The sequence below is a fragment of the Centropristis striata genome, chromosome 3, assembly GCF_030273125.1.
Source record: "Centropristis striata isolate RG_2023a ecotype Rhode Island chromosome 3, C.striata_1.0, whole genome shotgun sequence".
In the NCBI taxonomy this organism is placed as follows: Eukaryota; Metazoa; Chordata; class Actinopteri; order Perciformes; family Serranidae; genus Centropristis; species Centropristis striata.
In genome coordinates, this window is record NC_081519.1 from 10,184,975 (window position 1) to 10,473,332 (window position 288,358).

Here is a 288,358-nt window from a genome sequence, read left to right on the forward strand (position 1 = left end):
TTAAAAATGTTGGAAGTGCGAAAAGCTGAAGGCAAAGTTAGAGTCAAATAAAGTTAGCATTAGCGCGTCGTAACCGAAAGTAAAGTCGAGCGAGAGCATTCCTTCATAATGTCGATATGTGACAGCTTTTACATAAACACGCCGAATAAAGGATTGTTGTTTGTTTGAACTGAAAGCATGACAACGACAAACACTGCTGTCATATGTGTAATATCTCTGTGGTTGTGTTAAAGGAAGGAGACTGTCAAAATGTCTTCCAATGACCCAGAGGAGGCCATGGAAGTGAGTATAAGTCTGCAAACTCATGCTGATCAATACAACAGTAGCAAAGACAACTGTGGGCAGCTGCTGTATATGTAAATGTTTACAGTGGTTTGGTTGTCTTCAGATTATAGTAGTTGTCTTGTGTTTATTAGTATTAGTAGTCATTGGCACAAATGTCTGTGGAGTAAAAAGTATTAATTGCTTTTTATTGTATTTTAATATCCTGTAGTACACTGAGCAAGGCGCTGATTGTCGGCAGCCTCCAACATCTAAGGATCAGCTCCATGAGGTAAGTGTTTGTTTCAGTGTGTGCTCACTAACATAAAGGTGGGGGTTGTATCAACTAGTCTGGTGCAAGTCTAGGGTAAAAGAGTATTAGCAGCAATATGTACTTAAAGTACTATAGGTTTCAATGACAGATATTTCTTTTATAACAAACAAAAAAAGATAAAAAATTTTCTTGTTTTTTGCATCGTCGTCAGTCTCCTGCTACTACCACTGTAATTTGTCTATAATAATACATCAGAATTATTTGTTGATTATGATTCATATAAATAATCTGTATCTGTAAAGTAATCACTAACGAAAGCTGTTGAGGGGTAAATAACTACAATATTTTTGGTAAAATGTGGTAAATTATTAATTACAGCAATTCTCTTTTTTTGTTTCAATATCCTGTAGACTACTGTCCCCTATACCCAGCAGCCTCCAGCATCCCATGATAAGTCTGCTGAGGTAATTATTTGTATGAGCGAACGCGTGTGTCCGTGTGTGTGTGTGTGTGTGTGTGTGTGTGTGTGTGTGTGTGTGTGTGTGTGAGCGCTTGTGTGCGCTGACATGTTCAATAACAGATATCAATCAGTCTGGTGCAAGTCCACTGTTTAATTCAAAAAGTCCGGCATTCAAAATGTAACATGAACAGACAGATCAGAGAATTATTAGCTACAAAATGTGCTTAATGTAAGGACAGTGAATTGAGTTAATATTGTACAATACAGGATAATGTATATATTATATTATCAGATTAAAATAATAGATGCATTACTTTAAATTTTAAATCTGGTATAGTTGCACTGATCTATAATAATACATCAGAACATCTTTGTTGATTATACTTCAGATAAATAGTCTGTATCTGTAAGGTAATGACTAACTAAAGCTGTAGTGGAGTAACAAAAAAAGATAAAAAATGTTCCTGTTTTTTTGCATCGTGGTCAGTGATGGAAGTAAAACAACCACAGTGTAGAAAAATGATCTTATAAGTAAAACTATATCCAGCAGCTTCCAACATCTCATGATAAGTCAGCCCAGGTAGGTATTTGGGCGTGTGTGCTTACAGATATAAACCAGTCTGGTGCAAGTCCAGTTTTTTATTTTGAAAAGCCTGCATTCAAAATGTTACTTGAGTAGAAATACAGAAATATTTGCAGCAAAATGCAATTAAAGTTCCATCAGCAGAAGAACTTATTAAACAGAATCACCCATACACAATATATATGTATACAGTATATTGAATTATCTAATTACATTTTTTGTATAGGGCTTAGTAGCTTTGCCTGCATCATAATTGATTTGTTGATTATACATTGTATCAATAATCTGTATCTGTAAAGTAATCATTACTTAAAGCTGTAGTGTGTGAAAACAATTATTTCTGCATTTGTCTTTATTATTAAAATATCCTGTAGTTTGCTAACAACAACGGTGTCAGGGATCCTCCAAAATCCTCTCATGATCTGTCTGCTGAGGTAAGTATTTATCTGAGTGTGTGTGTGTGCAGGAGTATTATTAGCAACAAAATGTATTTAAAGTACAGACATCTAAAGTATTTATTAGAATCACCCATTCTCTCCATGTATGAAGTATTTATTATTAGGTGTAAATTATTGATGAATTAACGTGTAAGCATCACTTTAAATGTTGCAGCTGATAAAGTTTAACTACTTTATATAGTCCTGGGTTTAATTATCTACATCTAATAAGTAATACATCAGAATGTATCTGTTGATTATAATGTATTCATAATCTGTATCTGTGAAGTAATTACTAACTAAAACTGTAGTAGAGTAAAAAACTATGACATTTCCCCCTGAAGTGTAGTAAAGATTTAATCATTGCAGTTCCCTTTTTTATTTAAAGTAGCAAAGACAACTGTGGGGAGCTGCTTTGTACGTGAATGTTTGCAGTGGCTGTCTTCAGATTAAAGTAGTTGTCTTGTTTTTTGAAGTAGTAATTGGTACAATTGTCTGTGGAGTGAAAAAGTACAAAATATTATTTGCTTTTTGTTTTATTTTAATATCCTGTAGTCTACTGAGGCCAGTGGTGAGGGTCGGCAGCCTCCAACATCTCTGTATCAGCTCCATGAGGTAAGTGTTTGTTTCAGTGTGTGAGAGAGACATGCTCACTAACATAAAGGTGGGGGTTGTATCAGTCTGGTGCAAGTCTAGAGTAAAAGAGTATTAGCAGCAACATATACTTTAAGTACTATCGGTATCAATGACAGATATTTCTTTCATAACAAACAAAAAAAGATACCATTTTTTTCTTGTTTTTTGCATCGTCGTCAGTCTCCTGCTACTATCACTGTAATTTGTCTATAACAATACATCAGAATTATTTATTGATTATGATTCATATAAATAATCTGTATCTGTAAAGTAATCACTTACGAAAGCTGTTGAGGGGTAAATAACCACAATATTTTTGGTAAAATGTAGTAAATTATTAATTACAGCAATTCTCTTTTTTTATTTCAATATCCTGTAGACTACTGTCCCCTATACCCAGCAGCCTCCAGCATACCATGATAAGTCTGCTGAGGTAGTTATTTGTATGAGTGCTGTATGAGTGCTGTGTGTGTGTGTGTGTGTGTGTGTGTGTGTGTGTGTGTGTGTGTGTGTGTGTGTGTGTGTGCGCTGACATGTTCAATAACAGATATCAATCAGTCTGGTGCAAGTCCACTATTTAATTCAAAAAGCCCTGCATTCAAAATGTAACATGAACAGACAGATCAGAGAATTATTAGCTACAAAATGTGCTTAATGTAAGGACAGTGAATTGAGTTAATCTTATACAATACAGGATAATGTATATATTATATTATCAGATTAAAATAATAGATGCATTACTTAAAATTTTGCATCTGGTATAGTTGTACTGATCTATAATAATACATCAGAACATATTTGTTGATTATACTTCAGATAAATAGTCTGTATTTGTAAGGTAATGACTAACTAAAGCTGTAGTGGAGTAACAAAAAAAGATAAAAAATGTTTATATCTATACAGTATATTGAATTATCTGATTAAAATTTTTGTGCTGACTACTTTTTATAGGGCTTAGTAGCTTTGCCTGCATCAGAATTGATTTGTTGATTATACATTGTATCAATAATCTGTATCCGTAAAGTAATCATTACCTAAAGCTGTAGTGTATGAAAACAATTATTTCTGCATTTGTCTTTATTATTAAAATATCCTGTAGTTTGCTGATAACAACGGTGTCAAGGATCCTCAAAGATCCTCTCATGATCTGTCTGCTGGGGTAAGTATTTATCTGAGTGTGTGTGTGTGTGTTCAATAACAGATAGAAAACAGTCTGGGGCAAGTCCAATTTTTTATTTTGAAAGTCTTGCATTAAAAATGTAACTTCAGTAGAATTACAGAAGTGTTATTAGCAACTAAATGTACAGAAAGTAACCACAGCTAAAGTATTTTTGCAGAATAACACATACATTACAAACAAAATGTATATATTATATTATCAGATTTAAACAATTGTAAGCATCACTTTAAATATTGCAGCTGATAAAGTTGAACTACTTTATATAGTCCTGGGTTTAATTATCTACATCTAATAAATAATACATCAGAATGTATCTGTTGATTATAATGTATTCATAATCTGTATCTGTGAAGTAATTACTAACTAAAACTGTAGTAGAGTAAAAAACTATGACATTTCCCCCTGAAGTGTAGTAAAGATTTAATCATTGCAGTTCCCTTTTTTATTTAAAGTAGCAAAGACAACTGTGGGGAGCTGCTTTGTACGTGAATGTTTGCAGTGGCTGTCTTCAGATTAAAGTAGTTGTCTTGTTTTTTGAAGTAGTAATTGGCACAATTGTCTGTGGAGTGAAAAAGTACAAAATATTATTTGCTTTTTGTTTTATTTTAATATCCTGTAGTCTACTGAGGCCAGTGGTGAGGGTCGGCAGCCTCCAACATCTCTGGATCAGCTCCATGAGGTAAGTGTTTGTTTCAGTGTGTGAGAGAGACATGCTCACTAACATAAAGGTGGGGGTTGTATCAACCAGTCTGGTGCAAGTCTAGAGTAAAAGAGTATTAGCAGAAACATATACTTAAAGTACTATCGGTATCAATGACAGATATTTCTTTCATAACAAACAAGAAAATATACAAATTTTTTCTTGTTTTTTGCATCGTCGTCAGTCTCCTGCTACTGTCATTGTAATTTGTCTATAACAATACATCAGAATTATTTATTGATTATGATTCATATAAATAATCTGTATCTGTAAAGTAATCACTAACAAAAGCTGTTGTGGGGTAAATAACTACAATATTTTTGGTAAAATGTAGTAAATTATTAATTACAGCAATTCTCTTTTTTTTATTTCAATATCCTGTAGACTACTGTCGCCTATACCCAGCAGCCTCCAGCATCCCATGATAAGTCTGCTGAGGTAATTATTTGTAGTGCTGTGTGTGTGTGTGTGTGTGTGTGTGTGTGTGTGTGTGTGTGTGTGTGTGTGTGTGTGTGCGCTGACATGTTCAATAACAGATATCAACCAGTCTGGTGCAAGTCCACTATTTAATTCAAAAAGTCCTGCATTCAAAATGTAACATGAACAGACAGATCAGAGAATTATTAGCTACAAAATGTGCTTAATGTAAGGACAGTGAATTGAGTTAATCTTGTACAATACAGGACAATGTATATATTATATTATCAGATTAAAATAATAGATGCATGACTTTAAATTTTGCATCTGGTATAGTTGCACTGATCTATAATAATACATCAGAACATATTTTTTGATTATACTTCAGATAAATAGTCTGTATCTGTAAGGTAATGACTAACTAAAGCTGTAGTGGAGTAACAAAAAAAGATTTAAAAAACGTTGTATGTATACAGAATATTGAATTATCTGATTAAAATTTTTGTGCTGACTACTTTTTATAGTGCTTAGTAGCTTTGCCTGCATCAGAATTGATTTGTTGATTATACTTTGTATCAATAATCTGTATCTGTAAAGTAATCATTACTTAAAGCTGTAGTGTATGAAAACAATTATTCCTGCATCTGTCTTTATTATTGAAATATCCTGTAGTTTGCTAACAACAACGGTGTCAAGGATCCTCCAAAATCCTCTCATGATCTGTCTGCTGAGGTAAGTATTTATCTGAGTGTGTGTGTGTGTGCAGGAGTATTATTAGCAACAAAATGTATTTAAAGTACAGACATCTAAAGTATTTATTAGAATCACCCATTCTCTCTATGTATGAAGTATTTATTATTAGGTGTAAATTATTGATGAATTAACGTGTAAGCATCACTTTAAATGTTGCAGCTGATAAAGTTTAACTACTTTATATAGTCCTGGGTTTAATTATCTACATCTAATAAGTAATACATCAGAATGTATCTGTTGATTATAATGTATTAGTAATCTGTATCTGTAAAGTAATTACAACATTTCCCCCTGAAGTGTAGTATAGATTTAATCATTGAAATTCTCTTTTTTAATTTAAATATCACGCAGTCTATGGAGGGCTGCAGTGTCCGGCCACCTCTAAGATCTCATGATCATTCTGCTGAGGTAAGTATTTATCTGTGTGTGTGTGTGTGTGTGTGTGTGTGTGTTCAATAACAGATAGAAAACCATCGGGGGCAAGTTTTTCATTTTAAAAGTCCTACATTTCAAAATGTTACTTTAGTAGAATTACAGGAGTATTATTAGCAACTAAATTTACTGAAAGAAACCACAGCTATAGTTGCAAGTATTTCTGCAGAATCAGAATAACACATACATCACAATCAAAATGTATTATCAGATTCAAACTATTGATGGATTAATGTGTAAGCATCACTTGTTGCAGCTGGTAAAGTTACACTGATTATAAATACTATTAATTATTAATACTATACACAGTATACTTTGTCTATAACAATAAATCTCAATGTATTTGTTGATTGTGCTTCTATCTGAATTTGTAAAGTAATAAAAACCAAAAACTGTAATGAAGTAAAAAAACAAACAAAAAAAAACTACAATATTTTCTTCTAAAATGCATTAAATAAATAATTGCTACAATTGTTTTTTTATTTAAAAATCCTGTAGTCTACTGACAAAAGCGCTTTCCAAGAATTTTCCAGATCTCCTGCTACTACCACTATAATTTGTCTATAATAACACATCAGAATGTATTTGTTGATTATGATTCATATAAATGATCCGTATCTGTAAAGTAATCACTAACAAAAGTTATTGAGGGGTAAATAACTACAATATTTTTGGTAAAATGTAGTAAATTATTATTTACAGCAATTCTCTTTTTTTATTTCAATATCCTGTAGACTACTGTCCCCTATACCCAGCAGCCTCCAGCATCCCATGATAAGTCTGCTGAGGTAATTATTTGTGTGAGCGTGCGTGTATGCAGGTTTGTGTGTTAACATGTTCAATAACACATATCAATCAGTCTGGTGCAAGTCCAGTATTTGATTTTAAAAGTCCTGCCTTACCTCATTACTTAAAATTTTGCATCTGGTATAGTTGTACTGATCTATAATAATACATCAGAACATATTTGTACTGACTAACTAAAGATTAGTGGTCGACTGATATGGGTTTTTTAATGCTGATACCAATTATTTTGACTCCAGTCTTAACCGATCCCCGATATGTGCTGCCGATTTTTTTGGGCCAATTCTTAAAGCCGATATTGCCTTTTCTCCCTCCATTTACATGATAAAAATACACAATGATAACAAAAGTTACACAAGTCTCAATTTAAACAAAAAAAGAAACATTTATTAACAAAACACATTAACAGTTGGATAGCAAACAATGTGTATGTTGTTATAGGCCTCGAGGTGGTGGCGCCTCAGATGAGTCCACATATTTTCTTTTTTCCGGTATCAGCAGCAGCTCACCAACGAATGGCAGATGTTGCACCGAGCCTTGCCTGCTGTTGGCTCAGTGAAATGGGTTAATTGACCGGCGAACGCACGCACGTATTGGCCGATGCCGATACAAGTAAAAAACGCAAATATCGGCCGATATATATCGGTCTATCTCTACGAAAGATATAGTGGAGTAAAAAATCTACCCCTGAAATGTCGTGAAATATTAATTGCTGTTGTCTTTTTTATTAAATATCCCGTAGTCTGCTGACAGCAGCAATGCTGACAAGCAGCCTCCAACATCTGAGGATAAGTTGGCTGAGGTAAGTGTGTGTGTGTGTGTGTGTGTGTGTGTGTGTGTGTGTGAGAGAGAGAGAGAGAGAGAGTGTGTGTGTGTGTGTGTGTGTGTGTGTGTGTAACTGTTAAATAACAGATATTAATCGGTCTAAAACTGGTGTGAAAATAGAGGCAGAATGTTTTTTTTTATGTATTTCCAAGTAGTAACTAAAAAACACCACAGAGGTGATCCAGTTTGTGTTCCAGCATGCCTGTATGTTCTTCTGTAAACTGTATGTGAAAGTGAAAGCCTAAAAAGCACAAGTCCCAAGTAATCTGAGCCTAATGCTCTCTGCTGTATCAAGCCTGTCTGCTTAGGGCATGTTTTGTCATCATATTGCATTGCACTTTCTCCCAAAAGGTTATCTTTAAACCAGATAATTTAATGTGAATATCATAGAGCATTTGGTGCTTTTTAGCTTAGTACACCAGTAACATTAACTGTAACATGTTTTCTGGCTCTAAAGACTTCGTCAGAGAACAACGATGGAGTTCACGTGCTTCTCTCAGTCAAGTGGTCGGAGAGTGTTAAACCACATAAATACAAAGTAGAGCTGCAGAAAGTTCTTCAGAGTTGGGCCAACAACATTGACAAATATCAAGGAGAGTGCAAAGTTATAGATGCCTCAAACGGGAGTGCTGTAATAAGTCTTCAGCCTGCTCCAGGTATAGTATGAATTTTCAAGGTACAATTAAATTGCACACATACAGTACTACTGCAATTTTATTGTGACTTTAATACAATGTTCTTCTCTTTATTTTTTTATTTACAAATTGTTTTTGTGTTTGTCTTCTCTTTAAGCCCAACATGATCTTCAGAAACTGAATGGAGAGCCGCCAAAGGAGAAAGATAGGAAAAAAGTCACAACAATATCTGTTGTGTCTGTGAAACCAATACCAGAAGGTGCTTCAATGACGGTTCCTCCTTCATCCATGCCACAGCCACAAGATGTATGTACTGTGTCGTAAATGGAGGAAAAAAATATATAAGAAATGTATGCTTCTTGCTTCATTAATCATTGTATTTTATTTAGGATCAAATGCAACAGGGGGAGCACAGTAGTGCAGTTTCCTCAGCAGCAGATGTGACCTGTAGTGTCGCAGTGAGCCACTTCTGGTACGTGAGCCGCATCTACAAGGAGGAAATTGATCGTATAGCAAAAGAAAATGGAGTTACAATCACATCGGACGTAGTGGTAACATTTAGGGCAGACCAGGAAAATGGAGGGCAACAAAAAGCTTTCTCAGAGTTCACAAGCCTTGTCCAGCATTGTTTAGGTGAATCAGATGGTGTAATTTTCAAGTACTTAGATCAAGAAAAGTTGAAAGATGCATTCAAAATCGCAGACAGCAAGGAGAGCAAGCTTTTGCTTACTGTATCCTCTGAAGAAATGACAGCTTGTGGGCCAAGTCAAAGTTTAGAAGCCATCAAAAAGTCCTTAATTACAACAACTACCAGCACTACTGTTGGAAAGTCTGCATGGGGATCTCAAGACACACCGCTGAGCATTGGCATGTGGATCCAAGACCCTCTTGTCAAGTCTGGACTTACCATGGAGGAGAGCTCCTGGAAGCTGATCACTACTTCCTTCAATAAGGAAGTAACTAAGATTAAAACTAAGTTTGGTGTGGACTTTAAGGAATCAGACAAAGGTCAGGGTGAAGTGGAAGTCAGAGCTTCCTACAATAAACCTGGAGGAAACGAGGCAATGGAGAGCCACGCTGTCAGAGCTCTTCTTCATCTGTACCAGAAGGTTGCAACATCCCCCTGGGACCCGATCAAACACCACGGGGAATCTTGGTTCAGTGAATCTTCATCAGAGGGAGCCTCTGGTGGAACTGTGTTGAAAGAACAATCAGGAAACAACACTGAAGCATCCACAGAAGAAGGAGCGACAGCAGGGGATAGTAAAGATGACAAGTGTCCCATATGCATGGATACATTTACTAATAAGAAACAGCTCAAGTGTAAACATGAGTTTTGTGAAGAATGCCTGACACAGGCAACAAAAAACATGGGACCTATCTGTCCAGTATGCAGAGATGTCTTTGGTGTGATGGAGGGAGACCAGCCTGATGGACACATGACATGGGATAGAAGCTCCTATTCCCTCCCTGGATTCTCAGGCTGCGGCACTATAAACATCACCTATAACATGTCTAGTGGAGTACAGACGGTAAATCCCCTAATTTACATATTTGAGAATAACTAAGTTAAATTCTAATATGTTCATTACCAGTAAGTTCTATACTTCTTTTTTAATTTGCAGTCAAGGCATCCAAATCCTGGAAAGCGCTATCATAGTATTTCTAGAACAGCATATCTGCCAGACAACAAAGAGGGCAACGAGGTGCTGAAGCTGCTGAAGAAAGCGTTTGACCAGAGGCTCATTTTCACTGTTGGGACGTCCAGAACGACTGGGATGGAAAACCAGGTGACCTGGAACGACATTCACCACAAGACTTCCACTACAGGAGGAGCACAGGGGTACAGTACCCAATTCTCTCAGTACTTTTAATGAATATTCATTATTACTGTCAATCTACTGAAATGTTCCACATTAACATGTACATACTGTGTTTCTACAGGTTTGGGTACCCTGACCCTGACTACCTGAGCAGAGTCAAAGAGGAGCTGAAGGCTAAAGGCATCGTGTGAAGGCTTTGATACAAAGTGGATGAGGACACATGTTCCACACAAAAAAATTAAGATGATTATTTAACACAAGCAATTACTAGAATGCACATGCTGCTCTATTATATGTTTTCTCTCTTCTTCTTTTGTAATTATTCATATTATTAGTAAGGGTTGCTTTGAGCTGGACAAGACAGCATTTATAGTTTAAGAGTTAATGGTTTTGCAACATTTATTATTTTCACCTATTAAGCATAAGTTTCTTTGATGAAGGATTTCCTCAATATTTTGATAATGCTTCACAACTTATAACAGAATAAGAATGCCATTTGCGTACATAAACTGAACTATATGTAAACGGGACACACAATGTGATTTACTGTTTGCCTAATAAATGATTACACCAATTAACACTGACTCATCACAGTGTGCACAAACCAAACCAAAGCAAGCTACAGTACACTACAATGTGGCACAAAGTGTTTTGCAACAGGCCTACATTTAATTTATTTTATATTGCACAAAGTTTTTAATTTTTTTTGTACTTTGTATCTCATGTGATTTTGTGTTCATTTCTAAAGAGTAAAGGTTGGGGGACAGGTGGGTTAGATTTTAACAGTTTCATGTATTTTATTCTACATATTTTGATTATGTTAAAGTTTGTTGTTTTTTTGCAGAAGAGAGGAGAGTGATATCCTTTAACTATTTATTAAACCAGTAATTTGTTAGAGATTAATCAAATAAGCAATAATCTGCATTATGACCTTGAGTAAAATGCTGCTTAGAAATATATTTAGCAAAGGATAAAACACAGATTTTATATGCCAGGCACAGCACACAGAAATCAGGAGTATCAACAGAAAGGATATATTGATAACACTTTGCGCATAACAACATATTTGATCAATTAGATGAAACACTGAAGCAGTCTTTATGCTACAATTCAAGGTCATGGGCCCAGGTGGATAAAGGCACTGACGATCACTAGACAAGATACAGAAGTGTGCTGTTAGCTTTTTCCTTCCACAGGGCGGTGACCGGAAGCTGAAGCACCAAGAGGCTAGGACTAGCCTGCGTGCCAACAAAATGGGCGGACCGAGTCTAAAAGTTTTGACCAATCAGATAGTCGCACATTCACATTATAAAACTCTGTAAAAGTAAGAATAGGCATCCTTTTCTGGGAGGTGGTTACAGCTAACTGCTTAGCAGCCTGTGATTTCTGAACAGAGAAGGTCCATGTACATCATTCACTCTTTCATTATTGTCTTAATAATAGTCAAAAAGATATTACTCTCCTCTCATCTGTTGTGCAAAAAAACAAACTAACAAATGAAAGAGTGAGCATGTACTTGGGCCTTTATCTGATCAGAAATCACAGTTTGTACTACAGCTGCAACCACCGTCAGAGAAACGGTGTCTATCTGACTTTTACACAGAGTTTTATAATGTGAATGCACAACTATCTAATTGTTCATAACTTTTGGGGCAACACCATGGTTTAGACTTGGGCCCACCTATTGATGGCACACAAGCTAAGTCCTTCGCCTCTTGATGCTACAGCTTCCAGACACCGCCCTGTGGAAGGAAAAAAGCTAATAGCACACTTCTATTTCTTGTATCTAGTGTTTGTCAGTGCCTGCCTCCACCGGGGTTTACGACCTTGAATGTAACTCTATGAGTGTGTCTGTGTTAAATCTGCTTGCCCTCAAAATTGTGGTTGCATGCAAAGTGTTATCTGTGTGTCCTTCTATTTTAATACTCCTTTTTCTGTGTGCTGTGCCTGGCATATACAATCTGTTTTATGTTTTCTAAATACATTTTTAAGCAGTATTTACTAAAGGTTATAATGCAGATAATTGCTAAATTTGATTAATCTCTAACAATTACCAATCTACTTGTATTAATATTAATTGTTAATTCATATCAATTTTATCACTTCCTTTTATTGTTTTACAGAGCCAATTATTTTCTTGTTTTATACTGTAGATATTAAATATAACAAAGACTTTATGTGAAAATATTAAGACGCATGCCCAAGAATGATCAAAGATGATACTTTTTTCTTATATAGAACATTCAAACTAAAAGATAAAAAAGTTTTATTGATTTTTGCATTATGAACAATAGTGGAAGAAGTAAAGGTACTAATTGAACAGTGTAAAAATAGTCTGTTACAACTAAGTCTATACATTAAAAAATAGTACTTTTTGTTACTGGACAAACATTAACATTGTTAACCCTGAAATGAGAGAAACTCCGAGTTTCATGCTCCAGAAAGGGATATGTTATAATGCAATACACTGTGGAACAATGTCATGATAAATAATACACTGGTTTGGCACTCTGGGCTTCCATCCATATGTGTGATCTGTTTCACAACAGGCCTACATAGGAGTTATTTTATATTGCACAACACTGCTACAGTTATGTTTTAAAAAGCATTTTAAGATAAAGTTTGGATTTATTTTGTACTTTTTTGGTAATTTCGTGTGATTTTGTGCACTTTTGTAAAGAGTATAGATTGGGGGGCAAGTGGGTTACACTTTAACAGTTTCATGTATTATTTTATTCTACATATTTTTATTACCAGTCTACTCTGCTTAATATTATTATTAGTTGATATGAATTGTATCACTTCCTTCCTTTTATTGTTTGACTGAGCCAATTATTTTCCTGTTTTATATTGAAGATTTTAAAAATCACAAATCCTGCATGCTTTATGTGAAAATCTCTTGAAGAGATAATTATTAAGACGCATGCCCAAGAATGATCAAAGATTATACTTTTTTCTTAAAAAGAACATACAAACAAAAATTTTTTGCATTGTGAACAATGGCTGAAGAAGTAAACATACTAATTTAACACTGTAGAAATAGTCTGTAACACCTAAAAGTCCTACATTAAAAAATAGTACTTTTTGTTATTGGTTTCCTCACAGAGAAACATCCAAATGAGTGAATGACATTACATAGGGTGAGTACAACTGAGTGACACTAGACTATAGAATGTACATACAACGCTCAGGAGCAGTTGGTAACATCACTTGAAAACTTGTTACAAAGACCTAGGACTTTACAATATCTGCCTAGATAAGTAAAGGTAAAAGCAGAACTGTTAGGGAAACCCCCACACCAAGGTAAACACGTGTCTATACAAAATAAAGTATTTGCAGGAAAATGTTTTTAAAGTTCCAAAATTAAGATTAGGCAACTTTGCAGAATCATCCACAATGTAATATGTAGCTAGAAAAGGTGGCATATATTTTAACTACTTTATATACTGATGGGTATCTTCATCTAATTATGTAGTTCCTCCAAATCGTCACCCTGTTAAAATAATCGCCAAACTCATTTTTTAAAGTTTTGCAGGAAACACAAAAAACTTCACCAAAAGTGTAACATATGACATTTATTGATCATTTCACTCAAATAGGATGTAACAAAGGATGGCTATTGGCATAGTAATAACACTGTGTAAATCATGTAACTTAGAAATAGAGAAATAAATGGCTTAGGCAGTTTTTTGAACATGCCTTTGTGATTTAAGCAAGATATGGTAACATTAATGTTCATGACACTTGTCATGTCATGTTTGTGACAGACTCGTGTCTCTCTTATGTAGACACCTTCAAAATAAAGTGTTACCATATCTTGCTTAAATAACAAAGGCAGGTTCAAAAAATTGCCTCAGTCACATTTTATTTGAACGTAGGCATAATAAGTCACACACTTGACAAAGGCCACCGTGATTTCAAGATAATCTTAAAGGGGTGAAATCACATGATCTAATGTGGAGGATGTAGGCGATTTTACCATAGGTGGCCGGCTTCATGAGGAGATGATTTAGGCAACAAAAAACAATTTTGACAAAAAATGACTGAGGCGATTATTTTTACAGTGTGACGGAATGATACCTCAGCCCACTGAATTTGACTACAGTGGGTGACAGTGAGAGTTTGTTTGTTTTGGTGTCTCAACACTTTCAGTTTCATTTATCAGGAAGACGCAGAGTTTCAAGTGTAGAGCAGACGAAGGTACTGTTTGTCATTTTCATAATGTTTTACCTGCTGCATGTATGTTCAAAAAGTTGACATAAAGTTTGTGACGTGACGTTGCGTTAAAAATGTAGAAGCTAAGAAGAGTGGAAGGCAAAGTTAGAGCCAAACAAAGTTATCATCAGCGTGTCGTAACCGAGAGAAAGTGGAGTCGAGCGAGAGCATTCCTTCATAATGTCGATATGTGATGAATTATAATAAAAACACGTCGAAGAAAAGAGTTATTTATTTTTTTAGAAATGGAAGCATGACGACAATACCCCCTCTGTCACAGATATTTGCTCTGTTAAAGGAAGAAGACTGTCAACATGTCAGGCTGTGACGCAGTGGAGTCCATGCAGGTGAGTCGTTCAGCAAACTAATGTAGAACAATGGAGCATATCAAAGATTAAAGGAGCTGAGGTATTCATAAACCTTTATCACATCAGCCATTTTGACATGTAACATGATGAAAGTAATATTAGCTTAGTGAAAAAACATTACCTCTAATATCTTATGCTTACAGTACATGACCTCCAGTGCTATGCTGAGCATGCTAAAACAAAGCATGAAATATGTAATGAATTTGAGTTTTTCTGTTTTGAATCTGTGCCAGTGGTGTCATTCACTTTCTGTTTTCCACCCTTACACATTCCTAGAAAAAGTTGTTTTCAAACCAGACCTTCAAGCTTAATGGCTTAGAGGATTTTTGTGCTTTTTTTGGTTTAGTAAAACTGACATGGACTGTAACATGTTTTCTGGCTCTGATGACTTTATGACAGAACAAAGATGGAGTTCACGTGCTTCTCTCAGTCAAGTGGTCGGAGAGTGTTAAACGACATAAATACAAAGTAGAGCTGCAGAAAGTTCTTCAGAGTTGGGCCAACAGCATTGACGAATATCAAGGAGAGTGCAGAGTTATAAACGCCTCAAATAGGAGAGCTGTAATAAGTCTTCAGCCTGCTCCAGGTATAGTATGAAATTTTAAGGTACAATTAAATCACACACATACAGTGCTACTGCAATTTAATTGCGACTCTAAGACAATGTTCTTTTCTTTCTTTATGAGGCAAATTGTTTATGTGTTTGTCTTCTCTGTAAGCCCAACATGATCTTCAGAAACTGAATGGAAAGCAGCCAAAGGAGAAAGATAAGAAAAAAGTAGCAACAATATCTGTTGTGTCTGTGGAACCAATACCAGAAGATGCTTCAATGACGCTCCCTCCTTCATCCATGCCACAGCCACAAGATGTATGTACTTTGTCGTAAAGAAATGCTAATTTTAGGGATACTTGGCTGATTTTCAACAGGTTTTGTGTCACTGCAGAGTCTTCCAGCCCACACTGTGGTCAGTGGTGGAAAGTAACTAAGTACATTTACTCAAGTACTGTATTTAAGTTTACTTTACTTTTTTTGAGTATTAAAATTTCATGCTACTTTATACTTCTACTCCACTATATCTCAGAGGGAAACATACTTTTTAATCCACTACATTTATCTTACAGCTGGAGTTTCATTACAGATTCTGATTTTACAAACAAGACGTATGAAAAATGTATATATATGTACATTTATAATATAATGTGTATTATATACTGTGCAATATTATTGGGGTAAAAAAGTAAAAAAAATCTTCCCATACACATCAGGCTACAAAATCAAGATCTCCCTCATCTTTATTTTTAATACCTTTCATGCTGCCAAAATCTAATGTGATTTGTGCTGTGCGATAAGTATTATTCCATTAATATTAATGTATTAGGTTTAAAGAATATAAGCGCACTATCTTGAATTATTTGTGAAAATGTACTTATTAATGTCATGTCAATACTGTAGTAATTGTCCTTTGCCTCTTTAAATAATTCAAAATAGAAAACACACCTCTGCTGGATAATAACCCAAATTGTTTATGCAATAATATAACAAAATTACTGTTTTTTGCCATGTTTTCAGGCTGCGATGATGTCATCCCAGGATAAAGATGAATCTACTGTTGGTCTCTATGTGGAGTGGTCAAATGGTGATCGACCACTCAACTTTAAAATGCTTCTACAGCAAATTCTCCAGCTTTGGTTCATCAGAAACAGCATTGAAGCATCCTGCTCAGTTTTAAGTGCTTCAACAGACGGGATAGTTGTGCTGAAGCTTACACCTGCTCGAGGTGCAGTATGACTGTTTAGTTCTCACTTACCTCATATAACCTGGTTAACTTTAAATAGAGTTTCTTGAGCTTTTATTTTTATGGTTTGTGTTTTGGAAGCAAATTAATTTTGTCTGTTTCTGTTCTAGCCCAGAGTGAGCTTCACAGACTGAGAGGACAAACATTCTCCACCAGTGATGGGAGTGCAGTCACAATAATGTCTGACGGTCTGATAAAGTCGGATCTGGAGACAGATTATTCCTCAATGGACGTTCCTCCTTTATTCGCGTCAGAGACACAAGACGTGTGTAGGCCTACTGTCTAATAGAAAATTGCAAATTCATTACATTCAATTTGTTTTTTTCATTAATTCATTGCATTTCTGTTTAGGTGGAAGAAAAACTGGGGGAACAAAGTCGGGACACATTTACTTGTGACATCCCAATGCTCCATTTCTGGTATGTGAACCAGGCCTACAAGGAGGAAATTAAGCGTATAGAGAAGGAGAGTGGAGGTAAAATCCTGGCAGAAGCAAAGCTGACATTTGAAGCAAACACAAAAGATGGAAATCCAAATTACGCTTTCTCTGAGTTCATTAACCTTGTTCATAAGTGCTCAGGGGAATCCAAGGGCTTCACTGTTCCTCTCACCAAAGTGAATCCAGAGGAGTGGAGGGACACACTGAGTATCATCCAGAGACCTGAGAACAACCTTTTTCTAACTGTATCCTCTAAAGAAATGACTGTATGTGGGCCAAGAAGAGGTCAAGATGCCATCAGACAGTCGTTGAATGCACCAAGAAATACCAGCACTACTGTTGGAGAGAGCACACAGGCATCTCAAGACACACCGCTGACCATCAGCAACCCGAACACATCACCCCTGAGCTTGACCCAACAACATGGTGCCGTGGGGTTCAGTCGCTCACCGAAGAACTTGACGAATGTTCATCAGTTGGAGGGGGCCTCCGGTGGACCTGTGTTGAAAGAACAATCAGGGTACTACACTGAAGCACACCACGGGGCCTCTTGGTTCAGTGAATCATCGTCAGAGGGAGCGTCTGGTGGACTTGTGTTGAAAGAACAATCAGGATACAACACTGAAGCATCCACAGAAGAGGGAGCGACAGCAGGGGATAGTAAAGATGACAAGTGTCCCATATGCATGGATACATTTACTAATAAGAAACAGCTCAAGTGTAAACATGAGTTTTGTGAAGAATGCCTGACACAGGCAACAAAAAACATGGGACCTATCTGTCCAGTATGCAGAGATGTCTTTGGTGTGATGGAGGGAGACCAGCCTGATGGACACATGACATGGGATACAAGTTCCTATTCCCTCCCTGGATTCTCAGGCTGCGGCACTATAAACATCACCTATAATATGTCTAGTGGAGTACAGACGGTAAATCCCCTAATTTACATATTTGAGAATAACTAAGTTAATTTGTAATATGTTCATTACCAGTAAGTTCTATACTTCTTTTTTCATTTGCAGTCAAGGCATCCAAATCCTGGAAAGCGCTATTATGGTATTTCTAGAACAGCATATCTGCCAGACAACAAAGAGGGCAACGAGGTGCTGAAGCTGCTGAAGAAAGCGTTTGACCAGAGGCTCATTTTCACTGTTGGGACGTCCAGAACGACTGGGATGGACAACCAGGTGACCTGGAACAACATTCACCACAAGACTTCCAAGACAGGAGGAGCACAGGGGTACAGTACCCAAATCTCTTAGCTCTTTTAAAGACATTTTTTTTTTATTGTCAATCTACAGAAATGTCACAAATGTTACACATTAACATGTACATACTGTGCTCCTACAGGTTTGGGTACCCTGACCCTGACTACCTGAGCACAGTCAAAGAGGAGCTGAAGGCTAAAGGCATCACGAACACATCACCCCTGAGCTTGACCCAACAACATGGTGCCATGGGGTTCAGTCACTCGCTGAAGAACTTGACTAATGTTCATCAGTTGGAGGGGGCCTCCAGAGGACTTTCTGTGTTGAAAGAACAATCAGGGTACTACACTGAAGCATCCACAGAAGAAGGAGCGACAGCAGGGGATAGTAAAGATGACAAGTGTCCCATATGCATGGATACATTTACTATTAAGAAACAGCTCAAGTGTAAACATGAGTTTTGTGAAGAATGCCTGACACAGGCAACAAAAAACATGGGACCTATCTGTCCAGTATGCAGAGATGTCTTTGGTGTGATGGAGGGAGACCAGCCTGATGGAAAAATGAAATGGGATACAAGTTCCTATTCCCTCCCTGGATTCTCAGGCTGCGGCACTATAAACATCACCTATAACATGTCTAGTGGAGTACAGACGGTAAATCTCCTAATTTACATATTTGAGAATAACTAAGTTAAATTCTAATATGTTCATTACCAGTAAGTTCTATACTTCTTTTTTCATTTGCAGTCAAGGCATCCAAATCCTGGACAGCGCTATTATGGTATTTCTAGAACAGCATATCTGCCAGACAACAAAGAGGGCAACGAGGTGCTGAAGCTGCTGAAGAAAGCGTTTGACCAGAGGCTCATTTTCACTGTTGGGACGTCCAGAACGACTGGGATGGACAACCAGGTGATCTGGAACGACATTCAACACAAGACCTCCACTACAGGAGGAGCACAGGGGTACAGTACAAATCTGTTAGTTCTTTTTAATGAATATTCATTATATCTACTGAAATGTCACAAATGTTCCACATTAACATGTACATGCTGTGCTTCTACAGTTTTGGGTACCCTGACCCTGACTACCTGAGCACAGTCAAAGAGGAGCTGAAGGCTAAAGGCATCACGAACACATCACCCCTGAGCTTGACCCAACAACATGGTGCCGTGGGGTTCAGTCGCTCGCTGCAGAACTTGACTAATGTTCATCAGTTGGAGGGGGCCTCCAGAGGACTTTCTGTGTTGAAAGAACAATCAGGGTACTACACTGAAGCATCCACAGAAGAAGGAGTGACAGCAGGGGATAGTAAAGATGATAAGTGTCCCATATGCATGGATACATTTACTATTAAGAAACAGCTCAAGTGTAAACATGAGTTTTGTGAAGAATGCCTGACACAGGCAACAAAAAACATGGGACCTATCTGTCCAGTATGCAGAGATGTCTTTGGTGTGATGGAGGGAGACCAGCCTGATGGACACATGACATGGGATAGAAGTTCCTATTCCCTCCCTGGATTCTCAGGCTGCGGCACTATAAACATCACCTATAATATGTCTAGTGGAGTACAGACGGTAAATCCCCTAATTTACATATTTGAGAATAACTAAGTTAAATTCTAATATGTTCATTACCAGTAAGTTCTATACTTCTTTTTTCATTTGCAGTCAAGGCATCCAAATCCTGGAAAGCGCTATCATAGTATTTCTAGAACAGCATATCTGCCAGACAACAAAGAGGGCAACGAGGTGCTGAAGCTGCTGAAGAAAGCGTTTGACCAGAGGCTCATTTTCACTGTTGGGACGTCCAGAACGACTGGGATGGACAACCAGGTGACCTGGAACAACATTCACCACAAGACTTCCAAGACAGGAGGAGCACAGGGGTACAGTACCCAAATCTCTTAGCTCTTTTAAAGACATTTTTTTTTTATTGTCAATCTACAGAAATGTCACAAATGTTACACATTAACATGTACATACTGTGCTCCTACAGGTTTGGGTACCCTGACCCTGACTACCTGAGCACAGTCAAAGAGGAGCTGAAGGCTAAAGGCATCACGAACACATCACCCCTGAGCTTGACCCAACAACATGGTGCCATGGGGTTCAGTCACTCGCTGAAGAACTTGACTAATGTTCATCAGTTGGAGGGGGCCTCCAGAGGACTTTCTGTGTTGAAAGAACAATCAGGGTACTACACTGAAGCATCCACAGAAGAAGGAGCGACAGCAGGGGATAGTAAAGATGACAAGTGTCCCATATGCATGGATACATTTACTATTAAGAAACAGCTCAAGTGTAAACATGAGTTTTGTGAAGAATGCCTGACACAGGCAACAAAAAACATGGGACCTATCTGTCCAGTATGCAGAGATGTCTTTGGTGTGATGGAGGGAGACCAGCCTGATGGACACATGACATGGGATAGAAGTTCCTATTCCCTCCCTGGATTCTCAGGCTGCGGCACTATAAACATCACCTATAATATGTCTAGTGGAGTACAGACGGTAAATCCCCTAATTTACATATTTGAGAATAACTAAGTTAAATTCTAATATGTTCATTACCAGTAAGTTCTATACTTCTTTTTTCATTTGCAGTCAAGGCATCCAAATCCTGGACAGCGCTATCACAGTATTTCTAGAACAGCATATCTGCCAGACAACAAAGAGGGCAACGAGGTGCTGAAGCTGCTGAAGAAAGCGTTTGACCAGAGGCTCATTTTCACTGTTGGGACGTCCAGAACGACTGGGATGGACAACCAGGTGATCTGGAACGACATTCAACATAAGACTTCCAAGACAGGAGGAGCACAGGGGTACAGTACCCAAATCTCTTAGCTCTCTGAATATTCATTATTACTGTCAATCTACTGAAATGTTCCACATTAACATGTACATACTGTGTTTCTACAGGTTTGGGTACCCTGACCCTGACTACCTGAGCAGAGTCAAAGAGGAGCTGAAGGCTAAAGGCATCGTCTGAAGGCTTTGATACAAAGTGGATGAGGACACATGTTCCACACAAAAAAAATTAAGATGATTATTTAACACAAGCAATTACTAGAATGCACATGCTGCTCTATTATATGTTTTCTCTCTTCTTCTTTTGTAATTATTCATATTATTAGTAAGGGTTGCTTTGAGCTGGACAAGACAGCATTTATAGTTTAAGAGTTAATGGTTTTGCAACATTTATTATTTTCACCTATTAAGCATAAGTTTCTTTGATGAAGGATTTCCTCAATATTTTGATAATGCTTCACAACTTATAACAGAATAAGAATGCCATTTGCGTACATAAACTGAACTATATGTAAACGGGACACACAATGTGATTTACTGTTTGCCTAATAAATGATTACACCAATTAACACTGACTCATCACAGTGTGCACAAACCAAACCAAAGCAAGCTACAGTACACTACAATGTGGCACAGAGTGTTTTACAACAGGCCTACATTTAATTTATTTTATATTGCACAAAGTTTTTAATTTTTTTTGTACTTTGTATCTCATGTGATTTTGTGTTCATTTCTAAAGCGTATAGGTTGGGGGACAGGTGGGTTAGATTTGAACAGTTTCATGTATTTTATTCTACATATTTTGATTATGTTAAAGTTTGTTGTTTTTTTGCAGAAGAGAGGAGAGTGATATCCTTTAACTATTTATTAAACCAGTAATTTGTTAGAGATAAAAAATAAAAAAAAAAGCAATAATCTGCATTATGACCTTTAGTAAAATGCTGCTTAGAAATATATTTAGCAAAGGATAAAACACAGATTTTATATGCCAGGCACAGCACACAGAAATCAGGAGTATCAACAGAAAGGATATATTGATAACACTTTGCGCATAACAACATATTTGATCAATTAGATGAAACACTGAAGCAGTCTTTATGCTACAATTCAAGGTCATGGGCCCAGGTGGATAAAGGCACTGACGATCACTAGACAAGATACAGAAGTGTGCTGTTAGCTTTTTCCTTGCACAGGGCGGTGACCGGAAGCTGAAGCACCAAGAGGCTAGGACTAGCCTGCGTGCCAACAAAATGGGCGGACCGAGTCTAAAAGTTTTGACCAATCAGATAGTCGCACATTCACATTATAAAACTCTGTAAAAGTAAGAATAGGCATCCTTTTCTGGGAGGTGGTTACAGCTAACTGCTTAGCAGCCTGTGATTTCTGAACAGAGAAGGTCCATGTGCATCATTCACTCTTTCATTATTGTCTTAATAATAGTCAAAAAGATATTACTCTCCTCTCATCTGTTGTGCAAAAAAACAAACTAACAAATGAAAGAGTGAGCATGTACTTGGGCCTTTATCTGATCAGAAATCACAGTTTGTACGACAGCTGCAACCACCGTCAGAGAAACGGTGTCTATCTTACTTTTACACAGAGTTTTATAATGTGAATGCACAACTATCTAATTGTTCATAACTTTTGGGGCAACACCATGGTTTAGACTTGGGCCCACCTATTGATGGCACACAAGCTAAGTCCTTTGCCTCTTGATGCTACAGCTTCCAGACACCGCCCTGTGGAAGGAAAAAAGCTAATAGCACACTTCTATTTCTTGTATCTAATGTTTGTCAGTGCCTGCCTCCACCGGGGTTTACGACCTTGAATGTAACTCTATGAGTGTGTCTGTGTTACATCTGCTTCCCCTCAAAATTGTGGTTGCGAGCAAAGTGTTATCTGTATGTCCTTCTATTTGAATACTCCTTTTTCTGTGTGCTGTGCCTGGCATATACAATCTGTTTTATGTTTTCTAAATACATTTTTAAGCAGTATTTACTAAAGGTTATAATGCAGATAATTGCAAAATTGTATTAATCTCTAACAATTACCAATCTACTTGTATTAATATTAATTGTTAATTCATATCAATTTTATCACTTCCTTTTATTGTTTTACAGAGCCAATTATTTTCTTGTTTTGTAGATATTAAATATAACAAAGACTTTATGTGAAAATATTAAGACGCATGCCCAAGAATGATCAAAGATGATACTTTTTTCTTATATAGAACATTCAAACTAAAAGATAAAAAAGTTTTATTGATTTTTGCATTATGAACAATAGTGGAAGAAGTAAAGGTACTAATTGAACAGTGTAAAAATAGTCTGTTACAACTAAGTCTATACATTAAAAAAATAGTACTTTTAGTTACTGGACAAACATTAACATTGTTAACCCTGAAATGAGAGAAACTCTGAGTTTCCCGCTCCAGAAAGGGATATATTATAATGCAATACACTGTGGAACAATGTCATGATAAATAATACACTGGTTTGGCACTCTGGGCTTCCATCCATATGTGTGATCTGTTTCACAACAGGCCTACATAGGAGTTGTTTTATATTGCACAACACTGCTACAGTTATGTTTTAAAAAGCTTTTCAAGATAAAGTTTGGATTTATTTTGTACTTTTTTGGTAATTTCTTGTGATTTTGTGCACTTTTGTAAAGAGTATAGATTGGGGGGCAAGTGGGTTACACTTTAACAGTTTCATGTATTATTTTATTCTACATATTTTTATTACCAGTCTACTCTGCTTAATATTATTATTAGTTGATATGAATTGTTTGACTGAGCCAATTATTTTCCTGTTTTATATTGAAGATTTTAAAAATCACAAATCCTGCATGCTTTATGTGAAAATCTCTTGAAGAGATAATTATTAAGACGCATGCCCAAGAATGATCAAAGATTATACTTTTTTCTTAAAAAGAACATACAAACAAAAAGAGAAAAAATATATATTATTTTTTGCATTGTGAACAATGGCTGAAGAAGTAAACATACTAATTTAACAGTGTAGAAATAGTCTGTTACACCTAAAAGTCCTACATTAAAAAATAGTACTTTTTGTTATTGGTTTCCTCACAGAGAAACACCCAAATGACTGAATGACATTACATAGGGTGAGTACAACTGAGTGACACTAGGCTATAGAATGTACATACAACGCTCAGGAGCAGTTGGTAACATCACTTGAAAACTTGTTACAAAGACCTAGGACTTTACAATATCTGCCTAGATAAGTAAAGGTAAAAGCAGAACTGTTAGGGAAACCCCCACACCAAGGTAAACACGTGTCTATACAAAATAAAGTATTTGCAGGAAAATGTTTTTAAAGTTCCAAAATTAAGATTAGGCAACTTTGCAGAATCATCCACACTGCAATATATAGCTAGAAAAGGTGGCACATATTTTAACTACTTTATATACTGATGGGTATCTTCATCTAGTTATGTAGTTCCTCCAAATCGTCACCCTGTAAAAATAATCGCCAAACTAATTTTTTCAAGTTTAGCAGGAAACACAAAAAACTTCACCAAAAGTGTAACAAATGACATTTACTGAGCATTTCACTAAAAAAGGATGTAATAAAGGATGGCTATTGGCATAGTAGTAACAATGTGTGTAAATAATGTAACTTAGAAATAGAGAAATAAATGGCTTAGGCAATTTTTTGAACATGCCTTTGTGACTTAAGCAAGATATGGTAACACTTTATTTTGAAGGTGTCTACATAAGAGCGACATTAGCCTGTCACAAATATGACTTGACAAGTTTCATGAACATTAATGACACTTTGAAGTAACATTAATGCTCATGATACTTGTCATGTCATGTTTCTGACAGGCTTGTGTGACTCTTATGTAGACACCTTCACAATAAAGTGTTACCATATCTTGCTTAAATCACAAAGGCATGTTCAAAAATGCCTAAGTCACATTTTATTTTAACGTAGGCATAATAAGTCACACACTTGACATAGGCCATTATCTTAAAGGGATGAAATCACATGGTCTGATCAACTGAGGATGTAGGCGATTTTACCACAGGTGGCCGGCATCATGAGGAGATGATTTAGGCAACAAAAAACAATTTTGACCAAAAATGACTTAGGCGATTATTTTGACAGTGTGACGGAATGACACCTCAGCCCACTGAATTTGACTACAGTGGGTGACAGTGAGAGTTTGTTTCAGTTTCATTTATCAGGAAGACGCAGCGTTTCAGGTGTAGAGCATACGAAGGTACTGTTTGTCATTTTCATAATGTTTTACCTGCTGCATGTTCAAAAGGTTGACATAAAGTTTGTGACGTGACGTTGCGTTAAAAATGTAGAAGCTAAGAAGAGTGGAAGGCAAAGTTAGAGCCAAACAAAGTTATCATTAGCGTGTCGTAACCGAGATGATGAATGTGATAATGTGATGAATTATATGATAAAAACACGTCGAAGAAAAGAGTTATTTATTTTTTTAGAAATGGAAGCATGACGACAATACCCCCTCTGTCACAGATATTTGCTCTGTTAAAGGAAGAAGACTGTCAAAATGTCAGGCTGTGACGCAGTGGAGTCCATGCAGGTGAGTCGTTCAGCAAACTAATGTAGAACAATGGAGCATATCAAAGATTAAAGGAGCTGAGGTATTCATAAACCTTTATCACATCAGCCATTTTGACATGTAACATGATTAAAATAATATTAGCTTAGTGGGAAAACATGACCTCTTGTTCTTACCTTATGCTTATGACCTCCAGTCCTGTATACAGATCATGCTAAAATAAAGTTGAAAAATAAGTCATCAATTTGAGTTTTTCTGTTTTGAATCTGTGCCGGTGGTGTCATTCACTTTCTGTTTTCTATCCTTACACATTCCTAGAAACAGTTGTTTTCAAACCAGACCTTTCAAGCTTAATGGCTTAGAGGATTTTTGTACTTTTTTGTTTAGTAAAACAGTGACATGGACTGTAACATGTTTTCTGGCTCTGATGACTCTATCACAGAACAAAGATGGAGTTTACGTGCTTCTCTCAGTCAAGTGGTCGAAGAGTGTTCAACCACATAAATACAAAGTAGAGCTGCAGAAAGTTCTTCAGAGTTGGGCCTGCAGAATTGAAGAATATCAAGCAGAGTGCAAAGTTATAGATGTCTCAAACGGGAGAGCTGTAATAAGTCTTCAGCCTGCTCCAGGTATAGTATGAATTTTTAAGGTACAATTAAATCACACACATACAGTACTACTGCAATTTAATTGCGACTCTAAGACAATGTTCTTTTCTTTCTTTTTGAGGCAAATTGTTTTTGTGTTTGTCTTCTCTTTAAGCCCCACATGATCTTCAGAAACTGAATGGAGAGCCACCAAAGGAGAAAGATAAGAAAAAAGTCACAACAATAACTGTTGTGTCTGTGAAACCAATACCAGAAGATGCTTCAATGACGCTTCCTCCTTCATCCATGCCACAGCCACAAGATGTATGTACTGTGTCGTAAATGGAGGAAAAAATTATATAGGAAATGTATGCTTCTTGCTTCATTAATGATTGTATTTTATTTAGGATCAAATGCAACAGGGGGAGCACAGTAGTGCAGTTTCCCCAGCAGCAGATGTGACCTGTAGTGTCGCAGTGAGCCACTTCTGGTACGTGAGCCGCATCTACAGGGAGGAAATTGATCGTATAGCGAAAGAAAATGGAGTTAAAATCACATCGGACGTAGTGGTGACATTTAAGGCAGACCAGGAAAATGGAGGGCAACAAAAAGCTTTCTCAGAGTTCACAAGCCTTGTCCAGGATTGTTTAGGTGAATCAGATGGCGTAACTTTCAAGTACGTAGATGAAGAAAAGTTGAAAGATGTATTCAAAATCGCAGACAGCAAGGAGAGCAAGCTTTTGCTTACTGTATCCTCTAAAGAAATGACAGCTTGTGGGCCAACTCCAAGTTTAGAAGCCATCAAAAAGTCCTTAATTACAAAGACTACCAGCACTACTGTTGGAAAGTCTACATGGGGATCTCAAGACACACCACTGAGCATTGGCATGTCGATCCGAGACCCTCTTGTCAAGTCTGGACTTACCATGGAGGAGAGCTCCTGGAAGCTGATCACTACTTCCTTCAATAAGGAAGTAACTAAGATTAAAACTAAGTTCGGTGTGGACTTTAAGGAATCAGGCAAAAGTCAGGGTGAAGTGGAAGTCAGAGCTTGCTACAATAAACCTGGAGGAAACGAGGCAATGGAGAGCCACGCTGTCAGAGCTCTTCTTCATCTGTACCAGAAGGTTGCAACATCCCCCTGGGACATCAAACACCACGGGGAATCTTCATCACAGGGAGCCTCTGGTGGAACTGTGTTGAAAGAACAATCAGGATACAACACTGAAGCATCCACAGAAGAGGGAGCGACAATTGTGTCTTTGGAACCAATACCAGAAGATGCTTCAGTGACGCTTCCTCCTTCATCCATGCCACAGCCACAAGATGTATGTACTGTGTTGTAAAGATATGCTAATTATAGGGATACTTGGCTGATTTTCAACAGGCTTTGTGTCACTGCAGTGCCATCCTCCCCACACTGTGGTCAGTGGTGGAAAGTAACTAAGTACATTTACTCAAGTACTGTACTTAAGTACAAATTTTAGGTACTTTCACTTTATTTTAAAAATGTTATTCTACTTTATACTTCTACTATACTTTAACTATATCTCAGAGTGAAATGTACTTTTTAATTCACTACATTTATCTTACAGCTAGAGTTACAATACTTATTCTGATTTTACAAACAAGAGATATGACGAATTTATACAATATAATGTGTATGATATTCTGTGCTATAGATTAAAGTATCCAATGTTGTGAAAAGTAGTTAAAGTGTGTTCCAACTCCACTTGCTATAACACAAAAATGCTGCTTGGGGTAAAAGCATCAGTATTATTAGAGAGAGAGAGAGCGTGTGTGTTTATCTGTTAAATAACAGATATTAATCGGTCTGGAGCCAGTCTAGTTTTTGGTTTTAAAACTGGTGTGGAAATAGTGGCAGAATGTTTTTTTTAATGCATTTCCAAGTAGTAACTAAAAAACACCACAGAGGTGATCCAGTTCGTGTTCCAGCATGCCTGTATGTTTTTCTGTAAACTGTATGTGAAAGTGAAAGCCTAAAAAGCACAAGTCCCAAGTAATCTGAGCCTAATGCTCTCTGCTGTATCAAGCCTGTCTGCTTAGGGCATGTTCTGTCATCATATTGCATTGCACTTTCTCCCAAAAGGTTATCTTTAAACCAGATAATTTAATGTGAATATCATAGAGCATTTGGTGCTTTTTAGCTTAGTACACCAGTAACATTAACTGTAACATGTTTTTTGGCTCTAAAGACTTCATCAGAGAACAACGATGGAGTTCACGTGCTTCTCTCAGTCGAGTGGTCGAAGAGTGTTCAACCACATAAATACAAAGTAGAGCTGCAGAAAGTTCTTCAGAGTTGGGCCATCAACATTGACAAATATCGAGGAGAGTGCGAAGTTATAGATGCCTCAAACGGGAGTGCTGTAATAAGTCTTAAGCCTGCTCCAGGTATAGTATGAATTTTTAAGGTACAATTAAATTGCACACATACAGTACTACTGCAATTTTATTGTGACTTTAATACAATGTTCTTTTCTTTATTTTTTTATTTACAAATTGTTTTTGTGTTTGTCTTCTCTGTAAGCCCAACATGATCTTCAGAAACTGAATGGAGAGCCGCCAAGGGAGAAAGATAGGAAAAAAGTCACAACAATATCTGTTGAGTCTGTGAAACCAATACCAGAATGTGCTTCAATGACGGTTCCTCCTTCATCCATGCCACAGCCACAAGATGTATGTACTGTGTTGTAAAGAAATGCTAATTATAGGGATACTTGGCTGATTTTTAACAGGCTTTGTGTCACTGCAGTGCCATCCTCCCCACACTGTGGTCAGTGGTGGAAAGTAACTAAGTACATTTACTTTACAAGTACTGTACTAAAGTACAAATTTGAGGTAGTTTTACTTTATTTCAAAATGTTATTCTACTTTATACTTCTACTATACTTTCACTATATCTCAGAGGGAAATTTACTTTTTAATTCACTACATTAATCTTACAGCTAGAGTTACAATACTTATTCTGATTTTACAAACAAGAGATATGACGAATTTATACAATATAATGTGTATGATATTCTGTGCTATAGATTAAAGTATCCAATGTTGTGAAAAGTAGTTAAAATGTGTTCCAACTCCAATTACTATAACACAAAAATGCTGCTTGGGGTAAAAGCATCAGTATTATTATCCCAATAATATGATATACATATAACTCTTGGAAAGGGAAGATTCTGGCCAACACTGTAATATTTTTTTTACATTGCTGTTAATACTTTTGTACTTTTACTTACGTGAAATATTGAATGTAAGATTCTACTAATTTAAGTGTATTTTTAGAGTAGTATTGCTGCTTTTACTTGCTCACTCACTGACTGGTGACACAAGGCGGGTTGCACTTTGATCACATTCAATTTGGAGAGTTGTTACGGGGGCAAGTACATGTACTTGGTAGTGTTCATGTACTTGTGAACACCACAGTTACTGTCTTTAGCTAAAATATGATCCATACACATCAGGCTGCAACATCATCTGATCTTACTGATCTTTCATTTTTAATATTTGGTGGGTAATTATACCACACAGCAGCCTCAGAACTGGTGTTTCAGTCAACAGGATTTTCCACCTTTCAAGCTGTCAAAATTTTCCAAAATCTAATATATGAAATGTGCTGTGCGATAAGTATTGTTCCATTAATATTAATGTATAGGTTTTAAGGAATTTAAGCACACTATCTTGAGTTATTTGTGAAAATGTCATAATGAAATGCTTTTTACCATGTTAATACTACATACATCAACATTAATGGTTTTTGCCATGTTTTCAGGCTGCGATGATGTCATCCCAGGATAAAGATGAATGTACTGTTGGTCTCTATGTGGAGTGGTCAAATGGTGATCGACCACTTAACTTTAAAATGCATCTACAGCAAATTCTCCAGCTTTGGTTCTACAGAAACAGAATTGAAGCATCCTGCTCAGTTTTAAGTGCTTCAACAGACGGGATAGTTGTGCTGAAGCTTACACCTGCTCGAGGTTCAGTATGATTGTTTAGTTGTCACTTACCTCATATAACCTGGTTAACTTTATATAGAGTTTCTTGAGCTTTAATTTATATGTTTTGGAGGCAAATTAATTTTGTCTGTTTCTGTTCTAGCCCAGAGTGAGCTTCACAGACTGAGAGGACAAACATTCTCCACCAGTGGTAGGAGAGCAGTCACAATAATGTCTGTCGGTCTGATAAAGTCAGATCTGGAGACAGATAATTTATCAAGGGACGTTCCTCCATCATTCGCGTCGGATCTGGAGACAGATAATTCCTCAAGGGACGTTCCTCCATCATTCGCGTCAGGGACACAAAACGTGTGTAGGCCTACTGTCTAATAGAAAATTGCAAATTCATCACATTCAATTTGGTTTTATTCATTCATTCATTGTATTTCTGTTTAGGTGGAAGATAAACTGGGGGAACAAAGTCAGAGCACATCTATATGTGACATCCCAATGCTCCATTTCTGGTATGTGAACCAGGCCTACAAGGAGGAAATGAAGCGTATAGAGAAAGAGAGTGGAGGTAAAATCCTGGCAGAAGCAAAGCTGACATTTGAAGCAGACACTAAAGATGGAAATCCAGACTACGCTTTCTCTGAGTTCATTAACCTTGTTCATAAGCGCTCAGGGGAATCCAAGGGCTTCACTGTTCCTCTCACCAAAGTGAATCCAGAGGAGTGGAGGGACACACTGAGTATCATCCAGAGATCTGAGAACAACCTTTTTCTAACTGTATCCTCTAAAGAAATGACTGTATGTGGGCCAAGACGAGGTCAAGATGCCATCAGACAGTCGTTGAATGCACCAAGAAATACCAGCACTACTGTTGGAGAGAGCTCACAGGCATCTCAAGAGGGAGACCAGCCTGATGGACACATGACATGGGATAACAGTTCCTATTCCCTCCCTGGATTCTCAGGCTGCGGCACTATAAACATCACCTATAAGATTTCATGTGGAGTTCAGACGGTAAATCCCGATTTACATATTTGACATTATTTCTATATGTAACTTCTAAGTTAATTTCTAATATGTCTAATCTAACATATATCATTATCAATAAGTTCTATATTTCATTTTCACATAACAGTCGAGGCATCCAAATCCTGGAGAGCGCTATTATGGTATTACTAGAACAGCATATCTGCCAGACAACAAAGAGGGCAACGAGGTGCTGAAGCTGCTGAAGAAAGCGTTTGACCAGAGGCTCATTTTCACTGTTGGGACGTCCAGAACGACTGGGATGGACAACCAGGTGACCTGGAACGACATTCACCACAAGACCTCCATGACAGGAGGAGCACAGGGGTACAGTACAAATCTCTTCGTTCTTTTTAATGAATATTCTTTATTAGTCAATCTACTGAAATGTTACCAATGTTACACATGAACACGTGTACATACTGTGTTTCTACAGTTGTGGGTACCCTGACCCTGACTACCTGAGCACAGTCAAAGAGGAGCTGAAGGCTAAAGGCATCGTGTGAAGACTTTGATACAAAGTGGATGAGGACACATGTTCCATATAAAAAATTAAGATGATTATTTAACACAAGCAATTGTTGGGATGCACATGCTGCTGTAGCTCTTATATGCCATCTCTCTTCTTCTCTTGTATTTGTTGACGTTATTAGTAAGGGTTGCTTTGAGCTGGACAGGACAGCATTTATAGCTTAAGAGTTTAAAGTTCAGCAACATGTATAACTGTAACTTCGCCTGTTAAGAATACGTTTTTTGATGATTTTCTTTATTTTTTTGCTGATTGATAAAAGTTGACAACCTGTAACAAGATTAAGATTGACATTTGCACACATAAGTTGAACTCTATGTCTACAGAACACAATGAAATTAACAATAATGAAGTTTGCTTAATAAATGATTAAACCAACTAAAACTGTCTTATCATCACGGTTTTCTTCACTTCAGCACATGTTGTGGAAATAAAAACACAAAACACACTGGCTTATTTTCTGTACAATTTTTAAAATTTTATTTATAACAATATCTGTTATTTAGTTTGTAAAGTACTCCAGCAAAAATTAAACATTATTCTCTTTCCAGAAGAAAGTCTGAGCCTCCATGCATCGTGTACTATAAAAGCTATGTGTCATTTTTCATTAAAAAGAACAAGGACTAATCAAAAAACAATTCTGAAAATGCATGTATGATTTTGCAAAAATGTTCTTTAGGTAAAATGATTGTACTTCTCTCTCAATTAAAGACAAAACATATACAACAGCATAAAATAACACTTGCTGACAGGTAAGCAAAATAAAAAAAACTTGCTATTGTAGTTACATTAAAGATTGGTGTTACTTTTCACATGCATTAAGATATGGCTGACACATTTTTGACAGAAAGCAGCATTTTGGGACAGAGGCTGAGCGTAAGGACGTGTCAGAGCGACCAGAATGGTAGCATTAGCAGCAGCAGGGCACAGAGGAGTGAGAGATTAGAAAGAGCTCAAGAAGAGCAGAGAAATGCTAAAGACCAAATGAACATAATGCACTTAAGACTGAGTCATTACAAAACTGTGAATGTACAGACTTTGATCCTCTAAAGGTAGAAAGATTAATCTACTAACAAAGCCAGATGGATGTCATCTGGTCTTTACAAAAAAAAAAAAAAATGGACTGGAGAAATAAAAGACAAACAAAAGACCCATCATGATCATTTTTTTTTCTTCGATTTTACCATAATTGCAGCCTCCCCATCTTCGAAATGAAGACCCTTGTAACAGACAACTAACTGAAGCAGACATGACACTATCCATCTGTCTTGTTTCTGGCCCTCCCGTTATTAGCCGGCTGTGGTTTGGGCATATACGCACAGCCAGCTGCCCACCCATCAAGGCATTCAACCTTCCCGTCTCTTAACGTCTGTAATCTCCACCCACCACTCTGCCTGGAATGTTTAATCCATGACCAACTTCCTTACTCTCCATAATCAGACACCAAAAAACATCTCTCATCCTCTCACTTCAGCAACACGTGAGCTCCAACTGTCATACAATGTGATAAAAACAAACATACCTGTTTTACATCTTACGGTATAAAGCCTACAGTATACACTATACCGTAAAATATGAATTCTGTGCAAGGAAGACAACACAATCATTTCATGAACATTGTTCTCTGAGAAGAAATTATGTGGAAATACTGTAGTTGCCATCTGGTATTGACATTTTACATGTGCTATACACAAACGGTGCTATCACGAATCTGTCTCACACAACCTTGCTGAGAAACTCCAGCAAGACAACATATGTACCGATTTAGAAAACTTTGAGTTTTGCCTTTCCCGCTCAAAGTCAACACAAACAACAAACAGTTGGCACTGGTGAAATGGAACAATGTTTTTTTCTTTTCTATACAATTCATACAAAAATAAAAAATTAAAATTGCTCCAATGATAGCATCTTTTCTTCTGATTTTCTTGTTTCCATTTCATTTTGCACAGAGGTAGTGGCTATTTAGGTAAAGGGTAAGGGACAAAGTGTAAATTAAAAATCTCTCATAGAAAACGTTATTCATTTTTGACCAGAGGAATCTCAAAAGAACAAAATATAATACTGCAATCACATACAAAAGTAGTCCTTCATTTTTGTACATTTTATACAGTGTTCACACTTTTTATCAATTTTCTCTCACACTTTTTTGTCGATTTTTTTTCGTTTCGTTTTTCTTTAAAAGGCAAGAAGAGGGGTGTGTTTGGAATAGCGTGATCCAGGCTGAGGGACAGTCTATGTCAGGGGGTCCACAAGGGGCTCCTCATCTCCACGTGATAGCAACTCCTTCTTCTCATCTGTGCTGGCCAGAGAGTTGCGGCTGTTGTGTGCTCCCATGTACAGAGTGGCATATACTGGGTTTGTGAAGTTGGTGGGCTGGAAAGATCCAAAAATGATTCATTAGAAATGATATCTAAGTCTGGAGGCTACAACATCTGTGTATATACATATGTATAAACAGTACTGTGCAAAAGTCTTAGGCAGGTGTGAAAAAATGCCTAGAAGAATTAAAGCTGGTTTGAAGGAAAAGGGTGGTCACACCATATATTGATTTGATTTAGATGTTTCTTCTGTTCACTCACTTTGAATTTGTTAATTGATAAAAAATAAACATTTCTATTTTTGAAAGCTTTTTTTATTTTACAGAATTTTTCCACACCTGCCTTAGAATTTTGCACAGTGCTGTAGATAGTACCAGTCAAACGTTTGGACACCCCTTCTCATTCAATGGTTTCTCTATTTTTATTGTATTTTCTACATTGTAGATATCAATATTAAAGACATCAAAACTATGATGGAACACATATGGCATTATGTAGTGGACAAAGAAGTGTTAAACAAACCAGATTATGTTTTTTAGATTCTTCGAAGTAGCCTTTAACCTTTTGCTTTGTTGGTCTCAAACACATTAGGAAGGCAAAAAACTCCACAAATTAACTCTTGACGAGTCAAACCTGTTAAGTGAAAACCATTAGTTGAACACCATGAATCCGACTGAGAGAATAACAGAAGGGAGCAAAGCTGTCATCAAAATAAAAGGTGGCTATTTCGAAGAATCTAAAATATAAAACATATTCAGATTTTTTTTACTACATAATTCCATATGTGTTCCTTTAGTTTTGATGTCTTTAATATTAATCTAAAATGTTGAAAAAAATAAAGAAAAAAACCCTTGAATGAGAAGGTGCGTCCAAACTTTTGATTGGCACTATATATGAACAGTTTATTTCCAAAAACAGATAAAAGCCATACTTAAAATGTTGATTAAAAAAAAGCACAATAAAATTACATGATTTGGGAAAATAAATAAAAACTCAGATATCTGTTTTTGCAAATGAACTCATCATAAGCATGCCTCATATTTTTCTCTACCTTGTCTGGGTCCAGTGTGAAGTCTGCGTCTAGCAGCTCCCCGGCGTCGTCGTCCGGCTCGCCCTCGTAGATCTTGTAGGCAGGGTTTCCGATCTCAACATTCATGGCCCCGTTGGTCATCCTTTGGTGCTGGAAGCCCTTGGCCCTATGCAAAGTAAAGAGCACAGTCATACCTCTGTGTCATATTCAAGATTATTATAGCCTAAACGGTGCAAGCGGGGACACAGCCACATCATGAAGGGAGGGAAGAGGCATCACATGACTCTCACCACCATCCAGGCTGAGGGAACTAAGCCACAGCACAGGCACCAACACAAACCCAGCATTCATGTAGCTCACAACAGATCCAGATCCAGAGGAGCTGGATACAGGACTGTTAATGTACAGACTTTATTTTAAGACCATAATAAACCCACAATAGGTCCTCCAAAATCTGCCATGAATGTCTGTATCATCTATGGTTTCTTGCTCTAAGTAAATGCTGGATTTTTCACATTGCATTTTCCAATCTGAGCTTGGAAGAATGCTGTCACACTGTCCATCTCTCACTATGAGAGACACTACCACAATACAAACCACAGCACAGTACAGTAAGTACAATATGGCACAATATGATGGACAACATATGACGGAGCTACAGCACTGGCTTGTGCATAGACAGATCTATTGAATAGATCTGGGGCCACTCTGAAGAGGGCAGTTTAACAGGAGAGATACTGCAGGATGAACCGCAGCTCCCATGAACATCTGAGAGAATGGCGCGACATTCACCACAGGACCAAACACTGCACGGCGATCAAGACTTATGGGTAAGGGAGAGACAGAGAAAGAGAGAGCATCAGGATGCAGAACTAAATGAGGGCGTGGTAGAAAAAGAGTAACCCTGGCAACCGTTACCGCAAGCGTCTGGAGCCGGTTTTACCGGGCCGGCTAGACCTGAGGAGCACAAGAGACGCCATTACAGGGAGGAGAGGAAGAGCAAACAGAAGTGAAAGAGGGAGGGAAAGAGGGAATACAAAGGCAGTAAGAGGTCACAGCTGTCTCTTGTTTTTAATGTTTTAAATACTCACCCTCTCATCCTTTTTCTGTACCAGAACAGCGCTCCTACAGCCAGCAGAATCAGCAACAACAGCAGCAGCACAGGGATCACTATGGAGGCTGTGCCTACAACACAAACACACACACGTAAGAAAGAGATGGAGATTTTTTTTCCATTCAATTAACTTTTAGTATTAATGCAGTGGTGGAAAAAGTATTCAGATCCCTTACTTTAGTAAAAGTACTAATATATATACTACACTGTGAAATTACTCCACTACAAGTAAAAGTCCTGCATTCAAAACTTACTAAAGTAAAAGTATCAGCATCAAAATGTACTTATGTTTCAGATTGTTTTATACATTCTAAATATATTATTAGATTATTTATTAATATATTATTGTTTTAATTTTGTAAAGATAGGGATCATTTTAAATACTAAAGATTTCATTTTAAATTCATTATTGATCATGTTTTTTTAAATTAAATCTCAACCTGAAAAGTAACTAAAGCTGGCAGCTAAATGTAGTGGAGTAAAAGGTACAATATTTGTCTTTAAAATGTAGTGAAGTAGAAGTATAAAGTAACATAAAATGGAAATACTCAAATAAAGTTAACGTAACTCAAAATTGTACTGAAGTACAGTACTTTAGTAAATGTACTTAGTGACATTCCAATATTGCATTGATGACCAATCATGTTTATGATATCTCTTCATAGATATCATGGTAGAAGTGCCAACTTACGTCCGCTTGAACTTGATTCACCTCCACTGTTGGCTACAGACTCACAGCGATGCCCCGCCCAGCCAGGTGAACATCTACACACACACACACACACACACACACACACACACACACACACACACACACACACACACACACACACACAGAAGAAAGGATATGCATGTATGCAATGATACATTACAGATATTCAGACTCAAATGATAACAAATATGGATAAAAGCACTGCTCCTCACCTGCACTCTGGAAGTCGGGTGACAGAGTTTATAGAGCACTGGCCATTTGCACAGTACTCATTTGAATCACATGTGTAACAGCTGGGCTGAATTCTTCCATTTGTGCAGCTGTAGAAAACAGAAAAAGGTGCAAGTTGCAATGATGGATAAAGATAAGCCAACTTTGCACGTGGAAGTTTAATTAGAAGTAGAAGATGTGTCTTACCGGCAGGTGAAGTCCCCTGTAGTGCCGATACACTCGCCATCACGACAGTAGTGACACTTGTCTACCTCACATGTGCTGCCGCTGTACTGAGGCAGACACTGGCACAGTTTGGAGCCATTTTCACTTTGTAGACATGTGCCTTTGTTCAGGCAGTGGCCTTCACAGCTTCCTGTTCACACACACATAAACATGTCAGTGCACTGCTTCCAGCCACATTATAATCTATGACAAAAAAAGAAGAAATCTGCACGTTGATGAGACACTCACTGTACTGGCACTTGTCTCCCAGGAAGTCAGAGGGGCAGCGGCATGTCGGCTGGTTTCCGATGCTGACTGTACAGTTGCCTCCGTTTTTGCAGTAATCCTTACAGGTGTGCAGGTTACAGTTTGGCCCCGTGAAGCCTGTCAGGCATCGACAGGTAGGAGAACCTGTGGAAGGAAAGACGCGAAGGGATAAATAGATGGAAGGCTGAACGGGGATGATGAGAGAGAAAGGACATGTCATATTACTGGGCCAACAGAAACATAAATGGGGCCTCAAAGCCACATTTTAGCATATATTGCATTTTTTCAAATTTGTATTTAATAACTTTTATACTGTACAGGCAAAATAAACAAAGCAGGTAAAAAATATTTTTTTCTATTTGAGATAATTAAATATTAAAATGACTCATAAATTTATGAGGGAAAAAATCTGCAATAGTCTCTGAGATAATAAAGAAAAAAACTTGGAGAAATCATGATTTATTTATTTATTTATTTTTGTGAAAGAACCACATCGTTCTCTTTGCATGACCTAATCAATCTAGTATATTTTTCTAAAAGAAAATACAAGTTAGTCTATAATCATATTATAAAAGGCATTCCAACATTGAAGATAAATTGCTGTGAATTTTTGCATCTTCAGAAAAAAACCCCACTGATGTGGATGAGGGGGCAGCTCTTGTGCATCAGGAACTACAGCACAATGGACAGATGCAAGGATTTGTGAGGTTTCTCTTGTACATTTTCCGCTTCAGTCTCTGGAGATATCCAAGTTTTTATCTTTTGAATGTTAGAAAATCTATTTTTCTCCCCTGAATATTTCCTCCCTTCCCCAGCTCCCTCATTTAAAGTTTCTTTTTTACAATGGCCCTAATACACCGACATAAAAACCAGCTTGCAATGTCCTTATGTTACCTGTAGGGGAAGGTGTGCATATGCCTCCGTTCTTGCAGTAGTCTCTGCACTGGTCGATCTCACAGCGATCTCCTCCATAATTTGGCTGGCAGCGGCACTTGGGCTGCTTGTGGGCGTTCAGGAAACAGCTGCCACCGTTCAGACACTGGACCAAGCAGGGACCACTGGGAGGAGCTGCGGATGATGACATTTTTTCAGTCACACAGAATGAATTCAGATGCCATTGTGTGTTCAAGGATTAAAGGATTCAAGAATTCAAGGACTCTTTATTGTCATAAAGAAAAGAAACGAAAATACCCTACCCGGGGATAAAATAATTAAAAAATAATTTAATTTAAGAACCTAAGGGCATAAAGTACAAGATAAAAAAGTACAAGCACTAAAATAAACAATGAGCATTAAAAAAATGAAATGTTCAAATAAAGTGATTGTGCGTGCAAAAAAGTGCAAATGAATATATTTATTGCAAAGGTCTGTTGATGTTAATGTCCAGGAGATGCCTGATAATGTTGTACAGAGGAGAGGCAGTGTTGCAGGGCTCCCCCAGAGTTCAACGGTCTCACAGCCTCTGGGAAGAAGCCGTTTGTGTGCATTCTGTATGTGGGAGTGTGTGTTTACTCACAGATAGGAGACAGTGTGGGAGTGGGCAGCTCCACACATGTGCCGTTGTCCAGCGTGCGTCCATTGGGACAGATGCAGACTGGTCCACTGGGGCTCAGCAGACACAGCCATTCACACTTCTTCCTGTCGCAGGGATTAGTCACTGACAAAGACAGAGGGAGAGCCTGTATTATAAAACTGCTTTGGTCCCAGTGGTGGTTCTACACAGGGGCCTCCAGGGGCCACTGCCCCTGTGAAGAAGCCCTTGGCCCCTGCTGTGGCTCCTGTGTCAAATTAATAATAAAATGATCAATTTATAACGATGAACAACGGAACAATTCTTACCTATTTTTTGTTCAAACAACATCTCAATGTACACATAAGGAACCCAGAATGTGTACATTGTATAATAGTTTAATTGTGCAATAAAAGCTAAAAATAAAGATCATTCTCACTGTACTGCACTTTAAAAATAAAAAATAATAATAATTGTGCACAAAAATGAGAAATGTCATTGTCGTACAAAAATAACTGTTAATGTTGGTAAGTCTCATTGCTTCAATCAATGTAGTTCTTCCAAATATGAGACTTTTAGCTAAAATAAAGGTTTTGAATGCTTAAATATAATTTTTGACGATTTTTAATGTGCTCCTCTGATTAAATACTTGCCCCTCCTAGGCCCCCACAGTAAAACTGGTCTATAACCGCCACTGTTTGGTCCTCTCTTCTTCTCGTCTTTATTTCAGTCAGCCTTACTGCTGCTGAGAGTTTGGACTGCTTTCTACTCACTCTCAGGCTGCTTGTAGCGGTGGTGCAGAGCTATATCTGTGGCGTGGTTCATTCCAGTCGTCAGGTTCTCAATGGGGCCTTTGCCAAACTTATTCACTCGGAAGACGTAGTTGTTGATGTAGGTGACGCCGTAGATGTAGTCCTCGAAGACGTCGATGCCGAAGGGTTGGTGGAGTTCTGTGTACAAACAGAGGAGACACGTTATGGGAGCTTTAAAGACAGTATACCTGCTAAAATACACATTCTTCCATCGTCCACCTCCTGACTCGTTGGTATGGATTACAACTTATTACATGATGTGCCACTCAACTGTTCTTGATGCTGTTTACAGCCACAACTACATCGCTGCCATTCAGCCTCACACTGCAGATCAGGGAGAGTTTAGCATCGGCCCAGTACAGACGCTCGTTGAAGTAGTCCACTGCTAGACCTTTATAGAGAGAGAGAGAGAGAGAGAGAGAGAGAGAGAGAGAGAGAGAGAGAGAGAGAGGGAGAGAGAGAGGGAGAGAGAGAGAGAGAGAGACGTATTAGAAAACACTATTAGAAAAGATAGAAAGAAGATAATTATTCTTGTTCCTGTCTGAGTTAAAAGGGAACACTGTAACTGCCTTAGTGCTATTTATAACTGATTCACTTCTTGTTTTGTAATTTACTATTGATATTCTTTAGTTTCATTATTAGAATTGATTATGATGTCTTATTTACTTTTACTGCTATATTTGTTATTTATACTACAGCTGTACAATGCTATCTTTTTATCTTTTTATTTTTTAAGCAGATGAGTTAAGGGTGTTCTGAGTTGGGGAAAAAAACATTTTAAGAATTGAAAATGATTTGTATACTATATTTTTGTGTCCAACATAGTGCTGCATTTTTATCTTTTAGGTATTGTTAAAAAATAATAATGAAAAAAAGATTAAAAAGAAGATTTAACTGATTGTGATTGTGATTCTGATTGTGACTTAATCTGACTTTGTGCACAACAGATCATTAAGGAGACGTTTTTATGTGTGTGTGTGTGTGTGTGTGTGTGTGTGTGTGTGTGTTTGTTTTACCAGTTGGCCACTGGATGTTTTCTTCCACCAGCGTCTCTCTCATGGTACCGTCCATAGCAGCTGTTTCAATCTTGGGATGGTTCCCCCAGTCTGCCCAGTACATTTTCCTAATGAAGGCAATGGAAAACGCCCATGTATCACTTCTGTTGTAACAACCAAATCCCCATTCATATTCTTGTGATTTTTTTCAGTGATCAGCTCACCCTCTCTGGGGGTCAACTACGATGGCATAAGGCTCGTCGATCATGCCGGAGATGAGGGTTTTGCGGTGGCGTCCTCCACTTAATTGGGCCACTTCGATGACATCTCTACCAGAGTCGGTCCAGTACAAGTTCCCTGCCACCCAGTCCACAGCAATGCCACGGGGCATCTTCAGGTCAGGGATCTGAACACAGAGACAGAGAAACAGCACTAAGACCTCCATCGTTTTGACCCACACCTGTATTGTACATAGTGCATGGACACACTTACCTCCACAGTTGTGACCCTCGAGTCAATTTGGCGTCGGTTGCGGTTGCTATTAGGTGAGGAAGAGGAGGAAGGTAAATCGTAGGAAGAAATCCGTCCTGTGTGCCAGTTTGTCCAGTAAATGCGGTTCGCCTTGACATGCAGGTCCATGGCATCAATTCGCACGTTGGCATCGCCTTGGAAGACCTGCTCATAGCGCCAGTTTGGCATGGAAGGGTCGAGGCTGCGGATCTCGCTGTCGTCTGCGATGTAGAGCACTTGTCTCGGAGCTGGGGATGTACAGGCAATTATGTCAGGCCAGGAAAAAGAGACGTGAGAACTTGAAGGCATGTACACAGAGTTCATACATCAGTCATGGTAGAAGTGCTCACCATCAGCTTTGCAGGTGTCATTGATTTTGGTGAAGTACTTGTGGCAGCTGCACTTGTGGGAACCCTTAGTGTTGTTGCAGATGTGGGAACACACTCCGAACAGCTGACACTCGTTCTTATCTGTGAAACACCCCAAGGCCACATTTCACACAGTTTTTAGTCTCCAAGAGCAGATCGTAACCACAACACAAAGTGACAAGTGCAAGCCGGAGCATAGAGATCTGTACCTTCACATCTGTTCCGTCCGTTGGTCAGGAAGCCGGGTTTGCAGGAGCAGAAAGAGTCGGTGCCATTCACTACACAGTGAGCTTCATCTCCATCTCCACACACTGTCCTGTTACTGCGGCAGTCATTCAGCACAGTGTCTGCGAGCCCAGAAACAGTTTGCATGCATTAACACCCCCATCCATGCAGAATGTACACGGTCTTTAAGAAATCTATACTGTGACACAACACACCTTTCTTATTGCAGTTGATTTCATCAGAACCATAGTCCTCACAGTCATTGAAGTAGTTGCAGCGCAGGATAGAGCTGATGCAACGGCCATTAGAGCACTGGAACTCATCTTTTTGACATACTGGTGTGGGCGGATGTGATGCTGCAGGAGTACAGGGATCACAAAGGGGTCATCACCCTAATTATTACATGCATAAGTCCCACCAATCCATGATTTAGGGCCCCATCCATTTGTAAAAAAAGAAGTCTCTTTTTTTAATTATTAAACAGATGAACAGACAAGCGTAAACAAACTCACGGCAGTTGATTTCATCGCTGTTGTCCCCACAGTTGTCGACACCATTGCAGCGTTTTGATACAGGCAGACACACACGATCGTTATGGCAGCGAAACTGCCTTGTGGGTGGGCATTGGAATGTAACTAAGGGACAGAAAGAGACAAACATTAAGAAAGAGAGAAGAACGTTTTCAAGCAAGGAATCAAGTGGTCTTCGGGAAAAGGCCTGTCACAACAACACATTTTTTAGGATGATATATTTTCCCAGAAACCATCACGATAAACCATAGTATTGTTGTATCGATGTTGCTTTAGTTTTATAACGATATTAGAGCATAATAAGTTCATCCTTTTCCACCACAATGAATTTTTAAACCTAAGGAATATTAAACATTGGAATTGAAATGTGGAAAAAATATATTAAAATATCCTAGATAAATAAAACAAATAAATAAACTACAACCAAAACAAATAAAATAGACTTCCAGGCTCTGTTCACAAAACAAACAAAAAAATGACATAATCATTATGTATTATAATATTTTATTATTAATATAACATATAAACAGCTTGAATAGCTGCTTGGGAAATATAGGTTCTTTGGCAATTCTTACTGCCTGTCAAACATTTGCACCATTACTTTAAACACAACACAAAAAGACACAAAACGTCACACATGTAAAAGACAATATATTGAGTCCAGAAAAAAAACTATCGTGTCCATTTTTAGTGTCTCACCGCACTCTTCTGGATTCTCATCTGAGTTGTCTCCGCAGTCGTCCTCGCCGTCACACTTCCAGCCCAGGGGTTTACAGAGAGTGTTGTTGCACTGGAACTCATCCAGGGGGCAGTGTCTACCCACTGAAACACGGCAAGTGAGGGAGAAGAGGCAAGAGGAGTGAATGGCACATTACAGCCACTGATGATACATAAGCATCCAGGAGGAATTAAGTGTGTGTTCCTTACCACCACTGTCACATTTCTCCTCATCACTGCCATCCAAACAGTCGACATCAGCATCGCAGCGCCAGCGGATGGCAATGCAGTGGCCGTTTTTGCACTGGAACTGATCGCTGTCACACTTCACATCACAGCCATTCTGAACCAAAACAAAGAATAATTGTTGTAAGTGCCTCTTGCAGGGCTGCACAGAAGAGTTAAAAGCTTTGACTCATAACGCTGGCATTCACATTCTAAATAAACATTTGGAGCTTTTTTTCTATAAAATGATAGCTTTTGATGGTAGCCTAAATTTTGAAGTATCCTTGGGCCACCAGTTCAGCCACCACTGTATGAATGTGTGTGTGAATCATGATCTGTAGTGTATAAGCACTTTGAGTGGTTGCTCTAAAAGTGCAGTCTATTTTGCAGTCCATCAAAAAATGATGACAGACATTCAAAGCTTCATTCAAAAACCTCAATAGGAGCTTTGAATGTAAAAGATATGACATTCAGTACAGCCGTAGTCCCCAGTGTGTCAGATTTCAAAGCAGAATGTCAATCACGAAGGAAATGGTTGAGCTGTACCTCATCTGAGCCGTCAGCACAGTCGTGGTCCCCATCGCACTTCCAGCGCCCGGCAATGCAGCGGCCGTTTGTGCAGGAAAACTCGCTCTCCGAACACTGACGAGGCACTGAGGACAGAGAGAAGACAGCTCAGACGGACGAGAGAGGATGATTGAGCAGGGAAAGAGAGAAGAGGCCAGGGGCAAGGAGAGGCGCACAGGAAGGGAGAAGAGAAGAGAAAAGGTGGGAATAGAGCAGACTGCAAAAAGAGCAGCGGGTGCTCTGTTGGCATGAACATGAATAAAATAAGGCTGATAATACATATCACAGGACTGAGTCATGGGGCACAGAGGTGGGGATGGTGCAACATTCTGTACTGGATGTAGCGGAGGAGGAGAGGAGCTAGTGGGAGTGGAAAAAGGAAGGAGGCTCACAGAACAAAAGAGAAGCTGGGGGACACACAAAGGACCCGGGGTGTGGATGGTCGAGCTGAAACTGTGAAAACACCTACCTCTGGCTCACATCAACAGGCCGGTGTGAAATGCAAAATAGACATGAGGTGATGTGAGATGTGCAAATGGCCACAAAACTAATTAATGCAAAAGAAACCAAAGTCTCAACCATGCGTGTAGTTGAGTAAATATAACAGGCAAACACACAGTGAAAGGTGATACATTGCTTACCACTATAACCAGCTGCGTCTGAACTGTCTGCTTAAAGTCGAGCTCATATCATGTTATAAACCATTGCTTTCATACAGACAAAAGGTTGTGGTTGTGCAGTGCAGTAAGAAAAACAGAAGAGAACCTACCACACTTGTCTTCATCAGAGTTGTCCCCACAGTCATTGTCGTAGTCACATTGCCAGCGGCCCGGCACGCAGCGGTTGTTCTTACAGCGGAACTGGTATGGCTCGCACGTCCGCTCATCTGATCACCGAACAGACACGGTAAGTACAAGCGTGGCCTTTTAAACCACTTCCTTTCCCTTTTTCTTCCCATCTGCCAGTCTGTCCTTACCACACTCTTCCTTGGGTTCATCTGAAGCGTCCCCACAGTCATCCTCTCCGTCACACTTCCAGCGCGCCGGGATGCAGCGCCCCGAGTCCTTACAGCGGAACTCATCCACACCACATGTCATTTGAGCTGCAATAGAGAGGATTTAATGGATTAGATGCATTGACATGAGACATGGGAATACAGGCTTATTCACTTTGTTTCTCTAACAGAATTAACAAATGACAAATAGATAACAGTGTTATTATTAAGCTTCAATAATGACCAACTGAATAATGAGCATCTGAATCATCTAAAGGGATAGTGGATAGTTCTGATTCATTGAAGTGAGCTGTTTGAGGTAGTTATCCATAGTCAGTGACTCTGTATATTCAATTTGTATCTATTAGTGACATCCAGAGACCCCTGTCAATATTATCAGTCAGTTCTTGTTAGAGAACCAGTTCATGCAGTAGAGGAGACTTATTTCCTAAGCAGAGGTGTTGTTTTATACAGTTATAATAAGCTTACTGCAGTTGGCAGGCTCATCAGATCCATCCACACAGTCATTGTCTCTGTCACACACCCACACCCGTGGGATACAGCGCTTAGTGATGGCACACTGGAACTGGTTGGGGGCACATGTCACCTCCGCTGCAAGAGAAACAGACAGAATTGCTTCCTAATCACAAGTTTCACGAGTTAAAATGACGACAAGTTCTGCTTATGGCTCCTAGAGACTGCAATATCCATTTCATAATAACATGGTGATTTTGCCATTCTTATTACAGTTAAAGGTGCTAAAATGTAAATTTTGACCTCAGGATGGCACGACAGAACAGTTCATGTGATCTCCCTCTGTGGAGGATGAATGTGCTCAGCAAATGTCATGGCAATTACATTTTGCAACATCATCTAGCCTAAGGGAATCGCCAAAAGAAAGGTCAGAATGGACACAGATCCTCTGGGGGAGACATGACAATGTTCAGCGATTTTCCTATCTGCTCATTAGATTTTGAGATACAGTGTGTATAAATGGAAACTGGCATAGTGAGGCTATAGTGTAAAGGCTAGAGGGGTCACTATAAACAGTAGGGTTCATCCAGTGGGGGAAAAATTTAGTAATGATTCAAGTTGTGAGACTCTGGACAAATATGAACAGACAGATACACTGTGCCAAGTTCACAATCCTTACACCTCATTTCCACTGAGTTTTGTTTTGTGTCCGTTGAATAAATCCTAAAACCATCATACCACATAGTACAAACAATGCATACGGAATTTGTCACAAAAGTAACATATTTTCAGTGAACTCAAAGCAAACTGAGGAAAAAAACAAACAAAAACCAGTAGGAGGAGATTCACAATCACATCAGAGATCACAGGACTTTCAGTTAATTTGTGTGTACACAGAGCTATGTGGTAATAAGGCGTGTTTAATTTAAATGTAATAGAGGGACTAAGAGAAGTAGAAGGACACTGAGACTTACGACAGTCTTTCTCGTCCTCTCCCTCTCCACAGTTGTCCTGTCCATTGCAACGGAAGATGCCAGGGATGCAGCGACTGGGGTGGGTGCATTTAAACTGGCTTGGCAGGCACACATGGATGTCTAGAAACAGAAATACAAGAAATGAAAAAGGATATGGATTATTATGGGCACACCAAAGAAAAATGATTTTAATCCTTAACCCTCCGACCATGTTCGTTTCTCAGGAACAGCAGTCATGTTAATTTGATTAATTATCCAAAAGTGTCAGAAACTAAAAAATCCAAATAAACATTGTTTATATTTCATTAATAACATCATTACTAACCATTTAAATCAATATTTAGTGCAATGGTGTTCTTTACCTCTCACAGATCATGGTTCAATGAGAATAATTCACAAATTTTTCATTAAAAAAATGCATGCTACATTTTTTTCTACATTGAAAAGACCTACATATAAAATAAAATGGTTTTACATGACATTCACTTTTTAAAATTTGTATTTTTTTCATTTTAATGAAAAAATATTTTTTACTATTAATTTTTTTTAGATTTTTAAACTATGAAATGGGTCAACTTGACCCGCAACTTAATAGGAGGGTTAAAGCATTAGTAAATGCACGTACCGCAATTGGCCTCGTCAGAGTTGTCTTGGCAGTCATTGTCCCCGTCACAGATGTAGGCTGGGTTGGTGCAGATACCTGTTCCGCACTGGAACTGGCCTGGTCTGCACTTAAACTCAGCTACGGGGACAAAATACAGGACGTTATTTACTAGTACAAACAAAACAACATACTGCAGCAGTGCTATATTATCATGATTATTGTAATCAGGCTACAATCATCACTCACGGCAGTCTGCAGGCTCGTCTGATCGGTCCCCGCAGTCATCCTCAGTGTCGCACTTCCACCAAAATGGAATGCACTTGTCATTTTTGCAAACAAACTGAAGGGACAGAAGAGAAAAGTATTTATTTTTTCAAATGAATAATGTGTTAATACAGGCTAAAATAATAGTCTCAAAAAGCAAAAATCAAATCAAATAGTCTAATTGTCATTATATAGTCAACTATACAACAAAATGAATAGTGCCACTGCATAGGGTGCATAGTTAAAACAATCATCACACAAAACAAACATGAGTAAAACATTTAAAAATATGTTGGAGCACTGAGCTAAAACAAGGATAAAAACAAGGACAAGGATGTGTGATGTTATAAATAAATATATAAATAAATAAAATGACCACTGAAATGCTACAAAGTTATTGTAGCATTATCTCAAGCTACGGTAGCTTACCTGACTTGCAGTACAGTTGGATAAGCACTGTCTGCCATCAGCCGCAAGGTAAAAGTTAGTGGGGCAGGCACACTTGTAGCCCCCTCCAGGTGAGAGCAGACACAGGTTACTGCAGCCTCCATTGTTGTCCTGGCATGGGTGGCCAGCCACTAAACAACAAGGAAACGTAGAATTATGAGACAGGGACTCAGACAATGATGAAGATTTACATGTGTTTGTGAATGTTTTTTGGTTTCACCTTCAGGCTGGCGGTACGGGTGGTAAATATGGACGTCCATCGGTCTGTGTAAGGTGCTGATCAGCACGGTCTTGTTGATTCCCAGTGTTTTATGAGCTCTGTTGATGGACTTTGTCTCCCAGTCGGTCCAGTAGATGTACTCTTCAAACAGAGTCATAGCAAAGATATGGGGGATGTCCTGAACAAGAACTACAGGGGAACAAAGACAAATAAGTTAGAAACAACAGCTGGAAAAGTGCACAAACACACTGCAGTTTACGTGTGTGTTACTCACCTGTGTGTCTGCTGGTTCCATCCAGGCTGGCAAAAGCGATGTAGTCCTCTCGGGCATCTGCCCAGTAGATGCGGTCGTTGATAAAGTCCAGCGTGAGGCCATTGGGCCAGGTGATCTTATCCTCCACAATGGTACTCCTGTTGGTGCCATCCATCCCGATCCTTCCGATGTGGGGAGTGTCACCCCAGTCTGACCAGTATAAGTACCTGTCAGGGAGGTGCTGATTTAGTTTATTAGTCACAACAAATGAGAGTTTAACATTCACTGGGAAGTCCTGAGAGGCAAGTGTGAACAAAGAATTCTTGTCATCCATTTTTTAAGACTGTTCTAAATAGTTTTTTTCGCCTGTTTTTATGATTTTGGCCAGAATAATTTTTCCCTAATGTTTTACATTTTTAAAACAGGCAGAAAAAAAAACGATTCACAGGGATAATTTTTCTAAGTTACTCTTTTTCCCATTTCATCTGTGAAAACAGGTAAAAAAAAGTTTTGGATGGTGATTTTATTTTGTTTCATTTTTGGATAATTGTTCAAGTGATTATTGTTGTATTACTCATTTTGGCCACAACAGGCAAAATTGCACCACTACATGTTCTAAATAAGGCTAAAAATTTCGCTATGCAATACATGTGTTAACAAGTTATGTAATTTAACCGATGTTGTAGATGTTGAGTAGCTATAAACAATATGTTTTTCACTCACTAGCTAGCAGGCTAACTGCTAAAGTCAGTATAGCTTATGCTAACGGCAGATTAGTGCCAATTAAATTACATTTCTAGCCAAAAGAAATACATTGTAGGCATGTTATATAACTTGATATTACACAATGTACCTTGTGTTTAGAGTGTATGAAAAATTAAAACATGAACGCTTTTAGTCTTATGTCAAACATACGATAGTGGAGCATTTCTACCTCTGGTGTTTTTTCACCTGTATCAGATAAAAAAGGCTGTTCCTCAAGGAACATAAAAAAAGATTGTAATTACTACGAAATTTACTACAATGATAATAAACGGTCCTGTTTTTTTTACCTTTACTTAACCTTTACTTAAGTCAAACAATTTAGAAATGACCAAAAAGAGACTCACAATGACTATTGAGGAGGGTGCGAAACAACCAAGACAAGTGCAAAATGATTACAGAGACAAAAAGTAAATAAAAAATTACTCACATTACTACAATGACACAAAACTGTCCTGTTTTTTTTTCACCTTTACGTAAGTCAAACAATTTAGATCAGGCTTAGAAAATTGATCACCAGTGCCTCCGTACAGATGTCTTGTGTTTGTTAACTAAAACAACAACTTTTAAATCAAACCCCCCCTGCAGTGCATAAATAGTTGCAACAATCTGGCATCCAAACAAAATAAAAAAACAAACTTTTCCTGCTTACAAAAAATCCTTGCTTCTACTTTTTTACCCAGGACTTCAAAGTTGTGTGTTGTCACTCTTACCCATAGCGAACGTCCACAGCCACAGCACGTGGCTCCCTCAGGCCGCTGTTGACCAGAACTGTGCGGTACGCTCCATTCAGCTTTGACACCTCGATAGTGTCCCGTCCCTTATCACACCAGTACAGGTTTCCTCCTACCCAGTCGACTGCCAGACCGTCTGGGTTGCTGAGTGATGTGCGATGAAGGACCTAACAAATGAGTAAGCATTACACTCTGAATCTGTGCCTCACGATGAGGAATTTAATTATTTTTCCTGGGTTTTTACTCCACATGCATGCATACAAATGAAGATTAATTCATCATAAATGCAAGTTTTATGATAAAAATTATCAGCACATTTCACTGTCCACTATCCACACTGACCCGAACATCACTGCCGTTGATGTGCATGCGTCGGATCATGCTGCCTTGTGTGGTCACGTCTGTCCAATAAATCATCTGCTGGCGATAGTCGAAGTCCAGAGCCACAGCATTGTTCAAACCCTGTCAAAGCACCAGAGCTGCATCAGTCTGGGCCAGAGATAAACCCCCTTTTTGCAGGATTTCCAAGCACATCAAAAGGGTGTACTGTATCTGCAGGTCTCACCTGTTTGAGCAGTGTGTAGTTGGAGCCATCTAAATTGAGCTTCCTCAGATAGTAGCGGTTGGCAAAGATCAGGAAGGGTTCTTCGTCTGCAGGGAGGGAGACATGTGTGAGTGGATCTACCTTAAACACTTCCTGAATGTTATTAATCTTGTCATGTTTCTCACCAGAGGTGGATTTGCATATGGTGGGGTTCTCAGGGCTCAGCTGGAATCCCTCCACACACAGACAGTGGAAGCTGCCGTGTGTGTTGATGCAGCGCTGCGTGCAGGGATAGGTAGTTGTGCACTCATCTATGTCGACACACGTCTTCCCATCATCTTTCAGACGGAAGCCAGGGTGGCATCTGCACTGTGAGGGAGCAAAGTACAGAGCAGGTAAAGCAACGGTGCATGCCGTTACTGGAGAGATCAGGTCACAATGTTGTGGTGTTCACTTACCTTGAAGCCTATTTTAAGGTCCTCGCAGAGCTGGGAGCAGCCGCTCAGTTTGCTGTTCAGGCACTCGTTAATGAAACAGTTCAGCTCATCTGAGCCATCGCCACAGTCGTCCTTATGGTCACAGAGCAATGTCTCATTGACACAGTTCCCGTTGTTGCAGGCGTACGCCGTGTCGTTGCATTTCTTCTCTGTGAAAAGAAAGAAAGAAATGTCAAAAGAAAATGTCAACCTTCCTTCACTACAGAGCCTCAGGAGTTAATCTCTGTCACAGCTGTTCAGAGGGCTTGTTTCCAATTGCCAAAAAGATAACAAGTATTGGTGAGAAATTCATTTTTGTTATACTGGCTGTGCCTTATCCATGTTCACTGTCTGTGGTGTTGATCGGCTGCATGTGGCATAATGTTGTTTGTCCATTATTCTTTTCTTTACATGAAACTGCTCAAAGGCTTCAGATAAGTGTGGCACATTTACAACACACTGATGTCAATGAACGCACTGATTCAATCGGATAGATGGATAAATTAATGGCAACAAAGAAACATCAAACACCAACATAGACACAAAATTACCAAAAAGAGACTCACAATGACCATAACGAGGCGCAAAACAACCAAGAAAGGTACAAAATGATTACAAAAAGCAAATAAAAAATGTAGTAATCAAAATTACTACAATGATACAAAACTGACCAAAATAGATAAAACAACTACAAAAAGAGGCAAAACAACCACAGATTAAAAATAAATTAACTACAATAAAACACAAAACAATTGCAAAGTGACAAGAAACAACAATGAAGATGCTACTAACTAATCAACTAACTAACTGACTATAAGGTTTGTGTGTCTTCCTCCTGTGTAGGACAGGTGTTATTAGTATAATTATTATTATTGTGTCTTTATCAGCCCATGTGTGGAGCTAACCTGGGCCATTGCAGCGTGGGTTCTTGGGGGCTTCGTCTGATTGGTCATGGCAGTCAAAGTCTCCGTCACACTCCCATGAACTCTGTATGAGGCAGCGTCCATTAGCACAGCGGAACTCGTTGGGTCCACATGTCGGATATTCTGCAGCGAAAAAAAACGCACAAGAGTTAAGGAGCTCATTGTTAAGAGCGAGGAGGAGGAGGAGAGAGCTTTTTAAATGGCCCCATCCGGAATAAGAGGTCATAGTTCTCCTCACCACACTCCTGGGACTCATCCGAGCCATCGCTGCAGTCGTTGTCATGGTCACACACAAAGTGCTTGGGGATACACTGTCGGTTCTGGCACATGAATTCATTGCTCGGGCACGTGTTGTTGAACACTGAGAAGTAAAAATATTTAGTGAGTGAATGAGGTGCAGCATAGATTTATGTCTTCCTTTGTCTCTCTGGGTTATTAAAATGTCCTTTTGTTGACAAAGTCCAGCCGCAGCCTGTACTCACCACAGCCAGCTTTGACGCTCTCGTCAGCCCCGTCTGGACAGTCGGAGTCTCCGTCGCACTTCCAGCGCTGAGGGATGCACATATGTGATCCAGGACACTGGAATGCCTCGGGACTGCAAGTTTTGGTTTCTGCAGTGGAAAGAAGTTATTGAAAATTATTTGTTTGCCCTGAGTATTTGCGAAAAAACTGCAAACTCTGAGAACAATATAATAATTATATTTTTTTGGGATGCTTCTGAGGCAGAACAGGAACTGTTAAGTTAATTTTTATATTGTTATTTATTAATATAAGAATGGTTGGGGAAGGGGAGTTAATTGTTTATAAGATAATTAAAAGTAACATTCCATCCATCCGCTCCTATATCTTTAATAAAGTTATTTGTTTAAGAAAGCAGCCTGATAAGGCCCTTTGCATAGGCAGTGTACAATGACAATCAAAAAGAAAAAAATCACTTTATTGGCCGCCATATCTGATAATTTTTCATATTGGTCTCAAGAACTGGGCTGGGTTCTATTTGGATCTCATTTATGTCCTTTTGGAAAATTAAATGTGTATTACCAAAAGGAAAATGCATTTATACTTAGTTTTTATTGTCTTATTCACTATATTTATTATTATTATTATTATTATTATTATTATCCTATTTATTTATTTTATTCTATTTGTTTTATCTGTAATATTTCTGTGACTTGCCTGAATGTAATGGTTTATGTTTGTATACTGTTCTTCTTTTCAATAATAAAATATAATAAGAATGATGTTTAAAACTATCATAAATACCTATATTCTTTGTATACCTCAGTTTTGTCCATATTGCACAAGAGTATCATGCTGAATTTAAGCTCTAGTTAAAAAAATATCACAATATCCGCAAACAAAAGGATTCCTCTAACTCTGAGAATACAATGCATGCTCATATTTCATAGTTTCCAGCTGTCAAAATAGGTTGGTGCTAACTATGATACCGCAAAAGCTTCTTTTGTTTTCACTAAAAGTTTGGACACCTACTACACTTGCTGTCCTCATCGCTGCTGTCCCCACAGTCATCGTCTCCGTCACACACCCAGCGGTTGGTAATGCAGCGGTGGTTCCCACACTCAAACTGAGAGGCTGAGCAGAATTTATCTAGAGGTCCAGAAAGAATGTATAAAACACAAGCGCCAAAACAAAGTAACGCTCTGTTGCACTTCTTGGCTTGTTTATGCTCCAGCATCTAAACTTACCACAGTGAGCCTCGTCTGCGCCATTCTCACAGTCATTCTCCTTATCACAAGTCCAGCTCATAGGGATACAACGTCCACTAGGACAGGCAAAGAAGGGCGTCGGACACTTTGTTTTCCCGCTCCCTGGCAGAGTGACAGAAAAGTCCAAGAAGAAAACATTAAAGCGCTGGAGAGAGAAATAGAAAATGGAATTTAAACTGCAATATGTTTCGGAGAGTATTTTCTCCCAAACCATGACTTAATGGAAGAAAACATTTGCTGTTTTTGTTCCATTTGGAATAATCCAAATTGGATTTCTTGTTCTAATCCATCTGTGGAAAAACCATTGCACTCTTTCCTTGAATAACATTCACACTAGCTGTGAGAAAATCGGTGTCGAAAATACCTGGGCAATTCTTTTCATCTGAGAAGTCTCCACAGTCATTAGCTCCGTCACACAGCCACGAAGGGGCATAACACAGTGTGGTGAACTCGCACTTCTGAAATGTCACTCCTTTCACTCCCAGATGGAAGTAGCTGGAACAATCTGTGGCTGCTTAAAAAAAGACATCAGCACTTTATCCCGCAGCCTGTGAGAAAGCTTTGGCATTTCTCACAACATTTAGCTTTTCTGAATGAATCAAACAACTTACTGCAGTTCATCTCATCACTGGCATCATCACAGTCCACTTTCTGGTTACACTTGCTGGAGTTTGAGATGCAGCTTCCGTCTCTGCACTGGAACTGATCAGCTGAACACAGTGTGGCTGACAAACGCAGGAACAAGAGATGGTGTTTAGGTAAAATATCATCTGAAAATGTCATATGACTGCAGGCGAGAACAGGAAGAACTTGACTCACCGTTACAGAAGACTTCATCTGAATTGTCTCCACAGTCGTCCTGCCCGTTGCACCAGGAGCTGTGCCCCACACAGCGGCCGTTCACGCACCGTCTGTAACCCTTCTTGCACACACGGTTGGCTGAGGGCCAGACAGAAAATGATGCAGACTCAAATTACAAATGTCAAAAATGTGTTTTAAAGTGTTTTGACTGAGAGAAAGGTTCCACTCACCACAGTAGGACTGCTTCTCATCGGACTTGTCCTTGCAGTGGGCCATGCCATCACAAGTTAGGGTGTAGTTAACACAATCTCCATTTCCACACTCAAACTCATCAATGTTGTTACATGTAGTGTTGAGGGCTGAGAGGCAAAGACAGGAAAATGCACTTAGAGTTGCTAACCCTGGAGGCACGCAGCACTGAAAATCTTCCATTCAAAACCTGATCTCAGTCTTTTGATAAAAAAACATTTTATTAACATCAACAACTGTAACTTTATTAACTCAACAACAACTGCACAGCTCTCCTTTAAGGTTAGATTTTGGAACTCAATCCATGTTTTTTAATGGTCTATTTGGATAGTCTATGCCTTGATTGAAATCTGAACATTTGGCCATATTGTCTTTCACAAGGTTATATACAAATCTAAATAGTTTCCAGCAATAAGTCAGATCAGACTTTGACTCAACTTTATTGTCCCCTTCGGGAAATTTGTCTTGGGCCACTAGGTACCACTAATGACTAGGGCTGGGTGATATATCGATATAAAAAAATATATCGATATATTTTTAAATGTGATATGGAATGAGACCATATCGCATATATCAATATAGTTAAACTTTTTTTTCCTTTTTCTTTCTAAATAAATTCTGCCCTTTCTAGGGTTTGTCATATTCAGTTCTTTTATAATGTTCATTATTCTTTTCTCATATAAATATATTTATTTCAGAAAAAGATTGGTCTATTTTATTTCATAGGCTATTTTTATTTAAGATATTTTACTTTATTTAAATGCACACATTATGGAGCTTTGATTTTTTTTTTTTTAAAGTTACTCCTGTTGTTATACAGTATTTATGTTCACTTTAATAAATGGTTTCAATAAAACTACTTCTGACGTCATATTTGGCTTTGACTTTGACTGAACATTTGCTCTCACTTTGCAATAAAAATATTGAGATATATAGCGTATATCGTTATTCAGCCTAAATATATATTGGGATATGACTTTTGGTCCATATCGCACACAGCCCCACTACAGTCACATTCAATTCAACACATATAGATACAATTTCACATGTCCAGAAATATTTGAAAGCTTTCAGATATTTTGGAGGTACAGAACCTTAGAACCTTCTGCTACGTCTGCAGTATTTGGAGTAGCTTCACAAAATATAAATCTTCTCAAAAGGCAACTTTGGCATTTCTTTTGGTCAGATAACTTATTATGCTTAAATGAAAGGAAAACAATCCTCCAACCTCGAGGCTATGGATTAAAAACCTTTTTACATAATTTGACATTGGAGAAAATGTAATATCCAACATTGTGTCTAGTCCAGCTGTATCTGTTATTTACTGCATTTTAATGACTTTAAATACTGACCAACCTTGAAACAAACAAAAAATTCTTTTTTTAATATCACTTCTCCGCCATCTCAAGTTTTTAAGCCTTTTAAAAGTTTTGTTTTTATTTGTCTTGTTTTACCTATGCAGGTGTTGTCTTCCAAAAGCTTCCTGTCACCACGGCAACTGCAGTTGACCCTTCCCTCAGAGGTCAGCAAACACAGGTCCTGACACCCTCCGTTGTTAACACGGCACAGAGAGAACTCACCTGTTCAGAAATACAGAAAGTTAGGGAAGGTTAGCCACACAAACCTGCACATATAAACACACACACACACACACACACACACACACACACACACACACACACACACACACCTGAGTGAGTTAGCTAATTTCCACATTCCCTCTCCTGACATACAAGACAAACACACCCTCCCACATGTGCATCCACATCAGCAGAGAGATACGCCTGCATGAATGTGGCAATGGCTCTGCCTCTGAATGCATAATTCAATGTGACTCAATCTAAATGGGATTTGCAGCTATTACCACAGGCCCTGGGCTCGTATGGTCGCTGTGGGTATTGGAGCGTGCAGGAGTTTACTGAATGAGGCAACTTGAAGGAGAAGATGGCGGAGGATACAGCAGAGAAAAAAAAACGCAGAATTGATTTAGAAATATGCAGACAATGGGAGATGTAGAACAAGATGAGTTGCAGGGAGTGTTGGAGAAGTATGGATTAAAGAGCAACAATTCAGCAGGCACTCTGTAATGGCCTTACTACTGTAATGCGTCTGGTTGCTACACTTATACATATAAAAAGTGGTGTTGATACATTTTATTAGTGAGAGCTATGTGCTGTATATATGGTTTTGGTGCATATTAATGTAATATGAGATGACATAAATGTGCCAACTGCCAGATATTTTGCTATACATTTCAAACCACTTAAACCTTTTACTCTTTTATTATTAATGATGCTACTCCACCATTGAGGCTATGTTTTCAGTGTGGTTTGTCTGTCTGTCAGAAGGTTTATGGAAAAACTCCTGGCCTGAAAGATGTGGCATGGGCCGAGGAAGAACCCGTTACATTTTGGAGCAGATCTGCATCACGGCGCAGATACACAAATTCATTTTTAGTTTCATTAACATTGTGAAATAGAGTATTTGTGCTGCATTCATTCAAGGACTGCTTCCTAACTTGGGAAATGAGACTAACCGAGGAGCATGTGAATGCATCATTGGCTTTGGCAGAGGTCTGCATGCACTGTCTGAGTGCCATTTTAGTTCATTTTATTGTTATTATGATGGAATTTTATTTTTGCACCAATGTGATAGGACCTTGGCAGGTGTTTAAATTGTTGGATTAGCTCTTGCAATGTCACTCAGACAAGTAATGACACATGCCACACACACACACACACACACACAGTTGGAGATCCCACACTGTGTTAAAACTCACAGCTATTGGTGTCGTTGGCCACAGCGACGATACCCATTGGCTGCTGAGGTATGTCGGCACGCAGCACCTTCATGTCTCCTCCTGTGTATTTGTCGGCCCGGAGCACGGCCCTCCTCACCCAGTCGGTCCAGAAGATGTAGTCACCATACACGGCCAGGCCAAACGGATGGACCGGCTCATTCTTCAACACCACCTGCAGGGGGAAGCACAACCACAGCCATGACCTCATACATTCAAGAAATTCCAGCAAACTTGAAGGGTTTCTATTATTAACTATCATAAAGCAACCCCGTAATTAAATCATGCTGTCGTAGAAATGTTTTTCATTATGTTACACTGTGTGTCTGCATGTGAGTGTGTGTTGAACTCACGTAGCGGCGAGTGCCATCATACTCGCAGCGTTCTATCTTGTCTAGTGTGGCGTCAGAGAAATAGAGTTTTTCAGCACGGTGGTCTATGGCCAGGCCATTAGGGGTTCGGATGTCATTGCCAATGATCACAAGGACGTTGGAGCCAGACAGCGTGGCACGCATGATACTGGGAGACTGCTCATTCCAGTTGGTCCAAAACATGAGGCTGCAGGAGAGAATAAAAGTCAGTTATGTGCATTCTTTCACCTAATTTGGTAGTTTCTTTTCATGCAAGGAGGTGTGATATGAATGATTCTAACCCCTGACACTCGTCAAGGACAAAGGCTCTGGGGTGGTCATCTCCGGACATGCTGACCACGGTGTGCCTGTCAACGGCTCCCCAGCGGCTCTGATCCACAGTGTGGCGAGTGATGGTTGAGGTAGTATAGCTGGTCCAGTACAGCATATCCCAGCCCCTGTGGTACGCCAAGCCCTCCACCGACCCGACATCTGAAAAAGAATGAAGGAAAAGAGAGAGAAACGGGGGGGGGGGATAAATACAGTTGAAAGGGAAAAAAATAAAGGAACACAAAGAGGGAGAGGACGGGAGAGAAAAGAGGGTACGGAAAAGCAGCACGTCAATCCCAGTTCTATGTTAAAAGGCCAAATGTGGACTGTCTGGCAGCAGCTCAGTGTTGGCAAACTGCTGTGGGGCAGCACAGAGTCAGAGCTGTGGACATGACAGCTTGGTATTAATGACCAAGAACACAGTGTGATTCGAGGCTTTTATCCAGCAAATAGCTCACTAAAAAGGTCACAATAACAGTTGCCGCCTAGCGTATTACTTTCCGTCGCACTACCTCATCAGTACCTCAGTAAAAACTAATTTTTTCTGCTCCACAGCCTTGAAATGAGTAAGAGGTTATGAGCTCCTTGCCTCCGCAGAGGCCAGAGGACAGGCAAGAGTCAGCCAAGATGGAAGAACACAAAGTTCTGCAGTGGCAGATAGAGAACAGCTGCTGGTGGTAAGAAGCAAAACACACACACACACACACACACACTGTGTGCACTTAAGGAAAGTAAATTTGAAAACGCGCATCGGATCAGTGCAATGCCAAATATCTGGTAATAGGTGCCTTCTTGTTGCAGTTACTGTAATGGAACAGTGAAGGTCTAATGATTACAGTGGCCTTTTCCTTCCCTGGGTATGATCTCACTCTCTATCAGCTCGGCCTGGAGGATCAGCGAGGTTCGCTACCAGGTGGGACACTTAACACTACACCTCAACATCTCCAGTGCAACGCCGCGGACATGAATCAACATTTGTCTGGCTCATGCTAAGAGACTGTGAATGAAGCAAAGCAACTGGCGACCCGAGTGAAGGCATTCAACACAAAAACAACTCCCCTCTGCTTCCCGTGCTCATAAATCAATGGCCTACAAATCGATGAGAAGCAACATAAAATCCATTCACCCCTATTTCCTCTTTCTTTGGTGCTGTTAATGAATTGTAAATCTGTAGCCTGCAGCAATCTCTGCTCAAATTCTTGCTTTTCAGTTCTGTTTAGCTTCACATTGTTGACCTAAGCCTATCTGGGTTCCTGTACATTTTCGCTCGGTGTTTACAATAATACAGAGGAGCTGAATTTACAGCTCTTGAGCTCAGCTGGTTATACTGACACTGATAGTTCTTTATTGCAGTTATCTGCAGTCGGCGTGATAGCAGTTCAGTGTTTGCTATCAGACCGGCAGTCAATAATTACCCTGATTTCTGAAGGCAAACACTATTTCGCTGTGTCTCTCTCTCTGCATGTATCATATCTGTGTGTGTTCAGTGTATGTGTGTGCCAGGACAACACTTGTAGAAAATGTGCATACTCTTTCAGAAAGGGAATAGAAACAATGGACCCTGGGAAAACTGTGTCTGGTCCCAATAGGTCCTCCCACAGAGAGCCGGCCAGCCCATCTCTGCCTGCTCTATGATAATCAGTCCAGAGTTCACCTGCCATATCGTGTGTCATAGTCTCTGACTGTTGCAGATATTCTCCTTTCGGTTCCTCCTCTGCTACAGTTGTGTTTCTCAGGAGATCTGTTCCTTGGAAGCAGGAGCGAGGCTGATTTTGGATTGCTGGGTCTGATTGAGATGTCATGTGGAGTAGCCGCACGCTGTGAGGCGACAGGAAATCACACAACCTAGATCTGAAAACTTGGTGGCTCTCAAAGGTGGATGGAAACTCCGGCAGCTGAGAAGTCAGGAGGGGTCTGAACTGATTTCATTCACTTTACCGCCCCAGCCAATCAGAGGTGAGGCTGATTGCGAGGACTGCCGTGGCTTGATTCACATACACTGGAAGCAGCTTGAACTCTACTAGGGAAATTAGCTGATTGTGTTTTAAAGGCAGTGTCATTTTCACAATATTAGAAGTGATATAAATATATGTAATATGTGTGTTTATATGTAGCATCCATCTTCATTTATTGCTTAATTTTATCATCAACATTTCAGGAAGTTATTGCAAATCAGTGTGCTGTTATTTCAGAGTAAACTGCAGTTATCATTCTCACATGTATTATCAGTAGTTTTATGACCTGCTTGAGAATATTTGGCTCACCAAAGAGCAAACAGTGGCAGTATCAGTACACATCTGAGTAACTGGAGACAGGATGCTGCTGCTCAACTCTACAGGATCAGAGGGTCTGCTCGGGAACAGCAGTGACGCTGAGCAGTACAATGTGGAGCGGGTCCTGGTCCCGATATTAGATGTGCTGATTCTGGTGCTGGGGGTTGGCGGGCACACCATGGTGATAGTGATCCTGTGTGGGAGGCGGAGGAGTGGGGTGGCACAGTGCCCTCAGAGCTCCATGACAGGTACAGGAACCGACTCCCTCCTGCTGGCTCTGAGCGCTGCCGACCTGCTGCTTCTCTCCGTGCTGCCCTTCCACACTACTGCCATAGCCATGCAACGATGGCCGTTTGGAAACTTTATGTGTTGTCTGGTGGGCTTCTTGGGATCGGCCTGGTCTTCAGCCAGCGCCTTCACGCTCGCCATACTGGCTGTGTCTCGCTATCTGACTGTGGTGAAGCCCACCAGAGCCTTCAGCCTCCTCTCCCCTCGCCGGGTGTGCATAGCTACAATGATCCTCTGGGTCGTGGCATTCGGCCTGGCTGCTCCCCAGCTGGTGTTTCGCATTGTAGGATCCATACACCGAACCCACGAAAGCCTCATTTGCTTTGCTTTCCTGTCCCACCAAGACCAGGTGATCTATGGATTGCTTCATTTCATCGTGGGCTTCTTGCTTCCACTGGTCACCATTGCGGTGGCGTACGGCAGCATCTACATGTTCCTGTTGAAGAGGCAGCATGCCGGCGGAGCCCCCCAAGTCGAGCGCCACCAGAGCAAAGTGACCATGACGTCGGCCATGCTGGTGCTGGCTTTTGCTGTTTGCTGGCTGCCGTCATACGGCCTGACGCTGGCCTTATTGTCGGATGAAAGCTCAGGGGCCACTGGTGCTTCACCACGTTACAGCAGCTTCAGTGTTTTTTCACGCCTTATGGCGACCTCCTCTACAGTGGTGAACCCCATCCTTTACGTACTCATGTCCCAAAAGTTCAGACAAGATCTGCTAAGGCTGTTCAAGAGGGGAGGACAAACAGCCCGTGTTGCTGTGGCTATGGCTACTGCCTGACAGGTTTACGATCAGCAACTAGCTTGATATAACTGAACACCTGGGACACAAACACTGGGCAAACCCTGACTGCTGGGAGTTACAGTAAAACAATTACACGCTGAATTGCTTTACTGAACGACACACATAAAAAAATGGACACAGTCATTATCCTCACGAGGAAAGTCTGCTTAACAAGGCAAAACAACAGCATTTACAACAGCAGGCAACATTCAACATCTCAGCATTTACTGGTAGTCTGGATATTGTACACGAAAATCAAACCAGTAGCCCTGGGAGGTGCCGCCCCACAGGAACAGTGGGACAAACATTCGCGAATCATGCATTCCTTATAAACAGTTTAAACTAAAGGCACTTTGGTAAAACATTAACAGTGCACCTGTGTTTTGTTGTGTTGAGATAAGAATGAAGGTCTCTCTGTAGGCCTGTTTGTACACTCTGTTCCCAAAGATTTATTTTTGTTTCTAATTTGTCCTTAACTTCTGAATAAAAGCTTCCTGGTTGTGTTTAGATCATTGGGAGTGTGTTTGGGCAGCGATATTCTCCTCCAGAAGATTTCTCGCTGGGGGGTCTGATGTCTTTGTTATTCACCAAAAAAGTAAAGTAACCAAAACAGACTCTTGACTTACGACAGGTCCAATATCAACTTCGGGAGGGGAAATACACTGTAGATAAGCTGGGACACGAACTGGGTGGAAGTTGATTGTTAAAAGACATACGTAAGATGTGGGAATACTCACTCTCTACCACAGTCTTGCGGTCAGATCCGTCATCGCTGATCTGCTGGATGTTGCCGAAGTGGATGTCACTGAAGAAAATACGGTTAGCTCCCTTTCCTCCCCCTCCTCTGTAATCAAAAGTGAGCGCAATGACATTCTTCATGTGCTCAGGGTCCTCGAACGGTTTAATGGGTGCATTCAGGTTGTTTTCATCTGACAGGTGGACGCTCTTTAGTATTGTGCGCTCTGAGTAAAGCAGGTAGCCGTCATAGTCTCGGCAGCTGCAGCCGTCTTCAGCCAGCATGCCGTGGGCACAGGCACACGTCCGCTGTCCGTTGCCACGGAAAAGACAAAGCTGCTGACATCCACCATTTTTGTCCTTGCACACATTTGTTCCTGTACACAAACATGAAATCCATGAAAAAGAATAGTCAACTCCAATTGAATTTCTCAGATTTAAAAAATGAAATTGCACATGCTATATAACATTTATGAAGAATTTTACAACAGCATATTAGGGTCAGTGTGGGATCTGATCAAACCCTGCAAAGTGAAGCAACATTGTTCCTTAACAAAAAACCCTATCATTTTCAGATTTTTATTTTTTCATCAATGTGTGAGTCTTTTTAAAAAATATATTAACCAATTTCTCAGGGAATATCCAGATTTTCCAGATAAGTTTTTTTCACATATATTTATATTTACTTGCATCATTTACTTCCTCTCTCCACCAGCTCCATATATACAGTCATGGAAAAAAATATTAGACCACCATTGTTTTCTCCTTGCTTTCTTGTTCATTTCAATGCCTGCTACAACTAAAGGTATATTTGTTTGGACAAATATAATGACAACAATATCTCATAAGAGTCTAATTTAAGAGCTGATATCTAGTAATTTCCCATGGTTTTCTTGATAATGATTTTGGTTATTATCAAGAAAACCATGGAAAATGTCTAGATATCATTATTTTTGTCCAAACAAATGAACCTTTAGTTGTATCAGGCATTAAAATAAACAAGAAATTGAAGAAAACAATGGTAATAATATTAATAATCTTTTTTTTCATGACTGTATATTTTTTTAACCTACAGTGTCCCTTATATGCCATCATAGTACAACCTTGATTTCAAAAAAGTTGGGAAACTGTGTAAAACATAAATAAAAACAGAAGGCATTAAATTTTAAAGTTTAACTTTAAACATTAAAAGTTTATCAGTTTTGAACAGAATAAAACCTCCCTTTCAACTTAATGTGTCATAAGGGATTATCAAAGTATTGCATTCTGTTTCATTTACGTTTTAGACAATGTCCCAGCTCATCTTTTGCATCTAAAGCAGACATTTTACAGTTTTGAAATAAACACCCCTGAGCTCACCTTGCTGTCGGGCCCTGTTGAAAACCTTGATGTCTTTGAGCTGCACACCAATACCGGTCCTCAGAGACACAGAGTCTGTGGCGTTGTCCTTGCTGCCTCTCTTTATGGAGCCGTTAGCATGGGTCCTGGTTCAAAAATTAAAGATATTTTTTTTTTTTTTAAATGGAGATGAGTAAAATATGAATACTGATGACGAATATCACTCCCAAATGAGTGACAAAATATCTGACCTGTCACTCCAGTAGATGTAGCTCTCGAACACAGAAACAGAGAACATGTCCATGTTGTTGTTGGCCAGCACCACTTCCCTGTTCTCTCCGGTCTCCAGGTTGATGCGTTCAATCTTGTCCGTCCTGGCATCACACCAGTACAGCATACTCTCCTACACGCACACAGACGGTAATGATTGAGAGAATGTTGTGATGCACTGTCCACTGTCTGAACAGTCAAAGAGTGATATTAATGTAAAACTGCACCTCGTAGTCGATGGAGATACCGTTGGGCCAGCTGATACTGGCATTGACCAGGATAGCCCTCTGAGACCCATCCAGACGAGACCGCTCGATACGGGGGTACTGGCCCCACTCTGTCCAGAACAGGTAGCTGCACACACACAATCACACCAACACAAGCAAAAGAGATAACTTCCTCAGTAATCAATAACAAGAGAAATTACAGAAGCAGAAGCTGAAGACAGCTGCAGCGATAATTAGAGCGTTGTTTCCTCTCACCCTTTCGCAGGGTGGACAGTGATGGCACGGGGCTTGTCCAGGCCCTGGGAGATCACCACGTAACGGAAAGAGCCATTCAGTCTGGCCACCTCGATCACATCAAAGCCTTGGTCTGTCCAGTAGATGTTTCCTGTAGAAGACAGAATGGAAACAATGGCCTTGTTTACCTACTGTTTGTTACTTAGTGACTTTCATTGAAATAAATTATTTTTCACAGTGCAAGTGTCTCTTTGTTTTGTCTCTTCTGTGTCTTTGTGTATATCTTTCTTGTTTTTTTCAATTAGCACAATAGGTTCTCTTCCTTGTTATAAGTTAACCTCCCTTCCTACTGCCTGGTAACAGACAAGCAAGGACGAAAGACATACTGACAGCAAAAGTGTTTATCAGTATGTTTGATTACACATTTTTTGGTCATGTACACAAAGTTTTCCACATGTCTGAAGAGTCTGTCACCTGCTATCCAGTCCACAGCGATGCCCTCCACCCTGCCGATGCCATTAGTGACCACGTCCTCTCTCCAGGTCTGGTCTCTCTTTGCCCTGCTAATGGTGCTCAGGCCCATGTCCACCCAGTAGATAGTGTCATTGTCTGAGAAAACAAGTGAAACCTGTTAGAATGGGCAGAAAATGAAACAACTGGCCCCTGATTTTACAATTTTAGTTTTAATTTTTCTTGTGTCTTTGTAGTCATTTTGAGTATTTTTGTTGTTATTTTGCCCCCTATTCATAGCCTTTGTAAGTCAATGTGTGGTCCCTTTGTAGCCTGTTTGCATCTCTTTGTAGTTGTTTTGGTTTCTCTGCAGTCTTTTTGTGGTCATTTTATGATTCTTTGTTGTAATTTTGACTCTTTCAGTGAACTGAAGCTCAGGGGGGAGGGGCACTTATACACCAACACATGCAGTGGCAAGTTACACTGTTATTTAACCTAAGAGACAAAATACCCTCATGCTGGGGTGATTTATCCTTATCTAGCATGTGAGAAAAACCACTGTTTTAAAAAACGTCTTACCAGCATGGAAATCTATGCCCACAGCCAGGGATGTGCCTGACACTGGTACCAGGGCATCAGACTTGTCTGATGGGTCCAAAGGAATACCACGTATGCCTTCGTGCACAGAGTACAGCAGGAAAGAGCCAACACCTACAGCAAACAAACACAAGTCCCTGTTTTGAGCCTTGGAAAAGTCTGTATTGCATCACAGATTTATCTTTTTTATAGATTCTTCAATCAAAATTTGGCAAAATCAAGAAAATGCTGTGTGTATGAATGTGTCGTACCCTCACAAGACTGCTGCCCTGTGCGCAGGCTGTATCCTGCAGTGCACATGCAGGCTCTGGTGGTCAGGGATGTGGGGAGACACAGCTGGGAACAGTCTCCATTGTTATTACTGCAGAGATTGGTGCCTGGGAACGCAAAAGCAGGAGAATAAATACACAAAACAAATCAAAGACGAGTTACAGAGACATAAACAGATGTGCTTTGGCATAGATAAACAGGCTGCATGCAGCAAGCAAAACAGACCTTCAATGGAGACAAGGACATATTTCCTCCCTTTATTTTTTACTTTTTGCTCTAAGCAATTTAACCGAGTAAATGTTGCACAGGCTCAGAAAAAGTTGCCGCGTGGCAAGCAGCACCTTTCTGCACGGTTTCATTGTAGATTTTCATGTGCATCATGGGGGACGTGCTGTTCCTCAGAACTTTCCAGTTGCCACCGTCACTTTTGTCACATGTTCCTATTTGGTCAGTTCCTTGATCTGCCCACCACAACTTCTCTCCTAAAGTACACAACACAAGACAGGATGCTCAACACTCTCAGACAGGAATACTCAATCTTAACTCAGAGAAACATCTGAACATTTTCTGGAGACGTACCCATGATGGCCAGTGCAGTGGCCTTCGTCAGCTTGCCCTTTACCCCCTCAAGCACCTCCAGTCCAGAGCCGTCCAGTTTACAGCGGTTGATGGTGCTGTTTCCTGAGCTGATCCAGTACAGCTGATCATTGTCAAAGTCAATGGAGAGACCTAGAAAGCAAAGCAAGATGTGTAATTACCTGCCCTGTCACTAGGGTGCGCTGTCTCTCATGCATTCATGCACACGTTTGACACATACTATGGACACAAAGAGGTAAAGTACGTCACTCACCAACAGGGCCCTTCTGGCCGGTGAAGAGGACGCTGCGGTTGCTGCCATCTGTGTTGGCGATGCTGATGTTGTCCCCATCTGTCCAGTAGAGTTTCCTGAAAGAGGCAGGCAGAGAAGGAACTTGATTTATTTTCAGCACATCATAATTTACCTTGCAGACTAAACATAGTCAATAGGCCACTTAATAACAAGCACAAGCCTCACAATGCAAACCTCATTGCTCAGTGTACGGCAGGGGGTTTCTTATTGACAAAAAGGTTTAATAAATGATTTCAGGGGAATCAATTTGCCATGCTTAACTTCCTGTCGCACTGAAACCAACGCACCTCACATCTCTTCTCTCATTTCAATCAGACCTTACAAACAGACCTTGCAACTAAAACACACATTCCAAAAACATCGTAACCTTAGATATCCCATATGTACACACTGACCTTGGCAGCACTGGATTGAACTGAAAATGAATTTCAAACAGCTCTCCAGTTACATTCTTTCATTCCCCTTGGAGATTGTAGAGCTTTATCACCTGATTTGTTCACCTGTGGCCATGGTTTGTGTGCTGTGATTTGTGGCTATGTGTTCAGATCATACTAAATACTTCTCTCTTGAAAGGGGATCTGACACTCGTTATAGAAATAGTCACAAAATATTGTAGAATCTGTGCAGCAGCTGGTCTGTAAATCTCTCCAAGCCATATGTGACTTCAATAGGAATGTTTTTAAAAAATGCAATATGTCAGTTTAAATTTAAAGCCCACTCAAGTTCAACAGAGGCTGATGAAGTTGGGTAAAGCAGAAATATCTCTATAGAACAAACTTCAGTTCAGCAGCTGAAACATGTCAGCAACTTGCTTGCTTCTTAAACTGGTCAAAGTCCTCACTGTACACAGGTCGATGTGACTGTGTGTCACAGTGTTTAGACTGTGTGTAATCTATGTTTAAAGGGTATCTATCCTCTTCCCTCATCACCCGCTTCCTGTTAAAACCCACCACGCCCTTCATTTGTTTGTCAACATGCCTTTAAATAAAGTTTCTGCAGCACTTAAACGCCCCCATTCTCATATTTTTGCTCGCGCACACACACATGTAAGTTTGAGATTGTCCCTCCCCGTCGACTCTCTCTGCCCCCACCCACTCCTGGACGTATTCTGGGCAGTGTGTTTGTGTGCCAGAAAGAGGAGACAGCCCCAGCATATGGATCCAGCATCTGCTTCTCATTTTCCCCCGTGCCAACAATGCTCAGATCGGAAACATTCCTCTGCTTAAGTAGGCTAGGTCTTTGAAAGAGAGGAAGGAGTACACAAAAAAACACACAGAGGCAGAGACATTTCTTAAGAAAATATCCTTTCTTCATCCACCTCAAATTCTCAAAGGCACACATATTGCTGCAGGACAAAACTAAATATATAAATACAGATGGTCTGTCTCTGCTCTGCTGGTAAGAGTAGAGGTTGAGGCCAGGTTCTGTTTGGGGAGCAGAGCGGGATGAGGTTTCAAGGGGGAGGACGGGAGGGGAAAATGGACATTTGCTAAAGAAGGCAGGAAGGGACAGGATGTAAGATAAACACTGGAACAGAAATAGCGACAGAATACGACAGAGACACTAGCAGTAAATAATTCATAGATAGTGTAGCAGAAGCTATCTTTCCAAAATAGAAATGGAGCAAAATGGAGAAAGAGAGCGACAGAGGAGAAAGATGACATGAGGGGAGAAAAATTGAAACCACTTCCTGAGTGAAGAAACAGTCAGAGGTCAGCGACCATCTATGGCAAACTACTCTGCCTGTCATCGCTGACTGCAAACAGAGGGGAGCCTGACAGCCAGACATTGCCTGAGTGTGTATGATTACGTGTGCACACTTCTGTGTGTATGTGTTGTAGGTTAAAGGTGAAATCAGGAGGGTGTCTGAGAACATTTTCTGAAAGCTTCATTTTGACTAAGTGTGACAGTTTTAGTGTGAGTGTGTGTGTGTGTGTGTGTGTGTGTATGTGTTTGTGTGTGTGTGTGTGTGTGTGTGTGTGTGTGTGTGTGTGTGTGTGTGTGGATGACCAACCCCAGAATTGGATGCAGCACGAGACAGTGTGGTTTGTCCAGGCCCTGGATGACAGCATTTTTGAAGGAGCCGTCCAGTCTGGCAACATTAATCTGTTTCTTGTTGGCATCATAACTGGTCCAGAACAGGTTCCTGGACACCCAGTCCACTGCCAGGCCGTGAGCGTTGGGCAGATCTGAAGAAAAAACAAACAACATAAACAGAGAGCCATTAATCAACCGTCTATTTCAAGGCAGGCTTCTAATTTCTAACCTATAGCCGCTGATTTTGTTGGCTGAATTTATCACTGCCACTAACACATTTTGTCAGATGGAGCTAGATAATTAACACTTACAATTATGTGACATGGTTGAAAACTACAAACACACACACAGCATGATGATATCATGCTGAAAGGCTGAGGCTAAAGCTACATGTGGAGAAGAATGACATTACACTCCAGAGTATTGTTCTCACTACGGCTTCATGCAGGTAGCTACGGTTACTAAGCAATGATTGAATAATTGGTGTCCAGAAGGTGGGTTTAGTGAACAGTCAATTATAGTGTTTGTGTTTTTCATGGTTGTATGAAAAGAACTGGATACAGTGTTGGAGGAGGGACCCCGCTCACTGGCCACTATGTCAAATATGGCTTCAAAGCCTGGAGCTGTTCCTGGGGGCTTGGTGTCTTTGCCAAATAAGCAGTGGTGGAAGAAGTAAAAAGTACAATATTCTCTAAATGTAATGGAGTAAAAGTATAAAGTTACATAAAATGGAAATACTCAATTAAAGTATAAGTACCTCAAAATTGTACTTAAATACAGAACTTGAATAAATGTACTTAGTTACATTCCACCACTGCAAATAGGTTATAAGAGAAAAAAACAATAAAGTGCAAAACTTGGATAAATGGTAAATTATCCCTTTAATGAGTTATAAACAGCTGTGAGGGGTAACTATTCGCAATCAATTGCATTTATTCTTCTTTTTTCCTTCACATTCTATTCTCAAGACATTATTTACTGAAAACTACAATAACACGTGTTCTCGGAGCATTAAACCTGACCTTTAAAAGCATATGTGCATAATAACCAAGTGTTAGATGTGTAAACCAATCTGTTTGGGAAAAAAAAGCTGTAAAACTGAAAACAATGAGTCTTCAGTATGGTGTGAACTCTATTGTGTAGCCTCCTCCGTACCAGCAGAGACCACGGTCTCAACTCCAGTGCCATTGATGAAAGCTCTCTTGATGGTCTGTGTGCGGACGTCTGACCAGTAGATGCGGTGCTCCAGAGCGTCGTAGTCCACCACAGTCACGTTGTCGATGTCGGGCACGGTGAAGGAGATGATGTAGTTGTAGTAGGGGTTGTCAATGTCCACTCCTCTGATCTCAATCTGGCGAGCGTAGAGCAGGAACTGACGAGACTCTGTAGGGAGGGGAACATGTTGACATGCATCCTTCAGTAATTCCCAAAACCTTCAGCAGTCACTGGGGGTAATCAGGAGATAAATGCAGCTTCAAGTCAAAAGTCAAATGCACCAGTGCACACTAATACTAGAGTTAGAGGGGATAGGTAGTTTCAGCGTGGATGGGTGCATCTGCACATTATTCCTGCCACTTGAACAAACAGTTAATCCAATTGTATCTTTGACTCTAATGATCGTGTCTGGCTGGCTAACTCAATAGCACAGCCATGACAGCAAGAGTGAATTCAATCAGCGCAGAGACGCTACAATTGCATTGGTCTCAACAGTCCGATCATCATTTAACTGTGTGCAGCTTAAATGATGGACAGGAAGAGAGGGAGGGAGAAAGAGAGAGGGGAGAGTAATGACGGTGTCAGGCTGTATCGGCCAGGCCAGACTGGCTGGTGGATGCGGAGGGCTGTGGCTGATGCCTGCATGAGACAGAAAGGGGCTCTCCATTCCATTACCCCTGAAGATAATAGAAAGTGCTGCCCTGAATACTAAACTCACACACTGAATAAACAGGCCTGCTCTCACTTTTCACGGACAGACACTTCAGTGCGCTCCAAAGCTGTCACAGCAACAGCACCTCAAAGTGAAAAAAAGTCTAGATTGTTTAATCCTTTCTCTCTCTCTCTCTCTCTCTCTCTCTCTCTCTCTCTCTCACACACACACACACACATGCACACAAACATGCAGATGGAAATAAACAATTCTGCAAGGACAGGGATTACACTCCGGCATTCAACGACAATTTTGCCAAGACAAGCAGAGGAGAAAATTGTGTGCTCGATCAAAGGGGAATCAAAGAGTGTGTTTTCCACAGCCACTGCATTTATGTGCGTGTGTTCACGCTTACCGTAGCAAGTGCGTTTGTCAGGGCCCAGCTTCATGAGGTGAGGGCAGGCACACGAGAATGTCTGATGGTAGTTGATGAGACATAGGTGGGAGCAGGGTTCCTTGCCGTCTTTAGCCGCACATGGGTTAGGAGCTAGGGAGAAGTGAGTACAGGGAGATAACTCAGAATGTATGCTTTCACATCTCATAAATCAGCATGTTTAATATTGACTTGTCGCTCTCATAATGGACACATTTGTTATAAAAGGTACAAACTAGTTGCTTTTGGAGCTATTTTGACACATTTTTCTGAGCATTTTCATTTCTTTTTTTGATTATTTTCTGAAAGTATCAGAACGCTAAATCAACATAGAAATGCATATAATCTAAACCTGTGTCTTTAAACGACCTGTCGGGACTTCTGTGAGGTTGTGATGTCACAACGTTATAATATATACAGTCATGGAAAAAAATGTTAGACCACCCTTGTTTTCTTCAATTTCCTCTTCATGTAATGCCTGGTACAACTGAAGGTACATTTGTTTGGACAAATATAATGATAACAACAAAAATAGCTCATGAGCGTTTAATTTAAGAACTGATAGCTAGCCAATTTCCATATTTTTCTTGATAATAACAAAAATCATTTTCAAGAAAACCATGGAAAATGGCTAGATATCAGTTCTTAAATTCAACTCCTATGACCTATTTTTGTTGTTATCTTTATATTTGTTCAAACAAATGTGCCTTGAGTTATACCAGGCATTAAAATGAACAAGAAAGCAAGGAGAAAAAAAGGGTGTCTAATAATTTTTTTGTAGGTAGAAAGTGCTGCAACAGTGCCGCTTTAGTAATTCCCTAGCTGCAATGAAGGTGCAGAGACGCTGAGAGCGCAGACTGGGTTTTTTCGGGTGGGGGTCTTAAAGAGACAGGTGTGTAAAACTAGTTATATTCAGACAGACAGTATGAAAAAAACATGTTCTAGTAGAAACCCCAAAATACAAGTATAACCCTGAAAATGAGTTTAATAAGTCCCCTTTAATTTCAAAGCTTCAGTTGTTTCTGTTCACGTGTGTTTCTCACCCTGTGGCTGTCTGGATGGATGGTAGACCTGAAGGTCAAATGGTTGTGTGTTGGTTCTCTGGACCACAGTGACATTGCTGCCCGTCCACTTGTTTGCCTTTGCCAGCGTGTTGGTCCTCCAGTCCGTCCAGTAAACCTCTCCGCCATACATAGTGACGGCGAAGGGGTGTGACAGATACTCGTGTCCCCTCAGAACCTCGATAAGCCCAGAGCCGTCGTACTTGGCCGAATAAATGGCATCAGATCTGTGTGCAGCACAACTTTTCAATTAATATCTCTGATCAAGAAATCATTGTGCAGGGAAAGAAGGTGTTAGTGTGAGTGTGTTCATGTCTGTGCCCTTTTTATAACCTGGCATCAATCCAGAGGATGCGGCGCTCGAGATAGTCCACTGTGAGTCCATTTGGCCAGCCTCCATTGCCAGTTTCCTTATGGATGGTCTTCCTGCCTTCTCCACTCATGGATGCAGCTTCAATCCTGGGCAAGCTGGCGTCCCAGTCTGTCCAGAAGAGGATCCTGCAACATGGAAACAAAGTTATTAAAAGATAAATGTGCAATAGGGTCAGGATCAGCCCCACAATTACCAAAACATTACCATTTAAATATAACCACCAATTCTCACCTCTTAAGGAGGATGTTCATGGTTCAGTTTATTTATCTGTTTGTAAGCAGGATTAAAAGAAATGTTGGCCTGATTTTCAATAAACTTGCTGGAAAGGTGTAGCATGGGCCGAGTAAGAACCAATTAAATTTGGGAGCGGATCCGAATCACAGACAGATACACAAATTATTTTTCACTTCCTAAGCATTGCAGGATGGGGCATTTAGCCTTGGTAGATGGAGATCTGCACTCTCTGAATGCTCTTCAAGTTGTAATTGTGTTTTGTTGGATGTCAGCTAGAGGTACAGTAAACATACCCATCCCGGGGATCCAGGGCAATAGCTCGAGGGTGCTCCACCTCCCCAGCCAGCAGTGTGGTCCTCATGGTGCCGTCCAACTTGGCGACCTCTATCTGATCCAGGTTGCTTTCCACCCAGTAAATGTTTCCTGCTATCCAGTCCACTGCCAAGCCCTCGGGGGTGGCCAGCCCATACTGGATTACCACATCGAAGCTGGTTAAAGCTACATAGACAGATAGAAAGAATAAATGGTCATCATGTTTTGTTTCGTATGTCTTTGAAACTTTTTTTTAACAGGATTTGAAGATATCATCTTATCATCTCCCTTTTTTCTAATGAGGACTACAATGGGAATTTTATTGTTATTGAGTTTTTATCCTGAACAATTTTCAATTAAATGTCATGCTGAATGACATGTTTGTACAATCTGTTTATATAACATAGCAGTGGTAGTCGGTAAAATGTTTTTGTATTATCCATCTTTGTTTAAAACCACCAGAGGAATCTAAACTAATCATATTTCATCTCGCTACTCAATAAAATAAACATGCCTCTGGGGCGCTTAAGTTTCTTAATTAATTCACACAGTGTTTGAATATGTATGGATAAAGTCTTCGAAGGCTGGGATTCGCTGATGGCAACATTTCAGATTGCACTGTAACCCGAAGCACTGATCTGCTCTGCTTCAAGTATTTACAAATTATGTAAATGTAATCAAGCTATTTGGATTCAAAGCCAACATTGCATCACAAACTGTAATTCCTTTAATCAAATGCTAGATGCTATGTTGAGGAGAAAATGCCTCAGTATGATAAATGAAACATAATACAGTAGTGGCTCAGCATGGGGTGTGATACTAGAATTACAGAAAAAAAAATGTGGTACAGGGCTAAAGAGACACATTTTCCAGCCTCTTTCTATCCCTTTCATTTTCCACTGGGTCCCTAATCAGAGGGACACAACAATTATTTGAGATGAGTCATTATCCTGTCTGGAGCAATGAAAACACACTCACTATATGTAGCCTATTGGCTGTGCTAAGTAAATGTGGTGCACAACAACTGCACAACATGAAAAGACAAACACATAAATGCGACACAACTGAGTGTAGACTTGTACACATGAATTATCATTAAGGCTGCTGCAGCGATGATATGCTGTTCGCCATTCGTCATGATTGACGGGTCTGGCCGTTATGAAACCACATCGAGTTTCCTGCACGCAAGAAGCCATAGTATCTGAAATTCTACATGTTTAACTAGATATTCTTGCCTCTTAGGCAGCGCCACAAACATTAAAGTCACAACAAAACAATTATTACTTAAGTTAAAAGTACAAATGGTTTACCACAAGAGAACTAGAATATACACAGTTTCCCATAAAGTTGGAATCATTTTTGTTTTCAGACACAATCATCTGTTAATTCTGGTTTCAATTTCATTGCGATATGTTTGGAAGAGATTTATTAATAATAAAGTTTTGAGAAGATATACACTTTGTCACTTATGTCAATAATAAATCACATTGTCACAATCATTTTGTGGAAATAGCTAAAAAATATTTTATTCCAACTGAATGGGTGACCGTGTATTTTCCCAGTGTGCAATACCATATTTAGATATTAAAATGTCATCTTATAAAAGTCTCTGTAATCCAGTAAAGCCAAATACTGTATAAAAGAAGTGAAAGAAGCCCCTATAAACCCCTGAGACACAAGGGTTTAGCATTTTGGCCAGGTGGCTGTGGAGGGGAGGAAGATGGATCTGACTGAGAACCTGAGGACACCGGTAGCCAAAGCTAAAGCATACCCTTTACTGTAAATGGGACAATAACTTACAGAATAAACATCATGTTGTATCAAAAAGACTTGAAACTAATGATTGAGACCATAAACTCATCTGGAAAATGTTTACTGAGGTAATAAATCAAATAATAAGTTGAGTTATTTTCTCATAGACATCTATAATATCCAACTTCTTTTTGCAACCAGTGGAGTCGCCCCCTGCTGGCCATTAGAAAGAATGCAGGTTTAACGCACTTCGGCATTGACTTCACTGTTCAGACCCGGATGTTGCTGCCTGAGTAAAACCAAATACAGCAACTTGCTCTTAACATTTTTTCCACCTTAAAACATTAAAAACTCCAAATATCTATCTTCCCTATATGTGATATTGCTTTAAAATCGTTGCACAAATGTGGGTGAAAGCTCTGGAAGAAATCTATACAGTGGACATTGTGTCCAAACATAATTCTTCTGTGAGTACTGCCTATTTAAACCTTGATTGTACAAATAAGTTTCCTAAACATACTAACTGTGTTAAAAATGCTCACCTCCATTCTCGGACAGCTTCCCACGATAGATCTTGTCCTCCACGACATCCGTCCAGTAGAGGGCGCTCTGGCTGAGATGGAAGTCCAGGGCGATGGTGTTCCTCAGGCCCGGTACCAACACACTGAACTCTCCTTTATTCAGATCAATGCGGCGGATCTCGTGGCGGTTTGAGAAAATGATAAAGGGCTTAAAAGGATCTGTGGAGATAAAGAAAAAAAAAGTGAATGGCCTTCTCTAACCTCTTAAAATCCACCTGCCTGGTTAGGTGGATACAGTTAGGGTTAAACTGTACATTTTTTTGAGTCAAAGAACTGTGAAGCAAAAAAAGCATGTATGAGGCTTCATTTCGAAGGTAACATCTTATAGTTTCTGAAAATATGCATATTTAGCATATGGCTAAAACACAACCTAAACTATATAAGTTCAAACAAATGTAGTTTTTTGTTGTCCACCCTTAATTAGGCCTGTCACGATAATTATCATATCGACTTATCGTTCAATATATAAAAATGGACACGATAGTATTTTTCTGGACTCAATAAATTGTCATTTACGTGCCTGACTTTTTGTGTTGTGTTTAAGTGTTTGACAGGCAGTAAGAATTGCCAAAAAAACTGTATTTCTCAAGCAGCCATTCCAGCTGTTTATTTGTTTTTTTAAAATAATAACATAATACATACTCATTATCTCGTTGCAATGTTTTGTTAACAGAGCCTGAAAGTCTATTTTATTTGTTTTGGTTGTAGTTTATTTATTTTTTTTTTTTATCTAGGATATTTTAATATTTTTTTCCCACATTTCAATTCCAATATTTAATATTCTCGAGATTTAAAAATTCATTGTTGTGGAAAAGGATGTACTAATTATGCTCTAATATCGTTATAAAACTAAACTAAAACAACATCAATACAACAATACTATCATTTATCGTGACAGTTTCTGGGACAATATATCATCTAAAAAAATGTGTTATCGTGACAGGCCTACCCTTAATCTGAAAGAAACCCTTCTTGCCTACTGGGTTTAAAAGGTTAAATGAAGAGCTAAGCCGTTACTAAAGAGTTAAAACCCTTTGTCTGGTCACGGTTGATTGTGATTTAAAATACTGTAGAGCAGCTCTGCTCCAGTGTGGAAACATCACAGCCGTGTTCCACTGCGGTGTGTGACTTGTCCAATGACAGAGGGGCTGTGTTGAAAGTGGCTCTAATCCTGGTTAATTAAAACGCAGTGTAAATAAGACAGGAGTTATCTGTACCTAGCAGGCAGCCAGATGAATGACAGGGTGCTGGTGGCTAGTCTCTAAGACCTGGCAGTGAAGAGCACAGTCATAAATTCTCTCATTGGCTAGTTGCTGCAGGGAAAAACTATATATTTTATGTGGATGATAAAATTGACTGAGCAGTTTCTGTTTTCTCACGTCTTGTCCTCTTGCTGATTACACCAAAATGTTCATCTGTTCACTTTATCCTTTAATATTTCAGTATCTGGTTGCATAAAACCACTAAGGCTCAGGTTGCCCTCAAATTTTTGTTGCATAAAATCACCATAAGTCTCTTTAGGATGTTGTACAGCAAAACCTTTTGACAGTGGCTGGATTTGTTGTTTTTGAAAAGGAGGAGAAGTTGCTGAAATGCGTTTTGTTTTTTTCTGACAGGGAAAATATATCTTCATTACCTCATCTACAGTTTGTTTCACAGCAAGATTTCTTGCATTGATTTTGTCAGTTACTGCTCGCCAAATCTCCTGCCTGTGTGTATTTGTTATGGCGAGGTTAAATTTAGCTTGGATTGCATGGCTGTGCTTTCCATATTCTTCAAGGAAAATAACATTCTCCTCTTCTGTGCAGTTTGGCCTTCTTTTTCTTTCTTCTTTCTCTTTGTTGTCCATTTTGAAAAAAGCTAACCAACAGTGATAATAATGCTGACAAGTAACGTTGCTGTGGCGGTCGATGAGGTGAGTGACATGTTGCCATGGTAACTGACCTGCACATGTGCTGTATTATGGCAATAACTATCATGAAAGCCTAAGTTTAAACGCTTGGGCACATGGACAATCTAAGAGGCTTTATGTAATGCCGCTAAATGAAACCCTTTGCTGAGGGAAATAAGAGATAAACTTTAGTGTGGAAGGTATTTTATGGAACCAGGCACAGATTATTCTCATATAATAATAATGGCAACTTCAATGCCCAGGTTTTTTCTGAATGTTTTCTTAGTCATATACTCGTGTGAACAGTATTTAAGAGCTTCCTCTTTTCTGTCTCCAGTGCTCTGTCTATTGTCCAAAGAAGTATCACATTTTGGCACAGTGCGTCTTCTCTAACCACACAGTTTCCTGTTTGGGCGGCCTCTCCTTTGCTTGATCCCAAACCCACACCACACTTTCTTGATTCTGCAGTCTTGAACTCTGACGAAGGCCAGAACTCAGTCCCTTCTCAAGCTTCCTCCCTTACTGTACGGCTACCATCAATCAAATGTTTAAATTCTTCACTGATGTGTCCTGCCTTCCCCTGACGCTCCACACAAACCGTCTCGCCCTCTTGTTCTATTTCATCGCTCCCTTACCTGTGCTCTTGCAGTTCTCCATGTCAGGCTCCAGTTCCCAGCCCTCATAACAGGAACATTTCACACTGAACTTGTCCTGTTCGCAGCGTTGACTGCATTTAAGGTGTTTGGCACAGAAGCTCTGGATTTGACAGGTCTTATTGTCGAGCCCTAACTCCATGCCCAGTGGGCAGGAACAGATGACTCCCTCGCCAGGGGCCACTGTGCAGTTATGACTGCAGTCGCCATTGTCCAGTGAACACAGGTCTGTAAAAAAACAGAGAAAACAACACAAGGGATTGCTACACAGGACTGTTATTAAACCCCTGAAGACATGATTTAAGATGCAGAGTTTTACTCGCTGTTATGGCGTTCCCTGTACTGAAACAGCCTGGGCACTGTTGTCTCTTACCGCAGAGTTTCTCATCAGAGCCATCTGGGCAGTCATCAGTGCCATCACAAAGTTTCTCTGCAGGCAGGCAGATGGTGGAGTCGTTGGCACACACGTGGTGAGAGAGTTTACACACCAATGCCTCACAGTTGTCCTCGTCTGAGTTGTCCTCACAGTCACTGTCTCCGTCGCACACCCAGGCTTTGCTGATACATCGTGCTGTGGATAGAAGGCAGGGTCACTTTAAGAATAATTACTTAAACTGTCTTTTTATGTGCTTTACATTATTTACAGTATGGTCTCCTCACCAGAGTCCCTGCAGCCAAACTTGACAGCGGGGTCGCACATGTGCGTGACACCTTCACAGTTCTTCTCGTCGCTCAGGTCCATGCAGTCAGTGTCCCCGTCGCAGCGCCAACGCAGGGGGATGCACAGGCCGTCCATCCGGCACTGAAACTCATCTGTGTGACAACCTCCAGGGGGACGCGTGGCTGTGGAAGAGAAAGATGTCAAAAGACTCCGAAAATGACATAGTCTTCAATCTGTGCCGACATTAATTAAATCAGGACACACAGCCTGAGCAGAGACACTGCGCAGCATCAAAAGACTGGGAAAACAAAAACTAATGAGCTGTCTGTCGGAAATCTGGATGGCAACAGGTCTTAGCAATGAGAAAGACCGAACAGATTCAAGTATGCATTCAGAGGGTCATTGTTTTAGTCATAAACACCAGCTGCCTGCCAATGAATCATTTTTGTTATTGTTCAAATGTTGCATTAACAGCACAGGCATAATAACGAAAAGATAATTATAAGTAGGTATATCTTAACAGCTATTATATCACTCACTAAACGACGAGTGAGAGTTATTAGGTGCCAGTGGTGGTGCCTATTAGGCTGCTGCCTGTGTGACTAATAGGAAGCAGGGACCTATTACAGCTACTGACTAAAATGTAAATACTAGCTATGATTTTAGTGTCTAGTGCACCTCAAGGAATAAATTACAAAACAGTACAGCGATGAAACCATCCATCCGTGATAATAATGACCAACTGTCACAGCTGTGCTCCATAAATCCTGTTAAAAAAGGGACAGTGGCTATTTGTTTGTGAAAAGTGACTTTTAACTTTCAATATTGACCAGCTATTAAAAGTTTTTCTTCATGAATAGGAAGGCCCTGTTTGCTTATATTAAGTTGAAGAGTACTCATAGCAGCATGTGCTATTCATAGAGCCTGACAGATATATTGGTTGACAGATATTATCGGCCAATATTGGCCTAGCGCTATGCTGTAAGATATGTGTCGTTATTAATTTTTTTTTTACACAATATATCGAGCAGAAAATTATGCTTGATGTGATTTAGAAATGGTGTTAGCTATTCATTTGTTTCCTACTGAACAGGAATGATGTTTATATGGCAATTTATTTTATTTCTATTTATTCTTTATTATTATTATCTATTTGCTCTATAGGAACCTTTGCAGAGTGGTGAAAAATCAGTTAATTCAGTTTATCATTAGTTAAATGCACAGTTTAAAAAAAGTGAGAAGTAGGGTCATTTACAATAAGACTTCTTTTTGCAACCAGCACAGTCGCCCCCTGCTGGCCGTTAGAAAGAATGCAAGTTTAAGGCAGTTCTGCATTGACTTCACTTTTTAGACCTGAAAGTTTCAGACTGATATAAGACAAAGACACGAAATTGAGTTTTCACTTGAGACCAATGAGTTTCTTGGCAACTTGAAAGCAAAGCTGCATACAATTTGACTTATTTAAACACATTTCTTTTAAATATTTTCCCCCATTTCTTACATACAACAATCTCCTGCAGTGAAAACTTTCTAAGCTGTCCCACCTGATCGGCAGTTTAAGACACTGACCCTGATTGGTGCAGTTAGCATGCGTCTCGTCGCTGTAGTCTCCACAGTCATTGTCTCCGTCACAGGTCCAGTAATCTGGTATGCAGCGGCCGCTGTTACACTTGAACTGAGCGCTGGAGCAGGAGTGACTACAGCCTGCCTCGTCGCTGTTGTCTCCGCAGTCGTTATCTGAAAAACAAACACAGTCAAACAACACCCACTCTCTCACATTATGAGGCGCCCGCTGCCTCAAAGGGAAAAAAACAACATAAATACAAATATGCAGAAAGTAATTGCTTTTCTTTTTTACACAATTAACACAGTGACACTGAAAACAATGGAATACAAACAGAATATGAGAGATGAGAGAGTAAATAATGACAGAAACTGCATAGATCAGACCATGCACCATGAGGGAATGTACCAAGCGCTGATACATTGAGCTTGGCAGCACAGCACCTTAAGCACTAGTTATAAATTATTACTAATGTAAAAGGGCAGCCTAATGTATAACCTTTAGTTTTGACAGCAGTTAATTTCATAATTATCAGGGAAATATATTTTGTGGTTCAACTACTTTTTATCATTTAATCTGGTATTTTACTAAATCTAAACCTAATTAGAGTTGTATTTATTTGATTGCTAACACAACTACACTTTCCTGTGTATTCAGTTGACTTAAATAAAATATAACTAAAATCTATCAAATCTAATTCAGCTTGAAACCTGTGTGCAGAATACTATAGTTAATAATTAGCAGCCGTACTGGTCTTAGCTTGTGACCATGTTCAATTAGCAGAAAAGCAGCCCTAACTGGTCCTGGGCCGGCTTGGCTAGTCCTAGAACTAGGCTAGCATCATGGCTGTTGTGGTGCATGTTGATCTATGCACTAACCGGTCAGGTTTGGACAATTCAACTCATCAGAGCCGTCCCCACAATCCTTTTCTGAAAGACAGAACCAACGGAAGACAGCAGAGTGGGCAATCGGCACAAAACAGAACAACAAAAACCAACAACACAGAACAACAAAAGACAGAAGAATGGTAAAAACGCACAAACGTACACAGTGACAAAAAGAAGAGTATGTGCCGATATGAGGATGGTGGCAAAACATGCACAGCAAACTTGTGACAAAGGAAAGCGAGGAGTTGCGAACTGTAAACGGGCACACAGGAGAAGAGGAGGAGAAAAAAAAGAACAGACACTAACCGTTATCACAGCGCCAGTTTATGTTGATGCAGCGTCCGTTGTTGCAGGTAAACTGTGTGAGGGGGAAACATGTGGGGTAGGCTGTGGACAAAACTAAAGTTTAGACACTCAATAATCAAACATCTAAAAATACCCCAACAGCAACAAATACCCCCAAACCGCCAAAGTTGACCGACCACATGAAGCAGGTTCGTCTGAGCGATCGCCACAGTCATCGTCCAGGTCACATGTCCAGGAAATAGGGATGCAGCGCCCGCTGGCACATGAGTACTGATTAGGTGGGCAGGTCCGAGCTAAAACACAACACAGAGGAGGTCATGTCACGTGGGAATGTTAAAAAAACACCTGTCGGAAATATAGTCTAGGACGTATTCACACCTTATCATTGTGTATACGCCATGGTTTAATACAATTTAAAGTGCTCCATCGCCTGCAATATTCAAGGTATAAATTATCCAAACTCTTTCCCACTGTAGATCCCGGCTGTCTGAGGTGCAGCCATATACCACGATAGGACACGTTCTGGTCATGCACCTCCCTCAACGACTACTGGAGACAGATATTTGATGTATTTTCCAAAATCTATGGTCAGACTATAGCACCTGACTTTCACACAGCCATCTTTGGCGTACCACTGCAAAGTCTAAAATTTGCTTCCCTGCTTGCACGCAGACTCATACTTTTTAATTGGAAATCAAATACAACCTTGGGGCCAAGAGGGGGAGGAGGGTGGGAGGACATATCTCTTTTCTGTGTCTATGCTTGTAAGTTGTATGTTTGTTAATGAAAAACTGCAATATAAAAGTTTTAAAAAAAACACGTCGGATTTTAATATGCTCGTTTTCGTACCTGAGCAGGTGGTGTTGGACTCATCCTCATCGTTCCCGCAGTCATTGTCCCCGTCACACAGCCAGCGCAGAGGGATGCAGCGGTTGTTCTTGCACTTAAACCTGTCTGTCGGGCAGGTGTGCTGGTCTGGAGAAAAGAAAGGACACATTGAAGGGCAAGAAGGAGAAAAAAAGAGTAAAATGAGAAAGCATGTGGGCAGAGGCGTTTGGGGGAATGGAAAGGTGAAAGAGTGGAGAGATGCGAGGTGCAAATGAGTGCAAGAGAGAGAGCAAATATTCAGGCTGTTTTGGACCGGGTTTTGTTTTGACTGGGATGGGAACACGTCTGCACTCCAACCACAGACAGACAGACGGACAAGCAGACAGAGAGCTTTTCCAGATCCACAGACATTGCTACATTCCTTCTTGCACAAACACACACACATACCGTGTACTCACATATACACAAAATTAGCACATATAAACACACACTCACGGAAGTCTCTCTCTTTTTATTCTGGCATCACCAGACTGCCAAATTCAGACTGCCGGAGGTCATCTTACTCTGTTAGATGAGGTGTGTGTGTGTGCATGTGTGTGTGTGCGTACGTGTGTATGTGTGCGTGTGTGTGTGTGTGTGTGTGTTTGTGTTCTTGTAACTCCTACATAGTGAGGACCGGAACACGTTTTTAACCAACAGAGTGAGGACATTTTGGCTGATCCTCACTTCTTGAAAGGCTTGTTTGAGAGTTCAGTCTTTGTTTTAGGGTTAAGGTTATAATTAGGTTTATGTTAGGGTTGGGCATTAACTTCAGATGGTGAAGGTTAGGTTAAGGGTTAGGGTAAGGGGCTAGGGAATGCATTATTCCAATGAGGGTCCACAGAAAGATAGAGGCATAAGGGTGTGTGTGTGTGTGTGTGTGTGTGTCCGCGCAGTAACTCACGGCATAGTTCAGGAGCCTCGTCGCTGTTATCCAGACAGTCGTTGTCTCCGTCACACTTCCATCGCTCCTGGATGCAGCGGTTGTTCTTACAGGCGAACTCCCCATGCTGGCACTGAGGAGGGGGTTCGTAAGACGGGTTGGCTGTGGAAGGAGAAGTAGAGGGGATAAAAGGAATGTGAGAAATGAGGACATGGAAATAATCTAACTGCAGTTTTGAGTTAAGGAAAAAATGGAGGGGATTTGTAGAAAAGAGCAATTATAAGAGAAATAGAAATCCATCAGTCAAAATCGACTTCACCCATAGTAGACTGAAGCTTAGCTGAGTAGTAACTGCATAGAAATCAAGGCATTCAGTACATGGGGTAGAGAAAATAACAGCAACACTACAAACAGTGCTGCAATAAATACGTATGCTGTTGGGGGTCACCTTGAATATTCTAGGCTTCAGAATGACAGTATTTATTGCAGTTTATATTGGACTCCATTACATGGTTAAGGTGCTTCAGTTATTGTGTCTACATTATTTTTTTCAAGCAATTACAACCAAACACAGTCAGAGTCACACAGCTTGACTCATCCTGCCCAGCATACTGGAAATAAAACCTTGCGTGTGTAATGGAGCAACATTAGTGCCATGAGAAATACCCTTCACTCCCACATACACATACACACCACTGATGTTTGAGCTTACCTTTGCAGCTGGTGTTGTCAGCCGGGTCTAGTATCTGGTCTTCTGCACAGGCACACTGTCTGCCTCCTGGTATAGCCAGACACAGACTGCTGCAGCCGCCATTGTACACACGACATGCATTAGAGCCTGAATGGATGCAGATATATAGGAGTTAACACAAACACAAATTAGCACCAATTATGCCTCATATAGTGCCTTTCTAGATTAACAGGAATGGACTGGAAATGGATCCACTTGTAATATGTTTCAGAGTACCTTGCTGCTGCTGAGCATCGTACATGCGGATTTCAAAGATGGGCGGTCTCTCGTTGCGCAACAGAGTGGCGGAGCCGGTGGTGGTGTCCAACTTGTAAATACTGCCACTACGATACTCGTTCCAGAACAAGAAGTGTTTATAGTGGCACAGACCAAAGGCGTGGTTCAGTTCCTGACCTTCATACACCGTCTGGTGATGTGAGAAAAGCAACAAGATGGTAAAGTATGCTTTAAAAAACACACTAATGTCTTGTCTGGCCATGGAGGAACTACAGCACTTTTGATAAAATTTGAGGCTCATTCACTACATTTCTGAAAGGGGAAGACTATTTACTATTAAGTTTTGGATCTTTCTTTGTTTTTTATCCACTAAGATTGCAGTTGTTATAATTTAATTATTCAATGCCTTGCGGTTCATTTTGATATTATATTGACTTCTGTTTCGAGCATCTTTTTATTTGTTATGTTGAAAATAACAAAAAGAAACTGTTTTTGGCACTCTGTGTCCAGCATTACAGAACAAAATATGTTTTAAATTAATTCATGTTGACGATAAAATGGGATGTGATGGAGTTTATTTGTTTCCTCCCAGTTAACCTTTGAGTTAATTATACTGGATCTAAAAATAATGTGTGTCAAAGTCCAAAAAGCAGATCATAAATCTAGAGGAGTAAATGTTTAAATTTCATTCATTTCGTGTCAACCATAACATTATAAATTGTAAATGCTTAAAAAAACACCATAAAAACAAAATATGACCAACACACAGGCCAGTGAAAACAAATTATCCTCAATTTAGCCAAAAGTAGAGAGCAGCATTAAAAGGGCTGAAGCCCACAGAGTATGAATGCATTGTGATGGACCACCCACAGTCTTCCATTTCTTTAAGACTCATTCCTCATTCCTTATTAGCTCGCTCACAGCTCGTCAGACCCTGCCGGAATAATCCCCTGCCTTGATTCCACTCTGCCCCTGACTGCAGTAAAATAATCCTGATGATGGTGAGCGAGTGCTGACCTTGCGCTCTGAGCTGTTGAGGTACACCATCTCAATGCGGTCGTAGTAGGCGTCCACCCAGTAGAGGATACCCTGTGGGATGTCCAGGCTCAAACCGTTGGGCCACAGCACTGTTTTACTGGTCAGGAACACGTTTCTGTTGGAGCCGTCCATCCAAGCCCGCTCAATTTTCCCCCGCTTGCTCTCCTTGGGGTCCTCCTCCCAGTCTGTCCAGTACATCCACCTGTGGAAGAGACAAGGGAACTTTTATTGGGAACAAGTACTGAATGAAATGTGATGCCAAGAGAGAAACAGGGTATTATTTATTGGGGCATCTTGAAGGATCTCTAGGCATTAACGGAGGCAATGACATTTTATCAGGCTGCCCTAAAGCGCACCGCACTCCTCAGCGCATCCAGTGAGGCGGCTCCAAGGTGTTTCTCAGTGGATTTGCCCGCTGGCAAACAAATGTTTGTCATCAGGTACTTTAGCACCTGTCAATTTTCTTCACTGCTCTCAGCTCATCTTGTGAGCCATGGCTGTCTGCAACATCATGCAAAACACGACACAACCCCCCTTTTATGGATTACGACTGACATTAGCATTAACATTTCATATTTGCCTCTCCATCTGTCTCCTTTCTTTTCTTTCTGTGAATTCCTCCTTCTCCTGCCTCTTCTCTCTGAGCCTGATTGATTACAGGCATTAGTGGAGGCGAGTGCCTTTCCCCTGGGAAGTGTGTGGACACACATCACCCTGTCGCTGGCAATCCAAAAAGTGTGTGCGTGTTTATGAGTGTGTGCGTGTTTATGAGCGTGTGCTTCTCAGGAGAGAGCCCAGGAGGTCATATCAATAAGACACATCCACACACGGCAAGATTAAGAGCTCTTTGACAGAGTGTGAGCGAGATGCGGCTGTGTGTTAATGAGCTTGTGGAGGAAATCCACCATGTGATGCTCAGAATGCTCCATCTGTTTTAATAAATTACGTGTGATAAGTGAAATCAAAAGGGACATTATATTTCAGGGTGGTAATGGTCAACAACACAGAGAAAATTAGTATACACTCTCTGCTAAAAAATGTGAAGAGACACAGATGGGGGGAAAGTGGTGTAAGTAGTGAGTAATAAAACCAAAGAAACTTAAAAAGGGGATCAGTGAAAGTGAGACGGAAAGAGAATGGACAGAGATACAAGTCTGCAGAGAGGTGAGTGACAGAGCAGCTGAAATTATTTTACTTGAGTCATCAAACAGCTGACCAGAAGAAATGACTGCCCATCATTATCTCTTACCGTATGTTTGCTGACCACAAAAATGTGCACATCATACTCCAGTAAAAGGATTGTTGTTGATTGATTTTTTAAGCAGGGTTGAAGAGGTACTTATCCATCGTCAGTGTATTACCTACAGTAGATGGCGGTCGACACACCCTCAATTTGGAGAAGCAGGCAGGAGTATTGACATGGAAGCTAAGCAATGTATTGCTGTGGATGGGGGCGGCTACAAAACATATTTTAGCCACCTAAAAAAACAATTTACCCACCAATTTTAAAAGGAGAAAGACAAAATGTGGGTCAAATTAAGTGTAAACTTTATAAAGATTATTTTGGCCGATTTGCCTTGCCATCAGATAGCCCTGTTTAAGTTTACATGTGGGAAACTGAAACTGTTATCTACACTTCAATGCCACTTGACTCAAAAACAAAAACACTGTTTAACCTCACAGATCACTGGAGTTGTTGGCATACCACTGTCTCGATTGGTCCGTATGTTTGTTATTGTGTAACACTGGTGTTACAAAATGTGAGTTCTGATTCACCAAAGTCACACAATAACACAAACAAAATAACCAATTGAGTCTGTGGTAGACTCCTGTACTGTAAGAGGTTAAATGACTGTTTTTGTCGATGGAATCAAGTGGCTTTTAAGAGAGCATAAAAAACTTTTTCAGTTTCCCTTGTAAATCGGGCTGTCTGACCAAGTTCAGCAGTGAAAAATTCAAATCAAATCAATCAATCAGAATTACTTTATTTATCATTGAGGAGAAATTCAGTTAGTCTGGTAACTCTGTTAGAATTAGACAGTCTGATGGCTGTAGGAGCGAAGGATCTTTTGTATCTCTCCGTCCTGCAACGGAGAGAGAGGAGCCGTCCACTGCTGTTTTTTTGGTCCATAAAGGTTTTGTGTAGCGGATGATCTGGGTATTTCAGGATGACCTGGAACATGTTGACAGGTCATCTCTCCACCACCTCCTCCAGTGTGTCCAACCTGGCTCCAACCACAGAACCAGCTCTTTAGACCAGTCTGTCCAACCGCCTTGCATCTCTGTGTGTGATGCTGCCTCCCCAGCAGACTGCAGCATAAAACAACACACTACCACCACAGACTGATAAAACATCTGCAGCATCTTACTACAGATGTCAAGAGATCTGAGCTTCCTTAAGAAAAAGAGGCTGCTCTGCCCCTTTTTGTAGAGAGCGTCTGTGTTTAGGGACCAGTCCAACTTATTATTGAGGTATACACCTAGATAATTATAACTTGGCACCACCTCCATGTCCACCCCACAGGTATTCACTGGCTGAAGGGGGGACCTGAACCTGCGGAAATCTATGATCATTTCCTTAGTCTTTGAGGTGTTCAGTAGGAGATAGTTCTTGTGACTCCAGTCACTGAAGGCTTTTATCAGATGCCTATATTCAGATTCCTGTCCATTGCTGATACAGACCACAATATATATATATAGCTATATGTATCCTACAATCCTATATCCTCTTTGGGGGGTGGGCCATTTTCAGGTGGGTAAAAAACTTTTTGCTGCCGCTGTACATTGCTTAACATCTGTGCCTGCCCTCCTGCCTGCTTCTCGCCCAAACTGGGGCTGCCATCTAGGTAAGACATCCTCAATTCCAAAGAAGTTGGGACAGAATGTATCAAAATCAGAATTGTGTAATTGTGTAATTTACAAAAACAAAATCAGTTTGAACATCAACCTCTTAAAACCTACATGTCTGGGTAGGTTTAGGGGTAGAGAAAGGGTTAAAAAAAAATTGAGCCAAAGCTTATAACAGAAAAGCATGTTGCTAAAACACGACCAAAACTACATCAGTTCTGAAAAACAAAAAGCAAAAAGCAAGCTTGTCTCACGATCTGTATCCCTTTTCTCTAGAGAAAACAATGAACTCCATCACCGCCTCCATCTCTTTGTCTCTCTTACCCATGAAGAGGATCCACTACAATGGCACGAGGGTGAGTCATTTTTCCCTCGATGAGGGTTTTGCGTGTCTGTGAAGCCTTTTCCAGCCGAGCCACGCTGATGGTTTTCTTAGGCCCGTCATCTGTCCAGTACAAGTTGTCAGCCATCCAGTCCACAGCTATGCCCTCTACTGTGTGGATTCCTGAGACAAACACATTCTGTGAGTGAGAAACCCAGTGCCACTACACTGACTGAAAAATGTGTGGAAAGCAGTCCAATGGGACTGTTTTCAATAGGATAGCGTGGATGAATAACGGTTAAACAAATAAATATGGTTGTGTTAACAAGATTATGAGCTTGTGAAAAGAATTAAAAGCCTATGGTTATTTATGACCATGTATGCATTCATGTTCCAATTGCACATTTTGGCCCTGCTTTTACAGCCAAAAACCTGTGCCAAAACACATACTTAACTAGAATATGTGTGCGGTTGCATGTGTAACTTAAGTGACACCTGGAAATGAATTTACACAATGTAAAGATTTTTTCTCAATCTTCTGCACATACACGCAATTTCTCATGCAGTTTAATCACAGATTTACATAATTTCTAAAAAAAAACAACATTGCAAAAGCCCAAACTCACACAGACCCTTATTTTAGCCCTTATATTTTTCATCTACACACTGTGGCATCATTTTGTTTCTCAAATTAGCGGTCATTACCCTACCTTCCTTCACAATAGTATCCCTTTCTGTTCCATCAATCTTCTGTCGTCCGATGATGTAGCTGGTGGCATCAGCAAAGTAAATGAACTCGCTCTCAGAGTGGAAGTCCAGAGCTCTGGGGTTCATCAGATTCTCTATGGGGATCATGTACTCGTCTGGCACCTTGGCATTCATGTCCATGCCCCTGATGACTCCTGGGCGCCCTTTACCATAGACCAGGAACAGCTCATGCTCAGGTTCTGCAGCAAAACAGGAAAAAAGACCCCAAAAAATGAAGCTTAGATGTGAATTTATACATGCATGACTCAACAGAGGCAGTTAACACTAAACTTCTTTCACCCTCTCAGCCACATCCTTTTCTTTAATGAATTCTGTTGACGAAGAACCAAAAAATTAGATGCCTACTCATTACTTTTTAAAAATAATGGGTATCGATTAGCAAGTAAATAACTTGCAGGGACAGCAAAAGCCCTAAATGAAAATGAAGTGCCTTTTAATTGAGAGGCAGAGAAAGGAGAGGAGGAGGGGTTGTCTTCACTTAAATAAATTGTGTCAATTTCAAGGACAGTCTATTCTCCAGAGGCAGATCAATATAATGCTATTATTGGTTGATAGAATATTAAAACACTTCTCTGAACAAGCTGAATCAGGCCAACAGCTTTATCGGGAGGTCAGCACAGCGCTAGAGAGTCAGACTAAGTTATGTGTTGCTCAGCTACTTTGTTCATAGCTCTCTCCCCGTCTGTAGCCCAGGGGAGAACCGCATCCCTGATCCAACCTTGGCTGCCCTTGGCTTTGGGTCTATAGAGCTGAATCACTGTGGCTCCTGAGTTTATACTTACAGTTATGCTGGGAGCATGCACACAGCAGTTGTGCTGAATCTACAGTATGCTACAGTGCAGTGGTTCCCAACTTGTTTCTGTCAGACATTCCTCCACAGCCCATCAGATAACATCGACTATCTCCCCACTGACACCAGGATTCAAATGTGTTTATGAATTGACTTTAAACTGGATGGTATTTAATATTTTAAATTATACAAAAAATATATTTTTACAATATTGTTTTCATACAACTGAACTGTCACCATTGAGGTCGGTTTGGTCAAGTTTTTATTTTACTTGTCTTACTTGAAGTAGCCAAAGTTAACTAAATATTCCATCCATTTATTTTTTGACTATTTAATCATTGCTATAATCTAACTATTTTAACTGTTCAACCATTACTTTAAGCCTAATATTCCAACTAATTGTCTATTGCTATTAGCCAACTATGTTTAACCATTGCTTTTAGCTATTGTTAACTATTTAAACCATTAATCTATTACTATAAGCTAACTATTTTAACTGTTCAACCAATACTTTAAGCTATTTCAACTTACTTACTATATTCAATTACCAATAGTTATTTGTTTAACACTTACCATTTCTTGTAGTTCACTATTTCTATCATGAGTCTAAGCTAACTGCTTTTTTTTAAAAAATTTTAGCAATTTATCTATTAGGCTAACTGTCTAGTTAATACTTTTATCTATTTTAATATTATATCCATTAGGCTACATGTTTAAGCTAACCATTTTTGCTTGATCATTACTTTAAGCTAATTTTGTGAATCATATATTATTATTTATAGTTATCTATCAGTTTTAACCTTTTATATCTTAGCTAAGTTAGCTAAGCTAACTGTTTTTTTTCCTCCAAATATGAAATCGCTAACTACTTTTAGTCGTGTTGCTGCCTACTCTATATTGTTTTTAATCAAATTGTGTTTTTTTGTTTGTTTTTTATCAAATAACTTGATCTAGTTACTCCACAATCTATCGACATACCTTTTGACAACTGCAACTGTTTCCTTTGACAGTTAACTAAAATCTCGCAGTGCCTTCTGTTCTGGAGTTTCTTTGTTTGCAGCCTGTGAAATGTAATCATTGTTACATGACACTCATGGTCCCACTCACTTTTGCAGGACTTGCCATCGCTGCCCAGGCTGAATCCGGAGCGACAGCGGCAGGTTCGGGTCTTGTGGCCGTTCCCCAGCAGACAGATATCCGAGCAGCCTCCAGCCTTCCCAAACTGGTCCACCTCACATGCATGGCTACGTACTGGACAGCAGGAAGGTGGAGGGTAAAGTTACAAAACCAGAAGCATCAAGACAAAGTGTTTTTTGTGTGTGTGTATGTGTGTGCGTGTGTGTGTGTGTGTGTGTGTGTAGTCTACCTGGAGGCTGGCGTCTCTGGTGGTAGACGTGCAGTGCTCCTCCCTTGTCCACCCTGGTCACTACTTGGTAGTCTGTGCTGTTGAAGCGGTTGACCCTGATCACACTTGTTTTAGGCTGCATGTTAGCATTGTCTGAGTTGGTGGCATACAGGTAGTTTTCAAACACAGTCAGCCCGTACAGGTGCTCGATCTTGAAGAGAGAAAATGGAAAATAGGAGGAAGATGACAAGGTAGAGGGAGAGAGAAAAAGAGAGAGGCATGGTATTGAATGCAATGAAATTTAAAAAAAATCCCAGTTTCACCTTTTTGAGTGCTTACTACTAATTATAGGCCCAACTACAGGCCTGCAGTAGATGTAGTTTGGCTAAGAACTCAGTTTTCCACATATGAACTTTTTGACAGTCATACAGTCACTGGTGTTAATTGCTGCACTTCGGGAGACAAGTACTTCTACAGAAATAAGATATACTGTACCAGTGCCATATTTCCTGAGCTTGTAAAAAGTTTTACATGGTCTGATGAAGGCTGTGTGGGCAAAAATACCTCAGTTTAGTGTTATAGTGTGAGCTAACAAAGTGAATAGGATAAGAGTTTTACTTTGGATGTGCAAACTTTAGTGATGCACGCTCCTGCATCACGTAATACAGTATCCCACACTATTGAAATAATGGACAATAATTCAATGTGTAATGGCATTTTACTTCAGTGAGTTCAATATTTTCTATATCTGGAAGCCACAGAGTCTATTATCGCACTTCTACTATGGCAACTTACCACAAAATCTATATAGGCTCTGTTCAAATTGTCCTCTACGTTCTAAAGGTTTTCAGTGCTTTTCCCCATGGTTAGTTTTATTTTATAAGTGAGTAGTTACTGGTAATGTAGCATGAAATAAAAGTGCTGTTTCCATGGTTATTTTGGCTCATTAAACCTTGTGTTGTGAGGCAGAGCGGTGGTTAAACGATTTACCATCCTTTTGAGGTGTTTGGATCATAGACATATAAAAGTGGATTAATCGTCCAGGTCTGAAAAATGAAGCATATGCAGAAATGCTTTAAACATGCATTTTTTCTAATGGCCAGCAGGGGGCGGCTCTACCGATTGTAAAAGAAGTTTGATTCTATAGAAATCTAGGAGAAAATGACCCTACTTCTGACTTGATTTATTACCTAAGTAAACTTTCTCATAATGAGTTTATGATCGTAACTGCTAGTTACATGCATTATTTAATACAACATGATGTTAATCTTATAAATTATGGTCCTATTTAGGGTAAAACAGGATGATAAAGTAGGGTAAACTGTAGGGTGTTTTTTTTGACAAGTCGCCACCAGAAAGACCTGTCAATGAGGTTAGAAGTTCCAGAAAACTAGAGTCATATTTTCTGTGTTTAGCAGCAATGACTGAGAAGAACTAGGAAAGCTTCCACTGTTTACAACAGACTAAACTCATGGACACCCGACAACATCAAGAGGGAAAGCAAGGCACAAAACCTTAAGATCTGTACAAACATAGTTCAGTGACTCAGTCCCCCAAGAGGCCGTGTCAGCAGGAGCATAAGACCTGAGATGGCATTGTGGTCTATCTCAGCCTGCGTGGAGCCCACTGGGCCATAGAGAGACTCAGAGAGAGTCAGAAAGATGAAACAAGTTATTATCGTACGCTGAAGGGCAATGCTCTGCTGAGGTGATACCAGGAATGGAAACTCTATTAGCATCATTTTGTAAGGTTATATGACTGTGCACTATGTCACCTTTACTCACAGATCAAGCCAAGACAAACCAGAGCAAAGCTAATCTTGAGGAAAAACTTGTGTTCACACACTTCAAGCTATTGTAACTATCCACAGCCAACATCAGAACTGAATATGTTCAAATATAATGCATCTAAAAGGTCTCAATTAGCCACATTTTCTCCTGATCAAGACCTCAAGCATCTTTATTTGAACTTAGAAAACTGTATTTGGACACTTAGATTGCTTTGCAGCTTTTAGAGAGCATGTCAGGCCTTGAAAAACAGCCCAAACTCAACATCATCAATAACACACTTCCTTTTAACCTTTACCTGAAGGATGTGCATGTACTAATGCCCTACCTCAGGTGCGCTCACACACAAAGCAAGAGATAGAGGATTGTTTGTGTGTGCCCTTAGGCTTAGTGAGTAAATGAAAGCCATTACTTCTCCGCAGATAACAGTAAAAGCCATGGTAACAGGTTTAAGAGCTGCTGTGCTTCATCAGCGCTGCAACATCAACAGCCTCAGCATTAGACACTATTAATCAGCTGCTTTAATGAAAAGGAAAATGTCTGCCGTCTTCTCTGTGCTCGTAACTCACTGGGCAAGAACACATTTCAGGATCACATGGGAGGAACATAAGGTGTATCACAGATATATAGGGAACTCGAAAGCACACAGGAGTTTTTAGAGCAGTATGAATTGCATACACAAGAACAGTTTATTCAAGAGAGATTATCTTCCTGCTAATTGATGATAATGGGAGTGTTGTGCAAGTACAGCTGTTCTCACCAGCAGGCCTTGAATGATGGTGTGCCGGTTCTTGCCTTCGTAGTCCACCACCTCGATGTAGTCCAGGTAGGCATCGGCCCAGTACACCAGCCGGCTGACCAGATCCAGCGTGATGCCGTGCGGGAATACAATCTTACTGTCCACGAGCTTGGTTCGGTTCTGGCCGTCCATGTCGCAGCGCTCCACCTTGGGGATCTGACCGTAGTCTGTGAAGAATACCTTCCTGTGGAAAAAAAGGATCAGACCTGGGTGAGGACAGCTGGATGAAAAGATGAACTGAATCAGAAAATAGTTTAATTTTCAGCCCATCTGGCTTTGTTATAATTGATGGATCACTCTTATTTCCATCACAAGGAGACAATGCTAGTCGAGCAAAATGAGAAAGGTAGGAAATATCGCTATGGTAAAAGCAAGCAGGATTTATGGTTTATCTCAATTTTTCATGGAATAATGCTGAATATTTCCTCATTCTCTAATGGTTTTTGGACTGTTGGTGGGTCAAAACAAGTATTTCTGAATATTTGTATTACAACGTTCAGAGGGAATGCATTTTCTCTGTTAAGCTGATTTAGAACCAAACACAAAAAGTTTGTAACGGCTGCCAAAACTAGAATAGTGACTCATTTTAAGTTTTAAATAACAAATCATGCTCGCAGTCCAATCAATGTGTGAGCAAGCAACATCTTTTTTCTTTTGTGTTAAAGTGTTAAACTAGAAAACACATTCCACACAATTTTCTTCCCCAAATATGTGGAGATTTCCTGTTGAAGCTAAACCTCACAGAATCCTGGCATAGTGGAGTAATAACAAAACAACCAGTAACCAGAAGATGCACAGTGGAGATATAATGTTGTTTTCTCTTTGGGTGAATGTAGTCAGTGTGGGATTTCTGGAAAGATTTGTGGTCAGTAATTTAACAAAAAAGGATGATTTTTGCTGCACTATTATTTTTTTGTTATGATTGTTTTCTCCCTCCCTAATGACACTGCAGACCACAACAACAACAACAACAAAAGCAGCTACAGTGAATCTACCTGACCTTGTTACTGGAAGAACCAATTACAGCCGGGGAAATTGCGTGGGATGAAAACGATGCATGTAGCTGCAAGCGTTACACACACACACTCTTTCACTTTCATGCTGTTCATGTGTATCTTTTTCCAACACATAAGGGCTCTCAACCCACACCAGCATGCACACACACTTTGAGGAATTCATTTGGAAAATCTGGCCGTAAACAAAAGTGCTGTAACAAAAACATACTTTTACATTCAAAACCTATACAGTTACCGAACCACAGTGCAAACAGAACATCTGCACCCAATTACTGCAACGTCCAAACTTCCCTTTAGCCTTTTCCCCCTATTTCAACTCTTTGTTTGAAAAGTTAGGTAACAACAGATGACAGAAGTGTTGTTCTCATGGGATTATTATGAGTTTGCATGGAGTGTGTTTATGCATACGACATAAAAGTGAGAGATCAAACTGACCCCATGGTGGGGTCCAGGGCGATGCCTTTAGGGTTATACAGCTCCTGGTCCAGAAGGGTGACACATGTCTGCCCATCCTTGTCACACACGAAGATCCTGTCGTCCACGTCATCCACAAAGTAGAAGTTTCCGGTGAGCCAGTCGATGGCCATCTGCTCCACATCTGGACGGAGAAAGAGCAGAGGGGTTAGGAGAGGGTAAGATGGGACACAGGAGATGCAGGGGAGGAGGCAAAAACTGTGTTTTCGGTGCTTGAATTGATTCATCATGACTGCTAGAAAGCTTGAGCGTGAGATGTTGTTGTACATACTTGTAGCAGATGGGTAAGCAGTTTGACTCATAGTCATGTGTTGAAGTAAATTAGTCAGCAGTACTGTGCGGCAGCTACTTTAACAGCTCTATCTCACTCTACAACACATTTGCACACGGTCCAGAACTTCAGGTTTGGACTTGTGGCGGTTTTCTTGACTGACAAACAAGACGACAGCCAACTCCAATTAGCGAGTGTCGAGGTAATGCGTCTGTCATTCAAAGCCACTCAGACAGACAGGATATGAGACAGGCCGTTTTGTTGCTTCGAGGAGTGTGATGTTGCCGTAGCTGTAGCTAAGCGACGACGGTACGGCGTGTGCTTTCTGCTGCGTTTATTTTGTCGAGGCTCAGCTCATGGGAAGACCAGTGCCCCACCCGGCGATGAAAGTCAAACACCTAGATGCATGCACATTGCACCACACACACACTTAATGGAACATTAACAGGGAGAAAAAACTGGAATACCCCTGCTCTATCCAAACTGTCCTGAATGTGGTGCAGGACCACATAGGGAGGGTCTGAGAGAGCAGAAAAATGTTAAAAAAGAATAACATGAGACACTAATATACCCCTCTCAGTGGTTCCCTCATTCCCTCCTCTTCCTTCCTCTCCTCAAACACCAGCTCAGCCACACTGAGTCTGAGCCAAGATCAGAGAAAGAAAGCTATTGTTAAAGCTAAAGGAAAGGAGATGGAAAGATATTAAAGATCCAGAACGAGCAATTTACTGTGAGTGATGGAAAGTACAGTTACTCAAGTACTGTACATACTTTTTTTCTTTTTCTTGTCCATTTTAAACAACTTCATACTTCTACACCATTACATTTCAGATAAGATATTTTACTTTTTATGCCACGTTAATCATTTATCGACTGCATTTACGATGACTTTGCAAAGTGAGATTTCATTACTGGGCCTTTTAGTGCTGGGCAAGGCAGGTAGTTTAAATTTGTTTTTTGGGGGGTTTTCTTCTAAAATTACTGAGTAGCTGAGTAGTTAAGATACATAACACAGAACAAAAAGGGGGGAAAAGGGTGCAGTTGAAGCAAATGAGGAGCTTTGCAGCTGGAAACCCCAAAAAAATTAGACAGCAAAGCGCTCAATGAAGCTGTGGGGAGCTTAAGTGTTTAAAAGTGACCCCTTTCACACAATAGTCATCTGATCCATTGTTAATAACATTTATTATAGCCACTTTAAGCAGCATTTTGAGGGAGAAATGAAGATTTTTACCTGTATCTAAGTGTTTCTACATTGTGTTTTTGCTACTTTTACATAACAAAGTATTTAAATACTCCTCCCAGCGCTGACTGGAGTACTATACCTATAAATATTCGTGTTAACATAGGGAATGAAAACTATACGTCTACATGACTAGATGGAAGTGAGAGACAGAGTGGAGAGGAGGGCTTCACAAACCACAAGACTTGTATTTTCACAGCTGCCACAAGCTCTGCTCTCCACACACACAGACACACACGCACACAAACAGCTCAGATATGGGGCTAAAGTGGTGCTGCAGGACTCCTCGGTCATGCAGTGCTAAGGGTGGAGGTCTTATATGGTGGTATGTTTATTAGGGTGCAGGTCACTGTGAGTATTTAGGGCAGACCGGAGGATCGATTTCTCCAACCGAGGAAGAAAAGCTTGAATGGGGGGAAATGACAAAGCAGATTCCTCGGCGTAAGAGCGCAATAAAAGTGTGCAGAGTGAAAGCTAACCAGCTCCGGACCAATAAATCTAACTGTAGTTCCAGAGGAGCCCTCTGTGTTCAGAAAAACTGACACATTTTTCTGAAGAGGCTGGCTAGCAAAGGGAGGGAATGGAACACTTTTTTTTTTTACATAACAAGGCACAGATTTATTTTCCTATCTTACTGGAGACAATTAAATTATTTAGTTCTTTCTCGGGATTGAAGATAAACTGGAGCAAAAGTTAACATACTCGAGGTAGAGATTAAGAAATGTTACTCCATATCTGAAGCTAATTTTACGGCTTTATTAGAGAAGTTTAGGACCAAATCAGAGTTTTGGAAAAAACACTCCAAATATCCTTGACAGGTAGAGTAAATGCAGTTAAGATGATCTGTACCACTCAATTGTTTTATATCTTTCAGAAGTACTATTCAGATCCGGAGACACAGCAAAACAAGATTAGGGCTCTATCCTTTACACTGCCGATAATGGCAAATCCATCATTTACTCCTTTAATGATGGTTGGAGCCTTTGATCAATAGAAGGAATTAGGATGGTAGAGCGTTGGGGATTTACACATTCAGGGTTTCATTCCTTCTGGCAGCTTCAGGAGGAATATGGGCTGTCAAACGCGGTTTCTTTACATACCTCCAGATTAGGGACCACAGCACCTGCTAAAATGGACTAGTGTCTGAGAGACTGTATAGTATTTTATTTAAATATGATAATAGAATTTTATTCAAAAATATCTGGGGGGGGGGGGGGGCAGCGCGCCCCGGTGGCACACCTGGTAGAGCTCGGAGCCCTTTCCCGCATGTCTTCCCCTCTGTCTCCCCCTTTCACTCTGTTTCTCACTATCAATAAAGCCTTGAAAATGGCCAAAAAAATATCTTTAACAAAAAAATATATATATATATCTGGGGGTAGAAATAGCTGAGGACATCTCGGTTTGAAGTATGTTAATATCTGTTCCCTTAATGCCAGGCACTGTCTGGTACTGTCCAAACATTTACACATGTTGCATGCTATGGTTGCATGACTCAAAGGCAGAGCGAAATAAAATCTTCCCAGAAGTGTGAGAAATTTGTGAAAAATGTGACGAAGCAGAGGTAATTTTACTTCACAGCTCTATGAAAAAAGGACTGGATTGACCCATTTGTGCACAGTAACACTATATTTAAGGAATAAGGAAAGAAGGAAAGAAGGAGGATAAGGATAAGGAAAAATGACCCAAATATTTGTTCTGCTTGGATTTCACATCTGGTCAGAAATAATAAGGCCTTTGATATTTTTCAGATCACATAAAAAAATCCTTTTTTTTTTTTTATCAATCCTCAAATTCAGAATGTTTGAAAAATGAGGAAATACGCAAATCTTGTGTTTAGTAAATGTTTTCCATAAGAAATAATAGAAATAATATAATATACACATTATTGATACCAAATACTTGATCATGCTCTTTCTGAGATACAGATTTTGTATCCTACTTTATCTAGTCTTTGTGCCCAATGGACTACTGTTTATATTCCTAAAATATGATGTATAAACAGTGGTCACATGTGCCCAAAGACCAGATATAGTAGGATAAGAAAAACTCACTTTTCAGCCAAACAGTGTGACAAATTATGAACAGATTTATGTTTAGGCAAGTCTGTTTACTGCTGTAGACATGCTTTACAATACAAATATTTAAAGGAAATGAAACAGATTCAAATATTTGGGGTTTGAGTAAAAGTGGAAAAAGGATAAAAGAAAAAATGCAAATGGTCAGAGAGGAAAGGAAGAATAAGTGAGAAGAAAAGAGGGAGGACAGAGAAGAGAAGAAAGAGAGAGAGAGAGAGAGAGAGAGAGAGAGAGAGAGAGATCTGATTTCCACGAGGGAAACTTGGCCATTGTGCAGCAGCATTTCTGAGGTTTATGGGAATCAGGGGCCGTATTCCCAAAGGTGCTCTTAATTTTTAACACAGAGTTCTGTGTATGTGTATGTGTGTGTGTGTGTGTGTGTGTGTGTGTGTGTGCGTGTTTAAATGCTTCCAGCTGCCCCACAACACACTGATTCACTGATTAAGCAATGGGTAAACAAAGGGGGAAGAAAAGAGGAGATTGTGCAATATTCGAAAAGTTTACTAAAAGACCAGAAATAAAGTCCGGCCCTTGCTTTCTGACATCCCCCGCTCTCCATTTTCCTCCACCTCTGCTAAACAGAAATGGCTCCAGCAAAGACTTTTCAATCTCCTCCCATTCTCTCTCCTCCTCCTCCTCTGTGCATCATCCCCCTATCCCTCCCCTTTGTCTGTTCCCCAGAGGTGGGAAAACAGTCTGGATTCATTAACTGCAGCTCTGTCTGTCTCAAACTATGCTATAAAAAACAACACGGTATAATTGAAAAAACAGAACCGACCTTCTTCGTTTTCTTCCTACTCCCTCTAAACAACTTGTTTTCTACGTGATTCCTCGTTCATCTCTCTGCTCCCCGTTGATGTAGGAAAAAAACAGTCGAGTGGATGTCGAGATAATGTATTTAAAGTGTATTGCTAAATGGAGCGATGCGAGGCAGAGTTTTACTCCAATAACTGTATGTAGGAGTACAAGTGAAGGTCATACATCTTCACAGACACCCACTGCTTGTACTACACTGCTAACACCGGGAGATCGATAGTAGTTATATCAGTAGCATTCATTTTAAAAGGAGCTGTTTGGTTTTGATACTTCTGAACTGTCACATTTAAACTGTAATTGAAGCTTTAACACTGACCGTGCATACACCCCAACCCCCCACTTCCCCTTGCCAACCTCCAGCACTCCAAAACACTCCCTCAAGCATCTGGTGAAGGCGTCACACCAGAAACACACAGGCAGGGTGGAAAAAAACAACAACAACAAGCTCTGTAAGATCAAGAGGCTGTAAAAAGCAAGAGGGGAAAGAAAGTGGATAATTTTAGGTACTCGAGTGTACATTAAAGGGTTAATGTGTAAAAAAGGAGGGGGGAGAGGGAGCTTTAAAGCTGAGCGGAGTGTTGAATGGAGAGAAGATTTGAAAATGTGCTGACTGGCTTGCCTTTTAACAGCACATGACCTCTTAAGCAGATTTCAGGCCAGTGTCTGTGCTAAGCAGCAGCACACTGTAGCTCAGTGTGCAGGGGCAGCAGGTACTGTAGCTCTTACAGTACAAGCAGGGAAGAAAGGCTTAGTGGCAGCTCTGGGATCAGCCCTCCTGTGCATAGTGTGGAGCATCAGCATCTACAGTGCTACTCAATGTTAATCTATCTCAGACAGTTTCATTTCTAGGTTTCCTATCGGGAGAGCTCTTAGCACCCATGTGTTATTATAACCAACTGATTAAACAGATATCTGCTCAAAATGTACGTGGTATATTTACAGGTGCATCTCAATAAATTAGAATATCATAGAAAAGTTTATTTATGTCAGTAATTAAATTCAAAAAGTGGAAATAACACATTATATAGATTCATTACACACAGAATGAAACATTTCATGTCTTAATTTATTAAATTTCTTCTAATTATTTAATTAGAACATTTAATTAAAATTTAATTTAAAGACCTTAAAATGTAGTGTCTCAAAAAAAATTTAAATTAAAAGAGACCGATTTTAAAAAGTATGTTTAATATGGAAATGTTGGCCTCTGAAAAGTATGTCCATCTATATGCACTCAATACTTGGTTGGGGCTATTTGACTTGGACTACTGGAAATTGACCTTTTCTCATATTCTAATGTATTGAGATGCACCTGTATATGTATGTTTTTTTCTGCTGCAATAAAGCACTCCTCAACACAATTTACAGTAAATTAAGTGCAGCACATGCAGAATATGCGTTATGTAATTAGAAATTATTAGGACAAATTATGAGAAAATTAAAGAAGAGGAGTCTGTAAGTCTGTTGACAGGGCACTTTGAACTGCAAATAGGTAAATTATGACCCTTTCTATTGTGGATTTTTAATCCATGAAGGTTTTGTAAAACGTTTCTCAAGATGGTTAAAGTCATGAGAAAAACTACAGCGCATAACCACATTTATAAACGTGGCAGCTAGAATCTATTTTTGGCGTATCCAATCAGCAGTTCTTATTGAACTAAATAGGAGCCATTTTTGGGTCTGGTGTTGTTTTTAAGTACAGGCTAAGCAGTGATCTACATACCATTTTAGTTTAACACAGTTTTTAATCAAAATAAACTCAGATATATCCCAGTTTTTTTGTTAACTGAAAGCTTAAAATAGTGAAAAACTTTTTCATTGTGACATGGAGCTTACATCACCACTTTTGTGTGATGCGAGTGACTGGTATAATTAGCAGTGGCAAGAAACAGGCACTGTCAAATATACTGTAGAATAAGAGTAAGTGTATGTTTCATGAAATTTGAAGGAGGAAAGTGGGACTTAAAAAAGAGTCAAAGGGAATGAGCAAGAGAGAGAGAGTGAGAGTGCGAAGGGGAGGGGACACATCTGGACAACTCATCTGTGGCATTCTGAGGTCATGAGTCACTCCAACCACACGCGCATCATTTCCTGTATGTTCACCCCTGCCATTGGTTGCTGCTGGCTCCTTCCATGTTGACTGCAAGCATAAACCTGCTCCTCCTATTCTGTCACACTCGCACGGCAGCAGCAGCCTGTCCAAAAGACCAACTCCGCTGTCTGGGCCGTCACTCCAGATTATGGACTGGAACAGATGAGAAAAATCTGCTCTTTTGTATTGTATATTTTTTGCGCTGACGGGAAGTATTTGGGGTCCTTTGGGTGGTCAGATTTAGCTGCTCCTGACATCATTTGTTAAAGTCATCATAAAATTTAAAGGTTAGATATGGTTTATTCTGCAAAACAGTCATGCTAGGAGACAACCAGCATTTTGCCTTTCTTTTTCTTATGTCACTCAAACACATACTGACATGAAAATAAGAAAACTCTGAGTCAAAAAAAGTTGGGATGCTGTGCAAAATGTAAATAAAAACAGAATGCATCAAATTCAGAATGAGTGTATAAATTTGCAAAAACTTTCCCAGTTTGAGCATTATATATCTTCACAGCTTTGCTCTGTGTGATAAGGTCAAGGTCTTTTGGTTTAATATCTTCAGTTTAATATCTGAAATACTTCACATACAACTAGATCCTAAACCACTCACCATTATTCTGGGAGTGTTAGATAATGTTAAAAGGTTAAACAACTTCCAACAATGTTTCCTCTCTTATTGTCTCATTGTTGCGAAGAAGTTACTTCTCATGCACTGGAAAAAGAAAGACGCGCCCACCACAAAGATGTGGCTTAGTGATCTTACTAACACTCTCCATTTAGAGAGAATAAAATATACTCTTATGGATAAACTCCCGCTATTTGACAAAATTTGGTCACCTCTCATTCAGTATCTCACACCTTGTAGTGGCAATTCATTTTTCCCCTTTATTACAACAAATTACTGAATAGACGGTAGGGTACGGCTGGGTGGGTGGATGGGTGGGTAGGTGGGGGATATTTGCTTAGGTTTTGTCTTTTTAGTTTATCATTTCTTTATCTGTATTTTGCATCCTACATATTTGACTGTTCATTCATTTTCCTTTGTTATATCATAAAACAAAAAGAGGGCGCTGTGTCCTGGCTGCACACTTTCCTTTATGGATATACATTGCTCACTTGTGTGTTTGTTGTAATTGTGTGACGCTATGACTGTGTGCTCTAATAAAAATATTTGAAAGCATTATATGTCTTATATTCAGATGATTTGAAAGTCATTGCATTCTGTTTTTATTATGTTTTTCAAAGCACCCTGACCTTTTTGGAATCAGGATTGCAGTAATATTGTCACTCGGACACAGGAAGTGCATCGGCCTTCAATTGCTTCCTTATTCCAGCAATACAGCTCTAATCCTTCATCATCAGTCAAGCACATCCTGTCCAATGCAGCCAGCTCTCCATTTTGTCTGTGTGTGTGTGTGCGCACGCACAAATGTGTTTATCAGCATGTGTTTGCACACGAGCGCTGCAGTGTGTGTGGGTGCATGTGTGTGTGTGTGGGGGGGGCAGCCGTGGAGAACCCAGCTGAAGCTGGAATTTCCTGCAAATTCTTCTAGTCCTTAAATAGTCGAGTCAGTTTGCGCCAAGGTTCTGGTTGAAAGCTGCATGGTTATAGTCATAATCCTTGTTCTTTTAATTACTAGCACAAAGACACATTTTTCCCAACAGGAAATCTCCATATCAGTGTGTCACTGTTCCTGTAATTTTAAGGAGGGTGTTATGATGTGTTTTGCTACATGAGCCTGACTGATTAAAGGGTGTACTGAATAATGTGATAATAACAGATTTGGCATTAGCAAGTCTCAAAACAAACACAGAGGTGCATTAGGCTCGATCTTCTTATTACTGTGAGGGATCCAAAAAACCCTATTCATAATTTTCTTTGTTCGGAGCTTGCCTGATATCATCTGGTTTGAAATGAGCATATTTCCAAATGACAGCTGCACCGCACTGTGCGAGCATGTGGAAGACAGAGCTGCCCGACTGTCATCATTCGGCCTTTTCATTTTCTCTGATGGTCTGTGCTGAGAAAGTCATTTCTGTCATGTCAAGGCATTCTTTAGTCACATGGAAAAGGGATGTGCACGGAGACGAGCGGCTGCATACTGAGTGGATGTGATCGGTCACAAAGCTCGTATGCAAGGACAAAACGGAGAAAAGAGAAATAAATGAGAAATGAAGCTCAGCTACTGTATATACAATTATAGTTTGGCAGTATTATACTGGTCCGTCAGTGTTGTGGAAAGATCAAACGAGGAGTTAAAGTGGAACAACACCACCTAAATTAAAAATGTAAGTACATTATCTCCAAGGGCTAGGAAAGTTCAATCAATATAAAAAACATGAGCTACTTTCTCTGAAAGCCAAAAACCAGACAAGTAAGTGAGCCAGCAGCTAAATGAGTTATATTTGACCACGGGATGTTTCATCCATACACTGTTGTCGCAGTGTAGAAAGCACATTGCTGTTACCAGATGATTGACCACCTTAAATTTTCTGTAATCAATACAGCATTTAAGTATTGCGTCATTATCTAGCTATCGAGCTAACTAGCACCTGACCGCTAGTTAGATTGATAGCTAGATCACTTGCTAGTTCGATCATGCTTAAGTGCTACACTGTTTACTGTGATAGGTCTGGTAGAAACATAGACTGTAGAACAGCGCACTGCAGTGCTAGCTAGCTAACTTGCTTGTCTTTAAATAAGCTGATTCAGATTTTACAGCTATGCTCATGCGTGTTGTCACCAACATAACTGTGTCAGCGAACAGTACAATGTTTATTCTAGTCTTAGTCTAGTCTTCATATTTCTATGCTCAGTAAAGCCCCCTGGGTGCAGCACCAGACTTTATACTTGATGATACTCTAGCTTTTGGATTTGAGAGAGAGTTGTTCATGTTAACTTATATTTCTGGACAGTTTCAGACCAAAGGAATAATGACATTTTTTAATGCATTTTGGATATGGATGTAGTTTCCCTTTACAGGATTGCAGAGAGAACAAGGACAATATGAATAAAATGACTGAGTGAATAAAAAACACAATGTTGTTTCAATTCAAGGCAAAGTCCTTTAATTAATGTATGCTGTGCAGATAGTAATAAACCATCTGCCAACCAACTTCCTAAAAGATACAATGATAAATTCTTGCTGGCGTTGTGTGTGGATAATTGTGTTGTTCCTGTGGCTGCTTTGCCTCTGATTCCCAGTAAAGTCAAGCTTCCCTGTAACCAGGCTGCGTAGGGAACTTAAGGCATAGAAGTGATAAACAGAGGGAGGGAAAACGTGTGCAGGCTTTCGACCTGCAGGTTGTCTACACTCAGGAGCATGCACAGACACACATCTGCACTCAGTCACGCTCCTCAGATCACCAAGGTCTGTCTTTTAGTTTCAGTTTTACAGGAAAAAAAGACTCTTTCTGAAATTAAACTGAAGCCATGGAAAAACACAGCTGCTTTTAATGCGCTGCCACAATATCTCTGACTCACAGGCTGTGCACAGGCACATAGGTATTGATGCTGATCGGTTTTGGTTAAATTTCTTAACATTTTTCCTCCACCTGTTTACATTTGACTTTAAAAAGTGAAACACATTTGAATCCACTCAGACAAAACCTGCCCTGCCAAATTGCCATCTTGCAAAGGATGCAAACCAGACAAACATAATGCTCAAGGTCAGGGTCGGCCAAGGATTGTAGACAGAGGTTAGGAGACATTGGAAATCTCAAGGTCTGATTTGTTAGAATCATGTCACACAGGCAGACATCTTCAGATAGCAAAAGGACTGGAAATATCTGATTTAATGTGCTTTAACTATATTGACCAGACTTTGTAAAGGCCAATTTCAAGTGAATATAGTTTGTATGTGGGCTTAGACTAAACTAAACTAATCTGTGCGTGCGTGTGTGTGTGTGTGTGTGTGTGTGTGTGTGTGTGTTATAACAAACTTCGAGGAAGCTTATTTAAAAGTTTCAAGGTCCACCTGCTGAATGAGCCGTGGGCGAAATGGATGTCTGCTGTGTGTTTTTTCTGTATTTTCATCTTTACGCACCTTCTGTGCTATCAAGTCTGTGCTTTATTTTGGCCAGACCTGCATGAATAATGGGAGCATGGAATGGATTTCTCTGAGTGAGAAGGTATACAAATGTATTCTTCCTCCGAGAGCAAACATGTGGCTGCTTCTCATTAAGATCTAATTGGTGAAACTACACATCACATTAAACAGACTCGTATGATTTTCTATGAAAAGCAATGCACTGAATGTTCTCGCTTTTACGATGAAATTTTGTCCATTGTCTTATAGGATGGGGGGTGAGGGGTGGGGGGTGGGGGGGAGGTGGATTAATCAAACATACTCTAGCTTTCAACCAGGACACCAGGACCCCTGTGTTTTATACAGAAGTGGTTTTTCACAATCCTAAGCCTGGCCGTCTTTCCTAACCTTAACCAAGTAGGTCAGATGCCTAAACTTACTGAAATAGTTCAGATTCACAATGTTAACGTTATGTTTAAGCAGCCATCATCATATGTTTAAAAGCAATCATATTTCCTAGGATATTATATGAATTCCCATACTTTTTGTAGGAATCATACAAACCTGCTCTTGGGAATACGCTGCATTAGAACAAGACAATGCATTGCAAGTGATGAATTTTTCTTTAAGACACATTTCCTGAAGAGTGCAATAGTGTGTCTGTGTTTCCACTGTGAGCCCACAGTAGCAAGCCCAACAAACAATACTCGAAAATTCTGTTTGAAAAAATCATGACAGTGTTTTTCTTCTGGCCTTGGCACATGAGAGAAGGAAATTTACAGTGAAAATTCACCTTGAATGTGGCCTCCAGGAATAAAACAATACTGAAAAATTACAATACACACACAAATACTCATTCTTTCCCTTGCTGCAGTGTGAGGCAACTTTTTCTGCTGTTGTATAATGTATTGTGTGTGGAGACCTGGACTGTGTTTGCTTTATAAATGTACCAGTTGCATACTGCAGTGGTGTACTCACGGTGCAGGCTGAGGGAGATGTTGATGACTCTCTCCTCTGTGAAGCTCTTCAGATTGGGGATCTTGGCACATTTGAGGTGTGTGGACGATGGGGCGTCTCCTACATGAATCCAGCAGACAGTCTCCTGGGCATAGAGGAAGTCCATGGCTGTGGTTTGTTTGGTGCTGGTGGACAGCAGGCTGTGGACCGTTGTGCCGCTCAGGGAAGTGGCTTGAATGTTTTGGGAGTTGGCAATCAGCAACACGGGCAGACGGTCTACTGGCACTGGAATGTGAATATAACTAACGGTTAACTGGTGGAACGTGAACAGAACATCGACACTGTCAAAACTGGATTACATTCAGTCCTGCTGCTGCCTGCTGGTGCTTACCATTCTTGGCTTTGCATGAGCGGTTGTCTGGTTGGGGCAAGTAGCCCTCCACACAGGAGCAGGTGTAGGAGCCGTCCGTGTTGGTACAGGACTGGCTGCAGGTCCCATACAAACTGCACTCGTCAAAATCTGTACCAAAGAAACCAGAGACAGTCTTATCAGATATCAGGTATCAGATGCTACAGCACAGATATGTAAATGGCCCCATCACCTCTCCTACATAGGAGCAAGATGCAAAGACTTTATAGTTGTTGAGCTTCTTTTTGTTGTAATTTTGTTTTTGTAGTTGCTTACTGTGACTCTCATTAATTGTGTTCATTATCTCCTTCTCTTTTGTTGTAGATTTTTTTTGTCCTTTGAGAAGTTGAAGTCACTTCACATGAGTACGCATTCAGTTTGTTGAAAATAGAGTTTCATTTTAATTGCATGTATTATAAATCAATGTTTTAAAAGTGTGCACGAGTGTATGTCTAATGACTATGATTGATTTATTAGTCCTGTGTAACAGTTGGATTTTTATAGGATGTTTCGATTTACGTCAAATTATTGGCAGATAACATTCAAATTGTGTATATTATATTGCTGTAACTATTTCTTTTAATATGCTGCCTGGAGATTTTCAAGCCCCTGGAGGGTTTTAAAGTAATTGTCCTTCACATTCCTTGCAAATGATATAGTCCATTCTTTTATTTTTTTAAATTGTGTAAATAAACAATAAATGAACTTAACAAAGTTAAATTAACTTTTTTGTAAGTGTTTTTGTCTGCGTTTTTTGTAGTCAATTTGCATGTATTTGTGGTTGTTTTGCTCATTTTCATAGTTTTGTGAGTCTCTTCATGTCTTTTTGCAGCAGTTTTGAATCTCTTTGTGGACCTTTTATGTTTCTTTTTGGTCATTTAGAGTCTCATCCTGGATGGTACATGTGTCTTTGGTCTGTGCCTCAGTAATTCATCCATGGAATACAACCCATTCTGGTTGAGAAAATTTGTACAAATAGAAAATAGAATCCAAACAATAACATATCCACAGATGGGACATAAAATAACTGATTTAACTTTGAAAGCATACCAATTTGTGTCTTTGCCAGACTAAGTTAGTGAATCATTAAAGGTGGTGTGTTGCTCTGAATAACCATTATATCAGTAAAATGATGCCAAACAGACTTGTGTGGGAAATGCTCCACACTCCCAGTGTACCTGAACTACCCGCTGTGAGCTCTGCACTTCATTAAGTTTCACAAAATCTTGAATAAAAACTGCAGGCTTTGGGTACTAAACAGAGAACCAGTACTGATGTGGAGTTACCAGCTTATGTTTGATGTTGATGCAACATTCCCATCTTGCCAATTCTGGCTGTTTGCCACCTCATCGAGAAATAAAATACAGGATCCACTAATTTTCCGTGAATTGTTGATTAAATGCAGGTACTTGCAGCACATACTCAACCTGCAGGCCTCACAGATGGTGGCCGTTGCCTGGAGGAACTCACCTTTGCATGTCTTTCCATCTGGACTGATCTCATAGCCACTCTTACAGTAACAAGCAGGGCCCACTGGAGTCACCGCACAGCTTTCCTGACAACTCGAGAGCGTGCAGTTGGATATAAACTCTGGAGGAAGACAAAAGAGGTGAGGGAGACAGAAGACAGGAGTGAGTTTTTGGAGGAATGTGTGTGGGAAGACGACAGACATAAGGTGTTTATTTATGCTTCTTTACTGTTACTGACGTTGTTATGGGGCTGAAAACACTGCATCAGTGGCTCTAATAGGAGGTGGATTTGTGCATAATTCTGTAATAATCCATTCAACGTCCCACTTTAAACCCACAGATTATACTGTGATCACACATTTCACTCATCCTGCTGGGTACTATCTGGCAGAAGACACAGAGACAGGCATGCCTGTAGGTGACAGGAGCAGGTGCTGCTGAAGCTGTTGAACATTTTCTGAGGAATGTTTGCAGCTCAGTGGGGCGCTGAAGTGGGTAAATACTTGATGTGTCTGGCTAAATTGTTGAACTCTACTCTCTGCGGCCTCCTCCAGACAACGAGGCAAATATAAATAATGGGTACGAAACACTCAGCTCAGCTCAGTTACCCATCATCTCATCATGAGATTAGATCTGCCAAAAGATGTGCTCTACTGTACAGTGAGTGGATTGTGGAACAGAGAGTGTGTCAGATCCTGTTCTAGATCTATCCCTGAAACAAAACAAACCCCAAACCAGAATGTGTCACCGATGAGAGCGATGGGCTCGGGATTAGAAGACTCATTCAAGCCGATAAGTGGATCATATTTGAACAACTGCTCGGTACAGAGGCAGCAGAGATACAGGAGAACAAAATCAGAGGTGCTAATAGCACAATTACAAGTCAAGCGAATGCGTCATCACGCCAGTTTACAAGCCTATTCTTTGCAGAACACAGAGGTGTTTCTGTTATACTGCTGCAATAAATGCTTAAACTAAAATCTATTTAAATCTGCTTGTAACCTGTAATCCATTAGTCCCCCATTCTTCTTTTTCTTCTTCTCTCTTTCTTCTAAAAAAATTGTTCCAATGATTGTTTTAAATGTTGTTGTTGTTTTTACTGTCCTCAATTGTTGTTGATTTTGTCTTTATTGTTTCTTGCTTCTATTTTTTAATATGTCTTTCAATACATTTTTAAGTGCTATAAAATTAAATGTATTATTATTATTAAACTACAAAATAGCAGAAATGGAAAGTTGAGCTGACACAGTGATGCAACTCGTTCACTTTGAAATTATTTGTAAATAACAAATTAATCAATCAAGATCAAGATTCTAATGACCAGCAGGGTGCCACTCCACTGGTTACAAAAAGACTGTATAGAAGTCAATGAGAAAATTACGCTACTTGTCACTTGATTTATTACCTCAGTAAACATTTTCCAAATTAGTTTATTCTCAGTCTCTAGTTTCAAGTCTTCTTCAATACAGCTTGATGCTCATTTTGTAAATTATGGTCCCATTTATAGTAAAATAGATGGTAGATGATTTACAAGTCGCTACAATGGCGATCTGTCAATCAGGATAGAGGTGTAGCAATGAGCATCCGTACATTAAAGTTGTTTTGGGGTTTTGCAGTAATATTTTGGTAGTCTAAAAATGTCTATTAATAGTAATAGACTAAAATAACTATTTTGAGTTGCTGACATAAAAAATAGATGATCCTTTTTTATGTTTAAAATCTTTAAAACATGACTTCTTCTGAAGTGATGTTAAGGTGGATTAATCCTCCAAGCAAAGCAAATACAAGATACAAAGTCTGGAAGGCCAGAGAAACAACAAAAATCAACAAATTCTTTGGCCCTGCAGTCACAATCAATACCTCCTTGCTAACCCAGTCCATCTCCAAGGCTACACACACACATCAAATACAGAAGGGCATAAACACAACACGCTAGAATCACATCTTCCAGTCAGCTGAGCGACGCATAATGGAATCTCAGCAGAGTTTTCACCAGTGCACTGCACATCCTGTGAGATATAAATCAAGACACAGTGAGTCATAGTCAAACAGACACAGCCATGTCAAACCGGGCTGAGATCTATCAGTCACAAGTGATTCACTTTGCCCAGAAAACTCTGGCAGACAATTCACACAAACACAGCACCTCTGGGGAGAGAGAAGAGGGATCAAGAATCTCACCACACTTTCAAGATTAAAGAAAGAAAAGCCCACAGGTTAGGTGCAATCCAGTGCTGTATGTATTACATTTCTGCACTAAATGAATTTCATAAAAGCACCTAAATCAATAACAAAGTTAAACTCAAACAGCTCCAAACAGCTTTAACAATAAGCTAAACCATACACATCACAGTAAATCACACACATCAGCAGATCTCTCTCTCTCTGAATTTTCAGCTTTTATCCCAGACTTTTAAGTCCTTTGCTCTGCATAAGAATAAACACCACCAATATAACTAGTGCCCTGCTGCCAATCCCTGTACAATGCATTGAATATAAGTCTTCCTGTTGCCCTCCCGAGGCTTGCTGAGACAACCACAGTTCAAATTACAGACATGCAGGGAATTTTCCAAAACAAGTCTGAGCACCGAACAACGAAGATGTGTTTAGAAAACCAACATGGGCAACAATGTAAACAACCAACCATGACACATACCGCAAAATATTTATTTTGAGCAAAAAAAAAGAAAATTTCTTTTTTTTTTTGGTTCAGAATGCAAACCACTTACATAATTTAAGGAAAAAAGTAAATTCCTGCACACGCTTACCACCTTTGCACTGATTTATTTAAGAGTTTCACAAGACATATCAACAATCATAAACAGCCCATGATTACATGATTGTCCACAGCTGTGTTTGAGGTGTGTCCATGATTACACATAAAAAAAAACACCCACTCAAGATTCTCTAAACTATCAGAACATATAACACTAATAGGATTGTACACATTCAAAATGTTTTTGACAATACTAAAAAACAAAACATTTTTATAACTCAAGATAAAAAATGTATATCTTGACCAATACAAAATTATATATATATATATATATATATATATATATATATATATATATATATATATATATATGTAGGGCTGGGTATATGTATATATTATTTGAGTTTTTTTGAGAGAGACTTTCATTACTTTATCCTGACTTCCAGGAAAAAAAACTTGATTGGGTGAAATAGCACTACAATAGTTTTCAAAAATAATCTGGCTTCATAAGTGGGTGTTTGTGACCCAAATGACAGTACCATAAAAAAAACCCAGAGCATTTACATAATCACTGTAATGTCTTAAGTTTTCAACTTGATATATGTTACTGTAATTGACCACTGGTACCTGAGCATACTTGCCTGTAGCAATAATCCTCAATCACTGATTTATACAGGCTGAAGAAAAAGCCAAAATTTATTTGGGCAGTGTTTCCTAAGAGGAGCTTCAGCCATCCGTGATGTCACTGTGAGCGCTGAGCTGAGCACCTTTCTCATGCATGCACTACACAAAGGTGAAAGGGCAAGTGTGAAAGAGAAAAGGGGGGTTTGATTACAGTAGAGAATGGTCAAATAAACCTAAAAAATAATTTCTTTCCTATTATGGCAAAAAATTGTTTGTAGTTTGAGTAGTGAACCATGCACAAAATGGGGAAAACAGTCTGCAAATATTGCAGTTGAAATACTAACACGCAACTGTAAAATGTAGTTTAACTACTAGTTAAAAGACATGTAGTCAACTATTACCAAACACTGGCTTCAGACTACTACACAGTCACAAATATAAACATAAAACCCACCAGTTTACCCTAATTTAAACCTTGACACCAAGTTTAAACTCTGAAATAAACATTAAAGGGGCCCATGTTCGTGCTCAGGAAAGGTGATGCACGCCCATATGTGGACAGACACACACACACACACACACACGCACACGCACGCACACACACACACACACACACACACACACCTCAATGTCCAGCCAGCCTGAAAGTTCATGAAAATTTGATGGCCTTTCCCAAGCCTCTCTCCATGATTCTTTAATAAATATTTCATCCAAGCTCATATTGTTAACTGAAGGTGAAGCTGAGAGATGAAAAAATAGATCTCTTTTTCTGAGAGAAAACACAAGTGCCCACCTCAGTAAAAGAAAAGAATGACACATTGACGATGGGGAGAAAAAGAGATGGCCAGATTAGGTATTTAATACTGCACACTGTGCCAATTAAACCCTCAGCGCCTCGGGATAAAATAATTATTTTATACTTTTTGCTTTGGTTCGTAAGTTATTGGATTTTGTAGGAGGTTAGAGTTTGGCATGTATCAAGCAAAAATGCATATCTATCATTAATATATAGACTTCAGGGTATATATTAGAGATGCAGCAATAATGATGCCTGCTAGCTATTTAAACATTTATATGACCTGTGTGCTGGAACACAAAGTAGCTTGATAGACAGAATCTGATTGGCTTTCATTAGTCATGTTCCTCTGCTAACCCTTGACAGACCAAATAGAGGAAGTCCTCAGGTTGCCCTTTCCTGTATTATTCCATCCATCCAGTAAGATATTAAAGTCTTTTGCACAATCCAGCTTTTTTTTTTTTTCTTCGTGTGGTCAACCCGATCAGCACATTCTTGTGAAGGGAATGAACGTCATCATAAATTGCTTCCTAGTTTCGATTTCTAAAGGGCCGCTTCCTTAAATGTGCTAAAATAAGGTATTACCACATATACTGTACCCAGACGAAAGAATGTAAAACATACAGTTGTCTCCGTATAGCATACTGGAACGCAACAACAAAAAACAACACAATATTTTCACACTGATGTGGTGAATCAAACTGACTTCAGTGTGAAGATTTCAAGGGTGAGAACTGTGTGATAAGTAAGCGACACATAAAAGAACCAAAACCCAGTCAGACTCCTTATTCCCATTTCTTTCACACAGACAGAATGTACTAGCACAAGAATTATATTATTTACCAGCTCACTCTTTCACATTCATATTGCATACCCCATAAATGCATAGTGTGTGTGTGTGTGTGTGTGTGTGTGTGGCAGTGATACCTCTGCAGTGTGGTCCCTCATCCCAGCCGTCAGTACAGTCTGGAGCCCCGTTGCACAGTTTGCTCATGTGGATGCAGAGCTCCGTTCCTCCACACTGGTACTCATTAGGAGGGCACCGTGATACGGTACTGTGTGGACCTGAGGAAGACACGAACAATTCTGGTCATCTCAAAAAGTATGGAGTGTAATATTCCTGTGTATACCAACAAATGTGCATTATGTTCCTCTATATCTTGTCAAATTCAGTCTCTATCCAGGTCAGGAAAGCCTCAGAAACTTTTATCTTAAAAAAAAGAAGCCTTTTTTAAACGTATCCCTGTGCTCTTTCTTTTCAACCTGTTTTTAATCTTGTTGTATCTTGTTGTAGGACCTTGGGATTGCTTTTAACATTGAAAAGTGCTTTACAAATAAAAATGTATCATTATTCTCATTAGAAACTCGACATGAGCATTACAGACGAGAATCAATTTTATCTTCATTTATCTAAATAAATGTGCTCACTTTTCAAGAATCTGCTTTTACTCTGGTGCTGTTTCAGTTTACCATTAACTGATCATTTAATTATTTTTTATCATTCTTTTAACACGGACTGTTTGCATGACTCATGCAATAGATAATCTAATATCATCTCTCTCTCTATCATCTATCATCAAACCAACTACTGTTCAGTACACTGTTCCTGCTCTTTATCCTGTACTGTTGTGAGCCACATTATTGGCTCAAATGAAACCATCAATCTAACCCAAATAATCTTTCTCGGGTGCATGATTACACTGTCATTTTATGCAGTATATTGAATGTAAAGTAGATGAGAGTGGTACAGTTGATCAAAGCAACTGATGAAAAACTGAACACACTTTGGTTTGTCTTTGGAAAGGTCTGTGTGTGCCTCGGTCACAACAATATATCTTTCCGCTCGGGTCCCAATAAGAACCAAACTGGTTCGTTTGGAGCCATGACATCACGTACAGAACAGCAGCACGTATTTCTGAAGATTGATCTTACCATGGGATCTTTGTCATATGCCTTCTCCCTTTGTCTCTTTCATCCATTCTGTCTCGACTATAAACTGTTCAGTAAAGCAGAAATGCTTTCAAATCAATCTTGATAAAACAGTGCCCTTTAATCCTGTCAGTGGATGACAGATTTTCTGACAGTTGGAACTCTGTGTGTCTGACAACGTATTTGTCAGACTGAAGTAACACAGAAATGTTTCTCCACCATCTCCCTCAGTGGGCGCACATCAAGCTATCTGTTCCTTCATATTTGTGGAAGTGCGAGGGTCTCATCACACACCATTATGTCCAGATACAAGACAGAAACAACCTGCAGTATGTGTGCAGCAAACAATCTGACTATGAATACATTAAAAACAGTTTTCCAAAGATCCCTCATGCTCCCCTTATTGAAAGACTATGGGAAAACTTATTCCTGGTAGAGGAACTGGAATAAAACTTAAATATTATCAGACTATTAAAAGGACATTTCCCCATGTAGCAATCAAAAATGCTCAGGGTCTTCATGGTTCATAATGACACTATATACGTCAGCAGAGTGATTAATGAAGCACTAAGGGTCAATGCGGTTATTAATCAGAGCTGCTTGTCATAATCAGATGACTTTGTGCAGTTGGGAAACCCTACACATTTTGTAAGCTCCTCTTACACCACGTCTGCAAGCATGATTTGGAAACTATGCTTTTATAAACTGTTTCTGCAAGAACATTACAAAGACAAATTTATTTTCACTTCACAGACAAAGTTCTGAAAATTGCTGGTTCCAGAAAACAGGCATATGTGTTTGCATCTGTTCCCCTCATTCCCTAGCAACTTTGTTCCTTTACCTTGTTTCCCCAACACTTCAGCTGTCCCCTTCTAATCCATCGTGGATTTACATTTATCTTTTCCTCTTACCAACTAAGCAGAACCACAAGGCAGAAATTCAAAGAGCCATTGTGGCAGCAAAAGATGGACACTAGAGAAAACTAGCAGGAACTACAAACACACCATTATCCTCATTGGAACTGGCCAAATGACTACCTTCACTACTTCTAAAGTGTACACACAGATCCATCCCAGAGACAAAACACTAAGAATAAGCATGCCAGACTAGTGGAAAGCAGGCCTAGTGTAGTAGTATGCACTAAGAGAGGACTTTGGGATCCCTGGGAAAGAAAACATATCTTGAGTGAATATAAAATTGGTCAAAACGGCCCCCTCCAAGACATTAAATACACAGCTTTAACTCAATATAGAAGAGGAAGTGCTGCTAAAATCACTGGAACAGCAGCGAGGGCTTTTCTGCTTAATAACCTTATTACTGAACTCCTTTTCTTGGATGAGGTTAGCCACCTTGTGACTCTGACCAGTCTTTCATCCACAAAAAGAATAATGACTCAGCACAACTTCTGTCCCTAAGTCCAACTAGTCCACGTATTGCCAACAACTCTGTGCAGTATGTCCAAACTGCTGTCACCACTGTCCAAGTATATGGGGCTGTGGCACTTTGATGACACTTTATTCCCATCGGAGACAGTGACTGTACAATAATTACAACAAAAGCAAACAGCTACACCCTGACTCAATAATCTGCTTAGTGGTACTTCCAAAGCTCACTAATTAACACATTGTATCCCTTGTATTTATTTATGTACAAAGTGAAAGGTACAAAAAATAATTTCTGGTTTGATGAGGAATTACATGCTCTATCTGTTTCTTGCTGACCAGTTGCCTGGCAACCTAGCAGTGAAAGCAACACTAGAGAAAGAGCTCAGTTGAAGGTCTCCATGGCCAATGGATTAATCAAACAATCAAGATACAACAAAAGGCAGCAACATTCAGGAGAGAAAAGTAAAGCCATTTGCCTTGGACTTCCATTCTTTGTAATGGCCATATTTTAAAGAAGTCTATGAGAAAATTACCCTACATCTCCCTTAATTTTTTTTAACCCAAGTAAACATTTCTAATGGGTTAATGTTCTCAACCACTAGTTTCAAGTCTTCTTCAATACAACACAATGTTTATTTTGTAAATCATGGTCCCATTTACAGTAAACTAGACAATAAAGCAGGGTATGCTTTACAGTCGGGCTACCTGACTGACAAGTCGCCACCACGGTGTTCTTAAAACTTTGACCCTTTCACATTATGTTGTTAGTTCATGAAAGTTAATTGTTACATTAGTTGAACTTAAAGGCACAAGAAAGAAAGCAGCTGTTCATTTTTGCACTTTGCTAACCAAGCTAGCTAGCTAGTGCTAGCTGTAGATGACAACCTGGCTCCTCCCTCTCGTCCAAATATGGTCACTTCTAGCTTCTGTACTATATCTTTTGTAGAGTCTATGGATACAACAAGTTAATAAATCAACTTTAAGGTGTTACTGGGACATTTTTAACTTAAGAGAAGGCCCCGCTAGCTGTTTCTCCCTGCCTCCAGTCTTTATGCTGCTTAACTAAGCTAATCCCCTGCTAGCTCTATTTCCATATTTAGCAAACAGAAATTAAATTGGTATGAATCTTCTCATCTAATTCTTAGGAAGAAAGCAAATAAGTGTCTTTCTTTCTTCTTTCTTTGATGAAAATGCAAGCAAAGTGCACGTACTTCTTCCTTCCTGTCCTTTTTTTACACTTGAAAGCAATCACTTCTCTAAAGGTCTCATCTTTCTCAGCCTGTGTGGAAAGTCAAAGTGTTGGCCTTGCCTCTTCCTCAACCTCTCTCCTTTTTATCTCCTCCCATCATTTTCCTCCAACATCTGCTGACCCATTTACAGTAAGTGTATAAGAGGGAGGGCACTGTGTGGAAAATGAACAGAGTGAGAAACAAAGACAGAGAAAGAGAAAGTGAGAGAGTAGACGGAGAAGATCGAGTGGAACACCTCATCCACAGGAAGTGGATAGAGCCCCACAAGGCTTCATTCTTGAGCGAGCTGGCAGCGGTTCTGCAGTGCCGCGGTGGAAAAGGCATTGCTAATTTGAATTAAACAGGCTCTTTTATTCAACATTCCTCTACTGTGAGTGAGCCAGGTTAGCAGGCCCAAACCTTTTTTTTTCTTTGAGAAGTTTCTATTTGCTCTGTTTCTCTACACAGCTCTTTGAATAGTTTGGTGAAAGATCTACACAGGCTGGCTGGTACAGCTTCAACTATTCTGTTCTGTAGCTCAATTAGGGCACCCAAGGAAAAGAAAAATCATCCTGGTGTTCCCATCATCGACCCATACAGGCTATCCTTGTGAAGGAGCCAGTGGGTGAAAACTGAGGCTGGAGATTTGACTGTTCTTTTCCTATGGAGAGCTAATGATTGCTCCAAGGCACTTTGTTTCTACAGACGTCATAGACACGTCAGCAGATACCACGACAAATTTCAATTCTTCCATAGGTCAGAATGATGCAACAAACTTGAGGATGTACAAGCTACAGCAAATAACCTTAACCTTTATTATTAACCTATGTAACCTTAAAGGCATAGTTTGGATTCATTGAAGTGGGGTTTGGCATGTCACAGTTCATCTAAAAATATACCATCCACAAAATCAGTGTAGGTGAAAGTTTCTGTGTACACAACGTTTTGAAGCTTAACCTTGATGTCAGAAAGCCTTGCTAGAGTTGACGTGGGTGGAGCTGAAACTGTTATATGCTCTCGTCAAAGCCACCAGACTCTATTGCCAAAAGCAGTTATTTTAACTCACAGCTGGTCTACCACTTTATTGATCAGTTAGTTTGTTTGTGTTTTTGTGTGACTTTGGTGTTTTAAAAGGTAAGTTTAGACTCACCAAAGTCACACAATAACACAAACAAACTAAATGATTGAGGAAGTGGTAGACCAGTGTCTCCAATGTTCTGCAAGGTAAAATAACTGTTTTGGTCAATGGAGTCTGGTGGCTTTGACAAGAACATAAAACAGCTTCAGGGCTTTCTGACGGCAAAGTAAAGCAATAAAAACATTCTAAATGTAACATTTCGTTAAATACATTTTTTAGATGGGCCTTTTTTTAGGTGGCTAAAATACATTTTGCTGTTCCCCTGTCCACATCAGTACATTGATTACTTTTCTGCAGGTGACCAAGTCACCATTAGAGCCAAACAAAGCCTTTTTTCTTCTGTAAGCATCTATCAAAACAAGATTGCAGCGTGTTGAATTTAAGACATCTTGCACGAGTGAAGTATTTAAGCTGGTACATATAGAGGTAGATCACATGCACTTTTCCAGTGCTAGGGAGTGAGGGGTGTCAAGGGGGGGGGGGGGGGGGGGGGGACAAAACTAAGGCTATTGTTTGGATCACACAAATCGGCTGTGGCCCCCTATAAAGCAGGCTGAGCTGCAGTGTTGTAAGCAGTGTCACGTGCGAAGCCTGATCTGAACTGTGGCACAGCCACCTGGAGGGAGAGCTGAGGAAATGGCAAGGGCCATGGTGAGGACATGTTGATGAAAGGGGGGCTGGCACTTTCTAATTATGTGCTGTTGTAGGATTCATTTTTTAAGACACATTTTCCTTGCTAGAAACGTTTATGCTTTTGTGGCTCTTACATTTTTTCTTTCACTAACATTTCTCGAAAGAAAACAGAAGAGAGGCCCAGCTGACTGAGAAGGAGTCAGGATCTGGGTCTGGATCAGGTTGTCCCTGAGCCCAAAGCTTGTTAGGGCTGTGGGGATTTTCCATTCACTAGTTCATGCTTCCCCTCATATGCCAGTCAACACAATGCTTATTCAACCAATAGCAAACACACAAACAAATAAAAAGACACTGCCAGTGCTAAAACATAAAAGGGACTTTATGTGGGCCAGAATGAGGCAGACTGTACAGAGCAACGAGGTTACTCTGCCTTTGTTTTTTTTTAAATACTACAGATGCTTCAGAATAAAAAAAAACTGAAAAATACTCAGTCACAAAATCCACTAACAAGCAAGATAATTAAAAACACTCTTGCTACTTTTTACAGACATCAACCATCCAGATATAGCTGAATAATTTAACATGTTGATCCATTAATATACCTCATGAATAAATAGTGTTCCACCAGTTTCCTGCCAGCAACCGTGACACACTAATACTGGGTTTCTCTGACCACTGACGGCCATGTCCTCACAAACCGGCTGGCCCTCTCTGTGATGCTCTTGGCCCACATGACACATTCTTGGACGGAGCACCCGAATCTTGACCAAGCAGCCCCGAGGCACCCCTTGACCTCTCTGCTCCGTCTGCCCTGCCAAAGAAACCAAACTCCAAACAACTAGGACACGGCACCGGAAAAAAACAAGATGCAACAGCACCAGAGCTTCATTTAGGCTAAGAGAAGACTCCGTGGCTGAGTGTTATTTTCATGTTGCTACTCATCACAGTCTTGTCAAAAATATTACGGGCAGCAAAAGAGCAGGCACAGCAGCAGCTCGCCGCAGAGCTCTTAGGGCAACAATACCACTGTTTATATCTGACAGCTATTCTATAAACACTTCATCCTGCAGGTGGAAAACAACACATTAACCTGCCACTCTAACCACACCTGTGAGCCCCACAAATAATACACTGGGGTTATTTTCAGCTACATGACTTCTCTTTGTCCAGGCAATCACGTCTCAGTTTAAAGGGATAGTTTGGATTTTTTATTTGGGGTTGTGTGAGGTGTTTACCTGTAATCAGGTGCACGGTAGCTAAGCAATGCATTGCTGTATATTATAATATAATATTTTCAACACTTCACCTTGCCCAGTTTAAGTTTAAATAGTGGGGAAATAAAGCCTTACTATGCTCTCGTCAAATCCACCAGACTCCCTTGACAAAAGAAAAGGTAATTTTATCTCCCAGAACATGGGAGTTGCTGGTTTACCGCTTCATAGGACTGGGTGATATATCGATATAATATTTATTTTATTTTTATTTTTTAGAATGTGATATGGATTTAGACGATATTATCGCATATATTGATAAAGTTCTTTTTATTTATTTCTTGATATATAAATGCTAGGGTTTGTCATATTTAGTTCTTTTGTAATGTTTGTTATTCTTTTCTCATATAAATATATTTATTTTAGAAAAAGACTGGCCTATTTTACCTCATAGGCTATTTTTATTTAAGATATCCTTTTATTTAAATGTGCCCTTTATGGAGCTTTGATTTTTTTAAACTCCTGTTGTTATACAGTATTTATGTTCACTTAAATCAAAAGTTTCAATAAAACTACTTGTGACATGTCATATTTGTCTTTGACTTTGACTGAACATTTGCTCTCACTTGGCAATAAAAATATCAGGATATATGTCGTATATCGATATTAGGCCTAAAAATATTGGGAAATGACTTTTGGTCCATATCGCCCAGCCCTACCGCTTCCTAAATCAGTTATTCTGTTTGTGTTACTGCGTGACTTTGGTGAATATGGACTAACCCTTTAAAACACAAAAAGTCCCACAATAACACAAACAAAAAAACAAGTCAGCAGTTAAACGACAACTGGTGTTATGCAAGGAAAAAACAACTTTTGTCAATGGAGTATTGTGGCTTTGAAAAGAGCAAAGATAAGATCTAGATAAGCTGTAACTATAGTTTTAGTTCCCCTTGCAATATATAGGCTATCTCATTGCAAGCAAAGTGGTGAAAATATTCAAAATTTATACTGATTTTTAAGGTGGGCTTTTTTTTTTGCTGTCTTTATTTAATTTTGCTGCTGTTCCTGTCTCCAGCAGTGCATTGCATGGATCATGGGTCATAGAAGAAATTATTAGACTTTTAATCTTAATTTCTTGTTCATTTTAATACCTAATGCAACTAAAGGTACATTTGTTTGGACAAATATAATGATAACAACAAAAATAGCTCATAAGAGTTTAATTTAAGAGCTGATATCTAGCCATTTTCCATGGTTTTCTTAATAATATCCAAAATTATTATCAAGAATGGTAGGGGTGTGACGAGATCTCGTGGCATGAGATCTCGCGAGATTAAACTTGACGATATTTCTCGTCGCGTTAGAAATCAGTCTCGCAAGATTTGTGAGTTCTCCAAACTTCTATTTGTGACCTGTGGGGGCAGTAAAATGAAAAGAAGAAGAGGAGAAGAAGGAGGGGAAGCAGCAAGCAGCAAGCAGCTAGAATGACGTCGCAGGGGTCGTAAGAACGAATCGAAGCGGCACAGTCCTGCTAATAGGCTAACAGTTAGCTCTGTAGCAGTACAGCGTGTATGTGCTGCTGCTGCAGGAGGTGTTCACTTAGCGATCTCTGTTTGTTTACAACAAGCACCGGACACTCTGCACAGTTAGCGATACCGGTTAATTAAAGATCGCTATGTTTATGATGATTAGCCATGCTGCTTTGTTTTGATCAGCTGATGATGTTGTGCAGTTAGCAATGGTTGAGTCTCCCATGTTTAATCCGTTGTGTATGTGATCACGGTCGAAATTGTCGCTAAGCGATTACACGACGATGGAAAACCATAAGTCACCTCTGGAGTCTCATTAATCCCCCTGGGAGGTTTTATTTTTTATTTATCTTATTTTAACTTTTATCAATTTTAGTTTTAGTTTCATCATGCATGTAAAGAGTTATAATAAAACATTTCAAAATGCATATGCAACTCGGTTAAATAAAAGTCTGTTGGTCCAGTCAAATATTTTGTCATTGTAGTTTTCTTTAAATCTTGTCTCGTCTCGTTCTCGTGAACCCACTATTGTGTCTCGTCTCGTGAGCTGAGAGTATCGTCACACCCTTAGTAATTGGCTAGATATCAGCTCTTAAATTAAACTCGTATGAGCTTTTTTGTTGTTTTCATTACTAGTGCAGTGCCCATAGGAAGTATGTATTCGTACATTACATGCCACACTACAACATCTGCAACTCCATAAAACACTTTCATAAGGTACGCACACCATTCAGTACTTACACACTGAACATTGATATTCACTGGAAACTATTTGCATATTATTGGAAAATTGAAACTTGTAGCGCACTTTAAAACTCTGAAAGATAGATAGGCTAAATAGACTTACAGATCAGATGAGTCAGCCATGAAAATCCAGAGCGAATTGGGTTACTGACCAGGTGTAGGCCTATCACACAATGGGGCGGAGCTCCCCTTAAAGGCATCCAATGGGAAACAATGCAATGCCGCAACACGTCCTACGTAAATAATCGAGGATGCACACTTTCGTGCCATGCGCAAGCCACATACAAAATCTCAGTCTGACTAACGGTCAGCGAGATATGCCCTAGACACACATCCACGCACAGACGCTTGCTTTTATAGATAGATTGTCCAAACAAATGTACCTTTAATTGTACCAGGCATTAAAATGAACAAGAAATTGAAAAAAACAAGGGTGATCTAATCATTTTTTCCATGACTGCACTTAGCTTCAGTGTCGGTACTCCCGTCTGCTTCTCTTTACTGGGGGCGTTATCAACTGTAGGATATAACATTGACGATGGCTACTTGATACAACCCTACTTCAATAAACCTGAACTATCCGTTTATCAAGGTTTTATACAAGTTGAAAGCATTAATGCCTTTCACCCTGCTGACAGACTGTGTGCCCTCTCTGCACCCTAGTCTGCACTTGATGGTTGGATCGTCGCTCTGTGGCTCTCTCTCTTTCCTTACTCCTTTCCTTCCAAGATATCAACACAACATTTTCATTCCTTCCTTGGGGGGCTTCTGGGTTGGCTGGCATGGCGACAAGCAAAGCAGGAAGGCTAAATCCAGCTCTTGAAAGCACAACAAACTGAGCCTTCTCCAAACACAGCAGCACTACTGCTCCTCAGGGCTCAGAAACCACTAAACAAACAGTTCTATCAGCAAAGTAAATTGCAAAATTTATACAGGACAACACCACCAGATACCCCAAACAAATAAATAGATGGAGCCTATATCGGCGTTGGTTTTGAAAGAGGAAAAGTAAGCGAATACACACAAAGGAAATCAATGGTGAAATTTCAAGTAGTTATGTCCTCCACTCTGCCCACACCTATTTCCCTATGCATAAAAGGACAGATAATAAAAGTTCAAATGGAACACAGATTCATTCTTCTTGTCTCTTTTTCCCATTTTCTCTTGCAAACACACACAGATGAAAGAAGAAAAATAGATCTATTGCACACTGAATAAGGGTGTTACGTAGCGGCTCTATTTCTCAGATTGAAAAGACTCATAATTTGATTCATTCGCCTCTTATTTCCTCACAGTGGACCGAGGATTAACTTAAAACTATTAGTATTGTGCAAGTTTTTCTTGTTAAGAGCGGAGTGGGGGCGATACTGCTGGCCCATGCAGAATGACTAAATATCTGAAAGGCATTTAGTTGGTTTCGGCTTAGAGTTCTTACCCAGAAAGCAACAGACTAACTTTAATCATCACAAATTAAGTGCCGAGCCTCTCTCCAGACAGTCATTTTCATTTGTTACGTAGGGCATTAGAAAACTAATTCAAAGGACAGACGACTAACTATCGTGTAGAAAAACAGCTATGCAAATGACAGGAAAAGCCCAAGGGGGTCGGAAAGGAGGATGAGAGTAATCGTCACTGTACGGGCCAAGACACCAGAGGAGACCGAAGCTTAGCAACAACTGCAGAAGACAACCGTGTATTCAATAATGTGATCATGCATACAGGATGTAGTCATTTATTACTGCTGCTTAGACGCAAGGTAGTTTGCCACACAGAAAGACCAGCCACAAGGCACAGCCAGGTGTTCAACATATGTGAGTCTAAACCTTTATGATGCATGGTGGGGGGGGGGCTTTAATTATCATAATATTATTGTTGTCTTTGTCTCTTTTTGTCCCAGGCTTGTTCCCCTCCCAGAGGGTGCCTCTGTCCTGCCCCACCCCCTTTCTGCAGAGAGCCCCGCTGAGATTACATAATGGTCTTTTTAAAATTTAAACCCCTGACACGCTTTTCTTGGCTCAACACGGGCCCGACTTTCTTGTCCTGTTTCAAGGGGCCAGCTTTGCCCTCTCTACTGCCCCGGCCTCAGGTCTACATCTAAAAATGGCCAGCTGGTGGCCTGTGGATCACGTCCACTTCACCACAACCTAAAATAGAGCATCTGTATACAAACTGTATATTATTTCTTCAGTTTCTCCATATGCTGTCTTGTGTTACTGTTGCACATTCTCTGTCATTATTTTGTGATCCTTGTGAGTGTTGAGTTAGATTGTCACCGTTGAAAATATGATCCCCAGATTTGTATTATTTTTCTATGATGCTAAAAAGGATACTCGAGAAAGCTTTTAGTTTAATTTTATGAATCATTATCAATTAATCAAAACAACCACAACTGTTCTACAAATACAATATGCATCCTGTGACTATGTACATTGTAAACATTATTTTTATAATGCTTTTTCTATCTAAGGTTGTTTGCATTATAAGTCATCTGACTGTTTAGTGAAAGTTAGCTTTTAAATTTTGAAATGTACTATACATGGTCCCTGTCAAATAATCATGTAAAAACATTATCTGAAAAAAATGAATTAATTGAAGATCATTTTATTTTTAATGTATTCATATTCCTGTCAGATTAAGTCATATAACAGAATAAAGATCTTAGATATATTTTAAAATTGAAAGTGAAGGATATTTTAGGTTGTAGGGATGAACAGTATTTAATTCTTCATCATTTACCAGTTGTGTCTTGTGCACTATATTACCTGTGGTAACAGCAATAATTAACTAAAGCTTAACAACTATGTGTAAAGTCAAAGGCAGTCCTGGAATTTCTTCGTTTTAGGGGCAAGGCCACTTGGCCTTTTGGGTTGTCATTTTTTTGAGGGCACAAAGGCCAAAAGCAACGGCACCAAGGCCATAAAAAAACAGTGATTTTAAGTCCACTTCCATATTGAATTTAATTTAAGGACTAGTAATGACGCTTCTGAGGAAGATTGGAGTCTCAGTCAAAACTGTCAAGCAGGTAAAGAAACATCTCCTTGTAAAATGCATCAATCTTGTGCACTTTGAGAGCTACATGAGAGCAAACACCTCACATAACATTTTTCACAGTCGGGAGATAACGTATTATAGAATCTTTGTTATCCTACTGTGTCATTTTTAATTGCTGTCAACATGCTTTCCACTAGGACATGGAGCAGCCAGCCAGTGTGGAAAAATAGTGGGCTAGAATTTTTTTTCCATAAAATCCCAAAATTTGGTGCCTCTCACACATTCTAATGCCACAATTCCATCATATACACTCATCTTCATCATTTGCATATTTTCAGAATATTTCAAAGGAGAATAAAGGTTCTTGTATATTTTATTCAAGGCATCTTATTTTGACAGTCTTCTTGTAAATTCTGTGGTCGATTCTGTTAACACACTGTGCTCTTATTTTGAAAGCTGCATGCGTTTAGCGACAGGAAGTTATTCAAAACAGTAAAATCACAGTTTAGTGTGATTAAAACAACTTTAACTGTTAGCTAACGTTAGCTTGCGGCTACTGAACGGCATATGAAACAGTGTGTTTGAACCCACCACTTATTATGAATGTCATCAAAAGATGCTTTTTTTCTCAAAAGACGCAAGTGTCAAATCTGTGTTGACAGGAAAGAGGCAGACTAGAAAACCGCAAAAACAACTGGGGCTGTACGGGCGGGGGCATCAAGCCCACCGTGGCCTCAGGGCAGATATGTTTTTTAAGGGCACGAGTCCAAATTTAAAAAAGGCCCATGGCCCTCGTGGCCCTCCTGAAATTCCCGCCCTGGTCAAAGGTATTCCTCGTAGTGATGAACCAACAGAGATTCATTACCTGCCTCTGCAGTTTTCCTCAGACATATGGAGCATTTTGCCATCTTTCAGGTTATTGTTTGAAACTTTAGCTTCATTTCAGTCTAATTGCTCTCCTTAGCATTGTTTCCAGCTGCAACAAGCAGGTGTTTTAACAGAAATGTCACTGATAAACCAACTGCTGCACAGATGGCAAGCCAACAAAACAGCAAAAAAAAAAACAACAGCAATTTGTAACTAGCTAACTCTACTAGCGTACTAGCCAACAGTGAATTTAGCAGCTAATGAGACACATATTTCCCTCAGGAGTTGACTCTAGACCTAAACAGAGCCAAAAAGAGATGGAATATTAGTTTAACATCAACCAGTTGGTCAGCAACACCACACCAAATGAATGCTAATGTTTCCCTCTGTGTGCTAGATATGTAAATAGGCAGCTGTTAACAACAACTAAGAAGCTAACCAAACAACATGCTAATACCTCAGTTCACAGCTAGTTGCTCTGCCCTCAAATGGAGAAAAAAATAAATGCAGTTCTATTTCATCCTTCCTGACCGCCAGAGGCGGTGCATAAGCACTGAATGACTTCGTCTTGCGCATGTACAGGTCGAGTAGTTATACCAACAAAGTCACGTGTGACCCCCTGATGACCCCCGGATAGGTTATATCTTCCGGTGTCATCAGAGGATCTGTTCCTTTGTTCTTCTCGCGTTGCAGGTATACTACAGCTGTAGTGTCAGCGTATGCAAAAAAAAAAAAAAAACCTTATTGGAGCCGCTATAGCCGAAGCTACGTAGTTAGCAGCTTGCCGCTGGGAGCCTTGTGACCAAGCTGTTTCGGTCGGAGCCGCGAGGAGCTCGCCCTCCAAAGGCTGCGGCAGGCCGTCCTCCGGGACGCGGCGTGCGGCCGCTCTCACCGGCACTGTGAGCACCCTTCCTTCGGATCGTCGTACATCCACACAAGGTTGGCCTCTCGGCTGGGTGAGTAATTTGTCTCTTTATTACTTGTTGGTGACGGCAGTGTATCCGCTCCCTCTCCCAGCATAACGGTACGCCGCGGTGGCTCATAGTTAGCAGCAGCGTGTTCGCTCGTGTTAACTTGTTTATCTCGGAACGCCTGGCGGCTGTTTCATTGATTTAGCGGCGACGTGTTGGTGACGGCGGTGTTTTCGCCCCCTCTCCCATCATAAGTGAGCCCTTATCTTGTTGTGTTAACTGCATTATTACGGTAGACGACTCGGTCGTACCCGTGCTGCCTTCAAGGTACCGCTTTTCTGTTGGATTTGAGTAACCTTTCAGTTTGCAGTTAGCAGTGCTATTTTCGCTGGCTGAAACTGCATAGTTATTGGTTTGTTGTTATTTTTGAACATCATTCCTTGTTTGGGTTAAACCGGAGGTTCATTATTATTATATGAAATAAATAAATACATATAATAAAAACTAATAACAAAAAAAAAAAAAAAAAACAATTTTTAAAAAGTGCAGAGGACAGCCTTGTTGGTGAAGGCAGTGTCTTCGCTCCCGCTCCCAACATACGCTGCTTGGTGGTGTCATAATTGGCGGTTGCAATTATGATGACCACTCATTGTTGCTCTGCCTGCATGGCTTTTCTGCAGCCTGAGGATGGCCATGACCTTTGCCCCTCATGCCTTGGCCTCGAGCATTTGAGGGAGGGCCTTTCGGAGAACCCGTGCATGAACTGCAGCCTCATGCCCCGAGCGGTACGAGCTGCTAGGCTGGCTGGGATGGAGCAGCTTCTGGGTGGTGTGTCCTCGCCAGAAGAATTGCCCCCAGCCCAGACCCTGGACCAGACCCGGCCCAGTCGGTTGAAGCGCCGGGCCGCAGAGGCTGAAGGCGTTCCCTCCAGGAAGGTGGCCAGGGGGTCTAAGCTGGCTTCCAGGGTGGACCAGCTGACGGCGGAGCTTCATCAGATGAAGTCCATCTTTTTGGCTCTCCAGCCTGGGACTGGTGCAGGGAGTGCGGGTACGCCTACTCCTTCCGTGACCATGTCTGGCCCAGAGGATGACGTCCTCTCGACCACGGCCTCAGCCACTGCCTTCAGGGAATATGAGGAAATTGCAGGCCCTCAGGACACCATCTCCCATGCCTCGGGGGCGGGATCCCGTTCCTCGGCTCACAGCTCGGAGGGGGGATCAGGGGGTAGCTCCATGGGGGCTATCATTCGTACAGCCCTGGCCCGTATACAGCTCGATATGCCACAAGCCCAGCTGCCTCCAGCAAGTGCTTTTTTCAGGCGTGTTCCGACCCAGACTGCCTTTGCAGTGCCTCCTTCAGAGGAATACCTGAGGGAGCTGCATGCATGTTGGAGGGACTCCGGAGCCCTCTCTCATGCAACATCCGATGGCCGAACCCTGGCAGCCATGCAAGATGCAGCCAGGTTTGGTCTGGGTCGCATGCCGGCTATTGAACAGACAGTGGCGGCGCTCATCGTCTCTCCCGATGAGGCCCTGAGGTTGGATGCCAGGTGTCCATCTCCCCAATGTCGTGTCACAGACGGCCTTTTGTCTAAGGCCTATGACGCGGCAGCTCGCATGGGTCGGATAGGCAACTCCATGTCTCACCTTATGCTTGCTCTTTCGGCATCCCTACAGGAGTCCACGGTCGACTCTTCCACTGTGGATTTTAGTGATGCATCCCTGCAGGCTTTCGCCCTTATGTCCAGGGAACTGGGACGGCTGATGTCTACACTTGTTCAGACGCGCCGCCAGGTCTGGCTGGCCCAGTCACCCCTCTCGGAGGCGTGCAGAAGGACCCTCCGCAGTGTCCCAGTGGAGCCAGGGGAGTTGTTTGGATCGGCTGCTCTGGAGGCGCTGGAGAGGACAGTCCAAGCCAGGCAGACCAGGCAAAGCCTGTCTGGGTTACGTAGAGGCACGCCTTTTCCTGCTAGGGCAAGGGGATCACCAGCTGCCCCACAACGCCGCGCTCAGCCTCAAGGTCGCCTTGGTGGCCACCAGAGGCCCCCTCTTCCAGAGCAACAGCCCATGCGGCGCACAGCCCAGGACTTTCGGGTCCCTGAATGCAGGCCCTCGAGACAACCTCGGGTTGCTGAGAGTAACCGGCGCCCCCCCAGGGCCCCCAGAGGCCGGGGGGCCAGGAACTGATGGGCCGGGGCCGGCCGTCGGCTGTATGTCCCAGCAGCAGCTCAGCAATTGGGCTGCTTACATCTCGGACCCCTGGGTGGTATCCACCCTGACCCAGGGGTACAAACTGCAGTTCCGACGCCGGCCCCCATCCATTGGCCGGGTCAAAATGACCATCATGAGCGACCCGGTCAGGGCCCTGGCCCTAAACCAGGAGCTATCTGCTCTTTTAGTCAAGGGTGCAATCGAGCCGGTAGACCCCCTGTCACAGCCCGGGGGGTACTACTCAACATACTTTCTCGTGGAAAAGAAGGATGGCGGGCTTCGCCCCATCCTCGACCTGAGGGGACTCAACAGGTTCCTAAAGGTCATTCCATTCCACATGCTCAGCACAGCAGAGGTACTGCGGACGATTGCCATGGGGGAGTGGTTTACATCCATCGACCTGAAGGATGCCTACTTCCACATTCCTGTCATACCCCGCCACAGGCAGTTCCTGCGTTTTGCCTTTCAGGGCCACCATTTCCAATTCCGGGTGCTTCCCTTTGGCCTCTCACTGTCTCCGCGGGTCTTCACCCGGTGTGTGGCTGCAGCCCTTTCGCCCCTGCAGTCGCAGGGCATGAAAGTTCTTCCATACCTGGACGACTGGCTGGTGTGTGCGCCGTCTCAGTCCCGGGCCGCTCTAGATACAGCTGCTCTTCTGGCTCACGTGGCCCGACTGGGTCTCACGGTGAACCTGGAGAAGAGCTGCTTGGTTCCCTCCCGGAATATCACCTTCCTGGGTGTGGTTCTGGACACTGTCACCATGAGGGCTTGTCCATCAACACGGCGGGTGGCCGACATATCTCGCCTCCTCCCTCTCTTCCGGTTGGGCCAGCGGCTGCCCTTCCTCCAGTTCCTGCGCCTTCTGGGCAAACTAACGGCTGCTGCAGCCGTCGTTCCCTTGGGCTTGCTGTCACTACGCCCCCTCCAGAGGTGGCTAAACAGCTTTCACTTGGACGCCAAGTGGCACAGGCACAGAAAGATCGAGGTGTCTCGGCGGTGCCTACTGGCCCTGTCCCCATGGAGGAGAAGGGCGTTCATGCTGCAGGGTGTGCCCATAGGCTCTGTTCCATCTCGCCGGGAGACTGTCACAACGGACGCTTCCCTCTCAGGGTGGGGTGCAGTGTGGCAGAACAGGACAGCGCAGGGGCGATGGTCTGCTCTGGCCCAAGCAGATCACGTCAATGTACTGGAGCTCCGTGCTGTACATCTAGCGCTCAGGCACTTTCTTCCCCACTTGGTAGGGAGGCATGTGCTTGTTCGGTCGGACAACATCTCGACCGTCTCCCACATAAACCACCAGGGGGGCACCAGGTCTGCACGGTTACTACACGTAACCAGGGACCTCCTTACTTGGGCAGCCCCCCGCCTAGCCAGCCTGAGGGCAATGTATCTCCCAGGGAGACAGAACGAGGTGGCGGACTCTCTGTCTCGAGGCAAGCCCCCCCCGGGGGAGTGGCGGCTTCATCCGGAGGTGGTTCTGAGGATTTGGGACCGATTCGGCAGGGCGGAGGTGGATCTCTTCGCCTCAGCAGAGACAACCCATTGCCCCCTCTGGTTCTCCTGGATAGAGGAGACCAGCCCACTGGGGCAGGACGCCCTCGCACACGAGTGGCCGATAGGCCTCCTCTATGCCTTCCCACCAGTCCCTCTGATTGCGGCGGTACTTCAGAGGGTTCTCCAACAGGGCCACACACTGCTTCTGGTGGCCCCTTTTTGGCCAGGAAGGACATGGTTTCCTCTGCTGCACAGCCTCTGTCGCAGCAAGCCATGGCGCCTCCCCGACAGGAAGGACCTCCTCTCTCAGCTGAGGGGCAGGGTCTGGCACCCCGACCCTTGCCGCCTGCAACTGTGGGTCTGGCCTCTGCAGGGCCGAACCCACTGCTGAATGAATGTACTGACTCTGTCCGTAGAACTGTCTTGAACGCCAGGGCACCTTCTACCCGGGCACAGTATGAGAACAGGTGGCAGCTGTTCTCGGCTTGGTGTTCAGACAGGAGTGTGGACTCTGTACGCTGCTCTGTGCCCGTTATTCTCGAGTTCTTGTATCCCTCCTGGATAGCGGGCGGCGTCCCTCTACTTTGAAAGTGTATGTGGCTGCTATTTCGACACGGCACGATCGAGTCGATGGCAGCACTGTGGGGGGCCACAGGCTGGTGACCCTCTTTTTGAAGGGTGCTCTGAGACTGAATCCCCCACAGGCACCAAGAGCTCCGGGGTGGGACCTGCCCTTGGTACTGGGTGCCCTTTGCTTGCCTCCCTTTGAGCCACTGGCACGGGCAGAACTGAAGTGGTTATCGGCAAAGACCGCCTTCCTCCTCGCCATCACTTCAGCGAAGCGTGTTGGGGAGCTTCATGCCCTGTCAGTCAGTAGTTCGTGTCTGAGGTGGAACTCTGATGGCTCAGGGGTTACCTTATGGCCGAATGTGGCATTTCAGCCTAAAGTTCTGACGAGCTCACGTCTTAATCAGCCTATCCAGCTGGCAAGATTTGTCCCACCTGAAGGGGAAGGGGACGATACATCTGAGCTGTTATGTCCTCTGCGGGCTTTACAGGCATACATTGGGAATACCGCAAGTTTACGCCAGTCAGACCAGCTTTTTGTGTGCCATGGTGGTCCGAAGAAGGGTCACGCACTGTCGAAGCAGCGCTTGTCTCACTGGATTGTGGATGTCATAATCCATGCATATGAGGCAGGTGGTCACCCCCTGCCACCCGGGGTGAGGTGCCACTCTGTCCGGGGCGTCTCCACATCATGGGCGGCTCTGAGAGGTGTGCCCCTGGAGACCATATGTGCTGCGGCCTCATGGGCGTCACCGAGCACCTTCACCAGATTTTACCGGGTGAATGTTGCCACTCCTCACCCGCTGGGTGTGGTCCTCCTACCAAGTTCCTCTACTTCCACTCAGTAAGGTGAGTAGGTGGGATTCCTCGTGACTCTTTTGGTATGTGTCATCCAGTGCTTATGCACCGCCTCTGGCGGTCAGGAAGGATGAAATAGAACGAAAGTTACGTATGTAACTACGGTTCTATGAATCCTGGATGACCGCCAGAGCGTCCAGTCACTCAGAACCCTCGTGGTTTCGCGAGAAGATTCTGCAGGAACAGATCCTCTGATGACACCGGAAGATATAACCTATCCGGGGGTCATCAGGGGGTCACACGTGACTTTGTTGGTATAACTACTCGACCTGTACATGCGCAAGACGAAGTCATTCAGTGCTTATGCACCGCCTCTGGCGGTCATCCAGGATTCATAGAACCGTAGTTACATACGTAACTTTCGTTTTAAGGTGACTAGACACATTTAAGCATTCCTTATTTTAGTGCATACCACATTATTAATTAATTTACAGCACATTCCTGCATCGACTCTCATGACACAACTCATAACCTACTGTAAAATGTTGAAAATTTAGTGCATTTCCTGCAAAAATATTTGCAATTATTACAGTAATACTATTTCATGAAATATGAGCTGATTTAATCTGTTAATGTGTGATGTATTACTTGCATGAATATTTGTTTGTATGTGTGTGTGCTGGTAGTGACTTTTGGAAAACACCTTTTGAAAAAAACACAGTGTGAATCATCTTTGAACTTCAAAGGTAAAATGTTTGCTGTTTGTTACTGACTGTATTACAGAGAAAAAAAACCCTGTGTGTAGAGGAGAGTAGATTGTGAGCACATGCTCTCACACCTGCAGCAGGTTCTTGCAGAGACAAGGTGCTGCCAGACTCTTTCATGTTGATGGCTATCTGGGCTGGGTGGTGGCTCCTTTTAGGAGACAGTGTCTGGATCAAACAAATCACTTCCTCTTCCATATCGGAGCAGTACAACCACTTGCTTTGGGTCAGCTGTCTGGTAAATGACATTGTTGATCAATTGTACACCAAACAATAAAACCCCCCTTTAATGCAACTTCTGAGCAAGTAGATAAAAGATTTTATTTCTTTTCAAGGCCGTCTTTTATTTCATTCGATAGGAGACAGTGAGACTCACATTACATCATGAAAGATTGCGTGTTTTCAACTCTGAAAGTGGCTGTTACAAAAGTGCTTCATCTCCTAAAGAGATAATTGCAGCCTAGGTGGGAACTGCCTGCTCTTATTACAGGCCAGAAGCGGGGGGGACGTCATTTCAGCGTTACACACTTCCTGTGTTTCCAGGGCGCATTCACTGCACGTGGGAATATTTCAGGACCCCAATAAAGTCTACAGCCTGAGGAGATAGCAGCTCTGCTGGAGCCCCCGCCCTACCTGAAGGCCATCCAGACAAATAACCTTCACATTTATCTCCATCGCATGGCTTTCAATTGTCCATTGATTAGGAATGTAGATCAAAGCTCTGTATAAAAAGGTCATATGTCCAGACAACCATTTTGTTTTTGTTTTACTCTTTCAGTATCCCTCTATGCCAGTCTGACCCAGCACCCCAGGGCACAAAGAACAGCATTGTGGGGGTTACACAGCAGGGCAAAGCAGCTGCACTGGACAGTGGCTGACTTCACTGGCAATAGCCAACACACTAACAAAGGCCACTGTGAAGCCCCATCCACACGAGTGAATAAATAAACCTCTCTCATGCATCTTTTCAACCAGAAGCATCTGCAAAAGCACCTTCACAAAGAGCACATTTATCACAACAATACAACTACAAATGCCACTCAGTGTATGGCTGGTGTATAGCCTGGCATACATACTCATAAAACATATGACAACATGGCATTTCAATCTTTTTTTATTTGCAATCCTTGCAACAACTTCCCCAGCTCCAAAAAGTAGACTATTATCATTTTTTTCTGTATACTGTATGCATCTGATGAGCAACAAAAAAATAATAATCACCCATATTTTACTGGGTTAATATATTTCTCCACAGCTTCACAGCCAACATCTGCTCTGCACTGAATATCATGTTTTTAAAGAGATGTTTGTTTATTTTCAGGTTCATACTTGTGTTTTGGGTTTCTACTAGAACATGTTTTCATGCTTTGATGTTAAAAAAAAAGTCTCATTCTGTCTGTCTGAATATACCTAAATTCACTCTCTGTATGAAATGCTCCATCTCTTAAAGCCCTCCTGCAGACATAGTGCAGTCAAGTCTGATTGGTGTAGCTCATTTATGGGTTTTTTGTAAACAACAATAGAGGTCTATAGCTCGTATGAATGTTTTATATCACGCATTGGCTACTAGGGCAATAAATAGGATCAATTCATTGAAGGTTTGGGTATTTTCAAGAGGTTTGTTGACAAGAAAACTACCCAACATCACCAGACGTCTCCTTTAAAGCGGCTACAGGGAGTTTTTAACGGGTTATGAAAGCATCTCCTTTTAACACAGATGCCTCTATATGACCTACAAGCAAATTTAGGCTATTTCTATAGATTCTTAATGGCTGTAGGCTGAAAAAAATATGCTGTAAATATATAATATTTTGCAGGTGTTTGAGTATGAATGGGAAGAGTTCATGGATTTTGTGGTCACTTAGTGCGTTTTTGTTAAAATCAATGGTAAATAATGCAGAGTTTGATCCACATGGAATTTTGTTTTGCTGACTGTGAAAAAAATGTAAATAAGCAAATAAAAGTGTTTACTTTAATCTTTGTGAAGTACCTTCACATAAGTTCCTCAATAACATCTCACCGATAAGGTCTGACTTTTTTTTCTCTCTCTGACTCACTTCTTGGGTTTTCAACCCTGACACCATGAAATGTCAAGTCCCTCCACAGCAAAGGTCCTTTAACTGTTGTTTTTTGAGAGAGTTTGGCATAAGCTAGAGGGAGTAGCAGGAGACAGAGGATGGAGTTACTGTTGTTTCTGTCCCAGATAGAGACACGGAAGGAGGCTGGCCCTCAGATGAGAAGGGGGGAAAAGAACAGGTTGTGAAAAACAGCAGGTTTCTCCATTGCTCTGGGCGAGTCTCTAATGACTTCCAGACCTACGCTCACACAGTCTCTGCGTCTAGACTGCAGCACTCTACCCTGGCCTCACTCTCTCTCTCCCGGGCCAACCCCCCCTCAAAAAATCAACATGTACACACACACACACACACACACTGTCCCCCCTACCCACCCAAAGCTCTCTGCCCTCTTAGAAAACTACAGGCGTTTTCAGTCTAAGAGGCTGACCAAAAAGACACTGCTGCTTTCATCCGCTCCCCAGGGATTCAGCCTCAAAGCATCTCCACTCTAATGAAGACTTTGAAACGACGGCTGTCTTTTTTTTTTTTTTTTTTTTGCTTTACTTTCGGTTTGTCTCATGACTGCATCCTGTGTGGTTCGGGATGCGAAAAAAGGAAATCACATCTGTCAAAAAGAAGACAAACTTTGTAAATCTCCTAATTGGGCATGACGGTGCTCTGTAAAGGAAGAATGACCTCTCTCACTCACTGATAAAACGTCCCATTGTTTCCTCCAGCCTGCCTGTGGTTAACCAAATAAATCAAACAGGCCAACAATCTCAGGCTATTCGCAGACGACTGCTTTTAGAATGAGTTTGGAGCGATCAAACACTATGGTGACATATTTGCATACCTTTGCCATTACAAGAAAATGTCTTTTAAAGGCCAGCCCAGCCGGTTTTCCATTTATTTCTGAGGCAGTAATACACTTGGAGACGGCACCTGTTGAATGTTATTCAAGGCAAATCAATCGACAATAATTTCACATTGCCAATTTTTAGACGAATAAAATCACAGGTTTGAGAAAATAAGCAGTGAGAGCTTTTATTTCACATACTTGCACTCAATTCCAACACTTGAATGGGCGGAAAAAAACTAGACTACAAGAAGAGCCCTAAACCCACTTGGCTAGGGGTGCTTTAAATTATATAATACGCATATATAGATCTCCATAAGCTGAAAAGCATTTCCTTTGTAAGCTGCAATTATCTTTCTTGAACGGTTTAAATGTCAGCCAAAGTTCACTCTGCTGCAAAAGTCAGATGCAGCAGCAGGATCATAACAATCAGGGTGCACAAGACGGCCGCCCAAAGTGTCTGGACAGAATATATTGGACTGTGTAAACTAAGTATTTTTAAATCTTTTAAGACTTACAAACATCAGGCTCCTCGTCAGAGCCGTCTGGGCAGTCTTTCTCCCGGTCGCAGCGCCAGCCCTTCGAGATGCACGTCACCCCATCCTTACACACAAACTGCTTTGGGCTGCAGGTCTTTGGAGCTGAAAAGAGACAAAGAAAAAAAATTGAATTAATTAATAGATTTCCTCGAGAAAAAAACAGACTTTTGTGTCAGTGATCTTTAATTCTGAGGTCTCATTAGCAAGCGGGGTCTGTTGTGTGCAGAGTCAATAGTGGCCCTCACTGGCCCTAATTAGGTCCTGGAAAGTTGTTACTGGATAGAGGGAGAATAGATGGAGAATTGATACACAAAAATACACACTCACTCACACACACTCATGCAGGCTTTGCGCAAACTTGCTGCACCTAAATATCCAGGTCAGCGTTCCCAGGCCAGTAGCAGTGATGCAACATGTCTGGAGGATATCAAAGAACATCTTGTTCTGTGAATTGCCCCCCATCATCTATTTCCTCTTCAACCTTCCAGTGAGAGAGGGGGAAAAACTGCCCACTCCAGCCACAGCCAAACGGGGGAGTGTATTCAAACCCACACTAATTCAAGTCTTCTTAGAACAGCGCATAAACACTTTGACAAGACATACACACACACACACACAAACACACACAACAAGCTGAGTCACCCGGGGGCATTCAGGGGGAGCTCTGAGTGGAAGTTGACACAAGATCTTACTGCTGAGTTATTGAAAACAGTTGTGTACTTATCTATTTTGAAATGCAACAAAAACAGTATTAATGGGCATAATGGTCTTTCATTAAGCAAATATTCAGCTGCCATTGAAAGGTAAAGAAAAGCAAGGATTAATGGATTGGCTACTTAAGACTGTGTTATCCATATTGACCTGATTTCATAAACAAGCCTGTTATGTTCATGTCCTGTACTGCAGCCAGCCACCAGGGGGCAATCAAAATGTTTTGGCTTCACTTTTGGGGAGCTGTCATCTCGTCCATCTTTATGTACAGTCTTGCGCCTCAAACACACACAGATAATTTCTTGTGGTTTATGACACTGGTATATCATATCGTTAAAACGTAATTACAAGCAGGAGAGGGGGGAAAAAAAAACTTCATGTCAATCTTTGACTCTTTAATTCTAAGTCCAAAATTTCAGACTTCGACAATATCCCCCACAAAACATGTACCAACAAAAATTAAATGCAATATTAACATTAATACATTAAGTTTAAAGGGGCTATAAACCGTTCATATCTGATTTATCTGATCTACCATAGATGCACTAACCTAAGCATGTTATTTCACCCCCTTCCTGAAATGATACCATGACATGTTTGGTAACAATAGATTCCTTAGATCTCCTAGTTTCACATGACAACCAAGGGGTCTAACATAAGCCCTGATGACTGCATGTGGCAGCACTTCAGAAGTCACATCATCCCAGGTTTCACACGCTCTTCCACTCTGAACAAAACCCAGCACATTCATGAATATATGCTGCTATTAGGCTCTAGCTAAGACATCACATTTATTGAGACAGCTTTGGAGACACCAGGAGGAATAATCCTCCTCTTTTGGCTTAGACTAGCCGCCTCCAGGCCCTGTGCCAAGCTAACACGTCCTGAACACACAGACAAAATTGGTATCCACTGTTCATTTAACCTCTGGTAAGGCAGTAAAATCGAGCTAACTCCACAGAATGTTAAAGTGAAAAATAAAACATTGACCTAATAATATAATAATAAGCCAGTTATGTGGAGTTAACAGTATTGAAAAGAAAGAATACGATAAACATTTTTTATATTATTATTCACGAGGCATAGGGGACCTTGTCATATTGTTAAACACAGGGCATGGGGAGACTAAAGGACAAAAGCATCAGCTGAATACAAAAGAGATAAAAAGTCCTTGTGTGCTCATCTGCTTTCATAAAACCTCATTTCAAAACTATTAAAATGAATAAAACAAAACATACAATTTACTATTTGACATTTAAAAGAGAGCAACAGGCAATCCCGAATTATAGTTAGAATTAAGTCATTTTCAGCATTTGGATACTTAATTTTTTTGTATCATCTGAGCTCATGTTCCTCTTGACAACATATACAAGAACTCCCCTTTCTTTTCTTTCTGTCATCAGGATGAGTATCTCGTGTCTGGACGAGCCACTTAATTGAGAATATAAAGCGCTGATTGGAAGTGGTAATGTTATTGTAACGCCTGGATTATTTAGGCATTCAGCATGATGAATGGGACAGAGGGGAAGCATGGGATAGACCAGGGGTGGATGATGGGATGAAGCAGGATAAACAGGATGACTGTATTTACATTTAATGCTAGCCACCGACTCCAGCAGTGAAGGGAATCTGGAAATGGAGCTCAACCTAAATACCATGAATTCAACCTGACATATTGCTGCACATATTCACACACTCCCCACTTATTCTCTTCTGTGTACCGCTGTGATTGGTGTGTGTGTGTGTGTGTGTGTGTGTGTGTGTAAGGGGCATCTTTTTCTCTCTCAGAAGTCACAAGGATGTGAATTATTCATGAAATGAAACCAGGCTTGTGTAAAAGCGTTTCCTTTTTGCTCCTCATCCCTCTCCTTTGGTGCGTGTTTATTTGTTTGTTTTGAGGTGTCAACACTAGCCATAGCAGGCAGATAGTAGCGGTGCGTCTTCCTATTGTTTATTCAGATGTGCTTTAACTCGTCGTGCTGTTAACTCAGTTTCCAATAATGGCTGTGGGTTGAGTGCACGCCTCGCCTCAGACTGAACCACACGATGCTGCTGACAGAAACATATCTGGGACCAGAGGAAGTAGGTCAGGAGGTTAGCTAGCTGAGGGTAAAGGCAGACAGAGAGAGGAGTTACTGAAACAGCAGCTCTGCTAGCTCGATGCTGCGAGAGAGGAAAGACAAAGGGCAGTTTCAGAGCCGCCATTACAGTCAGTCTCTGGTCATCCAATCACAGCCCGACCTCTAAAAATATACAGTAGATAGAAACATAAATACATTTATATTGAATATTGTGAATATTGTTTTATATAATTTAGGCAGGGGTAAAGAAAAACATTTTCTTCTCACTGCACATTATTTTAAGTTCTTAGTTTCTGTCCTTAGTCTGATTTTCACTTAGAGCTGGGCGATATATCGATATAAAAAATATATCAATATATTTTTAAATGTGATATGGAATTAGACCATATCGCCTAAATTATATAGTTCAAATCAGTCAGTCTCTGGTCATCCAATCACAGCCCGACTTCTAAAAATATACAGTAGATAGAAACATAAATACATTTATATTGAATATTGTGAATATTGTTTTATATAATTTAGGCAGGGGTAAAGAGGGTTTTTTTTGCCTTTTTTTCCTTCTCACTGCACATTATTTTAAGTTCTTAGTTTCTGTCCTTAGTCTGATTTTCGATATAAAAAATATATTGATATATTTTTAAATGTGATATGGAATTAGAACATATCGCCTATATGATATAGTTCAAATTTCTTTCTTTCTTTCTATAGAATTTCTGCCTTTACTAGGGTTTTGTCATATTTAGTTCTTTTGTAATGTTTGGTATTGTTTTCTCATAAAAATATATTTATTTCAGAAAAAGATTGACTAATTTAATTTCATAGGCTATTTTTATTTAAGATATTTTTTTTATTTAAATGGCTTTGACTTTGACTCAACATTTGCTCTCACTTTGTGATAAATATCGTATACAGATGTTCAGCCTAAATATATCGGGATAGGACTTTTGGTCCATATCGCCAATCCCTATTTTCACTAACAAATAAATAATTAATAAAAATAAACAAATGAAATGAAAAACAAAAAAAAACAATGGCAACTTAATTATAATAAATTAAATAATGCTTAATTAAACTGCATCTGAGATTCCTCACAAGTGCAGTTACTACTGCCAGCGCTGTTTGTCTTAAGATGAAATGTTTGACAAACTGCATTAAAAAAATGAAGCCTTTTCTGCATTTACACTGAGTAGAGCTCAGACACAATAGTTTGTAATTTGGACTTTGCACTGAATGCATGTGTCGTTTATGTTTAAATGCATTTTTTACAGAATGTATTCATTTATTATTTTACTAGAGAATTTGTCACTTTCTTGCCCTCCTCTTTAGAATAACCTTGTACGTATAGCAACACAACTACTGTTTGCTCTTGAGCAGATAAATGTATAAGTTGGATGTTATTGCTTTAGGTTGGTGGTCTGAAAATATTGCACGAAAAGTGCACAGCTTTACTATACATGCATGTAAAGCGGGAAACAATTAATACATCTCTGGAGACAGATGTTAGGGTCATGGTTTGGTAATTTTATATTTATCTTCCAGCTTCAAGTTTAAAATGAGTCGTTGATAACTGTGGTCCAGCAAAACATAGCTTTGGTTTTAGTTGTCTGTCTCACAGTTTGTTTTTTAACTGGCGCACAATGCGACAGGCCTCGACAGGTTTGAATTTACATGATGGAGGGAGGGAGAGAATGAAGAAAAAAAGATGGTAAACAGATTGATATGATCCAGGGTGACATAACAAGCTGGATGAATTGCAGCTATAAAAGCAAATGGAGAGGCGGAGAGCAAAGTCAAAAGGGGGGCAGGGCTCTCACAGCTGGGGGCAGGCCTGAAGATCTGAGGACAGGCTGGGCTGGGCTGGGCTGGGATACTGAGATGGGATGGAGGAATGTCACACATGCTATCAATGAGCTGCCTGTGTGTTTACCAAAGTAGCGGCTGAGTTAAAATGCTTTGGGTCGTCGCCATTTGGGCCCGATTTCAAATCCACTGGCCTCTGCCCCCCGCCGCTGTCTGATGGTCTTCCAAGATGAGCTCAGTCCTGTTGGGAGGAAGAGTCCTCTTCTAGGGCAAACTACTTTCACTGTACTAGATGAAAACTTTGACCTACTGTTGGCAGCCACAAGCCTCGCCCCCAGCCACAGCCCCGTTTCCTCCGACACCCACAGCAAGGCTATAAATAGATTGGAGGCCTCTGGGATCAAAACCGGGGCACTACAAAGCTCCAGCAGACACTGAGGCTACCTCCTCATCACGCACCTCTCAACAGCAGTTGAGGTGAAGGCGGACTTCAAGTACCGTTAACAGTGGTGCTGAAAGGGAACTTGACTAGTTCCGAATCCGGTCTACAAAGCCGGCCTAGTGCGATATATCGCACCTTCAGCTGGACGGCCACAAATGAAGTGCCCTTGAGCAAGACAAGTACCATCTCCAGGACTTTTCCAGTGTTCTTGTCTCATAGTAGAGGGAGAACCCAGAATTCCAGGGATCAGTTAAGTAGAGGTGGGGGAAAAAAACGATACAGTATAGTATCGCGATATTCATTCCGCCAAGTGTCAGTATTTAGCGTTCATTTAGCAACACTATTTTCACCGTTTTGTTTTTTTCCGGAGGGCATAGCGGGCTCAGTTTTAGGAATATACTGGAGCTACTGGTATCATCGGGAAGTTGTTGAAATAACACTGCAAAGTTAGGCTGTTTTTATGTTTCATTCAAAAAAATTCAGAGTTCACAGTGAAGCTTAAAATTGAGGTAAATTTGAGAAAATGCTGCAATTGTTGTCCATAAATGTTTGATATCAGTTAAGTTCAGCTTGACTGAACACTTTGTTGGTCAGTGTGTGGGTTTGACTCTCATTGTGGAGAAATAAAAAGACTGAAGTGAGATGAACAGAATGACAATTTTCTCTAATTTGACAAAACAATTCTTGACTGAATTAAATTTTGTGTACACCAAATGCAGTTAAACATTTAAATCGCAATAAATTGTATCACAATACTCACCATATCACAAAATGCTTGAAATCGCAACAATAATATCGTATCGTGATTCAAGTATCGGGATAAAATCCTCTCCAGTTTAGTATCTGCAGACTTGCAAACGATGTTCCTAATGACACTAAGAATCTACAGCCATGCATCCTTGTTCTCGTGAATGTATCGTTTTGTGCTTCAGAGACATGGCTGCATGGACATATTTGGTACGAAAACATTACCATTGCCAGCTTTCAGGCGGCTGATGTCTGACAGAGACATCAAGAGGAGCAGTAAGAAGAAAAAAGGGGGTTTGTGTTGCTTGTTAACAACAGGCAGTGTGACCCCGGGCACGTCACCATTAAAGAAAGCATCTGTAACACAGATTTCTAACTGCTAGTTGTCAGTCTGTCCATATGCATTGTCTTTGTTATTGCTTACATCCCACCATCAGTCCATCTATTCATCTTTCTCTATTCAGTAAGAAAAGTTTTGCCTTGGTCAGGGACAATTTGACACGTTATGATTTACTTTGTCTTTTATTTTATGAACCATTTGTGTTCAAATTTACCAACGGATAAAGTCAAATTTTTTAGTTAATTTGTGTGAAGTTAATTTCTAAAGTTAATCATCCAAGTTGATTTATTAAAGACCATTATCCCCACCCTTGTATTCATCCTCACATAAAAAATGAATAAAAGAAAACTAGTTATGAACAGAACTGTGCCCCAAAAATTAAGATCTGAACGAACCATGCATTTTGACAATCTTTTACACCCCTACTGTCAAGACATTTCACTAAAAGCCACAAAGGTCACCCTCATGGCAGTGCCCGAGGAAATATCTGAGAATCATTAGAGTTATTATAATCCATCCACTGGAACCATGTCTGGACCAGATGAAGTGAAAACTTCTATTGGCGCTACACTGCAAAAAAAGAAAAGTTGGGTGAACTCAAAATTTCAAGGCAACAAACTTCGATAAAATTTTAAGTTGGACAATTAAACTAAATATTTTAAGTTTTGTTTTTGAGTTTGCTCAACTCTGAATTTCTCTGGCATGATTGTAACGCCGCTATGAATGTCAGCTAATGTTGTAACCACAATTTTGAGTTAGCATTGATACGCTAATGGCTACTCTTGTAGCTGTAACAAGCAGCGCCACTAGCATCAGTTAGCCGCTAGCATCAATTAGCCGCTAGCATCAGTTAGCCGCTAGCTTTCGCTAATGACCAAATTTCCCAACAAAGAAATAAGAGTTATCAGAACTATTGTCCTTTGTTGTGAACCCCAACTTAAAGATATAAGTAACAACAACTCACCAACTTGTTTTTGAGCATACAACTGGCTTCCTTTGTTGTGCTAACTTACATTATTGCCCTAAATGTCAATAATTTATATTTCCAAGTTTTACCAACTTAAATCACTGTTTTAGGCCAAAAAAATACAAGTTGGCTTTTTTGTAGTGTAGAGAAATAGTCAGGAGATCATCAATCGTTAGAATTATTCTGTGGGCACCATGGATATCTGTGCCAAATTCTATTAAAATCCAAACTCTGAAAGTTCCTCTGTGGACATTTAAGTCTGTAAAAAGTAGAGGTGTGAATCAGCAGAGGCCCCACGATACGATATTATTGTGATTTTAACAATTTTGCGATATGGTGCGTATTGCGATACAATATATTGCGATTTAACTGTTTAACTGCATTTTGTGCCCACAAAATTCAAGTCAATCAAGAACTGTTTTGTCAAATAAGAGAAAATCAGTGTGTTCTCAGTCTTTTTATTTCTCCACAGTGACAGTCAAACCCACAGACTGACCAACAAAGTATTCAGTCAAACTAAACTGAACTGATATCAATGTATGGACGACAACAATTGCAGCATTTTCTCAAACATTCCTCAACTTTATGCATCACTGCTCTGAATTTTTTTTGAATGAAACATTTAAAAAAAGCCTAACTTTGCAGCATTATTTCGACAACTTCCCGACAGACAGATTCATTAGATCTTCGTTTCATATGATACCAGTATCACCAGTATAATTCTAAAAGTGAGCCCGGTGAAAATGTGCTGTATCGTTTTTTTCCCCCCACCTCTAGTACAAAGTATCACGGTGATCCATCCTGTGGTTGTTAAGATATTTCAGTCTGGATCAAAGTGGTGGATTGATGTACAGACCAACTTTGTCACTCATAGAGCCAAGCTGCTCGCACTATCTTCAGTTATCTGTTATACAAGTCTCATTTCATAACGCTGGAATCTACCCAGCTCTGTGAGATAACACAGTCCCCCAATTTACTCACATGCACACCTTGCATATGTCTGTATGACTGTTAAGACCCTGAGAAGGACAGAGGTGGAGAAAAACAACACATGTATAGACATTTATTTGCCCATGAATGAAGTTAGTGCTGTTGTATGACATCCACTGGTTTCTTTTAATACACATGCAGAATAAACTTCCTCAGGAAACATCTGCTCACATCTGAGGAGGTGATCCTTCTCAACTGCCACTCCAAAACTGTTACGGACAATAATGCTGGCAGGCCGCACAAAGTCCCCAGGTGGTTGTGTTGGCTGATTAAGCTGAAGTAATTCAGAAAGTTTACAGAGACTGTTGCAATGTCTGCTGGGAAAAGAAAGCCATGTAGTTTAGTCTAGCGAAGATAGCGTGTACTCAAACTAATAAAACACTTTTCTCAAGGGGAGAGGACAGTCCTGCTCTCCCAAATACTCTTCACTCTTTCACATGATAAAGCTCCGTTATCTTTTCAAATATTTAGGATAGAAAGGTTTATATGAGGGCAAGAAACAGCCTGAACTGTGTCGAACTTTATCTTTTCAGACTGGAACAAGACTGAAACACAGGTTACATTAACATTGACTTATAGCTAAATATCTTCTGAGAATGCGACGGAATAAAACATCTGAAATCGCGCAGGTAATTAATAATAAACTACTCAGACGAGTCTATAAAGAAAGAAGTGAAAAATGTTGTTAATATTTTGTGTAGCAGTTGCGGTGCCGCAGCCCTGATGAACTTTCTTTTTTAGATGAAGACGACACAAAGTGCAAGTTTGTAATGAGACAGAAAACAACCACAAACAAAGCCACTTGTGAGAGTTTGTGCTCATATTCTTATTAGAGAAGACATATACAGATGTAGAGCAGAAAGAGAGCAGGGCAGGGGTCTATTCTGCTGACCTCCTGGCTGACCTGAGGGGGTCAGACAAACGAGGGATGAGTCTATAGTTGCCTGTTCGGCTGCGGCCTGCCACCTCCTCATCCTCCTCCACAGCCCGGTCACGAACGCTTCAGGATTTTGCAATGCAAGAGAGTGAGAAGAAGGCAGAGGGAGGGGGGGGAGTTTTCCAATTTGTCATGTTACAAAACAGAGAAAAAAAGGCCCCAGCTGCGCCTCTTAAATAAACCTTTCCGGCAGAGTTTGGGCGAGTGGTGGAAGTTGAGTCAGTGTGAACAAATGAAACAAAGGTTCAGACAGAATTTAGACACAATTCCAGAGAATGGATGCCAATTGATGTTTACATATCCGTCACTATTATAATATCAATATTTTGATAGATAGCAACCAGTTTTAGATGTTTCTATGTGTGTATATAGCCGCACCATGCTTCATCATGTTTTTAGAGATGTCTGGTGTGTTTCTGTGTGTTTGCACGTCTACATAAGTGTGTATTATGCATGCACTTAGAGCTGAGGAGAATTAACATCAGGAATGTGCTCATGTCTGGTGATAGTTGCCAAGTAAACTGGGGCTCCGTCATGTAGGGCAACAACAGTCCTGCCTACAACTGTTGTTTTTTTTAGTTGTTTTTTTTAACAAAGTCTATCTGCACAAGCCTTTGTGGTACTGAGAGGCAGGATCTATTAAGCCAAGCAGAGTAATGAAATGTGAACTTAATTAAGAGCTACTTGGATGTCTGGCTGAGATTTCACCATGTCTCAACCCCAGAGTGGTAATCAACCACGACTGTTATTTGTACTGGAGTCAGTTTTGGAGCTCAGCGAGAGAGAGAGAGAGAGAGAGAGAGAGAGAGAGAGAGAGAGAGAGAGAGAGAGAGAGAGGCTACCACCTCCTTCACTTCCACATAAGGATTAAATCGAATTCAGCAGCAGAGTTGGGGGACAAAGCAGAAAAACCACAAGGTGTGAGCCGCCATTATCAAGTTAGTCAGTTTAGACAAATCCCTTAGCCACACCACCAACGCTGCCGCCAGAGCACACGCTGTACGTAGCTGCACGGGGAGAGAAATGACAATTAAGCCTACTTAGCATGCTGCAGAGGGAAACATATTAAAGAAGATTATATGAAATTCTTGTGTGCCTTTTCACAAGACCGGTACGAGTCTCAGTGTGGCGCATGAGCTCCAAGGAACGAGGCGAGATTCTCTAGAACGTTCTCTCAGTTTCACTATCCGTGTGCTGAAGCAACCTGAGCAGTGATACCTGCAGCTCACATCACCATGAGGCTGTCATGATGAAATCTTGAACAAGATGTTTGATCAGTAGCAAAAAAAGGTCCATCTTTTTTTTTTTAACATTTGAACCTGAAGTTTGCTGTCACATGTTACACATTTCAAATAATATTCAAAGTACCCCATCATCTCCAAACAGTGATGAAAGATGTTTAAAGTTTCCAAAAATATATTCACTTTAGTAACGGTGCGTGTAGGCAAACAACAGTAAGCAAAGAGTTGCCCATTCTCTTCACAGAAGCACGCACAATCGAAGAGGTCACACTGCCTACACACATGCAGTAGAGTGTGGGAAATCCTCCACAATAAACGTGAATATCACTTGTTGTACAATATCGTTAGCCTCATAGCATAATTGCTTAAGTCATTTTTGGGCCAAATTGTGATATCTGCCTAACTTTACTCTCCTACCACTGCTGCATCTTTCTGTCTTATTGCCTATGTTCTCAACCTATCAGAACACATGTTAGAGTCCAAAATCACTTTCTGCCTTAGTCATCTCTTTGACATTGTGTGGCATTTTTGCCACTACATACAAACATGGCCAACCGCGTGACAAAGAGGGCTCTGCTGACCACAAATGAAGTAATAAGTCTTCTCTTTGATTCATCTGGTGAGCTAGTTCATGTTTCTTCAACTTTCTAGACAATAAATGTACTTTCAGTCAATCAAAGGGATTAGGAGAAGTGTGTTTTTACTTTTAATTACATTTCTGCGACAAGGTATGATGAAGTGGCGTAAACACTAGCAAATCATTTTTTATTGCAAGTGTAAAGAGATTTGTTTTGACTAGAAATAAGACATTTTGACAAGATATAAGATAAGTATTCTTGGTTAGATTTTGAGTTTTTGCAGTGAACCTGTTCATATTTTCAGAATAGCATTCAGTGAGCAGAAGTACTCTGTGTTCGTTCCAAAAAAAGACCAGTGTGATGTATGTATTGTTTTTTTCTTGTTTTCCGAAACGCTCAAATATGACTTAGGCAAATATGCTATGAGGCTAACGATATGCAGAATTACATTCATACAGATGCAATATCGCCTTGTAATGTTTGTCAGGTACTGATCACAAACATGCTGCGTTTGAGGGCAGGAATAATGATTGCGGGTCCATGTGAGGAGATTTCTGCCTCTAAGTGAAGGGTGAATGCCTACTTGAAGGATTAGTGTTACAATTAGGCTTATGTTAAGGTTATGGTTGGGTACTTTGTGTTTAGGATTAGAAGTTGGGAATAAATCTAAATCAGGGTTGCACAAATAAGTGACCTTGGTGCCGAGCATTGTGTCATATAAAGGGTGTTGTTTTCATGTGAAAGGTCATTTGCAGGAACAGTTGAAAGCCATGCATAAAATTAATAAACCAACACAATTTTGATTGGTTTTACCTAGAGTTCAGAATATAAATACATGATTTAGGAGAAAAAAAATAGATAGACTGTCTTATCGAAATAACCCAGCAGCAGCTTGACTGATGTTTCAACAGAGATATCTGTTTTTGCAACTGAACCCTTCATGTATAAAGTATGAAAATGTTAGTTTCAGGGATGATGTACTGTTAGATTCATACTGTACTATATCAGGAAGCATTGTAGAGTCTGCAGGTCGGTTTGTTTGGCTCCATTTTTTTCCTCCAGGCAACGAATTCACAAGTAATCTACAATAGGTGCGTGTCTGCTCTGTCACACTTTTGTCCCAGAAAAAAATGGATGTCAGTGAAAAAAGCCCTGTAGCATCTTAAATGGATGTGAATGAATGTATTTGTTGTGCGGGCTGAAAATAGACTGCATTTTATCTGGCGGAGGAACCAAGATTGGAAAAATTCATGCCCCCCTTCCGAAAAAAGACAATTTCTATCTGGAGTTGGGATTGGAGCTTGACACTGTTTGCAACAGGCAAAGTAATATGACGCCTGGGATTCATCTTGTACATAAATGATTGGGATAGATAGGTCGCAGCAACAATAAGTGATATATAGCCTCCATTGTGCATTGCACAACACAAACAGTCCTTTCAGACTGACACAGTGGAGCGAGTTAAGCCCATGCTGCTATGCTGTTTGTGTGAATGGGTCAACACAAGTCATCCGACCTGATCCTGACACTGCCTGGCCTCAGCGCTAAATAGTGAACATGGAGTTCTCTTACTTAAACACAGAATAGAGTTGTTTTAGGTATATTATGTACAGTCAGAAAGAAAAACAAATATGAGGTTGCACGATTGCTGACACTGCATGTGTGATAAAGTCTGGCAGAATAACACAACGTCAGAGTTTTAGCAGTGACATGCACATTCACACCTGAAAAACATCACAGCTTCATCACTAATGAAGTATCTCATGACACGTACAATTTTCTCTCTCACACACATGCACTCTTACTAGTGCAGATACAAATGTTTCTGCAGAATTATCAAGGGAGTAGTCTCTTTTAAATAGATCATTCCCAGACTGATAATAGTGGCTGCTGCTGCCGCTGCTGCTGGAACACCATAAAGATAAATGTCTGTTGCTTCATCGTTGGGTGATACATCAAGAATTTGGATTTAACATTGAAGTGCTTTTCACATAAAACTAAAGTGGGCTATGGTTGTAAAATCAAAGTGATTTCTTTTTTACATACTTGGAATAATAGTATGTTTAACCAAAGCCGCTACAAGACAAAATACCAAAAAACCCTCTTATTTTGGACTTCAGATTTAAAGCTGCTAAAATCAATATTTTTTAACTAACAATGGATCACATGACTACTCGGCCATTATCATGACACTAAAACAATGCTAATGTTACTCTGTATCTGCTTGATGTGTAAATAGAAAACTGTATGCTAACAAGTTTGCCATTTCAGCTTAAAATGTGATATTATGTCGGTGTTGTATACACAGCTGGTTTCTGCTGCCACCAAGTGGCCCAAAAGAAAAAACAGTTACTGCAGATTTAAAGCTAAAATTGGCACATTTCTGCATGTTATCATCGTTTGTGCACATGTGTCAACATGCAGGGCTTAATAATATGTATTGTCCATGGCAAGTAAAATGCCATCTTGGGCTAGTAAAATCTAGCAATTCAACAATTAAACGCATGCTTTTTTGGTGACTGAAGTAGCTAAAGAGTGAGCCATCTCGCTTCCTCTCATCTTTGTTGAGAGACAATGAAAAGGTTTTGACCGGCGGCACAAGCGAGCATTTAAATTATCCTGGAAACAGGAGTTTAGTGTAGTTAGGTGGCGAAACTACAACTATGTATTGCACAGTTTTATGCATCTTGAAGAGTAAGGTGGATAAAACAGAGCCCCTTCACATCTGTGACCCTGTTCTGATTCATTTACTTGAAATAAATACTAAACATGACAACTAACTTATGAACTAATGTACTTACTGGTAAAAAAAAAAAAAAGGAGAAAAAAAAGTGGTAAGTAGATTTCTGGCACTTTTGCCTGACCAGCAAGTGAAAAAAAAACAATAACTTTTAACCCTGTCATGACCAGATACCATAAACCTGAATAAGGTACATTTATTCATTTACTTATTAACAAAGATAGACAGCATATACACTGTCAACCAAACAGACATGAGCCACTAAATTACAAACCACCAGAAGGATTTTGTTCAATCCCAGCTTTGGCCATGTTACAGTGATGAATTATAAGAGTTTGCAGGTGGGAAGATGCAAACACTGCAGATAATTGTCAATCTCTCCTTCACTATTCTCACTCTCATTACAAGTATTTTGCATAACTCCATTTTCCAGTCTCCACAATGCAAAAGCGAAATGGCATCGCTTCCTTGGTGTTAAATGAGTAATGTTAAACCTTTGGTCATCATCCAAGAGGGATTTCTGTCATTTTATCCCAACAGAGATAATAACCTGTGAGTAAGACAGAATTTCCAGCAAACACAGCCTCCGGTTCAGTTCGTTTTTAGCCTCAAATCAAAGACTTCTGCCAGGTACGGCTTAGCATTTCTCTGAGCCTGCCTTCCCCATTGAGTTCTTTACACTCTTCACCTTCATGTATGGATAGCTTTGGTGTCAAAAGTTGCTGGCTAACGTATTGTGAATTTACATGTGTGTTCATGATATGCCCTTGCACGTTTCAGCTCATATTCTCCTGAGACCGTGTCCTATCTCTGATCCTTAAATAGCTCCATCTAGAAGATAGTGTATCTCAATCAGTGGGCCACAACTCTAAAGTGGGTCATAGGACTGTTCTGACAAGCCTGACCACATGTACCCAGAGCACCTTAGCGCTAATAGATGTCAGCTAATAAATGTCAGCTAATAGACTTCAGCAGTGTTCAGGCAAATGTAAAGAAATGTCATTTGCATGAACCTTTTTACTTTCTAATATGAGCTAAACAGAATGAGCTGTGAACATCTTATAACTGCCAGTTAAAAAAATAGCCTTTTCAAGATATGCTAGTTTAGTTTCTTGCTTAAACTTAGAAGAGATGATTGATACCACTCACATATTTGTACGTTTAGTGTGAAACTGGAGTCAGGTAACAGTTAGCTTAGCATAAAGACTAGAAACAGGGGGAAACCGCTAGCGTTAGCTTAACGCTTGCTCGCTAACTTTAGCTTAACGCTTGCTCGCTAACGTTATTGCAAGCAAAATACTATCTGAGTGGATATGTTGGTAGAATAGGAGGTTGGCTGCAGTTCACTTAATGGCCTCCAGTGTCATTAGTAACAAGGATTTTCTGACATACTGTAGCAAAAAAATGCCTTTATCAAGGGGTTATGGGTGGGATTATTTTTTGCTGTGAGCGTTGACTTTCTGGGTTCAATTGTTGCTGGTTGATTTTGACACCTTCAGGGTTACGGTTTCCTGTGTTTATGCTAAAATAAGCTAAGTGCTGCTGCTGGCAGACTTTGAGAGTGCTATCGATTCTCTCATCTATGTGTCAGCAACAGTGAATAAACACTCTTTCCCAAATGTTGAACTGTTGCTTTGAGGTGCAAACTACACTATTTTCTTTAATGAAACAGAGAAAGAAGTCATATGGGGCACAGTTAATAGTGCTGTAAATATTTTCATTAATGGAGCAACTTACTCAGACCTTTACAGATCAATAATTTCAGGGCACTAAGATTTCACATCAGGTGTGAGGTAGCTGCAATGTCAATTGTGTGCTAGTTACAGCTATACATAATTTAATTATTAGTGTTCACCCACATAAACTATCTGTGTAATAATGTGACTGAACTCTACTTAGCCTCTGGGTTGTTTTTCCACAGGAAAAGCTGCTGACCAAAGTACTGGATTTTCTGTTCTGTTCAGTTATGCAGTCGTGGCTGGTTTCAGTGTGTCATATAAGGTATTCCAGGAACACGATTATAATCATGAAGCCTATTTATAGAGGTGTTGCATGTGCTGAATTTCCACATGCAGTCCTAAAAGTGCCTGTATGATATAAGGTCAACAGAGACAATGATCTAACCATTGTAAACAGATGGAGAGGTAGCCTTTTGGCCATAGTGGTGGCAGTATAAACTCTACCAAATGTTAGAGCAGGCCACAGGGGGAAAGTGCCAGGAGAAGCACTGGCTGGTGAGTTAATTAAGAAGAAAGCCTGTGCTACTAAACTAAGGAGTCTGGGGAGGAAAAAATAAGGAAACATGAAATGAGGAACCAGGCATTTTGGACAGAGAAGGCTCACTAAAATCATTTGAATGGATGTCTGAATGAAAGAATTGCTGCAGTGACAAGATGTCAGACACATTTCTCCATTTTTATTTTTCTGTAAAAGTGCCACTTAAAGCCTGAGGGGGGACAGCAGAGAAAGCTGTCCATTTCTGAGCACCAGTGATCTCTTCCTGCAGTGACCTTACAGTACTTTCATGAAGTGAAATCATGTGAATTCTTTCATTAAGGCCTTTACCACTGGGCCCCCAATTAGCAGAGCCTTCTGAACAATTTGAGACTGTTCGTGGAGGTCTCCTCTGGGGAAACAAAGAGCAGTTTAGACCCAATTAAACGCTGGGTTTGTTAGTGGCTCAGGGTCTTTGCTCTGGCTACAGTACAGAGACACTGAGAGAAAATCTTTTAGAGGTCTAGAAAATGGAAAAAGACGAGTTCCAGGCAAGTCTGGAAAAAAAAACTTGACTAGTAACATATGTGGTTCAAAGGGCCTTAAAAATTAAAGAGGCAATCAAAGAGGTTAAAAAAGCAATTTAGCTTTGCTTGAAAGGGAGTAACGTGCAATCGAGCTTCCCATACAACAAGTGACTAAGGCCTGGTGAGGTTGGCTTCAAAATGTGGGTGTTTCACTTACAGGCACATCGTGAAAAAAACATCTCACTTTCAGTCTAAGTGATTAATCCAAATTTCAATATGTTTCCTTGAGAGGCTCTGTCAAGCACAGCAGCCTCTGCATCCCACTGGGTTTTCAAGTAAAGCTAAGGTTTGGCGATCTCCTCTGGTAGACTGCACAAGGCTGACTCATCAAATCAAGGCATTAAGACTGTGAAGGAGGAAAATTTCACTAAAACAATAACAGTGCGTCAAGGCAGAAACTGTTTGTTTTAAGGCAACGTTTCTCAGCTGTTGCTGCAGACCGAGGAGGAGGACGAGGAGGAAGAGGAGGAGGAGGGAGAAACTGCAGGTGATTGCAGGCTATCCATGTCTACTTCAAGGTGGTAATTTATGTGGATTTTGCTCCCTAAGAACCTCACAGCACTGGATTGCCAAGTGCAATGAGATGACTTCAAAGGCAGAGAGAAGCCTTTATGGCTCGATGATGAATCTCACAACATGCAGCTAGTGGTTTAAGTCAGTCATGCATGTTAAAGTCCTACCGGATTTAATGAAATGTCAAATTTAGAAGCCTGTGTATCTTTACAGCAACTCTTTACTGGAGACATTTTCTTGCAATAAAAGTGAAAATATTCATTCACGGGGCAGACATTCCTCAGATGAATGAGATGCATTATATATCTGAAAAACAAACAGTCACATTCCCTTTTCACCTGCAAAGAATTTAACAAATCTGTCTGCACTCAGTCCCCTTTGATAACGCCCTTTCCTTTCTAACCGAACAGAGGAGCGCATGAGTGGGACTGTGAGGCTTAATAGTTTCCAGAAGTTGTTCCAGATTGTGAAGGTGCGTGTTCGCAGGGTCATAAGGGGGGTGAGAGGGTTTGAACTGCTCATTATCTGCCTGCAGATCACAATATGACTGTTGGCATTCAGACAGGGGGGTCCTGACCTGGCCAGGTGATAAACTGAACAATCACACTGATACACAACAGTGACGCAGTGCCTGTTGATGGCAGGAAAACTAACTGGGGTTGTTACATATGAACTACAAAGATGAGAATATTGTTCTAATAACACATTAATCTCATCCAACAAGAGAGCAAAAGCACAGACACACATCAGAGTATTAGAAACGTTACAATTGAGGAATAGCAAGTCTGCTGTCATCCCATCAGCACACCACTGTGTAAGATCTGTTAAACGTGAACTGACTGAAGCCCAGACACATTTCCACACTACAGCTCTGCAGAAGGCTCCAAAAGATGACATTTTTAAAGCCCGATCATGTAATTGCCTCTCTGTCACTGAGGCAATAAAAAGTAATGCATCTGATTGCTGCTTCCCTTTTATTATCAAGCGCTTTAAGCAGGTACTGGGGCCTATATGCTCCAATTTCCATCACTGAATGTCAGTGTGAATGTATACAGCGGAGGGGCAGGAGGAAATGTGCGATCGCTGCTGCTGCTGTGACATTGCAATATTCACATGTGGCACCGGGAGACAGAAACAAAAGACCGCTTTAATTGTCTCGCCTCGGTTTCATCCCCTCCACGTTGCTTCACTCAACGGAGCAGTCATTCCCTTCAGGGTACAGACTACTCTCCTCGACACAATAAATCAGCATGCACACACTTGTATAGTGTTTTTGTAAGCATTTCATACTATCCTTTAGATCAGCTCTGCTTACCATCAATAGCCCTTGTCGGAGCGAATACTTCCAAACTGTGCAACAATCCCAAGAAAAGCAATCCTGTTGCCAACATGTTGGCCACGGTGCGCAACATTGTAGCCTATCTTGAAAGAATATTAGTCATCAATCGCCTCTTGGTCCTGTCAAGCTGGAGGTTGCAGACAGGCGACGACGTGTAAACCGTGCCCAGGCGATGATGCTCCTCACTGGAAATCCGCTTTGTGGGTGCGCAATGAAGCTGACAGGGATGCTGCTGTCTGCCCACTCGGAGAAGATTTTTTTTGCACACTGTCAAGGCTGAGAAGAAAAAAAAGAGCCGAGGCTTCTCCCAGCCCGGGGTTGCTTAGGGGCTCCTCGGATGCATGGACAGCCCTGCCACAAAGGCTAGCAGCAGGCTGAAGTGAGCATCAAGCTAGCCCTGGCTTGCAGTCGAGATGAAGGAGAGCTGGCGCCTCTAATCATGCAGTTGTCCGCCTTTTGTTCTCCCTGCCCCAGTGAAAGAAGCCACAGGAGGAAATAAAGTAGTGGATCAAATGTTCCTCTCCTCCCCACCACCTCTGCTGCTGCTGGCCGCAGATTGAGCCTGAAGCCTGGAGCTCAGTCAGTCAGCGGTCTGAGTGACGTCGCAGCAGCAGGAGCTCTGCTGGCCCTCCTCTCTCTCTCTCTCTCTCTCTCTCTCTCTCTCTCTCTCTCTCTCTCCCCCCCCCACCCTCCCCCCCCCCCCCCCCCCCCCTCTCTCTCTCTCTCTCCCTCTCCCCTCTCTCTCTCTCTCTCTCTCTCACACTCACTCCCCCCTCTCCCTCCCCTCTCTCTCTCGCCCTCTCCCTCTCCCTCTCTCTCTCCCTCTCTCTCTCTCCCTCTCTCTCTCTCTCTCTCTCTCTCTCTCTCTCCCTCTCTCTCTCTCTCTCTCTCTCACTCTCTCTCTCCCCTCTCTCTCTCTCTCGCTCTCTCTCTCTCTGTCTCCCACCCCCCTCAATTATTGGCACAGAAGTTAAAAAAAACAATATTGCCAAAGCAAGTACAATTTTTTCCAAATATTATATTTCCAAAGATTTGGACGACACAAAAACAGTAAAATATAAGAATCAATAAAACTAAATAGATACACACACACACAACACACACACATATATATATATATATATATATATATATATATGTGTGTGTGTGTGTGTGTATGTATGTATGTATGTATGTATGTATATGAGACAAGTCAAATAGTAAATAAAGACAACAACATATCAATGTGTGTGTGTGTGTGTGTGTGTTGTGTGTGTGTGTGTGTGTGTGTGTGTGTGTGTGTGTGTGAAAGAGAGATATGTGTGTGTGCTGTGTGTGTGTGTGTGTGTATTTATATGTATATACATATGTGTGTATACAGTACATACATATGTATATACATATACATACACACACACACACACACACACACACACACTACATACATTTACAAAACAAAGTGGATACATTTCATAACATATATATAGATAAAAATGTGAGACAAATCAATGACAAATATACAATTCATTAAGTAAATCAAGTAAATAAAGAGACAACGGACAATATACTATGACTGTGTCAGGTGTAATAGTGTAGTAGAGGAGTGTGTGTGTGTGTGTTCTGTGTGTTGTGCTGTGACAGGCACTCACATATCTTGCTGCTTCTGTGGCGCTGATACTATGGTCACCAAGAATATGCTGCATTTTAGTCTGATCAGAGAGGAAAGCAAAGTCTGAGGGGACTTTACATTTCATTCTAGTAAAGAACTTTGTTCTCTGGTCTTGGTATGTATCTCTAGGTATCTCTCTCTCTCTCTCTCTCTCTCTCTCTGTCTTGATCTCTCTCTCCCCCTCGCCCTCTCTCTCTCACTCTCTGTCCCTCTCTCCCCCCTCTCTCTGTCTGTCTCTCGCATGTCAGGATTCCTTCATGTATTTATCTTTCTCTCTTATTCATTGTCTGTTAATTTAACTTGCATGTTCTTTGCAACTCCTGTGTCATGCTAATTTTGATTGTGGTTATATGTATTATTGTCACTGAAACAACAACAGTATAAATAATAGAAATAAAAGCAACATAAGTTTGTTTGTATGGCAACTTTAATCAACAATGAAATGCAAAGTGCATTACAAACACATAGAAGTAACAGTAATTGCCATATATTTATTGTTTTCATCAAACTCATTCTATTTATTATTTCATTGTTATAGACTTTTATATGCATATATTCCATTCTGTGGTTGTCGTTTTTTCCACTTACCCAGGGAAAACACATGTTAATTGGCTGCTAGTTAACTCTGATGCAATTATAAATAAATAAAAAAGTATATATATATATTTAAAAAAAGGGCTCAGTTGTCTCTCCAGGTCCTCCGGGTCCTCCAGCTTCCTCCCATAGTCCAAAGACATGCATCTTAGGTTTAATTGGTGACTCTGAATTGTCCGTAGGAGTCAATGAGAGCATGCATGGTCTGTCTCTGTGTGTCTGCCCTGTGATGGTCTGGTGACCTGTCCAGGGTGGCCCAAACGTCAGCAGGGATTGGCTCCAGCCTGAGTTTGGATAAGCAATTAACGATAATGAATGAATGAATGAATGAATGAATGAATGAATGAATGAGTGAATGAATGAATGAATGAATAAAAGAAAAACAAGAACAAATTGACCTGAGAAAGGACTTATAGACATGTGCTGCCTCTATGACACATCTTTTCAGGTTAATGGAAGTCATAATGAGAAACACTATGGATTGTGTTTTTGGGGATGTAAAATATGATTTGTCAGCAATATCACAGAGGCAACTTATCCCCCATGATTCTTCTGGGCCAAAAGAACCTTCACACCCTCCTCAGCTTCTCCAACAACAACATGACAAAAAATCAGGGCTTTACTTCCTGTCTACCTGGCAGTAATGTTCTAATTTTATTTTTCATGGATTATCTTTCTATGCTGCTATGAAACAGTCTCAATTTAATACTGATGCCTCAATATGATCTACACAAGCAAACAAGACCACCAGCAATAATATTGACTATTTCTATATTGTTCTTCTTGATGCCTCAGATGATGATGAATTATCTTTATTTTTCTGCTACATCCTGTACATCTTGAAAATCAAATTTCACACAATTTATCACAATTAAAATCTGAAAAAAGAAATAGGCTGAAGCACATGACTTATTTTTGCCTATCCTATACCATCCAAGGAAAAACCCTGAATATCAGCAGTAGAAAGAAAACATACATTATAGTCTAATTCAATACCCTTGATTGTCTTACATATAAATCCATTAATCATTATTAATAATTCTTTTTTTTACAATTTAAAGTTCTTCTAAACCCCAACAGATAGCTACACAATTTCAACTAACTTTTTGTTCTCGCTTTGCATCTTTCAAATATAATCAACCTCTTAAATTTCCTTCCTAAATTTCTTCTCTCAATGTAAAAGATATTTTAATACAGGAAATAGATGCATAGCCTTGTTGCTATGCATCCTCAAAATAAGCTGTCTCATTCTTTCACTTCCTCTAGCCAGATAAAGATCAAGAAGTGCTCATGGAAACAATACAGTTTTTGTCCAAAGGGGCCGCCAAAATCAACACAAAAAAGTGTCTTGTAGTAGTTTTAAAAGCATGTCTAGTTAGTGCAAGACAGTTAGTCCAACATCCCATAACTCCCTCATCCTTCTTGGGAAAACCTGTAAATCCAAAAGTTTGTCCCTTAACCCTTTATCAGGCAAAGAACTATATTTGGTAACTTCAGTGGATATCAAAATGGGGTTGAGAAAAAAGTAGCAAATTTACTAGATTAAAGTGGCAAATCTACAAGAAAAAAAGTTGCAGATTTAAGAGATTTAAAGTGGTGAATCTGCGAGAAAAGTAGCTTTTTTTCCCCATTTCTTTCTTATAAATCTGTGACTTTTTTCCACGCAGATTTGCTACTTTAAATCTCTTAAATCTGCAACTTTTTTCTTGTAGATTTGCCACTTTAATCTAGTAAATTTGCAACTTTTTTCTCGAAATATTTTTATTTTTTATTTTGGATATCCGCTGAAGTTACCAAATATGGTTCTTCGCCTGATAAAGGGTTAACTATTCTGAAAGAACCACATAGAAAAATCTCCCAAAGGACATTTGATGCTTCACAAACTTCTCCACTCTGTCTTTTTAACGCTATTACTTCCACTGCAGCAATGCACTGTCAAGATTCCTGACAGGAGACTGCAGACACTTCACGGTCCTAATGATGTTATTAGGTTCACCATGACTTTTCACACTGGATGCCCTGCACAAACTGCTTGTTGCTGTAGGCTGCAGGTAAAGAAGCAGTAAGTGATGACATGAAATATACAGTAGTCAGTGTTTTACAATGAGTAAAACATGCAACATTACAGTTTAGCATATGGACATTCTTGGATGATTTGAGGGACACATATTTGCAAAAGTCCACATTTTATTTAATTAAAGAGCACCCTGGGGAGTAGAACCTATTCCACCAAAAGAAAAAATGCCCATACAGTCCCAGATCGTCTTAAGTGTCTCGGTGTATCAAAGTATAGTCTAAGAATGCTTTGATTAAATGAATGGCTTCGATTAAAGTTGTAAATACACAATCTAAGTGTACGTGGGGGTGTGAGAGTAAACCAGTGCTTGATCAGAGTATCACAGACTAAATTATGTCTTTCCGCATAAATTGTTTGTTTACACAAGGCCAAAGTGAGATCCTATTTCACTACAATATAAGATAAGGTACATAACAGCCCTTCTAACATGTAAACCTTGGCAAGCAGTTTGTAAGAAAGCACCATGGTCAAGCTGATTTTACTGGTTTAGAATACTTATCATAAACAGCACACATTTATCCAAATTTTATGTTGTTGTTGACATGTTATATAACAAGAATGTGCCATAATCATAAACAAGCCATCTGAAGGGGAGGACTGTTTAAATCATCCTGGAGATGGGGGAAGTGCTTTTATATGATGCCTATTGTATTATATTGTTTTTCAAACTCTCTGAATAGTTTGTCATGAGAGTAACAAGCCATTCAAGGCTCGAGTCCAAGTGAAGTCACAAGTTAATATTGACAAAGATGAGTGAATAGGCTTTTGAGATATTTCTCATGTCTGAAATATAAGAGTTTGTCTTGAATCCTCTTCATATAACTCAATGTGTGACTCCACGCCTTTGCTTGGTGTCATCTATCTGTGAATCTTAATTTTACATTTGCAGTACTAGTATAAAATAGATTGAGGAAAAAAAATGTCACAACCCATCAGATCTGAAAGAAACATGGTGACAGGTCTGGGCTTATTAGTCAGCGTGTTAATGAATAGGGATTCAAGTTAAATTATATTTAAATTTTTAATGTGTTCAAGAAAGCACAAGGGAAATTCATTTTAAAAATTCTTCACCTGGTGATCCTGCACAGACACCAACACATACATACAGAAACATTCTAATTATACAGATTCGACGTGTAGTTATATTATTTATTCATCTTTTTTATTATTTATACATCCATTTAGAGTGATTGTGTACTTTAAGAGTGACCTGTTTGAGAAATGCTTCACATCACTGACACCTAGTGGGTCTACACTGCCAGTATTACATTGCAAAGAACAATAGGTTCTTTGTGTGTAAAAAAAAAAAAAAGAAAGAAAGAAAAAGAAGAAGCTTTTATTTAACATAGCACCAAAGTGACTTTGGGTCTTCAGTGTTCTTTTCTGTTTCACAAGATTTGGGTTTTTCAGGGTGTTTCAGTAAAAATACAAAAGACAAAACTGAGTCAGAACATAATGAGTCGGGATCACAGACTTTATCCAGAAAAACACTTTACAGAGCCGTTTTGAGAAAGAGTGTTATTTCCACTTGTCATAATTAAGTAAATCTTCTCTTGGCTTAACTCTCTTCACTGCCATTATATATATCATGCTCCCACTGTGCAGGCAGCGAGAAGAGACATTTAATTTATCTGAGACGAGGCAGGAGCGGACAAGACGCTGCTTTATCAAACAAGCTTTGTTCTATGTTAATTCAATATGGATTGTAAGTTATTTCCCCAATCCACTCTTTACCCTTTCATGTTTTTATGTGTACTGTGGTGATTGGCAAGTCTTGAAATGCTTAATTTAGTACTGTTAGCATGGCTTACATAGCAACAGTCACACAACACTCATTCTTGAACAAATATTAAATGTTGAGCTCCAGTCCAAAAATGTCGTCATACCAAATGTTTTTACGCAATCCTGACTTAACTAAAAACAGACAGTCAGAGGAAGGAAAGGGAAAGACACAACTACAAAGACTTTCTTTAAAAAATGCACAAAAGATACACAGTAGTCATCTTCAACTTCATCAAACACAGACACAACCCAACGCACACACACCCAAACCACAGGCATGCACATGTTTGATGCAAGGAGGCATTTTACATAATTCTGTGATCAGTTTGCAGCAAGATGGCGCTGTTTTCCCAATTTCTATGCAACTTTTATGGAACAGCAAAATGTAGTCATTGCCTGACTTCAAAGTATTACAGTTTGATCCTGGTTTCACAACACTTCCACTGTTCAGTGAGAATTTCCTTATGCGACTTTCATTAGTGTTTTGGTGTTCAGTTTTCATCTTATTTGACAAAGTTCAGCCATGCTACACATCCTCTTTTGCATTTTGAGTGGGTAGTTGGGTCATATGGAGGAGGTGAGAGACATCACAACCAGTAAAAAAAAACCCCCACTGATAACGTCAGTAAAATAAGATAAAATACATCTGGATGAATTAAATTTAAACCATCGATGTCAGTGTCAAGTCAGTTTATATATATAGACCAATGTCACAAATCACAAGCATCAGTCCTCAGCATACGACACCTTCTGTTGTTCGACCATTGATTCGGATAATCCAAGAATGAGCAAATATAAATTGTGGGGTTCCCCAAGGGTGTGTCTTAGGGCCACTCTTTTCTTTTCTTTCTTCTTCTTCTTCTTCTTCTTATATATTATTGACTTGAGGGATGCCTTTTCAGTTCCTTGACCTTATTTTTATGCAATTGATTCCACTCTTTTCGTGTCTTATACGCAGCGGTGGAAGTCTTTTTTCAGTCAATTGTTGGGACTTTGAAAGGCACTAGTGATGAAGATAAAGCTAGAAGAGACTGTTGTTTAGCTTAGGACACAGTGAACTATTTAAAATTTACATTAGATAAACATTTATCAGGGGAGGCCCTGGCTCATGAATCCCTCACTAAAATCTGCCAAAAGACTAAATTGTTGGCAAGAAAATCAGGGTTGTTGGATCTGTCAGTGTGAAAGACGTTAGCCAGAGCACTACTGCAATGCCAGTTTAGCTGTGCTTTCAGTTCCTGCTTTAATGGTTCACCACAGTGCATCAAAAATAAACTCCAGACTTCAGAAAACAAGTTAATTTGGGTTATGTTATAGTCACCTCCAGGCCACACAGAGAGGGTGACTTAGTCTTGGCGTCTTGATGTCCAAAGTAAGTCCCTTTAATCATGTTTATGTTATTTTTATTTAGAAAGCGACACCTGTTTTGAGGAGTTACAAGTGGAAATTACTTCATATTGAGGAGTTACATGCAAAACAAATTGGGAACCACCATTTAAAGCGTTGCTTGATTGTCTAAAGACAAGGAACACACGCTGAACTATTACTGAGCAAAAGACTATTCCTGCTGTCCAGTGGAAAATATTGATCCATGTCCAACAGGCATGGAGTAATGTTTAACACAATCTACCAGCAGATGGAAGCATAACACAGATGACAGACATCCTGATGGAGAACCATCAAGCTCCACTACAAACATCACCTTCATTTTAATCTTATTTCCAAAGGTCAGAATTCATAAAAATATGTTTAGTGAAATAGCATATTTGATTTATGTAATTTTGAAAACAGCGCCTTTGCTTCACAAAATGTGTAAAGCAATGAAAGAGAAAAAGCAAAGCAATGGAAATGAAAAAATATAAATCTGTAAGACTATTAATGTTACGCATTATAAACCATGTTTTCTGTCACTGACAACATTTTACATTCATTTCTCATTCTAAGCCTGAAACCTCTTCACATTGAAATCTGATGATGTTAAATGGGACATATTATGCTTATTTCTCAGGTTCACACTTGTATTGTGGGTTTCTACTGGAACATGTTTACATGCTTTAATGTTCAAACCCATAATTAATTTTGTCACTGAATATCTGAATATACCTGTATTCATCCTCCTTCTTAAATTCTGCATTTAAGCGCCTGTCTCTTTAAGTCCTCCCTCAAAAAAACTCCAGTCTGCCCTGATGGTCAATGTTTCCTGCTCTTCCACAAGGAGGCAAAAAAGAGGAGAAGTCATGAGGTCAAATGGTGTCACATCATTAAGATACAACATATGTGCAGTGTTACTGAGGCTACGATGTTGGAGGGTTACAGCAAACTACTCAACTACTAAAATTATATTTATGCCACCTATTGAGCCTTTTGGCGAGTGTAGACCATATTTTTCTGTGCATGTATTGTACCCTAATGATATAATGCCATCGTTTTAGCCTGCTTGGTCTTCTGAATCAACGTACATTTGAGAATTAATACAACACAAGCAAAGATCAAGTCAAAAGTCAACACATGAGTAAGTGCCATGGGTTAACTTTGAGTCCATTTGGATGTAAGTGCTTTTAGGTAGTGCATATGGACACTGCAAATAGTGCTTTTTCCCCGTGTAGATTATGTGTGTTCAGTAAAGAGCTGGGTCTTTAGTCTCTTCTTAAAGATTGAGAGGGACTCAGCAGATTGGATGGTGTTTGGAAGTTCCTTCCACCTTCGGGGAACTACAGAGGAGAAGAGTCTGCTTTGAGACGTAGACATAGAGTGTAGTGAGCGGGAGGGTTTGTGGACCTGAATAAAGGAGTTCAGGGAGACAGGGTTTTGAATTTGAAGCAGACTGCAATCGGGAGCCAGTGCAGAGAAATGAGTAACGGAGTGACACATGGTTGAAGACCATACACTGCCGCTTTCTGGATCATCTGCAGAGGCTTGAAGGTGCAAGCAGGGACACCTGCCAGAGAGTTGCAGTAGTTTAAGCGTGATATCACCAAGGCCTGTTCCAGGAGTTGTGTTGATTTCTCGGTCTGGGAGAATCGACATGATCGGGCAGTTGTGGCCACATGAACTTTAAAGGTCAGCTGGTCATTAATCATAACACCAAAGTTCTGTGCAGAACTTGCAGGCACAAGTTATGTAGATCCGAGCTGAAAATTTATTTAATTTGTACGTCACTTTGGATAAAAGCATCTGCTAAATGACATTGTAGAATTGTAATTGGCTCATATAAGGCGGGACAGGCCGGGATGACAAGAAGCTCAGTCTAAGAGAGGTTGAGCTGAAGGTGGTGTTCAGTCATCCATGTGGCGATATCAGCAAGGCGGGCAGAGATACGGGCTGAGACAATGAGGTTGTTTGGCGGGAAGGACAGGAATAGCTGGGTGTTATTGGCGTAACAATGGTATGAGAAACCATGATTGCGGATGATTTCGCCAAGTCAAGTGGTGTAAATTGAAAAGAGAAGGGGCAAAGACCCAGGGGGCCTAGCACCGACGTTAAACTTATATAAAGTTGTGACATCACAACCTTACAGAAGTCAGGATGGCCCATTTAAAGGCACAGTTTCAAAGTACAGAGATTGTGCATTTAAATCCTTTCAGAACATTTATAAAGCATAAAGCATAAAGCATAGAGCAGCTAGACTAGGCTTTATAAGAAAAACAACCTTTAAAAGACCACTGACGATGATCAGTTGTGTGATACACATTAGACTTGGATCCACCTCCCACAGTCATGATGGCTCTTTTTTTAATGTCATCTTTCCCCCACACCACACCACTCTACTAAAAAGTCAAGTGTGTGTATGTCGTGTGTGTGTGTGTGTGTGTGTCTGTGTGTCTGTGTGTGTGTGTGTGTGTGTGTGTGTGTGTGTGTCTGTGTGTCTGTGTGTGTGTGTGTGTGTGTGTGTGTGTGTGTGTGTCTGTGTGTGTCTGTGTGTGTGTGTGTGTGTGAAATGGAGCCATATGGAGAGAGCTCAGCTCTAATGGCTAATGCTGATATTTGACCCTGCAGTCATTAGAAAATGACTCACTGATACTGTATATACACATCTTTCATTATTCTGACATTTTGCGCAGCATTAAAGCCTCACATCATCCATCTCTGAGCAATTTTCTTTTCCATCAGTAGTTCTGGTGTATTGATCTGTGCCTCTGCAGCATCATGTTGTAACATCATACTCTATCTGCTGAATGACTCATGTGATAGTTCTGAAGGATTTAGACCTGCTTATTTGGACAAAATTCATTATTTTTGTCAGAATTACAGTCAAGTCACTGATCCCTGATTATCTTGTCTTTTGGATATTTGACTACATACAACTGCAGTATGATAGCAAGTATAAAAAGCTGAAGAGCACAGAGATGATGTGTATGTATTTTACTGAAAATAAACACCAGTTGTGAGGTAATAGTCACCCCAATGTCATCGTCATAATCAACATTATGCAAAGCCTCTCAAAGATTGACAATGACTGAGTTATTCCTCTTCTTGTGTGATTTTTACGTCATAGTCTTAAATATCAGAGAACTGCTGGTTATTAGTCTCTGGCTAAAAAGACCACTCCTGAGCTGCGAGTTTCTTTCCAGGGCAATTTTATTGTGGGAGTAAGTGAAAACACCATTCATCTGGTTTGTGTCATGACTGGAGCAAGTATTTCATGCGTCATTCTTTCATCCACAGCTAAGGCCCATGATGCACCTCCGCCCAGTTTACTGCAGCTGTGATGGAAGCCAGGTTAAAGCCCAGAGAGGAGAAACAGGTCAGTTCTCACACTGTGTTGAAACACATGACGACTCTAATCATCCAACTAACCAAGAAGTGACAGTTTATACGTTTTAATATCAATTTCTTATATTTTCACATAAAACTCACAGATACGCACATAAAAAATACACACACATGTTTACTTAAGTCCCTTTAGGGGACATTTTATTGACTTATCCTAACCCTAACCTTAACCACTGGCCTAAAAATCAGCTTTTTCCCATGATGATGTCATATGATATCCTACTAATTCCAACCATTCTATTTAATGATTGCCGTTTTAAGTACATTGTTAGCATTGTAAGATGGAACTACTTGGTTAGGTTTAGGCACCAAAACTTCTTGTTTAAGTTTAGGGGAAATTCACAGCATAAGGGTTGAAATAATTACTTCCACATAACTAGTGGACGAAGTTACATCAGTGATAATGAACATGACGTGCATTGCAACATTTGTACGTAAGGAACTTCCCAACAAGACAGAAAGATGAACAGGACAGGACTTTCACCCAGCCTTTAACATTTGTCCCAAGATGTAGTATGAGACCTTTTAGTGTTGACGAGAGGAGCGATGGATATCACAAACAAACTCAGGGAGACCACAAAATTTCATGGGATAGCTACAAATTTCAGAACATTACTTTTCGTAGGAATTATGTTTCATGAGAACAGCCTGCCACAGTTGGACAAGGCGTCCCCACTGAACTGTACTTTAGTCTGAATGCAGCCAGGACACACACTGCCTGCACACATTCATAAATATCTGAACTGCATCATGACTTGGACCTACATCATCACTCATCTTTCTCACTCCTTCTCCCCTTCCCTTCCCCGGTGCTCTCCTCCTCCCCTCCCTTGCTTCAGAGCCAGATGGATTACCTCATCAATCAAAGTTCCCAGAATCATGTCCTGTGTGTGCGTGTCTCCATTCACTAAGATACTCACTACAGCCATTTTGTAACAACCAAAAGAACAAAAAGAAGTAATTACTTTATCGTTCCTCTGTATTCTCCTGCTCGTTCTGAGGGAGTCACTCAGGAAACTGCTAATCTTGTCCATGCACGAAAGCCTCTTTAATGCTGTTTGAGAAAAACTGCATTATCAAAATGTCTGTGGGGGCTTTGACACATTACGGATGTCAGTAACCCTTTATGGTTGCTGTACAGAAAAACACACTAGAAGAAGTCTAAAACCAGAAAAACAACAATCATTAATTGCAGAAAATTGTGTAATTAATTATAACATTTTCGATTGACAGCCTTAGAAAATGTGTTTAAAAAAATTTAATTAAATCCTTACAATGCATTATTAATTTTAAGTGATAAAAAAGCAAGATATATTGTTAGATTTTTATCTTCTGCAATGCAAGAATAGCAAACGCAGAAGTGGCGGTATCAGAGTTCAAAGATCTTGACTCCCCCATAAGTTTTTTAATAAAGAGGAAGCTTTACAATGTAGTACAGTCTCTGTATTTTTTTTTCCTCCTCGAAAGGAACAATTATGGAGCGGGCGATGCTGATAACACCTAAGGAATTCGAGGCATGCACAAACAGCCCTTCCCCCATCCGCTCAGCTCTCTCTCCCCTTCCCCCTGCCCTCGTCCCCTTCTTCCCTCCCCTCCCACTCCATCACCAGGCTCGCTTTCTGCCTCTTTACACTCAAATCTGTTGCTCAGATTACTTCCAGCTGGAACATAAACTAAATAGCCCACTCAAGAGATTCTTGAAAACTAATTTACAAAAAGAAAACAAAGAAGATTAGCATAAAACTTGTTTTTAGCAGTCCTGTTCTGTCCTGTTGTGATGAAAAGTTGTTTGGGAGATAATTGTTCTGCTCTTTATTTACTAATTACAGCTTCTCTGTGACAACCTATTATTCACATCCGGGGATGGTTAGGGTAGATGTGTTATTACGAACCTGTACCAATCAATGAACTGTGACTGACATGTAGAAACAAACTTACCTGACACTTTTAAACAAGTTGTTTTTGAGGGTGAACTCTCCCGGAATTAAAAAATATAGAGCTAATAAACAAAAGTCTTTATTTGATGGATCTATTTATGAGTTTTTTATATGTTTTATATCTATGTTCTGACTATTTTAACTTTCTAGAGATAGAATGAAAAATACAGAAGAGCTTCATTTGATTTGATTAAATTATATTGTATTCTTTAGGGGTAGTACACCTGGATGGACTTCAATTTAAACACAAAAGTGTAGACTAAATAGTAAATTATTTGTCCCAGATGTTGCATTATACAAACTCTTAAAAAGTAAGTGCAATGTCATACCAGTTCACTACTTATTTACTTTATGAACTATATTTCCATTACTTTGCATTACATTTTTTTTTTAAATAACCCGAGATAGTTTTGAAATAAAAGTAAAATCTAATGTGAGGTCTCTTGGAAAAATTAGAAATTATTACAGTGATATTTATGTTTTCCATGCATAAAAAAGAGCCTTTGCACATGTATTTTGGAGGAGAACAAAAACTAAATTGGTAACTTTTGACACAAAAAAATCAGCTCATGAGGCTCCTTTATGATACTCAGCATTAATCTGAATGTATAAACTGTATAGGCTCTATAGGTTGAGTCCTATTTTGAGGGTGGCCTGTACTGAGGAGAGATTAAAAAGCGCTCAGGATTTTGGCAGTCAGGGGTCTGATGTCTGGGCCCCCCAGACCTCCACCCAACTGCCTTTGTTTAGTTTGTAGTGGAGCTTCAATAAAAAAAGAAAAAGAAGAATAAGAAGAAAGAAATGGGATGGTTATTATCTACCGATATTTACATTCAAACATACAAGAGAGATTTACCTGTTCACACATACTGACATTTTGTTTTGTTCCCCTCAAACCTTCCTCACCAAAACTTCCTTTTTCACACACTCCCTCAAAAACACATTCCAACCACAGGGAATGCTTCACTGATTGTCTGAGTTTGTGAGGGTGTGTGTGTGTGTGTGTGTGTGTGTGTGTGTGTGTGGTCTGCTCAGCAGGCGTGTAAAGTATGTTCTCTCACGTGAAATAAGCACATACATCCATCTGCTTGTCTGTGCTGCCAGCACACGTGATTTTATTGTTTCTTATTTACTAAAACAGGGATGAGATAGCACCGAATTATCCTGTTGACAAGTTACAAGTGTACATATGCAGTTCAATAAATAAAAAGTCTCTCATCAAAAATGCAACTCAAGTAAATCCTCAGTTTTTGTGCGCTCGGTATGTGATAGTGTATGTTTTATTACACGCTGTATATTCATTACAGTTTATTTTTAAAATTCAAGTCATTATTTCTGACACTTACCAGATGCGGTTGTTGAATGAATTATAGATGGTTTGTGTCTAATGATAACTATCATGGATAAACATACATAGAAGAATATAGTTTGTTTATGTAAAGCTACACGTGTGTGCAGAGATTCCTTCTCGACACGGTTCCAGTTTCTGATGAAGTCCAGGTCCAAGTAGTAAGAGTGTGTATTCTGTCACTAATGTGAGCTTCCTTTTCACACTACTTTCAAATGTAAACTTTTAAAACTAAACATTTCCCTTTTTCCTGTTTTTCCTTTATGTTCAACCACCGTTTGCTGTCCTCCCCTCTCTGTTAGGCTTTGTGACCTTGAACCCAACACTGACGGTCTCAATGACCGAGCCCCTCACTCACACATGAACTCCCTGAACCCTTCCACGCCATTCATGTCCACGACACACACACACACACACACACACACACACACACACACACACAGGCTCCCCTTCCTCCCAAACAACAGCTCACTTTGAAGACAGAGGTTCACCCCCAAAGCATTGATGCTGTTGTGTGTGTTTGTGTGTGTGTGTGTGTGTGTGTGTGTGTGTGTGTGTGTCTGGGGGTGGGTGTGTTGGCTATTAATGCAGGCAAAGGGTGGAAGGGTGGTATTTCCTCAACATGTGCTGTTTTCCTTAAATAGGCTGTATATGGGTAGCAGTTGTAGCTGTTTTGTTTCGTTTTATGCTAAAGTTGCACATTAGGATAGACTATAATTGCAACTATTATTACTAGTAATTAAATAACGACAAGAAGAGGGAGGAGGAATGTTCCAAGCTGGACAGGATGCAGCCCGGGTTTTATGTAATGACCTTTGACCTGCGTTCTGAACCACTTGAATGTTAGAGTTCACCCCCACATTGAGGTCCTAATAAATTAATCTGAAAACTACAATGGCACTTGAATAGTGCAGACCTCCACCAAGGCCAATGGTGCGTTTATATGCTTCTTGGATGTTTTACATTTCCCGATCTGGGAATCTGGGCAGTTGTACTTATTTTTATTTTGTCGTATTTGTATTATATTGCTTTATTGAGTTTGAACCACACACTGATAGCTGTTTCTAGTATGTGGGTGACAATGATGGGGGGAAACCATGACATATGATTGGGAAACTAATTTTTCTGATAACTCTGACACCACATGAATGCATCACAAATGCCATACTGCATTTAAACATCATGTTGATAGCTGTTTCCAGTACCTGCATGACAACAACGGGCAAAGGTAATGGATCGGGTGAGCCATGAAATATGATTGGGAAGTAATTTTTTCGATTATACCAACACCACATGAATGCAGCACAAATGAAATATCTCGTAATGTGAATGAAAGTGAAAATTAATTCATGTATCCTCCCTGTTAGTCAGATCCACTCCAATAATGTATGGGTTCTTTCTTGGCACATGCTACAACCTTTCACGAAATGTTATGAAAATAAGGCAGTTTTTCTGTAAACCTACTGACAAACAAGCAAACAACAACAACAAACGCTACCTAAAACATAGCCTCATTGGTGGAGGTCAAAATCAGGCTATGCACCAACTCTTCAATCTAAAACACACACACACACACACACACACACACACACACACACACACACACACACACACACACACACACACACACTGCTCAGCTACCCTAGGAGTAATAAGTATGGATTCACAGGCCAGAACACTTTGGATGGAGGGGGCTGGGTTACTTAGCAACGAGCTTGTTGACGTCCAAACAATGTTCATGTCGTCAAAGTGGCCGGTTGTGCCAAACTGAGGTTCTGCTGAGTGCAACAATGTCACTGGTGTGTTCCTAAAGGCAGACAGAGGAGCAGCCTGCAGACGGGCTGCCGGTCTGAATGACACAGACACCAACGCAAAATGCTTACGGCGCTAATTCATAGAAATGCTCTTCACACCGCTGTATTTGTCATTTTACGGCCCATGCAGAGGACAAGCAGTGCTCACAGCTAAGTGAGCAGTCTGTGAAGAAAGGAGACTGGAGACTGTGCAGCAACATGCTAAATTGGTTTATTCTGCAACTGGTTTGAGCAGCACAATGTGGAAGTTTACTTCTTCTTGCATGTATCTCTTAACCTCAATTCTAATCTGCCATGATTTGAAAAAATCCAACAAATGATGTTTGGTATCACTTTTCCTTAGATTCGGTTAAACAGGATTTATTCATCCTTCACATTATAAACTGCTTGTTTGCATCTGTTGGAGGCAAAAGTACAGAGGCAAACTTTAGTTTAGAGACTTGGCAAAGTCATGCAGCTCAGCTCCCTCATTTGAATAACAGGCACAGACTCTGAGAGAAGGTCAAGACTGCCCACTAAAAGTGTGATTCATACTTTTTCATGCACAGGTTTTTTTTTATATATATACACCATGAAATCACATTTTCTGCTATTCAAGTTGAGTAACAGAGTTCATTCAGATTACTTTAAAATGTAGTCAAATGTAGTTATTGAATACAAATGATATGCCAATTATTTTAATTAGTAATAAAATCCATTGGACGGACCCAAAAAAATTCACTTCCACAATGATTAGGTTTCTCTTTAACGTGTGTGTGTGTGTGTATGCATTATATAAATAAAATTATTTACAGTGGAAGAAATTGCACGTTTTCATATGTAATTGGGTATAAACATACTTGTTACTTGTGTAATCCGTTACTACCCAGCCCTACGGAGCACCTACGGTGCATTAATGGAGACTCGAAAATCTGCATTATTCCAGCCATCCTGAGATATTACGAGTGACAGAAATGCTTTGTAGTTTAATTAATACCCACTGCTTTGTAGTGTAACCAGCGCTGATTATTTTGAATGCCTCTGCATTTTAGGCATCAGGTTTCGGCTGCCATCTGTGTTGGGAAGCATCTCCCCTGCCAATCGCTGGCAACAGGAGAAAGTGAAAAGGCATTTAAATATAGCAGAAGCAGATAAGAAGCCAGAGTCACTGACGAGGCATCCATGGATAACATGTGAAAGGTAACTTCAGGACACCCCTCGTTCACACTCCCATGGCAAATGTTTAGGTTAGTACCCTGTGAGTGTGAGTGTGTGTCTGCAGTTTAACAACCTTCGTCTGTGACCTTCAGAGGAAACTGCAGGACACTGTTAGCGTGGGCACCAGATGCACTGGACTGGCCTGCATCACTGGATCACTGCAGATGTTTCTATTTTAGGCCATTTACAAGAAATTATCTCTGTAATGGGCTGTGCTTTAGCTGATGGTTGCCTCTGACTACACCCTCAAAAGTTTTCACTTTGTCTGAGTCAATATGTCTTTTGTGAAGCTGCTTTGCATCAGTGTGGTGCTGCATAATTAATCACATCATGTTAATGGAGGAAATAATGGGAGGGAGGCAGCAGACTCACCAGCAGTTTGAGTCAGATGTAGAGCAGCAGAAAACCAAAGCATCAGCTGCTGCTGTATGTTACGTAAGACGAAGCAAAATCCCAGAGAAATCCCAACTTTGGAAACCAAGTCCAATCGACAGTATTATTCTACTTAAAAGCCCAAATTAGAATTTTTACAAATGTATTAGCATAGGTAGTGGTAAATGCTATATATAAGTAGCAAGTCGTGGATTGAATGGAAGAATTTGAGATAAAATATACAGATCAAATCAAATATTTTAGCGGAGACAATACGGGGAAGCATTATAAACTAATGGATATCATCATGAAGCATTCACAATTGATTACATCAAGACCTTTATTATTTATTAAGGTTTTCTAAAATTATAATTTTAAATATACAAATAATAATTATCTTATAAAATATGTGCTAGTTTTGCATACATTCAGAACACAAATCTGACTAGTGGATAAAGCCAGGTTCAAAATTTTTGTTTAATTTTGTAAACGTATTAGAGTCAAAGGTATTCTCATCACTCCATAAATTATATATATATATATTTAAATCTGTTGTTTGACATAAACACAAATAGGACAACACACTATTGAAACACATAGACATATGTGTATATGCATAGTATGCATATGTATGTAGTGGAAACACAGAAACAGGCTAAAACATGACTGAAATTGCAAGGAGATTATATTATTATTGTTATTGTCACATAATGTGAAACTTCACGTACACACACACACACACACACATATATATATATATATATATATATATATATATGCAGTTTAAGGTTTGTTGGTGTTAAAAGCAAGTTAAAGTTATTATGATGTCTTTAAGTGGTTGTTAAAGGAGACAAAGAATAAATGAATGCCTCCGAAGCAGTGAAGTGGGGTCAAGGAGAGAATTAAGTACTCCAGACAAAAACATAGTACACTATAACCTGATTTTACAAGCGTTTTGTCTTAAGAGTCACAGTTTTAAGAAGCTTCTTTTTCTAGTTATTCTTTCCACATTCTCCCCTGGTGAGAGAAATAACAGTGGGCGGTGAATGGAGTGGAGCTAATCCCCCTCTTCTCTATGGACCCCCTGTAGCCGATGCGAGGGGACCCCTCAGAGTAGCCCAGGGGCCAGCAGTGGGGGCCCCTGTCCTGCTGCAGCAGCAGCACCACTTGCAGTCAAGCAGCGGGACTCCAGGCTCTCACTTCCCCAGCTGCTGACGTCAGCTGGCAGCCTGGGCTGTTCTCGCCGCTCCGGACATAGCGCCGAGAAAAATGCTGCTCTCCGTACCGCCAAGGGCAGGAATCAACCCATACAACGGCTATAACAGCAGAAACAGCAAAAAGGTAAAGGCTTTCGGGATTTTCCCTTATTTTCGGTTTGTTCGCCCTGCAGGGCAACACGCCCGTGTCTGTCGCGACTGAAAAGGGCTTGTGACAGTGAGCTGCAGTGTCCTTGAAAAGCGAAACGTACTGAATTTAACTTCAGACTTCATGGAGTGAAAATACGGCGTACGGAGCCGCCGAGCTCCGCGGTGTGTGTGTGGGTGGGAAAATTAGCTACCGCTCGGTCCTGTCATTTTGGACGCCTGGGGTTTTATTTCGTAGTATTTGTGCGTGTGTAACTACAGTGAGGATGTCGATACGGCTCTGCTCACTCATTTGAAAAAAAGTCAATGGTGGAGAGCAACTTTTATGGGTAACTGTACCGTGTTGGGATAGCGCGGCTGAGGCTGGATGTGTTCGTGGAAGTGGGGGTAGGGAGAGAGGCAGGCTGAGGGGGAACATGTTACAAAATGAATTCTGCCTCTTCCTCCGGACTCTCATATTTAGCATTAAATCAGCTCTTCGTTGTGTCCGCTGCCGCGTAAGTTTGCAAAGTTTTTTTTTTCCTCGTTTCCCATCTGAAAGCGGAATATGCCCCACCCCTTGAAAAATCCCACCACACCATGATGACTACATTCCCAGAATTATGAATCGCGCTCTCGTCGTTATATTCAATGTTGACATTGTCACTTTTGTAGCAAATATGAGATAAAAGGATGCTCCAAACAAGAGTTAAGACGCAGCAGTGCAACAAAATTAAACACATAAATTACAAAATTTGGTTGAAAATGCAGAATTATTCTGGTTAGTGATAGGAGAGCTGGATTTTGAATTTTAATAACTTCTTCTGCTTCCTAAAATCCTTTTTCCTGAGTATTGCATAAGGCAGGTTGCTCATATATTATGTGTCTCCTCTCTCTGGACCATTAAGGCGTAGTGTTGATGGTAAAAGCTCTTTCATTATACATGTTGTGATTTTACATCCATTAGATTCACAGCAGCTCCTGCTCTTGCTGCTTCTCACTACCTGTGTTTCTATCTGCTCCTAACTCTAAGTGGCATTTGGAAAATGTATATTGACATATTGTCTTTGTGAGATCTTGGGCACCGCCTGGCTGCTCATCCCTCCCAGATCTGATGTCAACACCAGTGTCTGTCTGAGGAAAGCAGCTTTGTGTTTGAACTGTTTGTTACACGCACACTCATACACATAATTTGAACTCACATCACATTTTTACTGAATATACAATAATGGGCAGGCATTTACTTGAGCTACAAGGCCAGTTCTCATTTTATTGCAATGAGGAGACTATTTGATGAACAATTCCTTCATTAAACTATCAGGGCGAAACATTTTTAGCTCACCAGGCAGGGGACGATAAAAATGTTACATGTAACTTTTAAAAAGGAAGTACGACGTATGAGCAATCAGGAGTGTAGTTATGTAAGTGTCCGCACTTTCAGTTTTCATTCTGTCAACCTGGCCCAGCTGTTTCTGACAATATGCATCAAAAGTGTTTATTATCATAATATTATAAGATAAATAAAGTGGCCAGGTAACCATACAGTGTAGACACGACGGATGCATAATATGGATTTTTTTCAGCCAATACAGATAACCGGTAATAATAACAACTGATACTTAGCTGCTTCTCATGGTCATTACCAATAGAATAACCCATCATTCACATTTTGGTATTTTAAAAATAAATCCATGACCTGTAGTTTATGCACACTTGAGAAAAAGAAAGGCTAAACTGAATGGATGATGTAATATTGCATAGATGTTCTATAAGCTGCAAAGATTAGTTGATCCATTATTCAACTAAAAAAACAACATTCTGTAACTATTCTGATAATCAACTAATAACAAAAACATTAGCTGGTGCCAGCTTTTGTAATGTGAGGATTTCCTGCTTTTTGAATGATGGTCAGACAATTAATATGAAGATGGCACATTGAGCTTCGTCACGATGGGCATTTTTCAACTACTTTTTCAGATTTCATAGAAGAAAATAATCATCAGGTGGATCCATAATGAAGATTTGTTGTTAGTTGCAGCTTTAATGAAGCTTGGGTCACTTATTCTTGTTTTATATTTAGAATTTAGAGTGGATTAAAGGAAAGTTGAATATTTTAGGAAATAGTTACATGAGTTGATGCCGATCTTATACGCTAAATGTGAAGTTCTCAGATAACTAACATTGCTAAGCATAGAGACTGGAAATGGGTAAAATGTTGGCTTTGCGGCTTCCATTGGTAAAAAAAATCCACCAAACGTAAACCCCCAAAATGTTGAACATTTTCTTCACTGTGGCTGCCAGTTTAGTGAAGTGTATTATCATTATATATGCAGAAAATGTAATGTTATTTTATTTTCCTATCGTCCGTTATATAGTCTATTCTGAATTAAGTTCAGTCTGTCAATCAAATTGATTAAAAAAACCTAGGCTCCCATGCAAAAAACTCTTTTGTCAGTGAAATTACGAGGGAAATTTAATTTCTTGTGGATTGCGCTGTTTCTAAAAATCTTTCTGGTAAAATCTGCATATGTCCGCAGATGGAGGATGTTGGGTTGAACTGATATCTAATACTTCCTGTGTTAAAGTAAAAGTGAATGTTTTTAATAATAAAAAATATATAATAAAATAATAATAAAATCTTTTTTTACACAACAAACATACTCATTTAAGCCCAAACCGTGATCTTTTAACCAAGTGATTTTGGTGCCTAAAGTTAACCAAACTACAACTGTTTCACAACGATAACCACATGTTTAAAACTGCTTCTGTCAACCTGAGGAAAAAAAGTGAATGCAGTCTTGTTATATGGGAATGTAATTTTTACTAGACAGGTTTGCCTCAGGCAAGTTTTCTAGGAACCTGTGAAAACATGCCAGCTGAACGGACTGAATATAAAATATAATGAACTAAGATAACCTTTATTAACCTCAAACAGGGAAAGTCAAGTTGCAAAAAGTAACTTCAACTAAAAGAAATAGGTTGATAAATATTCATAGGGTGTAAGGATGGATGGATGGATCCTGTAAATCATTGGCTACATAAATACAATTTAATATGAACATCTTTTACTTACAAATGAATATAATGTAGAATTAAAAAAAGAAAGGAAATCAAGTTTCTCCTCCTGCTGTTTGTGTTCCCAAGCGTCTTTATTTTGTGGAGCCAAAGTTCAGGGTCAAGTGAGGTCAAGTTCCTGTGTTGTGAACATTTTCTCCTCCTTATTCTTTTTATCTCTTGCTCACATTCTGCCATACCTGAGCTGCACGAGTACACAAAATAAAAGCCGGATCACAAAATAAACATGCCAAGAGGTGAGAAAGCCGTCTTTGTGTGTGAGGTGATTACGGAGCTCGACGACTAAAGAGGCGCTTGGTTTCTGTTGTGCTCACAGCCAGCTGCTCCTCACCTGACTCAGCACCTCATTTCCTCCCTCAAATAAATAGAATTAATGCCCTCAAATCAAATTTGGTCGGCTTCCGTGTAAAGCTTCCAGGATGGAAAAATAACAGGAGGCGGCTTGTCGCTTCTCTAGTCACGCATCTCGCTCAGGGGCTCATCCAATGGCTTGTTTTTATACGCGTCAATCAGAGTTTTGTTCTTGTGTTGGCGGGAGGCCTTTTCAGTGTCAACTCACTGCTGCGATTAAAGATTTGGATGCTTCAACACATACTGTATCCATCAAAACTAGATGTGAAAAGAAGTGAAAGAAACACATTAACTGGAGCGTTATATTGTGACACGGATATTTCACTAAAGAGGTTATTCAGACGGGTCGGAATAGCAGAAGTGAAATCTCCCATACTTTATGATTTTACTCTTTCACTTTCAGCTCCACGAGCCTTCAGGCACAACAGTTTCATAATTCTTGCCAGTTGTGACTGACAGTGTTAAATGGGCTGTATCGCCCGCCTGAATTAAATTGAATTGAAATCGCATCGTGACAGATTGGGCTGTTGGATCGACTTTTGTGAGACCAAGCCACTCGCCCAGAAGATCCATGATAATGGGAGTAGACATGTGGGACATTGTTCAGTGGCATTTAAAATGTGATATGCTTATCAAAAAAAGTGATTAACTATACGGGTGGGTGATATGGCCCTAAAAGAATATGATCATATTTCAGTGTATATGACAAAATATATTTTCGAGTCTGTTTAAATGAAAATTGACCATGAATGTAATTTTTTGTATAAAGAGCAAATCTCAACAGTTCAATCTCAAAATTTACTCTTGACTCTTCAGTGCAAAATGGAAGTGTTAGAAAATAGTACAAATTAAACTGCAGATGTCAGTGGTGGGATGTAACTAAGTACATTTATTCAAGTACTGTAGTTAAATACAATGTTGAGGTACATCTTCATAACTTGCATATTTCCATTTCTGTAACTTTGAACTTCTACTTTTCACATCAAGATTTAAAATAAAAAATGTGATTTAAAAAAATAAATGAAACCACATAAAAGTATATTAAGTAGTTCAAATGAGCCCCACCTTTACTTTAACTTACTTTAACTTAAGTACGTTTTGAATGCAATGAGGTCATGAAGTAGGAATGTTCCCATTATCGAGGAATGCATTTTTTTAATCATATAAAAAATATGGTGAACAATATAATATGGCACAACCTCGAATCAACAATTTCCAGTGGCTTTTGTAATATATGCACTCTTTTTTTGGACAATATTTCGCCTAATAGATTAAACTTCTTCAACTTCTGACAGTTTTCTGAGTGTTTTTCTACTGTTTGACTGATTGACAGCTCTAGACTTTGTGACATCAGCAAATATTGTATTGTGATGAAACTTCAGATTGTGACTGTAAAACCGTCACTTGAAACTGAATAACACTTTCAGTAACTTCAGGAGAAAAAAGCCACAAAGATTATGGTTAGCCCAGATGTAATAATTAATTGATATAATACGTGACAGTTACTGTTTTAATACCTACAACATTGACAGTTTGTGTTAACTTTACAGATAAACTGTCCAGTCACAACACTGAGGACAAGAACATTTAACTACACAAAGAACCTGCAATGAAAATGTATTTATTAATAAATCATTTTAATTTGGTTAACCGTTGTTTATGTGTAGCTTGAAGAAGACTTAACACAAGACCTTTAATGCATAGGACCAGCATGAGTAAATTACATAAGCTTAAGTGAGTGTTGGTGACATTTATCCCTTAGAGTTTGCCCTTTTATAGCACCTTTATTTCATGTAAGAAGTCACCAAGTTCACATGTTTTCACTGATGACTATCGTTGTTCTTCTGAATGAGATGTAGCACAGGATAGTGCTGCTGCAAGAGTTGTAGTCAGCTGCCGTCTTATCTTAAAAGTCATCAGTCTAGCCAAATGTCAGATGTCAAGTGTTCTTGAATTGCACCAACATGGGGATCTTTCCTGATTGTATCTGTTTTACCCTACAGCAACAGTGTTACTGTGACCAGAAAGAGTATGATAAAATAAATCACTGTGATTTAATACAGTACATTAAACACCAGTCAAGTCTGTACAAGTATAGTTTCTATTATAAATACACAAACTGAAACCTACCTGAGAGGTAGAAAAGCCATCGAAAAACACAGTTTTCCTTCTTAAAAATGTCCCCAGTAATGTTAATTACACGTGGATTGGATTGGGAATGGGCAAAACATGAAGAAGCACCTGTAATGTACTTTAAAAAAGAAAGAAAGCATCACAGCTAAGCATTTAGCATTTGACTTCACTCGTTCGTCACGCATTATTAACATCCCACTTAAAACAAGATTAAAGTGAGGACGCTTCTTTTATGTTGATGAGTTTTTTGCTTGTTTAAACCACCAGTACCTTGGGTTTCACCAAAAACATTTAATTTATCCAACAAATGGGACAAAATGTAATAATGACAGGGGAATAAAGACAGTTCATTTTAAATACGATGTGTTTACATTGATACATGATCCTCTAAAGCCTAATTAATCCATATTTATTTCCATAGATTCAAAAAACTATCTGTACGCTTTTCCATGTAGTGACAAGTTTGCAAATTTTACAGCTGTGGTTAAGCCTCACAGCTCGTATTAATCCTTTTACCAGCTGCAGCAGGCAGCTGTTTTCAGCTATGATAAACACGACCAGCCCAACAACAGTTAAAGACAAAGATGCTCCGAAAGTGATAAAAGTGAATATTGGTGGGATGTACGATCCGAGGGGATTTATTGGAAACACTTATGGGGAAGCTATGGCACTCTGTGGCTTGTTGCTACTGAATGAATGTAACTGATACTCACCCAAATGTGACACTGACACGGAAACTCGATGCCACAACCAAACAGGCATACGTGGTCAGTGCATCCCTGATTTATAGAGAGTGAGAAACGTGCCTCCAATGGCATTATGTTGTTTGGATTGCTACATTTTAATGCAACAAATTGTGTCTGTTACTTTGTTTTGGAGTGCCTCCTGGTCATCAAAAATCATTCAGTGCAGCTTTGAGTTAAAGCTTCAGGAGATGTCAGTTCAAATTACAAGAAAACAAGCCGAAATATTCAATAATATGTGCGAGGTGATTTAGAAACCCTGTCTCAATTACATCCACTATAGAGCACAGACAAGACGATTTTGACTTTTACTTAAATGTCTTACTTAGTATGTATCTTGCGCCAAAAAAAAAAAAGACGACATCGAAGGTTTCCGTAGCAAGATTGTTTATATTTATATAAACAATCTTGCTACGGAAACCTTCGATCACAAAATCAAAACACAATGAGATTTTGTATATGTGAGCTTTATAAAGCTCACATTAGCTTTATAAAGCTCACATGGTTGAGTGTGTGTTTGATTCTAAATTGTGGCCATTTGCCATGACTCCCCTTCTCTCTCTCTCTTTCTCTTCCCCCTGTCAAGTCTTCTGCTGTACTGTCTAAGCTATATGTATTATATTAGGGAGAAAATATCCCCTCAAAAATCCATAATTGGAAAAAACAGTGTGATAATCTTGCTTTAGTTACATTTTCATTACACACCAAACATTGTTGCTGGATACAAACGGCACTGAACACCTGGGCTGAAAGTAATGTCATTTTTGATTAATGTGCAGATTGTTTCTCAATTAACTGATTAATTGTTTGGTCTAAAAAATGTCAGAAAGTAATAAAAAAACATCACTCCTAGTTTATCAAATTTGATGTGATGTCTTTAAATGTCTTGTTTTCTCGGTCCAAAACTCCAAAACATTCTATTAAACATGGTATAAATCAGAGAAAAGCAGGAGATCTTCATATCTGAGAGGCAAAAAAACCCAGTATTTTCTGCAATTTGTCGCATTGATTCAATAATAAATACATTACCAGAATAGTTAGTGATTTTTTTTCTGTTGATCGACTAATCAATAAGTCGATTAATCATTGCAGCTCTACTGAACACATTACATATGCTCATAGATAAACCACTGTCTTCAGATCTACTTTTTTCCTTATGTGCAATAAAGCAGCTGTTCTGCTGCAGTGACTCTGTCCTTACTGAACTCCCCCGTACTGTCACCTTTGTCCATCGGGCCCTCTGCCAGTTATATGTTTATCTATGTCTTTGTTTAATGTGTCAGATGTTTTGGATCGGTCCCAAGCTTCAGTGCCAACCGCATGAACCGACCAAGGTGAACAGGTAGAGAGGGAGACGGAGTCCTTGGAGAAAGCACAGCTGTCAGAAATCTGATGCCAAGTACCGCAGTGATGCCAGACACTCGGTGTGCCTCACATTTTGTTAGATCTCGAACTGAGCCGAGGGCCGGTGTTTGTCCATATCTGTTTCCAGGCTCCCCGGCTTTGGCCACCTGACCCGGCTTGAAAGCCGTGCATGCATTTGCATTTACGTGGTGCATGTGCATCAAGGTGCAATCGACAACATTAAGAGACAGACAGTTCTGCGATTAATAGGTGCCTATAAAAAGACAAAAGGAAGGGGAGGGCTGGAGACAGAAAGGAAGGAGGAATCAGGAACGAGTCTGGGCGTGAGATCGGTGTCGCTGTCACCTGGTTGGAATGCAGAGCTCCTCATTGAAATGGCCGTGTGATAAGATCAGGAGCAGATACAGAGGATTTCCTGCCTGCTGCCATACTGCAGCTCACCACTTTACTAGACACACAGTCCTCACTTAACCCTCGGCTAACGTAAAAAGACTACCTTCCATATGCACATAGATATCCGGCATTACAACAGATTAAATACATTTTTGTCAGTTTTATCAATTTGACAAACAGGAAATGATTTGGTTTTAGAAACCAACATCTATTCTAAACTGTTTGTCGGTGCTTCAAAAGCAAAGATTTTAAGCATCAAGTTATTTTTCCCATGAGTCATTTTCCTTGTCGGTCCTAAAGTGGAGCTGGTGCAAAGCAGCAGCTCAGCGGTGAAACTCTATACAAGCCGGAAGCTGCGCCCTCATTCAGCCGGGCTATAAATCTGTGCATTAGCATGTAAGTCGGTCAGCTGGTCAGACAGGCATGGCTCTTTCCTGTCTGAGGAGAAGACAGGCAGCCAGGACATGGGAAGGCAGGCAGGCAGACCCCCCAACAGCCAGGAAATCCAAGGAATTCTATGGGTCAAACTGGGGTCGACCGGAGAAGCCCCCACAGGGAGGGACGGAGATAAAAACAGAAGTGGAGTGAGACTAAAAACGGGTGGAGACCTAAACAGTGATATAGTAGCAAGTGTTTAACATGTTCATATGAATGAATCACCCCTGATATTCACCTCTTATTTTTATATCAACACATAAAATGTGCATCAATCAGAATAACACAAACAATTCAGGAAAGACACTTCCTGGTGTCTTCAGACGATTGATGTAAGTTGACATCAAGGTAAAGGAAGTGGTTTTATTTATGGAAGTGTTCTTGATTTTTATCTGAAGCCTGTTCCTAAAATACCCAGTGATATTTTTGAGCCTTTTGTTGTTATGTATTTGGAGCAGTTCAGCAGAGGAGAAAAAAAAATGCAAACCCTTCAAAACCCACATGTTGTCTCCTAAGGTTCAGGTTTCAGCTGGCTCTAAGGTCACCACAGTTGGAGAAAATACCTTACTATCAATGTGAGAAAGTCGATAAAGTGTAGAATGAATGGAATTAATCAGATTTTCTTTCAATGATACTTTATGTAAAATTAAGTTTGAAGTTGGCTAAAACTGATTTCTGAGGACACTGATACATGATCAACTCATCTGTAAAATAGGAGCAAATCATTGGAGCCAGTTGGAAAAAGTAATTGGACTATTGAAAAATCATAAGCGGCGCCCACCCAGCAACAGACTCGCGTTTCAACTCACCTCACAAACAAAGAAAAGAGCAATGACTGCAGTTGATAAAACTTAAAAATCAAGTGAAACTGAAAGGCTGATCCAAAAACACCCTGCTTACAGACATAGGTGTCACCAAAGAGAACTGAACTAACTACTGTAACTGTAAGCAAAGATACCAAACCTTCACTGTTTCTGCCTTCTTAAATATGAGCATTTGCTGCTCTGTGTTTTCTGCCAGTGCAAATTAAATATCTTTGGGATTTTGGACTCTTGTTCAGACCAAACAATCAATTTGGAGACATCACCTTGGTCTGTCATAATTTCCCAGAGGTAGGAGCTATATTGGTTGCAGTCTGAAATTGGATACACGAGTTGTTTGTTTCGAAGATCTCTTAGCAACTACTGATCAACTTATCAAAAATCAGAGAGTGGTATTTCAGCATTCATGCAAATTAAATGCATGAAGTCAAAGTCAAACTTAGCCTGAAATGTAATCAACGACCAGCAGGGCAGCAAAGACTGTTTCATGCTTTTGTATGTAGGTAAAAAATTATATATTTTTACTCAAAATCGTATGCAGCTTTTAAAGATTTTCCAAATCAAGCACTATATAGTAGAATAAGTGTGTGTGTGTGTGGTTGCAGACTGGTGATTTAAGGGGTTTTGTTGTGATGGTGTGCTCGTGGTTCAGTCTGCAGCTTGATTGGGACCTGGCACTCTGGTGAAGAGTGTGTGAACGAGATTACAGGTCTCTGCTGTTCTCTTCTTTCATTCACAAATTAGCTGCCTCCAAAAACATATTCATCATGAACTACACTGTGACACCATAGATAAACTGTTACGGGCAGGCTCGTGCTGTGTTTGTATGTTTTTCACTGGTGCTGAGAACATTCTGCTCCGACAGAAACGAGCAAACCCTTTTTGGAAATAAATGGATTGTGCTTCATTTATTATTCAACTTTACAAGTGGCAGACAGTTGATGTTATAAAAGAAATGTGTAAAGGATAATGCAGCTCAATTCACTGTCGAAAATATGTTTATTAGGCCATAGTTTGTTGTTTGAAATTTTTATCTGGATCTAAAAATCTAATATATATATAATCTTAAAAAATAACTTCTACAGTTTTGAGGATAAACTTAAAATACATATTTAGGCTGACACATTTACATATTAAGAATTTTATTTTGGTTTCTTGACATGGCAAAAAACAACTTTGGATATTTAAATTTTACTGCATCAAATAATTATATTCATCTTCGATTAGTCTGCAGCTTATTGTCTAGATTAATCAATTCATTGTTATTCCATAAAATGTCATGATATTGTGAAAAGGGTGATTTCTTTAAATGTTGTTGCTCCAAAACTAAAAGATATTCAGTTTGATATGAAATATATATTATTTAAAAGCAGGACGCATCCACATCGAAGAGGCTGAAAACATTTTCTGCCAATGTTTCATGAAAAATTACTCTAACAATCAATCTATAGTGGACTAATCATTGCAGCTTTAATTTCCTTACACATCACTGTGAGTGAAGGTGAAAATATCTTGAGCAGTTCTGTCTACATAACCTGCTGTTTGTGCATTTTTTTACAGGTAGATGTGTAAATATTCCAGGAATGAGAGAGATGAAAGGAAAGAATGCACACGCCTCTTTTCTTTGTTTTACTTTGAGCAGGTCGTGTGTCCATCTTACCTAACGTGAACAAACACACGCAGACTTTTCAGGTTTCTTCAGCCGCAGAGGAAGAGAGGATTATCTTTAGAGAAATGAGCCTGTTGTCGGAGCTGCTGCAGAGCTGCTGGCAAAATAGAGGTCAGAGGGGCCGTGTGAGAGGGGCTCCGTGCCTTATGGATGGCGTCTAATTAGCAGGATTGGTTGACGTTGCTGGTGGTCCTAGTGTGACCGTGACTTCATGCTGGGCCTTTCCTAAACACCACCAGTCTGATCAGTGACCCTCTCCTCTGCTGAAATTAACCCATTGTCCTCCTGTCGCCTCTGTCCAATCTCTCCCACAAATGAGCTGCTCCACCCCTGGCGGCGCTGAGCTCAGTCAGAAAACATATTTGCTCTTATTTCTTGGTAGGCAACACTGAATGAAAACACTTGGCTGTCAGAATAATGCGATTAGAGTCATTTTCTCGCAGCAAACAGATGCAACATTTGCCAGTTCTGGCGAGCCTGGTCTGCGCTCAAGTGTTGCTATTTATTGCCTCAGTCTTATTTGGAAAACAGCCAGAAGACCGATTCCTGGAAAGAGGCAGGTTTCTTTTTTTTCCAAGTGATAATGAAACCACATTTATCCCAATAAAAAAATGCTCCTCTGCGTGGTTACACAATCTTTTTTTGATTTCTCTAAGGAGAGACACAATCCCATAGTGAGAGGAGGTTGTTGTGCAACGGTCTTTCATGTTTCTAGTGGTGAGTCACGGACTAGTTGACTGCCATAGTTTACGACTAGTATTCACTGGCACTTAGTCCTTGTAGATTGATGTAATAAAGCAATTGGACATAAGAAATGAGAAGGATGTTGAGCAGTAGTTGAGGAAGATATCAGACTAGGACAGATGGCTGCAACATGAGCATGTTACTATGGTGTGCTGTTGCCACTCATCTCTTTGAATTCTCTGTGTTTCTGCTTTGTTTTGATAAATGGACTTTGTATGTAATGCGGACTGAACTGAACCCTGTTTTTCCACGTTGCTGCTCAGGATCTTGTTAACAGTTAACCTCAGATACAGTTTGAAAGGGAGATGTCAGAAGGACGGTGTTGAACCGGAGGTTTCTGTGAGTTTAGCAGTGCAAGCTTGAACAGATGGCAGCGATTCATTTAGAAATACCTGCTTTCATAAGTAAAATGAGAGAAGGAGTTGAGGTATAAAAAATGTCCACATCGAGTCTATTATTTAATTCTGCATCACCAGACTGACTAAATGTTGGTTTTAGATCTTTAGAGCTTTGGTTTTCGATATGAACCAAAGGATTTTTTTGTGGTTGAAAAAGTAAAAAAGAGGTTACTCAACACGGAGAAAGCATAAGAGGCCCCTTTTCCCTATACGGAGTAGGCAGCCAAGAGGCCCCACATTCCCCTCAAAATGCACTATTGGTGAGTGTTGACATGAGAGCTGTATGATATCGCTTTTCGCAGCTCCCACAAAATCATTGGTTTCATGCAGGATTGCTTTCTATCTCTCCACATCTCTAAACAGTCCTTGGGGTTTTTCTCACTTGGAATAATAACCACCATCAATGTGCTTGTCCAATGTTTGCTGCTGTTTGAGAATATGAAGTATTCCTACAATGACTTCTTTTGTGTGCTGATGCACAGTCAGGGGTGTTGCACAAAATATTGGACCCTTTACACAGGCATTCTCAATGGGCCCCTCCATGCATCCAAAGCTGTTCATTGTAGTATTTCTCCTCACATGAGGGCCCTGTATCCTCATTCCTCTTTTTCCTCCCAGTCTGACGCCCGTGTGCACAGTCAACAAATTCTGTTTCTCTCATTGCAGCAGGCCTATGTGTCCTCCGGCCACCAGATGGCGCCCCCCAGTCCCAACACCAACAGTAGCAGTAACAGCAGTGGGGGAGGGGAACAGCTGAGTAAAACAAACCTGTATATCCGCGGCCTCCATCCGGGAACAACGGACCAAGACCTGGTCAAGCTCTGCCAACCGTGAGTGATTTAAAAACAAACTCTTTTTTTTTATTGGTGGACTTCAGGTGGGCTGACGACATTTATTTTATTTTTTTTTATGTGGGTGGAGCCTCAAAAATTGCATGTGTTTCATTTATAAAGGAATAGTGTGACATTTTTGGGAAATTTGCTTTCTTGCTGAGAGGTGCATAAAAAGATCAATATTAATCTCATGTCTCATGTGCATGAAGCTAGAGCCAGGAGACGATCTTAAATACTGGAACCGGTGGGAAACGACTAGCCTGCCAGTGGTGCAAAGTATACCACCTTTATAGCTCAGTAGTTGGATGATATTGGTATTGCTTCCTTGTTTAAGCTGTTCACGTGCAGAAATTAGAAAATTAGTTATTTTTTTATTTCGCAGGACTTAATGATGTAACTGTAAAACGCAACCAGCGAGAAAAATACTCTGGAAAGTCAATCATATTTCCCAAAATGTCCATCTATTCTTTTAACATTTGCACAGCAGGAAAACAACTACTTGCTATGTAAAGATAGTGGAAGTGGAATAATGCGTCCTAACCAGAGAATCAAGTCACGCTCCCTCTGTGTGTCTTTTAATCTAGGCTTCTATTAGGTTGACGTTGTACTTTCTTTGTGGTAGCTTGTCCAACTGCTCATACATTTTAGTATAGGCTATCAGACCGAGCATCTGTATGTGACGAGTTAGTAATGAGGATGAGAGCTATGTGGAAACAATCCCAGCCCAGCCTCTGAACCAGTGACGTGCTCTGAATGTTGTGCGGCACCTTAAATGATATCTGATGAAGATAGGCCTGTTCTATGCTCTGTTTGTCAAACGACTACAGTTTCCGAATGATGATGTGAGAAAATATTAATGGAATGTAAGCTAGGCAGGTTTGTGGGCCAAAGGTAAAAGCTGTAGAGGAGCAATGTAAAGATGTAGCAATAGTTTATAGTATATTGTACACTCGCTTAACATATTAAGGCGATTTGTCTGTGCCGGGATTATCATAGATGTGTTTTTTTAATGTCAGCTGAAAAAGCAAAGGTATTGGCTTAACTGTATATAATAATGCCTTCGTATTGACTATAGTCTGACTAAAGCTAGTACTATGTTCCTGTCCATCGTAACTGGAAGTTTTCTTCAGATAGTTATCTTTGATGCTACATTGGAGAAAGAGTCATGTAAAAACTTAACCTCTGGTTAGCAGATAACATCTGTGCTGTCTGGAGCGATGCTTTTCATCTGTTGGACACATGAAATTAAATTGTTTAAAGCCATAATTTGATGTTCAAAAAATGGGCTGTTTAGGCAGGAAGGAAGGAATAGTGGTTTGGTAAATAAGGATGCAGAATTACCACAACATAGGTCAGTTTGATTAAATCTTAACAATCACAAGAAACACGAGGAATTGTCAGCACAACAGAGGATGGAGGAAAGAGGGAATGAATGCAGAAAGTCAGGAAAAGGACAGGACTGGGGTAAAGAAGGGGCCGGAGAAGGGTACAGCATGTTGCCTCCTCATGTCCTGGTCTAACCTTTCACTTTGTGTGAGGCTGAACTAGCTCCACGGCAGAGAACGAAGACTTGCACACCGCTCGACAAACAGTCTAGCCTCTTTAGTATGTCGGCCTTTCAAACACACACGCACACATACAGATAAAACCCAGGAATAAACCAACCAAACTGGTTTTGGCTGCTGCAGGTCAGGGCTGTGCCGTATGTCACATAAGTGATTTGTGAACCTTACCCGTGCATCCGTCATCTCCGCGGGTCATTCAGAGTAACAACACGTTGTCCTGAACAAGCATTGGCCTTAGCTAATAAAACCTGACTTGATGATATTACAGCCCCCTCCCTCAGTAATATGTGTGTCGTTCTCCGGTTGAATCGATCCAACTCTACACTGGGAAGCCTTGGAAACATCAAATCAACAGTGCAAATTTACACAGCTCCTATCTGATAATCATGTTAATATTTGAGTGTACACACACGTTGTCAAAGCTGGAACAATCAAAGAAAATGTGAAATGTGCGGTCAGTTTGTGAGCACAGGAACTGGAGAGTAAAAGCAGGGGACTGACAGAAGAGCCATTGTGAGGCTGTTAGAGGAGTTAAGAGAGGACGGAGGCTCTTGGAGGTGGGTGGGAGGGCTACCTTTGAAGGGGAAACTTAAATGAGTGGGAAAAGAGTAGCATGGCCTGCTGGGAAAGAATGTCAGACAGCCGTATATGGGTCAGAGCTGTCTTTTAAGTCCCTGCGTGGTAGGCTGCTGTTTTCTTGCAGAGCGGCTGAGGTAAGCCGAGGGTCACACAGTCACTGCCTCCAGACCTTTGAACTCTGCTGGTGGATCTGTTGGGGAAAACATGCATATAGCTTTTGTTTTTCTTTGTCATGCACCTAATAAAAACTCATACTGATCAGTAAGACTTTGCAATTGGAAGCTTGAATTCACAAAAAAACGTTTATGATTGTGAGCCAAATACATTTATGATATTATTATTATTATTATTATTATTATTATTATTATTATTATTATTATATGATGTATTATTACCTTTTTAAGTTTGGTATTGACAAGATTTTTCAAACCATTTTATTGACATTTTTAATATTGGACTGCTGAAAGAAAAAAAAAAAGAAAAATAAGACATATAGTCCACAAAAATATTGTTAGCTTATTCATGTTTTTGTCTGTGCTCTGTTCATTTTTATTGGATCATAATTGGATGTTGGACACCAATTTTAGATGGGTACATGTACATATACACTCATATAGCAGGTGGTATAATGACATTTTCAAGGGGAATGAAAATGGACCTTCTATATGTGGATTGTGCACTGATATAACTATGCAAAGTTACTAATAAGACTGCTTATTATAAAATAAATGTACATTACACATATAATGCATTATATTGGCAACTGAACCTATAGAAAATAAAGAATACATTTAAAAAAACCCATTATATACACTGATATATCTCTGATAGGTTAATATTGGCTGACTGCTTTATCAGTCTGTCTCTAGACTGTTTGTGTGCATGTGCGTTTGTGTGTGTGTGTGTTTTAATATTTAGCCATTTCCACTCAGTGTATTATAGCAATAGGTCTGAATTGAACAGTTTCTCTAAAAAGAGAGAAAAAAATGTCTCAGAGTCTTCCAAAATAGTGTGTTCTAAAAAGATTTTTTCTGGAAATAGCACAACAGCGTTGTGGAAGTCAGTGTCACATAATTGTTCCTAATATTAGTTCAGAAAAAACGTAAGTGATCTATTTTAGCCCCACACATTTAAATACTTTGTTTTAACTACTATACATGTTTTAATGCAATGTTTCTACACTTGTGCTCAAAAAAAAAAGGAGTCATGGCGAAAGGAAATGTAAAACTACAGTTCGGCTAGAATAGGTTAAATTATATCAAGCTTGTTGTATATTCACACCTAATGAACGCTTTGCAGCTGTTAGATAGCAGTGGGAAACTATAAACATAGCCAATGCAAAGGTCACCTGGCTATGTGGCAGTGGATGTTGAATTATTAATTCCTGCAGTGATGAAGTGTCCTTTATAATGCGTCTGTCCTGAGGGTAATATGATGAATGCACACATTGAGCTGTGGCCTATTGTGGTAGCTGATATCCCATATAAATCTGCTTCTGTTTTTGCTTCCAGCACAGATGCATGGGCCTGAGAGTGTATGTATATGTTAGGAACTTGAAGGAGAAGATATTTTAGCATGAATACTGTGGACTCGTGGTCGTGACACAGATCTCTGCTGTGACCGTCCATTCAGGTCATCTGGGCAAATGTCCACTGGAACAAGGCGGGAGTGTAGGACCCAGCGGTGCGCTGCGATGCGAGGGTGGAAAAACAGAGAGAGGGAGAGGGATGTGGTGGGAAGGAAGGCGAACCGGAGGGGTGAAGCATCAGGTTACAGTGTACATTCCGCCCAGACGCCATGTCGCCCAAACAGAGGAACTCACTGGCGAAATTCACCAGACAAGGGCAGGTCTATTATACTGTAGTGCTGATGCACAGTCTTATAACACTGCATTCGTTAGCCTCCACATCTTACATAACTCTCCTCATTTACTGTTTAAGCTGATTTCAATAGCATGAATCTTTTATGATACTGCATTAGTGCATTAATTGATTCTCCTCATTTACTGATTGGCCTTTGTCATGTTTTTCTATTGACAACCGTGGACTGAAATAACAGGTGAAGACACTAGCTTATGCTTCAGACACAATTTGACGGCTTTTGTGTGCAATGAAGCATAGAGTAAGTTTTCTCGGAAATCAATATTTCTATTTGCGAGTCAGACATTGCTAGTGACAGCACTTTAAAGTTTTGTTTGAGCCAAAAATACACGAGAGCAGAGCTGTTTTTAGTCGAGAGGTGTGTGCTTGTGTGTTAGTATGTGTGGTAAAGACAGGCCTGGAACAAATTGTTTTTGGCCCTGGGGTGCTGTCTCCTGTCTTTCGAAAACAACGCCAGGCAGCAGAGTTACTGTACAGCAGCCTTCAGCAGCAGACAAAGACAGCAGGGTGGAGGCGGACAACGTTTTTGTGACACTTAAGATTGCATTTAGAAAAAGACACAATGATGGCGCGAAGGAGTATGTGTTCATGTTTACACCTGTAGTCAGGCAGCCTGAGGAAGTGTGGCAGGATTGGTATGCAGAGGTAGCAGATTCCTCTTATTGCCCTATAGTCACCTTACCTGTCATTACTAACCCTGTTTTCTGTATCCCTGTGTGTCCCTGCAGGTATGGCAAGATTGTGTCAACCAAGGCCATCCTGGATAAAACCACCAACAAATGTAAAGGTGAGTTGAATTGTTGTTTGAGAGCTGCTTTAATGATCTTTCATGGTGGTTGGCTTCACTTCTTCCATTGGTTTTGGTTATTAAAGAAGTATTTCATATTATTTCATGAAGCTACAGCCAGCAGAGGGTTTGTTTAGCTTAGCCTAAAATCTGGGAACAGGGGGGAATGGCTAGCCTCACTCTAAAATAAAAAATCCATCTACCAATATGTTTAACCGTCTGAACCCCAGATTTTCAGGGTATTTTTGCTTTAGTAATATTTGATATATATATATATATAACACTGCCTCTGCACTCTGCACTCCACAACTGGCTGGTTGTGGAGTGCAGAGGGTTAAATTAACTTGTAATATCACATTTCTTTAATCTGTCGAAATATCTTTGGACAGAGTCCGGCTAGCCTTTTCCCCCAGCTAAGCTAACCGTTGCCTAGCTTTTTCATATTAAACAGACAGATAGGAGAGTGGTATTGATCTGCTTATCTAACTCTAAGCAAGACAGCACATAAACCCAAAAAATAAATAACATCACAGCAATTTTAATATGTTTGTCTATTTTACAGGATATGGCTTTGTGGACTTTGATAGTCCGGCAGCAGCACAGAAGGCTGTTACAGCTCTGAAGTCCACTGGGGTCCAGGCTCAGATGGCCAAAGTAAGAATTTGCCAACTCATGATCAGCTCTGTTGTACAGCCACTTTTACCCTCAAACTCACCAATCAGGTTACACTTGTCAAGTTCACCTTCTGATCCAGTCTCCTCTGGCCCTTCTTTCTAAAATGTATTGATCTCCACCTATTAAACTTTGACCACAGAGAGTCACAAGCACACACTCAACCTCTATCGCATAAGAGGTTAGACGCAGTAGCCTGATTGGCAGCAAGTGTCCTGTTGGCAAGGGTGCAAGATAAACTCTGGTTTATAGGGAGGCGTGTGTTTCATTGTTGGGTGAACTTGTGCCAATAATCAACGGAAGTCTGGTTTGATGCGGACTAGATTTGTTACAAGCAAAATGACTCCCCTTTTTAATCCATTTTTTTGTTAATTTACCACTCTTTGCTAGTTAATCCTTTAATGCGTTTCCTTTCATTCTCATTTCGTCTCCTTTTTCTTCATCGCCCTCCTCGCCACCTTCTCTCCCCTCACGCCCTCGTCTCTGTGCTTGTGTATGTTGCTAACCTGCTCCTGTTGTAGCGCTTGTTCTGAGCTCTTTGTCCAAGTGTCTGCAGTCAAAGCAACTCTTGTCGGCCCATTAAGCTGATCCCTCTGGCTCTCAGGCTCCCCATTGAGGGAACCCAGGGGAGGGTGCCACTACACCCACTGTCAATGGGACAGGCACAATGGGCTGGCATTGTCCATCGTCTGGGCCCAGGCCTGGGGCTGACACCAGCACTTAATACACTCCACCCCAGTGTCCCTAACCCCACCCCCCCACCCCTTCCCTGTGTCCTGCACCCAAACAGACCCACTGCAATCTAACACCAGGGTCTCCCCTCATCCCAGCCCCGAAAAACTGTAACAGATCCACGCTGCCAGCTGACCTGAACCAGCCCAGTGCAACTAAACCCGGAGTCTAAGTTCTCTGCACCTCCTCTGTAAGAGTGCCACACAATCCTGTGTATCTCAATACCCAACAAGTGCAACTGGACACCAAGACTCGACTCACCCAGACAGCATGTGCTCAGTCAGAGGTGTTGATAACCACTATTAAAACCTAAATATACACAGCTGCTTCAGAGTCACTGGGTCACCCCAGGTCGGAAAAAAACCCATGTGTAAAATCAGTTTAATATCAAACTCTCAAGTACAGTTTTACCTGTTTGCAGCTTCACCATGGCTGCTGCAGAGTGTTGTTCACAAACAGAATGAGCCACACCTCACGTTTGCCGTCCTCGAGAGTATGCTCGGTCCCCGAATGGGCCACCCTAGCAGCTCAGAGGCGGCGGGCCCAGAGGAGCAGTGTGCATAAGGGGCAGGAGAACCATGGCAGAGTTAAAAATAGATCCCTTCTTTCTTCCCAGCACCTCCCTGCTCAAACTCAGACGTCAGCTAGCACAAGCTGCACGACACACAGGCGTTCAAATACACACCTCAAAAGACACGGCTCACCTCGGGCCTGGTACAGAAAAACCCCCCAAAAAATGCACTGTGACGCCTCAACAAATCCCATTCACATGTGCCTGGGCTGGGTCCAGCTTCATTTTCATATCTACAACAGGATGAATATTTGTTTGGATATGAAATGTGATATGGTGTGCATTAGCTGAGGTAAAGGACAAATAAAAGGATAAAAGAGAAGGAGTTTTTTCTTTGTCATGTAGCACTGAACTCCATTAGCCTCCTCTGGCCCATGACCTCCTGCAGTGGGCCACTGTGTTACATAATGGCCGTATTGCCGCACCCAGAATGACGACAATCACATAAAATAGGTTATCTCTTGGCCAGGTGGCTCCCGGCTGAGAACAGAGGCTGCTGATATAGGCAGTAAATCTTCACTTGGAGATGACTGTTTGACTTACAGCTGACAGTTTCTTGCATGCACTATAAAATACTAGCTGCAGAACTATGTGATAGCAGTGAGTGTTAGGAGAGGGGACCAAATGGAAAATGATAGCAATAAAATATATTTTGATGGAAGAGAAGAGCCTGTTAATCAGCCACTCATTTATCCTCTTTTTCTTTTTTCTGTCATCCTCCTCTTTCATTACCCAAATTACTCAAGACTCCCACTACTTCCTATCATGTCAGTTGCCTCCTTCTTTACAAAATATCAGCCTTTTTAGCTCCTCATTCCCCCCCTCCTCCATTGCTCTATCCTCTTTCTTCACTCTCTGTTTTCCCTTCCCCTCTTTTTGGCCCAGCCTCTTTTCCCCCGGTTGCCAGGCTCCTGTTGCTCTCTGAACTCCTTAACTTCATGCCTGGCTTCCTGTCTGCTTCTGCACAGTCACACAAGGTTTCACTTTCAAGCGAGAGCCATAAAAAAAATAAGCCTCTGAATAATCTCTCTTTACTTGCAGCTATCCTGATCTCGTAATTAGACAACATTCCTCCTAAATATGCGACTTAATCTTTGCAAACAAATTAATATTTGCATGTGTCAGTATATTTATGTGTGTGGGGGGATTTTTAAAAACCAGACAGCCTCAGTTGAAGCAGTGACACATGCACTCCATGGGTGACTAATTATTCAGGGTTTCAGTTTATTGGTTCTAATTGCTTAAAAACATTTTATCCGTATTGGGTTCCATTACAAAATGACGCCTGACATGGTGTATGCATATGATGAAGTATTAATGTGCCAACAGTGATGGCAGGTGTTGATGGAAAGACAGGTCACACTGCTGCCTACACAGGAATTTCTGCAGTGTGAAAAAGATTTTGAAAGTGATAACAATTTTCCATCTACAAATGCAAATGCATTAGCAAAGATATTTGAATGTGTTAGGCGAAACCTAAATTGAAGTACTTCGGGCTCATGTCCTCCGGTGAGACGCCTGAAAGCAGCGAAGTAGTAAACAAGAGTAGGTCATATTAAAGGAAAGGTTTTAGATTTCCACAATATCTGCACAAATATGTTTTAGTATTAAGACATGAGATGATGTGAAAATTTCACGTCATGGTTATTATTAATTAATAAATAAAACATCATTATCCTGATTATTATCCTCATCAAAATACTCATCAAACTCTTAAAATGGCACTTAATTTATACTTGAATTCGAATTTAGTTTAAAAAAAATACATGTTGTCATTAAACAATGTTCAACTATTTGAAATGTGAAATATGCCAATGGTTCATTAAGATGTTGTGTTCTTTATGTGTAATGCATATGCAGCCTGTTTTTGCACAGTCTCTAACCTGTGAAACCACCTAACCAAGAAATTCTGTCTCAAAACATTAATGACATATTTAAAACAGCGAGCGTGAGACCGCTTCACTACATTAAATGTCTTATTTAGTATGATATATGAACCATTGGGCATATCTTTTCGTAAGATATTGTACAAACTTGTTTATTAGAATACATTGCTTTTATTGTTTTCTTGAAAATAGAAATTCTGTATGTGAACTAAGTTTTAATGTCCCCTTCCCGTACAGCAACAAGAGCAGGACCCCACCAACCTCTACATCTCCAACCTGCCAGTGTCTATGGATGAGCAAGAGCTGGAGAGCATGCTCAAGTCCTTTGGCCAGGTCATTTCCACACGCATCCTCCGAGATGCTAACGGGACCAGCCGCGGTGTGGGATTTGCCAGGTCAGACAAAACACACTCATCCATGCTGGTGTGAAAGGATTTGAGTGCAGTTTGAGCTGTAAATAAAGCGGTGCAGAAGCAGGATTAAATTTGACTTTTGACTGTATTTCAGAATGGAATCCACGGAGAAGTGCGAGGCTATAATCCAGCATTTCAACGGCAAATTCATCAAGACTCCACCGGGAGTGCCTGGTGCGTGGAATGTTTGTTTGGTGTTAAAGGAACCTGATATTGTTGTTGTTGGTGCCAAAGCTCAGTGCTTTTGTTCCCCGCTGTGACCATTGAATTCATTCTGTTGTTTGATCTGTTGCTTTCACAGTGCCCACAGAGCCCTTATTATGTAAGTTTGCAGACGGAGGTCAGAAGAAGAGACAGAACCAGGGGAAGTACCTCCACAACGGAAGGCCCTGGGCTAGAGATGGAGATACAGTAAGATGGACCATTTTAAACTATCAAATGTTACATATGCTGTAGGGAATTAAATGAAAAACATAATTCTCGCTCTGTGCTAAACGACTGCTTCAGTACAGGCTGCACCGGTGTTTGCATGACCTCACTGTTTCTGAATCCTGTGTATTGTTTTCCCAGGGAGGAATGACGCTTGCGTATGACCCCACAGCCTTACAAAATGGGTGAGTGGTATGCACAGACTGACTGAAAACAGTCCCAACCCTCCAGGAAAATAGGAGTTGCACTCAAACTGTAGTAAAGTGCTGCCCTCTGCTGGGCGTAGCAGGAACACAGATATGCAGTTTATGTAGTCAGAGACATGCTGCAGAGTGTTGACATGGTGTGGTTGTCCTCGTGTTTACTTCTCGCTTTGCTCCATCTGTCTGGCAGCTTCTACTCCTCGCCCTACAGTCTGGCTCCAAACCGAATGATCGCCCAGACTTCCCTCTCCCCCTACATGCATTCTCCTGTCTCGTCCTACCAGGTGAGACATTTCATCTTGTTTATCACTCAAATACTGTAGGACTAGGAGCTATTACATTAATATCATTATTATATTATTAATGGTTATTTTGTATTTATTTTTGTGTATACTAGGGTCACTAACACCAGACAGGTATTTATAAAGGTAGCAAGTGTAAAGGACAGGTAATGCACCAGAATGAATACAGTTTTTTTCCACAAGAGCAAAGAGAGGTTGCAATGTTTTTTTGCTTTGAACTGGATATTTAATGAGCCAAAATGTGGATTCTGCCTGGACAATGGACTTATTTTTGCCTGAGTACATTCTGATCGAACTGGTGCATTAGTGGCATTTTGTGCAAGTTTTAAAGGTGAAAGAACTTAAAAACCATGTAGAAAGCCACTACAAATACACACTTTTTAAATCTGCCAAAACTCAGGTTAACAAACACTCAGGGAGGACCATACTCCACAGTTCTGATAATATTTCTTCTGGTTCTCATGAACTTTCTCCACAAACTTGCATGGTCAGGCCTCTGAGGGGACTGTGCAAGCAACAGCAGCTCATTACATTAATGTCCTTCATGATGTGTTTCCTGATCTATAGGTACACAGCCCGTCCTGGATGCACCATCAGTCATACCTCATGCAGCCAGCTGTGAGTAAAACCATCTCCTCATCCCAAACATCCCATTTACACGTCACACAGCTATCCAATAACAGGAAAGTAAATGTAACCAAAACACAGGAGACATTAGGAGGTGGCCTGAGATGCTTTCTAGCCAAATGTTGATATGTTAATCTAGCTTAACTGTATTACCTGACATATTTGTGTATGATTGGCTCTTGTGATGGGTTTTAACCCTGTGATCACCAAGCAGATTAGGTAAATTTTTTGCGCCATCACATTTTACTGTCTCACTGTGGCCTTGTTTTTAACTGTAATGTATAAGTCCTGCAACTCTATAGAAACAGCATAATCATGGTAAGAAGTAGGGAGAACTGTCAAGAAATGTCAAAACACAGTTATGATGCTAAAAATTATTCAAAAAACAACAAAAACAACTTGGTCTGTGGTGAGTGGTTCACCTTTATCATGCCATATCAAACCCAAAATACTCCCAAACAGGGGCAGAGGCATTTTTGTTTTTTTATTAGTCCTTGCTGTAATGATATTCCCAGAGTTGCCATCTAGAGACTGTCCTATGGTGACACATGCTGTACACTACATTAACATTATACTGAGTCTGCTATCAGTTTAACAGATGGACTGACAGAGCTGCGTCTGTATTTTTGATGGGATTGAAAATCATCCTGTCAGGATCTCTAAATACCCTGTTACTGTAATACCATCCAAGCCTAACGTCTACTTATAACCTCTCGTGTCCTCTCCTCTCGGCTCTGTGTAAACAGCCTGCAGTCAAGTTATAGAGGTTTTTTGCCATGTGACTGTTGATCTCAGTTGAGTCATTGCAGAACTTAATGTTTTTTACAGGATTCAGTTTGTGCAAACTGTTTATTTTGGATACATTAGAAATGAAACAAGGAGAAGAAAGTGCTTTTAATGAAATATGTTAGTCTTGATAATCAAATCTAGTGTATGTCTTAGATTTGATTATTTTTCCTTAAGGAAACTTTCAGCACATGTGATTCGTTCAACGAACTTTGAAAGTCCAATGATAATTTAATTATAGTTTTTTAGTTTCTGGAGATGATAAATGGTGTAATTTTAGCTGTTTTTGTGAAAGAAAACATGATTTTCAAACCTGCCTTCGGGTTATTTTCCGATCCAGTAGTGACAGTAATTCAGACTCTAAAATGTACGTTTGTGTGTTTTTTTATGCCTCTGCAGGGTACAGTTCTTACCCCAACAATGGATCATGCCATGTCCATCCAGCCCACGTCCATGATGGGACCTCTTGCCCAGCAGCTAAGCCACCTGTCCCTGGGCAGCACGGGCACAGTCAGTATCAATCACATACACACACACACACACACACACACACACACACACACACACACACACAATGCACAAGGCAGATAATTGTCCCCATAGCTAAATGTCCTGAAATTTACAAGATCAATTATTCATGTCAAATACTACACACAATTTGTGTTTTCCTCTCTGCCTTCCCTACAGTATATTCCGGCCAACACAACTATGCAGGGGACCTACATCCCCCAGTACACCCCAGTGCCTCCCTCCAGTGTCCCAGTAGAGGTATGGAGCTAGCCTCAACCTCAGCTGCTTATATTTGATATTTTCATGAAGGGGATGAATAATAATTAAAACTCTTACAGGGACGTATTTACTAAAACTTGACAGATCTGAGTGCTGCTTTTAGCACGTCAGGTCTCTTTCGTATGTATTTTGAAGGAGTGGCAGAGTTAAGGCACAAACGTTGGGGAGTTGACGAGTTAATCTGACTGATTTACTGAGCTGAACGTTGTTCATGTGACCTTAAGGGGTGTGTAGTGTTTTAAGCTGGCGTCGTGGCTTTGGGGATTTTTTTAGAAATCTATTAATACAGAAAAAATATTACATCAGAGATTTTTCAGGTGCCAGAAATGATGTAAAAAATAGTATTGATGACCCGGAGTCACCATCCATCCAATCCTCCTCGATTGTTTTTATATATAATTTTCGTTATATAAATTATAGTTATTGTGACATTTAGATATATACAGTCTCTTATTGTCACCTGACAATCAATAAGTATTAATTAAAAAGTCAATAAAAAAATCAAATAATAATAAAAACATGTTTAATTAAATTAAAAAATATATATTATATAATATATAATATATGAAATAAATACTGTCAAATGTATTCCCTAAGAAGGTGGTATAGGGCTATACTAGTTAAGCAGAATTCATATTCTTTTATTTTTATTTGTTAATATCTTATGTCATTAAAATGAATTAGGGTTGTCACAATACTAAAATTTTCAACTCGTTACCCATACTCAGGAAAATATTTGTACTCAATACCATTTTCGATACCACAAGGATAAAACAAAGACCCCAAAATTTAACAGAAATATTTTTATTAACAAGAAAAATGCAACATGTAAAAATGAACAGAACCACAGGTTAAATATTTATAATAAAAAACAGTTGTGCAAAAAGAAACTGCAACTATGATAACAAGCTTCAGGTCTGAGGTAGTGCAAAAAATAAATAAATACAATAAACAATAACAATTAGAACAATATTTTGAGGTTGTATGCTGTGCACAATATTAGGCAAGCTTGATAAGTCGACTTTTTTTCTGCTTCATTCTGGGGCTTTAAGAGAGAAAATAACACTTTTCAGTCACCAACATTTATGTAAACTCATTAACTCTATGCTAATGTATACTGACACTGTGTCGATGAACGAAATATGGGCATACTACGTGCCTGATTTATTTATTTATGTTGTTTATAATCATAAATGTAACGTCAGCCTTTAATTGCTAGCTGCGGCTAGTGGCTAATAATAATAATAATACTTTTGAAAATGAGTATCGTATCCGGATACAACGTTTTAGTATCGATACTTTTTTGAGTATTGATACTTTTGACAACCCTAAAATGAATACATATATTTTAAATACATTCTTTTTATTTTTTGAATACTTAACGTTAACTTTTATTCACTTAATTAATGTGTTTATATATATATATATATATATATATATATATATATATATATATATATATATATATCCCTTTTTGACGTAAAATATACATTATACAGCATTTTCTTTTTCTTTCTTTATATATATATATATATATATATATAAATAGATACATTCGAAGTGTTAAAGAAATACTTGTTCTGCCTATTTACCGTCTTCCTGAGTTACAAATACCTGTAATAACAAAGACGACACCAAAAGAAAATCAAAAAAAAATAACTAAACTAAATCAAGAAAATATTACTGCTTGAGAGTTACATTTCTTCTGTTTCCTGTTCTTGTGACTAACTCAGTTCTAACTAATTGGACAGCACATTGTTGTTATATATATATATTATATATATATATATATATATGTATGTATATATAATATAATATAAAACAACAGTGTGATGTCCAAACAATGGGCCTGCCTTTATTAGTTCCTCCATTATTCAGCTAGAAGAGCCTTGGCCACTCATGAATGAGAGTCAGAATGGTGGTTTGGCTGAGACGCCACAGTCTGTGCCCTCGGTGCAGCAGGTTCCTGGCTGAGCGCTCTGCAGGAGAGCGGCCGAGCCTGCAGGGAGTCTTGAGTCATTTGTTGGAAGGAGGAGCTCAGTGATAGTGGTGGGAGCCTGCAGGATGAACAAGTGAATGAGAAGTAAAAGGGCAGGTTTATGAATGGGAAGAGGCTCAGCAGGAACATGAGTGGGAGGTTTGAGAGCAGAGATTAGAGTAGAGTAGAGTGACATCAGTGTCCTCACAATATAGCTCGAGGTAAATGTTAAGCATGCCTTTTAGTAAATACGTCCTGTAAAATGCACTGGCTCAGATTTCACCTGTAAATTTCTGACTGTTATACTTCCACTCAAAGACATATTTTGTCTTTTAGTTGGTGGGGAGGGCAGTGGGAAAATGCAGGCTGTCTTTGTGAAATCTTTGAAAAAAAATCTTTTTAGTGACACATTACCGTGTATGATCAATTAAGAGTTTTCTTTGAATAACTTGTTCTCTCTTTTTTTCTTTTTTTTAGGAGAATGGTGGTCAACAGCAACAGGTTGCCATGGAGACTCCGGCAGAACACACAAACTACTCATACCAACACACCAAGTGAAGCTAAGGTGGGTGTCTGTTCTGTCATATAATAAAGTTACTGCTCCATCTAAACTGCTGCCATGGGCGTGTTTGCCTGATGGCTCATGAAGGCTCGATTGTTTCAAATAGATACATTCGAAGTGTTAAAGAAATACTTGTTCTAAATACCTATTTACCTTCTTCCTGAGTTACAAATTCATGTAATAACAAAGATGACACCAAAAGAAAAAAACAACAACAACTAAACTAAATCAAGAAAATATTACTGCATGAGAGTTACATTTCTTCTGTTTCCTGTTCTTGTGACTAACTCAGTTCTAACTTTTTATTTCTCTGACAAAAAACACAACATATCTGAGGTGGGGTTTAAGTGCAAAACACACACTTTAATAGAATATATATATATCTATATATCTATATATATTCTATTAAAGTGTGTGTTTTGCACTTAATAGAATATATATATATATATATATATATATATATATATATATATATATATATATATATATTCTATTAAAGTGTGTGTTTTGCACTTAAACCCCACCTCAGATATGTTGTGTTTTTTGTCAGAGAAATAACAAAACAAAAAATCTTTTAAAAAGGGTATTGCGATACATCATTACATCGTCCCTAAAAATATGTGGATTATGTGTAAAAGTGTAAAAAGGCCAGATGTGTAACTAACTAGCTAACTTGCTGAGAGTTTAAAAAGTGGTCGGGATAATCTAATTTAACTCTCAACAAGAAAACAAATTAGAATTATACCAAAAATGTTAAACTAAGCTCTCGCCTCACCTCCATGTCTCCAGCGCTCCAATGCATTTATGTGTATTATTGCACGGTTTAATCTGACTCCAAACACAGGTTATTTAGCCATTTTTCAGAGAAGGATTTGCTGTGATAAAATGCTTTCTGTGTGTGTGTCCATCCAAACAATGATTGAGCAGGTTCAGTGTATCAGTACTGAGTGTGTGTGTGTGTTTTGCAGCTCCCAGCAGGGTGGGGCCACGGGCACGAGATGAATCCAACCAAACAGGATTCAGCTGGAAGAGAACTGTGCTCCATACCATCACCAAGCACCTGGACTTGAACATGGATAACAAAAGGAACATGTGTGTGTGTGTGTGTGTGTGTGTGTGTGTGTGTGTGTGTGTGTATGTGTATGTGTATGTGTATTTGTGTGTGTGTGTGTGTGTGTGTATGTGTGTGTGTGGGAGTGTGTGCATGTGTGTATGTCTGTATTTTTGTTTTTTTAAAGAAAAAGGACAACACTTACATCATTGGACTTTCCTGCTCACATCTTCAAGAGTCGATCAACCAAAGGTGGGAAACTTCTTCACAGAAGCTTTGATCTATTTTGATAACTGAAAAAAAAGGAACATAACAAGAAGTTAAAAAAACAACAAAGAAAAAAAAACTTATGAGAGGAGGAAAAGACACAGAGCATTATTTTTGTGCACGTAATATAACAAATTCTTATTTTTTAAAAAAGCATTCTGGATGTTTCAGGGTGATTCAAGGAAGAGTTGAAACACAATGTGTCTTTTATTTTTTTGTAAAATATGCAAACTTTTTATTTTTATTTCCTGATGTCTGTTGTTTGACGTTCTATTTGCGGCAGCGGGGACAACAATTTGTACAGATTTAGAAACTTACAAAAACACTTTTGCTGGTCTGATGTGTCGAGTCATTCTAACCGTGGAGAGGCGAACCGTTTAAAGCTACTTCTTCCTGTAACTGCTGCAGAGATTTCTAGTCACACACAGATGATAACAACATTGTTTATAGCTGAAATTCTTCTTTTTTTAAAAGATTTTTCCATAAGTGAACAAAAGACAATCAGTTATTTCTATTTATATTTGAATCATAGTTCTATTTTTTAGAGTTTTTAGATCATTGGAACATACATTTATAGAAAAAAAGGTTATTTAATACTGTTGTCTATAAAGACATTAATGATGGGCTCTAATATTTCGCTCATGAAAATTCTTCTTTTTGATGACTCGGATGACTTTCAATTCAGTCTATTCATCAAAAATGACACCTGTTCATACTAATAGTCATACTGATTTATTAGAATGTAACTCCATGTTGCATAGGTGTCAATGAGAAGTGGTTTTAAGCGGTTTCGCTGTGGCAAACCTTCAGGTATCATTAAATTCATCCATTCTGTCGAAGGGATGAAGAAGTGAACGTGCTTTAGATCAGTTCGATTACTGAAAGATTATGTGTACAAAGAACAATGCAGTTACTAAATTAAGATATAGTTTAGCAAAAGCAATGAGGGAAATCAAATAGAAGACTAACACGATCCCTGAGAATAATTAGTTTGTAAGGAAAGGGAGCTGTAAGTCTTTTTTTTCAATGCTGCTGTTGTCACCTGAGTTTGATTCTCTGTCAGTGATTTTTTTTAGTTTGTAGAAAGTTAAATGTTTCTGTTTTCCTTTTGTCTGTCACTTGAAAACCTTTTGAGCTAATTTGCCTTAATTTTGATGAATTTTATCTTTGAAGTAGATATTAGCTGTAGATTTTAGCTTTTTACAGAGAGTAGATGTTAGATGTTTTTTCTCTGCGTAGGGATTGATGCTGTTTTCTTGTGCACATCAAGTTTTCTTCTCGTTTTTTGTTTTTCACACAAATTTCCGTTCCAAACCTTGTGTCGTCTGTCCTCATATTGTGTCTGGCCTGTTTGTACAGAGTGAAGAGTTGAACCAAACAGTGAGTTCATTTAGTGCTGATCCAAAAGATTCATACTGAAGCTGCATCAGTGTTGTGGCTCAGAGAGGCTTCATGCACACAAACAAGCCCCGCATGTGGAGCTCATGTCGCCACGTAGAGTGCATCCAAATATGTTGAACTTTAATTTATGCAGACATCAAAAACTGTAGATATGTAGATAATAGAAATAATGGTTTTACTAAGGACTGCTCACCAGACCATGGAAGTGCCATTAAAGACGATTCTTACAGCCTTTAGTGAGACAGCATGTCTGAATGAATTTAGGAGTGATCCGAAATTCTGCAAAAACAACTTTTAGCTAAGCCTTAATGTTTTCCTCTGGATGAACTGCCTGATCTCTCACAGGATCGACACTAAGTTGTAAATACTACAGAAATGGCAACAGGCATGTTTGAATACCGTCGAGTTAGTCATCACGTCAGTCGAGTTAGCTTTAGGGTTATGTGGAGCTTTTCTTCCCGCTCTTTAACCATCCATGTTTGAGTCCAATGATAAATGCAGTGTGAAAACATGCTTCTCAAGGCTCGCAATTTGATGATTCTGTTTCTTTCACATTTTTTTTCACATGTCCGCTTTTTGCTGTGTGTTTCTATTATTCATTTCCGCAACCAAAGATGTTGTAGCCACCCATCTTTTAGCTCTCTGTCACAGATAAACTGCTCTCAAATGCCCCCTTTCTGCCTTTGACAGAATCAGGAAGAGAAAGATCACTATAAGATTGGTGACCTGCATGCAGTGTTCCACATTGTGACCACAGTTTAAAGGTCCAGTGTGTGGGATTTAGTGCCATCTAGCTGTGAGTGTGCAGGTTGACACTAACTGAGTATTCCTCCCAATACCACTTGCTTCCCAAGCGTGTAGGAGAACCTGAAGTGGCCTTCAGGTAAAGTAAACGAGAGATCCTCTCTGGGGACGGTGTTTGGTTTGTCTGTTGTGTGCTCCTATAAATACATGGCAGTTCAATATGGCCAGCTTTATGGAAGAGGACCTGCTGCTTTTGCAGATTGTAATCTGTAATTCAATTCAGTTCAATTCAATTCAATTCAATTCAATTCAATTCAATTCAATTCAATTCAATTAATTTCAATTCAATTCAATTCAATTCAGTTGAAATCAATTCAATTCAGTTGAAATCAATTCAATTTAATTTATATTGCCCAAAAAGTTTGCCTGAGCTGTACAAACTTTCCAGAATATGAGACCATCTTTTGACCCTCACTTTAGCTAAGGAAAAAAAAAAATTTTCAGGGAAAAAAAATTATATTGGACTAATCCTAAAAAAAACACAATTCTTAAATCCACGATTATTTATGCATATTAGAATCATTGCAGAAAAAATGTTTAATTACAGAGCCGGGGGTGGCGACTTAGGGTGTTTGCTTGTTTCTATATTTTGTTATTATTATTATTATTATTATTATTACTTTCTCCTTTTTTATGTAAAGCACTTTGTGTTGCATCTCTCGTATGAAAAGTGCTATACAAATAAAGTCTGATTGATTGATTGATTGATTGATTGATTGATTGATTGATTGATTGATATATGGAGACAAAAATCTGAAATTAAAGTTGTACATTTACAAGAACAAAATAAATGTTATCTGAGAATATATATATACAGTCATGGAAAAAAAATTAGCCATTTTCCATGGTTTTCTTGATAATAACCAAAATCATTATGAAGAAAACCATAGAAAATGTCTTAAAATGTCTCAAACTCTTATGAGCTATTTTTGTTGTTATCATACAAATGTCAACAAATGCATTGTTAGTTGTACCAGGCATTAAAATGAACAATAAACTGAAGAAAATATGAGTGGTCTAATATTATTTTTCCATGACTGTATATATAAAAATGCTCTGTATTGCAATATATATATATATATATATATATATATATATGTATATATGTATATATGTATATATATATATATATATATATATATATAATTGCAATACAGAGCATTTTCCGCCAATAGCCCTAAATCCTACACACTGCTCCTTTAAGGTTTTGTGAGAACCGTTATCTGTCACACAGTAAAGATCTGGTTTTGTTGACGTGTTAACTCAGCTGAGTTTCCCTCAGACTACGTAATGGAGTGTTGGTGCGCGTGTAAACAGACTCATTATAAACTTTATTGGCCTCTGCAGACAGCAGGAGGAATCCAGAGCTTTTACGATGGTGCCAGTTTTCAGACACGAGAGCTAATTTTGTAAATAGTCTTTTTTTTTCCTTCCACTTCCTCTGTACACCATTTTGTTTGTTTCTTCTTGTGTGTTTTTTTTTTTGTTTGTTTTGTTTTTTTAATGATTTGTAACCTGTCCAGATAACACAGTGACTAGCAAGTTTTTCAGATTCAGTGCACCATGAAGGAAAATGTCATGGATATTGTTTATATGTTCAGAGAAATGATATTCCATGTATTAGCCATCACTTTTAATACAAAAACAGGATTTTGAAACTATGAAATGACCACTTGTTACATTGCAGTGTTTATTTATTTTGTTTTAACTTTTTAGCAGAGATAATATAACAAGAAGTCGTGATGCTCCAAAACTAATTTGCATCATGAAAATAATAGAACCTAAAATGTAAAACTGTAGAAATACTGAAAGTACAACAGGGTGCATAACAAGTCAAATAAAAAAAATCTTGCACTTATTATTTTTAGTCCACAATAATTTGAAAATGCTCTCTGTCCATCCTAATGTAGATTTGTTGGCTTATTTCATAGCTTCAAAATGTTTTGCTGCTAAAACAGGATTTCCAAACAGGTGGTGAGATGTTGCCCAGTCCGGATTTTCAGAATGTCCCTTTTATTTTAATTTAGTTCATACAAAGTATCCCTCATATGTTTTATTTCCAATTATAACTTAATGATACTGATATACAAAAATTGTTTACTATTATTTTACTAATGGGCAGTTTAAATAGCTGTATGTTACATTATTGAAACTGATAAATGTTGTCTTTAGGTGACATTTTTTAACATGAAATAAAAACTCAACACTGAATGAACCAGGTTTGTGTGAATCCCAGACATTTTGAAAAATCCAACGAGCTCATCTCGCTCCCTGCTTGTGAACAGTTTTCTTATTTATACAAGAACTCATTTTGTACAGTTTTGTTAAGAGGAAAGAGGTTTTGATATTTGGTTATTTTGCAAAGCCACTTGGCTACTTTTGTCTTCCTGTGCCAGAGTTGCTAAATTGTCTGTAACTTGTGTTTTTTTATTGATTGAGATAAGATTTTCCTTCTTTCCTGGTTTTCTCTTTGAATTTGAATATGTCAATTTTTCTTTTTCTTTTTTTTAATAAAAGCCTTGTTTCAATGATTGGGTGAGCTGTGTTTTTATTACCTGCGATTAACTGACAGCAGATAGGTCTTTACCTCCTGCTCTTGTTGCTTCAGCTGTATTGATAATTACTGTGCTGGCATGTGTCATCATAACTCTGCAACTCTGCATTTGTGCTCAATAGGTCGAAGGCTGACTATCCATTTTATAAATCCATTTGTCTAGTAACGGGTCCAGAACTGAAGTCCAAAAGTGTACACCTGCCAATTTCTACATTTAATGGATTAAAAAAAAAAATCTGTCAAAGATAAGACAGTAAAGGACAGTGATTACTTAAGATACAAATTCAAATCTATAATGAACTATAAGGGCTAAAAGTACATTTGAAGTGGAATTTTTTTAATAATAATAATTTAAATTATATTATTAGCACAGTTTATAGAATGTTTTGGGGGGGAAATAAGGAGTTTAAGACTCATTGATTTGGAAATCCCAGGTTAATGACAATGTGTTATTTGACAGATAGAAATACATATGAAAATGCAAAGGAAATGTTTCCTTTTCTTAGCCCAAATGTTCACCTTTGTTGGGAGTATATCCCAGCATGTAATGGGGGAGTCGGGGGGGTACTTCCTGAACAGGCAGGCTGCAACCTCCGGGCCTGGGGCTGAAATGTGAAGCCAACGTGGAAGTGCCTCAAACATGCATTCTTTCTAATGGCCACCTGGGGGTGACTCATTTAATCAAAATTCACTGTCATATTTTCGTTGCTTAAAATATTTTGTTCAGTATTCAGTTGGACTGAAAGACACTCTAAGGAGTCGGCTGTTCATATTGAATAATGATTGCCTCTCACTAACAAATCAGGCTGGCTAGCACTAGCGTTAGCTGATGATGTCTTGTTATTCGGGCTCCTGAGACCATACAGTGACAGCCATAATGCTTCAAAATGCCAACCAACCATGCTTTACCTTGGTGTAACCATGCAGGGACCTAACCGAGTCTGTGGCTTCTAGATATTTGAAGTCAATGCCCAAACAAGTACAAAATAATCACCATTAACCATCTTTTACATAAGACACTACTTTTCATGTATCACTTTTATTTTAATCATGTCAGAAACAGACACAGCTCATTGTTCTTAGAAAAAGCAAATATCATATTACGTTTTATTCACTAAATGTTTACAACATTTCTATTGCTTATGCTCTGATCATCAACTTGTTTACGTGTAATAATTTTCTATCATGTCCCAAAGGCCACATTAACATTACAATAGGAATGGCAACTGATGTCTAATAACTGAAATATGTTGTTAAAGTATGTATGATGCTACAAACACACAGTTTCCCTTTGTGGTGGTTGTTTTATCTTCGCTTTGAAAGTCTTGACGTGAGCTGAAAATATCTTACACACATACAGTAAAACATTAGACTTGAAATCTATGATAATGTACATTAATAACAAGTATAAAACAAACTGTGTCTACTGTACATAGCTGGTGAAGCAGTCAGTTTGAAAGCAAACTCAACCTAAAAGTGCAGATTTTCTGAGTCTTCCATTTTTGCTCAATGATGGACTGATAGTGATCCTACTCATACTGGGGTCACAGTAGACCCACAGCAATACAAAAACATATCAGGGCATAGCAAGAAAACAGCTGCACAACTGTACAGACAAGATTAGGAGGGAAACAGTGATCCATGAAAAAAAACATATAGCCCTGATGTGAAATTGTTCATGAAGGGAAAAGTTCCAAGTTGGCTGTTGAGTTTGTTTCAAGATCAAATAGACATATACAGTATGAGGGGAAAAGGAGGAATAGAGAAGGAGCATTAATCGCGGCCTCCTCCGAAGATAGCTAGCAGGAAACTGAACAGGTAAATGATGTCGAGGTAGAGGCTGAGCGTGGCAAAAACATACTCCTCTGGACTTATAGTGTAGCGCTTGTTCCCCAACAGCAACTGGGTGTCAAATGCCAGGAACTGTGGCAGACAGAAAAATGGATATGGATTAATAAAACACAAACAGCAGGTGGACAAGAACAAGATAGTTAAAATGAACTAAGATAAATGAAATATGAGATTGCAAAAGGTTTGGACTATTGCTGGGTCAGATGAGACTTTTTGTTGTATGAAATGATTCATCTTTCCTGGAATTGTTGTGTTGTTTCTGCTTTTTGGAGGGAGGTTCAAAAGATGTGTAATGGTTTGAAGCCATGATTTACACCTGATTTTTTTTCTCTCTGTGATACTAGGTGATAGAGATAGAGTGAATTATTAATGATTATTTTGTCAGGGAAAAGATTTATTTTTAAAGTGTTTTCTGTGGACTTCTTGAATATCAATTGATTTTGAATGCTTATTTAAATTTCCTTTATTTACTGTACAGGCATACCAGATAAAGTTTTCTGTAAGAACTCAAGGTAACACTGGCTGTGTAATAGATATAATATAGGGGGAAGTATTCTTTTTAATAGAGAATTTAAAATAATTGCTTTTGAAATAACCCTGAGAGACAATCAGTGTTTTTCTGCGGACACGTGCAGAGGGGGCAGCTGAGCCATTGTCCCTTGATGTCCAAAGTGCACTTCAATCAAATTGATTTTATTTTATTTTTGACTATGTATTTTTTTTTTAAGAAACGTGTTGAGGCCTTCCAGTGGCCCTAATCAAGAAGAAAATGTAACAATTATTATTAATTTAACTATAAATAAAATGAGCTGGGCCGACTGCGTCACATGATGACCTGCAGCAGGAGAAAGGTCATCATGTGACTTCTGTTTTGCTAACGTGCAGCTGTGACGCAGGACGCTGCAGACACACGGCGGGAGATGGTGAGTTTGTGTATTTTATTATCACGTTTTATATAATGGTTTTAGCTTCACGCAGCATCACCTTCAAGTCCTTCATTAATTAATTAATTTTCTAACTTAATATGAGAGTGAGCTGAACGAGTCTGTGCAGGTCTGCTGGTAGATCTGTGCTGTATAATGAGCCATTAGCTGTAATAAAACGTGTTTGATACATGCACTGAAACTGTTTGACGTGGACTGAACTTTAAATCTGCTTTTTGTGTCAAATCTTTTTAATGGTCAGTACTGATCTGTAGGCTAACTCTGAGCTTTTGTAGTCTTGCATATATTTTTGTATTCTAAGAAGTAAGTCACGTGTCTATGACGTGTGCATCGCATGGTAAACCATCATAACATTTCTAGTTCATGTGTTTTGGTGTTTTCCACACTGTTGTCACACTCAGATATTTGATTAAACAATGCAGTTAGGGTCTACTTTAAATCAGTAATTTAATTGCTTACATTGAGTTGAGTTTAGTGGCTATCGATCTGGTGCAGGTAAAAGTGTTAGCCTATTAATGAAATTTGTATATTCCATATTTATGTTAGTACTTTGCCTTTATTGTTAATTCCTCGTACTATATTTAGTATATATGCACCAAATACCGAGGCAAATTCATACAAGCCTACATGGCAGTAAACTTAATTCTGTTGCTAAACTTGTGCCAGCATTGTATCATCTAACTAACTGCTCAATTACATTTTTATTTATTTATAACTGTGTTTAGTTATTTATTCGTATACATTACTTTGTCTATTCTATTTTTCTATGATATTTGTTGCAATTTGGCATCGGATTATTGTTTTATCCCTAAAAGTTTGAATGTTAAAACAAATAAAACTGGATATATGCTCAGACAAACAAACCCAAAATATATACATATATACTGTGATGGATAGGGTTTTTATAGTAAAATGATTATATACTCTAAATCTAGGCACACATGAAGACCTCCTGCTGGTGAAAAGAGAGAATGCAAAAGCTTACAGCACCGGGTATTCCCAGGCAGTCTCCCATCCAAGTACTGACCCGGCCCGACCCTGCTTCCGAGATCGGGCTTTTTTTTTTATTTTTTTTTAATCTTTTTATTATAAAAAATAAAAATGTTGTAATTTTTTTACATGTACATTTAGATGAAAATACACAGTATTTACACAAGTGTACATGTCATGCCATTCATATGGATTCTCTTCTAACAAAACATCAAAAATAAAGGTGCCTTTTTTTGTGCTTTTAAGTTACTTTTACTAAATGAATAACTCTAATCATCATCACTATTACCCTGTCAACATTTACACATCCAGTGATTCATATTTTTTGCACATCCAGAGCAACACTGTACAGCTATATCATTCTAAAATGACACCCTTTTTTTACTTTGAGCACCTGTCCCTCAAATTTCTCTTCACGACCCTGTTTTTTTTTTTTTTTTTTTTTTTGCTACAATGATTAAAATTAATTTGTGTATATAATGTAGGACCAGGCTGTTATGTATATTTTTTGTTTGTTGTGGTGATTTAATATTATTATTTTGTTAATAAAGATAATAAAAATAAAATCAGTCTGGACAATAGTAAGGTTGTAAAATTGATCTTACCAAAGTAAAGAGGATGGCTCCTCCCACAGCATAAAGGGCGTGTAACCAGGGAACCTGAAGTGTAAAATATACATAAAGCATTACAAAACAGTGTTAAGGAGGACAGCGGGATGCTAATTTAAGAAAAAATGAGCAGTGCTTTGCAAGATTATCTGTAGCTAATCCTGCAGCACCTGAGGCATTAACCTGTTTACTCATCAACAATCACAGCTATTTTGGACTCCTTCTAGAAAGGTGTGAGCGAACTTACGTATCCGAAAGGAACGACAATGGAGAGGGTGATAGCACAGAGCAGCATCACCATGCACAGAGAAAACAGCACGCCCTGACAGGATGTGACGTCAACCTGCAACAGGTGACATAAAAAAAGATATTATGGACTTATTTCACTTCACAAATCTGTCTGTTTTTGTTCTTTGGCGGTTAGTTTCTCACCTTGCTCTGGAAGCTGAAGATGGTGACGGAGAGACACACCAGAGCTGTGATCCCCAGACACAGGACTACTGATTTGGTGTTGTAAAAGCTGGAGGAAGAAAATGAATCTTTTACTCCAGAAAGGCTCGGATGAGTTTTTAATCCATGTCTAAAACAACCAAATACGTACAAAGCTACATCATAATATACCTTGAAACAAATCCCATCATGAAGGCCATGCTCAAAGTCTGAAAAAGTAAAGAAAAAGTCTAATTAGTTTACAGTATCTTGAGTGTGTGAGTAAAGAGCATATAGTATTCTGTTTTCATAATGAAGAATACTCACAAAGAGAACTAATAAAATTATATTCCAAGGAAACTGCCTCCTGTTCATGTAGAAAAAAAAAAGAAGAAAAAAAATCAGATTTGTCAATTCCCAAATGTATATCTACACAGAATTATATATGCACTTTAATTAATATTTGCATTGTTAAGTTAAATTGCAAAATGTTACCTCAGCTCTCCACAGCAGGATAGTGCGATATAGGTGGCAAAAAATACGAGACTGCAAAACAAGAAAAAGGGAAAACAATAATACAAAACTTAATTAAAATCATTAAAAAATGTGACACTATAATGTGAGTTATGGTGTGTTTTTACTTACTAAGATGCCATGTACAAGCCTGGATGTGTCTGGATAAAATACCTCACAGGTGCACTGTGGAGATAAAAATGAACTAGATTATACTCTTGTTTTAATCACAGTGGTAAAATCAACTACTAGAAGAGTTGCTAGATCACATTAGATATTCCTTTATTAGTCCGACAATGGGGACATTTTCAGTGTAACAGCAGCAAAAAGTGTACAGCAAGAATGGAAAGAAGTATCAATAAAATAACAATAAATAGAAACAAGCAGTATTAGCAAGGAACATAGAAATATTGACAATTTAGACAAGAAGAAATATAAAAAAGTTACCAAAATGAAAAGAGAGCAACAATTGCCACAGTCACCATCAGCTGAACCATGAGGATGGCGTAGACCTGCAGGGAGACATGAACAGTGTCAAAGCAGTGGAAGAGGCACCATGATGCTGTTTTGTACTTGTGTCACTGGTTTCATGTGTACCTTCCTGATGAAAGTCCGCCTGATGTTCTTGTCATCCCAGGCGAACTGGGCCTCCATCTCCTCGTAGCCTGAAGAAAGAGACGAGAAGGAGACGTGAGGATTAATAACACATGGTGTTACTATTGCCAATTTATTGCAACAGATAAAGAAATTAATTTAAGTTGTATTTGTTTCTTTAAATTTTATTTTATTTGGTATACATTATAATGCTTTTATTTTGAAGGTGAACTAAGTCACCCAAGTCTCGTTTGGCTGCTCTCGGGTGCGTGTGTGGTAGAGCAGAATTCCCGGGAAGCATGAACAATGGTTCAGATGGAATTGTTTGTCAAGAGAGACTGATCATTCATATGAAGAAGACTAAGGATGAAATATAATTCCCTTTATGTAGCATGCAGCCAACAAATTATTTTGTTTCATGGTGTTTTCACCCATTGTGCCCAAACACTATACCTAGTATGATAAGGAAAAGTGGCACAATATTTGTTCTGATCTGATCTAGTACGGACATACTCTAAACCAGTTATTCTCAACCTTGGGGCCCCGACCCCAATTGGGGTCTCAAGATGATTTCTGGGGGTCGCCAAATCATTTTGGAAGTCAGCTCTGTCTCCACTGTGTTAAAGTGTTCATGTGTTAATGTGTTTTAGTCCTTTTGGTCATTTTGTGGGTTTTTTTTTGTCATTTTGTGTCTTTTTTTGTCATTTTATGTGTTTTTTGGGTCATTTTGTGTGAGTTTGTATGATCTGAACTCTGCATGTGAGATTTTGTTCAGTGAGCGGGGGTCGTGGACAACATGCATGTTAAATTGGGGGTCAAGACTCAAAAAGGTTGAGAACTACTGCTCTAAACAATTATCTAACAGTACAACCTTTACATTTTTAGATCTCATAAAAAATCATGCTTTTATTAATTGTCAAAATCAGGATTTTGGAAAAATTTGGAAAAAATGCCAACACTGTTCATTCAATTGCATTAAAAAAATCACTGAACACTGCATATCTTTCATATTGAACTTGTTATGAGTTGATATCAGATACTTGACTGTGCTGCTTGTAGTTTCTGAGCTATTTTTCATCAAACTATGTTTAGTCTTTGGCACATGGGACTACTGGTTTTAATGTGCCCAAAGACTAAGCGTAGTATGATGAGAAAAACTCACTTTTGTTTTGATGGATTTTGAAAAGTTGCACTTTGGATTTTTGTTGAGACAAGCCCAGAGAGCACTCTCACCAAAGGGAAAGTACAAAAATGTATTTGCGGGCACAAATAGGTAAAAATGATACAACAGTGGTATTCAAACATGTAGTCACCAAGCAGCGGGCAGATTTGACTTCCACTAACATTAAGTATTTTTCAACACAAAACATGATTTCAAGTCACAACTTTTAAACTTGTACAAAGTGAAACATTATTACAGTTAAGAATTAAGATGAATAATCCCAATAAAATATAATCATAACACAATAATAAAACACTTTTTTGTAAATCAAGCATATACTGTATATAGTAAGTCTAGTTAAAACTGGAAGACACAAAGCCAGTGTTTGAGTTTTTACCTGCAGTCGCCTCCTGATAAGTGGGGGGCTCATTGTCTTCTCCCACCTGCTGGGATAGAAATACAATTTGTACAGTTGTTACAATTTCTAATCACAATTTCTGATACACCTTTTTATCTGTGAAGACTCATGCACACATTCAGTTTCTTGTCTACAGGTGTGTAGGAAGAAATGTCTTAAAGCAAGAGAAGAGAGAGTTCCTGCTCACTGTTCTCATACTTGCAAAAAACCTTAATTGTATTGTTTTGCAACGGTTGTTTTTTTGCAAGCATAAAAAAATGTATGCAAGACTAGGGTTGCAAAATTCCCGGAATTTTCAAAGACGGAAACTTTCCATGGGAATTTAAGGGAATTAACGGGAATTAATGGGAATTAACGGGAATTTATGGGAATAAACTGGGAATTTTCAAAATTGAAGGTTGGCTCTTCTTAGGGAACTTAAATATAGTTGAGGAAAGTATATTTTAGCATAATCTTGACTAAAACAAACAGATGCCATTCAAATACACTTGAATATCCATGCCATTCCTCAATCAAACCCTAACCCACACAAAGGTTCGCAACAGGCTCACAAATGTGAGAGTGGAAAAGCTGGTTGGCATTCGCGCAAACCTAAGGCTCTTTGAGCCTGACACAGAGCCATCCTCAACAAGGCTGGAAAGTGACACTGAAGAGGAAGACTCAGAGTTGGATGTTGAGGAAGGGGACATGTTGTTGGATGTTGATGAGGAGCAGGAAGAGTCTATTGACTGAGCAAAAATGCAGAGGATTGCTTGAAGGAAGATTTGCATGTTTAATGTAACGTTTTGGAGGAAGAGTGGCATTTTTCATTTAACATTTTGAATGGGACTTTGTGGAGATTTTTGGATGGGGGGGGTGCATTTTTGAATGAGTGGGGTTAGGGGATGGGTGATATTGAACCCAACACTCCTGTTTTTGTTCATCCATGAAACAAGTAATTAGAACGTGTTCTACTCTACTTACAAATAAATCTGTTGAAAACATTTTGTATGGATGTTTTCCTATGACTTTTGCTTATATTTATGCTTGTATATAATATATTCCCAATTAGTTCTCATAAATTCCAATAATTCCCATTATTCCCATGGAAAGCTTCCAATATGGAATATTTCCAAAATTCCCAAGCTTAACTTCCCATGGAAATTTACCGGAAATTTTCCGGAAATTTACCGGAAATTTTCCGCCCCTTTGCAACCCTATGCAAGACAAGGAGAACACTGCACACTGTTCTAGTTTGCACAGTGTTCTCCTTGTCTTGCATATACACTTTTTTTTAGTTTATTCAGCTGCTGTCTAGCTGTGCTTGGGTCTATGACACATTCAGTTCTACTGTTAAAGGAAGACATTTTCCCATAACAGCCTACAAAGCAGCCTCCATGTTTGATGAGGTCAGAGGATTAGGATGGATGTGATGGGCCTCCATCTTTTTGTAGCCAGCATAGATAAGATTTTAATTAAAGTAAAGACAAACCATTAAAGAAGCTCCTTCACACACATCATGTCATGATTTGGTTGATGCTTTTTGTTCTGAGCCTGGCTGTGATGTTGCCATCAAAATAAAAGGCTGTCAGACACAGAGTCAGAGTCATAAGAGTCATATCTGTATAATCCTGACTCAAAGCCATGACTTTATCATTTTTTTACTCTCTATCAGCTCATTTTTGGCACATTTTAGTCATATATTGCAGCTCAAACAATCCATTTTTTAAAAAATATTTAAAAAGGCATTTATTTTTTTATAAATCTCAGTATAGAATGTATTACAAAGCTGTAGTGTGACTGTAAGGCAAAAAAGTTAAAAACATACCTTTCCCTTCTTCATGATTTCCCCCTTTTTGCACTTTTGACTTGCTGATGATGAGGAAGACTGTTCAGAGGTCACAGGTTAAATATCTTCTTGCCTTTCAATCCAAAATATGAACAAATCTCTGCTCCTCGTCTCTTTAACGGGGCTTGTGTGGTCCAAAACACTGCGAGTTGTGATTTGTTCGTAGAATAGTTGTTGCTCTGAATTTGTCTCCAGCGTGCGGATTACACTGAAGCTTTATACGGCTCCATGTGGTTAATCTCTCTCTAACCCTGATCCCACGCCACCCCTATCCTCGCACTAATGAGATCGCTCTAGAAATGTCCAGGTAGTCCTAAAACACTGAGAGGAAGCCAGGCCGAACCACTGCTGTTGCTTAACAGGGGTGTTGTTAATGTCTCTCACTGCTGGAACAAACCTTCTCAACAGTGTTCCAGGACAGTTAATCATCCTAGTGCTCGCCCAGAAACACTCACAGGAATCTGTATTACATATACATTACATAACTATTTTACTCTACTTTAAGAGGGGCTAAGAGGGTCACAGCTATAAGGGAAAATCAGCATATTTATGTTGTATAAGAATCTATTAAAACACCAGCACGTCAGTTATTTACACACACCAACATGTTGACTTGCAACATTAATATATGTCATCAAGAGAGTTTCTAACATATTAGACGACTTTTTGGGGTTTATTTATTTTTAGCAGCACAACAGTGATTTCATAAACGTGCCGCTGACATCATGTTTTTGTGTAAGACTTAGTTTTGTAACAAACACTTCAGACTAATGAGATTGAAGTTAAGCACATTAAAGAGTAGACACCTGTAACCTTTACAAAACTGTAATAATAGGATTTACCATCAGGCGCTCATCTTTGACCTGCTTTTACTACGCTAATATTGATGTAACCTTTTCCGCTTTTCCGAAAAGAATATAAAATACAACACAAGCATGATATAAAACTCTGAAGAAATTTGATATTTCATAATGGATATGTCTCTGTATGGATCAAAAATTAAAGACACAGCTCATATATGGTTTCCTTTTCCTTCTTTTGCGGCCTGTGAAAATTAATTTGAAAAGTCTTTATAGTGATATATAGTGCTGCTACATACAGTGGGCTGTTAAATCCATGGTGGTGTCTAGTTAACAGCTTATTATGTGAACATATTTTCATGTTTAGCAGGAAATAGGATCTTTATTCTGGCAAAAGATTGTTGCTAGTGTTACAATAATTAATTCATTTATTCAGGTATTGAGGCAGTTATACAGATGGATATGCAAAACAGTGAAGTAGACAAGAAAAATCTGAATCTAATCTGTGACTAAATGATCACAGTCCGACTTAAATTTTTGTCATGCAATAAATTACTTTTTCCACTGTAAAAGTAGCAGAACATGCACCACTAAATTCGAATGAATATTACAATAAAACACTTTTTTCCTTTTTTTATTTTTATTTTAATATTTATTTTTATTTTTTACATGTTCTTAAGCTTTAAATACAGAAGAAAAAACATGAACTTTTGATCAGACTTAGAAACTGAATCACCACATTTTTTTTGCCTCTCAGGGCTTCCGTAGAATACACTTTATTGCGTTCCAAATTTAAATTTGCCTTTAATGTTATGCCTTTTTGGTTATTGCCTTTTTTGAGTTTCAGAGTTTGTTCTTGTCTTCCTCATTGTTGTGTAAAGTCATCTTTATAACCTTTTGGCTTTAAAATAAATGAATGAATGATGGACACACTGGCATTGTGGTTTCAAGCATCTCTTTCCAGAATAAATACAATATTTTCTGTTTAACAATAAATATGTTTATTGGTCATTGGTCAAAAATCACTGGTGGTATGATCAGTAATGCTGGGCTTACACCAAATGATTTTCATGGTCCCGGACTAAAAACTGAAAGTCTTTAGTAAATCTAGGAATTTTACTGGAGTAACGTAGCCTGGCTAACACCAGACAAATCTCAAATGAGATGTGGTCTGGGAACCAGCCATTCATTTCTCCGTAGAGGAGGTGTGGTTTACGATCCTCCAGAGCCGTTTATTGGGCGCTTAGAATGTCAATCAAAAGCGTCTGTAGGTAGCTCTTAGCCAATCGTATCAGTTATACCAGATGACGTAGTAGAGCAACAGAACTGGATGTTTGTTGTGTGTGTGTCTGTGAGAGAGTGTTGTTTGCTGCTTTGCTTCTCCAGTTCTCGCTTTCTGCAAGATTTATTTTCACGCTTTATTCCCCCTCATGTCATTCAGCCACACACATCCACTGATTTTATGGGCAATAAACAAGCTGCTGCGGGTCTCTGGGTGGCTCCGCTGTCCCCCGGCTCGTAGCCAGATCACCGGCGAGACCGCCGGCTCGTACAGCGGAGCCGCCGAGAGACCTTTCGCCTTTCATCTTTCGCTCTAAACTATTTAAAACACCATCTACAGCTAAAGAGAGTTTCGCATCTGCAGCAGCCATGTTGGATCCGTAAGAAAACTACAAGCTTCCAAGTGCCGAGTAGTACGCGTCATTGTCTTGCTGTCCCTCCCCGCTCTGTGATTGGATCCCTAAAACAGGGCTAAGAAAGCTTCCTGGTTTCCAGACCGCCTGGAGGTTCGAAATTAAATTCGAGCGCGCAAGGCAGTATGGGTATACCCAGGCTAGGAGTCACGGTGCGCTCCTGTCATCTTGATCGTTAAGTGTAAAGTAGTAATCTGCGCTGTTTCATATCAGTCTTTTCCTAGTCTTGGGTTTGCGATCATATCAAACGTGTTTGATATTATCTCAAGTCGTAGTGACGTAACACAATCACCAAGCAATAGATGAGCGGGGGAAAGGTCCCCGGTTCCAGACAGGAAAAAGGAACATCACAATAATGCTAGTAAGCTCAGTCCTAAATACAGATATAGTGATGTCATATATTTACGGCCACAAGCAGGATTTTGGGGGGCGCTGTTTCTTAGCAAAGAGAACAGTAAGGAGACCCAGTTAAAGTTTCTAAATAAATATATAGCCTTCATGAATAAGTAATAAACAATTGATGATTAATGTATGATTAACTAAATGAAAGTTGATTGAGCTGATACATATAATTATTTAATTAAACACATAATTAAATAGGACATGAATGTAAATCATGAATTCATTTCTAAATTTTCCTTTCCTTTATTCTTCCTTATATCTATTTTTTTTTACTGTAAAATAGTCAACTTTTCATGTCAGAATAACAGAAACCCTTTGTGAGGGGGCTTTTTGTGGCGTCTTCTCCTCTTCTTTTTCTTTTTTTCCAACACAAACCACTGCACACACTAGAGCAGCTATAGCCAAAAGGTGCTTCTCCTCCATTTGTAAGTTTTTACTAAGAGCATGATGGGGAAAAAATGCTAAAAGAATCTAGTAGGGGTGTGACGATACTCTCAGCTCACGAGACAAGACGAGACACAATATTGGGTTCACGAGAACGAGACTAGACGAGATTTTAAGAAAATACAATGACACAATATATGACTGGACTAACAGACTTTTATTTAACCGAGTTGCATATGCATTTTGAAATGTTTTATTATAACTCTTTACATGCATGATGTAAGCATGAGCTTTTAATAAACATCTTCTTCCACAACTTGAAACTAAAACTAAAATTCATAAAAGTTAAAATAAGATAAATAAAAAAATAAAATCCCCCAGAGGGATTAATGAGACTCAAGAGGTGAAGTATGCTAATCGCTTAGCGACAGTTTCGACCGTGATCCGTGATCACTGTGGCCATCATCGCTAACTGAACAACATCAGCAGCTGATCAAAACAAAGCAGCATGGCTAATTATCATAAACATAGCGATCCTGAATTAACCGGTGTTATATCCCTACTGGTTTCCACACCAACTGGTTTCCGTACGCGTGCGTGCGTCAACATCCGCAGCTCTGTCAGCAGATTCGTCACATATTTATAAACATAATACCTGGCGTTTTATGAGTCGCATCTCCTATCTACTGTGGGGAACATCATTGAATAAGTGAACACTACATCACAGCTGCCTATAAAAAAATTAATTTATGGAAATAAAATGTTTGCGAGATCGGTAAGAGCTGGATTCGAACTCACATAAGCAAAATTAATAAGTAATTTAACATCCATCAGCTATACATGTTAAGCCATTCATCTTCTCTTGTTCTCCGTGCCTTCAATTACTTATCCTTCAAGTTGCTTACGTCAGTGTCCAAGTAACATTTTGTTTCGGCTCGATCTAAAACAACTGGTTTCCTTGAGCTGAACATAAACAAATAACGCATTTATCATGTTTCTCCCTCTCTCTCTCACTGCCCGTGTCTCGATCGAGGCCATGTCATATTAACCACTTTATGAGCCACATATGAAACATATTGTGACATATAAATACTTTTAAAAGTGACGATCTAACTTGCCAATGCTCAGCGCTACTTCTCTGGCCAAAACACTCTTACTTTTAAATGTCCATGCTTCTCAAATGCACTATGTACACGCACACTTTTAAAATGATGTTTATTCTATTAATCATAAACAGGATGGAGCAATTAGGGAGCTAATCACTAACATTAAGCGCAGGAGAGTGTAACAGAAGCATAGAGCAGGTGATATGTATTTTGCTCTGTTGCTAAAATAAAGTAGTTTAACGTTAGCAATCGAACAATTAGAAACAAAAAAAAACCCTTGAAAAAAGAAAAGAAACTATGGACCCTCAGAAAGTCGAGGGAGTTTTGAATTTTAAGCTAAAAAATATCTAGTTATTATTATTATATACCTTATTTGAGGCTTATATTAGGAAATATAATATAGCTACACAAAGGGCAATGACTGTAAATCATTATGTCCATGCCTTTGTTCTGTGTGTAGAACATTTTCATAAGATACCTACACACAAGACCAGAGAAGTAGCGCTGAGCATTGGCAAGTTAGATTGTCACTTTTAAAAGTATTTATATGTCACAATATGTTTCATATGTGGCTCATAAAGTGGTTAATTGGACAGTAGCCTCGGTCAAGACAGGGGCAGTGAGTGAGTGAGGGAGGAACTTGATAAATATGTTCAGTAATTTTCTATGTTCAGCTCAAGGTAACCAGTTGTTTTGGATCGAGCCAAAACAAAATGTTACCTGGACACTGAGGTAAGCAATTTAATGAATATATAATTGAAGCTCAGAAACATTGAGGAGCACAAGTGGCTTACACCGTATAGCGTCACTCTCACAAGCTTTTTATTTTTTTCTGTGGCGAGTTCGAATCTATCTTTTAAACTCGTTTTCTGTGCTAAATGTTGATTAGCTACTTTACTGCTCCAACCGGATTATGATATACAGTCAGAACATAATTTACAAGACGTGTGCGTGGACATTGTGCATTTGAAAAGCATGGACATACACAAGTTCAAGTATTTTGACCAGAGAAGTATTGTCTGAGTTGTATCGTCACTTTTTAAAAGCATTTATTTGTCACAATATGTTTCATATGTGGCTCATAAAGTGGTTAATATGACATGGCCTCGGTCGAGACACGGGCAGTGAGAGAGAGAGGGAGAAACGTGATAAATACGTTCGGTATTTGTTTATGTTCAGCTCAAGGAAACCAGTTGTTTTAGATCGAGTCGAAACAAAATGTTACTTGGACACTGACGTAAGCAACTTGAAGGATAAGTAATTGAAGGCACGGAGAACAAGAGAAGATGAATGGCTTAACGTGTATAGCTGATGGATGTTAAGTTACTTAATTTTGCTTATGTGAGTTCGAATCCAGCTCTTACCGATCTCGCAAACATTTTATTTCCATAAATTTCTTTTCTGTGATGTAGTGTTCACTTATTCAATGATGTTCCCCACAGTAGATAGGAGATGCGACTCATAAAACGCCAGGTATTATGTTTATAAATATGTGACGAATCTGCTGACAGAGCTGCGGATGTTGACGGACGCATGCGTACGGAAACCAGTTGGTGTGGAAACCAGTAGGGATATAACACCGGCATCGCTAACTGTGAAGAGTGTCCGAGTAGCCTATTAGCAGGACTGTGCCACTTTGATTCATTCTTACTCTTCTTAACGAGCCGCCGGCCCCTGTGACGTCATTCTGGCTGCTTGCCCTCCTTCTCGTCCTTTTCATTTTACTCTCCCCACAGGTAACAAAGAAGTTTGGATAACTCACAAATCTCGCGAGACTGATTTTTAAAGCAACGAGAAATATCGTCAAGTTTGATCTCGCGAGATTTCGTGGCACGAGATTTTGTCACACCCCTAGAATCTAGTTGTAGTCTTGTAAATAGTGACCCTGCAAGATTCACAGTCTATCTTAAATCTCAGTCTGAGACTAGGCTGGGACTAAAAACTCCAAACACTTGTCTTTAGATGTGAGCAGGTGTGAGCCTATAATTTTCCGGGAGTCTTTTCCAAATCTTTTCAAAGTCTTCTGATGTATAGGTGGCATAAGTAAGCATCTCTGGGCCTTTCATCCCAATCCTCCAATACACTTACTTCCTGCAGCCACGAGATGGCACCATCAGACTAGAATAAATTGGTTAGTGCGTGTCCTTCATAAAACAATCTCACCATAAGGTTCCTGTAAAAAAATAGATACAATTATGGTCTACAACTCCACAATGACTGGAAAAACTGCTTCATTGATCAGATCAAAGCTCCACATCATCTACTAAATGGATTATGTGGTGACTTCTGCAACTGAGAATGAACTTTGAACTTCAGGGACAGAGACGCTGACTACTTGTTGTTGAATGATACACACACATCTGTCATCACATTCATCCGTGTTGTTGTGTGGTAATATGTGGTGATAGTGATTTTTGACATGGACTTTTGGTTTCAGTAATGATCCTGGTATCTGTGTTTAATCATAAAATTATATCATCCAAAATGTGCTCTTCTTGTTGTTACCATTGTGTCCAGTAGGTGGCATGTGAGACCTCAACATGATCCATAGAAACTACTGGAACACTGGTTGTGTCACAGCTCCAGCACAGACTGTAGAACACTTTCTCTGTCTTTTTTCCCATTCGGATGTAGATTTGAGAATAAAAGTTTGGCTGTGTCCAAATAAATGGAGGGCAGAGGGCTGAGGGCAGCTTTTGACTGATGCTCGTTTTTCATAATCTTGGCAGTGAGGGAGAGATACGTGCTATTGCTTGGAGACAGTTTTACTGAGGCAACTTGTTGCTTTTATCCAGTTGCTGAATTAAAATATACTGCTGGATATGTGTCTCCTGATATTCAGTTACATGTTCTCCGGAATGTTAGTCAGTATAATTACCTCAAAGGGAGTATTAACATTAATGAAACCCTACTGGTTGCTGTATACAAAAAGTACATGCATTTATTTGATATTAAGAGAAATTTAAAGGATAGTGGGGTTATATAAGGTACCAATCCATAGTCAGTGTATCACCTACAGTAGATGGTGGCCTGCATACCTCCAGTATGATTGATGTGCAGCAAAACATGTTTATGCCACCAAAAAAAACCTGTATTAGTTTACACTATATTTAGCCCTGTTTCAATTCATGCAGTGTAACTGCGGCCTATAATCTTGTCAAAGCGACCAGACTCCATTGACAAAAAAGCTTCCCTGATTGTTAGTTTTTTGTGCTCTTGTGTCACTTTGTTGAATCTGAACTAAGCTTTAAAGACAATACATTTGTATGTTCTTAAAGGGAATTTACTGTTTTTCTTAATGGAGTCTGGTAACTTTGAAGAGAATATAGTATGGCTTTCGTTCCCTTAAAGTGTAAACTGAAATATGGCCGTCTGGTTTCATGGCAAGATAAAACCATGAAAACATTCTCAATATTGTGTTCACTACTGTAGGTAATACACTGACTATGGATAAGTACATCATACAACCCTGCTCCCTAAATGTTAACTATCCCTTTAAGGTATCTAAATATAAATCACAAACATGAACAGGATGTGTCTGTTCATGTCAGTCCAGCTTACAGCAAGCAGGCTCATTATGGAGATTAGTGAATGCTAGAGTTGCTGTTTATGGAAAATGTTCCCAAACATTTATAGTAATGCGTCTTCCCCCCCCCCCCCCCCCCCAGACCTTCAAATAGAGTGCAGTGATAGCGGTGGTGACGCCTGTTCCTTCTGCTGTCTGGCACCCTCAGCATTTGCATACTCGCATCTCAAACCAACCTACAGTAAAAATTGTCTTTTCAGTGCCATATTTGCATATATCACTGAGCAGAATCCATCTCAGTTGATAGTCTCCCCCCAGGTGGCAACTTGTTGTCTTTGCAGAAAGTCACTGTGTGATTATGGCAAAGAACATCACCTTGTATTTACTGAAGTGTGACATTCTTTGAAATTACATTTACTTGTTAACACACACTCCAAAAATGAAGTGGCGTTTCTTGTTTGTAATAAAGCCCATAATGGCTCTCAGACCTGGAGCATGATTGGCTGATTGCCTCTGTTGCTAGGCTACGGCTCCACGGTATGCCTCAGTAACGCTGATGGTAGCATCACATTAAGGAGGAAAATGAAAGAAGATGAGCACAAGGGAAGATGCTATATAACCTTATTTAATACTCTATGGTATAACCATAAAACATTTACAAAATATTCACAAGGTGATGCAGTCAGTTGACAACACATTTATTTCAATTATATATCTTCAAATAAAAAGTTTATACTCGGGTTCAAATGCTGCTTTGTCTTTGCAGAGCAATCTATAATGTGTGATATACATACAATAATCCAATACTAACTTCATTTACATATCCAAGAATCTGCAAACTAACAGGACCAAGAATAAAGGTTATTTACAAAATTTACAAGAAAACACCTTAACATATATATCCCATCATACACGGTCTAAAATGACCAATAATTTCTCCCTGATTGCCGCATACAAATACAATGCAATTTACTCTCATTTCTTAAAAATGTTATACATTTCTCAATCACAAATGGGTGATTTTCATAAAGATTTCCCACACGGTGACATGTTGTGAAAATAGCTTATGTTATGTTTCGACAGGGCACGCACAAACTGTCCTTCCAACTGTGTATTAGACATTTCTATTGCTATGTTATATATTGATTTGAGAGGTCTTCTCAATATATGGAAAGTGCCCTTTACAAATTGTAGAATGAATGTACAGTAAGAAATCATTGTTGGTAAATGTTTGTACATGTTCCTTTTTTCTCTGGGCAAGAGAATGTGCTTCCCTCTTGTTGGTTTTGTGAGCTGGGATCGGAGGACAAAGCCTTGTGAGAATCAACCGGCTTTCTCTCTTTTGGTGTTCAGCACAAACTCCCAGAAGGAGAGGTGATGACTTGGTGGACTGATGTTGACTCAAAGAACCAAAGGAAGAACACAGTCTATGTTTTAATGTTTTTTCTTAGCCATCCTGGAACTGGAGGAGGAATCCGTTTGAGTTCAGGAGCCTCCACCTCCTGCTGTGCCAACATCCTTCACTGGTATTTTTTCCCCCCCAAGTTCTGTCTCTCTCATGGCATCAGACTTGGCACAGCACCCACAACAACTGTCCATCATGCAGAGGCCAGTGCACTGTTTGCTGCAGGCCAGGCTTGCTAAGGGAGCAGGGAGGCTCCCCAAAGCAGATACCTCAGGAAGCTGTAGTTCTTCAAATTCAAGGATCTATGCGGAAAGCTAACAGCTTGTCAGAGTGGTGGTTGTTCAGGGTGCGTAGGTCCGGCAGACGAAGCAGCAGCTTTGGGAAGAGGGTGCTATCATCTGGGCGGCGACTGGTGATGAGAGAGCGCAGGGCTTTTATTAGATTCTCCTGCAGCTGCTCCACTGCGCCAACCTCCACGATACCAGAGCGATCTGGAGAAACAGGCAGAGAAATCAGCGTTAGACCAACGACTATATACAAGAAGTGGACATATTCAGATTATATTCATAGTTTTGAAGCCTTGAATTTGGCATTTCAGCCAAATACAATGTATTTATGCCTGCTTACCGGCAGAAACCAGCACGACAGCCATGAAAAGAGCCATCTCGTCTGGCTCCAGACCCAAAGATCCGAGCTTCTCGCTGAAGTCAAACATGGCATCCAGTAAGGAGCCCATGCCGAGTGCTCTAAGTGACGCCAGCGAGTATGTCTGTCCATTGAGAAAGGTCACCGTCCTCTCCTTGGGGTCAAACAGTGAGCAGAATCTCACCATCAGAACCTGTGGACAAAACAAGACCAGGTCAGTCTCAGAAAAACTCCAAAGGAAAGGAAATAAAGTAAATCTCTCACAGTCCCACACACATGTAACATTTATCTGAATGTACCTGGAAAGTGCCAGATTTGAGCAGCATGACCTGATCATGCTGACTGAGCGACTGGAAGCCTGGGATGCTCTTTGCAAACTCCACTACTTCTTTAACAGCAGGGGTGAAGCACTGGGAGAAAGACTCCCAAACCTCCTGGCTGGAGCGACTGGCTGGAGCCACAGGACATGAATTGAGTGGACACGCCTGCAGAAGAGAGGACAGGAAGTGTTAGGGACTTTTTACTGACATTATGTGGACAGATATTCACACACTCACTATGGAGGGGAAAAAGGCTCACCAGCACTTTGGCTCCTTCGTTTAGCTTCCAGGGGCAGGAACTTCTGTTCTGGGAATCACTGGCTGCGTAACTGTTTTGATTGGTCGAGTAGGACTGAGACGATATGTGGCCGGTCACCGGGCACTGGTTCTGATTGGAGGAGTAGGTGTACTTGGCATTGTCGACGACAGGGGAGTTTTCATTGTTGGTGGAGGAAACAGGGCAGCTTGTGGGGACGTGGTAGCTCGCCTGCTCCCCGTGAACTGTGTGGTGAGTCTGGGTCGCCGAGTGCGACAGGGAAGGCTGCTGTGCCGAATTGTTCTGGAAAGAGGAAGAGGCAATGTTGCTGTTGCCGGCGGCCATCTTGATTGGCTTCTCGTCCCTGTTCATTAAGTTGTTGCGGTAAGACTGCGATATGGAGCCCGCTTCGTTCGTCTGGTTCTGTGGACTGCAGGGGGCGTCGGTGGGAGGTGACACCTCCATCTCCATGGAAGCTGATTCATTGAGACTGTTCATGTAGCTCTGCATCTCATCCAAAAGTCTCTGCTTCTCCCGTTTGGGAATACGCCCAAAACGCACAGCTGAGGAGAACAGAAGAGAAGCATCCTCCGTTAGCATTGGTATTACTGCCAGCTCCTTACTGGCAGACATTTAATTACTACACTAAACAGCATAAACACTTAAATAATGACGGTATAGAGGAATAAGCAGTCTTTGTTCTAATATGGATTTAACATGTGGCACTCAAGCTTTCATTCTAATGTGGATTATTAATCCCAAAACCTCTCTACTGTCTCTGTCTATTCTGTGTCCATCACAGCTGTTCCACCACAATAACGGACACTTAAGCCTTCATCTCATCCGACTGCCTCATCCTCCTCTCCAGCCTCTGCAATCCTCCCTTCCCCCCCGTTTCAATTCTGCACCTCCACTGACATCCCTATTTATAGTACACTGTATGCTACACAACCTCCCCCAGTCTCTCTCTTCCTCTCAGTCTTCCAGCACTCGCTCTCTCTTTTTCTGTGGAAGTAGGTCACTGGGTCAACAACACTAAACATGGTGTCATTAGTAAAATGAGTGAGAAGTGGAGAGGTCAAGATGACAAAAAGAGGCAGGCAGCAAAGGTGAAAGTGGGAAAAAGACTGTGTGATCAGAAATCAATTTGAGAGCAGTAATGTTGTCAAGTCAAAGAATAAAAATAGCTTTGATGGTCTATGACATTTTTATTGTGAGCTTCAGTTGAACCAGTAACAATGTATTTGTCCTTTTTATTTCACCAGTGTGCATGTTGACCAAATGAAAATGTGATAGAAAATGTTATTAATAATAAAATGTTCCCGCTGTGATCTGATGCAGGTGATTTTTCACTCCTACATTTTGGCTTTTTTAGGTCAGCTAAAAATGTTTCTCCAGAAAAACCATGATTTATTATCACCTAGTTTAGCCACGTCCCGAGAGAGCCGAGTCCTGCGGTGAAGTGATGCAGTAGAGCAGATTAACTCTATTAATGTTATTCTAATTTCAAGTTGAGCACTGTAGGTGTTCATGATGAACAGGACAGAATAACATTATGTCTCAAATGATTGTTAGTTTAAAAAAAAAAAGACTGATAAGACTGTACATCTTTTTGGATGCACAGGGCAATCAACAACTTTGTGCCCCAATTTCCTAAAATAAACTAGATTTGTCACAGTTTCTCCGTGACGGATGACTACTGGGACTGTAGCGCTCCGCTTGCCATAAATCAGACAGAAGGGCAAGGAGAGAGTATGACAGAGGGGAACTAAAGACAAAAGGAGAGGGATGGAGAGAAAAAAGGGGCGGATGAAGAGAAGATGAAAATCTGTGATAAGGAGTGAGACCTAGAAATATATTTTTATCAAAAGCTACACTGGCAAAAACTGATTTTTCATGTGAACCTGCATGCACTGACATATTAAATCCTCCGTTAATCAGTATTGCACGGTACCTACACTTTTTCCAAAGTAAAATCCAAGCACTTTTCAAGCATTTCAAGGTGCATTTTAAAGCTTTTCCAGCACCTTAAAAACGGTATTAAATTCATATCTATATACACTACTTGCAGTGTAAACAGTATACTGATTATTCCACTTTTTCATCCCATCACATTTACTGGCATTATCTTTAAGGACATTAACACTGTCTCTCACCATCTCTGGACATGCCCACGGAGAGACACTTCTTAAAGCGGCAGTGCTGGCACCGGTTTCTGTTCATGCGCATGATGAGACAGTTCTCATTCTTTACACACATCTTGTAGTGGATGTTCTGCTGAATGCTGCGTCTGAAGAAACCCTGGAGAAGGCACAACAAGAATAAAGGCTTAGAAGAGGGTCTTTTGTGGCCACATTTCTGTGTGCTCGCATAATGAATAGAAAGACTTGACATAACACGATCTTTGTTCGGTCTTACCTTGCAGCCTTCACATGCGTGCACGCCATAATGGAATCCAGATGCAATGTCCCCACACACCTTACACAGAAGCACCATACCTCCAGTCTCTGTGGAAGAAGAATACATACATCTATCATTAGAGAGGGAAATATAATGAGAGGGTTTTGGCAGGTCAACATATAAAGAAGGACAGAAAGAAGGGAAGTGACTTACTGGTGAAGGTGCCAGTGAAACCACAAGGTCTTTTGGCCACTGTGGGATGGCTGTAAGTTGCTGATGATACCGTTGTCACTTGGGCCACTGGAGCATTGTTTACTTCGGGAAACTGGAAGACCAATTTCGGGGAAGGAGTCCGTCCTCTCCGTTCCCCTCTCTGCTTCAGGGGCCCAATCTCCTGAAAGGAGACACCCTCTGGGGATGAGGGCTGCGAGTGGGAGGAGGGCGACTGGGTCTGGTATCCACTGGAAGGGCTGCCAGGACTTGGGCTGGCACTGCCGGATGAGCCAGCATACAAGATAACACCACCTGGAGGAACAGAGAGGAGGGAAAACAAAAAACTCAGTTCGCTGATCTTGATCTGGGTCGTGTTCTCATGTACAATGCGAATGGGAGTGTTGAGCAATGCTCTACTTTGATGAGCTTACTTGGCAGACTTTCACAAACACACTCACACAAAACCCTGATCATGTTGGGACAACAGAAATTTGATCTGATGAATAATTTAGAAAAAATGCAGGAGCTAGAGCAACAACAACTCTGACCTGGATATCTGTGTCGAGTTTGGGTTTCTAATCCAGTTGATAATCAAGTAAGAAAAGGCTATCATGCAAAAAGATGTGCCGATTTTACCTATTGGTGTCACTTGTAGGTCTATTGGAGAGTGTAAATAAATAATACAAGCATGCAATGACCAGGTAATACAAGTATGCTTATCAAAAGTTGCATTCCTGTGATACAGTAGCCTGCAGTGTACCATATCCATCAGCTGTATTTCAAGATACACATCTATGTGATAAAGGAAATGCACAAAAAGGCGTATCATAATATGACAGAGAGTCACAACACATCCACAATGAGTGCCATGAACAGGCCTTTGTTTAGAGATGTCATATCAAGTCGGAAATGCCCTATTACCCCTCAACGCAACACCCATCCGCCCCCCTTGTTTTGCAGACAGAGTTCTTCCCTGCAAGATGAAAGCCTGCCCCTCACGTGCAGGCTGAGCCACTCAGCCAGCTCCCTGCCTGTTCGCTTTCAGCATAGTCTTTCCTCCCCTCCCTCCTCTGGCACCCTCCCTTCTTCTCTGTCCTCCTCTTACTCCCTCCCTCCCTCCCTGCTCCTCCTCCTCCCTCCCTCCCTCCCTCCCTCCCCGCTCTGGCTGCGGGCATGCAGACCCATCTATCCGCCAGCCACCTGACCGGGAGCTCACATGGACTCTTGACACAGTTCCCGCCCGGCTCACAAGGCTCTTTGCGCAGTCCCGTGTAGACAACAGCAGCAGTACAATAACAAGCGCTAGGGCAGATCACGTTTGGAATAGAGAGGGCTTTAATGCTGTGACTACAGACATAGAGGAGAAGCAAAGCAGGGCACAGCAACCTTTAGTCACTGCATCCCACAGAGTCACCAGAAACACGTTGTCACGTTGTTGCTTGCCATCATTTTAACACATCAAGTATTCAAGGATGAGAAAAGTGCAAATCCAGCTAAACTAATTTACCCACTTTTCTGGCTATTACATCATGTACATTAAACTAAACACTGGTAAAAATCAGTATGATTGAGTATAATTTGATTATTTAAAGAATGTATAATTTCTGCTGTTTTAGTGCCTCCCTATGACGATCACCATCTTCAACTCAGAGCTCGCCCTACTTTTATTTTTAATTAGATCACTGTGTCAGAGGTCTAAATACTTACACCAAACCAAAACAGCTTCCATATAAAGAATTTGTCATCATTCATATCTTAATGATTTTGATGCCCTTTGTGGATCACTATCTGACAGAAAATGGAGATTTTCACTAAATGCAGCATTGCAACACCACTTTTATCAGATTTTCTGCCCAACTGGTACATGCAGTCATGTTGATATATTTCTATATCTATGTCTGATTGTGGTGACGGTGTCATTTCAAGTAGTAGCAAAATCCTTGGCTTGTCTACACGTCATTCTGTGCACATTTCCTCTCAAGGACCTTGGATCATCAGAGAAAAACCTCCCTTCTCTCTTGTGCTTTCTCTCCTTGAGAAAACACGTGCTGCATTTCTGTTTAGCTCTAAGTGCCTCCTTAATTCCACCGCTCACACGTGTCAACACTGAATGCAAGGTACTCTGGGCCCTGATGTCTTGTGTGGTGGCAGCAGCTCCAATATCAGACGGACTATAATGAGCAGTTTCCTATGTGTGAGATAAGATAAAGCTTTATGGACATGTGTTTCACCTGCGGAGGAGAGGGTCACGCCGTCACACGAGCTCCACACTTGTATTCTACATTCATAAATACGTGTCTCCGCCCCCCTCTCTCTCATACAAAACATTCCATATTTTGCCTCCTCGTAACCATTTCCTGGAATCTGGTTTGACTGGATGCCAGAACGAGCTCTGGGAATATCATCCCTGCTGTACTCAGGCACAGGTTACAACATGTGACCTGTGCATACACTGAGCCATATGAAGTACAGAATAAACAAAACACTCCAGCGCCCCTCCCCAATTGCAAGACCTCCATGAACTTCCACTCATGTGTTTCCACCTCGTGGGCATGCATGCACGCCAGGCTAACTCTATAGGCAGTATGTACATATCATATGTGGAAGGGAGACGCCCCCTCTTAACTCCATTTGTACTCATGAGAACATTTGCACATGACAACAAATGGACAGTAAGCCCTGCTCCACGTGTAACAGCTGGCCTCATGTTATGGGTCTATTTATGAAGCACTTTTAAGAAAGATGTGTTCTCTGATGGCAACATGTGCCGTTTATCACATGAACCTCCAATGATCTTTGCTTTTAAAACCTTGCTTTATGAAAAAGCATTTATGACTCCATTAAATGTTGTTCTAGTTTGAACTTTAGGGAGTTCAGAGAATTGGATGTATGTGGGTTCATCCTTACATTTATAATGGACTACAATAAGCAGATTATACTCAATCCTTGGATAGAAATACTATCCGACACCTGAATCAAGCTTGGCTTTTAGTGCAAATTAGCGAGTTGTGTGATCGTCTATCATGCTGACAACCAGAAGGACTCTGGTTTCAGGACTGGCGTCACAGTTCAACATTAACCTGATTGTGCCCATCATCAAATTTTTAGATAAATATAAAAAAGGTACTGGCCATTCAATTTCTAGCAAAATGAAAACACACTCTTGGAATGTCTTTTTGATTATTATTATTATTTAGACATAACGTTCGGGTCACAAGGTCAGATCTCTGAACAAGAGGTTACATCAGGGGTGGTCGTAGCAGGGGGTAACTCCAAAAAGGTTTGGACAATAAGTTTTGTATAGTCGACTCTTTATGAGCCATTATGCAATGTACTACCCAAACCCTCTTTTTAACTCTGACCTCATACCAGTCCCCCACATTACATTGCCAAAAATGGCATATTTTGAAGATTTTTTTTTCCATCTACATCTTCAACACAAGGTGCCCTGCCTTGCTACAAAATCCTTACCTTCAAAATAAACAAATTGATAAAACAATGATCTAGAGTCCAGCAGAAAATAAAATTAACAGTATGATTATATTCCATATGAATCCAGACTTGTAAGACAAACAAAATCACATTTTAACAGCTTAAATTTAAAATGATCTGTGTTTATCTTTTCAATGAGAAATTGTACCAATAAGTCTGGCTTTTTTAAATACCTCTATTGCTTAATGCCTGCATAAAAACGGTTTATTTTGGCACTAAAACTGTTTGTCGAAACTCTGCCCCCACTAAAACAATTTGTGGTGTGTGCACAACAGGAACTGGTTAGCACTGCACCCAAAACCCAGTTTGCATGCAGCAAAATGTAGGTTAATGTGTCCTATCACCCACCAAAACGGCAGCTTCACGTTTAATTCTACCCCTCATTTCACTAATAACCATTTCAAACCGGTTACAGTAACCAGTGTGAAAGAAAAAGGCTGCTAAACCTCTCTGACCCACTGACCAAGCTATCAGCGAATAAAGAGGGATCCCCGTGCAAGCCGAGCGCGTGAACTGCGCGCGCGGTGGAGAGGAACGACCGAGTGGGGCGGGTGCTTGGGAATCAAGCGCAGCACGTGGATTCTGAGGCTGTATACACGTGCTGTGAGCTCGAGGCGGGGTAACTGCGTATTAAAAAAAAAAAATTCAGGCGCATGATCCCCAGCATTATCACGACTGTTTCTACCCAGGGTGCACTGGGCGAAGAGCGGAGGGAAAGACGTGACAGCCATAATGGGCACCCGCTGTTCAAGGACGTTATGTTTGATTCCCATAACTATATTTTTACATTAGGATGTGTCATAATTATAAGTGGTGGCGTCAATGTCCATTATCTTTGGCGCGCTGCCTATGTCATAGTATCAATTTCAGTCATGACTGTGTCGATCCATTTTACATTTTTATATTATCATTTTATTGCTGGTTAAGTTGATATCTGTTCCTTAATAGAAATACTGTCGCCGAAATTAACACACACACGTCATATATTCCCTGTTATATCCAGTACATATGTCAAAAATACTTATATATTACTGAACCACGGAGTAGACGGGAAATTGTTTAAAATTGATATGAACTCTGGTGCGCTCCTTTTCATCATCCGCTACATTTAGATGATGATTCAGGTCCTGGCAGAACAGGATGTTGACTCTGAAGTGTTTTTCAGGCGGTGGTCAGTACACCAGTACATGGAGCATTTGGCACCAGTTACTTGTTTTGACTCAGTGTAGGTCCTTGACATAAGCTAGTGCACTCACATGTATTATGGAGAGAAAAAAAGTTGCGCTTCAGCCAAACCCCATTACAAAGTTAAATGAATCACACGCTGCAGCAATGTTACTGTTTAAACCACGACTTCCCGAAATGCGAAACTATAGAAAGTCAATAGGGCTTTGCCTTGAGTGTGTGTGTTAATCATGTTGTCTGGCAATCAATAACATGAGAGTAAAGGCAATAAGTTGAAGATAAGTTAAGTTGCCGTGGGCAGAAAACGTGCTCGGTCAGGGGGCGTTTTGGGTCGCCGATTCACGTGAGTTTGTTTACATGCAGGGAATCGGAAGTCCGCCGCAGAGATTGACGAGAGAGGACTTCCCTCTTTCGTGCTCAGCTCACACTCACTCAAAACTCTCAACTGTCTGCAGCCCAGGAGCACTTGGCAACGTGCCATATGTTTCACAGTTGAATTACAGTTTAAACCCTGCCACAATCACCCCGCATTATGAGCAGCTCCTGCACGTGCGACTGGAACAGTGAGACAACCCCAAAGCAGCACATTATATTTTCAACACAGCAGCTCTACATTAATGAATGGGAAATTGCCCTAAAAGGCGCATGAAAATATCAATTACATTATATAGTGTTATAAAATACATTTTAAAAGACATTCTAGGCTCTCTTGGCACTATGATTATTAAAAAAATATTGACTCATGCAGCTATACACACATAGACAGTACTGATAAATCATCCTTAAAATCAACATATATAATTGCAATGTATTTGATCCATAAAGGTGCAATGGCATCTGCTCCCATAATGCACCACTGTCTGCTTCTTTTTAAATTACTGCTGTTTGGCAGAGGAATATTTCCAATGGATTCAGGCAAAAGATATTTCATATCATTAGGCATTATAAAGTTACTTACCACCAGGACTGTGATCCATGTTTCCTAGTAGCTTAGGTCGATGCTGTTCAGTTGTTCCGCGTTGTTTAATAGTGGGCGTCTAATATTAGACTGTCTGCCTTTGCTTGCGACCGAGGAGTTTCGTTGAAACAGGTGAAAGAGTCAAGAACTGCCAAGGCATAAAGAGTGTATCCAAATACTTAGACAAGCAGCAGTGTGCGCAGAGCATTTGGGGTGCTGAGAAAACCCAGTGAGCCGGAAAAAAAAGTAAAAGAAAATTACTTTCTATATTATTCTAGAGCAAAAACGATCCAAATAACTTCCGAAGTGAGGAGACAGCAGGGCTGCGACCTTCTGATGCCAGACTGTGTTAAGATATGACTGCACAAGAGATTCTCTAAATGACAGAGGTCCCAACGCGTTGAGCTGCTTACCATGTACAGTCACAATAAAACATGACCGAGTGGAAGTAGTTTAAACACTCCCCACTCATCAATAAGCAACACGAGTCTTAAAATAACCAGCACGTTTTCAGGTGCCTGAGAAATGTGACCAGTTTTTTTTTCTCTTCTCTTTTTGTGTCCCGTCAAACCGCCTGTTTGTCGATGTGTATCAGGGATATCTCTCTCTCTCCCTCTGAAAACATCTCACCCCCTCCCTTCCTCTCCTCGTGCCCCCACTCCTTTTTACTCTTTCTCACTTTTTCATTGGCTGAGAGCCCCGCGTGGAGACGGCACATTGGGCTCGTTCGACATTGGAATGCTGGTTAAAGCTCTACAGCATGTGCGCATGGCATGTGAGCTCACGCTGCCCTACTGACACACATTTTATGCTAATAGCTGCCTGGGCTCGGCGATAAGACAACGAGGAAACGAGGCACAGATAGACGGAGGAGGAGAGGTCTCACTCTGGACTGGTTTTCTGACTTTTCTTACACGTTTGAGGAGAAACGAGACTATACGGGGTTTTTGGTGACATGATAGCAAACCAAGTTTTATTCTAAGGCTTTATCTTTTTTTGTTTGCTTGGAAATGTGTTTTAAATATATGAAAAAAGAGGAATGATCATTCAAACAAATAACATTTCCAGCTTTATGTGATACATTCACACACAAAAAAACTACTCTGACCAACTTCAGTGAACAAAAGTAAATAAATAAAGTTGAGAAGAAATATGAGAAGAAATCTAAGAACTTTGTTCTCAAGTTCTATCTTAGGAAAAAACTTTAGAAGAAAGTTAAGAAAAAAAAACTGAAGAAAAGATAAGAATTTCTTCATGAATACCAAATCTTAAATTTTGTCTTAAGAGCAAAGATAAGAAAAAGTGGTACTTTTACCTATAAACCTATACATTGATTACTTTACCCAAAATATAGATTCATTATCAGTCTAAAGTACAAGTCATTACTTAGTATTACTTATTTTTAGTATTACTTATTACTTATAATGTAGCCTATCTTAATAGACAAACAATTTAATTACTGATACATTTATCTTCATCATGTCAACTAGTTATCTTTTTGTATGAGAATTTTATTTCATATAATAAAGGTCTACAATAAATGTGTGTAATATACCATTTTGGAAATTATCTAGTTGGCCCACATAGATTTTACCATAACAGATGATTTTGAGCTAAACAGAGTTTTTATTAAAAATATATGGGCTTTGAACTTTTCGGACTTCTTACACATTTGAGGGGAAACAGGACTATATGGGGCTTTCGGTGCCATGATAGAGACCAAGTTTCATACGAAGGAATTTATCTTTTACTTTTCCTAAATTTGTATAAATATATATTTCCTCTCTGTCATACAAACATATAAATCCATGACTGATAAATATAACCTGACCAAAAATAGATATTAATTGTCAATCAAAAATAAAATTAATTACTTATAAATTATAGTGGTGGAAAATTGTTTGTTTTGCTACAAAAAATGATGCAAGGATCAGAATGTAAAGCATCCAGATAGTGTTAATTTGCCATAAAGATACTGTCTTTTTGACAATGCGACCGAAACAATATAGAAAAATATACACAATAGACATTTTTATATTGTTTTGTTTATTTTTATTCTCATCTCAAAAAATGTCGGCCTGGCATATTAAGAAATGACAATTTAATCAGAAATAATGCAACAATGCAAACTGGCCATGGGTAATGTACTGTATAGTTAAAGTTTTCTAATCTGGATTTATTGATTATCTATATTATAGCCTCATGTTTCAAACATAAATTGATCTTAATCGACATACAATTTAATTAGTGATATATTTATCTTCATCATGTCGACAAGTTATCCTTTTGTAGAATGTTATTTCATATAATAAAGGCCTACAATTAAAATATGTAATGTACAATTTTGGAAATTATCTAGTGGGCCTACCTTTAGATTTTGAGCTAAACAAGAAATGTATTGAACGTAGAGGCTTTGCAGAGAGTAATGTTAATAAGTTACAAATACTGAGATTGTTTATCTAAAAAACAATATGCTATAATTTATTCATGGTTAAAGATAGGGAAAGATAAGTTCAAGCTTTATTGATTCCCCAGGAGACATTTCAGCAAAGAAACATGAGGCTATAATATAGATTGATAGATATAAATAGATAGATAATCAATAAATCCCAATCAGAAAACTCCAACTATACAGTACATTACCAATGGCCAGTTTTCATCATTGCATTATTTCTGATTAAATAGTTATTTCTTAATAGGCCAGGCAGATAACTTTTTAGTTGAGAAAGAAAAATAGACAAAACAACATGAAAATGTCTATTGTGTATATTTTTTTTATATTGTTTCAATTGCAATGGCAAACAGAAAACAGCATATTTATGGCAAAATTAACATTATTTGGATGCTTTAAATTGTAATATTTTTGTAGAAAAACAAACAATTTTCAACTATTAGAATAGGCTATATGTTTTTTAATGAAACAATCAAATACGGAATTAGAAATATTGATTGGAAAATCCATCACATTTGTTTAAAAAAAAAAAAAATACAATAACCATGGCCAGTTTGCGTTATTTCTGATTAAATTGTCATTTCTTAAATGCTAGGCCAACATTGTTTCAGATAAGAAAAAAGCAAAATTAAAATAGACAAAATAATATGAAAATGTTTTTTGTGTATATTTTTCTATATTGTTTTGATCACAATGTAAAAAAGAAAACAGCATCTTTATGGCAAAATCATCATTATTTGGATGCTTTACATTTTTGTAGAAAAACAAACTATTTTCAACTAGAATAAGTTATGTCATATTTTTAAATAAAACAATCAAATAGGGAACTAGAAATATTGATTGGCAAATTTATCTAATCTTTTTGTTATGACTAATATTGTGTTTTAATAACCTAAATGTAAATGTAAGAACTAGTTTAATGTATTAACTTTTTGAGTTGTTAATTGTTAAACACATTTAAAAAAGGCTGTAATTATTTAGTAGCACACTTAACACCTCACAGTGCTGGACATAAGTGCAAGTTGCAACAAATAAAAAGTCATCGTCATAAAACACAAGACGCAAACACAATCCTGCAATGTGAGGTCAATGTGTCAGGGCCTGTCCACGTGCCTTCCCATTTGAGGGCAAAGCTGTATAAGCATGGCGCATGTGCAAAGGCCAACGCCCACGTTCCCAGCACGCAAACTGTGTCAGCGTTTGACTGACGAGCGGTCATCTTTCCATGCATAGACGATCTTTGCCTGAAAGAGCTGGCACGTGCGGAAAGGGCGGCGCTCACCGTGACTCCCCCGCCCCTCCTCCTCCCCTCCATCACGTTTCTTTTCTCTCCACAGATTGTGTTTGCTAAAAGCCAAACTATCGCCGGAGATTGGCCGGGACACAGTGAATGTAGGTCAGAAGCTGCTTGGGCAAACATGAGCATCGTAAAATAGCCCAAATGTGCTCAAAAACAGCGCTGTCCGTCCAGAAAGCACTCAAAAGACCGCCTGTTGCTGACAGGAACACGGAGAATTACATGTAGGTCACGTAGCTGGGTGGGATGTATTTTATTCACTCAACCTGCTTGTTATTCTAGATAGCTGAGCCGAATGAGAATAAACTCCTCACCGCAGCCTTCAACTTGTAGGGAATTAGGCTATGGGGTCACAGCGTGTTTGATATTAAAGTCAGCACCTGCTCTGGGTTTTAATGTCATCTGCTCGTAGCGATCGGTTTCAATTACAGGAATCTAATGATAGAACATTTTCTTGTCATGGACCTCTGACAGTGGGTTTTCTTTTACATCTTCACCCAAACATTCCTCCAGGTTTTGGCTCTTACCTCCTACACGTTGTTATAATCCCATACACATATTTCTAAACCAGTGAAGGAAAAGAATGACACAATTTCTGTTTCTACTAAGCCACCTCGAGTTTTGTAGGGGCAGCTAGGGGCGATTGTAACATTTTTTTTTTTTTTACATTTTCCTTCATAACTCGCAGACTACTTGTAATTCCCTAGTCATTTTTAATATGTGATTAATTTGGTCCAGTAACAGTTGGAAAGGTTAAATAATTTAATTCCAGTTCAAGTTAGCAGAGTGCAATTTTTATTTATTTAATTTAATGCACAAGAGTTGAACTTTTTTGGCTTCATTTATTTATTTTATTTGCACAGTTAGAATTACATAAAATGACAAAGATAATAAATAATGTAAAGTGCAGGATGAGGTAGAAACCCCAGATGGGCTTATTTAAAGCCTCCATCTACATTTTCATAGTTATAAGTTAGTTATAAGAAAGTAATAACAAACTGATAATAGAAAAAGACACGTATAACATCAACAACAAGTTATAATGACAATAAAATAAAAAAATATAAAAACAATAATATGAGCATGATATAAAAGTGTAATTGCACCACTTAAGCCCCCAGGAAGGCCAAGTGTTGATATAGTGGACAAATGGTGGAATTACAATTTCAACGTCCATCACTTGATTCCATTGGGTCCAGAAAGGATTTTTTTCTTTATAATTGGGAAAGAGACATCTGCGAATCAGAGAATACAATTTGTCTAATGTCAACGGGCGAAATGACTCGATGTTGGAGGGTAACAGCAGAGGGTGCTTGTTAAATAAAGGGATGATTTCTGCCCAGATGGTCATTAGGGGTGTTTCCATTACAGTCCAATTCCAGGAATGAGGAGGGTCTCACCGAGTTGGGCTGCCTTCTTTATCTGGTCCTCCATCAAGGCAATCACTGGCGAGGCGGCTAAACCCCTTAGCCACTAACGGGCTAGTTGGTAGATTAGGCTTTTGCCAAATCCTGTTGGAAGCAAGGCTAAAACATCCTTTTTGGTGGTGATAAAGGAGTGTATTTAAAATAAACTTTTGCTCTAAACTATCTAGAACACTGTCTACAGCTAGATCGAATGAGCGCTTCGCGTCTGCTGCAGCCATGTTGGATTCATAAGCAAACTACAAGCTTCCATCTGTCCAATGGTACGCGTCATCGTCTCCCCCCCCCGATCTGTGATTGGATATCAAAAGCAGGGCTAAGAATCGGCCATGGACACCATGGCGCCTTGCAGTTCCAAATTAAATTGAGCGTGCAAGGCAGCATGGGTATACCCAGGCTAGACTTTAGCTGAGGGTTATTAAATCTTTGGGAATGATTCACCTGTAAGAAATTATTTAATGACACCCTTGTGATACCTGCTACTAACATTAAGGTGTGTTATCTAGGTAGGTCATCTACGTGGCAGTGCCTTTGGAAATTAATTTGGACTGTATTGGAGTTCAACTTTGACTGGCAACTATTGTCCCAGCAGCTTATGGCTGTATGACTGTGCTGTAAGTGTCATCACTCCAGCTTGTCTGTAATCAAAAGAATTCAGTGTGTAACAATTGACCCCTGTTACAATTACCCCCGGCCTCCCACATCACAGGACAGTGAATTGACATTTACTCAAGTCATTGTGAGTAGGTTATTTCCATTTGATGCCGCTTTATACTTCTTCTCCATTACATGTCTTAATTACAGATTGTCATTTGTACTCCTCTACATGTATTTATCAGCTACAGTTACTACTTCATTTCAGTTTAAGATTTGTCATAAAGAAACATATTATCAGTTCATAAAAGTGATGTTTTGTCTCACATTAAACTACAAAACAGCATAGAAGTAGTTAAAAGCTTCACCTCGATCAATTCAAACATTAGAGTACTAAATATATGGATAATGAGGATCCAGTCATAATAATTTAATGTTATTTTGAATAAGGAATCATTTTTCACTTAGTTGTACTGCAAGTGTTCTACTGTGTTTGAAAGAAAAATAGATATTTTTTTAGAAAGCAGGTCACTCGGATTGCATGGATTACATTTGTACAGCTGACAAACCTGCTGTGCTGGTTGTTTGACATTTGCTGCCAAAATAATACACAAGAATTGATTAAAAGCCAAAGCCTCAAGCCGCCTTTCAGTTAAGTTTCAAAATGACCTAATTAAATAATTTCATCCACCTGTCCTTAAGAATATAATGTCTTTGTACATGAAGGACTCAGCATCAATATTTATTGTCATGACACTGTTTGTACTGGGAGACTCATTTATCCTTATTAATCTTTCAGTACTGTTGGTTCTATAACAAGCTGTTTGCTTTATATAAGACGAGCATTTAAAAAAATAAATAATAATAAAAAAATTCCATTACTCTGTTATGAAATGATATATGCCATGTGTTGTTGTTGTTGTTGTTGTTGTTTTTAAGCTTTAGCTCCCTTTGTAATGCTTGTTTCAACTTTTCCCACTACTCATGTAAAGAAAAACAATTAGATAATGATAGGAGTTTGTACTGAAGGGCTCAATGAGTAATTTGTAAAAGCATGTATCTTGTGAGGAAACAAATGCAATTTTCATAAAATGCGGTAAAATGAAGTGAAGCAACAATTAAAGAATGAAAATATAGACAGATATCTTCCATCGCTTTACATGTTGACCTTAGGCAGACTTCTGTCTGGATTTTATAAACCTTGTGTCCTTTTATAAAAGGGAATTAATAAACTAATAAATCAATAAATCTGATTTTGCTGCAGAACCCCCTGGAAGGCATATAGGGTTTCCTGGTAAGATGTAACATCCTCAACACAAAATAATCTTGAACCTAAAACAGACGCCCAGAGAAAATGCAAGTAGTAAGTGAACAGCGCCACTCTGTGGTGTAAATTAGCGGTGCAGCTTCACTTCTGGAGGACTAGACAGATAGATGTGACTGTTCCTTGTCCTTGTACTCAACAAAGAATCAGGTCACCTGGATGTAAAGCATTTTGTTAGCTTTAGAGTATTGCAATATATATTAAAAAGTTTCATCCTAGAGGTTAGGAATCAGGCTTGTAACTGGAGAGTCGCAGGTTCGAATCCCGGTACTGACAGGTCTAGGACTGAAGTTCCCTTGAGCAAGGCACCTAACCCCCCTGCACAGGGCGCAGTAATGTGCTGCGCACTGCTCCTTGCATGGTGTGTTCACTTGTGTGTAAAAAAAAAAGGATGGGTTAAATGCAGAGGTTGAATTTCCCCATTGTGGGATTAGTAAAGTCTTCTTCTTCTTCTTCTTCTTCTTCTTCTCCTTCTCCTTCTCCTTCTCCTCCTCCTCCTCCTCCTCCTCCTCCTCCTCCTCCTCCTCCGTGGAGGCTTAGGGGTCATCTCACTGCCCAATTTGTTAATGCAACATAATGCCAGGAAAAAAAGGGATCTACCCCTCCCCATCCTCCTGACAGAGATGCATCCAAAATGCAGTAATATTTATTTTCCACAAGGTGGCAGTGCTTGTATAGGTAAAGTTTTGCAAAGAATTGGGCTATTTTTGTTATGGGTTGTTATGGCTTATTCTTTAAGTTGTCCAGGTCCTCAGAAGGTTTTAATTAAGTGATTTAAGGGCTTTAAAACCTCTGCTGTCACAACCATTCAGGTTATGTGTGGTTGCCTGTGTTTACGTGTTTATGTGCAAAGATGCACGGAGGACAAAAATAGACATAAAATACATTAGCACGGACGCTCTAATTATCATATAAGGCCATAGAAATATGAGCAGCCAAGCCTCAGTATCTGTGTCTGTGTGTGCACACATTGTGCTGAGGCTCTGTATTTAAGGGTTGTCAAAACATACTGTGACTTGTGGAATTTACAAGATTTTTTTTTTGTCTTATAACTATGTTGTTACGGTTCCAAGAAACACCTGGGAGAATGCCTGAGGCTATTATCCATCACTTTACGACTTCTCCCAGTAGATGGCAGTCCCCAGTTCAGAGAAGCAGGCAGAAGACACAGAAGCCTGTCAGTCAGTTTAAAGGGTGCGCAATTTTAAGAATATTTTCATTGTTTTTATTGTGTGTGTTATTGTGTGGCTGTGTTGAATTCTAACTTACCCTTTAAAACACTAAAGTCACACAATAACAAAAACTAACCAATTGAGGCAGTTGTGAGGTAAATTACTGTTTTTGTCAATGGAGTCTGGTGGCTTTGACTTCAGCAGTATATTGATCAGGCCTCCTTCTCAAGACTGGGGGCTTGCGGACCGCCTTCTACTGACTATGGATAAGAACCTCATACAACCCCACTTCAAAAAAATTCAAACTATTCCTCTAAAAGCATAATGACAGTTTCTGAAAGTGAACATTTTTGTCATATCTTTAGTGGGATGTAACATCAGCACAACTGTTTTCTCACAGTTTTTTTTTTCCCTGGGAGGATTTTGTCATTTTTGACTCACTGCAGAGGCAGTATATGCAAAACCCAGGTTTCGATCCAAAGCCTGGGGTTAGATGCTATATGACATAGTATTTATCCCAACCCGTGCCTCTTCAGAATTTAGAGATAACCAGATGCACTTAAAGATAACGCACCATAAAGTAGATTAATATATATATATATATATATATATATATATATTTACACTGACTTGTGATGTTCAGTCTTCTCTTTCCCTTTCCAGCTGAGATGCAGAAACAGCTCCACCAGACCAGGATGATGATTTATGTCCCCCATCAGAAGAGGTGAGTTTAAGCAATATTTAAACGTAACTGTATACTGTAACTGTAATACGAAGGCATTTGTGTAAAAAACAGACAAGATAACTTTTGTTAGGATATAATAAGTTATTAGGTCTGATATCTCAAAATCAAGTTGTCTTGTTTCCAGGCGTTAGTCCATCTGACGGGCCGGCATCAGCCTCTATGCAGACACACAGCTCTTCATATGAAAAGTAAAGCAATTTAAAAACAGTGGTTGGTAGTGAGTCCAGTGGCAGCAGACTTGGTGTGTAGCGTAGGAAAAACTGACAACCTGGGTGAGGCTGGCAATGGTAAATTAGCCGTTAAATAACAGTCCGTTTATGACTGTTGATCAGGCTTCGTAGTAGAGTTTTGCCCTTGTAGCTATGGGACTCATCAGTTATGTAAGTCCAGGTGGAGACTGGGCCGGTGTGGGAGAGTGATGAAAAGTGTGGTAGCCTCTGTTATAAGCGACCAATAGGCCAGGATGTTGTATTTTCTTTCTACTCACCAGTAAATGTTTTAGCAACAACTTTCATGGTAAGAAACAAATGGGAATGATCACATAAGATTCATATTGTTATTCAAGCCAGTATGCAGACCAGACATTGGTGCAACTCAATCAAACAATATTTTACCACACTTACTACCACATTTACTACTAATGCAATGCTTTCAGTGAGTAAAGCATTTTTCTCTGCACCATCATGATTTGTGCAGAAAATCGCTCAAGTTTACAAAAGTATTTGACTTTCCCCTGAGGGGAATCTGAATATAAGGAACATATGGACCCAATGAAGTGGACAAAACAAACACATCAACAACCAGATATGAAATATTTTGCTGCCAGCTGCAGATCATTAGGAAACCACTTAGAAATATTCAGAAACCATACTAGTCTCTCAATGAACAAAAATAAAGCCAGTTAAGTACTATGATGGTAGTAAAAAGAACAACAACGCTGTCTGATACTTGCCCCTGTTCACCCTCAAGAAGGCATTTACATTTTCTGACAGGCAGACAGACGTTGCAGCAGGCAGCTGAGATTTGTTGACAGGCAGCCTCTTTTGAAGAAGCACCAGGTTATCCTAATGGGGACACCTCCATCAAGACTGTATTGTAGTGGGAAAGTGGAGAGCGAGTGAGGAAAAAGAGACTTGGTGATGAAATATTCTGTGTTCATGTTATCTTTAGAGTTATTTTAGGAATTCAGCCTCATTACTAGTAGTGGTAAGTTACTTAAATTTCTGTCAAGCTGAAAATCAGTTTAAATTGGTCAGCCATGGCTGCTTTTTGTTGTTGTTGTTTTCCAAAGGACATGGCAGTCACATGCAGGGTCTAAGCATGTCCCCCATTAATTTGTGAACTGCTGTTTTGAATCCTCAAGTTTTGGGTCTTTTTTTGGCTGCTGCAATCACCTTTTTGTAACCAGAAGTGACCATATTTGATCAGAGGGTGGAGCTGATGAGGAGAACGCTAAGGTAAAGCTAACACCAGCTAGCTAGTATTGTTATTAGGGTGCATTTGCAATTCAAAATGATCAGCTGATTCCTGGCTCTTCTTGTACACCTGAATGAAAAATATAATTTTGGCGACCAAATTGTTACAATTAACTTTAATCTATTTTGCTCTGTAAAAGGGTCAAAGTTCTAACATGAACACACTGATAACACCAAAACCAGACAACTCTGTTATATTGACCAATTAATCACAGCTGTAGCCCCACCCTGCCAGGTTGGTTTTACATTGTTCCATAAGAACAAACACTATCAGTATGCACCGTCAACTTTCCTGGTTAATGGTAGAGTACAGGTTGGCGTGCAATACAACAAAATTTTTTAGAAACACTATCTATTCTTTTCAACCTGTTTTCTTATATAACCAAATTGTCAGATGTGATCAGGTTCATTCTTATGTGACAAGGTCAGCTAATGGTTGTCAGATGATGTTACCATGTCCAAAATCAAATGCCTTAAAGAGAACAGTTATTTATCGTGCTATCAGTTATTGGAATAATTGCCCACTGAATATACGTGAACTGAATAGTAAAGTATCTTTTAATTATTACTTGAGAATGCACTATTTAAATTTGTGAGTAGTGAATTAACATATTTACTGTATGAAAGTGAGAATTAATGTAATAGATATGAATGTAATAACTTATTCTGAATGATTTCTGATGATGTATATAATAATGTCTACAATGTTTAATTGTTAAGTGATTTTTGTTTTTTCTTGTGGACCCCAGGAAGACTAGCTCGTCCCACTTTTGGTGACAGCTAATGGGGATCTTTTTAACAATAAACAATAAACAGTAAACCCTAAAGCATACCCTGCTTTATTGTCTATTTTACTCTAAATAGGACTATAATTTACAATTTTTCTTACAAACACCATGCTGTATTGAACAACAATTTAAGCTAGCGATTGAGACCATAAACACATTAGAAAAGAGTTAGGTGAGGTAATGAATCAAGTGAGAAGTAGAGTCATTTTCTCATGACTTCTTTTGGTAGTTGCCCCCTGCTGGCCATTACAAAGAATGCATGTTTAAGCCACTTCTACATTCCTTTCAGTATCAGGCCTGGAGGTTGCTGCTTCCGTCAGAGCCACAATATCTTTATATTGTTTTGTTTCCATAGATGCCACTTTTCTGCCTCTAGTTTTGAAACACATCAACTTCATGATTGAGATAAGTTTGGGCAGCTATAACTACTTTGGTTTAGGTTTGGAAAGTATTGTGGTTATGTCAATGTCAATGAGACCAACAGTGAAGGAAGTCAGGCATAAATCCTGCAGTTTGTTCTTGGAAGCAGATTTGATGTGTGGTTTGTATCAAGGGGTTATAGAAAACTATAAGGCTTAAAAAGATATTACCTTTAACCTGGTTCACTATCTGGCAGATATCTGCGTGTCGAGGTGAAATGTTGAGTTGAGATGATGAGTATCAAGGAAGTTTAAAGGAATGGTTCAACATTTTGTGAAATGCAGAGAGTTTAAAAAGATTTATACCACTCTCATGTTTGTACACTGACTATGTAGCTGGAGCCAGCAGCTGGTTTGCTTAGCTTAGCTTAGCTTAGCTTTGCAAAGAGTGGAAACAGGAGGAAACTGCTAGCTGTCCAAATGTAACAAAATCCACCCAGCAGCACCTCTAAATCTCACTAATTGACACATTATATTTAGTTTGTTTAATGTGTGCAAAAACTGCTGTTTTAAAGGAGGTTATGTGCCAGACTATTTCTAGGCCTTGACTGGTTTCTTACTCGGAAAAAGAAAAAGTCCGGCACATGACCCCCCGTAAAATGGCCAATCATCAGTTTTACACTTCAGCTTTTGTGCAGATGAAGTTTTTTCTATGCTAATCTAACAAGCTGCTGGTTGTAGCCTCAGTGTGGTATCAATCTTCATATCTGACTCTTATTCATTATTTGTGAATAAGCATATTCACCAAAATGTTGAAATATTCCTTTAAAATGGCTATTGATTCTCTGTTAGCCATTTCAGGGCAACTTCCTCTGATAACCTTGTAGGTTTCTGACTGTGTCTTTGTCTCGTTTTGAGGATGAGGTGCAGGCTGAATCACTGTGAGAGCCGTTTAAAGGGGCGGCCCCTGAATTAGGAAAGGCCTCTGAGGCTGAAGAGGAAGGACAGGGAGATGATGTGGGAGCCACCATGACACTTCTCTCGATCATCTTCTCCTCCTCCTCCAATTACCCGTCTTGATTCCTTCCCCCATCCAATCATTTCATTTTTGCCGCACTGCGCCCTCCAATCACCATCTGTCCTCCAGGCAGTAACACTTATACATATCTGCTGTAATTAGACAATCATTTCCACATGTGGATCAAACTCCTTCAACCACTCAACCCCTACCTCACCCTCCCATCCGCCCACTGTCTCCTTTTTCCTCCCTCTGTTTTTCTTATTTCCCCGTCTCACACTCTACTACCCTCCGTGTGCCCCTTTTCACTTTTTCTCTCCCCCTCGTTCCCCTCTCTTTCTGATTGAATTACCATAAGTGTAGGTCTTGGCCAAAATATGCCAGCTTGTTCTGATTAAAACTGTCCTTGTTATACCAGAGACTTTCCAAATGGCTGCGAGGGGGGGTTGGGGCACATGCAGTTTGTATTGAAAAGAAAAAATGCAGCCAGACAACATTATATGGCGAAAGATAAAGAGTGGAAGCCCAAGAACAAGATGGGGACAGAGTGGAAGGAGATGGAGAGGCAGCGGGAGGGAGCCGAATGAGACCGTAATGGTAGTTGACAGAGTTGGGTTCACAACAGGTTCATGGTGACATCATGGTTGGATTTTGGGGAACATTTATATAGGAAAAACTTTTCACTGTTCATTGGATGCACATGTACACCCCCATTCTTCTTTTTCTTTCTTTCATTCTCCATCTTTCTCTCTCCACTTATATTAGTCACAAACACTAATCGACACAAGCAACACCAAATATGGATGTTTGTTTTGGCACTTTAAAATACATTTTTGACATATATATGTATATATATATATATATATATATATATATATATATATATATATATATATATATATATATGAATGACAGAAAATAAAGATGACAGAAAATAAAGAAAAGCATAATAGGTCCCCTTTAAGTCAGATTTTGAAGCAGGTAGGGGGAGTACCTTTACATTTTTTGTAGTAAAAGATGTCAGTACATTTACCACCACTGGTAAATGTGTTTCTTTGTTTACGCATACGCTTTACCCAGATTTTGCCTGTTTGACTGTAACAGCCCCCTCATTTCTCAGGTTGTGCATTAAACTTTATAACCCCAAACTGACAACTGCTACCCAGAGTGTCACTCCTTTCGCTTCCTCTCCCTCTTATTCTGCCCCCCCCCCCCCCCAGCCCTCGTTTTATTTCCTCCATTGCTCCCACTTTTTTGCCTGCTAGTCTAGCCAACCCTCACCACTGGTACAGTATGTTCTTTGTGTGCATGTTTAGCTGTTTGAGAGACAGAAAAGACATAAAAGAGCCCTGGGACCCGAAACGTGTTTATGGTGCATGTGTGGGTGTGATTATATTTGTGTCAGCTCTTTTTCTTGCTTGAAGAAAATTAACAGCAGGGAGTTGTGGTGTATTAAAGGTTCTTTGTGTCTTGTGAATATTTATTTTTTTGGGTGCCAGTGTTTTTTAGTTTGTGGGCATTTGCCAGCATTAATATAAGTGTAACTCTGTCTTTGCCCTCCTGCATGTACGCTTGTATGTTTGTATGTGCCAGAGCAAGCGAGTGAGCTTGTCATGCATGCCTGTCATCTTCTGCATGCCTCTCTGTGCACCACAGAGCTTCACATGACATCAATCTGAGAGCAGTGGGATAGTGATCTCATTACCAACAGCCTGTTGCTGATTAAAACCTGCCGTCTGCACCCTCCTCCTTCACCCTTTCTTTTCTTCTCCCTCCTCCTCTCCTCTCTCTCCTGCTTCCTTGTCCTTTTGCTCGCCCCCCCTCCTTCTGCCTCCTCCACCCCTCAACTCCAGTCGCACCATTCTGCGGTTTCTCCGCTGCTCGCTGCCAAAAAGGGCCCCATTTCAAGCTCTGCAGAAAGTTATGAGCTCCCCACTTTTTTCCTCTTCAGTTTTTCCTTCTTTGTTCTTTCTTCTTCGATGCACATCTTTAGGGCTGTCTTTATCAGAGGCCTCTAATATCCTACCTGCAGGCCTCATCGAAACCCTTCTCATGTTCCTAATCTTCTTTCTGAGGCAACCTGCTTTGACACTCATTGACACTAAACAAGAGCAGAAGTGGGAGAGAATGAAAATGTCTGTGGATGTGTCTGAGTGCGCATGTATCGACATGCATCCACACGTTGTGCTTATTACTGCTCCACAGATTTACAGTCAGAAATATACAAATGCTTCTTTCACTCTCAGCCAGATGTTGTCCCCTCCCCTCCTCTAAGCGCATTTCACTGACACAGAAACACAAACGGGGCTAACCTTTCACCTCCCTCGCTGACACTGTTGCTGAGAAGTGTGGCAGTAAGATGGTTGAAGCAGTGCATGTGTGATGGTCCCTAGTTCCTTATTTATGACCAAAACAAAAGTCTATGAAAGCTAGGCAAAAGTTTGATTAATAGTTGTGATTTCAGTGGGGTTATATGAGGTACTTATCCGTAGTAATAGTGTAATTACCGAAGCATTGTACTGCTGTGGACGGTCCCAGCAACAAAACTTATTGTAGCCACCTAAAAAAATCAGTAGTTATATCTAGAATATTTTCACTACTTTAGCTCACCATCAGATAGCTCTGTTTAAGTTTATGCAAGGACAAATTAAGCTGTTCTTCTACAAAACCACCAGACTCCTTTGACAAAAACAGTAATTTTACCTCACAGAACACAGGAGTTACTGGTCTACCGCTGCCTCGATCAGTTAGATGGTTTCTGTTATTGTGTGACTTTGGTGAATCCAAACTAACCCTTTAAAACACCAACGTCCCACAATAACCCAAACAAACTTAATGATCAAAGCAGCGGTAGACCAGCAACTTCCATGTTCTGCAAGATTAAATGACTGTTTTTGTTTTTGTCTGTTTTTGTACTGATACTTTTTTTTAAACACATTTTGCATGCCGTTTGCCATCTACTATAGGCAATACACTGACAATCACCTCATACAACACCACTTTAAAAAATCTGAAATACCCCTTTAATGTAGACATACTCATACTCATAATGTTAATGTACTAAAATTGTAAGTTTTCATTCTGTAGTGTATGTGTGTTAAGGTGCTGAACTAAACAACAGAAAAGAAAGTCCTTCACAAACAAAATCTGTTCCAGATATTTCTTTTGTTCTACTATTGAAAACACACACACATACACACACACACACACACACACACACACACACACACTGTGGCACAGCCCAGAGCTATTTACATATTTATTTATTCATTCCTCACCATGTGGCTTAGATCTGTTGTTCCAATGTCATGTATGACCGGAAACCATGAAGAAATCGATCTCACAGAACTGCATTGCCAACGTGTTTTTTACATTTTATCATACAACTACAAGAAAATGTCTTTGACTCCTAATTTAGCGTGATATGGTGCAGTTTGATGGTGCAATGTTTTGTAAACTTTCAGAGGCTCTCTGGAGTACAATAAGGGAAAGTTGTTCAGCTAATTGTAGATGTCTGGATACTGCAGGTTTGGGGTATATCCTTTCTGTCTGTTCAGGATTATCACTTGGGGCCATTACAGAGGTGATGTTTTTGAATATATTGTTAAATGGCCTTTGACTTAAAGTGCACAGTGAACTCTGACAGCTTGAAACTAACTCTGGCTCAATTAATTCACACTTTTTTTGCCAAAATGGTGACATAAACAAAACAAGTCATCTGCAATTTGAAGACAAATTGGATAAATAATTTGCTTACATGTACATATATGTGAACTTTTGGCGACATGGTTGCTAAAAACATAAACAATTTCTAAATAAATATAATGCTTGTGTCAAGAACTCAAAAATTATTATTTCACATTTTAAAACCATACTAATCAGTCAAATTGAGAGCAGAAAAAGGCTTTTGTTTTGGAAGGTGACCTGCGCTGACTGTAGTGTGCTGACTCTCCACTGAGGCCAGTCAGTCAGACAGTAGCAGACAGTTTTATCTCTGACATGAAGAGGCAGGTAGCTCTGCCCCTCAGGGGCCGACTGGCCAGGTTTGATCTCATCACGGATCAAATGTATAGCCATTAAATGCTTCCTTACCAGAAAACCGCCAAGTTGATTTGCTTAGGAAAATCCTGTAGGAGGAAAAGAGTCCACTTGAACTGATTTAAAGGTGCGGAAACCGCCAGGAGAATGGCCTTTTGTACTTGTAGGAAAGATGGAAAACAGCTCATAGTAGTTTGCATTTTGGAGATTTAATGAAGTCATCTAACATATACACCAGGCTCTGTTACTATGAATTTGTTGTGTACATAATATTTTGTACTCTTCTCATTTGTAACACTTCAGATGTGTTGTGCGTCTAACCGTATTTGACATTTATGTCACTTAGTAAACACATAGTTGTTTACATGTGACCAGTCTATCCAGATTGACTCTTTGTTTGCATTTGCAAAATTCATTTTGTTACATTTGGACACTTGCATTTCCAGTTTATTGTTTCCATTGTCCTGAGTCATAAGGACACTGATGCTGGGAGTATTTGTTTCCCATCAGGGATATGTAGTCACAATAAAGCGCTGAGTGGCCCTTGATTGGCCCCAGGCCCCTGGACTCCCACATTGGCTGGCCACGGTCCCAAAGTCAAGGCATTGTAAACATGGAGCGAAAGCCAAGAGCTGATACTGATATCCCCAAAGGTGTGCAGCCCTCTGCAGCATGTGTGTTTGTGTATGTCTGTGACCTAATGACTGTTTCATTAGTGTGTGTGTGTGTGTGTGTGTGTGTGTGTGTGTGTGTGTGTGTGTGTGTGTATGTGTGTGCGCGCGCACCGCTCTGTGTGTTAGTGTAGGCCTATCTTTGGATGGTGAGCAGCGGAGAAACAAATTTAGAAATGCAAAACAAACACTCACACCGAGTTGAAATCCAACAAAAGAGCGCTGACTGACAGTATAGTGAGAAAGGAGAGGAGATAAAGAGAGAGAAAGAGACTGTGAGACAAAGAAAGAGAGAGAGAGAGAGAGAGAGAGACAGGGGAAGAGAGGGGGTGGGCAGCAAGTTGAAACCTAAGCTTTCTGGACCCTGTTTTCCCTTCCTTCGGGCATTCTGTGGCTGGTAAAAAATGTGCTGTATATTTGAAGTGTTGGATCACGTGACAAAGGCAGGGTTTGTGAATCAAAGTACACAATGATTTCAGGAGGAGAGAGAGTGAGAGAGAGAAACAGAGAGAGAGAGAGAGAGAGAGAGGGTGTGTGTTAGTGAGAGAGAGAGAGTGAGAGAGACGGGAAAAGGAGAGGTAGGCGGAATGCAACAGGCTGAGCTCTATCGTCGCTGTGAGAGGGACTTCTGACTGACAAACACAACTACTACGCTCCTTCTCAGCCCATTTCTCCGCTCACTTACCCGCACTGACCACCACACTGTTTGCACGTTCACATCCCACATCTGGTGAGTTCAGTTTTCAATCCCAATTTCTTTCAAGATCTTTCATTTTCCTTGTGACTTCTTCTGGCGTTGTGTGTGTGTGTGTGTCTGAGAGAAAAGTAGACATGTCAGAGCATGAGTGAGATGTGTGTTTCTCTTGTCTCTCTTTCTCTCTCTCTCTTTCTTTCTTTCTTTCTTTCTTTCTTTCTTTCTTTCTTGTGTGTGTGTGTGTGTGTACGTGTGTGTGTGTGTGTTTCTGGGACAGCACGAGTGGAGAGATTGAGTTTCCTGAGGACAGCTTTAATTGAGAACAGAGATTTCCAGCGAGGAAGGAAGAACAACAGAAACAGGCTAAGGAGGGGAATGAAAGCTGATCAGCACTTACATGTGCTCCGGGGCCGCTCCATGTGAGAAGATGAAGGCTTGTGGATGATGTGTGTGTGTGTGTGTCCTCATTTGTTTGCCCATTTGATAGATGCACATCTCTGTGTTTATGGCTGACTTCATAAACTCTGATTCACAGTTGCTGAAAGATTATGATCACAACTAAGGTCCTCTACACAGAAAAGAAAGAGGGTATGGATGTTAGAGTGACATAAACAAGAAAAGAAGTTAGAAAATGCTTTCTACTGTCACACACTTCAGTGTTCAGTGCTACAGGTGAGCTCAGTGACCATCTCAGGCCATTTTCCAGCAGCAGTCGAACTGGCTGCTTACGCCTGCAGGCTCTCAGCCAACAGACTGGCTGTCAGACTTGATGGATCACTCCATCAACATCACAAATGGCCCAGTAGGTCTGGTCTACCTGAGTATGAACACACTCAGTCACTCATCACTTGCTCCCTGAAGCTTATGTAAACAGGTTTCCATCCACACAATTACATAAGTGGGATGGAAACAGTGAAATAAGCTACTCCGGATATCACAAGACAGTCTGCAGTGTGTCTGCTGCTTTGCATCGTGTATGTGTGTGTGTGTGTGAATACACTCACTGACCCCTTTTTTTTATAAAGTGGGTGAATCATTTCGAATAGCATCCTCTGTGCGGCATGTTTAAATACAGATGCATCGTTTGATTGATGATTGTGATTAAGATGCTATTTATCTGCGAAGTGCTTCTTCTTCCCAGCTGTTCCATCCGAGCGTCTCTCTGCTAACACCATACTGCTGAGCATGCCACTCTGCGATATGCACTCCGATGCAAGGAGCCCCGCTGTAGCAAAGTGTTGACAAATCTGTTCCAGATTAATTTTCCTTTAATGTCCGGAGGAATGCTCATCAGCACGTCCACAGGGATAGGTAGACGAGTCTATAAGCAGCACATACACAGCTGGGTGTAAACAATACATGGTGTATCACATTCTGGAGAGCAGGGACACACGCCAAATATAACTCCTCTTTCTGTTCCTTTTACCTCCTGATTGAATAGGTTTTACTATGTTTTGCCATTCATTTCATCAGCTCCTCTTTGTCTCTCTGCTCTAAGATTTATTTATTTTTTATGGTGGATTCATCTGCTCTTGGTTAAGAAAGTTCTATGTTTTTTCGTTGGTTTCATCATTTGGAAAAGAGATTTTATTTGCTTTTTATGATGCCCCTGTGTATGAACATACTTATATTACATTATCTGTTTATAGCGCAGTATATTTATAGTCATGAGCACTCAGAAATAACCTCAACACATTATAAAGCATTTTATAATGACGTATAAGGTCAGATTCATAATACTCAACCATAATCTCTTAGTTGTATTCATTACGATGCATTATAAAAATATTATTATTATGTTATAATGCATGACAGTGCATAATGCATGAAGTGTTTATAAGGTACTCAAAGTTGTCAAGCCACTATCCCAGTATACGAGTATTATGCTTTAGAAACAAACTTATAATGTTTTATTGCAGCTACAAGTAATGCAGAAATTATATCAGCTATCATCTATGATTAAGTTTTTTTGGGGAGACATTACATGAGTGAAATGTAAGTGCCCATCATTCATATGCGCCTAATTGGAGTGCTTAATTTCTGTTATGACCGGTTAAACAAATAAATTAGTTTTTTTTTATATTTTGTGTTCTGTTCATGCAAAGACTTACCGATTTTTCCACTTTAATTAAAGCAAACAATGACCAATTATAGTGACTTATAACCAGCGTTAAATGTATTATATCTGCCTATAGAGTTCCGTTACTTAATTTAACACACCCAATGGCCCCATAGAATAACTTATAATCAAATTGTAATGCAATATATCAGTAATTATAATGCATTATATAAAAAAAAGAAGGATTATAAGCTATTTCAGCTATAATTATAACTTACTGACCTTATAAGTCTTTTTAAAATGCTTTATTATTATTGAAGTATTCTGGATATTTATGAGGGCTTGTTGCAATAAATATACAGGGCAATATGTGTTCTAATGAATTAAATGTGATGCATAATAGACTTAGGGGGCATAGAAAGTGTTACTGAAAGTTTTGGAAAAAATGTATAAGTGTATGGGTTTGGGTGTGTTGGATATAAGCCCTTTAACTGCATTGCAATCTCATCTTTGTTCTCTACACTTTTCAAGAATGACAGCCCCTCAGGCTGAGGAGGCTGTCTGGCTCCTCTCCCTATTTCTTTCTTTTCTCTCTCTGTCACTGACTTCTTTCTTCTTTATTTCCTCTTTATAAAAAAACCCTCCATCTTTGCTGGTCAGCTGAGTTTGATTTTGTACAGGGTTGTTCTCATGCCCGCTACACATAAATGGAAACTTGGAACTTCCAAAACAAAGAAGCGAGCATTCGCTACTTGTTTTTGAGAGCGGAAGACACAAATGTTTTCTTGTTCTGCAGAATTACATATCGTCCACAGAGTTATTTCGAGAGCCATGCACTGGCTGTGGTTCAGCTTGACGTGCCCAATTGGCTTCAGAGATTTGGAAATCACTTGTAACATTCATTATTGCTTTCGCTGCACTTTTTCCAAAATTCAAGGCTGAATGTGTCTCAGTGTGTCTAAAGAGCTTGTCGGTGTGTTTAATCATGGCCCAGGGCTGCTATCAGCTCAGGCTACAAGTCCCTTTAAACACACTACTAATCCTCTGTGTAGAGGAACAGCAAGGCACAGATTTTTAATGTGAGTGCGAGACATAGGCAGTGGGGGGTACATGCAGTCTTTAGACACACTTTTCACTTTAATACCAAATGAAAAGCTGCCTACCAAATGCTTCAATTAGGCCTGACCCATGGCCTGGGCTGCTGAGCCTGGAGCGACAGGGGCTGACCCCGGCCCTGACCTGGAGACCTCCAGCAGCCCACAGGGTTGGCTCCACATAATGACAACATTGTGTGTTTTATGAAGCATTACTATCATCAACATCATCCCCATTAGCACAACTAACACAGTATTCACACCGTGTTATTCCAAGTATGCTGAACAGTTTAAATTGAAGAGTCAAGTGACACTTTGTTTTAAAGATGGAACAAGGTGGAGAGGATTTCAAGAAGGCTGTTACTGGATTATATTTTTTGGTGGAGCATGAATGTCTATTGATTGTTGTACTGTATTTTTTAAATGTGGAACCAAGGAAGCAAAGTTCTTGCCAGTGTAACAACTAATCTAATTTCTAACATCTGCATTAATTAATTCATTATTTTGTAAAGAGCTCAATCCGACAACTTAAAATTACATTTTTCTAATTGCCAGCGGGGGGCAACTTCACTGATTGCAAAAAAAGTGATTGTATATAACTCTATGAGAAAATGACCCTACTCCTCACTTGATTTATTACCTCAGTAAACATTTTCCTAATCAGTTTATGGCTTTACTTGCTAGTTTCACGTCTTCTTCAGTAAACCACCGTGTTCATTTAGTCATTTATGGTCCCAATTAGAGTAAAATAGAGGATAAAGCAGTGTATGCTTTAGGGCGGGGCTATACCTGTGATTGATTGGTCTCTACCACAGAGTTGTCTGGTTTTGGTATTGTCTGGTGTTGTTTTGGTGTGTGCTTATATTTTAGACATGTGACCCTTTCAGTGTGTTTACAGTTCATGAACGTTAATTGTAAAATTTTGGTCGCCTAAAAATTAAAGTAACTACTAACCTAACTTACCAAACTAGTTAACTAGTGCCAGTACTTCTTCTACTCCAAATATGTTCACTTCTGGGTCCAAAAGTCTAAGATGTCAACGGCCAAAATGCCACATCAGAACTGCAGTCCACAAACCAATGGGTGACATCACGATCCTGATGACTACATCTTTGTTTTTTTCCCCCAACTAACAGTCAAAGAAAGAGAAAAACAAATATACACATTTAGAATTCCATGGAGGCATCTTTTCATCTAACTCATGTTAAAAGACGTAGATCTATTTCCTTGGTAGTGAAACATAACATGGACCAAATGGATTATCAACTTCATCCCCCTCAAACTTCATACTTAGTTTTTTTTTTAGCCTTTAAAGGCAAAACTAGGCGAGGGAAATCAGATCCTGTCGACTGGAAATCGTTTTCTTAATAAATGTCTGGCAATCATTCTGAAAGATGTCTCTGAGTAATGACGCTTAGAAAACTCATATCAAATGTTGTCTTGAGGCCTAATATATATGTCTGTGTGTACATTCTTGACTAAGCTAACAACATAATGGCTCACATAAAATGAAAATATGTGTTCGCCACAGCCAGAAACATTTTGCGGCTAAAAGATGGCTGTCACACACTGATGGTTTACGGCCCAACAATATTTGTATTCCTCATAAGACATTTTTATGTGTCAGTTTGACATAAAATATAGTACGGGTATTTGTTGGAAAATCTAATTATGTTGTTTGTGGGTGATGGTGCCTGTGTTTTTTCCCCTCCGTAATGGTTTCTGTGTGTCAGTATGTGCATTTTCTACTTGGTGTGTTCGACGCAGATCATCCCTGGCTGCATTCTCTCAAAATAAGGAAGATTTGATTGTGGTTTTATGGTTTACAGCTAATTGTCCTTGCTGAAGTCATGTCTCTCCTTGCATTTGGCTGTTTTTGGGGAGTTTTTAGCCTTCGTATCCACTCCTCCTGCCTTTTAGTTTACTCTGTGGCTCAGTGGTATACACAGAAACTCTGTGGGACTAAAAGCAGTAATTGTATTTGAGTTTTTCCTGTTGACCTCTTTCACTATCTGTAACGTCTCCATAGAAACATCCAAAATCTTAATAAAACCATGAACTTTCTACCTTCTCGTTCAAGTCAACAATGGCTAAAAAATGTCTTTTTTAATTCTTTGACAATAGGAAATGGATTTCAGAATAAAAGAGTTATAAAAGCAGATAGCTAAAGCCCATATTCACAAAAGAACCACAGAAATTCAAAAAGACTTTAGCACTTTACTATTGAATACCCGCCTATTTTCCAGCTGACTCACATCGCTCTGGCTTAAACCCACATGCTGGAAGTCCGAACACACTAAGATGACTAAATAGTTGGGAAGAGAAAACTTTTTTAAAAAAAAATCTATTTACTGACAGGAGACATTTTGATTCATGTGGCCTGTTCTCAGTCCAAAAGATTAAAGTATGTTTATTATCAGACAAACGGGGTTGCTTTTTTTTTTTTTTTTTTTGTCTTGGATAAGTGTTCACACTTTCACTGGGGTGAACACACAAAAAAATCCTCATCATGAAATAATTTGGATATGCTTACACTGGAGACCAATCAACCACATGATTAGACAAAATAAAGGACATCATTATGTGGAGAACGTTTATACCCTCCGGTAGTTTGGAGTTACTTAACTGAAACGGTTTCATTAAAATGGAAACATTAACAGTATCAGACCTTCTTAAGACAGAATGGCGTGTAGGTCATCTGTGCAAGAAGCGTATTATGGCCGGGTAATTGCAATGGCAGCAAAGGAGGAAGTCAGGTCAAGCAGTATGAAGTCCAGAAGACTTTCACCCAGGAGAGCAATGTTCACGTCCCCTGTGCAACTAAAAACACTGGTTACATTACAACCCAGAACAGTTGAAACGCTGTGGAAAACAGTGTAAATTAGGGTGTGTAAAAAATAACCAGTTTACCAGTTTAAACATGAAATATCTTGTATTTTTATAGTTTCAGTTTGATATATAATTATAATAATATTCAGTTTTATTTATGTTTTACACAATGTTACACAACTTTTTGGATCAGGTTGCACATGGTTATGAGACATTGTGGAACGCAACGTAATGATGTCACAAATTTATTTTAACCCAAAATATGATCTTTTCCTAAACCTAACCAAGTACACGGTCACCCATGAAGTTGGAATATTTTTGTTTTCAGACACAATCCTCTTTTAATTGTGGTTTCATCTTCATTGTGATATGTTTGGTAGAGATTGATTAATAAAGTTTTGATAAAATGTACATTTTATCTATCAATAATAAATCACATTATCACAATCATTTCATGGAAAGAGGTAAAAATATATTTTTTTCAACTTTATCGGTAGTTATGTTTCGCAACCTTAACCACTGTCATGTGTTTAAAACTGAAATGTGCAATTTTTACATAACCATAAATAAATATAAAACAGTCATATATGTCATGGCACGGTTGTTTAGGTATGAGCACATGTTGATTTTTTTTTAATACTTTATTGCAAGAAAGGGAATAAACAAACTAACGACACAAAAAAAAAAGATAATATAAAATAAGAAAATAAGCGGTGGTGCATGTATGCGTGTTCATGAATCTGTGTGTGTGTATGCATACACACAGCACATGTTGATATTAACGCATTCAAATTCACCTTCTCATTTCTGAGACAAGTTTAAAATTACCCATTGTTCACATGACATTTAAAAAGCATAAAAACACAATGCTGACCATGCATAGTCCAAAATGTGTAGGTTTTATGAAGAACTGGTGATACAATATAAAAACAAGAGTTGTTTCTGATGGCATACTGTTACATAAATTAAATTATTATTAAGTATTAAGCATGAAAGTGTTGATAACAGAGTTAAAGTAAGCGTGCAATTGACGGAGGACTCTATGACCGAGATGAAAAGCAAGTTGAGATGGTTCGGTGTAAGACTGAATCAGCTGATGCCAGAAGAAATAAAGAGGGCATCAGAGGGTAAAAGAGTAGTCAAAACAGGCTGGTGCGTGCTAACATGTGCAGAAGTACTGATGGCCACCATGCAGGAGTTCACTAGTAATACAGCTGTTCAGTTGCTTTCACTGTAAAGCCTGTCCAAACAGTGAGAACAGGGCAGGAAACTCTGAGCTATTAGTCTGTTCAGATGGATACTGTTACCTGCTCTATAAAAGAGTCGGTTAATATCCAGTGCATTCGACTAAGAAAACTTAGAGGTTTTAAACTTTATTCAGAGCTGCTTGAAATTGACATTTTAAATGATATTGTTTTTCATGCAATTCATTCATGTTTACATGATGCCCTCATCTTTCACACTATAGTGCCAATTCTTAACATGTATATTTCTTTTATAACTCTGATCACTTTCTGAACCCTCAAACTGAATCCGTTGTTTATTCACTAACTGACACAGAAAGACACATAAACTTCCTGTTACCACACATTTCTCAGCCGTTAAAGAGGACTCATTATACTGTAAAACTGAAGATTAACTATAATTCTCATGTCATCCTTTTCCATGAAAAAGCCGCACCACATTATCTCCACATCAACAGGACACTGGAACCGGAAACCAAAGTTCTCAATACGCTAAAGATTGATGGATCTGAGACATACACAAAGCTGTGAACTGTCATCATTTTAAGCATTTCCTCATGTGTAGCCATGAAGTTAAGAAGTCAACTTTCTGCTTCTTTTAACAGAAAAAGTACAAGAAGAAATGGCAGAATGAAGTTTATGCCATTAAGCTATTCATATTGATTTTGTCAGGAGTGCCTTATCAACAGGTAGCATTTATGAGTTGAAAACAAATCCTTTTTTTTGTGCTTGTCAGTTGTGTAATAGAAACACAAATATGTGTGAAAAAGAACTACAAATGAATTGGTTCAGCTGATTAAGAACATAGTTTAAATGAGCACAGAGCACAAGAGGCAGGGCCGCAATCACTCATTTAACATCCTGAGGGGTAATGGGATAGGGGGCCAGGGTGGTGGGCATTTAAATCATCATATTTGAATAATGGTTAAAAGAAGAATATAATTACTGCCGGGGAGAGAATGGAGTGGTTACTAGCTGAGACACAACAGTGTAATGTCCCGTGTCTGTCCCACTACTGTCCAGATGTTGAGACCACAAATGTTTATGAAAACAACCTGGAGCAGAAGACAAACGGTGGCAGTGTCACCTCTCACAAATTGTGAGTCCTACAGGGCTCTGGCATGTGGTGGTTTCAAGTGTGCCGTTTGTTTTGATTAGTTAAATGTGTCAAAGTGAGCGAGGAGGAATGATATCATGCAGCTTGCATGGAGCAAATTTGATGGGGAGGCCTCCTGAAGCGATAGTCTGGACACAGGTCGTTTTCACATTTAAAGGACAACCAGCTAGTGTGAAGCTAAGTAATGACCGTGTACGTGTGTGTGTGTGTGTGTGTGTGTGTGTGTGTGTGTGGCTTCATAACTATAACTTCGAGCTGATATGGGTTGGAAAAGCCATCAAGTTTAGTAACATTTACACCCAGGGTAACTAGGTCCAGATGATGTTCCTAATAAGCACTTAAAAACCATGCTATTCAAAAAAATTGTTTTTGTCATTTGCACTGTTTACAGCTGAAAGATGTTTACAACATCTGCAGCAACGCGCCGAACACAATGAGGTAGCTCCTCAAAGCGTGGTTTGATGGAGGTTATGTGAAAACAAACAAAGTTGACGGTATGTAGTGACTTGTTGGAAAAGACGGAGAGGTGGAAAGCCCCAACGATTTTTTGCACTAAAGCTGTTTTTAATCCCCATGGTCTGGGAAAAAGAGAGCATCAGTGTGTGTGTGTGTCTGTGTGTGTCTGTGTCTGTGTATTTGTGTGTCAGCAGGACCAGGACCAGGTGACCCAGTCTGACCCAGCCAGGTCTCATAAAAGCAGCATTGAAGCCAGGAGGCCCGGAGACACAGCACTGCTTTTGTTGCCCGACCCAAGGTGTATTCCCCCTGGAGTGTGTGTGTGTGTGTGTGTGTGTGTGTGTGAGAGAGAGAGAGAGAGGGGGGTGTTACTCATTAGAGAGAAAGAAACCATTCCTTGACAGAGACACACATTATTTCATAGTTTATTAGTGGAAATAAAACCATTGCTTTTTTTTATGTATGTTTTCTGCAAACACTTGGCCAGTTTTTTTCTTCTTCTTCTCCCTCCTCCCATGCTGCTTAACCACAGTCCAATCTTTCTCTTATTAATCCAGTTTCCAGTATGGCTCTAATTAATAGGACTCTGTTCACTTCTTACACATGGCCTGCCAGATGCTTGAAACTCCCTCCTATGTTCTTCCCCTCCCTTTCTTTTCCTCTCCTTCCCTCTATCTTTTTTGCATTTCTCTTTTCTTTTTTAGCTTTCGACACTTTATTTTTTCTTCATCCCGATCCTTTCATACATCTGGCTTTCATATTTGATGATTTCAGCCTTTGAATCTGATTGGTTTAAGAGTCGGCTTGAAGTGGAGCCGCTGTAAAGCTGCATCTGTGGAGGGATCCTCTGTCCTGTATTTACTCCTTCATTCTTCAAGGTCAATTGCAGCCTTCAATGGTGCTTCAGCATGTGTGAACGCAGTGTGTTTTCCACTGATTACTTGCCCATGAACATGATTAAAGTCACAGAACATCTGTGTATGTTCACCTCTGCAGCCTGCATGTCCGTGCTTGTATGTTTCTGTGTTCTGCTTTTAGAGAGGCATGTGAATGCGTATGTTTTTGCACAGTGTGGCCATTCCACACCACGTATGTAATCACTTTTTTTTATAATCGCTACACACTTTGTCCAACCTGTGTTTGACATTTTCTGATTGTCAAACACAAAAGTTCTTTGTGAAAATAGTCTGAGGGACTCTCCCTAACTGGCCCTCGCAGTGAAGAAAAACCGCAGCAGAGCCAAGCTGTTACAGAAAATATGTCAATATGGGAAATACAACTTTAAAAACAACACACACTGCGCTTACTTTCTGGCGATGAGCGTGAATGTCTAATACTTGCTGTATGTGAGTGTGCGTTCGGGAAGAAGTAGCTGTTGCAACAACAAAACGATGTAGAGGAACTTTACTCTAACAATAGTAGCACAGATGCCTGGTATAATATTTTCTCCACACCATTTATATCAGTGAGGCTAGACTAAATACTAGAAACAACTCTCAGTGTGATGCAATACATTTCAACAGTCTGCTCAACAGTTGATTGGACTCAACAGTTGAGTCCAATCAACACCTCTATAAAACACTTTCTACAAAAGCTTTATTAATATTAGTACATGGTTATTTAATAAAATGGAAGCTGAACCTATTATATCAGGTTGTTCTCATGAATGATTTATCTGATTTCCTGTGAAAAGTAATGCATGGAAAGTTCACAGCTTGCCTACGTTGTTTAAAAGCCCCGTAGGTCTCTAAAGCACCGGTGGGAGGGGCAGTGAAAGCATCAAACAAACCACGAGGACTGGTCTTCAAGTTCTGTTTATTTCCTGTTGGAAATTATGCACAGACGTCTTTTTTTATAACCCTAAGCCTGTACTTGTTTCCTAACCCTAAATAACTAGTTTATGTGCCTTAACTTAACGAAGTACTTCAGTTTTACAATGTTAACAACGTGTTTAAAAAAGCGACTGTCACATTTTTTAAACAGCAACAGGTCATATTTCAAAGAGAGTTCATAAAAATATTGATTATATAATACAAATGTTTAATTTAAGAGCTGATATCTAGCCATTTCCATGGTTTAATAATGACTTGGGTTATTATCAAGAAGACCCATTGAAAATTTCTAGATATTAGCTCTTAAATAAAACTCTTATGAGCCATTTATGTTGTTATCATTATATTTGTCCATACAAATGTACCTTTAGTTGTACCAGACATTAAAATTAACAATAAATTGAAGAAAATTTAAAAAATATTTTCACAAGGGTAAAAGGTCATCCACACCAAGAAAAATGACTATTTAATAATTAATAATAATGCTGTGAGCATCCACACTGATGAATGTTAACTTATTGTAAACACTGGTGCCAAGCACACTCTGTACACTCCAACTGTGTCGGCACAGATGAATAATTGATTATTGATCAAAATGAGGCAAATGAGTTTTTATTAGACTGCCTGAGGTAACGCTTGTTAGTCTACCAGCTGGCATTACCACTGGTTCAACAATTGCTTCCCAGATGTTCTGCTTCTTATTAGCACCTTCATAAACACCGCTTGTTTAATTAAAAACAGTTGTTTTGGAAATCAGTTATGAGTGTCATCTGCTACGTTGGAAAGACGTAGTTAATTTTCCTTGTATTGAGTTTGAAGCAGAAATCTGAGAAAACCTGAACAAATAAAACCATAATCTGCACAAAAAGAGAACACAAGAGTTCCTCTCTCTCATTTGAGTGTATTGACCCTTTAACATGGAACAATCTTGCTAAATTAAGAGGTTTTGCCTGGGCGTGACCATGTGCGTTTGCATGTCTCTGCCATGTTAAGGGGCTCTGCTCTGGACCTTATTTTTACCTCCACATGTGGAACAGTTCACAGGTTTGGGGCAACCCTTTGCAGCAGCAGCAGTGCTGTAATCGACAGGCCTCTGTGTGTAACTGACTGTGTACAGTATATATGTATACTGTACTTGTATTTCAGCACCTGAGTTAAGCCCCTTTTAGACATGAAGTCTGGCCCTGAAATGTTGTGGAACATTTCCTGCACAGGGTCAAGTGTGAACAGAGCAGGGATCTGTTTTCAGGGAAATCTGCACTAACAATGTCCCAACACAGGATCATGTAACATTTAGGGTGAAATGGATGAAAGCAGTAATATTGCAGGGACAATCACATAAAGGTTTATGTCCTTCAATTGAAAGACGCTTTTGTGTACACCAATGTGACTCCGCTGATGTCATCATCTTGAATCTGCGACTTGTTTATTTAGCAGCTACTGCAGCAGTGTTTTTGCGGGTGATTTGGTAACTCACAAGAAATACAAGTTCTTTTGTATGAAAGCAAAAACATTGCCACCAGACAAAAACAGCTCCTCAGCCACCATGTCCCTGAAGTTTCCATGTTCCTTAATGTCCATAAGTTTTTATTTTATTTTTTGTTTTAAACTATTCATACTTTTTATATTTATACTTGTTGTTACTGTAAATTGTTAATAATCTATATTTTTTACTTGTTTATTTGGTAATACCTCTTATATTTCTATGTTTATACTGCTGTTTACTATTTATTATTTTTCTTGCTATCCACTTTGCTGCATAGGAGATGCCTTTCACCATGTATAACTATACGCACAGCCTTCTTCTTTTGTTGAGTTTTATGGCACTTCCATAAGTGTTGCATTACATCTGCCCCACGCCTCAAGACGCAAGATGCAAATGTTACTGATTATAGTGCTTGTGCAAATAGTGAAAATCATGGTCCCAGAAGTTAACCACGACCTACCGGTACATGTGAAGGAGGCCTCAGACTGTCAGGCAAAATGAAATACAGGGACAGGGATTAGTTAACTAATGCTATTTAAAAAGATATATAGTTTCTATCAATATGGAGTTTTTCCAGTCAGTATTTCTGCTGAATCTGTGTAATTTTCTTATTAGTTCAATGATGGACATTTGTAAATTCATAATTCTCTCCCTCTGTCTCTCACCCACCCTGGGTGTTTGATTCCCATGCCGAAGCAGGCCCAAAACAACAAGACATTCTTTGGCCGGGCTGCATTTACCAGCGCTCCACCACAGAGAGTTAAGCTCCACCCACTCATGGAATCACTGAGGGGGGATGAGAGAGTCATAGAGAAACTAGAGGGGAGCTTTTTGACAGAGCCACAGAGCCTCTACGCTAGTCCTAAGAGACAGAAAAGGTGAGACCACGATCATCACAAAGTGGTTTGTGTGCTCCGCCGAGCGCTCTGAGCAGTTCTGGTGCTGGTGTACAGTGAGAATGAGTTGGTCATGTGTGTCTGTTGTTGTAAAGGGTTAATTGTACCCATGTTGTGGCTGGCTGTTCTCAAGTAGGCTGGCCAGAGTCAGGCTGGCAGAGGGAACAGAGACCCTTTATAATACAGTTCTGCTGATTGAAATCATATGGCGTTGCCTGAAATCATTGCACTACTTTGAAGACAGACAAAAAGCTGGAGAGAAGTGTTTCTGTTTCTTCAGTGCTGTCCCTTAGTTCTTCGTTCTTCTCCTTTTATCCCTTTATTTCAGGTATTGTTTTGGTAGCTGATTTTTTTTAATGAAATGTTATTTATATAGCTTTAGGTGAGTTGTTTAGTCTCACTTTAGTTACAGTAACCAACCCCCTCGTCCTTTTCTTCCCTCCTTTTCTGCAGAATCTGGACCTGGTCCCAGGCTCTCTTCCTCCGTCGTCAGCATCCCTCTCACCTCTCTGCCGCCTGACGGCAGAGCAGCCAGCAGCTGAGAGCGGCTGGATGGCAGCAGCCCACTTCAAACTCACCACAGGGCCCTGACGGAGACTAGCAGGAAGAGGAAACAGTCAGAGAGAAGTCACCTGAACCACCAGCAGCACTTTTCACAATGGCTGCCAACAGGGAGCATCAAGTGCGTCACATGACCGGCTTCCCTCGAGCAATGTACCCGTTCACCTTCAACTCCATGCGGAGCCACTCCCCCTTCGACCTGCTGGCCAGTAGTCACCTCTTCGGCCGGTTTGGAGCAGACCTACCCAAAGAGATGGCTGCATTATGTAAGTAATAAATATGATTTATTATTCATGTACGCATCTTACACTATTGAGAAAGTGGTGTGACCAGTTCAGGCACACACACTGGAATATTAATTTACCATTTCTGTCTCCACTGCTCATATCTACTTTCACATTTAGAGGCCCAACATAAACCCATTTTTGTCTTTTACCTCTAAAAACCCACCTGCCAGGGCAGAAGTAAGGTTAGGGTGAGACCAAAACATTTTTGTGAGGCCAAAATGTATGTTTGAGTCTTACAACCTTAACTATAAAGGTTCAACTAAACAGTTAAAAATGTATTGATGTTGTACCCTTTGATTTACCCTAACTGTATCCCTATTAAGCAGGGACAAGGGGAGATAGCGGGTCAATAGTAGAGGCCACATAGAAGTCATAAACATTATCTGTAAGATGGGAAGCTGAGGATTAATTTGCATCTCAGTATGTTGTAGCAAGCTTTTCTAGTCATAAATTTGTATAAAACATTGTATTTTGGTAAGGTAACGACTCAAATTTTGTGTAGAGTTTGTGAGGTTATAAAGGCCATGTTCAATTATGTGTCTTTATTGTTGCAGCAATTTTTTGTTTGATACTATTTGATATCACAGACTTGTTGCAAAATGTAACCATTTTTTACCACTTGAGAATTAATAATAATAATGCTCAAAAATCCCTCCAAAATATCACAAAATGAAGATTTATTATACATAACTGCAAGTGGGTTTAAAGCACTGAAAGATTTGCATTTACAAAAACATTTGCTATGTGGTGCATTACTTGTTCGACCACATCACTTAAACTCAAACCAGCACAAAGATCTAAACTGAAAGAATCCCATCGTAAAGCTCAAACTACAATGTCACATTCAACTACATTTAGATTTCCTGATGATGATATTGTGTTTATATATTGCCTGGCTGTGTGTATGATATGAAAGCACTGTTTAATTTTGTGCAAATGGTTTTGAGGCGATTGTTTGATTCTGTTGTTGAACAGTCAGACGTTTTGTGACTTTGGTTTGAAGATTTGGCTTGGAAATAATAAATGTGTCTTAGCGATTTTGAAAAACTGTGAAAATGTTCAATTCTATCATGAGGGTACAAACTGGTCCAAGGCTGAATCAGGAGGCAAGAAATCCTGATCCCACACCCTGCACATGACAAGACACTGTGCCAGATGTCTGTGTCCTGACAGCCCTGTTTTGTGTGAAACAGTGGGGACTCTCCACAATTTTTGTCTTCAGGGCCGATTTGAGGTTAGAATCAGGCTTGAAATCATCCATTGAAAAGAGGAGGAGAGAGGAGAGAGAAGTGAGAAGAGAGAAGAGAAGAGCAGAGTTTTTCCATGCGGTAAACCAGCAAATGGCAGAGAGGACAGGCTGGAAAAAACAGCAAACATAACATTGTAATTTTCTGCTTTCCCCTTGAATCTAAATCTTTCAAATCATAATTAGAACACAGAAATATGAATTTCGCCAACAGAAGGATCAGGCGTTTGGCAGTTGAAAGAGTTTCTTATTTCAACTTGCCAAATGATGTGTGTTTGGGTCACAGGGGGCGCTGTTGCACTTCACAGTGACAGAGAGAAGCAGTGAGACAGAGTCGAGCAGTGACAACTGTGTGTTTGAAAAAATTAAGTTGTCATTTCTCATTTCTGTCTGTATGTGTTTTCCTTTGTCTCTCTTCCCTTCTTAGTGTTTCATGATATTACCAAGACTATACAGCATCACAGCACTATTTAATTGAATCTGCATTATAACTACATATAGTAAAACTATAACTCTAAACACAGCAATTTCAAGTTGTGTATTATACAGATGGAGGTGCTATACAGACATATAGGAAAGAGCAATATAATAATAACAATTGTTACGAATAAATAAAGTAATAACAGGACGAAATTGAAATAATTGTGACAATGTGATTTATTATTGACAGATAAAGTGTATACCTTCTCAAAAATCTCTCTTCCAAACATATTACAATGAAAATGAAACCACAATTAACAGAGGATTGTGTCTGAAAACAAAATTATTCCAACTTTATGGGCAACCGTGTTGTTACAATAAATAAATATCATCAGTAGAAATAAAGTCAAATGATAAAATATCGTTTTAAAAAGAGATTTAAATGAGTTTGTCTGACTGAAACTCACAGTGATCAGAAAAATTATGTGTGTAAAACCAATTGAATTGTAATATCTGTAGGTGTAAATTAGAGTCTATTAGAATATCCTTTTTTTTTTTACATTAAAACTTATTTTATATGTTAACTATCCCTCCTCATGTAAGACTGACATCTAGTGTGTGTGTGTGTGTGTGTGTGTGTGTGTGTGTGTGTGTGTGTGTGTGCGTGCGTGCATGTGCGTGTGTGTATTTGTGTGTGTGTGTGTGTGTGTGTGTGTGTGTGTGTGTGTGTGTGTGTGTGTGTGCAGATAACATGTTCAGTGAGCAGCTGATATCTGTTTATCTGGAGGCTCAGGCCTCACGACCATGCTCGCAGCACTCACAGTGTCATTACATCTCTGACATGTCGCCTCGGGGACTTTATACACATAAAGACGGAGACAGAAAGATATGACGGGCCACATTATGTCAGTCAGGACTGATGACAATACAGGTGTTCACAGGTGACAAAACATGAGGCCCAGAAATCGATCAAGAGCAGAAAATCTAAATCTGACACAGTTATCTATGTTACTTTAATTCTGTAATGAAGTGGAGTAGACAACTGATGTTTTATGTGTGCACTGTAAAAAAAGATAAACAATAGCTACTCAATAAAATTGAGGCAACATATTGCACGCAGTATTATTAATTAAATCTACTACTAAGTTACAAGTTGAGTTAATAACAACTTAACAGGAAGTGCCTGTCAATTAAAAAGAAAATTCTATTGTGTTGGATTCAATCAAAATTCTCTTGATTTAGAATTACATACACATAACGATTATATTTAATGTCATCAAAATAAGTAGATTCTATCTCAAACATTTTTATATTAAATTTACTTAAACAACTGCCTCAAAATCAAGGACGCATTTATACTTAATCAATTTTATCAAATATATTAAGTAAAATGAAATGACTACAGAATAATCTATTACAGTGTGTGTGTGTGTGCACACGTGTGGGTGATGTGGGATACTTTGTAAAAGGAAGTGAGGGAAGATGGAAATGTGTGCAAGATAACATGTGTAAATGAAGAGGACACATATAAATTGAGATGTAAAAACGTCAGCTCTTGCAGCATCAGACCCACCCCTGCCTAGAACTCAGTTGCAGTTGAAGTTTTCTGACAGAAATAATTCTTATTAATAGTATCACAAACAGTAGTAGTGGTGTAAATATCACTAGAGTAGGTGCTGTGAGCAGGCTGGGGTTTCTGCCGGTCAAGCTCAGAAATTAATCCCAGAAAACTGCAGACATGCCCTGTGAGAAACAAATTTAGGCTGTCATTATGACCGATTTGTAATTAGTCCTTCATAAAGCACGGAGACTCACTGCATTCAGTAGTCCTGTATGTAAGCACACTGCAAAAAAAGAAAAGTTGTGTGAACTCAACATTTCAAGGCAAGGGAGCACCTTCTCTCACAGGCTGCTCCAGCTCCGCTGTCAAAGGGACAGATACAAAAAATCTTTCCTGCCACATGCCATCACACTGTACAATAACAAATAGTCTGGTTCATTACATACCATCGTTATGCACTTTATGTGTTTTTTATGCACACTGTTCATTGCACCTTATTTGTTTCATAGCACCAACATTTTTATACTGCATATTCATATTTATTCTGCACTGGAATTCTACTCCTTAATACATACTCCTTCTTTAGACACTTTATTTTTATTTTTACATTACATTTTATTGTATTTTATTGTATTTTTATATTTTATTGCTTGAAGTATGCCTAGATTGTTCTTTTTATTTAATTATTTAATTGTGTTGTTATTGTCTCTGTGTGTAATGCTGCTGCTACACTGTAATTTCCCAGCTTGGGATAAATAAAGTATATCTATCTATCTATAAACTTTGATAACATTTTAAGTTGGACAATTAAACTGAATATTTTAAGTTTTGCTTTTGAGTTTGTTCAACTCTGGATTCTGATTTTTGTCAACTCAACTGTAAGTTGAAACATGATAAGGGTTGTTTACCTGTGTAGACTCCAGCTGGAGGCAGCAAAGCCACAATGAGACTTCAAGTGCAGTGCCAGTTCGGAAAGTTGGCTTTCCTGCATTTCACAACAAAGAAATCAGAGTTAGCAGAACTATTGTCCCTTGTTGTGAACCCCAACTTAAAGATATAAGTAACAACAACTAACCAACCTGTTTTTGAGCATACAACTGGCTTCCTTTGTTGTGCTAACTTACATTATTGCCCTAAATATCAATAAATTATATTTCCAAGTTTTACCAACTTAAATCACTGTTTTAGGCCAAAAAATACAAGTTGGCTTTTTTGCAGTGCAGTCATTTTATTAAGATTACGTTTTGCACACACACACACTGAAACAGCTTGAACACACCATGTTTAGGAACACATTTCTGCGCCCGAGGAGCAGTGGATGGGTGCCTTGCTCAAGGGCAGCTCGGTCCTTGTCGTGTCCTGGGATTTGAACCAGCGACCCTCCAGTTACAAGTCTGATTCTAACCTGAAACAGTCCATTTCACATGTGTTTTAAACAGTGATTATTTTGTAGGGTATCATGTGAATTGTGTTGCAAAGGTTTTTGAGAATATTGACATATTTTTAGATTTGGTTTATTACATTTTTTTCTGTTTTGTTTTTCAAATTTATTTTCAGTTTTCTGTCACAGTTTGGTTAGGTTAATGCAACATTTGGTTAGGTTTAGGAAAAGATAAGGTTTTTGGTTTAAATAGATCCTTTCACATTGTCAACCACATCTTAAAAAGCCCTGAAGGTTAACTTCTCCTGTGTGCCTTTACCGTCAAGTCAAGTCCCTGATTTCCTGTCTGGACTCCTGTTGACAGCTCTAGCCTTCAGTTTCTCACTTCTGCCTCAGTCCAACCCGCCATGAGAGAAAGACGTCCACTTATTGGATGAGATGTATGCAACTATACACATCTCTGATCCTTGGTGGTTACAGTTTAGTTTTGATTTGAGTTGAGGGGTTAAACTTCCCTGAATTTAACTCACAGTACCACAGTCTGGACTATTTGCCCGAGGATCGATTGAACCTTGTATAAGCGGGGAATGTCTTGCACTTTTGCATCTTGAAGCGAGATGGGAGTTGACACATTTATCCATCAGCTAGATTTTAAATAATAATTGCATTAACTCTTTACATATCCCTTGTGGAAACTTTTCTGTGGCGGTAAGCCGGACAGGTTTTCAGCGCTGATTATTTTGAATGAGGAACACTAACCATGCAAATAAGGAGCCCATTCTTTACCCTCAAATAAAGCTATGATAGATTTCTCATCTCTCATTAGCGCAAAGTGAGCAAAATGACTATGGAAGTTTAAGTGGGATTTGCAAATTAATTCAAACCAGGTCCTCATCAGTGTGAGTTGAAGACTGGACTTTGTTCCCTAATGAGATGAAACCTAAAACATCCCTGGACTTGAAATTAGCGGATATCCACATCAAAAGCTCCCTGCTGTGTATTCAATCATACAGTAAGTTCTCTCCTTTCGTCCTAATAGCAGTGGGAGCTGGGAATAAGTATTAGAGCGCACAAGGAACTCTTTCTGGCTGAAGCTCTTCTGCTCAGTGTTTCCTGGAACTGGTGTAAATACATGATACCATCTCTGGATTTCAGCTGAATGTTTTTTGGAAAAATGTTTTTTGTCTTTGTTGACATCAGAAAAAATCTGTCCATATTAAGATAGTTAAGATAAGTTATGAAAAGGGAGAAATCTCTTTTTTTCTGTGGTGATCAGGAGGAAAAGAAGAGTATTTTTCCACAATGAACACAATGTCCTTTCGTAATTTCTGTACTAGTCACATCTTGTTCTTTGTAATGTTTTGTGTGTGTGTGTGTGTGTGTGTGTGTGTGTGTGTGTGTGTGATATTAGTAACTTGAACCTAAAGGCACAGAGCGAGGCTTGTGTGTTTTTCTTTGTGTCTTTCATCACAGGCACTCTGTTTAAGCACATACGCACATAATTGTCCGTGCGTCCAAACACACACACACACACCCACACACACACCCACACACACACACACACACACACACACACACACACAGATTTTCTACTGCCACTCTGTAGGCTGCACATTCCAACACCCATGAATATCACAAACCAGCAGTCTCGCACTGCTTGCCTCACATTTGTGACTATATTTGTGCGCTCGTTGATGACCGCAGTGAGACTTTGTGCAAATATCTGCAGCCGAGCCGGAGGAACTGCTGGTGGAGAAAGAGACAGACAGAGAGAGAGAGAGAGAGAGAGAGAGAGAGAGAGAGGCCATTGTTCAGTTCTGTGTGTTTGTGTCAGACATGACGACAGGATGAATAGCTGTAATGCGACTCCTCTTACAAATTGTGTGTATGTGTGTGAGAAAGGCAGAAGGCTTCAAGCTGCTCGGCTAAACTAGTGGGAGTTTGAGTTTTGTTAAAAGTGAAAGAAAGTGAGACAACTTTTTCTTCACATTCACCCTGGCATTTGCGTGTCTCTTCCCTCAAAGCAGCAACAGGGGGCAGGGTGCTGTGTGTGAGGCGGGGAGGGTAATTGTCTCAAGGTGTGGAGAGAGCTCAGCAGGCTGATACTGTGCTGCTCTGCTCCCTGCAGTGTGTCATTGTTGTGTGTGTGTGTGTGTGTGTGTGTGTGTGTGTGTGTGTGTGTGTGTGTGTGTGCCGCCCGGCCATGGTGATGAAAGACAGGTAAAAACTTCACTCTAAGACCAAGAAAGAGAGGGGGGGATAAGTAAAAGAGCAGTTGTGAGATGAATGCAAAAGTGAAGACTGCAGAAAGGGTGCATGCAGTTATCCTCCAAATAATAAGAAAAAAACTAAAAAAATGGATTCGGGGGGTTGGGAGAAATATAAGCAAACAACAAGAGAAAAACAAAGAAAATACAGAATTGTAACATACCAGGGTAGCATGGAGCATACGAAGCCACAGGCAGGACAATTTGGAAAAAGTCAGTGTATGTGTGTGTGTGTGTGGGGGGGGGGGGGGGGGGGGGGGGGGGGGGGTTAGAGCCCCAGTGGGGGTTTCTTCCAGAGTTCATCCCTCTTGAACGAGGGAAGGAAAGGGAGGAGGAGCGGGGAGGAGGGTGAGGCTGTCTCGTATACAAACTATCCAGACTCCGGGCCAGCGTGCTGGTCCGCCTGCAGCCGAGTCCCACTTCACTGTGACTGAACTATCCAATAAGCTCCAGGAGGGGAGATAACCGAATCCATTTTGGAGTGAATTGAAGGAATTGAGTTAGTTATCCGCACATGCCAAGACCAAATGGAAAGAGAAAGAGAAGCTTCGGGAGATGAATAAAAACTGCACTAGATAGACATGGAGATGGATGACTGTTAAGAAAGAAAGAAAAAGGAATAATGTGAGGACTGAAACTGATCAGACTTCAAGGTTCCCGCAGCTTTCACTTTCAATTATGTCTTAATTTCCATCCCAAGCTGCAGAAATGTTACATTTTTGAATAAAGTCCTTGTCTCACATTTAATTCATGTTCAGCCAAACCCAGTCGCCAGAATAAAATGTTGCCATTGTACATTTTTGCCAAACCACAGATACGTTGAATATTGCTGTTCTGAACCACTACAACTCGTTCTTATTCTGAAGCTTTGCCAGAACCCCTTACACTGAAAACACACTGCAATAATAAGATGTGTGTGCCTGTGTTTCAGACAGGAAGAAATTATTTGCATCATAGGTCACATGTCACAGGAGTCACATAGCCGCGGGTGTTCTCTGGCTGCAAGTTTGGGTGAACTTCACTGCAGAATCAGTACAGCTGCAGCTCATAGACATTGCATGGCAGCTCACCGCAGGCTGCACTTTGTAAGTAAGTAAGTAAGTAAGTAAACTTTATTTATATAGCACCTTTCACAGACAGAAGTCACAAAGTGCTTCACATAAAAATCATACACATAACATAAAAATGTACATACAAGTTTTAAAAGACCAAAACAACAGCAATTTAAACAACCATAGCACATAGCAGTCACTTTATTTTATATTAGATGTCAAACATGTGGTTAATGTTGTGTATTTAAACAAAAGCCACTTGGTCAGGTTTAGGAAAGGACTAGCTTTGAATTGAAATAAATTAATAATGTTTGTTATATCACCTAGATGACACTTTCACATTCACTCAGGACTCAAACTGGACTCGAACCATGAACTCCTGGGTAGTCTTAGACAGCCAGACCTGTCTCCACAGTTCTGTGTCTGCACTGGAGAAAGGTCTGGCTTCAAGCATTATCATTCTGCTATCTGGGGACAAAACACTCTAGTTTGTTTTCTTTTTTCCTTAAACCAATTATATTCACTTTGGGCGGTGCTAAGCCTTCTGCAGTGAAGTAGAAAGCTGTGTGAGAGACACGAATAACACTAATAACCACTGGCTCTGAGAGTCTTATATTGAGGCAGATGGTTAGTTGAAGTAAGATAAGACTTTATTAATCCCACAGTGGGGAAATTCCATATATCTCATACAGACAGTAAAGGGTTACACATACTTTTTATATCATTGTATCTCTAATTTGCAGAAATATTACTAATATATTTTCTGATGACTAGGTTGTTCATCCATGTTCAGCATCCTGACTTTCTCTCTCTTATTTTATGGTTTGCAAATTTTTAATTCATTCCTGAGGACAGTTTCCTGAAGAAAAAAAAAAGAAACCTGAATTATTTGAAACTAACATAGGTCAAATACAGACATGTTCTCTGATTAATTAATTCCAAGTAGGTGCCAGAAATTGCCAGGAACATGTCTGCATACAAGCATGCAACACAATGTATAATGTTTCTAATAATAAGTGAATAATGAATAAGTATTAATTTGGGTTTAAATGTATTTTAATGAACTTATTTCATAAATCAACAGTATATCTTTTGTAAACTCAACAAAAATCACTGAAATTTAGTATTGTTTTGTTTTGTTTTGTTTTATTTTTATTTTATTTTATTTTATTTTATTTTATTTAGTGTTTTGTACTGTACCTTTATGGGTTTTGTACTGTACCTTAAGGTACTGTACCTTTTTTTTTCCTGTACCTAATACATATAAGTCATGTAAAAAAATGTAATACAATATTCAAGTAATATGTTTTTAATTTGATAGAAACTCTGTGTGTGTGTGTGTGTGTGTGTTCCTTTGGCCTCTTTAATCCTACTGTACTGCAGAGAAACCGCAGGAGAGCATCCATTTACAGTGAAAGCTGAGAAAATGAGTAAATGACACTCAGTAAATTGCCTCTCTCTCAGCACCTTTTGTACTCGCTGCAAACAGACTCTGTGTGGTGGAAGGTTTTTTTTTTTTTTTTTGCTCAAGGTGGTGGAGCTGTACTGTTTGGAAGAGCGACTAATGCTCCCTGCTGTGGCTAAAACAAAAAAGGGAATTAATGCAAAGAAGAGCGGGTGGAGGGAGGGGGGGGGGAGTGTTTGTTTTCATTTGCAGAATATGAAATATGAAGAGGCGAGTTGGAAAACTTGTAGGAGAAAAGGGGGAAGGAGAGAAACTTTGATGCATGACCAATCAGAGAGCAGGTACACACCCCCTCAGGCACCGCGTCCCTCCTTCTTCTTCTGCCCCGACCCCACCTCCTTTTTTCTGTGCTGAGAGAGCATGCGGATAGTTGCCTGAGTCTGTGGTGGAGTGTGAGAGGCCCAGAGAGCCGGCGAGAGGGAAGCTGAGATCAGTGAAAGCAGTCAAGTAAAATAGGCAGGCAGGGAAGTGATCTAGGAGCAGAGAGGGTGAAAGAAGTTTGGGTTGTAGAGCAGAAAGAAGGAAAGAAAGAAGGATTCATCCAGGAGCTTTGGTTTGGAAGAGAAAGTACAGGCAGTCAGGGGGCAGCAAGAGGCAGAAAGACAGGGAACACCTGGACCGAGCAGAGCATTGAGTTACTCAGTCACAGGAAGCTTTTCTCACTTTTTACAGCCACTTTCAGCTGCAGAACAAAAGGCTGTAGCAGTTGTGTTTGCTGTGATTTGAGAGCAGCATGTTTGACTGTATGGAGGCTCTGGGGCTGGCCCCGCGGCCCCTCTTTGATGTGTCTGGACAAGGCTCCTGCATGCTCAGCAAGGCCGCCCCTTACTTCTCCGGCCTGGACCCCTTCGCCTGGGCCGGGACCAGCAGCATTCAGTGTGAGTACTCCATCCTGTCCATCAGACTGGAACAGAGCAGCTGTGTGTGTGTGTGTGTGTAAGCGTGTGTGTGAGCGTGTGTGTGTGTGTGTGTGTGTGTGTGTGTGTGTGTGTGTGTTCTTATCAGAGTCCTGGTTTTGTTATCATAGAGCTCTCTCCACAGGAAGAGTCAGATTCCTTTCGATTCTATGTACCCATTCTCACCCTGCTCCTTGTTTGTTTATGCGCTCAGTGCGCTTTGTGAGAGTGACTGAGTGAGTCGGGGAGTGCATATTTATACATCATTGTGTTTGTTTTCTTTATGAATTACTTCACATGATTGACAGCTCTTTTAAACAATTCGAGACCTGACCCTTGTGGACGTGTCCAGAAAACAACAACGTCCAAACAGAAACAGCACTGACAGATTGGAGGCAAATGGGCCTTGAAATCACATGGTTGGGATTTGGCCGCACAGAAAAAAACACTGCAGAAAAATAACTGACAGTTTCACCATATTGCAATCTTTGACTTCACATAGTTTTTATTTGTGTTGGTGTGAGAATTAGGTTTCGTAATATTCTTTAGAGGAAACATGACTGTAAGAATGAGAAGACAGTTATTAAAAGATAAAATATGACATATAAGCCTGTTCCAAACACAACTAGACGTTCTTTTGACAACTCCTCAGAAAACATGAGCAGAAAAGGTGCAGATTGCATCAGGTATTAGGATACAGTGCTGAAAAAAAACACCCAGACAGCAGCCAAACACTGCAGAGATAAATGAGAAAAATACACTTTATCTGGCAAAAATAATAAACAGTCCTTTTGTTATTGTCATGGAGTCCATTTTCAGATTACACTTGGCTCTGTAGCTTGGAAAATCAAACATTGACTCTATCTATCAATAGAAACTGACTCGCTGAAGTCTATTCATATGTGTCACCGAGCTGAACAAAACAATTTTTACGCTCAGAATATCTTCTCTATGTAGGATGTCCCCACTGAGCACCTAGAGTCTATTTATCTGCAGTAATTATTTAGATCCCAGTGCATCAGGCACTGTCAGGTCCTCAGTGCTCACTAATGATGATGGATGAGCAGTCAGGATGACAAACACCACAGCAGGGCCTGTTTCAACTCGCTAAGGAGCTTCGCCAGAGGCCGGCCTGACAGACAAATGTCCACAAATGTTCATTAATCATCCTCTCTTTATATAAAAGTTGGTTTATTTTCTTTTTTTCTGTAGCTGTGAGGGTATCAAGGTTTCTGTGTGGACTTAAGGAACAAAAAAATATATATTCTCTGACTTGCCACAGGGGTTTGATTCAGCTCCTTTCTGTTTCTGCATGACCTGTTAACATTAATTGACAGCAACATGCAAAAAGGTGTTACTCACCTTTGGCATTTATACCTTTATTTCTTTATGAAACACATCAGCACAGCTTTTAAATCAACCAATGTCTGTCAAACCTGAGGCTCGACTCATCACTACAGCTGAAACCATTAATCAATTAACTGATTAGTCAGCTACTTTGATAATCGCCATTTTTCAAACAAAAACTAAAAAAAACTCTCCACCTGCAGCTTCTGCAATGTGATGATTTGCAGTTTTTTTTCTGTTTCATATGATCAACAAAGAACATTTATGTATTTTGGACTGCTGGTTGAACAAAACATTTTTCACTATTTTTGGAAATCTTATACAGCAAATGATCATTTGATTAATTAATCCACGGACGACTGGCAGTTCAATCATTATTTTTCTTGTAATAAAGTGTTAATAGCCAAACGGTATGCATTGCTGACACACTTTGTCCTCGATTAATGGATAAATTAGTTATATGATCTCTGTTGAAATGACTACGATTGTAATTTTAAATAATTTCAGTCAGAATTAGAAACTGTAAAAATAAAGAATATTATGGTTAACCTCTCAGGTCTCAGCCATTTGCCTCTGTAAAAAAATCAAGGAAATAAAAACCTCCTTTTCATCCCCCCCTACATTTCCACTGAGCCCTTGACATTGATAACTTTGTTAATGGTCCGTGTCAACATTTAGACTTTTTTTCATTATTAAAAAGCTCCACATTGCATGTCGCCGGGCTCTCATTGGACAGTGAATAAAAGTTTGCTTTTTCAGTGTTGCTCTCAGAGAACATGCACTGTTGGACACTGCGACTCTAAATTCCTGAGAGCATTTTGGACTCTGTGTCTTTCTGACACAGGCTTTCTCTCCTCTGTGTGTGTGTGTGTGTGTGTGTGTGTTAAGGGGGGGGGGGGGGGGGGGGTCATTTTTCCTGTGCTTTTTTTTATGTGAGGCAGTTCAGCACCTCTCTGCCTTCCTTTGTTTCAACGTCAGGAGGCATTAAAGGGAGCGGGGACATGCCAAAGTCTGTCCGCTCTTTCTGTCACTGCCTCTTGTGCAGTGTGTGTGTGTGTGTGTGTGTGTGTGTGTGAGTGTGTGTAAGGAAGGGGGGGTCTCCTCTATGTGTCCTCTATGTGTTTTTCTCCTCGTTTGAAGATCTCCCCCTTTCTACACTTGATCCTCCTCTTCCAATAGCGTGTATCAGTGTGTGTGTGTGTGTGTGTGTGTGTGTTCCTCCTTGCAATATTGTGTGTTTATTCTTTCCTCACACTTGGCTCAGCTTACACGCCCTGTGTTGTGTAACCAAGAGCTTTTCTTAATGATTCAATTACAATTACAAAGGGTCAATTAAGAGATTAGGCGGTGTGTAGGGGCATGGGCAGTTAAAAGGGACGAGGGCTGAAAGGAGAGCGGAGGGATGAAGTTGGATTCAGGATTAAACTCCCCACCAGTAACTCTTTGTACCTCGCTGTTTCAGGCCTTGAGGGGAAACGTTCTCCTCTTCATTCAGTGATAATCTGCTTTTTCTCTGGCACTCTCGTCTCTTTTAATGGCTTCTTCAAAGCTAGTTTAACAATGCTCCTCCGCCATCATATCATCACAGAAGAGGAGAATGGTAAAAACAATGGGGATGCTGTTACTGCCAGTAGCTGATAGAGCCTGATTTATGAGAGAAAACATTATAGTTTTAGAGGGTGTCTGCATGTTGTATTTCTTGGACTAGAAGGAATTTGGATGATTATTTTGGCTCTACCTGTTCCAGAATCACTATATTTTAATAGAAATTATGTAATATGTGTCACTGGGTCACGAAAAAACTGGCCTCCACTCTTGATGCCTGTTGGCTGTCTTTCGCTAACAGTGTCATTTTTTCAGCACTGGTGAGAACCGAATTACATGCTGAAGCCTAAACAACCTCTGTGAACCCGGAAATTCAAGTTCAGTCAGTGTGTGATGAGTTCAAGGAAAGCAGAGATTTGTGTAGCTGCAAAACAGGAAAATAACAATAAATCTTAAACATGTAACCTTTCATTTTCCACTGTCAGTTTTTGAATGTAGTTGGTGGTTTCTTACACACTGCTCTTACTTTAAGTTAATACTGGTGAATTTTGAAGATAAGAAAACTGCTGCAGTGACACAGATCAGAGCCCTTACTATCTTATCTTACTTGGAATGACTAGATTAGCAGATCAAGTACAAATCAGTTGTCATGGTTTTAAAAAAAATTACATGATTGATTTGGAAACACAGATGTGTGTTAACACTTCAGTGTAAGGCTGTTTTTTGATGAGTGAGCCACAAAGGCCAATGTAATACAGTGGAGTTAAGTTAAATGACTGATAAATAAATTAAGGTTTTCAGGTTACAACCTACCCTGCAAGTTTTGTTGCATTTCCACTCCATGATACGGCTCTATTCAACTCAATTCTCTATTGGCAAAACTTGCTCTCTCTCTCTCTCTCTCTCTCTCTCTCTCTCTCTCTCTCTTTCTTTCTTTCTTTCTTTCTTTCTTTCTTTCTTTCTTTCTTTCTTTCTCTCTTTCTTTATATGTTTGTATTCATTGCTATTTACTATTTATTGTTCATTTTGCTATCCACTTTGCTGCTGTAACTCTGGAAATTTTCCTGTTGTGGGACTAATACAGGAAATCTTAATGTTAATCTTCTTTCTCTCTCTTCCTTTCTCTCTTTCTTTCTTGTTTCCGGTCAGCAGCTACACATCCCTCTCTCTGGTCACCAGATTATCAAACACATCATGTCATGTCATATTATTTAGTTACTGTGAAACACTTTAATCAAATTATTACTCTAATTTGGTTATTCAAAGTAATCATGTTACAGTTTGTGTGTCACAATCATTGACTCTGGACGCCTACAGACTCCTCTGCACACACGACAAATACTGCAGGTTATGAAAAGTTAATGAGTAGATATGATCTAAACTTGTGCCTCACTAAAATAATACTCAAAATTTTATATTTTTGCAATTACATTTCTCTCATAAAAGCCTGAACTGAGACAATGGCAGGCTGCTGATTGGTGGAGCTGCAACATCTTGTGAGGTTCACTGAGTCGTGTTCCAGCTCGTCTATTCCAGCCGTGTCTAGATCAGAAAAACACATTAACTTTGTCCTTTGAATTATTCCATCTTATATGTCTAATAGCTACACATCAAATATCCTACATTATGCTAAATGTCTACTACACTAGCTGCAAAACTCAAGACATGACAAGACATGTTTCAAAAGAGTCACTTTCAGCCAGGTACAAACCTTAAAAAACCTTATACAGTCTCTGATACAAACACATAACTGCAACGTAACTATACACATTATTCATCTGACATACAGGATGAGCAACTTAATTATTTTTGATTCCAAAATGTTTTTTAAAATATTTTTTCCCATTTATTTAATGGATTACAGTGTAGGGGCAGACTGAAAAATAGCAACAAAAAAAGGTAAATGTTATGTTAAGTGAACCTGTAAATTAACTTCCATACCTAGATGTGTCACAGTCTATGTCAGCTACATAAGTTTTTGTCCAGTACTTACCTATGGAAGCAGTTATTTTAACCCAATCCTTGTTCTTTTTTTTAACCTTTACCAAGTAGTTTTTAAGCCTAAACTTAACTGTACAATTCCTGCCAACAGAGAAGTTTATTTTGAAAAACCTGACAACAGAGGGCTGAGAAGAAAAAGGTATGACAAGGTCAAAAGCTGGAATTAAACCCAAGACATTGTGGTTATGTGGTTGCATTTTTTAACACTTATATAAATAAAAATCCAGTTTGATTTTTAGCAGAGGATGTGTTTGGGCAGCCATGTGGCTCCCTGTGTTGTATTCAGGGTGCTCAGTATGTAGTGGGAGACTCTGTAATATCAAAAAGGGGGCAAAAATAGAGAGCTGGGTTTATTGGGTGTTATAAAAAAGAAAGGGTGTATTGTGTTGTATGTATGATGAATGGGAGGAACAGACCCAGATTTAACAACCTGTCCCGTAAACGCACCCCCAACCTCTCACACTCTGCAGTGAAAGGTAACTCCATGACCATGAAAACAAAACTACAAGAATAGAAGACAACAAGAATGTGGTTTTCCAGTGTTTGTCCCAAACCTTGCCCTCAATTACACAATGTCAAGATCAAGTGAGTCTGACTTGTGACTTCCTGAAGATTTGTTTTTTAACTCTTTTGGCCCAATTTTTTAACAAAACATCTGAGTTTGCAGGTTTGAGGATATGTCCAGGATTTCTGTCAGTCAGCTCGTGCAAATGTGTGTGTGCCCTATGTGTGTGTGTGTGTGTGTGTGTGTGTGTGTGAGCCTCTTTTTTAAGTGTTTGCTGCTGCTGTTTTTATGGAGCCATCTCCTGGACAGTAGCCTGGTTTTCACAGCCTTTCCTTTAAAAGGCGCTGCCAATGACAGGAAGGACTCCTCCTCCTGCCAGGGCAGGAAGGCAGGAGAGGACAGAGGGGGGAAGAGGGTTATTAGTGAGGGTTGAGCAGAGGGGGAGGGAGGTGGGAGCGCAGGGGAGGGGAGGGGACGCTGGTATTGAACTTAGAACAGCTGATGAAAGGGATTGTCACTCAGATCTCCCCCATCTCCTCCCTGCTGTCGTGGTAATTACTCGCTCAGCATATTTGAGGTTGTGGCTCTCCCCCGCTGTTTATCTGCTCATGAATTACAACAGAGTACAGTCATTCTAAGCATGACACATGCATTTTATCATGAAAAGTATAGGATTTCATTTACAAGTTGCATTAACTTTGCCCTTTGAAATCAACTAAACAAAGGGGTTTTTTAAGCGTTCTGGCAATTCGATAATGAATGATGTTCAGTCCACTGTTTTCCTCCTCTTCTCTCCTCACACTGTTTCTGTGAGTGTTGTCGCACTCGAGTCAAACTGAAAACCCTCACATACTGTCAAGCCAAGCAGCCCACACACACATATTCACATGTGCACACACATTCCACAGTATGCTGTTGAACATTTTGTGAAGCGAATGTAAAAACTGAATTTACCCTCCAAATTAATGTCCAGAGTGCTCAGGGTGAAAGGAATATCAGTCAGAATTGGTGTTTTGCTGATTTTTACTGTGTTTTTCAGGGTTCCTTTGGGTGCTGGAAACATTTGAATTTCAATTTAGTGGTTTTTAAGGTCCAGAAAGTGCTTGGATCTTGAGTTAAGTGCTTGGAACTGCCTGGAGTTAAACTTATATAGGATGTTAAATCTACTTACAAACAGGACACATTTTGAATAATGATTAAAACACTTTGTTGTGTGTTACTGTTACATCTAATTAAATATGAATGAGGTTTAATAATAAATATCCTGTATATACTATATATAAATATACAATTCACAACAGCTGTACGTTGCTGGAAAGGTTTAAAAGGGACCTTAAAAAGTGCTAAAAATTTTAATTGAATTTGGAAAAAAGTTGTATTTCTCAATGCTTTGGCTCCAAAATAAAATGAATCTAGTTTTGTTTGATTGTCACAGTCCTGAGCATTATCCTCCACCACTCTGTGGTGCGAGTCTCTTTGGAGCCTTCAGGCCAAAGTCTAGTTCAATGAGATGTTGGATGTTGGCAGGTTGAGCCAGGCTGCAGGCCCTACAGGCCAAATGTCACACTGTGTCGAGCACAAAGCCACTCTAAGACAAATGAAAAAAACACACAGCAACAAACCACATGCTCACTCTGTTCATGTGTTTGTGTGCTGCAGAATTTAAACCAACTGCAGCTCTGTGACATGTGCTGTCAGTCACTGTGTTTTCCTTTTTTACATTTACCAAAATATTAAAATCATCAGTTGCAACTTTATGATTCAAATAATGTTTATACTATTTCTTAAAGGTTTGCAAATACTTTTAATAGTATATACAATGTTGTAATATGTGCAACAATAAACTGTTCATATGACATTAATTATAGCATTAATAATAGTTAGTAAACATTATTAATGATTATTTAATTGTAAACAATAAAATAACTATTTGATAATTTCTCATTACTTTAGTATAGTGTCTAGAATTAGTTTTCATGTGGGACACAGCATGTGTTTGAAGCTGTTCTTGATTCTATGTTTCCTTATTTTATATGAATTTTTGTATTTACTTAATGTAGAGTATTTTAGTAAACTACTGAGGTCTGAAATAGTCATTCCTGTGCTTTAAGACTCTCTGGCATGAGCGCTGATAAGGAAGGTGTCTGCTTTCAGAGGGGCTCCTGTTGTCTAAACAGGGATGTGTTGATCTGACAACAAACGCTGAGAGGAGAAGAGGAAGGTGGGAAAAACCGAGAAACAAGAATAGATCCAGTGAGGTGATTTTAAAGAGACACTTCACCCCCACACATACCTTTTCTCTTACCTGTAGTGTTATTTATCAAACTGGATTGTTTCAGTGTGAGTTGCCAAATTGTTGGAGATGTCGGCCAAGGAAATGTCACCTTGTTTTGAATATAATTGGAACTTGATGACACTTTGCTTGGGGTGCTAAAATGATTTGAAAAAATCAACAGCAATGTCACTTTCCAGAGATCAAAACCTGGTAATTAAAGACATGGCTGTGAACAGTTCCATGTACAAACTATTTTCTTTGTCGTATTGTTCCTACATGAAACTGATGACTAGCACTTCAGGTAGGAGGGAGAAAAAAAAGTATATTTATAATTTTAGGGCGCTCCCTTTGTCAGTCCAGTGACAGGTTTTATTTATAGTTTGTGTTGCATGTGAAGCTCTCTATAGAAGATTTATCAAGCTAGCTGATGAGGCTGATTCACACGAGTCATCTTGTCTGTTCTGCGTCCAATAGAGGCTTGCTGATTGATGTTGTGACACGCTGAGAGGTGAGCTGTAGGTTAAGAAGAGAGAGGTATTTTTTTCAGGCCGAGGCTCTGAGGCTGAGCTCAGTTCAGGGTGATGACAGCTGCCTGACAGTTTTTGGCTCCTCTCCTTCTTTCTCCACGCCAGGTAAAGCCCCCCCTCCCTCCTCCTCCCTCCTCCTCCCTCTCTCTCTCTCGCCGCCTTCAGCCCAGTGTCTCTCACCCTGTCTCCCTCCGTCATGTTCCTGGGAGTCACGTCCCTCCTCGCCCGCTCTCACCACCCTCAGACGGTGTCAGTCACTACCTCTCTCCTGGCGCCAGATGCAGCTTCTCTGTTTCAATGGGAGCTATTTTTCCACTTGTTCTCTCAGGGACACTTTTACATTGTCAGTGTTACTATATAAACAGAAAACAGTGCTCGAGTTACAGTGCCGCTCATTCAGCTCCCACCTGGACTCCAATGCTCTCCACACTGAACACATACAAGTATTTACCTCCTGCCTCACAAGCAGCTCTTTGTTTACTTATAAACTCAAGTGAAACATGACACTCTCTCCTGCATACTCTGAATAATTTCAGCTCGCTCATTGTTGGACAACACTGCATTTTATTTATAGCATTCTGTAGAAAAGTGTATGAAATGGGCAAAAAAAGATCTCATAGCTGCAACTTTAAAAAAAAATGTTTTTATTGATCAATCTGCCAGTTACTTTCTTGGTTAATTACAGAATAATTTGATCCAGAAAATTTCAGAAAATAGTGTAAAAAGGCTGTCAAACTCCATCCTGAAGCCAGAGGTGTTGTCCTCAAATCGTCCAAAACTCAAATGTATTCAGCTAACTATCACAGTAGACAAAGAAAGGAAAGAACTCATGCATTCTCAAACAAAAAGGAAGTTTTTCTCTCAACAAAATAAATGTTTTTTACACTTAAAGCAGGTAAACATCGTCAAATAGAAACACAAAATACAATTATTATTCAGAAAATGTGCATATGTCCCCTTTAACTATTATTTTCTTGTGCTGGAAGCCCACTGATTCCTAAGGGGGCTTTAATCATATTACTTTTTTTCCCCCAAAGTCATCTTTTTTTTTTTTCATATTCAGAATGCAGCACATACGCTTTTAAGTGCTGTTGGGCCAGTTGTTTATTTCAGGGTTTGTTTATTTTTTATTGATTCTTGTTGGGAAATAATTGTCTGTGTGTATGTGATCTCTTGACCTAAAACTTGAGTAATTGATCACTATTAAAGTTGTATACAGCAACAGCTTCACTTAAAAAAAAACATAAAAAGCATAATGGTGCATCATAGGGCACAGTGTACAGCTGTATACTGCAGCGTTGACAATAGGAAAATAGTGTCACAATGCACACGTTCCAGTTAAAAATACACCATTATGAAAGGCAGCAACTGTGAAAATATATGTAATATAAAGCAAAGTAATGATGTAAGCATCATAAACATGTTCAGTTATAACAACAACAGCCAGACTGCCAGTTGTTTGCTTTAATTTAAACATGGTAAACAAAAGGAAGTATTTACTCTCATGTTGCTGCAACACATTGATGCTTTTAAATGTTTTTTATATATTTCAGTGAAGTTAAAATACATTAATATTATCGATTAAACTCTGGGACTTAAAAACAACAAAGATGTTCAAATACATGCTCACATGCCATAAAAAGTTAATGTCCATTGGTGTGGTGTATTTTGTATTTCCCTTTCAGATTGCCCTCTCACTCACAACACTGACTAATATACACAAAAACAAAAAAAGATTTTATTTTATTTTTGAAAGCATTTAGTCCATGTCAGATAATAATGATTAATGAATTATCTGCAGGAAAACAGCTGTACACACATTCAGATGTGTTTTGTCACGATTAATTAATGCTGTGTCATTTTTGAACACATTTCTGAACTTTGAAGCGAGCTGCTGGTCATGTAGTTAGTAATGGCCTTCTTCAGTCAAGGTCAAAGTTAAATGGTCAGGATTTTATTTAACCTCTCGGCCACTGGGAAGTTTCTGTCCTCGCTCTCACCTCCTTCTTCCCTTTTCTTTCTCTTTTCATTTTCCCCTCTCTGTTTTTATTAGATTATTCCTTTGTGCCTTTGCCTCTCTGTTTTTTGAAACCTTACCACTCTTGTTAATGACAGGCTGCGGGTTCAGATTGGGGTTGCTGCGGTGGGGTGGGGGCCACATTTGGTTCAGTCCTGTGCGATCCATTGAAGGTGACAGGAGGGGCTGTGACTTTGGGGTTTTTGACCCCGGATTCTTTATTTTTACTAGGAAGGGATCCAAGGATGGAGCTGTTGATGTGAATAGCTGCCCAAGGTGACTGGATCCCAATAAAGAGGCCGTCAGCCTGGCCGGGGGCCTCCTTCCCATCCCAGACACAACCTTTATAGGGCCGCTTATGAGCCTGGGCAACTATTAAACCCTGTCCAGCCTGCACTGAGGAATTTAGGGCCAGGAAACAAGGGAGTGGGGGTGGGAATGGGCAAAGAGAGGTGAAGTTGGGGTGACTGAAGGTGAAAGTTGAAAGGCATGTTCGAAGGAATCTGGTTGTTCTTTAGTCATCACCTTCAAATGTGTACCAGGCGTGTTTCACTTTTTAAAGAGCAAGAAGCCACGGTTTTAATCAGCTGGACGCCCCTGTCTCCGCTTTGTTTGTCTTGAACGTTTTCATTAGCAGCAGTTGTGTGACTTGTGCCTGTGGCCAGCAAATGGTGTTATACAGTGTGCCATTTTCTTTAG

The 288,358-nt window shown here is 39.7% G+C and overlaps 8 protein-coding genes across 13 annotated transcripts in view; 5 read left to right on the plus strand and 3 right to left on the minus strand.

Moving 5' to 3' along the window:
* The first annotated feature begins 233 nt into the window (after positions 1 to 233).
* Positions 234 to 21,629, plus strand: LOC131968742 (uncharacterized). Of its 2 annotated transcripts, XM_059329743.1 has the most exons (25): positions 234 to 282; positions 494 to 553; positions 946 to 999; positions 1,953 to 2,012; positions 2,571 to 2,630; positions 3,031 to 3,084; positions 3,751 to 3,810; positions 4,451 to 4,510; positions 4,916 to 4,969; positions 5,621 to 5,680; positions 6,053 to 6,109; positions 7,680 to 7,739; positions 8,220 to 8,418; positions 8,555 to 8,703; positions 16,374 to 16,581; positions 16,710 to 16,864; positions 16,951 to 17,967; positions 18,061 to 18,278; positions 18,389 to 18,902; positions 18,996 to 19,213; positions 19,315 to 19,828; positions 19,922 to 20,139; positions 20,250 to 20,763; positions 20,857 to 21,074; positions 21,172 to 21,629. In XM_059329743.1, the coding sequence occupies exons 1-25, from the start codon at positions 250 to 252 to the stop codon at positions 21,239 to 21,241; spliced, it is 4,884 nt and encodes a 1,627-aa protein (XP_059185726.1). In that variant the 5' UTR covers positions 234 to 249; the 3' UTR covers positions 21,242 to 21,629. The 2 variants fall into 2 exon arrangements, with proteins under 2 accessions (XP_059185726.1, XP_059185727.1); XM_059329744.1 differs by lacking the exons at positions 234 to 282; positions 494 to 553; positions 946 to 999; ... (9 more) ...; positions 8,220 to 8,418; positions 8,555 to 8,703 and adding exons at positions 14,442 to 14,782; positions 15,203 to 15,389; positions 15,523 to 15,671.
* Positions 21,630 to 25,090: 3,461 nt separating this feature from the next.
* Positions 25,091 to 32,120, plus strand: LOC131968743 (uncharacterized). Of its 3 annotated transcripts, none has more exons than XM_059329747.1 (12): positions 25,091 to 25,311; positions 25,596 to 25,644; positions 26,066 to 26,252; positions 26,386 to 26,534; positions 26,618 to 27,538; positions 28,427 to 28,625; positions 28,762 to 28,910; positions 30,004 to 30,211; positions 30,333 to 30,538; positions 30,626 to 31,195; positions 31,317 to 31,534; positions 31,644 to 32,120. In XM_059329747.1, the coding sequence occupies exons 2-12, from the start codon at positions 25,612 to 25,614 to the stop codon at positions 31,711 to 31,713; spliced, it is 2,910 nt and encodes a 969-aa protein (XP_059185730.1). In that variant the 5' UTR covers positions 25,091 to 25,311; positions 25,596 to 25,611; the 3' UTR covers positions 31,714 to 32,120. The 3 variants fall into 3 exon arrangements, with proteins under 3 accessions (XP_059185730.1, XP_059185728.1, XP_059185729.1); XM_059329745.1 differs by having other exon boundaries at positions 25,092 to 25,311; positions 25,578 to 25,644; XM_059329746.1 differs by lacking the exon at positions 25,091 to 25,311 and having other exon boundaries at positions 25,561 to 25,644.
* Positions 32,121 to 32,189: 69 nt separating this feature from the next.
* LOC131968741 (low-density lipoprotein receptor-related protein 1-like) lies at positions 32,190 to 155,061 on the minus strand. 2 transcript variants are annotated; one of them, XM_059329741.1, is made up of 90 exons: positions 154,413 to 155,061; positions 136,189 to 136,311; positions 113,285 to 113,422; positions 108,223 to 108,342; positions 106,735 to 106,863; positions 106,365 to 106,628; positions 94,823 to 94,985; positions 93,333 to 93,555; positions 90,807 to 90,996; positions 90,548 to 90,691; positions 88,593 to 88,829; positions 87,885 to 88,065; positions 84,693 to 84,915; positions 83,676 to 83,865; positions 83,421 to 83,546; positions 82,730 to 82,870; positions 81,808 to 81,933; positions 81,135 to 81,251; positions 80,959 to 81,039; positions 79,771 to 79,938; positions 78,201 to 78,383; positions 77,914 to 78,111; positions 77,523 to 77,768; positions 74,958 to 75,155; positions 72,645 to 72,849; positions 72,078 to 72,242; positions 71,727 to 71,971; positions 70,666 to 70,797; positions 69,539 to 69,766; positions 68,361 to 68,535; positions 66,308 to 66,402; positions 66,037 to 66,186; positions 65,799 to 65,939; positions 65,439 to 65,564; positions 65,170 to 65,301; positions 64,615 to 64,749; positions 64,162 to 64,291; positions 63,907 to 64,033; positions 63,661 to 63,812; positions 63,431 to 63,555; positions 62,074 to 62,448; positions 57,967 to 58,156; positions 57,668 to 57,872; positions 57,297 to 57,489; positions 55,972 to 56,097; positions 54,499 to 54,627; positions 54,287 to 54,406; positions 54,079 to 54,192; positions 53,832 to 53,981; positions 53,447 to 53,569; positions 53,232 to 53,348; positions 52,223 to 52,351; positions 51,979 to 52,101; positions 51,723 to 51,863; positions 50,800 to 50,987; positions 50,527 to 50,710; positions 50,363 to 50,448; positions 50,140 to 50,259; positions 49,777 to 49,964; positions 48,323 to 48,528; positions 48,049 to 48,237; positions 47,811 to 47,959; positions 47,364 to 47,457; positions 47,139 to 47,255; positions 46,514 to 46,633; positions 45,555 to 45,677; positions 45,048 to 45,173; positions 44,841 to 44,957; positions 44,051 to 44,157; positions 43,490 to 43,622; positions 43,262 to 43,384; positions 42,545 to 42,667; positions 42,248 to 42,388; positions 42,017 to 42,154; positions 41,790 to 41,909; positions 41,422 to 41,687; positions 41,154 to 41,335; positions 40,951 to 41,057; positions 40,206 to 40,325; positions 39,896 to 40,072; positions 39,129 to 39,269; positions 38,507 to 38,680; positions 37,595 to 37,756; positions 37,328 to 37,496; positions 37,123 to 37,230; positions 36,890 to 36,963; positions 36,176 to 36,269; positions 36,003 to 36,041; positions 35,106 to 35,250; positions 32,190 to 34,109 (listed from the first exon to the last, which is right to left on the minus strand). In XM_059329741.1, exons 1-90 carry the CDS (start codon positions 154,507 to 154,509, stop codon positions 33,969 to 33,971), a joined length of 13,695 nt encoding a protein of 4,564 aa, XP_059185724.1. In that variant the 5' UTR covers positions 154,510 to 155,061; the 3' UTR covers positions 32,190 to 33,968. The 2 variants fall into 2 exon arrangements, with proteins under 2 accessions (XP_059185724.1, XP_059185725.1); XM_059329742.1 differs by lacking the exon at positions 36,003 to 36,041.
* Positions 59,652 to 62,059, plus strand: LOC131968745 (delta-type opioid receptor-like). Its single transcript, XM_059329748.1, has one exon. It carries the CDS (start codon positions 60,311 to 60,313, stop codon positions 61,331 to 61,333), a length of 1,023 nt encoding a protein of 340 aa, XP_059185731.1. The 5' UTR covers positions 59,652 to 60,310; the 3' UTR covers positions 61,334 to 62,059.
* An 18,133-nt stretch (positions 155,062 to 173,194) lies between the features above and the next one.
* On the plus strand, positions 173,195 to 205,692 carry rbms2a (RNA binding motif, single stranded interacting protein 2a). Of its 2 annotated transcripts, XM_059329171.1 has the most exons (14): positions 173,195 to 173,319; positions 186,115 to 186,278; positions 191,034 to 191,092; positions 191,655 to 191,746; positions 195,191 to 195,348; positions 195,461 to 195,540; positions 195,668 to 195,777; positions 195,937 to 195,980; positions 196,189 to 196,282; positions 196,868 to 196,918; positions 198,113 to 198,223; positions 198,401 to 198,481; positions 200,958 to 201,045; positions 202,011 to 205,692. In XM_059329171.1, exons 1-13 carry the CDS (start codon positions 173,248 to 173,250, stop codon positions 201,036 to 201,038), a joined length of 1,197 nt encoding a protein of 398 aa, XP_059185154.1. In that variant the 5' UTR covers positions 173,195 to 173,247; the 3' UTR covers positions 201,039 to 201,045; positions 202,011 to 205,692. The 2 variants fall into 2 exon arrangements, with proteins under 2 accessions (XP_059185154.1, XP_059185155.1); XM_059329172.1 differs by lacking the exon at positions 198,401 to 198,481.
* Positions 205,693 to 208,242: 2,550 nt separating this feature from the next.
* Positions 208,243 to 216,935, minus strand: faim2b (Fas apoptotic inhibitory molecule 2b). The gene is made up of 12 exons (XM_059329563.1): positions 216,436 to 216,935; positions 214,608 to 214,656; positions 213,052 to 213,119; positions 212,902 to 212,966; positions 212,587 to 212,640; positions 212,437 to 212,487; positions 212,269 to 212,308; positions 212,134 to 212,171; positions 211,945 to 212,032; positions 211,760 to 211,855; positions 211,510 to 211,563; positions 208,243 to 209,042 (listed from the first exon to the last, which is right to left on the minus strand). Exons 1-12 carry the CDS (start codon positions 216,448 to 216,450, stop codon positions 208,893 to 208,895), a joined length of 768 nt encoding a protein of 255 aa, XP_059185546.1. The 5' UTR covers positions 216,451 to 216,935; the 3' UTR covers positions 208,243 to 208,892.
* Positions 216,936 to 225,796: 8,861 nt separating this feature from the next.
* nr1d4b (nuclear receptor subfamily 1, group D, member 4b) lies at positions 225,797 to 235,882 on the minus strand. The gene is made up of 8 exons (XM_059330092.1): positions 235,243 to 235,882; positions 229,608 to 229,919; positions 229,413 to 229,501; positions 229,151 to 229,295; positions 226,998 to 227,557; positions 226,718 to 226,903; positions 226,401 to 226,611; positions 225,797 to 226,264 (listed from the first exon to the last, which is right to left on the minus strand). The coding sequence occupies exons 1-8, from the start codon at positions 235,259 to 235,261 to the stop codon at positions 226,068 to 226,070; spliced, it is 1,719 nt and encodes a 572-aa protein (XP_059186075.1). The 5' UTR covers positions 235,262 to 235,882; the 3' UTR covers positions 225,797 to 226,067.
* A 40,866-nt stretch (positions 235,883 to 276,748) lies between these two features.
* Positions 276,749 to 288,358, plus strand: part of LOC131968903 (retinoic acid receptor gamma-A-like) — a 19,450-nt gene continuing 7,840 nt past the window's right edge. The window contains exon 1 of the mRNA XM_059329958.1: positions 276,749 to 277,424. Coding sequence (XP_059185941.1) covers positions 277,280 to 277,424 — 145 coding nt within the window. The 5' untranslated portion in view covers positions 276,749 to 277,279. The remainder of the gene's footprint in view (positions 277,425 to 288,358) is intronic.

Excerpts from the sequence above, each read along its gene's own strand:
- LOC131968742 (XM_059329743.1), top strand. The coding sequence starts at position 250 with ATGTCTTCCAATGACCCAGAGGAGGCCATGGAA. Across the intron at positions 4,970-5,620 it reads CCCATGATAAGTCTGCTGAG|TTTGCTAACAACAACGGTGT; the intron begins GTAATTATTTGT and ends AATATCCTGTAG. Across the intron at positions 21,075-21,171 it reads AAGACAGGAGGAGCACAGGG|GTTTGGGTACCCTGACCCTG; the intron begins GTACAGTACCCA and ends GTGTTTCTACAG.
- LOC131968743 (XM_059329747.1), top strand. The coding sequence starts at position 25,612 with ATGTCAGGCTGTGACGCAGTGGAGTCCATGCAG. Across the intron at positions 26,253-26,385 it reads AAGTCTTCAGCCTGCTCCAG|CCCCACATGATCTTCAGAAA; the intron begins GTATAGTATGAA and ends CTTCTCTTTAAG. Across the intron at positions 26,535-26,617 it reads CCATGCCACAGCCACAAGAT|GATCAAATGCAACAGGGGGA; the intron begins GTATGTACTGTG and ends TATTTTATTTAG.
- LOC131968745 (XM_059329748.1), top strand. The coding sequence starts at position 60,311 with ATGCTGCTGCTCAACTCTACAGGATCAGAGGGTCTGCTCGGGAACAGC.
- LOC131968741 (XM_059329741.1), bottom strand. The coding sequence starts at position 154,509 with ATGTTGCGCACCGTGGCCAACATGTTGGCAACAGGATTGCTTTTCTTG. Across the intron at positions 78,112-78,200 it reads GTTTGGCTGCAGGGACTCTG|CACGATGTATCAGCAAAGCC; the intron begins GTGAGGAGACCA and ends TTCTATCCACAG. Across the intron at positions 57,873-57,966 it reads GTCCTTGACGAGTGTCAGGG|CCTCATGTTTTGGACCAACT; the intron begins GTTAGAATCATT and ends TCTCTCCTGCAG.
- rbms2a (XM_059329171.1), top strand. The coding sequence starts at position 173,248 with ATGCTGCTCTCCGTACCGCCAAGGGCAGGAATCAACCCATACAACGGC. Across the intron at positions 191,093-191,654 it reads AACCACCAACAAATGTAAAG|GATATGGCTTTGTGGACTTT; the intron begins GTGAGTTGAATT and ends TCTATTTTACAG. Across the intron at positions 198,482-200,957 it reads CCTCCAGTGTCCCAGTAGAG|GAGAATGGTGGTCAACAGCA; the intron begins GTATGGAGCTAG and ends TCTTTTTTTTAG.
- faim2b (XM_059329563.1), bottom strand. Across the intron at positions 211,856-211,944 it reads TCTTCAGCTTCCAGAGCAAG|GTTGACGTCACATCCTGTCA; the intron begins GTGAGAAACTAA and ends CACCTGTTGCAG. Across the intron at positions 209,043-211,509 it reads GAGCCATCCTCTTTACTTTG|TTCCTGGCATTTGACACCCA; the intron begins GTAAGATCAATT and ends TGTCTGCCACAG.
- nr1d4b (XM_059330092.1), bottom strand. Across the intron at positions 227,558-229,150 it reads CGTGGGCATGTCCAGAGATG|CTGTGCGTTTTGGGCGTATT; the intron begins GTGAGAGACAGT and ends TGTTCTCCTCAG. Across the intron at positions 226,265-226,400 it reads TGTCGTGCTGGTTTCTGCCG|ATCGCTCTGGTATCGTGGAG; the intron begins GTAAGCAGGCAT and ends CTGTTTCTCCAG.